The 288358-nt window shown below is 42.2% G+C and overlaps 1 protein-coding gene across 1 annotated transcript; it reads left to right on the top strand.

Moving 5' to 3' along the window:
• Positions 1 to 115905: 115905 nt before the first annotated feature.
• LOC126187814 (sodium/potassium/calcium exchanger 3-like) lies at positions 115906 to 284172 on the top strand. Its single transcript, XM_049929101.1, has 9 exons — positions 115906 to 115992; positions 147910 to 148092; positions 195264 to 195460; positions 216892 to 217039; positions 232226 to 232318; positions 247872 to 247952; positions 261484 to 261654; positions 271722 to 271823; positions 283077 to 284172. Exons 1-9 carry the CDS (start codon positions 115947 to 115949, stop codon positions 283409 to 283411), a joined length of 1356 nt encoding a protein of 451 aa, XP_049785058.1. The 5' UTR covers positions 115906 to 115946; the 3' UTR covers positions 283412 to 284172.
• The last annotated feature ends 4186 nt before the right edge of the window (positions 284173 to 288358 follow it).

The following is a 288358-nucleotide window of genomic DNA, read 5'->3' as shown; positions in this document are numbered from 1 at the left end:
TCTAAGCATGTGTCACATGTAAAGCGATTCCTTGTTTTGGAGCACTCTGCTAATTCAGTTGCAGTGTGTCTGGATGAACGTATGTCGGTCGGCTAGTCTGGTCGCAGAGCCGACACGGATTCAGGCAGAAACGCAGGTGGTGTGCGGATTAGGAGCGCCACGCTTCCGCCACGCCGCGCCGCCGTGGGTTTCCCGCCAGCCCGCCGACAGCACGGCGCGACGTGTGCGGATTTGCGGCGTGTTGTGGCGCGCGACCGACTGTACCTGCTGCAGCGGGCAAGGACGACGGCTACGCGCGCGGTGGAAACTCGCCAGTCGGCCAGAGACGCACGTTCTGCACACACCGTGAGTAAACACTGTCTTCTCTGAAAAATTCCTGAAATAGGTTGTACAGATGCTTCGTCCCATCTACTGTGGATATACTTTCCGTGTGCTTCTTTAGTTCAGCTTTACCGTCGCTACTTTTACAGCTGACGACTGGCAGCTGCGCGTTCAAGTTCCGTATGAGGTGCAGCTTTCGATTTCCTAGCGTTTTCTCTGTGAGCCACCTGTGTATACGGGCCAAGTGACGTCATCGTTTCGGACCCCAGAGTAAGGCGTCGGTTCTGTGCTGCTGGCTGCGTGCGCCACGCCCAGAACTGCGTCGGAGTATTCACACAAACCTACCAGTAGGTGACGACTGCCGCATTTGTTTCCACTGACAGTGGAAGTGACTTTGGAGAGGTTCCCAGAAAACAAAATGCTCGTAAACCGCAGCTGTCTCGTACAGCTGTCTTATACATCAGAGTAGAAGAATTCTGCTGTTTACATTACAGCTTCGCGATGTAAATAGTTCCCGATGTTTTGGATGCTGCTCTGATTGTCCTTTATCGGACTAAGTAACAACCGACATTCCGACTGTTTACGGCAGTATGCCTTACGTCTGTCGTTAGCAGTAGTTTAATTCGTCCGTAGATCGCTTTTATAAGGTTACTGGGCAAGTCACGGCGTCACAGCTTAAGAACAAAAAACGTAACGCGTGCGTGCTTGCATTTACATACTTACTGGTCTAGTTTCACAAGTACGGGACAGGTAATGGTATAATGGCGGTCGTGGCCTTAAACAGCTCGAACCATCTCGGCATTTGCCTGAAGTGCTTTCAGAAAATCGTGGAATACCTAAATCAGGGCAGCCACATTGGAAATAGAGCATTCAACTTTCCGGAGATAAGGACGTCACTTGCCTACAGCACAAAACCATTGCGCGTGTCCCTAGCTAACAATGCTGTCTGATTTATACATTCTTGCAAACAAGCTACTCCGTAAAGTAAAAAATTGGCCCTGCCCTATTCATTCGTTGAATTTCGCATTTGCCGCGGCCACACATGCCGCAGAAAATGACGTGAGTACACTTCCGTTAATTTACCTTTCTTTTCTTTTCTTTTTATTCGCGCCTGAAGCGAAGATTGCGTCTGTCACAAAGCCTGCCAGTTCGTTATCAGCTTAGGTCTTTCGCCTACGAGCAGACAAAGAAGCCGTCGGAAAACAATGAATTTCCTTGATTATACTTACACCTGTAAAAGTCAGTACGTCATTTGCGTATTGGCAAAGAGCTTCTCAAACCAGCCGGGTGGTCATGAGGACGGTTACATAATATTTTCTAGCAAGTACACGTGGTGTTTCAGGGAGTAGTGTAGATTAATCTGAAAAAAAACATTTCATATAACGTACGTCCAGTTGTTATTAATTACAGACATTCAACTTATTAAAGACGTAAGTTTTCATTTCGGGAGTTGCTACGGAGTTATTTATCGATTGCCATTTTCCATTTGAAGTTCAAGTTACACAGTTGTACTTGAGCAATTGAACTGTAATTGTGATTTCTTGGCCAACACTACACACATCAAAAAAAGTTTTGCGTCACATACATTCCATGTTGCACCACCATACAGCGAGACCTTCAGAGGTGGTGGTCCAGATTGCTGTACACACCAGTACCTCTAGTACCCAGTAGAACGTCCTCCTCCATTGACGCGTGCATGTATTCTTCGTGGCATACTATCCACAAGTTCATCAAGGCACTGTTGGTCCATATTGTCCCACTCCTCAACGCCGATTCGGCATAAATCCCTCAGAGTGGTTCGTGGGTTACGTCGTCCATAAACAGCCAATTTCAATCTAGCCCAGGCAAGTTGGAGAGGGTTCACGTCTGGAAAACATGCTGGCCACTAGTGAAGCGATGTCGTTATCCTGAAGGAAGTCATTCACAAGATGTGCACGAGGAGAGTACAAATTGTCGTCCATGAAGACGAGTGTCTCAGCATTAAGCTGCCGATATGGTTGCACTATCGGTCGGAGGATGGCATTCATGTATCGTAGCTGTTAGTGTGCCTTCCATGACCACCAGCGGCGTACGTCGTCCGCATACACTGCCACCCCAAAACAGCAGGGAACCTCCACCTTGCTGCACTCACTGCAAAGTGTATCAAAGGCGTTCAGCCTGACCGCGTTGCCTCCAAACACGTCTCCGACGATTGTCTGGTTGAAGGCATATGCGACACTCATTGGAGGAGAGAACGTGATGCCAATCCTGAGCGGTCCATTCGGCATGTTGTTGGGCCCATCTGTACCGCGCTGCACGGTGTCGTGGCTGCAAAGATGGATCTCGCCATGGACGTCGGGAGTGAAGTTGCGCATCATGCAGCCTATTGCGCACAGTTTGAGTCGTAACACTAGTCCTGTGGCTGCACGAAAAGCATTATTCACATGGTGGCGTTACTGTGAGGGTTCCTCTGAGCCATAGGTAGCGGTCATCCACTGCAGTAGTAGCCCTTGGGCGACCCGAGCGAGGCATGTCATCGACAGTTTCTGTCTCTCTGTATCTGCTCCATGTCCGAACAACATCGCTTTGGTTCACTCCTAGGCGCCTGGACACTTTCCTTGTTGAGAGCCCTTCCTGGCACAAAGTAACAATGCGTACACGATCGAACCGCGGTATTGACCGGCTAGGCATGGTTGAACTACGGACAACACGAGCCGTGTACCTTCTTCCTGGTGGGTTGACTGGAACTAATCGGCTGTCGGACCCCCTCCGTCTAATAGGCGCTGCTCATGCATGGTTGTTTACATCTTTGGGCGGGTTTAGTTACATCTCTTGAACAGTCAAAGGGACTGTGTCTGTGATACAACATCCACAGTCGACGTCTGTCTTCCCGAGTTCCGGGAACCGGGGTGATGCAAAACCATTTTTAATGTGTGTACTTTATCGTCAAGCATACCGTACGAATTCTTAAACACAGTGTATGCCGGCACGGTATTTGCGTGCAGGCTCTGTGGTGGAACCGCCGCCGCTGCAGCTCGTGGTGAATGTGCAGACTGTTTCGTAACCGGAGGCTGCGAGAGTCGAGTGTGTTTACTTGCGTTTCCGCTGGTGTGCGGGAGACTGGTGCGGCGCGCATCAGCCGCACTTCATCTGAACACAAATGAGTAGCAGCGCCGGTACAGTGGAGGACACTGTTCCGTTGGTGCAACGCATTCCTTCTACAAGTACACGCAGAACTGCTGTGCCCTTTAGTGTTCCTCATACAAAAATATTGCCGACACTACGTGTGTGTGACCTCCCTCACTGTCACCTACAGCGGACTCAGCACATTTGAGAAGGTGTCGAAGGAAGACGATTCGAATTTTGTACTTGGTTAACTGCAAATCACCGAGTAATCGCATCCACACTGTTTGCTAATGAAGCTATTTTCACTTCTCACAGCATCAGTAGCACTCGTAACTCACACCAAGTCCGGAACCGCCCTGCTGCTACGCTCGCAGGTTCGAATCCTGCCTCGAGCACGGATGTGTGTCATGTCCTTAGGTTAGTTAGGTTTTAGTACCTCTAAGTCTAGTGACCTCCGATGTTAAGTTGGTTGGTTGGTTGGTTGTTTTGGGGAAGGAGACCAGACAGCGTGGTCATCGGTCTCATCGGACTAGGGAAGGAAGTCGGCCGTGCCCTTTCAGAGGAACCATCCCGGCATTTGCCTGGAGTGATTTAGGGAAATCACGGAAAACCTAAATCAGGATGGCCGGACGCGGGATTGAACCGTCGTCCTCCCGAATGCGAGTCCAGTGTCTAACCACTGCGCCACCTCGCTCGGTCCCGATGTTTTAAGTGCCATAGTGCTTAGAGCCATTTGAACCATTTAAACTCACACCTGTGTTCCGACGAAAACCCACGCGCCTATGGGGAGATACATTTGCAACAACGCTTCTTGCAAACGTGTCGTGTGATATGACAAACAGTTGAAGGGGCTCGTTGTGTTACCGCGTCGTCTTACAGGGCCCCGCCGTGTAAGCGTTCCTTAGCGCGATCTTACAGAATCACTGGAAGAAGTTCATTTCTGAACACAAGAATAAGTACGGTATGTTATTCCAGCATGACGGACGCCCCTTCACATTCTTGTCGTCAGGTGACACGTCATCGACGCCTAGCGTTCCCCAGAAGATTGATCTGCAGCAATCGTCACGTTCTGTGGTTACCATAGTCCCAGGATCTATCGCTTGTAGATTTTTACCTTTGGAATGGTTTGAAGGTAGTGCTATTTATAAATATCGATATATCGATATTCCTTCCAAAAATTATCAATGTATACCTTGTTCCTTGTTCCAAGATGGCCGCCGAGTAAGTGACGCCAGAAACCATTTCCAGAAAGTTAAGTGATTTAGACAGGAATATAATTTAGTTTAACGCCGACAACAAATTAAATACATGCATTAGTGTATCATTTAGTCTTGCCGTTAAAGGTTTGAATTTTCTTTGCGTATTTTTTCAGAAAACACGAAAAGATCGTAACTTCGCGAAGTCGCGCGGGTCTAGTGCAGCAGGGGATACAACCCGTCGGCTTTGAACAATGACGTCATTCCTTAGTCATAGATCGTAATGTCTTCACTTCGAGGCATAGATATAAAGCAGTTCTGTGTTCTAATAAGCACTATCATTAAAATAATTGAATGTAAATCTAAAAGCGATCGCTTGATATTGGGTGCATCATTTTACTGATTGATTAATGAAGTAGGATCAGTTTATTCTAGCTCGTGAGATTTTTTTTTTTTAAAAAAGCCAAAAAACTCTTATTACGTACTGAAGGGAGCTAGAACACTAAGAAGATTCGCTTCCCGGCTTTTGACAAGATATTGCTTAATAAAGTAGGATCAGTTTATTCTATCTCGTGAGATTTTTTTTTAAAAAAGACAAAAAACACTTATTAGGTACTGAAGGGAGCTGCTTAATAAAGTAGGATCAGTTTATTCTATCTCGTGAGATTTTTTTTTAAGTCAAAAAATCGTTTCTTTACTGATTGCTTAATGAAGTAGGATCAGTTTATTCTATCTCGTGAGTTTTTTTTTTTTTTAAAGCCAAAAAACTCTTATTACGTACTGAAGGGAGCTAGAAAACTAAGAAGAATCGCTTCTCGGCTTTTGACAAGATATTGCTTAATAAAGTAGGATCAGTTTATTCTATCTCGTGAGATTTTTTTTTTAAAAAGCCAAAAAACACTTATTAGGTACTGAAGGGAGCTGCTTAATAAAGTAAGATCAGTTTATTCGATCTCGTGAGATTTTTTTTTTTTAAGTCAAAAAACACTTATTACGTACTGAAGGGAGCTAGAACATTAAGAACAATCGCTTCTCGGCTTTTGACAAGATATTGCTTAATAAAGTAGGATCAGTTTATTCTATCTCGTGAGATTTTTTTTTTTTAAAAGTCAAAAAACACTTATGCTTTTGACAAGATCAATGTTTATCTCTCTCGCATTCCTTTGTTTCTCAACATTCTCCTCAGCTCTTTCATCTCTGTAATACATGCTCTCTGGCGACTTGTGACGTCATTGTTCAAAGCCGACGGGTTGTATCCCCTGCTGCACTAGTCCCAGTCGCGCTTAGGCTTAAATTTTGTAAACGTGTTCGTTTCTTGTTTCACGGTAATTTAACTAATTTCTTGGTAACAAATAAGTAAACTACCGTAAATAGCGTATAACTTAATTGTTTTAATACAGATTTCAGAAAAACAGCGTAACTTTATATCAGAAACTTGCTTATATACATTTGTTTATAGACCTAATTCTCGTAACGTTTTTGGAGAATCAAAGTATCTCGTTTAATTGTCCTTTTTTTCATTCCACCGAGTGAAATATAAAATAAATAGCGTATACCTTCATTGTTTTAATACAGATCTCAGAAAAACAGCGGAATTTTAAATCAGAAACTTGCTTATATACATTTGTGAATAGGCTTAATTCTTGTAACGTCTTTTTTTGATTTTCGGTAATTTAATTGATTTATTCTAGCTAAAGTATTATTTTTGCCATGAGTGAGAAGTGCCAGACTTGCCGTAGAATTGTTAGTTCCGGGATTTGGTGTGATGGATGCAGTAGTTTTTTTCACTGGGGGGACTGCAGTGGCGTGGGTGTTGGGAAAGTGGATCAGGCTCATCAGTGGTTCTGTATGATTTGCAGCAGAGATAGCAAGATAGTGGAACAGGAGGGGAAAATTGCTGCCCTTCAGGCTGAGCTAGATCAGGCTAGGGAAGATCTGGACAGGTTAAGGAGGGAGAAGAGCAAAGAGAGGTGGGAAGTGGCAAGAGGTAGCAGAAGGAACAGGCCCAGAACTAAGTCTGACAGTTTTGTGATGAATGTCAAAAATAAGTTTGACCTGTTGCTTCAGTTAGAAACTGATGAGCCTCAAGCAGAGGTAGGTGTAGACAGGACACAACAAACTTTCAATAGGAAATTGAAAAAGAATGTAGGAAAGCCATTGAAAAGGAAGAAAGTTTTGTTGTTAGGTAGTTCTCATGCCAGAGGTGTAGGCCAACTTCTGCAGGAGGAATTAGAACCAGAATACCAGGTCACAAATTTTTTCAAACCAAGTGCTAGTCTGGATCAGGTGACAGAGGATTTAGGTTCACTCTGTAAAGGATTTACCAGGGAAGACACCGTGGTTATTGTGGGAGGGCCAGGGAACAGCATCGACAGAGATCCTGGGTACAGTATAGAGTGTGACCTGGTAAAGATTGCGTCGGCATCGAGACACACCAGTGTTGAATTTGTATCTGTCCTGAGACGCCATGACCGGCCCCATTTGAACTCTTCTGTTGGGATAGTTAATTTGGAGTTGGAACGGCTGCTTGGGTCAGGTGCGGGGGCTCATATTGGTGTGGTTCCTGTTGATTCTCTCAGTAGGTGGGACTATACCAGGCACGGCCTACATCTCAACAGGAAAGGGAAGGGGAAACTGGCTGGGGTAATAGCAGGAAATTTAAGGGGGGGAGGCACTGCCATGAATGGTAAAATACCAGTGGTTACAGGTGTTGGAGCAGCACCTTTTTTAGGATAGGTAAGACAGAAAGATGTCAAGTTCTACGAGAGGTCAGGATTGAAACAAATCTTCAGTTTAGGAAAGAAATTAAACAGCACAATTCTAGCACATTGGATCACCAATCACAGCTGTCAATTATAAATTTTCACCAATCACCAGAAATTTTATCTCCACCAAGTTGTATCTCAGTCCTAGGTAATTGCATTGATGAATTAAAGTCACCCAACCCAGTTGACATAATCTGCCTCTCTGAACACCATGTGACCACTGGTATAGCAACTAGGCCTAAGCACAATGAGAAACTCAGACAGGAGAGTACTGCAAATGTTAGAATAAGGAAAGGTTCTCATAAAAGTATAATTAAAAATAATGTAAGTATATTTCATCAAAATATTGGGAGTTTAAAGAATAAACTAGATGAGCTTCTGGTTTGCTTAGAAGATTTAGAAGCTGAGGATGAAATAGATATACTATGCCTGTCTGAGCATCACATTGTTACTGATATGGATAATGTAAATGTAAGTGGATATAAGCTCTCTGCACATGTAATGAGAGAAAATGTGGAGAAAGGAGGAGTTGCCATATATGTCAAAAGTCATCATTGTGCAAAAAGTATAGAAACAAAAAAGTTTTGTGTAGAGAAACATATAGAAGCATGTGCCTGTGAGCTTAAATTAAATAAATGCACATTTATAATTGTAACTGTATATAGGTCCCCATCAGGAAATTTTCATCTATTTCTGAAAAATTTGGACTCCTTGTTGTGCTATCTGTCAGACAGGGGGAAGCAAATTATTATTTGTGGGGACTTCAATGTAGATTCTCTGAAAGAGGGTAATAGAAAAAATGACCTTGAAGTATTACTCGGTTCTTTCAATTTGACACCCGTTATTGATTTTCCTACTCGGGTGGTAAAGGATAGCAGCTCACTGATAGGTAACTTCTTTATAGACCAAGATAAGTTTAACCAGATAAATGCTCAGCCTGTTGAGAATGGTCTTTCTGATCATGGTGCACAGCTAGTTACAATATATGACATAGCTCCATTCAGCAATACTAAACAGTCCTCCAAAGTAGTATTTTTGTAAATGCATTTGAAAACTGCTTCCCCAAGAAAATAGTTAAATATACTCGTAAGAAACCTTGTAACAAACCATGGCTTACTAAGGGTATAAAAGTATCTTGTAACCGGAAAAGGGAAATGTATCTGACAGCAAGAAAGAGTAGTGACCCAGAAACTATCAAACATCATAAAAACAACTGTGTTATATTAAGAAAAGTTATTAAAAAATCCAGAAGTATGTGTATCATGTCTGAAATCAGCAACTCTGATAATAAAATTAAAACAATTTGGAATATTATTAAAAGAGAAACAGGTCAACCAAGAGCACAGGAAGACAGTATTACCATCAAATTGAATGAAAACTTTACGAACAAAAAGTCAGAAGTTGAAAATATTTTTAATAATCATTTTCTAAATGTTGTGGATATAGTAGGATCCAGGTGTTCATTAGAAGATGCTAGGCTGTTAATGGAAGAGGCCATACCTATGCAATTTGATACAATTGAAATCTCACCCACTTCTCCCTCTGAAATTAGGAAAATAATAAACTTGCTTAAAAGCAAAAACTCACATGGAATTGACGGCATTTCCAGCAAAATACTAAAAGCTTGTTCTCAACAGATAAGTAAGATTCTCAGCCACCTGTGTAATAGGTCTCTGGAACAGGGCATTTTCCCTGATAGACTGAAATATGCTATTGTTATACCTTTGTATAAAAAGGGGGATAGATCTGATGTCAACAATTACTGTCCAATCTTCCTTCTAACAGCTTTATCCAAAATTTTTGAGAAAGTAATGTATTCAAGAGTAGCTTCACATATCTGTAACAAACAAGTACTAACAAAATGTCAGTTTGGTTTCCAGAAAGGTTTTTCAACAGAAAATGCCATATATGCTTTCACCAATCAAATTTTGAATGATCTGAATAACCGAAAACCACCCATTGGGATTTTTTGTGATCTCTCAAAGGCTTTTGATTGTGTAAATCATGAAATTCTGCTAGACAAGCTCAAGTATTGTGGCATGAGTGGGACAGTGCACAAATGGTTTAATTCGTACCTAACTGGAAGAGTGCAGAAAGTTGAAATAAGTAGTTCTCATAATATGCAAAGATCAGCACATTCCTCAAACTGGGGAACTATCAAGAATGGGGTTCCACAAGGGTCAGTCTTGGGTCCTTTGCTGTTCTTAATACATATTAATGACTTGCCATTCTATATTCATGAAGAGGCAAAGTTAGTTCTCTTTGATGATGATACAAGTATAGTAATCACACCTGACAAACAAGACTTAACTGATGAAATTGTCAATACTGTCTTTCAGAAAATTACTAAGTGGTTCCTTGTAAACGGACTCTCACTGAATTTTGATAAGACACAGTACATACAGTTCCGTACAGTGAATGGTATGACACCATTAATAAATATAGACCTTAATCAGAAGCATATAGCTAAGGTAGAATATTCCAAATTTTTAGGTGTGTCCATTGATGAGAGATTAAATTGGAAGAAACACATTGATGATCTGCTGAAACGTTTGAGTTCAGCTACTTATGCAATAAGGGTCATTGCAAATTTTGGTGATAAACATCTTAGTAAATTAGCTTACTACGCCTATTTTCACTCGTTGCTTTCATATGGCATCATATTTTGGGGTAATTCATCACTGAGGAATAAAGTATTTATTGCACAAAAGTGTGTAATCAGAATAATAGCTGGAGTCCACCCAAGATCATCCTGCAGACATTTATTTAAGGATCTAGGGATATTCACAGTAGCTTCTCAGTATATATACTCTCTTATGAAATTTGTTATTAACAACCAAACCCAATTCAAAAGTAATAGCAGTGTGCATAACTACCATACTAGGAGAAAGGATGATCTTCACTATTCAAGATTAAATCTAACTTTGGCACAGAAAGGGGTGAATTATACTGGCACAAAAGTCTTTGGTCACTTACCAAATAGTATCAAAAGTCTGACAGATAACCAACAAGTATTTAAGAAGAAATTAAAAGAATTTCTGAATGACAACTCCTTCTACTCCATAGAGGAATTTTTAGATATAAATTAAGGAAAAAATTATTAAAAAAAATAAATAAATAAAAAAAATAAATAAAAATAAAAAAACAAAAAATGAAAAAGTTGTTATATTAACTTAAGTATGTTGTTAAATTAACTTAATTATGTCTTGTATTGGAAAATTTGACTCGTTCCACATCATTACGAAATATCGTATTCGTGATCCATGGAACTAGTATTAATCTAATCTAAGTTAATCTAATCTGCGACTCTTTCCCCACGACATATCGATATCGAAATATCGAGTGCCTATATTTTTATTTTATATTGCATTTCTTTCTCAATTTTCAATAAATATTTGAAACTGTAGTAGAACGTAATTTTACTTTCTCTGTGTGAATGAATGTTACTGCTTTTTGAGCTTTCATCACGTCCAGTCTTTCTTTTTGACTGCGTGAAGTAAGTACAGGTGGCACAAACAAGTAGTCCGGTTGCAGTGGGGGCCCGCGGTGTGAATGGAATAACAAGGTTTCCGATGTAAGGAAATAACACAACAGTTGCGTCAAAAAAAACAATCTGCTGTAAATGATGAGGAAAAATCTAAATAACAAGATCGGTCTTAGCGGTGGGAGGGACGTGTGAGGCGAAGTGCTTGTGTAACGATGCTGCCGACAGAAACTGCAACGTTTAACTTCACCGTACAATTCTGACTCTACAGCTGCTAGCTCTCTGGCGTTGGCAGAAGTGGAAAAACAGGGAAGTCGGCACGAAGTGTTTTGGACAAATCCGATACGTGACGAAAACCAGCGACGACCCATCGTACACCTTCTATGGTGCCACTTACATGCAGTTACCGTTGTAGGCAAAGTCGTCATCGCCAAGCGTGAACCTGCCGCGTTTTCCTTTCAATTCTTGCTCTAGGGGGGATAGGCAGGTGCTGCTTGTTGATGTACAGAATATGTAATATTAAATCAATAACCAGAAATACAGCTCTGTAACTGGTACTAGTATATTTACGATGTGCAGCCGATAATTTCTTAGGCCAGTACGTGGATATTCTTCCGTCGATATCTCGGCACCTTCTTCGATTTTACTAGGGCCGGTAACGATACTTTTTTAAATATCGACAGCCCGCCCGGTTGGCCGTGCGGTGTAACGCACTGCTGTCCGGGCTGGAAGCTGTGCCGGTCCTCGCCGGTCCCGCCGGAGGATTTGTGTCGAGGTCCGGTGAGGCGGCCAGCCTGTGGACGGTTTTTAAGGCGGTTTTCCATCTGCCTCGACGAATGCGGGCTGGTTCCCCTTATTCCGCCTCAGTTACACTATATCGGCAGATGCTGCGCCAACACTTTCTCCACACAAACATTGGGGTTACACTCGTCTGGTGTGAGACATTCCCGGTGGGTCCACTGGGGGCCGAACCGCCCAATAACCCTGGGTTCGTTGTGGGGTGGGTGGACTGCTGTGGCCTGTTGTCGGGTTGTCAACCACTGAGGGCCACGGCGGGGACGAAGCCTCTCCGTCGTTTGTAGGTGACCAGTTCAACACAATACAATACAATACAATACAACACAAAATTCGATACGTCGGACTCACGATATTTTTAAAAGTGTCGACGGTCCTAGTTGAAAGACCAAGTCTACAAAGGAAAAGTAAACACCAAGGAAGAGCTGACCACTCGGATTACGAACAGTTCTGCCCTCATAAAAGAACGCCAAAGCGACCTCACGTGAGATGAACGCAGTGTAGTCAAGAGAACTACAAAGTGAGCAAAGGCGGAGTTGCAAATAATTAAATCAACTTTGAACGTAATCATCTGTCTTTTCGTAACAACTTTTATGAGTGTCTGTTTGGGTTGCATGCTGACATCCACGTCTCTGTAACCCATAAAAACTGGACACACGTTGTCTCGAATGAAAAACAGGCCGCAGTTGCACTAATTACGTTTATTCTAAACCTTGACCATGGTTTCTGCTATAATACAGGGCTATTACAAATGATTGAAGCGATTTCATAAATTCACTGTAGCTCCATTCATTGACATATGCTCACGACACACTACAGATACGTAGAAAAACTCATATAGTTTGAAGTCGCACTTCAGGTTTCTGCAGTCAGAGGGCTCGAGAGCGCAGTGAGACAAAATGGCGACAGGAGCCGAGAAAGCGTATGTCGTGCTTGAAATGCACTCACATCAGTCAGTCATAACAGTGCAACGACACTTCAGGACGAAGTTCAACAAAGATCCACCAACTGCTAACTCCATTCGGCGATGGTATGCGCAGTTTAAGGCTTCTGGATGCGTCTGTAAGGGGAAATCAACGGGTCGGCCTGCAGTGAGCGAAGAAACGGTTGAACGCGTGCGGGGAAGTTCCACGCGTAGCCCGCGGAAAATTGGCTCATGCCACAACTGGAGACCGACAGCGCCGACTTCATCTTTCAACAGGATGGTGCTCCACCGCACTTCCATCATGATGTTCGGCATTTCTTAAACAGGAGATTGGAAAACCGATGGATCGGTCGTGGTGGAGATCATGATCAGCAATTCATGTCATGGCCTCCACGCTCTCCCGACTTAACCCCATGCGATTTCTTTCTGTGGGGTTATGTGAAAGATTCAGTGTTTAAACCTCCTCTGCCAAGAAACGTGCCAGAACTACGAGCTCGCATCAACGATGCTTTCTAACTCATTGATGGGGACATGCTGCGCCGAGTGTGGGAGGAACTTGATTATCGGCTTTATGTCTGCCTAATCACTAAAGCAGCACATATCGAACATTTGTGAATACCTAAAAAAACTTTTTGAGTTTTTGTACATGTGTGTGAAGCATTTTGAAAATATCTCAAATAATAAAGCTATTGTAGAGCTGTGAAATCGCTTCAATCATTTGTAATAACCCTGTAATATAGCCTTCTTCAGAAGTCCCGTTTTCACAATTTTTAAAGACGTATCCATATACCAATATGCTGCCTTCACTATCTGGGCAGGTACATATTTCATTATTTTCATCATGGCAGCATCACCAGCTACCGTTACGAAATTGTCTCGAATGAATGTTTATTCTAAACCTTGACCATGGTTTCTGCTATAATAATATAGCCTTCTTCACAAGTCTTGTTTCCAAGTTTTTAAAGATGTATCCATATACCTATATTATTATAGCAGAAACCGTGGTCGCCCCGCGGGATAGCCGTACGGTCTAAGGAGCCTTGCAACGGTTCGTGCGGCTACCCCCGTCGGAGGTTCGAGTCCTACCTTGGGCAAGTTAGTTTAAGTTTGATTAAGTAGTGTGTAAGCCTAGGAACGCATGACCTTAGCAGTTTGGTCCCCTAGCAACTTACCACAAATTTTCCAATTTTTCAAACCATGGTCAAGGTTTAGAATAAACATAATTAGTGCAACTGTGGGCTGTTTTTCATTCGAGACAGCCGGCCGCGGTGGTCTAGCGGTTCTAGGCGCTCAGTCCGGAACCGCGTGACCGCTACGGTCGCAGGTTCGAATCCTGCCTCGGGCGTGGATGTGTGTATGTCCTTAGGTTAGTTAGGTTTAAGTACTTCGAAGTTCTAGGGAACTGATGACCACAGATGTTAAGTCCCATAGTGCTGAGAGACATTTTTGAGCCATTCTACATCTACATCTACATCTACATCCATACTCCGCAAGCCACCTGACGGTGTGTGGCGGAGGGTACCTTCAGTACCTCTATCGGTTCTCCCTTCTATTTCAGTCTCGTATTTTTCGTGGAAAGAAGGATTGTCGGTATGCCTCTGTGTGGGCTCTAATCTCTCTGATTTTATCCTCATGGTCTCTTCGCGAGATATACGTAGGAGGGAGCAATATACTGCTTGACTCTTCGGTGAAGGTATGTTCTCGAAAGTTTAACAAAAGCCCGTACCGAGCTACTGAGCGTCTCTCCTGCAGAGTCTTCCACTGGAGTTTATCTATCAACTCCGTAACGTTTTCGCGATTACTAAATGATCCTGTAACGAAGCGCGCTGCTCTCCGTTGGATCTCTGTCTCTTCTATCAACCCTATCTGGTACGGATACCACACTGATGAGCAGTATTCAAGCAGTGGGCGAACAAGCGTACTGTAACCTTTGTTTTCGGATTGCATTTCCTTAGGATTCTTCCAATGAATCTCAGTCTGGCGTCTGCTTTACCGACGATCAACATTATATGATCATTCCATTTTAAATCACTCATAATGCCTACTCCCAGATAATTTATGGAATTAACTGCTTCCAGTTGCTGACCTGCTATTTTGTAGCTAAATGATAAAGGATCTATCTTTCTGTATATTCGCAGCACATTACACTTTTCTACATTGAGATTCAATTGCCATTCCCTGCACCATGCGTCAATTCGCTGCAGATCCTCCTGCATTTCAGTACAATTTTCCATTGTTACAACCTCTCGGTACACCACAGCATCATCTGCAAGAAGCCTCAGTGAACTTCCGATGTCATCCACCAGGTCATTTATGTATATTGTGAATAGCAACGGTCCTATGACACTCCCCTGCGGCACACCTGAAATCACTCTTACTTCGGAAGACTTCTCTCCATTGAGAATAACATGCTGCGTCCTGTTATCTAGGAACTCCTCAATCCACTCACACAATTGGTCTGATAGTCCATATGCTCTTACTTTGTTCATTAAATGACTGTGGGGAACTGTATCGAACGCCTTGCGGAAGTCAAGAAACACGGCATCTACCTGTGAACCCGTGTCTATGGCCCTCTGAGTCTCGTGGACGAATAGCGCGAGCTGGGTTTCACACGACCGTCTTTTTCGAAACCCATGCTGATTCCTACAGAGTAGATTTCTAGTCTCCAGAAAAGTCATTATACTCGAACACAATACGTGTTCCAAAATTCTGCAACTGATCGACATTAGAGATATAGGTCTATAGTTCTGCACATCTGTTCGACGTCCCTTCTTGAAAATGGGGATGACCTGTGCCCTTTTCCAATCCTTTGGAACACTACTCTCTTCTAGAGACCTACGGTACACCGCTGCAAGAAGGGGGGCAAGTTCCTTCGCGTACTCTGTGTAAAATTGAACTGGTATCCCATCAGGTCCAGAGGCCTTTCCTCTTTTGAGCGATTTTAATTGTTTCTCTATCCCTCTGTCGTCTATTTCGATATCTACCATTTTGTCATCTGTGCGACAATCTAGAGAAGGAACTACAGTGCAATCTTCCTCTGTGAAACAACTTTGGAAAAAGACGTTTAGTATTTCGGCCTTTAGTCCGTCATCCTCTGTTTCAGTACCATCTCGGTCACAGAGTGTCTGGACATTTTGTTTTGATCCACCTACCGCTTTGACATAAGACCAAAATTTCTTAGGATTTTCTGCCAAGTGAGTACATAGAACTTTACGTTCGAATTCATTGAACGCCTCTCGCATAGCCCTCCTCGCACTAAATTTCGCTTCGCGTAATTTTTGTTTGTCTGCAAGGCTTTGGCTATGTTTATGCTTGCTGTGAAGTTCCCTTTGCTTCCGCAGCAGTTTTCTAACTCTGTTGTTGTACCACGGTGGCTCTTTTCCATCTCTTACGATCTTGCTTGGCACATACTCATCTAACGCATAATGTACGACGGTTTTGAACTTTGTCCACTGATCCTCAACACTATCTGTACTTGAGACAAAACTTTTGTGTTGAGCCAACAGGTACTCTGAAATCTGCTTTTTGTCACTTTTTCTAAACAGAAAAATCTTCCTACCCTTTTTAATATTCCTATTTACGGCTGAAATCATCGATGCCGTAACCGCTTTATGATCGCTGATTCCCTGTTCTGCGTTAACTTTTTCAAATAGTTCGGGTCTGTTTGTCACCAGAAGGTCTAATATGTTATCGCCACGAGTCGGTTCTCTGTTTAACTGCTCAAGGTAGTTTTCAGATAATGCACTTAAAAAAATTTCACTGGATTCTTTGTCCGTGCCACCCGTTATGAACGTTTGAGTCTCCCAGTCTATATCTGGCAAATTAAAATCTGCACCCATAACTATAACATGGTGGGGAAATCTACTCGAAATATTTTCCAAATTATCCTTCAGGTGCTCAGCCACAACAGCTGTTGAGCCAGGGGGCCTATAGAGACATTCGAGACAATTTCGTAACAGCTGCTGGTGATGCTGCTATGATGAAAATAATGGAGACACGTTGTATGTAATTTTTCATTCTAATGAGTTTATCAACTGATGAAATATTTACTATTCCTCATGAAACACCGCGTATATAACCAGCAGAAGCCCTCTAAACTAATATGAGAGTAAATTTTTTTGCACGATGCGATAGCAGCGGTTTTATTAAATGTTGGGTAATGGACTCTGTTTTGCAGTGTTGTAATGAACTGCGTCGCTGCTGTATCCGTGCTGCAGATCTTGCACTGGATATTGATGACTGCCTTGTCGGTTCTGACTCTCCTTCCTGCTGGGAGAAGTCCCCTGCTCAGCAGTCACAGCTCAGCTGGTTGGTGAGGCGCACAGCCGCGCCGCACGGAGAGGAACGCCGGTGGAGGGGTGTTTGTTCCACCCGCGCGCCGCACACGCAGCCGGGGCTGCGTAACGCACAGCCCGGCCGGCTGGCCGGCTGCCACGCCGGCAGACGACGGCCGGCGGCAGCTGTCTGCACGTGCCAGTCGAGGCCCCTACCATTCGGTGCGCAGCTGTACTCACACGCCTTCACTGCTGTAGTGAATACGTGACGCACGAGGTAGCGCCAAACGTCCAGGGAACGTCCCAAATATTAGGAGGTGACCGCAAGCTAATCGGAATTACGCCAAGTATACCGCGGGGTCACGCCGAGACGCAGATGTCCTCCTCTGGGCGGTACACGGTGCAGCCTGCGCGCTGCATCGGTGAGTTTCCTCTGCCAGCGCTGCACGCGTTCCAGTACTTCACGTTCCAGCCTCTCCAGCACGGGAACCACGACCAGCACACTGTATGCCAAAGCAACGACGACGCCCTCTGCGGCTTCATCTCGCTCTTTACCGAGAAGTAGCAGTCAGATCTATGACTATGGTAGTGACGACGATGAAGTTCACCACGAACCACTCGACATCCACCTCTGAGAAAACCGTCTGCTGCAAGGGTTTTCGCGCACTATAGCGTTCTGCTATGCACGTTGTTGTTTCTAATATCATCTTCCCATTCTCCATTATATACAGGGTGGCCGGGAACAGTAAAAATGTAGGCAGGCTGTGCTGAGAAATTTTTGTTGCTGTCTTCAGTGCAAAGACTGGTTTGACGCAGCTCTCCTTTTACTCTGTCCTGTGCAAGCCTCTTCATCTCCCAGTACCTACTGCAGCCTACATCCGTGTGAATCTGCTTAGTCTATTCATCTCTTGCTCTCCCTCTACGATTTTTACCCTCCACGCTTCGCTCCAAAACTAAATCGTTGATCCCTTGATGTTCCATGTTTCACTTCCATACACGGCAACACTCCACACAAGTACTTTCCGGAAAGACTCCCTCCCACTTGGATTTATACTCGATGTTAAGAAATTTCTCTTCTTCAGCAACGCTTTTCTTGGCATTGCCAGTCTACAACTTATATCCTCTCTACTTCGATCATCCTGTTATTTTGCTGCCCAAATAGCAAAACTCATTTACTACTTTAAGTGTCTCATTTCCTAATCTAATTCCCTCAGCATCACCCGACTTAATTCGACTACATTCCATGATCTTCGTTTTGCTTTTGTTGAAGTTCATCTTATATCCTCCTCTGAAGACACTGTCCATTCCGTTCAGCTGCTCGTCCAAGTCCTTTGCTGTCTCTGACAATTATAATGCCATCGATAAACGTCACAGTTTTTATTTCTTCTCGCTCGATTTCAATTCCTACTCCACATTTTTCTTTTGTTTCCTTGACTGCGTGCTCAATGTAAGATTGAATAACATAGGGTATAGGCTACAACCCTGTCTTACTCCCTTCTTAACCACTGCTTCCCTTTCGTGTCCCACGACTCTTATAACTGCCCTCTGGTTTGCTGAGAAATTACAGTTAAGAAAAAAAATTCTTAACAGTTTAGCTCAGAAATACCTGTTAAGAAAAGATTTCGATACGTTGCGCCGTTTTGGAGTCAATTTGCATTCAGGTTAGCCAATCAGGTCGTTGCGCGCGCAAATTCAAGTGCCCTGCGAGAGCGTGTCGCCATAAGTGTTCTCCGTTTAGTTTCCTAAAACCGAACAAGAGAGCGATACAAGATTTGGACGTGGGGCGGGAGTAAGAATGGAACCCGAGGCAGAGGCTGAGTAGTGTTGTCCCCTCTCGCCTAGACTATGACAACAGCTGGCACTAATTGTGCCTGGAGGGCCGCTTGAAACTGCGGGCGCACCGCCTGATGGGCCAACTTCGACGGCCACTCACTCACTCACTCACTCACTATACTGACGGGCCTGCCTCGGCGCGAGGTGTAGGAGTTTAAGCTTGGTTAAGCTGTTCCTCCTGAAATCCTCTCTTGGAAATGTTTTTCTTCTAGTTTTGCAATGGCCTCTGTTTTCTGTAGATGAAAGAATTTATCTGCCAGATCGCTCAAAATGGCTCTGAGCACTATGGGACTCAACTGCTGTGGTCATAAGTCCCCTACAACTTAGAACTACTTAAACCTAACTAAGCTAAGCACAGCACACACATCCATGCTCGAGGCAGGATTCGAACCTGCGACCATAGCGGTCGTGCGGTTCCAGACTGTAGCGCCTTTAACCGCTCGGCCACTCCGGCCGGCTATCTGCCAGATGCTTCCGGTGGCTTCTTATTCATGTTTTTCTTGCTGCTTCCTGGCTGCCCGAATTCTATCTGCTTCAGGCGGGAGAAGTCCACTGGCGGCGTGTGTTGCTGGATGTACAGGACTGCTTGGTCAGTCATGTACCGCCAGTCCTCGTCGGTGAAGGTCGGGTGCTCGTTTATCAGCTGCAGATCTGCACGCCTGACGAGTTCCCTCCCGCGGATCTTCTGGTTTAAGGGTTCGCACCCCCAGTGGAATGGATACGGTTTATGATGTAGGGAAGGGATGTTGTTTACCTTGAAAGGGTAGGGATTGCCACGATGGGGGTAGCTACCGTCGCGCAGCGAATCTGCGATCTCGGTGAGCCCCTCCCTCACAGTTCTTGTTGGGGAGGGGAGGGGGAGGCACTCGAACGGCTCGTCTTCTTCTTCTGCCTCGGTCTCCATCGGCACTTCCTGTGTCGTCTGCGTTTCCGCAGTGCAGGAGAGACGACTGCTTCCGAGGGCGACGTTCGTATGAGCATTTGCCAGCGGGCTCGTGCGCATGCGCAGAGCTGAATTCGCGTATGAGCAGTGCCTTCCTCCTGCTTCTGGCTGTTTGGTGTACGAGCAGTAGCAGCAAGCAGCCAGAAGCTACCCGGAGAAATTTTCCTGGCGCGCCCAAGCTGCCAGATCCACGCATGCGCAGAGCAAGCTGAGTTATAGTGGGGCAGGGGTCCTTCCCCACGTGACCCGTGGCCGTGTCTTCGTTTACAGCTCCCACGTCAAATGAAAACAAAACAGATTTCTGTGGCTGGGAGCCATCAAGTGAATTAATATACATTCTCATAACCATGAAAGACCAAAATAAGTTGGTAGTTTCAATTTTCTGATTTTATATTATTTCCACGTTATTAGCAATCAACCATCAATGTCTTAATGAAGTTATTTCTGTCCGTTTTATAGAGAAATTTGCTTCAGTTTAAATTTTTTTTCGCTGAGGCAGTTAGTTTAGTTGAAACGAAGTGTTTCATTCCGCGCTGTTGGCTACTTTCAGCCTTGTTCAGTTTAAAGTGCAAATTTTCATCTTCTGGGACGAATGACGTTGTACCATAATAAAGAACCAAACATGAGAATACAGTACTGGACCTCCAAGAAAATTAGTATCACGAGAACCACACGAAACGCTGAATGTCAGGTACTTCAGAGTCCATCTGGACATAGAAATGTGCAATTAGAGCGGAATGAAGCATTTTAGTATGGTTTATGAAATTCCGATGCTGCTGGAGTAGTCTCTGATGCCCTGTTCCTTTTATGACACTGTAAGACCTCTTAATTCTATATACGTACGAACATACCTAAACATTGACTTGAAGCTAAGTAGGCAAATTTGCTCAGTAGTTTTGAACTAAATATTTTGTTTCAAATATAATGACAGCTGTAGCAGAATTTTATAGATCTGCCTTCTGTGAAAGTGTTTTTCGATCACAAGGCACTTGTCTAGTACTACTTCTGGGCCTGAAGTTATTTCTTAATTTGTGTTTACGTCTTAAATTTATAGAATGCCATTCCATGCTAAATTTATACTGGCAGCATACATTCATTTATCGTTTTAACTCCCCACATGGCTTCATATTTATTGCTAGAATAGAATATAAACTGTCAGTTGTACAGTTTCTTTGCCTCACAGACCACCATGTTAATTTTTTCACATTTTGAAATAGTCATGAAATTTATTGTCCTTTATTCCGGTGTAAGCTACACAAGAAACTGTCTCTATTTTTGTTGCAAGTAATTTGTATTCCATCCTAGTAGCTTTTTGCGGTGCTGTGTGGATGTAAACCAGTTGGAAATGCTACATAACAATATTGCAGAGTACGAATTAAAAAAAAAAAAAAAAAGAAAGAAAATCTATCAAAGTCACCCCTTAACAAAATTTTATGGTACTTCGAGCTGTGGAGTCTAATTTTGAAATGATATTTTGCCAAGAACTGCTTCCTTACTTGCATCCTTTATCTGTCTGGGATATGATACAACAATCGCTCTAAGTACAATTCAGAGTGTCCTCTCAACAACATGCCGCACGGGCCGCACGGCTAAACATGGTCACGTGATGCCCCACCAGAAATACGACGAAAAGCGTATGAGCAGAGCAAGCACCAAGCACGGGCTGCTTACGTCATCGTAGCTGCGCATGCGCACTACAGCCTGTTGTCTGGCGCTTTCTGGTAACTGCTCAAACGAACCTGTTGTCAGCGGTTTTCCCCGACTGCGTGACCGCCTCCCTAGCAACCTGCGTTGCCGCGTCGGCCAGGGAGGCGGTCGTTTGAGTTGCCGCGTCCGCCCCCGTACTGTTGGGGGTCGGTGCTGCGTCCGGCGTCGTCGTGCAGGGCGGCCCTTCTACTGGGCTCACCTCCTGACGCGTCTCTTCGAGTTCCGGCCTCAGGGCCGCTCTCTCCTCCGCCATGGCGGATTTCAGCGCGGTGATTGCGTCCTCGTCGGCTTCCCGCAGTGCTCGGCGGAAGGCGTCCACGTAGTCTTTGTGGCGCAGCCCGCTTCCCCTACCAAGGTAGGAGGGCGGGGTGCCCACCTTTTCTTCTCGTTGGGCCACCTCTTCGTGTGTGGCGGCCAACTTCCGCTGCTTGCACGTTTTCAGATAGCTGCAGCTGCGCCCGTTTGCGGCCTGCGAGCCACCGCAATTTACGCACACCACTGCAGTACCCCTCGGTTTGGTGCAGTTTCGTGTGTCGTGCGGCTTCCCGCACTTAACACACGCAACCACGCCGTCGCTTTCCCTGGCTGTGTGTCCCAGCTTTTTGCTCTGTAGTTGTGCCACAGGCTTCCTTGCCGCAACCGTCGCTCCCGACTGCGTCTAGCAGCAGCTCGACAGCAGCAGCAGCAGTCCTGCCTCTCCCTCCATTCCTGCTTCTCGGCATGGCGCCGGGCTAGTGGCGTAGTCGTGCGCGAACGACGGTAAAGGAGTGAGCCGCAGCGACTCGAGCAGCGGAGTGCGTACGCTAATAACTCGGAAACGGCGCGACGTATCGAATGTTTTTAACAACTATTTCTCAGCGCAACCTACCTTGCAACTCACTTACAAACTTTTCAGAATCTTCACGACAGCCCTGTATTCATACGGTTGATCATAATTAATGGCGTAAACACGTACAGTTAGAAAGTACAGGATACTAGAAGCAAAAAAGTATCATTAAACAGGGCCTCTAAGACGTATACTTCAAGAACTGCACTGAAGCGCCAAAGATACTGGTATAGCCGAGCGTATTCAAATACAGAGATATGTAAACAGGTAGAGTACGGCGCTGCGGTCGGCAACGCCTGTATAAGACAACAAGTGTCTGGCGCAGTTGTTAGATCGGTTGCTGCTGCTACAAAAGCAGCTTATCAAGATTTAAGCGAGTATGAACGTGGTGTCACAGTCGGCGCACGAGCGATGGGACACAGCATCTCCGAGGTAGCGATAAAACGGGGATTTTCCAGTGCGACCATTTCATGAGTGTACCGCGAATATCAGGAATCAGGTAAAATATCAAATCTCCGACACTGCTGCGGCTGGAAAAAGATGCTGCAAGAGCAGGACCAAAGACAACTGAAGGGAATCGCTCAACGTGACAGAAGTGCAACCCTTCCGCAAATTGCTGCACATTTCAGTGCTGGGCCATCAACAAGTGTCACCGTGAGGACCATTCGTCGAAACATCATCAAGATGTGCGTTCAGAGCCGAAGACCCACTCGTGTACCCTCGATGACTGCGCGACACAGCTTTACGCCTCGCCTGGGCCCGTCAACTTCGACATTGGACTGTTGATGACAGGAAACATGTTGCCTGGTTGGACGAGTCTCGTTTCAAATTGTTTGGATCGGATGGACGTGTACGGATATGGAGACAACACCCTGAATGTCAGCAGGGGACTCTCAAGCTGGTGGAGGCTCTGTAATTGCGTAGGGCGTGTGTAGTTAGTGTGATATGGCATCCCTGATACGTCTAGATAAGACTTGGACGGGTCACTCGTACGTAGGCATCCTGTCTGATCACCTGTATCCATTCACCCATTGTGCATTGAGACGGCAATTCCAGCAGGATAATGCCACACCCCACATGTCCAGAATTGCTACAGAGTGGCTTCAGGAACACTCTTCGGAGATTAAACACTTCCGCTGGCGATCAAACTCCCCAGACATGAACACGATTAATGGGGTGTCTTGCAACGTGCTTTTCGGAAAAGATCTCCACCGCAAGGATTTATGGGCAGTCCTGCACACTTCATGGTGTCAGTTCCCTCCAGCACTACTCCAGACATTAGTCGAGTCTACGCCACGTCGTGTTGCGGCACTTCTGCGTGTCCGACGGGGCCTACACGATATTAGGTAGGTGTACCATTTTCTCTGGCTCTTCAGTGTATAGGTATAAAATAAATATTTCAGCAAATCATCAATAGTCATTAAAACAATTTCATAATTCTTGATTCTGAGAAGAAGTCAGTTCAGTTATTCAAATAGGTTATTATATAACATGATTTTACAATATACAAATTGTATACGGGCCAGCAATTTGCCTTTTCGCAAACAACCTCTTTCTCGTAGTTCTTCATGCCATCGTCAAATGCCCTGTGCTGGTAGGTGGATCTACACCATACCTAGTACGGAAGCCACGCTGAACAGTTATTACTGACCCGCACTGCGAAAAACGTAGAACACGAAACGCTTTCTGTTGTCGCGACACCATATTTACAAGAACTGAAGTGGGCACACAGTGCTGCTACCTAGCGGTAACCGTGTAAAACTCGAGAGTTTGCTCTTTCCAACAATACGTTGTTCACGCACATGTCTCAAATAATAGTTATCACTTTTTATAAATGGGGTGATTCTTTTTGATAGTCCATGTATAATTGTCGTTATGAGTCGAGCAACCCTTCAAGAACCAAAATTGCGACTAGGGTTACTCAACAAGGGCGACACTCGTACTGAGAACGTTATTTCCCCAACTACTCTGGAGAAACAGGTCTTTCACGAAACTGGATAATAATTATTTACAGTGGAAAATTTTACATACTTGTCGTAGTTGCGATAAATAGCTTGATTGCAAGGAACGCTATCCGCTGCCTCGTATCATGCTATGAAGACAGCTAACAATTTTTCTACTTTAGGGCCTGCAGCATAATATATGTCTGATAACGATATGATTATTATTACAATAGATGCACCAAACAGATGCTTATATTAAGTAATCTTTATTTACGACAGACTGTCTCCGCTTTATCACCATTTTCAAGTACCTGCAGTTCCAATTTTGGTGAAAAAGGGTATGGATGCCAGTGTCATGTATATTAAAGAAGCTGTATTGTAGAGCTACTGTACTGTACAGATATATTGTACAACTACTTTAATATAAATGACATTGGCATCCATACATGTTCACATCAAAACTGCAATTGCAGGTACTTTAAAATGGCGATAAAGCCGAAACAGTCTGTCGTAAAGAAAGATTACTTATTATAAGCATCTGTATGGTGCATCTACTGTAATAATCGTGTCATTAAGAGACACTAAGAATTCGCACAAGATAGTTTCCACGCTGAGGTCCTTCCTGTGCCTGCATATCAGGATTCGTCCTTGTGACAGCAGAACGGAGACAGCTGAGGGCCTTCTAGGCCGCTGGGTCAGTCATCTCCAGGTGCCACCCATGGTTCCAGATGCTGGACTCGAATACGCCACGGCCTCAGTCCTGTTCGCTGTGGTGGTGCTGTGTGATCCTCGGCTGTCTCAAGGGAACTCTCGCTTGGCTTCAGTTGTGAATGTGCTTGCTATAATCAAACAGGAGACAAATCTTATGGTGTTGGTATTGCCTATTCTGAAATAAGGACGAACTTCAGACGTTATTGCTGTGGCCAAATGTAATGAGGAGTAATTCCAATAAGGCTTAAAACTTCTCCACAATGGCGGGTCAAATAAAGTCCTTAATCATGTGATACATGTCATTAGTAACCACATCTACTGGTTTGGTGCATTGGTATCTGTATCATATAGGGCTTGCGTATTCAGCTGTAAAGTACCAAGAAAGCAAAAAAATGTTTATGGTCGTGCTCCGCAAATTCTTACCGTCAATATGAACGCAGTGTTATTTCTGACAGCCACTTTCAGAAAGTCGCGGTCCAACGTAACCACCGGGTATTTTGGGACTGTGCTGTGTTCCACAGTTTTTCCTTGCCAGGAGATGTTTGCACTGGTCTTTGCACCCTCGTTTATTAAATGGGAGACACCTGTCTGCACTTCCAGTGGCTTCCACTGGAGCTAGCGCCTATCACTGTACGTGTCTGTAGGGCCGCCCTCCAGCGATGCACGTGTCGCCCGTCTGCTAGCCACGGCTGTTGAGACGGCTGGCCGCGCGGGCTGGCCGCGCGGTCTAAGGCGCTTGACACGGTTTGCGCGGCTCCTCCCGACCGAGGTTCCAGTCCTCCCTCGAGCATGGGTGTGTGTGTTGTCCTTAGTGTAAGTTACTTTATGTTAGATTAAGTAGTGTTTAAGCCTAAGGACCGATGATGTCAGCAGTTTGGTCAGATAGGAACTTACCAGAAATTAAAAAAAAAGAAAATAAATAAATAAGTAAAAAATATAAAAAATGTTGACACTGATCATTTACATAGGCGATAAACAAAGATGGCGTTATACATGTCTTTGAAGTGAGTTCTTAAGTACCTCTGCGTTCTTATCTGGCGATGGAATGCCAAATGTAACTGATCTGAGGTTTATTTATGATCGCATAGATTACGAAATAGTGTTTTATGATGTTGTCGACTTTTTTTGTAAAATATGATTATTCACAGAATCGTAAGTTGCTGTAAGGTTTTTGCAAACAGTTCATGTAGGCCTAATATGATTCCTTTTGTATCCATCTTCGATATATTGGGTTAGTTCGGTTACTTGCCACCTGTGGCTCTTTCCAGGCCAGAAGTCTTCTAGTTCTGGGATCACGAGCGACTCGTGCACTTCCATCACTCCTTTTAAAAGTGACGTAACAGTAAAAATTTGCCGATAAGTTTTTTATTTGTTTAGAAGTTTGCCGGGTTTTAATACGGCTGTAATCTTAACTGCTGTTGTGTTGTCGGTATGTCACAAGAATGGGCACAGTTGCTCACTTGCTGTAGTAGCTAGCTCTTTGTGATAGGACCGAAGTGTTTGATCTGCTCAGTTCGCAAACTGGTTCCATTCAGTTCATGAAAAGCGAAAGGCAAATATTTCTCTTACCAGCCTGAACACGATCAGTGGAAATGTTAGCAATCAAGGATCTGCTGTGTGGTTGCATGCAACTTGGTAAATACAGGGTTATTACAAATGATTGAAGCGATTTCACAGCTCTACAATAACTTTATTATTTGAGATATTTTCACAATCCTTTGCACACACATACAAAAACTCAAAAATTTTTTTAGGCATTCACAAATGTTCGATATGTGCCCTAACGTTTTTTTCGCAGAAGAAAAAGCGGCCGTAAACTTTAAACCGTGAGATTGCACAAAACACGTTAACTTTTGGTGAATTGCGAATTTGCCGCACGAATGCGTGAGGATTCTCTACCGCCCAGATTCGCACATTGTGTCTGTTCACTTCACCATCAAGAAAAAATGTTGCTTCATCACTGAAAACAAGTTTCGCACTGAACGCATCCTCTTCCATGAGCTGTTGCAACCGCGCCGAAAATTCAAAGCGTTTGACTTTATCATCGGGTGTCAGGGCTTGTAGCAATTGTAAACGGTAAGGCTTCTGCTTTAGCCTTTCCCGTAAGATTTTCCAAACAGTCGGCTGTGGTACGTTTAGCTCCCTGGTTGCTTTATTCGTCGACTTCCGCGGGCTACTCGTGAAACTTGCCCGCACGCGTTCGACCGTTTCTTCGCTCACTGCAGGCCGACCCGTTGATTTCCCCTTACAGAACCATCCAGAAGCTTTAAACTGCGCATACCATCGCCGAATGGAGTTGGCAGTTGGTGGATCTTTGTTGAACTTCGTCCTGAAGTGTCGTTGCACTGTTATGACTGACTGATGTGAGTGCATTTCAAGCACGACATACGCTTTCTCGGCTCCTGTCGCCATTTTGTCTCTGGCGGCAGAAACCTGAAGTACGGCTTCAGGCGAACAAAACTTTATGAGTTTTTCTACGTATCTGTGGTGTGTCGTGACCATATGTCAATGAATGGAGCTACAGTGAATTTATGAAATCGCTTCAATCATTTGTAATAGCCTGTACGTCTCCGGAACAGAGAATAACAGGCAATGCTGTTTCCAGGCCTTGTTTGCCACCAATAATTTCCCAAAAATCTGTATTTAAATCTCCATAAACTGTTAATTTTTTCTGACATGCAGTTTAGTAATGAATTAACATCCTTTACAAACAGCTCAGAATATCGTCATCATGATATGCACACTGTTAGAACTGTCAAAGAACTATTTCAGCAACAGCTCACAGGTACGAACTTTTCACTTTTTATCAACACAGCAACTACTTGTTCCAACAATTTTGAGTTCTATTTAGCCTTTACAAAAGGCAACTTGTCTTTTTTTGTATTGGCTGTACATGAAAACGTTGTCAGCCCACGCCGAGTTCTATTTAACTTCTGTACCCCCGTCGTCCTACGGTATCCAGGCCGACACAGACCTTGTTACGATACTAAAGCTCACCTGTGTGTTTTTTTTTCATGCCCTAAATGTCTGGCTGGATAAACTAACTTCGCTTTTCTGAAAGCTGACCAGATTTTGCGGTCGCGCGTCGCGAGTACGCCGCCGGTTTCTGGTGCCCTCCCGGCGCGGTAGGTACTTTGACGGCGCGGCCTGTTATCGCCACGTGGTCCCCCCACGTAGTGAACCACACAGGGAGCGCCCACTCCCCCTACCCGTTGCTTTTGCCTGCCCGCAGCCCCGCACCCAGCGCCATCCTGCTCTGTTTTGATTTCATTCTAGACCACCGTAAATTTGGGAAATGTGCCTCTCTGACTGGAGTGACCACGGGAGCGGGGGTTTTGCCTGGTGCGCCTGCGCTGCCTTCCCGGCCTAAAACTTTGCGAGAAGACCAGGCAGTCAGTCTGCTCCTCACCCTGCCACTCAGGTGCAGCACGTGTGCGGCAACGACCACAACGCAGGTATAGTCTGTCGGTAAACTGAAGAGCGAGCGAGCGAGTCCCCACTCTGTCAACCCAGCTACGTCACAAGGCGCTTCTACAGGCTGTTTCACAACTCAGTACCGGCCCTGCCGCGGCGCTCGCTTCAAATCTGCGGCGAAGCAGTGAACAGATACGTCTCGGCTGCGTTTATTTTTAGACAGATGCATTAAGACCACAAGGAATACAAAAAAACGATAGCTTCTTCCGAAACACGACATTATAGAGTAAATAATATTAACATAAGAACGGTCAGGAATGTACTACAAACATAGAGCCAAATGCCTGTTCATGTGCATGTATGTTTCTCTATTGCTATTCGTAAAACGAACCCAATACAATCAGTCTGTAAAATTTAAGGCTTGTTCTTATTTTCTGTTTCTACTAAAAGGTAGAAGTTTTCTTTGAAGGATTGCATTGAAACTTAACAATTCTTGCAACACAAAGAGTGTTTAAAAAGTAAGCAGAAATTTATAATTTTTTGTGTTGTATTAGTCCGATTTGCACTAATTTTTTGTCACTGTCTTCGTAAACATGCCTCAAAAGTATGTGTTCAATGTTAGACATATTCGGTATTTACTTTGTTGTCAGCTGTCAGAAAGGTTACATGTGTTTTGGTAGCATCAACGATTACTTGTTTTGCATAAAAATAAATTAGAGAATCTGCATTAAATTTTGTTATAAGAATGGAATAAATTGTATGAAACTTTTAGAAATGGTAAATATTGATTTTGGTGAGCCTGTTATGGGTAAACCAAGGGCAGACAAGTGGTATAAACATTTCAAAGCAGGCCTTAAAGGACAGCGGTTTTACAAGCATGGATGACATTAAAAATGCACAGTTAAGAGACCTATAAACTATCCAGAAGATACAGTTCCTAAAGTGTTTCGGGAATTGGAAAATGCATTGGCATAAGTGTATGGTATGTAATGGGGAATATTTCGAAGAGGATAACATTGCTGTAGATTAACAAATAAAGTTCGTACCAAAAAATTAAAATTAATATGTCAACCCATCTCGTATGTCAAGCTTTTTGCTTAGAAGTCCAGAATCGGTGTACATGTTTCGAAGGAAATTTCAGCAGTATTTAGAATAGCTATTGCGCACATGTTTTAAGCAATATGTCTTAAAATCAGGTGACTAGTGACCGATATAGCGATTTAGTGTTCCATAAGCATCAAAGGTTTTACGTGATTTGGAAACTGTCTATAACGATGGGTTTCCTCCCAAAATTATTAGTTTTCCTTCGTGGCGATTCCAGTAAACCATGCGGCTAATTTTTCCATTCCTTACTTCTGCGTCCTATTATGTGAGGCTGACGTTTGCATAAATTGCAGCCCTTTGATTGGGGCTGGTAATATTAGCCAACAGTTCTTTTTGGGTAGCCTCTTTAATACACGCTGTAATAACATTGGAGACGCTCGTTACTCCGCAAATACCTCCTCTTCCTAGTTCTCTCCACATTTTCTTGCAATGCTAGACGATTATCCATCACTTCCGGATATCGAAGTACATCAGTAAGTATACAAAGTTAAGTCACTGACACTGGCAACTAAGATCCCACGAACAGAAAGGACGTATATCACTCCACGCCGATCTGCACCGCTAGACAGATAACGGCCGGTGGCAGCGTTCTTCCGGGAAAGGCCAATTCCCCCACCAAAAGCGCTGCTCGCTCTTGAGTTTACAGACAGACTATATACCAGGCCTCGCCGCAGTCAACAGCAACCCTCTGACGCCTTCATTTGCGCGGTTGGCAGCTGACGCTGCAGAATCCACACCGGTGTGTCTCGCTGCTCCTGTTTCATGGAGACAGCTATTGACGCTATGTTCCAAGTAGTTAGCTGGACAACTTCCTGCTCCTCCTTTTATCCTTGTCATTAATAACAAATGATTTGGTTTCACAATCCAATGGCGAAGTCTTTTTGCCTTCTGTAAGAATGGAAAGATTTTGTGTGTAGGATTTGCACCAAAAATTTCAATCGCCTTACAAAGAACAGGTATAGATGTAGATGAAATTTAGATATTAGTGTGACTAAAACTAAATTCTACAAAACCGTTTGCTTGATTAGGCTGCAAATAAAAATCTATAAAAGTGTATTGTATTGTATGGAACTGGTGAGCTAGAAACGACGGAGTGGCTTGGTCCCCACCGTAGCCTGCAGTGGTTCGCAACCCCACAACAGGCTGCAGCAGTCCGCTCACCCCACCGCTGGCCCACAACGAACCCAGGGGTATTGTGCGGTTCGGCCTCCAGTGGACCCCCGGCCCCGGGAATGTCTCACACCAGACGAGTGTAACCCCAATGTTTGTGTGGTGGAGTAACTATGGTGTACACGTACGTGGAGATAGTGTTTTCGCAGCAATCGCCGATATAGTGTAACTGAGGCGGAATAAGGGAAACCAGCCCGCATTCGCCGAGGCAGATGGAAAACCGCCTTAAAAACCATCCGCAGGCTGGCCGGCACACCGGACCTCGACATGAATTCGCCGGGCGGACCACCGGGAACCGGCACGCCTTCCATCCCGGAAAGCAGTGCGTTAGACCGCACAGCTAACCGGGAGGGCTGTAAAAGTGTAACTTAGAACCTAACGAGAGCTGTGGTAGGCAGTTACAAAACCTTCAAATGTTCAAATGTGTGTGAAATCTTATGGGACTTAACAGCTAAGGTCATCAGTCCCTAAGATTACACACTACTTAACCTAAATTATCCTAAGGACAGACACACACACACCCATGCCCGATGGAGGACTCGAACCCCCGCCGGGACCAGTCCATGACTGCAGCGCCGTAGACCGCTCGGCTAATCCCGCGTGGATACAAAACCTTCCTAAAAATATTTTGTCGTATCTAATGCCAGTGGTAGGACATGCTTGGTACGGACACATTATAAATGTAATAATATGCACACATTTTCCTTCATGTTCAAAACAGCAATCATTCAGTGTTTCAGGAATTTCGTACGATGTACTCAGGAATTTCGTAATTCTTTTTAAAATTAATACAGGGAGACCCCGAAAGCCACAGTCAAAATTTCCGAGGTTGTTCGGGAATATTATCTGAGTATTTTGGTACAAGAGACCGACTGATCAGCCGTGGACGTAGGTACGAAGTAACTGCATTTTGTTTCGTGTATTATCGCCACCCATCTCTGCGGCTGTACCGCAGTGAAAATACTTGCAGAAGGTTGGTTGGTTGGCTGGTTTGGGGAAGGAGACCAGACAGCGTGGTCATCGGTCTCATCGGATTAGGGAAGGACGGGGAAGGAAGTCGGCCGTGCCCTTTCAGAGGAACCATCCCGGCATTTGCCTGGAGTGAACGTGCAGCAGGGTGCACATGTGGGCGGTAGGAGCTGTGCGCGTTCTTGCGTTCGCCCAGGGTTCCTGCTGTCGATAACAGTGATGCTGAATCTACCCTTCGTCCTCAACAGTGCGTTCAGTACTGATCGGTTCTGCCTGGCGTGTTTTTTCCTTACAGTGTTTGACGCACGTTAAAAGCGACCCGCAGCAGTACTGCGGGTAGGTACTGATGGAGATTTGGCGGAAAGCACCTAGTGTGGGGGTTCACTCAACGCTACGCTGGACTGTTACCACACTGACGGCAAACAACGTCACAAGACATTCGCCCCCTTACCTTACTCTCTGTTTGGTGTTATACGTTTGGTGATCGCATTTTGCAGCCTTTTTGGTGTTGCTCAAATATTTTCACAGAAAGAAAGGTGATGTGGGTAACATCCCGAAGAAAATCGTAATTATATCTTTACTCTGCGATGGTCCACCGGACGACAAAGGTCACCGGACACCAAAATATCAGAAAGTGCCCACCGTCAACGTCTGAAATTCCGGTGAATCTGAGTACCGTTTTGATGAAGAAGAACTGCTACATTGGTGGATATGCTGAAGCGTCTATTTCAGCAGCCACGAAAAACTGATTTGTTTGTTGTCGGTAGGCGCACTGTGCCGGAATGCGGTACATTTGGAACCTGGCATCGCGCGTGCACACGCAAAACAGTAGCTAATAATCGTTGTTTCAGGACGAATTGTTCCCTTGTTAGCCGAATATCTATACAACTAACCACTGCCAGATAGGGGAACTTATACTATTTAAACGGCCAAGGGCTGGATTTTTCAGATTGCGTTAGAGAGAGGAGCTCACAGTCACTCTGTTTCTTGACTTCCGGAAAGTCGTAGACAGAGCTCCACGGCATCACAAAGCAAATGCACTTTTGACGCCAGGGATAATAGCAAGTGACGAAATTTTAGTCGTGCGTTTAAGCGTGGCGGGAGGAACGCAGTAATGAGTGTTCGTGGTCAGTGGTTCTCAATCTTTTTTCCTCTGGGGCTACCTTCACAGAGAAAGACAGTATTGAGCACGCGCCACCACCCTATCTCATTAATGAAAATTGCGATTTTTAAAAATACACACATCAAAAAAATTTTGCATCACCTGGTTTCCGAGAGTTTCGGAACCTGTACTGAAAATTGGAATAGAGATAAACATAAACATCATTTCCACCATTTTAATTGCTCATGAAAACCATACATTGCATGCTGCACCACCATACAACGACACCTTCAGAGGTGGTGGTACAGATTGCTGTACACACCGGTACCTCTAATATCCAGTAGCACGTTCTCTTGCATTGATGCATGCCTGCATTCGTCGTGGCATACTGTCCACAAGTTCATCAAGGCACTGTTGGTCCAGATTGTCCCACTCCTCAACGGCTATTCGACGTAGATCCCTCAGAATGGTTGCTGGGTCACGTCGTCCATAAACAGCCCTTTTCAGTCTATCCCAGGTGTGCTCGATAGGGTCATGTCTGGAGAACATGCTGGCCACTCTAGTCGAGCGATGTCGTTATCCTGAATGAAGTCAATCACGAGATGTGCACGATGGGGGCGCGAATTCTCGTCCATGAAGAAGGATGGCATTTACGAGTCGTACTGCCGTTACGGCGCCTTCCATGACCACCAGCGCCGTACGTCGGCCCCACATAATGCCACCCCAAAACAGCAGGGAATCTTCACCTTGGTGGACTCATTCGACAGTGTGTCTAAGGCGTTCAGCATTGCCGGGTTGCCTCTGTGTGCTGTTGGGCCGATCTGTACCGCGCTGCATGGTGTCGTGGCTGCAAAGATGGACCTCGCCACGGACGTCGGGAGTGAAGCTGCGCATCATGCAGCCTATTGCGCACCGCTAGAGTCGTAAGTCCACGTCCTGTGGCCGCACGAAAAGCATTATTCAACATGGTGGCGTTGCTGCCAGGGTTTCTCCGAGCCATAATCCGTAGGTAGCGGTCATCCACTGCTGTATTAGCCCTTGGGCGGCCTGAGCTAGGCATGTAATCAACAGTTCCCGCCTCTCTGTATCTCCTCCATGTCTGAACAACATCGCTTTGGTACACTCCGAGATGCCTGGACACTTACCTTTTGAGAGCCCTTTCTGGCACAAAGTGACAATGCGGAAGCGATCGAGCGCCTAGACGGTATTGACCGTCTAGGTATGGTTGAACTACAGACAACATGAGCCGTGTACCTCCTTCCTGGTGGGTTGACTGGAAGTGATCGGCTGTCGGACCCCCTCCGTCTAATAGGCGCTGCTCATACATAGCTGTTTACATTGGTGGGCGGGTTTAGTGACATCTCTGAACAGACAAAGGTACTGTGTCTGTGATACAAGATCCACAGTCGACGTCTATCTTCAGGACTTCTGATGTGTGTACCTACTTTGCCTTATTCTCCATTTTACCATATTCAAATTTAGGATTTTACACAACAGAAACCAAAACTGCACGAATTATGACAACGAAAATGCGGCACAAATTGCTAATCACATTTTGATTCAATCAAACACTATGAAAAGAACAATATTTACAATTCAGCAGGAAAGTATTACGAGAGTAAAATGTTGTCGGGCTTCCAGCGGCGTGGGGCGGCCGCTTCCCGCAGCCTCTCGCCCGCGCCCTCCTCGGGCAGTGTCACGTGAGTGACCGCCGCGCCAGCCACTGGCTGTGACGTCGCTGCTGCGCTCTTTCGCCCCCGCTCCAACCTCGCGGCGGCATGGTGGTTAGCAGGGCGTGCTGAGCCGCCAACCGCCGTCGTTTTTGATGGTGCTCAGACGTTTTAACTTCTACCGCTTCTTTTATCCCATAATCCCAAAATCCCTCCGTCCTCATAATGACACATATTTCGTAGATCTGAATTAAGTGTCGATTTTCTGCCACAGCTGGATTTTAGGGCAGTGCAGGCGTGTGCAGCTCTCGTGTGCCGGCCTGCGTCGCTCCGCGGTGCGCGCTGTGCGGTAGAGATGGGCAAAACTGTTCTTTTCAGAGATTGGATCAGAACTGTTCACTCCCTGAAATGAATTAGCTCTTTTTCATGACTCACCACTCATTTACAATAGAAAATAAATGGAAGGCACATTGCCCTTTAAACTTGGTTTATTCCAGTACTATACCTGTATTTTGATCTTATTTGATCCTATTTTGAAGTAACGCAGATAATGAGTAAGAATTTTGTATTGTTTATTGAAATTTCCACGATATGACAAAGTTTTTGATTATTGATTTATTTTGCACTATCGTGGTTTTTTGGGTGATCGGAAAATGTTGTAACTTGAGATTTACATTAACAATATAATTGGCTATAATGTATTAAAATTTCATTAACCTCATACAAATACATCGCAAGCCATATATTTTTAAAGTGAACGTTTCCTTCCGAAGACGCCTAAAATCGCAAAATATAAATTTGACAGTAAAACGAAAGTGCTGCATATCGCCTCACGCAGAATAAAACAAGGATAATATTGGTGTATCACATTTTGCGATACGTTTATCGGTTCGCTCGTAATTAAACCGTAAATTCGAGTGTCCATAACAAAAATCCTATAGTAAGAGGAGTCGTCAGGAACCTAATGTAATCAGTTTAAACAAATAAAAATAAAATAAAAACAATTGATGTATACATAACATAATAATGTAATATACATAGCGGTATTACTACGAAGAACAATATCCAGTAGGGACGAATTCTGATGCAGAGGTGCTGAGTCGAGCAGGTCGAGCCGCGAGCTGTAGTACTGCGTGAGCTGAGACCGCAGAGACCAGAGTGACACCTCAGTCGCTTTGCTCGACGCTCTGGCTAGAGTCGAGGACGGTGGGGTGAGCGTCGAGCGGGCGAGTTCCGAGGGTGGGGGGAGCGGTGAACTCACCCGCTCCGAGACAAATCATCCGTTCCCTTGCGAGCAGGCTGTTGCAAGTAGTTCCTACGTTATCCGCTAGCTGGCTCTCTGTCCTGTTGCTCGCATCAACTGCCCAGAGGGCAGGACGTGCGACTGAAATGATCGCCGACAGAGTGCGATGCGAAGTTAAGCTGCGCCAGACACTGCATGCGGCAGACGACGCACAGAGACGGCACGGCATATGTGAAACACAAAATCCAATGGAGCACTGCACAATGCAGGCAGCCAAGGTAGAAGCAGGGCAGAGGCCGGCGCTGGCTGTGTTGTGTGGCGTGCACTGTGCTGTGACCAGCAGAGGCGCCACTGATATGCTCCGTCTCTCTCTCTCTCTCTCTGCCGTGGGAAACGTTTGGAGCTACCGTTCTTTTTTTCTGAATCACTGATTGTTCACTCCTTTGAAAGATTCAACTCTATGAATTAGTTCAAGAGCGGATCCCCCATCTCTACTGTGCGGCCGACGCAGCAGCAGCCACGCCGGCCAGCCGCCTGGCACACTGCAGCCAGCAGGTCCGCACCGACCTTCACAGGACCCACGAGCTGGGGGCCTCAAAACTGACGAGACGTCGTCTCTGTTAGAGAGCCGACACTCTGCCACAGGAAGGCAAGTTTCTTGTTCTCTTCTTCGGTGGTGTTTTTCGGCTGCGCTTCACCAGTAACAGCCTGTGATACCTGGTGGCGATAGTAGCCGTTTCCCGAGAAGACTCTTAGGAGGTGGCTCAATTCTGGTGATAGGTTTCCAGCGTCTGAGATGACTTTAGCACGGTGAACGGGTGTGATCAGAGCGCCACACTGTTGTGCCTGGTGGCGGTCCGAGCTAAGAGCGTGCAGGTACCGATCCGTGAGCGTAGCTCCCCTGTAGGTGGCCTCGAGGACGTCAAGGAAGGCCAATGCACCATCTGTCTCTACCTGCATCGTAAACTTCATGTGCTCGTGAATGCCGTTCAGGCGTTCTAAAAGTTTTCGCAGTTTCTCACGTCTGTGGGGCCGGATGATAAAATTGTCGTCGGCGTAGCGATAAAAGCGACTTAGTTAATTTGGAGCCGTATCCAAAGTGATGTCTTCAAATTTGACCATAAAAAGGTGCTACAGATGGAGCTAACGGACTCCCCATCGCCACACCGTCCCACTGGCCACCGTGTAGGCCCAAGACGCAGCCGTTTAATTCGGCTGATAAAGTCATCGGTGTCCTCCATGTGATCAACACGGCGAACCACATGCGGCGTTCCAATCGGTTTTGCCACAGGTAGTTATGAAATCCTTCATTTTTCCATTCCAACATTGCACAGTTGCCTGACTACCTTGACGTGAAATGTTAAGAATATTTACTAACACTTTGTCAAAAATGTCAATGAGGGCCGGCCGGAGTGGCCGAGCGGTTCTAGTCCCTTCAGTTTGGAACCGCGCGACCGCTTCGGTCGCAGGTTCGAATCCTGCCTCGGGCATGGCTGTGTGTGATGCCCTTAGGTTAGTTAGGTTTAAGTACTTCTACGTTCTAGCGGACTGATGACCTCAGAAGTTAAGCCCCATAGTGCTCAGAGCCGTTTCAACCATTTTGAGTGTCAATGAGGTAAACCATTTTCAAAAGAAAATCTCCGTTGCTCAAACCGTTTGCCAGGGAGTGACCGTCCTCGTTTAAGAAACCTCATTCCTCAGCTCAGACATTTGTTTCAGTACTTTATCCTTTGAAAGCCATCGAGCATAAACAAAAAAAGAGCAATTGAGAGCGTTCAGCACGAATCTGCTCACAATAGGACTTCAAAAAGCCTCGAATTTGTAGACTGTTGCCTCAGTAATATTAACTGTTTCTATAAACGTTTGCAGGACTTCACGAACGGGTGAGCTAAGTCGTCTAGCGCAGTGAGTCTGTCCTGCATCAGGAGGTACAGCTTTTAACTTCCTCTCGCAATCCGCCACGAATTCCAGACAACTAGCTAGCTCCGTCCGTGCATGTCCCAGTACAACTATCCCATGATTTCAAAAAAAGTATTGATCGTGTGAAAAAGGTTACGGGCTGCAGCTGTTTTCAGTATCGGTTCACAGAAAAGTCATTCCTCTCGAATATTACACTCATCAACGAAACAAACATAAGCAATCAAATCAGCATCTTTAGATTATCAGTCGCTTCGTCCACAAAGCCAGTTGTTACGCAATTTATCGAATTAACAGCTCGAGACACCGTCAGAAATGGCTAAAACTGTTCTGCGCACTGTGTCATTAGAGACAGGAATACTATTCAAATTAGTCACCGAACATGATCGTGTCGCCCTATCATTTAAAACCGCGGTTTCGTGGTCCTCGAGTTTCACTGGCGTAACACTGACATCGCACGAAACTCAACAGAACCACGGCTACAGCCGCCACAGTACTGTGGAACAGAAGGCCTGCACTGGACAGCGCTCCCATTACGTCATTAATCCAGCGCACTTATAATTTTTATTCACCTACACACCTGAGTAAGGGAGTTGCTGACCATGACAGGAAGCGAAATGTTAGTTAATTTTTTCGAGTACCTGTCCACACCACTGCTGCTACATCACGCTCGACACACGGTAATATTTTCAGATATCTACTCACACCCTTGCGTGCTGGTGTAAAGTTTCGGTGTTGGCACTGGGTGCTGAAAACAGTTATTACACAATCTTGCTGTGGATTGATACGTAAGAAATTATAGTGGGAGTACTTACGTATCCACGTGATGCCTCCAGTGGCGTTGTAGATCTCAAGTGACGTAATCTGTTACAGACACAGTCTGGTCCTCTGCCTATGCTGCGCTGCTCCAGAGCACCACCTGTTTTAGATCAGTTACAGCTGCTGGTAATCAGAGGCTGTTGCTGTCTCCACAGACAAACACTTGCGGTGGCGAATGTCTAACAATACCACACTCGCACTCTGTCAACACACTCTTATAATATTTTTTTTCGACCTACACCACTGTGTAGACTGTCATATGATAAAACACTGGCAGCAGGCCCACTGATTACATCTGCGTGCACCGTGCGTGTGTCTGGCTAGCAGTCATTCCTCGGCAGGTGACGCTGCTGTCACGCGGATGGGTTTACATCGACAGCAAGTCGACGGTCACAATGTTCTGGCTGACCAGTTTATCATATTTAGGCAACTGCCAGACTGCCAGTCTTTCAAATCGGACGATGAAATGTGACATTGTAAACATTACAAGGAAGGAGGATGAACAACCACTGCTTCCCTTTCATGTCCCTCGACTCTTACAACTGCCATCTGGTTTCTGTACAAATTGCAAATAGCCTTTCGCTCTCTGTATTTTACCCCTGCCACCTTCAGAATTTGAAAGAGAGTATTCCAGTCAACATTGTCAAAAGCTTTCTCTAACTCTACAAATGCTAGAAACGTAGGTTTGCCTTTCCTTAATCTTTCTTCTAAGATAAGTCGTAAGGTCAGTATTGCCTCACGTGTTCCAGTATTTCTACGGAATCCAAACTGGTCTTCCCCGAGGTCGGCTTCTACCAGTTTTTCCATTCGTCTGCAAAGTATTCGTGTTAGTATTTTGCAGCTGTGGCTTATTAAACTGATTGTTCGGTAATTTTCACATCTGTCAACACCTGCTTTCTTTGGGATTGGAATTATTATATTCTTCTTGAAGTCTGAGGGTATTTCGCCTATTTCAAACATCTTGGTCACCAAATGGTAGAGTTTTGTCAGGACTGGCTCTCCCAAGGCCGTCAGTAGTTCCAATGGAATGTTGTCTACTCCGGGGGCCTTGTTTCGACTCAGGTCTTTCAGTGCTCTGTCAAACTCTTCACGCAGTATCGTATCTCCCCTTTCATCTTCATCTACATCCTCTTCCCTTTCCATAATATTGTCCTCAAGTACATCGCCCTCGTATAGACCCTCTATATACTCCTTCCACCTTTCTGCTTTCCCTTCTTTGCTTAGAACTGGGTTTCCATCTGAGCTCTTGATATCCATGCAAGTGGTTCTCTTTTCTCCAAAGGTCTCTTTAGTTTTCCTGTAGGCAGTATCTATCTTACCCCTAGTGAGATAAGCCTCTACATCCTTATATTTGTCCTCTAGCCATCCCTGCTTAGCCATTTTGCACTTCCTGTCTATCTCATTTTTGAGACGTTTGTATTCCTTTTTGCCTGCTTTATTTACTGCATTTTTATATTTTCTCCTTTCATCTATTAAATTCAATATTTCTTCTGTTACCCAAGGATTTCTACTAGCCCTCGTCTTTTTACCTACTTGATCCTCTGCTGCCTTCACTACTTCATCCCTCAGAGCTACCCATTCTTCTTCTACTGTATTTCTTTCCCCCATTCCTGTCAATTGTTTCCTTATGCTCTCCCTAAAACTGTGTACAACTAATGACATTGAATCTGATAATATAATAGATATACTATGCCTGTCTGAGCATCACATTGTGTCTGATATGGAAAATGTAAATATCAGTGGTTATAAACTAGCTGCACATATGAGTAGAGAGAACAAGGTGAGAGGAGGAGTTGCCATATATGTCAAAAGTTGTGAATTTTAAAATTTTCCCGGCGACTTGACTGTTCAAACAAATTTCGGGCTTGCAGCCGGTCGTCGTTCAATACTTCGCACGATATTTCAACTGGGCACCTGCCAGTCATCTTCAGGTGAGCCGTTGCAGACTGGCGAAAACGTCCTCCGTTCCGCAATATATAGCGTACTGTAACTATTCTGCGCATGCGTCGAAAACTTGATAGTTGAACCACATTGCCCGCCGGCAGCGCCCTCGCTGGTGGAATAGCGGAACTCAGTCGTCCTCTGCGTTGCTGTTTGCCACGGCCGTCGACGCAATCCGTCGTCTTCGATTTGAGCAAATCGTTGAGATGATGGGATTCCATGCACATAGTTGTGTACCTCCAAGACTGTATGGCCTTCCAAAGATTCATAAAGAGGGTCTTCATCTGCGTCCAATAGTGAGCAACATTGCCCCTCCTACATATGATTTAGCTAAACATCTCGCTTCCTTACTGAGACCTTTCGTAGGCAAGTGCTCACATCACATACGAAACTCAGATGATTTTATCAATAGACTGGGAGCTCTTCGTCTTAGCAGTGTAGACCTTCCAGTAAGTTTTGATGTAGTCTCACTTTTTACAAAAGTTCCTCTTGCAGATTCTTTGACACTGATTAGTAACATGTTTCCTGTTGATATCACTGCTTTGTTCAGGCACGCTCTTTCCTCAACTTATTTTATGTTTAATCAAGAATATTTTGCACAGACTGACGGTGTCGCCATGGGTAGTTCCCTGTCTCCTTTGGTGGCCAACCTTTTTATATGGGATTTTGAAGAGAGAGCGCTTGAATCAGCTTCCCTGAAGCCAACAGTTTTTTGGCGGTATGTGGATGACACTTTCATAGTGTGGCCTCATGGAGAAGATAAATTAATGGAGTTTCTACATCACCTCAACTCCATTCATAGCAACACCCTGTTCACCATGGAAATAGAGAGAGATGGTTGTTTGCCTTTCTTGGATGTCCTGGTTCGAAGGAAGAATGATGGTTCTCTAGGGCATTCAGTTTACCGGAAACCCACTCATACTGATTTGTACCTGCAAGCACCGAGTTGCCATCACCCATCGCAAACCATGAGTTTGCTTAAAACACTTGTTCATAGAGCTCACACTGTCTCAGATCTAGATAGCTTACCTCAAGAACTCGCCCATCTAAAGACAGTATTCAGCGAAAATGGGTATTCCATCCGGCAGATTAACAGGGCACTAACAGTAAAAACTAAGAAGCAGGAAGTGAATAAAGAGGAGAACATGCCGGAACAATCTTTAGCTTTTCTTCCTTTCGTTGGAAACACTTCGTTTAAAATAGCAAGAATCCTCCGAAAATTTCAGGTAGAAATGGTTTTCCGCCCACCATCGAAGATTGCGGACCTTGTGGGATCAGTTAAGGACAATCTGTTACTACGAAAGGCCGGAATTTACAAGATACCGTGCCAATGTGGTATGGCTTAAATAGGTCAAACCACACGCACCGTGAAAGAACGCTGCACTGAACATCAACGTTACACCCGCCTTTTGCAGCCAAGCAAGTCCGCTATAGCTGAACATTGTATTTCTACTGGACATTCAATGGAGTATGAGAAAACAATGATTTTGTCCACAGCAACGTCTTTCTGGGACTCCATTATTAAAGAATCCGTAGAAATACGACTGGCGGAAAATCTGTTAAACCGTGAAGCGGCTACCAGCTGGACAAAGGATGGAACCCCATCATCTCCACGACTGTCTCAAATCGAAGACGACAGAGTGCGTCGACGGCCGTGGCAAACAGCAACGCAGAGGCCGACTGAGTTCCGCTATTCCACCAGCGAGGGCGCTGCCGGGGGGCAGTGTGGTTCAACTATCAAGTTTTCGACGCATGCGCAGAATAGTTACAGTACGCTATATATTCGGAACGGAGGACGTTTTCGCTTCTACCTCACCCTTTATGGTCGTCCCATCCAGCTCACCCCCACCCAGAAATACCTTGGCCTCACCCTCGACCGACACCTCACCTGGACCCCTCACCTCCAGACCATCCAGCAGAAAGCCCATTCCCGCCTCCGCCTTCTGAAACTCCTGTCTGGCCGGACATGGGGATTGCATCCTTCTACCATCCTCCACACCTACAAATCCCTCATCCGTCCTATCCTCAGTTATGCCAGCATTGCCTGGATCTCCGCCCCACCCGCTTTTACAAGGCCCTCCAAATCTTCGAACGCCATGCGCTCCGCCTTGCCTTCCGTATCCGCCTTCCTTCCCCCACACGGCTCCTGTATGAACTGATCCCCTTCCCCCACCTCCTCCTGTTCCTCCAACATCTCCACATCCTTTACATTGTCCGCAGGCTTGATCCCCCCCACCCTCTGGTTTCCTCCTTCCTCACCACCCCACGCCCGTTGCCACGCCTCTATCGCTGTATCCCTCCCTCTCTCCACCTCCACACCCTCCATCTCCTTCATCAGGGCAATTTCCAATTCCTCCCGCTCCCGGATGACGAACTTCGCCGTGACATCTACCCTTCCTTCCAACTATAACCTGGCCTTGCTCCCCCCCCCTCCCCAGGGCTCCCTTTTTTTCCTCTTCCCTCCTTCTCCCATAGCGGATTTTCCTCCTTCCCCCCCCCCCTCCCCCTGAGACCCTGCACCCCATACTTGCCTCTTTCCTTCCCACATCCCTCCCTACCTGGCCCTCTTCAGCGCGCCCCCCTCCCGCTCATCTCCCCCATCTCTTCCCCTCTCTCCCTTCTTCCAGTCTCCCTCCTCTCCTTGCGCCTGGCAGATCCTCTGTCTTGATCATCGTCAGTGTGCCACATCAGTGTTGTGTTTAGTGCTGTTTCTCCTGTGCGTCAAGAGGTGTGATTTTAATTGTGTACTGCCTTGAGGTTCGCCATCAGTGTTTGTTATGTGCTACACCATCTGTCGATACCTTTCATGCTCCAGTCATACTGTGCCTTGTGTTCTTTTAATTGTCGCAGTGTGTGGCTTTTTGTGTGTGCTACTTTTAAACAGTTTTAACAGTTTTTTATCTCAATTTTACGGTCACCCCGTTTTTTGTCTATTGCCTTCCATGATGATCCCCCTTTTTTATATCTATGTTCACCATATTTTCTCCTTTGTATATTTTTAAATGTCTTCTATTTTTTGTTCTATGTCTTTCGGCTGAAGAGCAGTGCATATGCTGCTGCCAGCCCGCCCTGATGGGGAATTGAAATACAGTAAAGAAAAAAAAAAAAGTTTTCGCCAGTCTGCGACGGCTCACCTGAAGATGACTGGCAGGTGCCCAATTGAAATATCGTGCGAAGTATTGAACGACGACTGGCTGATAGACCGAAATTTGTTTGAACATGTCAAAAGTTATCAATGTTTAAAAAGCTAAAAAGTTTTGTTTAGAGCAACATATAGAAGCATGTGCCTGTCAATTTAAACTGAAGGAGGGCTCTTTTATAACTGTAACAGTATATAGGTCCTCTTCAGGAAACTTTCATTTATTCCTGGAAAACTTGGATGCCTTGTTGTGCTACCTGTTAGATAGGGGAAAGCAAATTATTATTTGTGGGGATTTCAATGTTGATTCACTGAAAGAGTGTAATGGGAAGAATGACTGGAAGTCTTGCTCAGTTCTTTGAATTTGACATTGATTTTCCCACTCGGGTAGTAACGGACAGCAGCACATTGATAGATAACACTTTTATAGACCAAGATAAGTTTAAAAACATAAATCCTTGTCCTGTTGAGAATGGCCTTTCTCATCGTGGTGCTCAGCTAGTTACAGTATATGACATAGCTAAATTCAGTAATTCAAAACAACCCTCTAAAGTTGTGCATTCAATTAATGACTCAACAATTAGAAATTTCAGGGAAAATCTTCAGCAGTTAGACTGGGATGAGGTGTACAAGGAACCTGACGCTAATTTAAAATATAACTTATTTCATGATACGCTTGTAACAGAATTTGAAAACTGTTTCCCAAAGAAAGTAGTTAAATCTAATTATAAGAAACCATGTAAAAAACCTTGACTTACTAAAGGAATAGAAACATCTTGTAACCACAAAAGGGAATCTTTCCAACAACAAGAAAGAGTAATGACCCAGAAACAACCAAATATTACAAAAACTATTGTGCTTTATTAAGAAAGGTTATTAAAAAGTCCAGAATCATGTGCATCATGTCTGAGATTAATACCTCTGATAACAAAATCAAAATAATTTGGAATATTATTACAAGGGAGACAGGGCAACCAAGAGTACAGGATTATGGCATTGCCATCAAAGCCAGTGTAAACTTGACAAACAACAAGCTGGAAGTTTAAAACATTTTGAATAATCATTTTTTAAATGTTGTAGAGAAAATAGGATCTAAAGGTTCATTAGAAGAAGCAAGGCAGTTAATGGAAGAGGCCTTACCCACACCATTTGATACAATTGAAATTCCACCCACCTCACTCTCAAGAATAAAAGCTCAGATGGAATTGATGGCATTTCCAGCAGGGTAATAAAAGCTTGTTTCCCAAGGTAGATGCCGTGTTTCTTGACTTCCGCAAGGCGTTCGATACAGTTCCCCACAGTCGTTTAATGAACAAAGTAAGAGCATATGGACTATGATTGGATAGAAGAGTTCCTATATAACAGAACGCAGCATGTCATTCTCAATGGAGAGAAGTCTTCCAAAGTAAGAGTGATTTCAGGTGTGCCGCAGGGGAGTGTTATAGAACCGTTTCTATTCACAATATACATAAATGACCTTGTGGATGACATCGAAAGTTCACTGAGGCTTTTTGCAGATGATGCTGTGGTGTATTGAGAGGTTGTAACAATGAAAAATTGTACTGAAATGCAGGAGGATCTGCAGCGAATTGACGCATGGTGCAGGGAATGGCAATTGAATCTCAATGTAGACAAGTGTAACGTGCTGCGAATACATAGAAAGATAGATCCCTTATCATTTAGCTACAAAATAGTAGGTCAGCAACTGGAAGCAGTTAATTCCATAAATTATCTGGGAGTAGGCATTTTGAGTGATTTAAAATGGAATGACCATATAAAATTGATCGTGGGTAAAGCAGATGCCAGACTGAGATTCATTGGAAGAATCCTAAGGAAATGCAATCCGAAAACAAAGGAAGTAGGTTACAGTACGCTTGTTCGCCCACTGCTTGAATACTGCTCAGCAGTGTGGGATCCGTACCAGATAGGGTTGATAGAAGATATAGAGAAGATCCAACGGAGAGCAGCACGCTTCGTTACAGGATCATTTAGTAATCGCGAAAGCGTTACGGAGATGATAGATAAACTCCAGTGGAAGACTCTGCAGGAGAGAGGCTCAGTAGCTCGGTACGGGCTTTTGTTAAAGTTTCGAGAACATACCTTCACCGAGGGGTCAAGCAGTATATTGCTCCCTCCTACGTATATCTCGCGAAGAGACCATGAGCATAAAATCAGAGAGATTAGAGCCCACACAGAGGCATACCGACAGTCCTTCTTTCCACGAACAATACGAGACTGGAATAGAAGGGAGAATCGATAGAGGTACTCAGGGTACCCTCCACCACACACCGTCAGGTGGCTTGCGGAGTATGGATGTAGATGTAGAAATAATTAGGATTCTTAGCCACATATGTAATAGCTCACTGAAGCAGGGTATTTTCCCAGATAGACTGAAGTATGCCATTATTAAACCACTGCTTAAAAAAGGGGATACGTCAGATATCAACAACTACCGCCCAATCTCTCTTCTGACTGCCTTATCCAAAATTCTTGAAAAAGTAATGTATTGTGCAGTAGCTTCACACCTTTGTAAAAATAAAGTTTTAACAAAATGTCAGTTTGGTTTCCAGAAAGGTTTTTCAATGGAAAATGCTATATATACTTGCAATAATGAAATATTAAATGCTCTGAGTAACTGGAAGTCACCCGTTGGGATTTTTTGTGATCTATAAAAGGTTTTTGACTGTGTAAATCATGGAGTACTTCTAGATAAGCTCAAGTACTGTGGTATGAATGGGACAGCGCTCAAATGGTTTAAACCATACCTAACTGGAAGAGTCGAGAAAGTTGAAATAAGCAGTTCTCATAATATGCAATAACTGGTGATTTTTCAAACTGGGGAACAATCAAGAATGGGGTGCCGCAAGGTTCGGTCTTGGGTCCTCTGCTGTTCTTAATACATATTAATGACTTGCCATTCTATATTCACAAAGATGCAAAGCTGGTACTTTTTGCCGATGGTACAAGTATAGCTATCACATCCAACAGGCAAGAATTAACTGATGAAATTGTAAACGACGTTTTTTCAGAAAATCATTAAGTGGTTCTCTGCAAATGGTCTCTCATTAAACTTTGATAAAACACAGTATATACAGTTCCACAGAGTAAATGGAATGACACCATTAATAAATATAGTCTTCGATCAGAAATCGTTAGCTAAGGTAGAATATTCAAAATTTCTTGGTGTATGCATGGATGAGAAGTTGAACTGGAAAAAAAAAAACACACTGAAGATCTGCTGAAACGTTTGCGTTCAGCTACTTACGCTATTAGGGTCATTGCAAATTTTGGCGATATACATCACAGTAAATTAGCTTACCACTCCCATTTTCATTCTTTGCTTTCGTATGGCATCATATTCTGAACGAATTCAAAACTAATAGCAGTATACTTTGCTACAACACTAGGTGGTGGTGGTGGTTAGTGTTTAACGTCCTGTCGACAACGAGGTCATTAGAGACGGAGCGCAAGCTCGGGTTAGGGAAGGATTGGGAAGGAAATCGGCCGTGCCCTTTCAAAGGAACCATCCCGGCTTTTGCCTGAAACGATTTAGGGAAATCACGGAAAACCTAAATCAGGATGGCCGGAGACGGGATTGAACCGTCGTCCTCCCGAATGCGAGTCCAGTGTGCTAACCACTGCGCCACCTCGCTCGGTACAACACTAGGAGAACGGATGATACTACTCAAGGTTAAATCTAACTTTGGCTCAGAAGGGGGAAAATTATGCTGCCACAAAAGTCTTTGGTCACTTACCTAATAGCATCAGAAGTCTGACAGATAGCCATATTGCATTTAAAGGGAAATTAAAAGAATTTCTGAATGGCAACTCCTATTCACTAGACCACTAGATGAATTTTTGGATGTACGAAGTGGGTTATTCCCCCCCCCCCCCCCCCAACCTCGAAAAAATATTGTCATGTAATATTTTGTGTAATGTAATATCTTGGGTAGACACCTTTTATTAACCTGACACATTCCACATTATTGCAAAGTGTGGTATTCATGATCTATGGAACAAGTACTAATTTAATCTAATCTAATCTAGGTGGCTTTCAGAGCAGGCACGCAGTAACTTTTCACAGTATGTCTTGAAACGCCATCACTAACAAAACAATAATTATCCCAATTAATTTCTGATGATTGAAGTCTTCGTCGATAATTACCCTATGATTTGGAAACTTATGTAGAAGTGAACTAAGGTCTTCTCTAAAGTTTTCGGTTATATCAGGAGATGAGGCTGGAGGGCAATAAGGATCCAGTTGTCATTGTACGCCCATCACTTTCGTTGAGTCTTGCCCAAACAATCCGACATGCAGCTTCAACTGACTCAGTTTCAGTCTCAGTGAAAGACAGCACGTCAGAGCTGTTGGTTAGGGTAATCGGTACAACGTGAGTCCCGCCTGGTCCCCATCCACGTCGTACAGGACGCCTGGTTCTACCCACACGCCACTTGCAGTCGGGTGGGTGAGCGAAATGACAGATCCTGTACTTTCTGCAGAGGGGGCAGGATCCGCAGCAGAGGATAGGATAGTACTTGTGGTACCTCTGGTACACGACTCTCGGCAGCTCTTCCAAAACACCGATTTGAGCGGCTGACAATTGTTTGACAGCAGTCAGGGCGATTTTCAGCTGCTTACGAAGTTTAAGCAACTCATCCCGTGTTCGAGAACAACATTGACAGTGGGCTGCATTTTCGCTGGTGCAGTGTGTTACAAGGCAGCGAATAAATAACTTTAAACTAAGACTGCTGATTATTTTTTAGTCTGTTGAGCTAAAAAGTTGCTAATTCTCTGTAAAAACTGAAACAAATACGCAACACAAAATTTTTAGCAAGGCAGCACAAAAATCTGTGGTAAAAATTACCAGCTTCCTAAAACGTATTGAGGTAAATTCATTGAAATTACGATGAATGCAGATAGTACACAGGGCTACTCCTGTTTAAGGGAAAACTAAGTGTAAGACAATATGTTAGTTACAATATATGCTACGGTAACTAAATCACAAACGCTGGCTTATTACAGTTTGCTCGAAGAATATGCAAAGGACAATAGTAGCTTTCGAAAATTCTTAGAAACGCACGTTGATACACAGTGAAATTCAGGGGTGATGTACTCTTTCGCAGAACTGTGACCCACAAACGAACACCACGGTGGGTAGTTTCTCTCTTAATACGCGAACAACAGTAAAATCTGTGAAAATCAACTTACGCAGGAACCGTACTCAAAAATACGAGGTGTGTTCAAAAAGAACTGGAAATTTTGTCCTTTCGATGTTTGTATTAGCGAGACTCTCGCGATTTATCGTTGTTGTGTTGGTAAACACGTCTGTAACATCCGTACACTGGTAGCCATATTCGACGTTTAATCTGTCATAAATTGTCTAGAAGGTTACTGCCCAGGTTCACCAAGCTTCGTTGACGAGTTTGATGACTGTCTAAACGTTGACGATCTTCAAGTTCTGTTTTTGCCTTCCCCTTATTGATCTTAACATATATTAATGACTTGCAACTCTCTGTTCATGATAATGCAAAGCAAGTTCTTTTTGCTGATGCTACAGTTTTAGTAATCACACCCAACAAGCAAGAATCAGCTGATGAAATTGCAAATAATGTCTTTCAGAAAATTATTAAGTGGTTCTCTGCAAATGGACTCTCACTTTCAGAAAACACAGTTTATACAGTTCTGTACAGTAAACGGCATAACACCATTGGCAAATATAGACCATGAACAGAAGTCTGTTGCTAAGGTAGAAACAGCCCATCCAAGATCACCTTGCATACAATTATTTAAAGGGGATATTCACAGTACCTTCGCAATACATATATTCACTTATGAATTTGTTGTTAATAACCCATCACAATTCAAAAGCAGTGCTGAACTGCATAGCTACAACAGTGGAAGAAAGAATGATCTTCACTATTCTGGATGAAATCGCACTTTGGCACAGGAACGGGTGAATTATGCTACCACAAAAATCTTTCGTCATTTGCCAAATAGCATTAAAAGTCTGACAGATAGCCAACCAACATTTAAAAGCAACTTAAAAGACTTTCTGAATGATAACTCCTTCTACTCAAGAGATGAGTTTTAGATATGAAATAGTAGCTCTAAAAAAATTACATATTTTGTGTAATGAATACTTATGTTAAAGTGACATCATTATGAAATGTCATATTCATGATCTGTGGAACAAGGATTAATGTATGTATGTATCGACCTCCATTTACTGTTATGATCATCAAATCCTGTGTCAAAATTGATGTGCCGATTTTGGATCTTCAAACAATTTGACAATTCGTTTAAACAAGATAGGTTCACTGCAGTTGGAATATTCAGGAGTTAGTATAAAGTTAATTTATTGCTGTTGTGTCATCTAACTGTGAATATGGGAGGTAATTATGATGCATAATAATTGTATATATATTTGCTAGAAAATCTAGACCGGAACAAATAGTTTCTGAGAGCAGTAGCTACTTCTATACAATGAATGGCATAAAATTTATTATAAGATGCAGGTTGTCCACACACGTAGTATTGAAACTTTTACAGCAACCTGGAAATAGACTAGAGTATTCTACTATTAGAAAAAGACCATTGACCTCAATGCCCAATAGGATAGCTGCTTTTAACTCTGCGTTTCTGTGCTACTGGATGTTTTTGTATGGTAGTAGTAGATCTAAATGGGGTTTCTAAAAAAACTATCTGTCGATAAAATGAAGGTTACAGGAGCAATTGCTTCGCTAGACCCATATATGTGAAATTCCCGCAAGATGATGAAGCTTGTTCAATTATTCAGGACTTCTACATAATCAGTAACTTGCTTGGAGTAATAGGAGCTATCGACTGTACGAATATGCCTATTCTGTCTCCTGGTGATCATAATGTAGAAGTGCTTCACAATAGAAAGTCCAGGTTCTCTGTCAACATGCAGACAATTTGTGACGCTGCCCTGATAGTTAATAATGTAGCAGCTTGCTGACCAGGGTCCATCGATGGCAGTTTTATTTTTAACAACTCATAAATTAGAATATTATCTGAAATAGGAGAAACTCAAGGAGGACATTTACTTGGTGGTAATGGATATAGACTTACAACAAGCTGTTTGTAACATTTTTGCGCAAATGGATAAAACATCTGAACTGTCTTCTCAAGCCCTGGGTGTTATACAGGTATTCTGTATAAATATGAATCTGGCCCTGTAAGGCATCTAATGTTAGGTGCAGATCGTAACAAATTAATTAATAATGCTGCTGTCATGTAACTAGAATGAATGAATTAATAAAAGTGAAAGTTTGGGATCTAATCTAGAAAGAAAAAAACAGCTGTTCCCTTTTTCATTCCACATCTAATTTATCAACTGTGCTTTCAGGGGTCAAGTGATACACAACACTCATGTTCAATTACTTTCAACACTCAGTAACAAAATATTTAACTTTTGGACATATTAAATTGGCAATTATTAACTCATTATCTCTACAAATGAAAATGTTATCGTAGGCAAGAATTATGAAAAATCTTCATCTATTAAATTTACTTCTATGATGTCATAGTTGGTCAATGCACTAAGCTGGTGGAGAATAAATTTGCCTTTTATACCAATGAAAAAACTCGTATGTACCCAATGTGAGGGTAGGTTAGTATCTAAGATTTTGATATTCAATGGTCAAAGCGTGCGCAGGTTGGAGTGGGCAAAATCTCGACTCAACATTTACTGTGATCTAATGCGCAATGGTACTTTACCAATCGGGATGATGTTGTCTCGATGCTGTATCTGAAACGCTAATTCTCTACTCTGGCCTTGATTGAGTTCACCCAGTCTCAAGTTTTCTGCATTCCACAGAATGTTAATGTTTCCCTAGTTGAAATAATCGCTATTGCACACTTGCTAAGGGTTGGAGCAACATGTACAGTTTCATTGCCTGCAAAAATTCCCACAGTAATAATTAACTACCTCTTTGCAATCTGTCGCCACGATATAAGAAGCATTCGCCCACACTTCACAGATGCAAAGCTCTCAATGCCCTCGTTGTTTTCCATACACTTGTCTGGTCCGCTACAAGATGAGAGAGATCTTGAGATTTTTAGTTCTCAAAATGCTTTTATATAATGGAGATCTCCCCAGCATGTAACATTTGCATCGCCCAGTATGGCTTCAGCCAACCGCCATGTCGTTAGACGTGAATTTGTATTTTTCTTGCCGGGTTGCTGCTAGCCCTTTTAAATCCGTGCAGCCACTTACCCTCGGTCCCGGCTGTATTTATGTTAAAAGAAATAATGTACTGTTCTCGCCTTGTCCCTTTCTGTGCTGAATCTCGGCGTTCTCTTGTTAAGCGGGATTTTTCAATGCCATTAACCACCTTCTAGGTTTGTCACCAAAATACATTTCACTTTAACTTATTTATGCATGCCCCTGTCGTTATATTGGTAGATATTGTTTTGTTAGTTATCGGTATAAGAGATTACTGCAATTGCTTTTTGTTGATAATATAGTTTTCTGAGGATCTCATACTGTATCGTACTGTTGTTATGGACTGAGCTCATGTAAGGTCCGTAAAATCTGGCTGCCTATCACGTGCCATCCCTTCTGAATTAATTTTGTGCTGCTGTGATCAATTGTTGAGGCATTGCTCATTGAAATGCAAAATTATAAGCTCAATTAATTTTTCATTGTCCAGTTACCTGTCTATCTTATGCTAGATGATGCCTTCTGAATATTCAAATTTTTTTTATTTGAAATGTATTGCTTTACATGACATTTTCTATTTAGATTATCATTATATTGCTTTACAGTCCTTTACAGCAGTTCTTTGACTAATCTTACAACATTTTTTCTCTAGTACTTGTGGTTAACTTTTATTAAAATTGTTCATCTGCCATTTAGATTGTCATTTTACAATACCTTCAGGCATTCAGAATTTCTCAGACATTCATGATATTGATGATTATGACAGATGAGTGACGTTAAGGAAGCATTTGTTTCTCTTATCTCTATTCTCAACACGTAAATACTACACAAATATTACACTTTATCCTCATAAACAGACATGTATTTATATATGTAAAATAGTTAATATTTTTGCATAAGACAAACTTTATATTCATTGACATTATTAATCATTAAAAACACTTTTCCATAATGTACACAAATTCTTATTTAGTTTGTATGGATGTTTACAAAACACAATGAAATACAAAACATAAAACATGGTACATTTACTAATATACTTTAATAATTTACAAATTGAATTACAAAACATAAATGAAACACATAAAGTACAAATTCGCAGTGGTACAGGTGTTACTCAATATTTAAAGGCATCTCAACTACTTACTGAAGTGGTTATATCTTCCACTCTTCATAATATTACAATGATTTTGTCACACACTTCACTTTCTTTCTTCATGCACTTTACACTTTAAAATTTGGGCTGTGTTTGCTTCCAAATGCTGCTGTCAATCAGTGGTGGTTGATGCTGCTAGTAACCTACATCTACATCCACATCCATACTCCGCAAGCCACCTGACAGTGTGTGGCGGAGGGTACCTTGAGTACCTCTGTCGGTTCTCCCTTCTATTCCAGTCTCGTATTGTTCGTGGAAAAAAAGATTGTCGGTATGCCTCTGTGTGGGCTCTAATCTCTCTGATTTTATCCTCATGGTCTCTTCGCGAGATGTACGTAGGAGGGAGCAATATACTGCTTGACTCCTCGGTGAAGGTATGTTCTTGAAACTTCAACAAAAACCCGTACCAAGCTACTGAGCATCTCTCTTGCAGAGTCTTCCGCCGGAGTTTATCTATCATCTCCGTAATGCTTTCGCAATTACTAAATGATCCTGTAACGAAGTGCGCTGCTCTCCGTTGGATCTTCTCTATCTCTTCTATCAACCCTATCTGGTACGGATCCCACACTGCTGAGCAGTATTCAAGCAGTGGGCGAACAAGCGTACTGTAACCTACTTCCTTTGTTTTCGGATTGCATTTCCTTAGGATTCTTCCAATGAATCACAGTCTGGCATCTGCTTTACCGACTATCAATTTTATATGGTCATTCCATTTTATATCACTCCTAATGCCTACTCCCAGATAATTTATGGAATTAACTGCTTCCAGTTGCTGACCTGCTATATTGTAGCTAAATGATATAGGATCTTTCTTTCTATGTATTCGCATCACATTACACTTGTCTACATTGAGATTCAATTGCCATTCCCTGCACCATGCACCAATTCATTGTAGATCCTCCTGCATTTCAGTACAATTTTCTATTTCTACAACCTCTCGATATACTACAGCATCATCCGCAAAAAGCCTCAGTGAACTTCCGATGTTATCCACAAGGTCATTTATGTATATTGTGAATAGCAACGGTCCTACGACACTCCCCTGCGGCACACCTGAAATCCCTCTTACTTCAGAAGACTTCTCTCCATTGAGAATGACATGCTGCGTTCTGTTATCTAGGAACTCTTCAATCCAACCACACAATTGGTCTGATAGTCCATATGCTCTTATTTTGTTCTTTAAACGACTGTGGGGAACTGTATCAAACGCCTTGCAGAAGTCAAGAAACACGGCATTTACCTGGGAACCTGTGTCTATGGCCCTCTGTGTCTTGTGGACGAATAGCGCGAGCTGGGTTTCACACGATCGTCTTTTTCGAAACCCATGCTGATTCCTACAGAGTATATTTCTAGTCTCCAGAGAAGTCATTATAGTCGAAGATAATACGTGTTCCAAAATTGTAAAACTGATCGACGTTAGAGATGTAGGTCTATAGTTCTGCACATCTGTTCGACGTCCCTTCTTGAAAACGGGGATGACCTGTGCCCTTTTCCAATCCTTTGGAACACTACTCTCTTCTAGAGACCTACGGTACACCGCTGCAGGAAGGGGGGCAGTTATAGTCTCCTCTCGATGTTGCTGAAGATTGTCAACAATTACAGTTCTGAATGTTCGATCACGAATGCCATTACATGGTCAATTCCATGTTGCATTGTTTTGACGACGAACTGCTTGCCCAAGGCAGTGTCATAATGTGATAACACACATGTCCTTGTCCTTTATGGGCAGATTAAACTGTGTGCCCGACCGAGACTCGAACTCGGGACCATCGCCTTTCGTAGGCAAGTGCTCTACCATCCGAGCTACCGAAGCACGACTCACGCCCGGTACCCACAGCTTTACTTCTGCCAGTACCTCGTCTCCTACCTTCCAAACTTTACAGAAACTCTCCTGCGAACCTTGCAGAACTAGCACTCCTGAAAGAAAGGATATTGCGGAGACATGGCTTAGCCACAGCCTGGGGGATGTTTCCAGAATGAGAAACACTTGCCCGCGAAAGGCAAAGGTCCCGAGTTCGAGTCTCGGTCGGGCACATAGTTTTAATCTACCAGGAAGTTTCATATCAGCGCACATTCCGCTGCAGAGTGAAAATCTCATTCTGTTAACTAACAGTTAACGTCTGACTCCTTCTATATCAGCCACAGCGTGAGAATGTTTTTAGAACTTGGATGGCACATTCAATTAAAAATCACAGTTTGTACTATTCTTGTTGTAGTCTCTCTACCACAGGCACGAGTTTGAACAATGCGTACAAATCTGTTAAAAGTTTTCAAGCATAGTTGAATTTTTAAACCTTAAAACCTCAGGAACAAGTCTAACTGTAAACAGAAACACCTTACCTAGACAGCGCTTCAAACAGAAGAATAGCCCTGTCGGAATTAGTAAGTCAATAAATGATTGTGTGAGGATGGTAATTGGCGAGGATGACAGAAGTCCGCATTGGATTCCAAAATACATAGCTAAGCCACTGCTTAAACGTCAGTCTGAAGCAGAATAAAATATTCGACGTTTAGGTAATAAAATAGGAAATTAATACAGTTCTGTGTGAGCTCGAAATTGATCACGGTTATCGGCAAGTCATTCAGTAACTTAATATTTAAATAGCTCAGGAGTCTGATCTTTGCATCATTAGTGTGTTGGAGTTTGCGCAGTTTTGCAGCCGTCTTCCTGAATGGTCTTTAACTACTAAATTGGTTGTTACTTATCCATGAAGTGGATGGAAACACACGAAAAGCAAGTTTAATTCCAAAGATATGCTTAACTTTAGCTCAGTATATGATCATTCATCATTACAACCTAGAGAAAACCAATTTTGCGTTTGTTGTTTCATGGTCATTAGAGATTTAGATTTCGCTCGGATTGTTGGTTACGGGAGAAGTGGGGGCCGGGGGGAGGGGTGAGGAAGCTACCATGAACTCTTTAAGGAACCTTACAAGCATTTGCTTAAACAAGGAAAACCAAATACAGTAGACTATGGACGGCCAGGTGATTGAGTCCTGGTTAGCCACTGCGCTAACCTCTCTTGTACGATAAACAACAAATAGACAGTAGACAGAAGAAAATAAGTCTTCACAGAGGCTTTAGAATATATCAGTACATAAAGAAGATTCCCTTCTTTTACAGCACCAGGCAGCAGTCATTGTCAATAGATATATTTTCATAAAAGTGCACTTATTAAATACACGGAAATATTAAGTGGCATTATGTTCACACATATGCTTAATTTTAACTGTTAATTTGAAAACACTACTGAGGCATGGGACTAGTGGCGCTTTGGATTTAGATGCGATAGAAATCACATACCTACACTTTTTCAATATTTTCTCCAGCCTTTCATCTCGTTTCATGTACACTGTTTTCTTTCTTTTACCTCCCATACTCAGCTTCGTTCTCAGTAACGCACACGCTGAACTTTCTGCTTCTGTTTACATGCAAGTAATTACATCACTAATTTTAGGATTTGGTTTGGAAAGCACATTATTAATTTTGTTGTGCCAGCCCTCTATGGAGTTCGTTGTTCGATGGAGTCCTTTGTAGCAGCTCCAAAGGCTGATAGGGTTTTCTTCATTTTCCAATCACCTCTCTACAAAATAGTCGAAAAAGTCGGAAAGTCTAGGAACATCCGGTGCCTGTGAATGTATCTGCAGCCAGCCATCACGTAGATCTTCAGGCCGTAGAAACGTCAGCGCAGCAAACATGCTAATTTGTTGTCTCACTTCTTCATTTTCTTTAAATTCGCGGGTGAGTCCAAGATCCTTTACTTTCCTGCAGAGAGACTTTCTGACGTGGAAATAGCATCCATGCACTGAGGAATTTGGTAACATATGTATAATTGCAGAAATCGCTGCTGAATCAAAATCTACAGTCACACTTGCAGGGTTCCATTCTGGAATACATTCCAGCACATTTCTGAAAAGTCGGGTGTATGTATCGTTCCTTTTATTTGGTAATAATGCAAATGCAATAGGGTGGATATATTTACTTCCAAAATCTGCATGAAAAAATCTATGAAAATTGTTTGCTACAGCACTTGAACGCACTATCCATAAAAAAGTCCCATTTACTTCTTAGAGCTTCTCTCTCTGCTCTTTCAAAAAAAACTATTATCCTGATTTATCGTCGCTTAACAGGAAACTGCCGCCATCTTTCATAGTTAATAGCTCTGCTTTATGTTCAGCCTCTTCTCTTGTCTCTGGATCCCTCTCACTTGTATGACGTCCTCTTCGTTGTTCGCTGCTCTGGCATTTGTGTCACAAAGTCGTACCCTCGATTATGCAAGCTACCTAGCTCCTATGAATAGATTTTGGAAATAGACGAATTTGCTCTCGTGCCCTCTTCTTTGCCTGGTTCAGAGTCCTCAGTACTTCCAACCTTGCGTCACGCGGAGCTCTACATTGATGCTCGTGCGGAAAGAGCACTGTAGAATCCTTGGTTTTAAGCTTTCCTCGGCAATGCTTCTCTTTCTGTTTTGAACAGCGGCAGATCACAGTCCCATCGTCCTTCGTTTTCTTCACTGTCTACGAATAACCTTCATAGTGGCAACTAGGCTTACCACGAATTGTCGTGGAAACTTCGATATCACAACTACTGAGGTGGTAATAGCCGAGTGGCACGATGTGAAGTCTACGAAAACTAGAGCGACACTGTAGCAGGCAGAGGGGCGTGTGCGGGCGGAGTTGGGCCGAGTCCAGGGAACAGGCAGAGCGAGGCGGCTGGGGCGGTCCTGCTGCAGCTGGGACGGCACACAATGGACGCAGGTGCGAGGCGGAGAGTTGGCAGGTTTCTAGCGGGGCGGAGCATTCATACAGTCCGTTTCGCTTTCCTCGCAGGTGTGCGTCCTTTGTCCTTTGCTGTTGCTGGTTTTCCCCGTCGTCTCGCTGTTGAGGTGCGGCGTGGGGCGATATTCTTCAAAATACACCTGGCTCGGTCTCCGCACTAATATGATGCACGAGTCGGTAAATTGCTTACTTCGGTCTCCGATTTTTCGCCAATGCTTCTGTCATCAGCTTGTCTTCCTTCCCCAGATGATTGTAGTTAAGTGGTGGCTCTGCGTGTGTCCTTTATTTCACCTACCACTACTTACAAGTGTCTCTGCCTAAATTTACAATAAATTTTACCTCGAATAATTACATGAATAGCAAAATTAATATTTATATATGTGTATCTCAGTACTTTACACAAAATTTGTCATTTACACCTCAAGTTATTTTGTTTTATAATGGTTCCTTTACTTCGTGAATCAGCATGGATTGATGACACGTAGATTAGTTAGCTAGTACATCATGCCATCAGTTTTCTCTTTTTAACCTACTTTAATGATTTAAATGATTAGTATTTTTGTACTTGTTTTTTAATAATTACGTTTCTGACTCTTGTCCTGTCTGCCTCTTGAGATTTGCTGTTACCTGAAACATATACAATATACATAAAAGACCTTGTGGATGACATTGGAAGTTCACTGAGGCTTTTTGCGGATGATGCTGTGGTGTATCGAGAGGTTGTAACAATGGAAAATTGTACTGAAATGCAGGAGGATCTGCAACGAATTGACGCATGGTGGAGGGAATGGCAATTGAATCTCAATGTAGACAAGTGTAATGTGCTGCGAATACATAGAAAGATAGTTCCCTTATCATTTAGCTACAAAATAGCAGGTCAGCAACTGGAAGTAGTTAATTCCATAAATTATCTGGGAGTAGGCATTATGAGTGATTTAAAATGGAATGACCATATAAAATTGATCGTGGGTAAAGCAGATGCCAGACTGAGATTCATTGGAAGAATCCTAAGGAAATGCAATCCTAAAACAAAGGAAGTAGGTTACAGTACGCTTGTTCGCCCACTGCTTGAATACTGCTCAGCAGTGTGGGATCCGTACCAGATAGGGCTGATAGAAGAGACAGAGAAGATCCAACGGAGAGCAGCGCGCTTCGTTACAGGGTCATTTAGTAATCGCGAAAGCGTTACGGAGATGATAGATAAACTCCAGTGGAAGACTCTGCAGGAGAGACGCTCAGTAGCTCGGTACGGGCTTTTGTTAAAGTTTCGAGAACGTACCTTCACCGAAGAGTCAAGCGGTATATTGCTCCCTCCTACGTATATCTCGCGAAGAGACCATGAGCATAAAATCAGAGAGATTAGAGCTCACACAGAAGCATACCGACAATCCTTCTTTCCACGAACAATACGAGACTGGAATAGAAGGGAGAACCGATAGAGGTACTCAAGGTACCCTCCGCCACACACCGTCAGGTGGCTTGCGGAGTATGCATGTAGATGTAGATGTAGATATCTACATTTTTTTGTATTATTTATGATCCTTCTATATTTTTGTTTTTATTGCTAACTGCTGTATGACCACTGCAAGAATTATCATTCACTATAAGCCTTAAGGTGGCTGACGTGATGTAGACCTATATTTTTTCCCATTCTTGGGTTCACCAATTCTACTGCATTTGCATGAAGCACTTTACTAATTAACAGGGGTCCCTTATAAACGGGATAAAATTTATGACAAACCTGTTTTCCTTTATTAGATAATAAGTGAGTTCTAACAAGAACCAGTTGTCCCTCAGTGAATAGCTGTGTGGACGCATCTCTGTCTTCTCTGAGCTTCCTTTTTGCAGCTAATCGTTCGATGTTTTCGACTGCTAATTTTATAATCTGCTAATGTATTGGTCTTATGGATGGGGGGAACTGCACAACTTCTCTTACCCTATCCACTGGTCTTTTATTTGCGAGCACTGACTGCAAGTAATCGTGTACTACTGTGCGGCATTTCGTTAGTAATAGTCTGTAAATGATGTAAATTGGCATCCCGTGTGGTACGTCGTGAACTACAGTGCAGATGACACCATGTCCCAATATGCTTCATCGTTCGTTCTGCAAAACTGGCGCTTGGTTTGTACCTGGATATGACGATGGTTTAATTTTATGTCTTTTTAAAGTTGCCAACCAAGGTTTAGATCTATATTTGGGCCCATATGTGAAATCAACCTTTATACGTACCTGTTTGAGGAAATCACGTTGTACTGCCTTACTGATCGTAACACCAGTTGCGCGTTTCAGAGGAGTCAAAGTGACGTACTTCGATGTTAGGTCTGTTGTTGTTGTTGTTGATGTCTTCAGTCCTGAGACTGGTTTGATGCAGCTCTCCATGCTGCTCTATCCTGTGCAAGCTTCTTCATCTCCCAGTACCTACTGCAACCTACATCCTTCTGAATCTGCTTAGTGTATTCATCTCTTGCTCTCCCTTTACGATTTTTACCCTCCACGCTGCCCTCCAATACTAAATTGGTGATCGCTTGATGCCTCAGAACATGTCCTAGCAACCGATCCCTTCTTCTGCTCAAGTTGTGCCACAAACTTCTCTTCTCCCCAATCCTATTCAACACTTCCTCATTAGTTATGTGATCTACCCATCTAATCTTCAGCATTCTTCTGTAGCACCACATTTCGAAAGCTTCTATTCTCTTCTTGTCCAAACTAGTTATCGTCCATGTTTCACTTCCATACATGGCTACGCTCCATACAAATACTTTCAGAAACGACTTCCTGACACTTAAATCTATACTCGACGTTAACAAATTTCTCTTCTTCAGAAACGCTTTCCTTGCCATTGCCAGTCTACATTTTATATCTTGTCTACTTCGACCATCATCAGTTATTTTGCTCCCCAAATAGCAAAACTCCTTTATTACTTTAAGTGTCTCATTTCCTAACCTAATTCCCTCAGCATCACCCGACTTAATTCGACTACATTCCATTATCCTCGTTTTGCTTTTGTTGATGTTCGTCTTATATCCTCCTTTCAAGACACTATCCATTCCGTTCAACTCAGTGTGCGATTTGCAGGGGGAGATGGGGTGGATTTCCCCCCCCCCCCCCTCTGCGTCAGACCATCCCCTCCTCTGGTTTTAGTTTATGCATCCCAACCTGGGATAATTATTTCCCGCACACTGGAGTAAAACTTTATATATAATGTAAATTTGTGGAGCCGAACACTGAAAATTTTTAATAAGTCTTACTATTAACACTATTAATATGTTTCAGTTTTCTATCATCAGAATAAGTACAACTTTTCACAAATGTGCCTCTACGTTTTGAATTCCCTTCGTATATCTGTACCCGTATCTAGATGATTTTGTAAATAAGCTTTACCTATAATATACTTTTAAAGATATAACAAGGGATGGCTTTTCTGATAATGAATTCGCGTCAATAGTGAGTTTCGGCATTAACATCTATTTATAAATAGCTGTTTAACCATGCGTAACGCCACGGTCCAAGCTAGTAACATACATAACTCTACTAACCCCCTAAGACATTCCCCCCCCCCCCCCCCCCGTCACTAGTAGAAGCACAAATCGCACCCTGGTTCAGCTGCTCTTCCAAGTCCTTTGCTGCCTCTGACAGAATTACAATGTCATCGGCGAACCTCAACGTTTTTATTTCTTCTCCATGGACTTTAATACCTACTCTGAATTTTTCTTTTGTTTCCTTCACTGCTTGCTCAATATACAGATTGAATAACATTGGGGACAGGCTACAATCCTGTCTCACTCCCTTCTCAACCGCTGCTTCATTTTCATGCCCCTCGACTCTTACAACAGCCATCTGGTTTCTGTACAAATTGTAAATAGCCTTTCGCTCCCTGTATTTTACCCCTGCCACCTTCAGAATTTGAATGAGAGTATTCCAGTCTACATTGACAAAAGCTTTCTCTAAGTCTACAAATGCTAGAAATGGCGGTTTGCCTTTCCTTAATCTAGCTTCTAAGATAAGTCGTAAGGTCAGTATTGCCTCACGTGTTCCAGTATTTCTACGGAATCCAAACTGATCTTCCCCGAGGTCGGCTTCTACCAGTTTTTCCATTCGCCTGTAAAGAATTCGCGTTAGTATTTTGCAACTGTGACTTATTAAACTGATAGTTCGGTAATTTTCACATCTGTCAACACCTGCTTTCTTTGGGTTTGGAATTATTATATTCTTCTTGAAGTCTGAGGGAATTTCGCCTGTCTCATACATCTTGCTCACCAGATGCTAGAGTTATGTCAAGACTGGCTCTCCCAAGGCTGTCAATAGTCCCAATGGAATGTTGTCTACTACCGGGGCCTTGTTTCGACTCAGGTCTTTCAGTGCTCTTCACGCAGTATCGTATCTCCCATTTCATCTTCATGTGCATCCTCTTCCCCTTCCATAATATTGTCCTCAAGAACATCGCCCTTGTATAAACCCTCTATATACTCCTTCCAGCTTTCTGCTTTCCCTTCTTTGCTTGGAACTGGGTTTCCATCTGAGCTCTTGATATTCATACAAGTGGTTCTCTTTTCCCCAAAGGTCTCTTTAATTTTCCTGTAGGCAGTATCTATCTTACCCCTAGTAAGATAAGCCTCTACATCCTTACATTGGTCCTCTAGCCATCCCTGCTTAGCCATTTTGCTCTTCCTGTCGATCTCATTTTTGAAACGTTTGTATTCCTTTTTGCCTGCTTCATTTACTGCGTTTTTATATTTTCTCCTTTCATCAATTAAATTCAGTGTTAGATCTAACAATCTACAATTCTAAGTTACTTGTGTAACCAGTGAATTATAACTGGGACATTTCCTGACTGGTTAAAATATGCAGATGTTAAGCATCTATTCAAGAAAGGGGTTAAAGAGATACCATCAAACTACAGACCGATTTCACTTTTGCCAGCATTCTCAACAATTTTAGAAAAAATAATGTACAGGCAGCTTCTCAACCATCTGACCACAAATAACATATTATTAAGAACACAGATTGGATTTCTGAAGGGTTCTGGTATTGAGAAGGCTATTTACACCTACAGTGAAAATGTACTTAATACATTAAATAACAAATTACAAGCAGCAGGTATATTCTGTGATCTGTCAAAGGCATTTGATTGTGTGAACCACAATATCCTTTTAAATAAATTAGAATTCTATGGTGTCACGGGCAGTGCCGCAAAATGGTTCAAGTCATACCTCGCTAACAGGAAACAAAGGGTGTCAGGGCAAGGGACTAGTGAATTAAGACATCAGTTATCACCAGAATGGGAAGAAATTACATGTGGTGTCCCACAAGGATCCATCTTAGGGTTATTGCTTTTTCTTGTGTACATTAATGATCTCTCATTAGTTACACTGCCAGAAGCAGAGTTCGTTTTGTTTGCAGATGACACAAGTATTGCAATAAACAGTATGTCTATTGTAGTTTTAGAAAGATCTGCTAATGATATTTTCATGGATATTAATAAATGGTTTAAAGTGAACTCACTGACATTAAACTACGAAAACACTCACTATATGCAATTCAGAACCTGTAAGAGGTTTCCGGGGGGTAAGGTGTGGGATGCATCACCAATAGCCTCTCCCACACAAATGTCAACCTCTCCGGCACGTGGTATCCCCTGCTACGCTAACGAGGCTCTGGCGACCGAGTTTCTCCCGGGATAAGGAGAACCCTCTGCTAAGTCAACGACCTTCTAGAAGGGCGGATGAGCTGGTAGAGCAAGGGCACCCTCTTGTCCTTGGAGTGAGAAATCACTCCTAAAGACGGAAGAATCACCAAGGGTGGTCAACGGCATAGGATGCTGAAGGCAACGGGAAACCACAGCATTAAAGATCCAATGGATATCCCCAGGAAAACTCATCATGGCAGGGTTCAATGTCAAATTATCCGGAGTTTCAACTCCCCCACTCGTATCTCCGGGGGGGAGAGCCTTGAACAATGCCACAAGTAAATACAAAAATAATGCAACAATAGCAACTTGGAATGTAAGATCATTATACCAACCAGGCAAAGTAAATAATGTTATACAAGAAATGAAACGCCTAAAAATTAACATTTTGGGTGTAAGTGAAACAAGATGGCCTGACTCAGGAGAAATGACCATTGACAACATGAAAGTATATTACTCGGGAAATTCTGATAGCCAGCACAGGAATGGGGTAGGAATAATTTTAGATGAGTATGCTAGTAAATCTGCCAAAAGCATTTTACCAATCTCAGATAGAGTAATCAGTCTACATTTACAAACGAAACAAACAAATATTAATTTAATCCAAATCTATGCTCCAACAGCCGACAAAGACCAAGAAGAAATAGGAAAATTTTATGAAGAATTAACACAAGCAATAGGAACCTCAAAAAGCAGAGACATTATTGTCATCATGGGAGATTTTAATGCCAAAATAGGTGAAGGAAGTGAAGGTGATCTTATTGGACCTTTTGGTTTAGGAACAAGAAATGAAAGAGGAGATTTGCTGTCACAATTTTGCCAGGAAAACAATCTGTCTATTACAAACACATTTTTAAACTCCCTAAACGAAGACTTTATACTTGGAAATCACCAAGAGACTGTAATGAAGAAGTTTGCAGAAATCAAATCGATTTCATACTTATAAACAAGAGGTACAAAAATTCTATTCATGGTGTGAAAACATATCCAGGAGCTGATATATTTTCTGATCATAACCCTTTAGTAGCAAAGTTCCATGTGAAACTGAAAGCCATACAAAAGAAACAAAAGAAGGACTATATAAATACAACTATTCTAAGAGACCCCTTGACTAAACAAAAGACTTCTGAAGAGATTAATAAGGAATTAGTTAGGATAAAGAATAATCAAACAGAAGACATTGATGGCAAATGGGAACTTATAAAAGACACATTAAATAATGCATGTAAAAACACAATGGCGACCAAACACGACAACATGAAAAAGAAGTGGATGACAGAGAAGATATTACAATTGATGGAACAAAGAAGAATACTTAAAAATAGAGATGAAAGTGAGTATAAAAGATTACATGCAGAAATACGAAAAGAAACACGGCGAGCAAAAGAAGAATGGTACAAGGAACAATGCTCTGAAATTGAGAGTTATGAAACAAGACATGATAGTTTCAACTTACACAAAAAAGTTAAAGATTTAGCTGGACTTAATAAAAAGAAAAGTACAAGTTTATTGTTAGATAAAAATGACAAAATAATTCCTGATGTTAAAGGTAAACTGGACAGGTGGACAGAATATGTCAAAGAACTATTTGAAGATACAAGAAAAGATCAAAAATTTTATGATAACATGATCGGAGAACGAGGACCAAGCATATCGAAAGAAGAAATATTACATGTTATCAACAAATCAAAGACAGGAAAAGCCCCTGGACCGGATAAGATACCAAATGACATCCTGAAACTCATAGGAATAGACCATATAGATATATTTGTACAGTTGTTTAATGATATTTATAATTCGGGAATTATTCCTAGGGATTGGTTGACATCTACCTTTGTTACATTACCCAAAAAGGCTAATGCCAAAACTTGTAATGATCACCGTACAATAAGCTTAAAGAGTCACACCTTAAAGATATTTCTAAAAGTTATACACCAACGAATATACAAAAAAGTAGAAGAAGGTATAAGTGAAACACAATTCGGTTTTAGAAGTTCCCTCGGTACAAGAGAAGCTTTGTTTGCTTTTAACATACTAGCGCAACGATGTATGGAGGTTAATCAGCCACCATATGTGTGCTTCCTGGATTATAATAAAGCATTTGACAAAGTTCGTCATGATCATCTCATAGAATTGTTAGAAAAGAAAACACTTGATAAGAAAGACATCCGCATTATATATAACCTCTACTACAATCAAACCGCAACCGTGAAGGTAGAAAATGAGTTATCGAATGATATAGAAATAAAGAGGGGTGTGAGACAAGGTTGCGTTCTCTCACCCTTATTGTTTAATATGTATTCAGAAGACATATTCCAGGCAGCTCTATCAGATGAAATAGCTGGCATTAAAGTGAATGGGCTAAACATTAACAATGTTAGGTTTGCTGATGACACTGCACTACTAGCTGGAAACCTCAAAGATCTACAATTACTTCTTGACAAAGTCGCAGAAAAAAGTGAAGAATTTGGCTTGACTCTTAACGTAAGCAAGACTAAGTTCATGGTGATATCTAAAACACACCAACAAGAAAATCTTACAATCAATAGGGAAAGAGTCGATCAAGTACGTAAATTTAAATATCTCGGAACAATTGTAAATGAGGAGATTGAAAGCTCAGAAGAAATTAAATCGAGAATAGGACAGGCCAGAAGTATCTTTAATAAGATGAAAAATGCATTCTGTTCGAGAGACATTTGTTTAAACACAAAAATGAGGTTGCTAAGATGCTATGTATTCTCAAAATTACTATACGGAATGGAAGCGTGGACATTGAAAAAGAAGGACATGAACAGTTTAGAAGCTTTTGAAATGTGGGCATATAGAAGAATACTTAGAATTAGTTCGGTGTCGAGGATTACTAATCAAGATGTCCTAAGAAGAATGGGAAAGGAAAAAGAATTAATTAAAACTATTAAAGTAAGGAAGCTACAATATTTAGGCCGTGTTATTAGGGGAGTAAATTACAAAATATTGCAAATAATACTAGAAGGGAAAATTTGTGGGAAGAGAACGAGGGGTAGAAGACGGACATCCTGGATTGACAATTTAAAAAATTGGTACAACTGCTCAACGTCAGAACTCCTTAGATCAGCCAAATCAAGATCAGAAATTGCCATGATGACAGCCAACCTTCTTAGAGGAGACGGCACATGAAGAAGAAGAGGTTTCCACCTAGCATATGCATAAAGTATGAAGAAGAGCAGATAGAAGAGGTTGACACTCTTAAATTCCTGGGATTACAACTTGATAATAAATTCAGTTGGGAGGAGCACACCACAGAACTGCAGAAACGCCTTAACAAATCTGTATTTGCAATTCGAGTGTTAGCTAACATAGGCGACATAAAAATGAAAAAGCTTGCATACTTTGCCTACTTTCATTCCATAATGTCATATGGTATAATATTTTGGAGTAACTCTTCAAGTCAAACAAAAGTTTTCAGAGTCCAAAAGCGTGTAATATGTATTATTTGTGGAGTAAATTCACGGACATCCTGTAGAAACCTCTTCAAAGAACTGGGTATTCTAACTACTGCCTCTCAGTATATTTACTCCTTAATGAAATTAGTCCTAAATAATATATCTCTTATTCCAACAAACAGCTCAGTTCATACATACAATACCAGCAACAAAAATGATCTGCACAAGGACTTAAAAGCACTTACTTTAGTTCAAAAAGGGGTCCACTACTCAGGAACACTCATCTTCAATAATTTGCCAGCAAACATAAAAAATTTAGTTACAAGTAAAGATCAGTTTAAAAGGAGCCTGAAAGACTTACTAGTGGCCAACTCCTTCTACTCCATTGACGAATTTTTTAATAGAAACAAATGATGTATTTTATATACTCGTACTATTAGTATTTTTATTTCAGCTTAAAAAAAATTTACATGTTCCACATCCACGAGGATCTCCTCAGCACGGATCTATGGAACGAAAAACTAATCTAATCTAATCTAAATCTCTAAAACTACAAAGATAAACGTGTTTCCATTCCTTGGCCTTGGTAAAGGTCCCATCAAATCTGTTGCTGCTAGGCGCTTTTGTTTTTTCGATATTATGGGTGATAATGGTGGTCTAGTCTGAAATTTAACATGTTTGGCTCGTTGGCAATCCTTATATTTTTTTAGTACTTGCCGAATACGTCTTTCCACGTTGGGGAAATGTGCGATCTCTTTAAGTTTCATAAAACATTTCTTCGCCCCAAAGCGCCCATTACTTAAGTGAGTGTACCATATATACTTGTTTAAAAGTTCATCAGGAACACATACTGTCCATAAACTTGTACTTGGATCTCGTCTGTAGAACAGTACATCATTCTTCAGCAAATAATGCTAACGAATGTCAACCGAGTTCTTGTCTTTCCACTTATGTTTGACCCTTAACACTTCTGGATCTTTGTTCTGTTCGTTTGAAATGTTTTAGAACGCTGTTGTTATGTAGTTTTCAAAAGGAACTTCTCTTATATAATGTATACCAATTTGGTCTTCATCTGCACCGAACTTCGGCTGACATCTTTGGTAGTATGACAAAATTCGTTTCTGTTACATGACCCTGACAGTCAAATGCAAGTCTTGTCTGCCTTGTGACGTTCGACGAACGTCCCATAATTGTTCCGTGTATTTTGACTTTTCGTGCTTTTAACAATAATAAATCATTGTCACTATTGCAACGATTGAATAACGGCTCTGATGTCGCCGTTAATTCACTCCCACTATCTACTATTGCGTTAACAAGACAATACCCTTGACAGTCACACCAAGTATCGGACTTACCTCTAAAGTACTCTCGCCTTCGACTTCCTCCATTAATATGTCCTCAATTACTTCGTAATTTAACCGATGCGTTTTCGTTTGTTCCGCCACAGCTGGATGTTTATGGGCATCCATAGTTGCGTCATTTTCCATCAACATTTGATTGTCTTCATCGAGAGGTTGGGGCGAAGTATTTCCCTTTTTTAAACTGTCCAACTTTAGTCTCGCTGCTTCTAGCTCAGCTTCTCCCGTAACGATTCTAGATTTTAAATCCTCATTTTCACACCTTGCTACTTCCTTTAAGTTTGCGTCCTCGTCACACATCCGCGTGAATTTGGATTTTAGAGCCAGGCAAGTATTCTTTAAGTATGACAGTACTTCACACTTGCATTCTAGGGATTTGTTAGATTCTACATTAATTGTGTCTGTACTCGCACCCTGATTCAACTCGTTATCATATTTGTTCTCTGACACTGAGAGTTGCAGATTCAAATTTTCAGATGTGTCGTCATTTATTACGACGCTGTTTTCTGTATCTGGTGTGATGTTTACATAGTCTCGGTAATACTGCCGTACCATGTCCTCATATGTGCCAAAATTGTATACCTCTGAATCTGATTTATCAGACTGTTCTCATATTTTATTATCTGGTTCGTTTTCCGATCCAGACGAAATATTTGTCCAGTTATTTTCCTCTCCATTATCGACTTGTTCTTCCAGATTTTGTTCGATTCCCTCTATCCACAACGTCTCAGACTCATTATGCTTTTCTTGCAAAGTTTTGTGGAAGGCTTTTAGTAGATCTTGTATCGTGTCGAATTTTGGTCAGGTGTACTTATCCGTACTTCCGTTTTTTTCTATGACCTATATTAGCCGTATTTTGTCGGTTAATCCTATCGTCTTGATCAATCGTAGCGTTAGTGGCTACAGTAGGATTTGTATTATCCTGCTGAAAATCATTTTTCGACTGTGCAGAACCAAACATCTGGATCATATACATTAATGCTTCGTCATAATCAAATGGTTTATTACTAGGTAATGATGGGAGTGCATCTTCATCGTCAGTTTCAATCCGATCTCTCCCGTCCCAACATTTCAGTTGTGACTTCCTCCCTATTCGTAGTATCTGTATGGATAACTTTGATGATCTTTCTGTCGTTCCGGGTCCCAGTTCCTATTCTTGTACATCACACCATAACCTATTTATTGCTGTAGTCGCCTTGTCATTCGTTTCTGCAGAAAGTGTATTATCTACATATACCTCTACATCCATACTCCGCAAGCCACCTGACGGTGTGTGGCGGAGGGTACCCTGAGTACCTCTATCGGTTCTCCCTTCTATTCCAGTCTTGTATTGTACGTGGAAAGAAGGATTGTCGGTATGCTTCTGTGTGGGCTCTAATCTCTCTGATTTTATGCTCATGGTCTCTTCGCGAGATATACGTAGGAGGGAGCAATATACTGCTTAACTCTTCGGTAAAGGTATGTTCTCGAAACTTCAACAAAAGCCCGTACCGAGCTACTGAACGTCTCTCCTGCAGAGTCTTCCAGTGGAGTTTATCTATCATCTCCGTAACGCTTTCGCGATTACTAAATGATCGTGTAACGAAGCGCGCTGCTCTCCGTTGGATCTTCTCTGTCTCTTCTATCAACCCTATCTGGTACGGATCCCACACTGCTGAGCAGTATTCAAGCAGTGGGCGAACAAGCGTACTGTAACCTACTTCCTTTGTTTTCGGATTGCATTTCCTTAGGATTCTTCCAATGAATCACAGTCTGGCATCTCCTTTACCGACGATTAATTTTATATGGTCATTCCATTTTAAATCACTCATAATGCTTACTTCCAGGTAATTTATGGAATTAACTGCTTCCAGTTGCTGACCTGCTATATTGTAGCTAAATGACAAAGGATCTTTCTTTCTATGTATTCGCAGCACATTACACTTGTCTTCATTGAGATTCGATTGCCATTCCCTGGACCATGCGCCAATTCATTGTAGATCCTCCTGCATTTCAGTACAATTTTCCTTTGTTACAACCTCTCGATATACTACAGCATCACCCGCAAAAAGCCTCAGTGAACTTCCGATGGTAATCCACAAGGTCATTTATGTATATTGTGAATAGCAACGGTCCTACGACACTCCCCTGTGGCACACCTGAAATCACTCTTACTTCAGAAGACTTCTCTCCATTGAGAATGACATGCTGCGTTCTGTTATCTAGGAACTCTTCAATCCAACCTCACAATTGGTCTGATAGTCCATATGCTCTTACTTTGTTCATTAAACGACTGTGGGGAACTGTATCAAACGCCTTGCGAAAGTCAAGAAACACGGCATTTACCTGGGAACCTGTGTCTATGGCCCTCTGAGTCTTGTGGACGAATAGCGCGAACTGGGTTTCACACGATCGTCTATTTTCGGAACCCAATCTGATTCCTACAGAGTATATTTCAAGTCTCCAGAGAAGTCATTATAGTCGAAGATAATACGTGTTCCAAAATTGTAAAACTGATCGATGTTAGAGATGTAGGTCTATAGTTCTGCGCGTCTGCTTGAACTGCTGCAGTAGCTAACGTCAATCAGTCCTCACGCTTCTCAGGATTTGGTGGTCGTAATTCAATCTCCGTCTGTGGTTCGTTTCTCCGGTAATTACCCGAAGTATTTGCATATGGCTGCGTTCTCGCACCACTTTCCCATCTGCTTTCTCTCCATGGAACTGGCGATCGCTGATTAAAATCAGTTTGTCGGTTATCCCGAGTTCTCCAGTTTCCGTTCCTATTTTCATCTATATTCCGCCTGTTCCAACCATTATTAAAACCATATACATTACGCTGTGGTCTAGTGTTTCCACTACTCCCATTTCCGTAATTATTCACATTTCGTCCAGAATTCAATCCCAATACCGGCCTACCATTGCTACCATTATTATTATTCTCTTTACTATTACGTGTTTTTTCAAAATTATTCTGTCCTGAATCGCGACGTCTTTGAGCGTCGTTTTCATACACGAATTCTACTTCTCTCAAAACACCTTTGAAAGTTTCTACATTATCGCCCCCATGTCCTATCAAGGCTTGTTGATACTTCATTGGCAGTTTCGTTTTGCATATTTGAATCAATTCTCCATCGCTTTGTGGGTTATTTAAATGTTGGTTCCTTTTAGCCATATTCTCAAAGAATTTGACTGCTGCTTTCTCACTCGAATATTCGAATGAGACATTTTGTAATAATCCATATTTTATTCTCATCTGAGCCTCAGGTGACCAATATCTTGCTATAAAGGCAGCTCTACACGAATCGTACGACTCGCAAGTTTCCGCCATCTTCTGCATAGTTTCAGCAACACTTCCCTCCATATGTGCAAAAAATGAAATCTGACTTATGTTTCAATGCCCAATGTCTCGGTATTCCTACTTTAAATTGTTCAATAAATGTGCGGGGATGGAGAATATTTGCATCTTCCTTATATTGCTGATATTTCCGCACTGTAAGAAAGTGGTTATCATCAAAATCCCTCATTTCTCTCTGTGATGTACCTTCTGGGTTTTGAAGACCGGAATTCTGTCCTAGGTTTGCATCAGATCTACGCAGACGTGTGTAACTTGGTTCATTTTGTGTCATTCGTGCCATAGAATCACTGTGCATAACGCCTGCTACCGGCTCTGTATCTTGACGTGTAAGCAATTCTGGCCCGTTAGACGCCGCACTGCCACCCGTCGATATGCGTCCTACAGGTTGTGGCGTTGCATAACGCGTCTCTGTGGTTCGATCAGCGTATGTCATGCTTTGTGTTCGACGTACTGAACCTTGCTGCAAACCACGCTCTTGTATTTCCGATTGACCTGTTATTCATTCTTGAACAAGTGGTCGCAATCCACACTGTCCCCTACGCCACCGTGATGTTGTGTCATACGCTGGTTTGGACTAATTTCCCGTTCTCGGTTTGCGGTTTCGGACTGACATAAACATGTGCCTTTCCGTCTTACGTTACACGTAATTTCGCGTAACCTTTCTGTCGTATTACCGACAACTGTTGATTTTGCAGTATTCGCAGTAATATCTACCAACACTAAAGTGGATTCTGTCGTCGTCTGCGACTCCTCACTAACGCTTTCTGCGTCACTTCGACTTTCGATCGAACGTAAAACTTCCGATCTCAGCCGTTGAAATTGATGTTTCTTTTTCTCCTGTATTTTTAAAATACGAGCATCGAATTTCTTCAATGCTGCTATTGTCGTTCTTTTGTGAGATGTCGTCTCAGAAATAACATGTTTCGCTTTCGTCGATGCTTTGATGGCAAAAGCTTCAACCTGTTGTTTAACCTTTTTAACATTTTGTTGCGTAACCTCACGTAACGTAATCATGTCTGTTCAGACAGTGTCAATGTCTGTTCTCAGTTCTTTGTGCCCTTAACGAGCGTTTAAAGCGTGATTTGTGCTTCCTTAGCTTCAGTTCGTATTTGATCTAATTGGCCTTGAATATTATCACGCGTTTTTGTATTTCCTTGTTAGATTCTTTCAGCCCGTGTTATGCGCCCTTCTAATTCTTTTTGCCCTTGTGTTATGCGCCCTTCTATACGTCTTTCTGACTCCTGAGACTGTTGTAATAAACGCTGCAACATTCCAAATATGTTGGCGTTTTCATCAACCCCCTTTTCACCTGTTGCCATCTGATGTAACCGTTCCTTATCTCGTTTTTCGTGAACCGTTTCCTTCACTTCCGAACATAACATAGGAGCACTAAAACTCGTTCTTTCATGCAATTGCAAGCCTGACTGATTCAATATGATTACATTTGGTTCAATATCATGTAAATCACAGACTCAGCGTATGATTGATTGGCAACCCCATCCTCATGACCATTCTTTGGACCATATTGGACATCATATGTTGCATTTTCAGTCTCATTCGGTATTTCTAAGTATTCTGTCTCGTGTTTTTCACGCTGACCTACCCGTTGCGTGTCCAACTCGATCCTATCAAGATCTTCCATGACTTCTCTTTGTCTTAATCTATTATTTTCTGCCATTTTTGAGCGTTCCTCCAAGCGTTGCTGTTCGCGAATTTTTCGAACCTCCCTACGCATTAACATCGGATCATAAGACTTGATTCTACCCCAAAATATCAACCACGGTCCTATATTCAATCCGTTTTCTCGTCTTTTATAGCCTTTTGGTTACTGGAGTCGAGACAGAACTCAACACAACCCAATTCAACGATGTGTTGCACCAGCAAATGAGAAATACATTAATACAATTCTATCTACACTTCCTACATTTACATTTACATTTTTTTCCAGTTTGCGTCAGCTTATTATTTGGGAGGATTATGTATTTTGTACCTATCAAAAGCAAACGCTCAATCTATCAGAATACTGTAATTTCACATCCTGGCAGACGCCGCCATTTGTAAGATATGCGCCCAAATGGAAAAACATCTGAACTGTCTTCTCAAGGGATCCCGGGTTCGATTTCCGGCGGGGTCAGGGATTTTCTCTGCCTCGTGATGGCTGGGTGTTGTGTGCTGTCCTTAGGTTAGTTAGGTTTAAGTAGTTCTAAGTTCTAGGGGACTGATGACTATAGATGTTAAGTCCCATAGTGCTCAGAGCCATTTGAACCATTTTGTCTTCTCAAGCCTTGGATGTTAAACAGGTATTCTGTATAAATATGAATCTGGCCCTTTAAGGCAGCTAATATTAGGTGCAGATCGTAACAAATTAATTTAAAACGCTGCTGTCACGTAACTAGAATGTATGAATTAGCAAAAGTGAAAGTTTGGGATCTATTCTAGAAAAAAAAAAACAGCTGTTCCCTTTTTCATTCTACGTATAATTTATCAACTGTGCTTTGACGGGTCAGGTGATACACAATAATCATGTTCAATTACTTTCAATACTCAATGTTGTTGTTGTGGTCTTCAGTCCTGAGACTGGTTTGATGCAGCTCTCCATGCTACTCTATCCTGTGCAAGCTTCTTCATCTCCCAGTAACTACTGCAACCTACATCCTTCTGAATCTGCTTAGTGTATTCATCTCTTGGTCTCCCTCTACGATTTTTATCCTCCACGCTACCCTCCAATACTAAACTGGTGATCCCTTGATGCCCCAGAACATGTGCTACCAACCGATCCCTTCTTCTAGTCAAGTTGTGCCACAAATTTCTCTTCTGTCCAATTCTATTCAATACTTCCTCATTAGTTATGTGATCTACCCATCTAATCTTCAGCATTATTCTGTAGCACCACATTTCAAAAGCTTCTATTCTCTTCTTGTCTAAACTATTTATCGTCCACGTTTCACTTCCATACATGGCTACACTCCATACAAATACTTTCAGAAACGTTTTCCTGACACTTAAATCTATACTCGACGTTAACAAATTTCTCTTCTTCAGAAACGCTTTCCTTGCCATTACCAGTCTACACTTTATATCCTCTCTACTTCGACCATCATCCACGCTCCGGTCCGTAGAACGCCAGTTTTCTTTCTCCTGATAGCGACGACCTCTTGAGTAGTTCCCGCACGGAGATCCGAATGGGGGACCATTTTACCTCCGGAATATTTTACCCAAGAGGACGCCATCATCATTTAACCATACAGTAAAGCTGCATGCCTTCGGGAAAAATAACAGCCGTAGTTTCTCCTTGCTTTCAGCCGTTCGCAGAACCAGCACAGCAAGGCCGCACTCTTGGACATATTGAATTGGCAATTATTAACTCATTATCTCTACAAATGAAAATGTTATCACAGGCAAGAATGATCAAAAAACTTCATCTATTAAATTTACTTCTATGATATTGTAGCTGGTCAATGCACTAAGTTGAGAATAAATTTGCCTTTTATACCAATGAAAAAACTCCCATGTACCCAATGTGAGGGTAGGTTAGCATCCTAGCTTTTAATATTCAATGGTCAAAGCGTACGCAGGTTGGAGTGGGCAAAATCTCGACTCAACATTTACTGTGGCCTAATGCGCAATGGTAGTTTACCAATCGAGATTGCAATGGCGTTATCTCCATGCTGGATCTGAAACTCTAATTCCCTACTGTAGCCTTGACTGAATTCACTGAGTCTCAATTTTCCTGCATTCCATAGAATGTTAATGTTTCCCTAGTCGAAATAATGGCTATTGCACACTCTCTAAGGGTTGGAGGAATGTGCACAATTTCATTGCCCGCAAAAATTCCCTTAGGAATAATTAACTACATCTTTGCTATCTGTCATGATGCGTGAAGCATATCGTCCACACATCGCAGATGCAAAGCTCTCAACATCCTCGCTATTTTCCACACACTTGTCTGGTCTGCTGCAAGATGAGAGAGATCTAGAGATTTTTAGTTCTCAAAATGCTTTTATATAAGGGAGATCTCTCCACCACGTCACGTTTGCGCCCGTATGGCTTCAGCAAACCGCCATCTCGTTAGATGTGAATTTGTATTTTTCTTGCCGGGTCGCTGCTAGTCCTTTTAAATCCGTGCAGCCACTTACCCTCGGTCCCGGCTGTATTTATGTTAAAAGAAATAATGTACTGTTCTGGCCTTATCCCTTTCTGTGCTGAATCTCGGCGTTCTCTTGTTAAGTGAGATTTTTCAATGCCATTAACCACCTTCCCGATTCATCTCCAAAATGTGTTTCACTTTAACTTATTTATGCATGCCCCTGTCCTTATATTGGTAAATATTGTTTTGATACATTACTGCAATTGTTTCTTGTTGACAATATAGTTTTTTGAGGATCTCACATTGTATCGTACTGTCGTTATGGACCGGGCTCATGTAAGGTCCGTAAAATCCGGGTGCCTTACATATTCTTAAATCCAAGACATACACGAGAAGAAAATCTCAAGAAAGTGCACATTAATATCAGAAACTCTGTCAAACGACAGTAAGGAGTTTGGGAAGGGAAACTTCCGGCTGTAACACTGGGATTAAGTGCATCAGTGACAACGTCGTTTGTTATCATAGTGACTACGTCTGTATCACACAACACTGTTATGCGGACAGAGGACGAAGAGCCTGCAGACGATCAGAATCTCTGTCACTACCTTCAGCAGGAAAGCCGAATTAATAGAAATTATTTACTGTTTGAGGAAATATACGTACCTGTGTCACAGTTCCACAGGATGGACCTGCAGTTGCTAATCAAAACAGAACTCTTGAAAACCATTTCCTCTAGGCGAAATACACTCCTGGAAATGGAAAAGAGAACACATTGACACCGGTGTGTCAGACCCACCATACTTGCTCCGGACACTGCGAGAGGGCTGTACAAGCAATGATCACACGCACGGCACAGCGGACACACCAGGAACCGCGGTGTTGGCCGTCGAATGGCGCTAGCTGCGCAGCATTTGTGCACCGCCGCCGTCAGTGTCAGCCAGTTTGCCGTGGCATACGGAGCTCCATCGCGGTCTTTAACGCTGGTAGCATGCCGCGACAGCGTGGACGTGAACCGTATGTGCAGTTGACGGACTTTGAGCGAGGGCGTATAGTGGGCATGCGGGAGGCCGGGTGGACGTACCGCCGAATTGCTCAACACGTGGGGCGTGAGGTCTCCACAGTACATCGATGTTGTCGCCAGTGGTCGGCGGAAGGTGCACGTGCCCGTCGACCTGGGACCGGACCGCAGCGACGCACGGATGCACGCCAAGACCGTAGGATCCTACGCAGTGCCGTAGGGGACCGCACCGCCACTTCCCAGCAAATTAGGGACACTGTTGCTCCTGGGGTATCGGCGAGGACCATTCGCAACCGTCTCCATGAAGCTGGGCTACGGTCCCGCACACCGTTAGGCCGTCTTCCGCTCACGCCCCAACATCGTGCAGCCCGCCTCCAATGGTGTCGCGACAGGCGTGAATGGAGGGACGAATGGAGACGTGTCGTCTTCAGCGATGAGAGTCGCTTCTGCCTCGGTGCCAATGATAGTCGTATGCGTGTTTGGCGCCGTGCAGGTGAGCGCCACAATCAGGACTGCATACGACCGAGGCACACAGGGCCAACACCCGGCATCATGGTGTGGGGAGCGATCTCCTACACTGGCCGTACACCACTGGTGATCGTCGAGGGGACACTGAATAGTGCACGGTACATCCAAACCGTCATCGAACCCATCGTTCTACCATTCCTAGATCAGCAAGGGAACTTGCTGTTCCAACAGGACAATGCACGTCCGCATGTATCCCGTGCCACCCAACGTGCTCTAGAAGGTGTAAGTCAACTACCCTGGCCAGCAAGATCTCCGGATCTGTCCCCCATTGAGCATGTTTGGGACTGGATGAAGCGTCGTCTCACGCGGTCTGCACGTTCAGCACGAACGCTGGTCCAACTGAGGCGCCAGGTGGAAATGGCATGGTAAGCCGTTCCACAGGACTACATCCAGCATCTCTACGATCGTCTCCATGGGAGAATAGCAGCCTGCATTGCTGCGAAAGGTGGATATACACTGTACTAGTGCCGACATTGTGCATGCTCTGTTGCCTGTGTCTATGTTGTAAGTAGGCTGTTTAGATTTTTATATGGGTAATGCCACGTAGCGCTCTATATGAAAATCACTGGCTGTGCTGTGTGCAGTATGTGGCTAGTTTGCATTGTTGTCTGCCATTGTTGTCATGAACTGCTACAGCTGGATGTGAACAGCGCGTAGCGTTGGGCAGTTGGAGGTGGGCCGCCAGCAGTGGTGGATGTGGGGAGAGAGATGGCGGAGTTTTGATAATTTGTAATACTGGATGTCAATTATGAATATTAAGGTAAATACATTGTTTGTTCTCTATTAATATCTTTCATTTGCTAACTATCCCTATCTGTAGTTAGTACCTTCAGTGGTTTGAATCTTTTATTTAGCTGGCAGTAGTGGCGCTCGCTGTTTTGCAGTAGCTTGAGTAGCGAAGATTTTTGTGAGGTAAGTGATTTGTAAAAGGTATAGGTTAAAGTTAGTCAGGGCCATTGTTTTGTAGGGGTTATTGAAAGTCAGATTGCGTTGCGCTAAATAATATTGTGTGTCAGGTTAAGCACAGGCTTGTATAATTGTTCTAAGTGGACGTTTCACATGTATAAATTGTTCTAAGGGGACGTTTCATATGGCGACCCTGCCAGGATACCTCACTGGAATCTTCTGATTTTTTCTTGTAGTTTGTGTATTTAGTGTAGCTTTAGCGCGTAATTGTAGAGAGAATCTCCTTGGTAGTTGCAGTCTTTCATTGTTGTACAGTAAAACAGTTGTGGCATGCATGTAGCTTTGCGCCAAGTATTTCGCTGCTGCAATTAACTAGATATTATTTTCAGTGCTATGTTAATGTGTTCTCTTATTTTTGCTATTCAAATTGTGCTTTTCTGTGTCATCGTGTGAAATATTGTGACAATAATGGCGTGTGAAAAACGTAACACTCGGCTCCAAAGTAAACTAAGAAATGACAGTGAAGACGAAAGCAGTGTGTTGGCCCCACCATGTAATGAGTTAACTAATATTCAAAGTAGTAATTTGGTAACTGTGCATAGGGAAATGGAGCGGGCGTCAGACAATGGCGTAGGCAGTGAAACAGGTAGTGAACAGGGAAGCATTGTCGATCGATCGATCGGCAACAGCTCGCCTCAGGAATCCGAAATGATAGGACACAATTTTGCAAATACTGTAGATTCAGGTTTTGCGTCCTCACCGTTTTCTCAAATAAGTCAAGACACATTTTCAGCTTGTCAAAATGTGAATGTTGCCGGTGCAAATGCACTGCCGAAAAGAGTAGAGGAACAGATTCCAGACACTAATGCATTGTTATTACAACTAATGCAACAAATGGAACAAAATCAGAGACAAACACAGCAAAAGCTTCAAAAGTTAGACACAGTGGAACAACACCAGAGACAAACACAGCAAAAGTTAGACACAATGGAACAAAATCTTCGGAAGTTAGACACCACACTTGAACAAACACGTGAAGATTTAACTACTGAGTTACATAACATCGAATCGAAATGTCAAAAAGTCTGTAATGACGTAAAAACACAAATTTGTGAGCATTTCCAACCTATTTTTTCGCGGCATGAAAATGCATTACAGAATCACGAAGCAGCCATAAAAGCGCTGCAAACCTTTGTTCATGAAAATCATGAGACCTTGTGGGCTAAAATTGACTCAGTTGCATCTACCGATTCGGTTACGCAACTGGCAAAAACTCAGGAAAACTTAAAGAACACAGTAGATTCGATTTCAACACAATTGGACACTCTGAAACTTGGTTCAGAAAAACACACTGAGGAAATGTGTTCACTATCGGAGAAAGTAGCTGAACTTTCGGATCAGGTCACTAACTTATTTACAAAGGTAGATGATGATCTGAATGACACAAGACCCGTAGCCTTCACTGACACAGAAGAGTATGAACAAATAAGAAAATTCAAACAAAATCAGAATCAAATTAATACGCAATACAAAAGAGAAATGCGGGAAGTACAAGATCAGCTGACACAGGTAATACAAGAATTACGTATTTCAGAGGACACTCGCGCCCCAATAAGGGAAGAGGGACATAGAAATACGGAACAGCCACAAAATAATAACACAGGGCTTTTCGGTAATTATGAAAGAAATTGGCAAGGTACACCGAATTTTGAGATGGAATCGCCGACACGACGTAACAATGACCGATATGCTACTCGCCGACACGATGATTTTGATTATAAGCTGTTCATTACTACACGTAAATTCAAAACATTTAAGAATTCTGCCAACGACATTCATCCACAAGCGTGGCTCCATCAATTCTCTCATTATTTTCCTCCCAACTGGTCATTGGAGCACAGGTTAGAATTTATGTGTGGCTACTTGGAGAATGAACTAGCTGTAAGAATGCGATCGGTCATTCACGATTGTCACAGTGAAGGAGAATTTTACCACGCCTTCCCCTCAGCGTATTGGTCTCAAGCTACACAAGACCGCGTAAAACATAGCATCATGATGATGAAACACTTTGAACAATCTGAATTTTCCAGTCTTGTGAAATATTTTGAAGACATGTTGCACAAGAATCAATACCTGTCAAACCCATACAGCCCCTCAGAACTCATCCGCATTTGCTTAATCAAACTGCCTGAAAATTTACGACATATTATTTTAGCAGGACGTTGCAAAGACGACATTGAAGCTTTTCAGGGACTGTTACAAGAATTAGAAATTGACACAGACAGTCGCGGGATGCGAAAACAGGAAAACAATCACTACAGGTCACATCCGTCACAATTCCGTGACGACAGAAATAATAACTGGACACGACAAGTCTATTCTTACAACGCAAATCGTGACCAAAACAGACACCACCCGTATGACAACCGTTGGCAGAGTAGTAATAATTACAGGGAAAGATCACCTCTCCGCAGTAATGACTATCACAGAGACAATCAGAGAAACAGACAATATGGGAACCAAAATAACTATTATCAAGGGAGACAGAATAACTTTAGACGCAACGGTCCAGTGCGTAGTTACGATTCTGGGAGAAATTCTCCACCACATGACCGACAAGAAAGAAACTATCGAACCTACCGACGTGACGACAGACGATATGATCGTAACGACAGACCTGAATTGCATCAGAACTGGCGAGATTTAAATAGAGCAGAGCACTCCCGTCACGATGAATTTGTAGAAGTTAGGTCTCCAAATCCCAATAATGACGCGCGCCAACAAAGAGACAATAGGCGATGACTCACACCACTGGCAGCCACAAGACGTACTTATGAAACTGACGACGCAGCTGCCGTAGCTAGTAATTACGTAAAAATGGAAGACATTAGGGACATCTTACTCCAGGAACACGACGTAAAACATAACAACATTGCATATCCTGTGATTCATATTACTGTAAATGACGTAAAATTTACGGCAGTACTTGACTCTGGCAGTCCCATTTCAGTAATTAGCGAAACAGCTTTTAGCAAATGCAACAAAGCGAACGATTGCCCCACACTTCCGTTACGTAAGATTAAATTACAAGGTGCAATCTTTGGAAAAAGTGTAGATGTACGCCAACAAACCAATTTAGAATTCTTTTGTCAAAGCCACAGCTTCTCTATGAACTTCCTTATTGTTCCGTTATTGTCGACGGAAATTATACTGGGAGTAGACTTTTTGAATGAATATAAAGCAATCTTAAGCTTTCACGATGCTGAAATAAGTTTAGAGAAAGAAGGTAAGTCAATAGCTTTGAAATTTGAAGACTGGCTCTCAAACCATGATGAGGACATTAATCGGCTTTACGTTCTGTTAGACAACAGTTCGGAATTTTCTACGGAACTAGACACCAACAATCACTCTGCAAGTACTGAAAGGGATGATATTGACGGCATATTTGAAATTAATGAGTTAATTCAGAATAAAATTCAAATAATTGAGAATTGTAATGACACTGATAGGCAGGACCTTTTTGAGATTTTACAAGCACATTCCACAGTTTTTACTCACAAAACAGGAACAATCAAGGGATTTCAATACCAATTTCGTGTTCGTGAGCATACTAAATTTTGTGTTAGACCATACGTAATTCCGGCGCATTATAGGGACCGTGTTAGATCAGAAATACAATCTATGCTTGTCGAGGGCATTATTGAGCCTGCAGTAAGCTCATACAACAACCCATTACATGTTGTTGAGAAGAAGAATGGATCGATCAGGCTTGTTTTAGATTCGAGACAAATCAATACTATCATCATTCCTGAAACAGACAGGCCGCAGATGATGGAAGAACTTCTTCAAAATTTTAATGGTGTAAAAGTGTTATCTTCCATTGATCTCAGATCCAGCTTTTATCAGATCGAACTTCATCCAGAATGTAGAAAATACACAGCTTTCCTTTGTTTCGGCGTTTGTTATCAGTTTCGGAAACTTCCTTTTGGTTTGAACATTTCTTCGGCAGCATTCATTCGCGGGTTAAATTCCATATTACCTGAGTTCTTAAAACGTCACATCACCTTATATGTGGACGATATTCTAATAGCAGAAGCTTCATGGGAACAACATAACCGCATCCTCAACAGTTTGTTACGTATTTTTGCAGAATCTGGAATTACAGTTAACTTGGAAAAGTCTGAATTCGGTAGGTCAAAGGTGAAGTTTTTGGGACATATTATTTCTTCTGAAGGCATTCAGCCGGATCCTGAAAAGTTAGAAGCAATTAGAGCCATTCCAGTTCCATCCACAAAAAAACAAGTCCGCAGTTTTCTAGGTCTCGTAAATTTTTACCGTCGTTTTCTGAATATGCAAATTCTAGTTACACCAAAACTTTGTTCTCTCACTGGAAAAAATACTATTTGGAACTGGGACGAACAAGCACAGTTGGAATTCAATTCTTTGAAAGAAGCGTTACTTCACGCGCCAATACTAGCTCATCCAGATCTGTCACAAGATTTCTGCCTTAGCACTGATTCTTCCAAAGTTGGTCTTGGTGCCCATTTATTTCAAGAAGCCATAGAAGATGACATTACTGTTCAGAAAACCATTGCTTTTGCTAGCCGAGTGCTAACAAAATCTGAAAAAAATTATTCCGTTACTGAATTAGAAGCTTTAGCTATCGTTTGGGCATTTAACAAATTCCGTTTCTTTCTTTCTGGTAAGCACGTAAAAGTATACAGTGATCATCGTGCATTACAATTTCTTATGTCTTCAAAATTAAATCATGATAGGTTAAAACGTTGGGCATTGTTTCTGCAAGAATTCCGCTTCACAATAGTCTACATTCCCGGCAAGGAGAACATTGTTGCGGACGCGCTGTCACGCGCACCGGCTGGGCTTGAGAAAAGTAACACAGAAGGCAACCTCGAGAAAAATTTCAGTATTCTTTACATTCAGAAAGTCGCCTTTGAAAACTTCATCACCACATCTTTAAAGGACATTGCTCATGAACAAGATAAAGATCCGATTTGGAAAGACATCAAAAGTAAATGGCATGAAAAGACACACACTCAGATTCGGCATTATTACCTGGTTAGAAACAACATACTGTTCAAACGCTGCACTGTTGATGACAAGCTATGGGTACTTTGCATTCCAGACGATTTTGTTAATAAGCTCATTTGGTACATTCATTTCAGCTACGCACATTTTGGCCCACGAAAATGTTATCATATTCTTCGAACGACTTGTTATTTTAACAATATGGAAAAGCGAATTCGAAGAGTCTTGTCTATTTGTAAACTTTGTCAAAAGGCGAAACCATCTACTATCTCACATCGTGCTCCGTTGTTTCCTATTATTCCTTCTAAATTAAAAGAATTTGCTGCTGTTGATCTCTTGGGACCCCTTGTCAGAACATCGAATGGATTTTCGTACGTTCTAGTCGCTGTTGAACTTACTTCAAAATTTGTTTCTTTCACTCCGTTACGTAAAGCCACTGGACGGTCTGTATCCAACGCCTTTGTTAAAAATTTCTTACGTGAAGTTGGACACGTTAGTAAAGTCATTTCAGATAATGGACCGCAATTCAGATCTGCTGTTTGGTCACGCATGCTTCGGAATCATAAAATCAAACCTGTTTTTATTTCATTGTATTCACCACATTGTAACCCGTCTGAACGGATTATGAAAGAAATCAATAAGCTTTGCAGACTTTATTGTCACAGAAAGCATCAGCATTGGGACAGATATTTACACTTATTTCAAAATGTGCTGAATGAAATGCCTCATGATTCCACTGCTTTACCACCTACTCTTGTACTGAAGAATGAAGAACCTCCGAACAGAATCAGAGAGCTTGTACCTTTCCCGAATACACGTAAAGTTCGACACAAAGACATAATTGATTTGGCTCTAAAAAATATAAAATCTGCAGCAGACAAAAGGAGAAAACTACACGGTAAAGCAAATGCAAAGAAATTATATATTGGTCAGAAAGTTCTCATTAAAGCTCATTCATTGTCACATAAGAAGAAACACTTGAGTCACAAATTCTTTCTAGTTTACAATGGACCTTACAGAATCCGACGTATACCACATGATAATTGCGTTGAAGTTGAAACTCTGCGTACTAGGAAGAGTAAAGGTTTACACCACATTTCTCATGTAAAACCATTTATTGACAGATAATCTGCTTTTTTAACTTAGTCTTTGCAATTTTCACTTCACGCTACTTGTACAATTTGTCACACTGAGAAACTGTTAACATGCAACATTTTGGTTTGCTTACGAGTGGATTCTGGATTTGAGGTGCTTTCTGTGAGATACCAGATGACACAGTGGTTAGTTTATGTGACAGCTACACGATTTTATCACGACGCTGCTAATGCGTGACAATTTACAATGTTGCTTTTGCGGTGTATCTGTTTTATATCTGCACAGTTTTTTCTGAATTCTTCTATAAAGTGAGACATGTTTTAGTGGTGACTTTTGTGGTATAGGTACAAGGAAACAGCCTTTTCTGTAGCACAACAATACGTTACAGCACAGTACTTTCTTCATCACGGCAATAAGCGTAATAACTAAGTTATCTATACGCAAAGCATTTCACTTTTGTGTATCATGAGGTAAGTACATTGACTCCTGCAGAACTTAGCTTTCGGAGGACAATAACTACGACACTTCCCAGAGATTATCTTACAGCAAGACGCATATTTAGCGCTAAAGGACACGTATTTGAGTGATTAATTTTGTACTTAAAACATTTATTTTTAAAGATTTTTGAATTACAAAGAAGGTTTTTCGTGATACATTTCATTCCATAGCTGTAATCTGTAACACCTGAGGGTGTAATTACAATAAACCTCAGGGGGGTACACGCCTACTTTGTGTACCATGTGTTTGGCAAGCACAAGGAGCCCTAGCTAATATGGTATTTGCTTATACAATTTAACACATCGGTACCATATTTCTCTAACACATAAATTACACAGCTATCTGATCATTTAACGGAGAGAGACAAACTTGTTTATTTCGTCAGTGACAGATGATTACGTGATTACACCGTTGGATAACTTCACACTTAAGAAATTGTACTTTGTCTGCACTTTGTGAACTGTTCATAATTTTTTTTTGAAACCATTGTGATACTATGAGAACTCTGAATGATGTATTTGGTAAGGGAGTATGATTTTAAAGTACGTTGGAGGCAGATGACACTTTTGACATGAGCAGAGAATTTTGTTAGGTTTTGAAATTATTGGAGGAAGCTACGACGATTTTGAGATTTGACTGAGGTTTTATGATGTTATTTTTACAACGACGATGTGTATTATGCTGTTGAGGTATGTTTATGTCAATAAAATTCTTGACCTGTGAAATGTTTTCATATGAGACTGTCACTGTAGCGGAAACTGCTGTCGTAAATATTTCCGTAAGAAAGTTAAGTGACCACCTACACATAATGCGACGTGGGCACCCAGGTGTGTCAGACACCTGGAGAACAAGCCTTTTCAGACGCTCAGGTAGAAAAGAAAGCCATTAGGGTGTGCCAGAGGCACAGGTGGAAGAGAAAAACAAAAAAGGGGTTAACCATGCTATTGACAATCCTTTGTAGAGGGCATCGCTAATGCGACACGCTCGTTACTTGAAAACATATGATTTTTGTAATGCGTTGTGGGCACACAGCTGCGTCAAACACCTGGAGAACAAGCCATTAGGGTGTGCCTTTCATCGCTAATGCGACACCCTCGTTACTTAAAAACATATGATTACTCGCACTTTGTGCTAATTATTGAAATGCTTATGAATTGATGGGAAATATTCGTACATCTGCACACCTGATTATGACAAGTGTCTTTCTCCGAGAGTTGAGTGCTACTGACTTACGAAATGCCACATGACTATTGAATGATATTTTTATGCTTTGCTTTTCATAGTTGCTTATTTCATTTAATATCTGGTTTCCAGCTGTGTTGCAGCATTAGTTTTATAAAATAAACTGAGATGCATTTGCTAATGTGAACTCTTTCTGTCAACAGATCTATTAAATAATTATTTTATGATCCACATTCTTTAAAAAAGGAGCACTTGGAAAGGGAAGAACAATAAGAAGGAACTAGTAACAGTAACACATAATTTTCTTTTCAAGTACATGGTAATATTTTTTTTTTACAATAAGTTGTTATGGTGCACCACTTTAATTACATAGACATTAAGATGTGAATAGACATTTCCCTTGTCTGCACTGTTGTTTTTACTGTAATATTTATTCTGCTTGAGCTATGTCATGTCTAGGTATAAGTTGCTACTGTTTGCCAGGTATAGTGTTATTGAATTTGACTTTTGCTAATTTCTTAATGCTGCTTGCTTCGCAAATCTGCGTTTTTTTTCATTGCTGTTTATATTAACTGTGTTATGTGATGCTGCATTGCCTCGTCCCTTGGTATATATATCTGAGCTCAGTAGATTTAAGTTAGCTTAAGAGGGGGTAGACTATATAAGAAACTGACTATGGAGAATAGGTAAAGAATGCAATGCGAAGTGATATGAAAAAGATTGGGCCCAAATGAGTATTGTACAATCAGAAATAATATGAATAGAATACAGGAAGGAGGTATAGATAGGACTTTTTGGGAATAATGATGAATGAAGGGAGATCTCCGAGAAGTAAAGAAAGTTTTGAAAATACTGCAGTAAAGCAAACCCTGTCCTTTCCTTCTATTATTCCGCTATATGTTTGTGTACCCTTGTGTATTTGTGTTTTTCCTGTCTTTATGTGTTTAGCTGATGAGAGCTATGTTGTAGAATTTTTCTAATACTCTGTTATTTTCTTTGTAATGATGCTTAGACATTATTTATTCTGTTTTGTTTTAATGCTCATGTGTGAAATTGATGTTTCGAAAGTGATTCTGATCTTTTATTTTTGTACTCATGTCATCATTCCTGTAACACTGATGTATATGTTTATTTCTATTCTTTTGTAAAGCCCCTATTACTACAAATGTTATCTGTATTGTTATGTTTTTAATGATGTATTTTGTACCTTTGTAATTGTATTCTTACGTCATAAAATTGTAATTGACACCAGTTCATCATATTATTAACTTGTAAGCATTCATTTCACTGCACACTTTTCTGTTGGTCATACTATATGGACACTATGTGAGAAGTTGGGACTGTTAGTGTTTGCACGTGTGTTACTAATTCAGCAAGGGACTGGATAACAGCATTGCTGGTTCTAAGGACAATTCCAAAAACTTTGTGAGTGCACAAGTGGTGGTTATGGACTTGCTCTATTATCCGCAAGACTCTTCAATGGTGATTGTGCACCTGCACAGTCGCAACAGATGGCTGCTGGCCATCTCTACAAGGACTACAGTGGGTCTGCACCTCTGGTGGCCCACCAATACCACAATCTCTACCAGGACTACAGTGGGTCTACTCTGTGATGACCTACCTTCCAATATTCTTCGAAACGTCGACTGACTCTGCTGTGGGTTTGCTCTGTTGTGGCCCATTACCTGTCAGCATGTCAAGAGTCAGCACTGTCTTACCGTTGGAAGGACAATACTACTTCTTCAAGACTGCATGGAAATCCACTACTTCCGTGTGCATTGTATTTTACTGCTCAGACTTTGAGCAAACAAACTGCAGATTTACTCTTATGATGAATGATCAGGACTGTCTTTATTGACTGTGAAAAAAATTTTAGCTGTTGACCAACATTGTATCAATAAGTGTGTGCATTTGATATCTTTGTTATTGTAATTATGAAAAATTTTATCAAATCTTTATTGGCCACTGCCCAAAAATATTTTGTAAAATTTTTTGTGGGGAGCATGGGGGCTATGTAAGTAGGCTGTTTAGATTTTTATATGGGTAATGCCACGTAGCGCTCTATATGAAAATCACTGGCTGTGCTGTGTGCAGTATGTGGCTAGTTTGCATTGTTGTCTGCCATTGTTGTCATGAACTGCTACAGCTGGATGTGAACAGCGCGTAGCGTTGGGCAGTTGGAGGTGGGCCGCCATCAGTGGTGGATGTGGGGAGAGAGATGGCGGAGTTTTGATAATTTGTAATACTGGATGTCAATTATGAATATTAAGGTAAATACATTGTTTGTTCTCTATTAATATCTTTCATTTGCTAACTATCCCTATCTGTAGTTAGTACCTTCAGTGGTTTGAATCTTTTATTTAGCTGGCAGTAGTGGCGCTCGCTGTTTTGCAGTAGCTTGAGTAGCGAAGATTTTTGTGAGGTAAGTGATTTGTAAAAGGTATAGGTTAAAGTTAGTCAGGGCCATTGTTTTGTAGGGGTTATTGAAAGTCAGATTGCGTTGCGCTAAATAATATTGTGTGTCAGGTTAAGCACAGGCTTGTATAATTGTTCTAAGTGGACGTTTCACATGTATAAATTGTTCTAAGGGGACGTTTCAATGTGCCTGTGGTTCTGTCAGTGTGATCATGTGATGTATCTGACCCCAGGAATGTGTCAATAAAGTTTCCCCTTCCTGGGACAATGAATTCACGGTGTTCTTATTTCAATTTCCAGGAGTGTAGATTAGACTGACTTATCGTGTAACCGAAGTTTAACGCGTTCCTTTTAGCACTCATGTGGATGACCTCACACTTTTCGTTATTTAAGGTCAACTGCCACTTTTCGTACCATTCCGTTATTTCTTCTAAATCGTTTTACAGTTTGTTTTGATCTTCTGATGACTTTATTAGTCGATAAACGACAGCGTCATCTGCAAACAACCGAAGACGGCTGCTCAGATTGTCTCCGAAATCGTTTATATAGATAAGGAACACCAAGGGGCCTATAACACTACCTTGGGGGACGCTAGAAATCACTTCTGTTTTACTCGATGACGTTCCGTCAATTACTATGAATTGTGACCTCTCTGACAGGAAATCACAAACCCAGTCACATAACTCTGACGATATTCCATAAGCACGCAATTTCACTACGAGCCGCTTGTGTGGCACAGTTTCAAAAGCCTTCCGGAAATCCAGAAATACGGAATCGATCTGAAATCCCTTGTCAATAGTACTCAGCACTTCATGTGAATGAAGAGCTAGTTGTGTTTCACAGCAACGATGTTTTCTAAGCCCATGTTGACTGTGTGTCCATAAACCGTTTTCATCGAGGTAATTCATTGTGTTCGAACACAATATATGTTCTAAAATCCTGCTGCATATCGACGTTAACGATATGGGCCTGTAATTTAGTGGATTACTCCTACTACCTTTCTTAAATATTGGTATGGCCTGTGCAAGTTTCCAGTCTTTGGGCACGGATCTTTCGTCGAGCGAACAGTTGTATATGATTGTTAAGCATGGAGCTAATGCATCAGCATACTACGAAAGGAACCTAATTGGTATACAGTCTGGACCAGAAGACTTGCTTTTATTAAGTGATTCAAGTTGCTTCACTACTCCGAGGATATTTACCTCTACGTTACTTATGTTGGCAGCTGTTCTCGATTGGAATATTTACTTCGTCTTCTTTTGTGAAGGCATTTCGGAAGGTTGTGTTTAGTAACTCTGCTTTGGCAGCACTGTCTTCGATGGTATCTCCATTGCTATCGTGCAGAGAAAGGATTGATTGTTTCTTGCCGCTAACATACTTCAGATGCGACCAGAATCTCTTTGGATTTTCTGCCAGGTTTCGAGACAAAGTTTCGTTGTGGAAACTGCTACAAGCATCTCGCATTAAAGTCCGCGCTAAATTTCGAGCTTCTGTAAAAGATCGCCAATTTTGGGGATTTTGCGTCTGTTTAAATTTGGCGTGTTTGTTCTTTTTTTCTGCAAGTGTTCTAACCCGTTTTGTGTACCAAGGAGGATCAGCTTCGTCGTTTTTAATTTATTTCGTATAAATCTCTCAATTACTGCCGATTCTATTTCTTTGAATTTAAGCCACATCTGGTCTACAATTACATTATTAATTTGGAATGAGTGGAGATTGTTTCTCAGGAAGGCGTCAACTGAATTTTTATCTGCTTTTTTGAATAGATATATTTTTCGCTTATTTTTCGAGGATTTGGGGATTACAATATTCAATCTTGCTACGACAGCCCTGTGTTCACTGATCCCTGAATCGGTTTTAGTGCTCATTATTAACTCAGGATTATTTGTTGCTAAGAGGTCAAGTGTATTTTCACAACCGTTTACTATTCGCGTGGGCTCATGAACTAATTGCTCAAGATAATTTCGGATAATGTTTTATGCGTACCTCCGGAATTAAACATGTCTTTTCGCCAACATATCGAGGGTAAATTGAAGTTACCACCAACTATTATCGTATGATTCGGGTACGTGTTTGAAATCAAACTCAAGTTTTCTTTGAACTTTTCAGCAACTGTATCATCTGAACTGGGAGGTCGGTAAAAGGATCCAATTATTATTTTATTCCGGTTGCCAACAATGACCTCTGTCCATACTAACTCACAGGAAGTATCTACTTCAATTTCGCGACAAGTTAAACTACTTCTGACAGCAACAAATACGCCACCGCCAACCGTGTTTAACCTATCTTTTCGGAACACCGTTAGGTTCTTCGCAAAAATTTCGGCTGAGTTTATTTCCGAATTTAGCCAGCTTTCAGTGCCTATAAGGATTTGAGCATCAGTGCTTTCTATTAGCGCTTGGAGCTCTGGTACTTTCCCAAAACAGTTACGACAATTTACAACTGTTATACCAATGGTTCATGTATCTACGTTTTTCCTGTGTTCAGCCTGCACCGTTTGTAACTGAAGCCCTTCTTGTGTTTTCCCGAGACCTCTAACCTAAAAAACCTCCCACTCCACGCGACACAGCTCCTACGTTTAGTGGACACCTGACCTATTCAGCGGAACCCGAAACCGAAACCACCCTTTGGCGCAAGTCGAGGAATCTGCAGCCCACACGGTCGCAGAACCGTCTGAGCCTCTGATTCAGACCCTCCATCCGGCTCTGTACCAGAGGTCCGCAGTCGGTGCTGTCGACTATGCTGCGAATGGTCAGCTCTGCTTTCATCTTGCAAGCAAGACTGGCAGCCTTTACCACTTCTGTTAGCTGCTCGAAACCAGAGAGAATCTCTTCAGATCCAAAGTGACACACATCATTGGTACCGGCGTGAGCAACCACGTGCAGTTGGCTGCACCCTGTGCTCCTCATGGCAACCGGAAGGACCTTTTCCACATCTTCAATGACTCCACCCGGTATGCACACGGAGTGCACATTGGATTTTTTACAATTCTTGTCGGCCATGTCCCAAAGGGGCCCCATAACGCGCCTAACGTTGCAGCTCCGAACTACCAATAGTCCCACCCGCTGCGACTGCCCGGATCTTGCAGGCTGAGAGGTTTCCTCTGAAACAGGACAGGCGACAGCATCCGGCTCAGCGGCAGTGTCAGCCACAGACAGCACCTGGATGGCGATTATTAATTTGTTTTATAAATGCATTAGAGTATTTGCATTAAATTTTGCTATAAAAATGGAACAAAATGTAACAAAGTTTTAGACATGTTGGGTATTGCTTTCGATGAGTCTGCTGTGAGTAACACAAGGGTTTGCGAGTGGTAGCAGCGTTTCCGAGGTGGTCGTGAAGAAGTTGAATAGCACGAAAGTTCTGAACGCCCCAGGACATAAACGATCGACGAAAACTTGAAAAAAAATGATAGAAATGATTACGAAGGATCGCCGAATCAGAATCAGACAAGTTTCTGATGATGTTGGCATATCAGCTGCCTCGTGCTATGAAATCTTTTCGGGTGTTACGAGTACGAAATGTGTGACAGCAAAATTTGTGCCAAAGGTGATGAATTTCGAGCAAAAACAGCAACGAATGGAAGTTGCTCAGGAGTCGCTAAATAAAGTCTACGACGACACAGAACTACTAAAAACGTGTCATAACTGGTGACGGAACGTGGGCGCACGGGCATGACGTCGGAACTGAGGCTTATTCGTCCCACTGGACACATTCTGAATCGCCAAAAGCGAAAGAAGCTCGGCAAGTGCGGTCGACTACGAAGATCCTGATCGCTGTTTGCTTCGATATTAACGGCATAGTTCACCACGATTTCTTGGCGAAAGGTCAAAAGGTAACGAGTACAACCTACAAGTTTAACGCCGATGCAGGAAGCAATCCGAAAAAAGCCCGGATTTGCGGCGAAAGAAGTTCGTGGCTTTTGCAGCACGATAATGCACCCGATCACACTTCGATGCTCGTTCGCGAATTTTTGTCCTAAGCCGCCGCTGCAGCGACCGGCCCCTCCCACGTGTTCGCCAGACGTGCGTCCGCGCACTGTCCCGACGTTTCACACCGAGGTGACAGAGGACACTGAGCGGCGACAGCCGCGCGGTTTGAGGTGCCGTGTCACGGATTGCGCGGCCCTCCCGCCGGAGGTTCGAGTCCTGCCTCGGGCATGGGTGTGTGTGTGATGTTCTCAGCGTAAGTTAGTTTAAGTAGAGTGTAAGTCTAGCGATCGATGACTTCAGCAGTTTAGTGCCTTAGGAAGTCGCACACATGTGAACATTAGAATAGCGACAGGCACAAAAACAGATACCGGCATATTGTGTGCAGAAGGTATGAAAGGGCAGTGACCTGGTGCTGCTGTCATTTGCACTCGTGGAATTCACGTGAAGGGGTGTCCGACGTGATTGTGGCCGCCCGACGGGAATTAACAGAGTCTGAACGCAGAATATTAGTTGCAGCTAGAGGCGTGTGACATTAAGTTTCGGAAATCGTTAGGAAATTCACTATTCCGAGAACCACAGTGTCGAGAGGGTGGCGAAAACAGCAGATTTCAGGCGTTACCCCTCACCACGGACAGCGCAGTCGCCTACGGCCTTCACTTAACGAGCGAGAGCAGCGGTGTTTACGTAGAGTTGTCAGTGCTAACAGACAAGTAACGCCGAGTGGAACAATCGCAGAAGTTAATGAGGGACGTACGACGAACGTGTCCAGTGTTGCGAGAGTCGCGTTTACGGGCTACGGCAGCAGACGACGGACGCGAGCGCCTTTGCTGACAGCACGACATCGCCTGAAACGGCTCTCCTGGACTCGTGACGATGTTGTCGGACCCTAGAGGACTGGCAGATGGCGCCCTCGTCACACGAGTCCCGATTTCCGTTGGCATCAGCTGATGGGTCGGCTCTACTGCGGCGTAGACTCCACGAATTCGTGGACTGAGGTTGTCAACAAGGCACTGTGCGAGCTGCTGGTGACTCCACAATGATGTGGACTGTGTTCACACGGAATGGACTGGGTTTTCTAGTCCAGCTGAACCCATTATTAACTCGAAATAGCCTCGACGCCGTCTGCGGCTATTCGTGTTCCCAAACAAAGATGAAATTTTAACGGATGACAATGTGCCATGTCAGTGGGCCACAATTGTTCGCGATTGGTTCCGAGAACATTCTGGTTAATTCCAACAAATGATTTGGACACCCGTCGAACATTTACGAGACGTAACCGAGGGATCAGTTTGTGCACAAAACCCGGCAACACTTTGGCAGCTACGGACGGCTGTGGGGGCTGCGTGCCTCGACACTTCTGCAGCCGGCTTCCAGCGACTCGCTGAGTCCATGCCACGTCCAGTTTCTGTACCAGGCCGGGCAATAGAAGGTCCGACACGATATTAAGTGATGTCCCACGACTTTTGTCACCTCGGTGCACAAGCTTTGAGGAGACTAGAAGCGCCTCGCTGAAAGAGCGAAGTGTCATCCCAGAGATCGAGTTCCAGAAGCTCTTCTGGGATAGCAAGCAGCAATTGGCTAAGTGTATAGTATCTAATGGAAACTACTTCGAAGGTGATAACATTAAAGTAAACGAATAAATAATTATTTCGAAAAAATGAAAATTCCCCCTACTTTTTGAACACACCTCGTAGACCTGACTTCCTGAGCGCCGACCGCGGATGTGTGCGAAATGTCTAGCGCTATTCCGTCTTCCTTGCATACCTAAATGGCGGGGATGCAACATACCTCCCGTGGTTTAACTAAGTGTTCGATTGTGTGGGCCACGCAATATTCTGCCTAAGCTGCAACATTATGTACTTGAAGAAAACAAACTCACCAGTGTTTCACTTGCTATCTAGCAAATCGAAGGCGGAATAATGTTCTGTAATATCAACGAAGAAGGAACAGATCTGAATCTGATTGGGGTTCTGTAAAAGGTGGGGGCAGGGGGCAGGGGGCAGGGTAGTGTAGGATTTTAGACGACGTCTACTGCGACGTATTTCCCGGGGGTACGTGTTTCAAGTCCTTCCGTCGATGGTCATTTGATAATCTGACGTTCTGACAGAACGGGTGGTTGGCATTGTCAAAGGCAGAGTAAAGAAGAGATCGTGGGCGGCGTATAATAGAATACATTTCACGTTCATATGTACCCCATTTAGGACGGAGAAACGTCTCTAAATGCTTGTTAAAAAATTATATACTAATTTCGAAAATGAAGAATAACATCTCCATTAATTACAGAGGCAGAATTTGTCATTGCGGAGCGGATGAAGAAAATATAGAATTAGTTACCAGCGGGCCTGTCCGTGCAGGGATTCCAGAACTAGTCTATGCCCACATAGAACAAAGAACAGGGGCCTAGTTGAAACCACAAGTGAATTCTAACAGAATCTCAAATTCAGATTAGGACGTATATCATAAAGATAGGATTATTTTGGTGGTGGAGCCATGTTTATGCCACGGTGATATTTAGTGAGCCCGGTACAGATCCCGAATGGAAAAGGATGTAGATGAAGATATTTTGGATAAAACGGTTATCAGCTCCTTTTGCAGACTCGCTGGGCCTCAGCAGTGCTAGTGGCAGAACATTTCAGCAAAAAGTTGGAGAAGGTCGCTCGTAAATGTAATGGCCGTGTTCTGATATTAGAAAAGATTAGAGCTTACCAGCTATAGAGGGGCAGAAAGAAGTGATTAGGGCTGATAGTTGAGACAGGGATTCGAGTGATGTTGCTCTGAATGCCTTATCTGAGAATTGTGATGGGCCGTTGGAGAATCGCCTTGTGGAAGGTGACGTCGTAGGTCTCCGGGTTACAAACAGGCCTGAACTTTCACAGTCAACGTAGGACAGAGATTCCGTTAATATAAGATGGTTATAAACCAGTGACTACAAGTGTCAGTAGATTAAGAAAGAAAATGATTTGTACTCGGAAAAAGCAAAAAAAAAAAAAAAGATCAAATTGCCTGTACAGTCAACACCATACATTCATCCCTGAGACTGAAAATTTTGAGTACGAGTGGGCAAAATTCAAAAGTATTGTACAATACACATGGAACACAAAAGGTGGCTTGTAGAGTGTAGCTGTAGATGTTAAAGTAGCAATAGCCTTGTTGGGAAACATATAATGAAGTAAGCCAAAATGAGGATGAGAAGAATTCAGAAGTAAAGTTATCTCTGTCGACCTGATAAACAATGCTTTGAATGTTTGGTTTCGCGCTCAGTCACTAAACGAATGGAGGCCACCCATCCAGTCATTCTGTGATCGTACTGACACGGAAACGAAGAATGACACGTGGCAGAAATACTAAATTTTGTAATACGTACTTGTTTCACCGAGGAAGACCGTACTGTTTGTGCGTCCTTCCTGCACACGAACACCAAAATATGAGATGTCATTTTAAGTGACCGAGGACAGAAAATCAACTGAAATCTCTCAACAGAGGAAATCCATTTAGAGTTGGTGGAACGCCTCTACGATTCGACAAAGAGTACGCGAAATAACTTGCTGCTGTTGTAGCGGCAGTCTATTGCAGGTCGCTGGGAGAGCGAAGTATGGAAAAATGCACCGGTCATTCCCGTTTGCGAGGCAGATTGTCGGCAGATGCATACGACTGTAGGTCTATGTCGCTGGCGTCCCTCTCTTGTAGAGATGTGTAACACATTTTATGCTCGCCTGTTATGGCCCTTCTGGAGAACGGAAATCTGCAGTGTAGGGATCGATACGGGTTCGGGAAGCTGCGATCTCGTGAGACAACAGGTCGCACTTCTTGTGGACGGGCCAGCAGACACTGGCTGCTCTCGCGTTCCTCGACTTCCGGAAGGCTTTCGATACCGGTTCCGCACTTAGGCTAAAGAATAAACTACGAACGGAGCTGTGTAAGTGCACTTAAGAGTTCCTAGCAAACAGAAAGCGATTTCATTTTCATGGAGAGAAATCATCGAAGTAAAAGTATGTGCTGGTCGCCTGGCCAGTCAAATTGCTATTTTACATTTTTCACTTAAATATTCCGCTGCAGTTTTTGAGCACAATTCGTTGTGGCCTACGTAGCGAGTGGGAAAGTCGCTGCTCGTTCCTGTGGAGCGCGCTCTGCAGACCACGTGCTCGGTGGGCAGCCGTTCTCGCCGGCCAATAGGGAGAGAGAGAGAGAGAGAGAGAGAGAGGGGGGGGGGAGGGAGAGACCACGTGCTGACTGCAGGCTCTGCTCCAGCCGCCTGCTGTCCGAGTTGTCGCTATAGGCTGCGGCTTTCAGCCAACACTGATGTCAACGCTCTGTAATTCTACTTGCTTCCTTGGACAGCGCGACCCGGGCGCCCCCAAAGGTGTTACCAGCGTAATGAGTTAACGTTTAAACAGCCTGGCCACAGCCCCTTCGGCAGCTGGACAAGTAGCTCCTTGCACGCTTCTGTGGCATACGGCACGTAAGTTTTCACCACATTTCACGTTTCGGTAACTTTAAAACCTTTTCATAAATACCTTGATAGAGGTTATAAGAAAGAAATCTATCGCAAACTTCAACAAATAGTGAACAATAAACTTTCTGTATATCCACAGCAAAGCAGCAACGGTTACAAAACGAGCGCCCGCAAGAAAACAAAACGCAACATGTAGAACAACACCTGATAGATTAGTAAAAGATCGGAAACCGGTCACGACTTGATTCAAATAAACCTTGTTAAATCATACTTGTGCCTGGCTGCTGTTTGAATTATAAACCTTATACACTAAAGAGCAAAAAAAAAATGGGCACACCTGACTAATATAGCGTAGGGCCCCCGCGAGCACGCAGAGTACAGCAACACGACGTGTCACGGACTCGACTAATGTCTGAAATAGTGCTTTGGAAACTGACAGCAGGAATCCTGCAGGCTGCCCATAAACCCGTAAAAGTACGAGGGGGTGGAGATCTCTTCTGAACAGCACGTTGCTAGGCATCCCAGATATACTCAATAATGTACATGTGTAGGGAGTCCGGTGGCAAGCGGAAGTGTTTAAACTCAGAACAGCGTTCCTGGAGCCACTCTGTAGCAATTCTGGACATGTCCTGCTGGAATGCACAATGGACATGGATGGATGCAGGTGATCAGACAGGATGCTTACCTACGTGTCACCTGTCAGAGTCGCATCTAGACGTACCAGGGGTCCCACGTAACTCCAACTGCACACGCCCCACACCATTACAGAGCCTCCACCAGCTTGAACCGACCCCTGCCGACATGCAGGGTCCATGGATTCATGAGGTTGCCTCCATAGGCGTACACGTCCATCCGATCGATACAATTTGAAACAGCCTCGTCCGATCAGGCAGCATGTTTCCAATCGTCAACAGTCCGACGTCGGTGTTGACGGGTCCAGGCGAGGCGTAAAGCTTTGTGCCGTGATGTCATCAAGGGTACACGAGTGGGCCTTCGGCTTCGAAAGCCCATATCGATGATGTTTCGTTGAATGGTTCGCACGCTGACACTTGGTGGCCCAACATTGAAATCTGCAACAATCTGCGGAAGGATTGCACTTCTGTCATGTTGACGATACTCTTCAGGCTTCGTTGGTCCCGGTATTACAACATCTTTTTCCGTTCGCAGCAATGGGGAAGATTTGATGTTTCACCGGATTCCTGATATTCGCGGTACACTCGTGAAATGGTCGTATGTGAAAATCCCCACTTCATCGCTACATCGAAGATGCTGTGTTCCATAGCTCATGCGCCGACTACGACACCACATTCAAACTCACTTAAATCTTGGTAACCTGCCACTGTAGCAGCCGTAACTGATCTAGCAGCTGCGCCAGACACTTGTCTTACATAGGCGTTGCCGACCGCAGCGTCGTATTCTGGCTGTTCACATATCTCTGTATTTGATACGCCTGCCTATAACAGTTCCTTTGGCGCTTCAGTGTAGTGTTACAACTACAGTTCTCAAAATGTCACTTTTCGACAAATTAGCGTGACCACTGAAATCTTTCCGTGCGAGCTGCGAGCTCTGATTTCTCTTATTTTATTGTGATGATCATTTCTCCCTATGTCGGGGTGGGGCGGAGGGAGGGGGGGGGGAGGGGGCAACAAAATATTTTCGCATTCTGAGGAGAAAGTTGGTGACAGAAATTTCATGAGGAGATGGAGCCGCAATGAAAAACGCCTTTGTTTTAATGATTGCCACCCCAACCCCCGTATCATATCCGTGACACTCTCACGGAGGCTGGACAAGCGTAGTGTACAATGGTTCAAATGGCTCTGAGCACTATGGGACTTAACATCTGTGGTCATCAGACCCCTGGAACTTAGAACTACTTAAACCTAACTAACCTAAGGACATCACAGACATCCATGCCCGAAGCAGGATTCGAACCTGCGACTGTAGCGGTCACGCGGTTCCAGACCGAAGCGCCTAGAACCGCTCGGCCACACCGCCCGGCAAGCGTAGTGTAGACAGTCTCTTTACTAAACCTGTTGCATTTTCTAAATGTTCTGCCAGTAAATCGGAGTCTTTCTTTCGCTTTCCCGACAATTTTATCTATCTGATCGTTCCACTTTAAGTTATTCGCAACTGTAATCCCTAAGTATTTAGTTGAATTCACAGCCTGTATATTTGTGGTTTTATCGTGTAACCCAAATTAAGCGGATTCCTTTTCTTATTCAAGTGGATGATATCACACTTCTCATTACCTACATCTGATGACCTTACAAGACGGTGAATCACACCATCATCTGCAAACAATCTAAGGTGACTGCTCAGACGGCGTCCTAAATAATTGCACAGATCAGGAACAGCGGAGGGCCTTTAACACCTCCTTTGGGAGCGCCAGATATTGCTTCTGTTTAACTCGATGCCTTTATGTCAGTTACTACGAACTCTGATCGTTCTGGCAGGAAATCACGAATCTAGACGCACAACAGAGACGGTATGCCGTAGGTGCGCGATTTGATAAGAAGTCGCTTCTAAGTAACGGTGTCAAAAGCATTCTGAAATCTAAAAATATGGAATCAATTGACATCCCCTGTCGATAGCACTCATTTCCTTCTTGTGAATAAACAGCTAGTTGTGTTTCACAAGAACGATATTTTCTGAATCCGTGTTGGCTGTTTGTCTGAAGCCTGGTTTGATGCTGCTCTCCAATTTCTGACTAACTACTGCAACCTGTATCTCTCTGAATCTGCGTACTGTCTCACTCTACAATTTCACCCCCCCCCCCCTTCCCACTTCCCTCCGGCATTAAATCCATTGATGTCATACCCGATCCCTTCTTCTAGTCAAGTTGTGACACAAATTCCTCTTCTCCCCAATTCTATTCAATACCTCCTCATTACCTATCTAATCTTCAGTATTCTCCTATAGCACCATATTTCATAAGACTCCATTCTCCCTCCATGAACCATGGACCTTGCCGTTGGTGGTGAGGCTTGCGTGCCTCAGCGATACAGATAGCCGTACCATAGGTGCAACCACAACGGAGGGGTATCTGTTGAGAGGCCAGACAAACGTGTGGTTCCTGAAGAGGGGCAGCAGCCTTTTCAGTAGTTGCAAGGGCAACAGTCTGGATGATTGACTGATCTGGCCTTGTAACAATAACCAAAACGGCCTTGCTGTGCTGGTACTGCGAACGGCTGAAAGCAAGGGGAAACTACGGCCGTAATTTTTCCCGAGGGCATGCAGCTTTACTGTATGATTAAATGATGATGGCATCCTCTTGGGTAAAATATTCCGGAGGTAAAATAGTCCCCCAATCGGATCTCCGGGCGGGGACTACTCAAGAGGATGTCGTTATCAGGAGAAAGAAAACTGGCGTTTTACGGATCGGAGCGTGGAATGTCAGATCACTTAATCGGGGAGGTAGGTTAGAAAATTTAAAAAGGGAAATGGATAGGTTAAAGTTAGATATAGTGGGAATTAGTGAAGTTCGGTGGCAGGAGGAACAAGACTTCTGGTCAGGTGACTACAGGGTTATAAACACAAAATCAAATAGGGATAATGCAGGAGTAGGTTTAATAATGAATAGGAAAATAGGAATGCGGGTAAGCTACTACAAACAGCATAGTGAACACATTATTGTGGCCAAGATAGATACGAAGCCCACACCTACTACAGTAGTACAAGTTTATATGCAAACTAGCTCTGCAGATGACGAAGAAATTGAAGAAATGTATGATGAGATAAAAGAAATTATTCAGATAGTGAAGGGTGACGAAAATTTAATAGTCATGGGTGACTGGAATTCGAGAGTAGGAAAAGGGAGAGAAGGAAACGTAGTGGGTGAATATGGATTGGGGGAGAGAAATGAAAGAGGAAGCCGCCTGGTAGAATTTTGCACAGAGCACAACTTAATCATAGCTAACACTTGGTTTAAGAATCATGATAGAAGGTTGTATACATGGAAGAAGCCTGGAGATACTAAAAGGTATCAGATAGATTATATAATGGTAAGACAGAGACTTAGGAACCAGGTTTTAAATTGTAAGACATTTCCAGGGGCAGATGTGGACTCTGACCACAATCTATTGGTTATGACCTGTAGATTAAAACTGAAGAAACTGCAAAAAGGTGGGAACTTCAGGAGATGGGACCTGGATAAACTGAAAGAACCAGAGGTTGTACAGAGTTTCAGGGAGAGCATAAGGGAACAATTGACAGGAATGGGGGAAAGAAATACAGTAGAAGAAGAATGGGTAGCTTTGAGGAATGAAGTAGTGAAGGCAGCAGAGGATCAAGTAGGTAAAAAGACGAGGGCTAGTAGAAATCCTTGGGTAACAGAAGAAATATTGAATTTGATTGATGAAAGGAGAAAATATAAAAATGCAGTAAATGAAGCAGGCAAAAAGGAATACAAACGTCTCAAAAATGAGATCGACAGGAAGTGCGAAATGGCTAAGCAGGAATGGCTAGAGGACAAATGTAAGGATGTAGAGGCTTATCTCACTAGGGGTAAGATAGATACTGCCTACAGGAAAATTAAAGAGACTTCTGGAGATAAGAGAACCACTTGTATGAACATCAAGAGCTCAGATGGAGACCCAGTTCTAAGCAAAGAAGGGAAAGCAGAAAGGTGGAAGGAGTATATAGAGGGTCTATACAAGGGCGATGTACTTGAGGACAACATTATGGAAATGGAAGAGGATGTAGATGAAGATGAAATGGTAGATACGATACTGCGTGAAGAGTTCGACAGAGCACTGAAAGACCTGAGTCGAAACAAGGCCCCCGGAGTAGACAACATTCCATTGGAACTACTGACGGCCTTGGGAGAGCCAGTCCTGACAAAACTCTACCATCTGGTGAGCAAGATGTATGAAACAGGCGAAATACCCTCAGACTTCAAGAAGAATATAATAATTCCAATCCCAAAGAAAGCAGATGTTGACAGATGTGAAAATTACCGAACGGTCAGTTTAATAAGCCACAGCTGCAAAATACTAACACGAATTCCTTACAGACGAATGGAAAAACTAGTAGAAGCCGACCTCGGGGAAGATCAGTTTGGATTCCGTAGAAATACTGGAACACGTGAGGCAATACTGACCCTACGACGTATCTTAGAAGAAAGATTAAGGAAAGGCAAACCTACGTTTCTAGCATTTGTAGACTTAGAGAAAGCTTTTGACAATGTTGACTGGAATACTCTCTTTCAAATTCTGAAGGTGGCAGGGGTAAAATACAGGGAGCGAAATGCTATTTACAATTTGTACAGAAACCAGATGGCAATTATAAGAGTCGAGGGACATGAAAGGGAAGCAGTGGTTGGGAAGGGAGTAAGACAGGGTTGTAGCCTCTCCCCGATGTTATTCAATCTGTATATTGAGCAAGCAGTAAAGGAAACAAAAGAAAAATTCGGAGTAGGTATTAAAATCCATGGAGAAGAAATAAAAACTTTAAGGTTCGCTGATGACATTGTAATTCTGTCAGAGACACCAAAGGACTCGGAAGAGCAGTTGAACGGAATGGATAGCGTCTTGAAAGTCATTTCTGACGAACAGAAAATTGTTAACATCGAATTAAGTGGCAAGAAGTATTTTCTGAAAGTATTTGTATGGAGTGTAGCCATGTATGGAAGTGAAACATGGACGATAAATAGTTTGGACAAGAAGAGAATAGAAGCTTTCGAAATGTGGTGCTACAGAAGAATGCTGAAGATTAGATGGGTAGATCACATAACTAATGAGGAAGTGTTGAATAGGATTGGGGAGAAGAGAAGTTTGTGGCACAACTTGACCAGAAGAAGGGATCGGTTGGTAGGACATGTTCTGAGGCATCAAGGGATCACCAATTTAGTATTGGAGGGCAGCGTGGAGGGTAAAAATCGTAGGGGGAGACCAAGAGATGAATACACTAAGCAGATTCAGAAGGATGTAGGTTGCAGTAGGTACTGGGAGATGAAGAAGCTTGCACAGGATAAAGTAGCATGGAGAGCTGCATCAAACCAGTCTCAGGACTGAAGACCACAACAACAACTATTCTCTTCTTCTCCGTGTTTCACTTCCATACATGGCTACACTCCATACAAATACTTTCAGAAAATACTTCTTGCCACTTAATTCGATGTTAACAATTTTCTGTTCGTCAGAAATGACTTTCTGTTCATTGCCAGTCTACATTTTATATCGTTTCTACTTCAACCATTATCAGTTGTTTTGCTGTCCAAATAGCAAAACTCATCTATTACTTTCAGTGTCTCGTTTCCTAATCTAATTCCCTTAGCGTCACCTAATTTAATTCGACTACATTCCATTAACTTCGTTTTGCTTTTGTTGATGTCCATCTGATATCCTCCTTTCAAGACGCTGCCCATTCTCTTCAACAAGTCCTTTGCTGTCTCTGACGTAATTACAATATCATCGGAAAACCTCAAAGATTTTATTTCTTCTCCCTGGACTTTAATTTCTACTCCAAATTCTTCTTTGGTTTTCTTCACTGCTTGTTTAATGTACAGATTGAGTAACATCGACGATAGGCTACAACTCTGTCTCGCTACCTCCTCAACCACTGTTTCCCTTCATGCCCCCGGACTCTTGTAACTGCCGTCTCGTTTCTGCACAAGTTGTAAATAGCCTTTTGCTCCCTGTATTTTACCCCTGCTACCTTCATAATTCCAAAGTATTCTAGGCAACTTTGCTTTCTCTATAAACCTAGGTTTGCCTTCCTTAACGTGTTTTCTAAAAGAAGTCGTAGGACTAGTATTTCCTCGAATGTTCCTACATTTTCCGGAATCCCAACTGATCTTCCCCGAGGGCGGCTTCTTCCAGTTTTTCCATACTTCTGTAAAGAATTCGTGTTAGTATTTTGCAAGCGTGGCTTATTAAACTGATAGTTTGGTAATATTCACACCTGTCAGCACCTGCTTTCTATAGAATTCGAATTATTACATTCTTTTTGAAGTCTGCGGTTGTTTCACCTGTCTCGTACGTGTTGCACGTCAGGTGGAAGAGTTTTGTCAAGGCTGGGTCTCCCAGGGCTATCGGCAGTTCCGCCAAAAGGTCTTCTACACCAGTGGTCTTGCTTCTTACTTCGACTTACGTTTTTCAGTGCTCTGTTAAATCCTTCTCGCTGTATCGCACCTCCCGTCTCACCTTTATCTACGTTCTCTTCCACTTCTATAACACTGCACTCCGGTACATCTGCTCTCTATATAGTCCTTCCACCTTTCTGCTTTCCCTTCTTTGCTTAGGACTGGTTTTCTGTCTGAGCTCTTGAGATTCATACAGCTGCTTCTCTTTTCTCCAAACGTCTCTTTAATTTTCCTGTAGGTGGTACCTATCTTTCCCCTTGTGATATATGCTTATAAATCTTTACATTTGTCCTCTAGCCGTTCGTGCTTGGCCATTTTGCACTTCCTGCTAATCTCTTTTTTTGAGACGTTTTTACACCTTTTCGTCCGCTCCATTTACTAATTTTTTATATTTTCTCCTTTCAGCAATTAAATTCAACATATCCTGTGTTATCCAACGATTCCTACTAGGGCTTATCTTTCAACCTGTTTGATCCTGTGCTAACTTCACTATTTCATTGGTCTTCTACTCTATTGCTTTCCCCTGCTCTTGTCAATTGTTGTCTGATACTCTCTTTCAAACTTTCAAGGACCTCTGGTTCTTTGAATTCATCCAGGTCTCATCTCCTTTATATCTTACCTTTTTCCAATTTCTTCACTTTTAATTTACAGTTCTTAACCAATAAATGTCCGCCCACGGTAGCAGAATGGTCAGCGTGGCAGATTGTCAATCCTCTGAGCCCGGGTTCGATTCCCGAATAGGTCGGGGAATTTTCTCCGTCCAGGGACTGGGTGTTGTGCTGTCCTCGTCACCATCATCGACTGCAGGTCGCCGAAGTGGCGGCAGACTGGAAGACCGGCACCCGGTGAACGGTCTGCCCGACAGGGGGTCCTAGCCAAAAGGTTAAATAAATAAAGCAATAAAAGGTGATCAGAGTCTACATCTGATCCCGGAAATGTCTGACGATTTAAAATCTGGTTCCGAAATCTTTGTTTTAAGATTACATAATCAATATCAAACCTTTCAGTATTTCCAGTTCTCTCCCACTTACACAGCCTTCTTTGACGATTCTTAAGCAAAGTGTTAAGGATGATTAAATTTTGCTCTGTGCAAAACTCTAGCAGGCGGCTTCCTCTATCATTCCTTTCCTCCAGTGCATATTCACATACTACACTCCTGGAAATGGAAAAAAGAACACATTGACACCGGTGTGTCAGACCCACCATACTTGCTCCGGACACTGCGAGAGGGCTGTACAAGCAATGATCACACGCACGGCACAGCGGACACACCAGGAACCGCGGTGTTGGCCGTCCAATGGCGCTAGCTGCGCAGCATTTGTGCACCGCCGCCGTCAGTGTCAGCCAGTTTGCCGTGGCATACGGAGCTCCATCGCAGTCTTTAACACTGGTAGCATGCCGCGACAGCGTGGACGTGAACCGTATGTGCAGTTGACGGACTTTGAGCGAGGGCGTATAGTGGGCATGCGGGAGGCCGGGTGGACGTACCGCCGAATTGCTCAACACGTGGGGCGTGAGGTCTCCACAGTACATCGATGTTGTCGCCAGTGGTCGGCGGAAGGTGCACGTGCCCGTCGACCTGGGACCGGACCGCAGCGACGCACGGATGCACGCCAAGACCGTAGGATCCTACGCAGTGCCGTAGGGGACCGCACCGCCACTTCCCAGCAAATTAGAGACACTGTTGCTCCTGGGGTATCGGCGAGGACCATTCGCAACCGTCTCCATGAAGCTGTGCTACGGTCCCGCACACCGTTAGGCCGTCTTCCGCTCACGCCCCAACATCGTGCAGCCCGCCTCCAGTGGTGTCGCGACAGGCGTGAATGGAGGGACGAATGGAGACGTGTCGTCTTCAGCGATGAGAGTCGCTTCTGCCTTGGTGCCAATGATGGTCGTATGCGTGTTTGGCGCCGTGCAGGTGAGCGTCACAATCAGGACTGCATACGACCGAGGCACACAGGGCCAACACCCGGCATCATGGTGTGGGGAGCGATCTCCTACACTGGCCGTACACGACTGGTGATCGTCGAGGGGACACTGAATAGTGCACGGTACATCCAAACCGTCATCGAACCCATCGTTCTACCATTCCTAGACCGGCAAGGGAACTTGCTGTTCCAACAGGACAATGCACGTCCGCATGTATCCCGTGCCACCCAACGTGCTCTAGAAGGTGTAAGTCAACTACCCTGGCCAGCAAGATCTCCGGATCTGTCCCCCATTGAGCATGTTTGGGACTGGATGAAGCGTCGTCTCACGCGGTCTGCACGTCCAGCACGAACGCTGGTCCAACTGAGGCGCCAGGTGGAAATGGCATGGCAAGCCGTTCCACAGGACTACATCCAGCATCTCTACGATCGTCTCCATGGGAGAATAGCAGCCTGCATTGCTGCGAAAGGTGGATATACACTGTACTAGTGGCGACATTGTGCATGCTCTGTTGCCTGTGTCTATGTGCCTGTGGTTCTGTCAGTGTGATCATGTGATGTATCTGACCCCAGGAATGTGTCAATAAAGTTTCCCTTCCTGGGACAATGAATTCACGGTGTTCTTATTTCAATTTCCAGGAGTGTATTTTCCCATTCTCTTCCTTTTCCTGCTATCGAATTTCAGTGCACCCTTACTATTAAATTTTCGTCTCCCTTAACTACCTGAATAGTTTCTTTTACTCATCGTGCGTTCCTTCAATATCTTCATCATTTACGGAGCTAGTTGGCATATAAACTTGTATTACTGTGGTGGATGTGGGGGTTGGTGTCTGTCCTGGCTACAATAACGCGTTCACTATGCTCTTCATAGTGCCTCTCCTGCATTGCTATTTTACCGTTCATTATTAAACCTACTTCTGCCGGCCGGTGTGGCCGAGCGGTTCTAGGCGTTTCAGTCTGGAACCGCGCGACCGCTGCAGTCGCAGGTTCGAATCCTGCCTCGGGCATGGATCTGTGTGGTGCCCTTAGGTTGGTTAGTTTTAAGTACTTCTAAGTTCAAGGGGACTGATGACCTCCTATGTTAAGTCCCATAGTGCTCAGAGCCATTTGAACCATTTTTGAACCTACTTCTGCATTATCCCTATTTGGCTTTGTATTTATAACCCTTTATTCACCTGACCACTACATCCAACTTAAACCCATTCATTTCCCTTTATAAATTTTCTAACCTATCTGCCAATTAAGGAATCTAACATTTCACACTCCGATCCGAAGAATGCCAGTTTTGTTTCTCCTCATGATGACATCTTCTTGAGGCTTCCTCGTGGTGCATTCTTTGTATTCTTTGCATGAGTTAATCGCACTAGTTTTGAGCGTCTCACTGCAATGTTTTGTTTATTTGTGTATTTAGTGTCAAATATTTTATTTTAGAGTTTATTTTTTACATGCAGAAGGAAATAAAAAACGATACGCTAATAAGGTGCTATTACTTTAGTCTGTTATGTGCTGGTCGTGATGTAACGTTAGTTTTACCGAACATCATAGTTGTTTACTTTCGTCCGTCGTTCATGAAGGATGCAAGTAGTACCGAGTACCTTTTGCTGAAACAGAGTCAGCGACGTAATGCTGCGACACTAACGCTCGGTGCGTGTTCCTGTCAAGAAGGACGAGAGAAGCAGACGAGTGAGCGAGAATTTCGCCGTCGGAGTTGGCACGTCGTGTAAATTAACAGACACGTGGTTGTACCTGGCTTTTGTGTAAATCCAGAAGACGATGAAACTAGCAGACATTGTAAATCTCACGGGTGCAATAGAACTACTCTACACGACGCACTGTTGATGCTCTCAAAAATACGGGGTCTTACAAAAAGGTACGGCCAAACTTTCAGGAAACATTCCTCACACACAAATAAAGGAAAGATGTTATTTGGACATGTGTCCGGAAACGCTTAATTTCCATGTTAGAGCTCATTTTAGTTTCGTCAGTATGTACTGTACTTCCTCGATTCACAGCCAGTTGGCCCAATTGAAGGAAGGTAATGTTGACATCGGTGCTTGTGTTGACGTGCGACTCATTGCTCTACAGTACTAGCATCAAGCACATCAGTACGTAGCAAAAAATGGTTCAAATGGCTCTGGGCACTATGGGACTTAACATCTGTGGTCATCAGCCCCTAGAACTTAGAACTACTTAAACCTAACTAACCTAAGGACATCACACACATCCATGCCTGAGGCAGGATTCGAACCTGCGACCGTAGCGGTCACGCGGTTCCAGACTGAAGCGCCAGAACCGCACGGCCACATCGGCCGGCTCAGTACGTAGCATCAACAGGTTAGTGTTCATCACGAACGTGATTTTGCAGTCAGTGCAATGTCTACAAATGCGGAGTTGTCAGATGCCCATTTGATGTATGGATTAGCGCGGGGCAATAGCCGTGGCGCGGTACATTTGTATCGAGACAGATTTCCAGAACGAAGGTGTCCCGACAGGAAGACGTTCGAAGCAATTGATCGGCGTTTTAGGAAGCACGGAACATTTCAGCCTATGACTCGCGACTCGGGAAGACCTAGAACGACGAGGACACCTGCAATGGTCGAGGCAATTCTTCGTGCAGTTGACGATAACCCTAATGTCAGCGTCAGAGAAGTTGCTGCTGTACAAGGTAACGTTGACCACGTCACTGTATGGAGAGTGCTACGGGAGAACCAGTTGTTTCCGTACCATGTACAGCGTGTGCAGGCACTATCAGCAGCTGATTGGCCTCCACGGGTACACTTCTGCGAATGGTTCATCCGACAATGTGTCAACCCTCATTTCAGTGCAAATGTTCTCTTTACGGATGAGGCTTCATTCCAACGTGATCAAATTGTAAATTTTCAGAATCAACATGTGTGGGCTGACGAGAATCCACACACAATTGTGCAATCACGTCATCAACACAGATTTTCTGTGAACGTTTGGGCAGGCATTGTTGGTGATGTCTCGATTGGGCCCCATGTTCTTCCACCTACGTTCAGTGGAGCACGTTATCATGATTTCATACGGGATACTCTACTGTGCTGCTAGAACATGTGCCTTTACAAGTACGACACAACATGTGGTTCATGCACAATGGAGCTCCTTCACATTTCAGTCGAAGTGTTCGTACGCTTCTCAACAACAGATTCGGTGACCGATGGATTGGTAGAGGCGGACCAATTCCATGGCCTCCACGCTCTCCTGACCTCAACCCTCTTGACTTTCATTTATGGGGGCATTTGAAAGGTCTTGTCTGCGTACCCCCGGTATCAAATGTAGAGACTCTTCGTGCTCGTATTGTGGACGGCTGTGATACAATACGCCATTCTCCAGGGCTGCATCAGCGCATCAGGGATTCCATGCGACGGAGGGTGGATGCATGTATCCTCGCTAACGGAAGACATTTTGAACATTTCCTGTGACAAAGTGTTTGAAGTCACTCTGACACGTTCTGTTGCTGTGTGTTTCCATTTCATGATTAATGTGATTTGAAGAGAAGTAATAAAATGAGCTGTAACATGGAAAGTAAGCATTTCCGGACACATGTCCACATGACGTATTTTCTTTCTTTGTGTGTGAGGAATGTTTCCTGAAAGTTTGGCCGTACCTTTTTGTAACACCCTGTATATCGAGCAGACTTACACATTATAAAGCGAACGAGTGAATAATTATTGTGAAAAAGTAACCAAAAGAAACAGGCAGAAATCCTTGGTATACCGTCAACCACTAGTTTCAATACTTTGTTTCAATACTTACGCCGTCTATGCTATATTGTGCATCCTACATCAGAAGAAAACGTTCCTTTGGAACCGCTGCAATCTCACTAGGTATTGTAACCAGAAAAATAATGTGAAATTATCGCCAGTTGTGAACAATTTGTTGCTGTCCAACCATCCGAGGGCGAGCAAGCGACCTTAAAATGGAAAGAAGGGAGGACTCTTATCCTTCTGTGTCGCATCGAGAGGCTATTAGAGACTGAGAACAAGTCTGGGTCGGTTAAGGACGGGGAGCAGAACGGCCGTACTCTTTTCAAAGGAACCACCGCGTTATTATCCTTAAGCGACCTTGGGAAAACGCGGGAATAGTGAATCTGGGTGGTCGGATGCGGATTCGAACCGTCGTCCTCCCGAGTGCGCCGACCACTCCGCCACCTCGCACTGCTCGGCCTCACATCTGCACGTGGCCCGTACTGCGTGCGTTGCTTTAAGCCCCTACAGGAGCTCTGATCTGTGCTGACGCAAAACAATGTAGCAGAGACGAATTAGTGAATATTTTATATAACAGAGCAAGTTGATGAATTAATAAAATTACGGAAGTATAAAAGATTGATCCCTAAAGTTCACTATCATTTTATTCAAATCAGACACAATCTTACTTCGAATGGTGGCCTTACACAGTTTTTTATTTAAACACCGTTAAGAAATGAGAAATCAAATGACTCACTTAGCAGGGCAAACAGAGTGTTCACAGGCCGCGACGAAAGTAAACCAAAGGCATTGAGCCACGCACCAAATCACTCAAGCTGAATTAAATGCGTGAGGTTCAGTAGGCTTATAGGAGACCGTGCACAATAATAAGCCCACCATGACAAAAGTTCAGTCGCTGATAGTTGTACAAGTACTGACAAAAATATTCACAATGTCTCTAAGGCCCAAGTTGTTACACAGGAGTAGTCCTAAATCACGAATTCGTGCACACTTAGATATTTATAAGTCCCAACGAACAGTTAAGCCCAAGAGGCTCATTGCCCCTGCAAACCTTATCAAACAACTTTACCAACCAAGACACAATCATCAAAAGACCATGGAAACCTCATCCTGCCTGCCTATTTAAGGAGCTGGTCAAGGGATCCACCACTAGCAACTTACAACTATACCAACTGAAATCTATACCAACTTAAAACTATACCACCATTCCTACAGTTTTATCTGTTACAACCTTCACATACTTCGGACATACTTTACTATACACTACTGGCCATTAAAATTACTACACCACGAAGATGACATGCTACAGACACGAAATTTAACCGACAGGAAGAATATGCTGTGATATGCAAATGATTAGCTTCTCAGAGCATTCACACAAGGTTGCCGCCGGTGGCGACACCTACAACGTGCTGAAATGAGAAAAGTTTCCAACCGACTTCTCATACACAAACAGCAGTTCACCGGCGTTGCCTGGTGAAACGTTGTTGTGATGCCTCGTGTAAGGAGGAGAAATGCGTACCATCACGTTTCCGACTTTGATACAAGTCGGCCTATCGCGATTGCGGTTTGTCGTATCGCGACATTGCTGCTCGCGTTGGTCGACATCCAATGACTGTTAGCAGAATATGTAATCGGTGGGTTCAGGAGGGTAATACGGAACGCCGTGCTGGATCCCAACGGCCTGGTATCACTAGCAGTCGAGATGGCAGGCAGATTATCCGCATGGCTGTAACGGATCGTGCAGCCGCGTCTCGATCCCTGAGTCAACAGATGGGGACGTTTGCAAGACAACAACCACCTGTACGAACAGTTCGACGACATTTGCAGCAGCATGGACTATCAACTCGGAGACCAAGGCTGCGGTTACCCTTGACGCTGCATCACAGGCAGGAGCGCCTGCGATGGTGTACTCAACGACGAACCCGGGTGCACGAATGGCAAAACGTCATTTTTTCGGATGAATCCAGGTTCTGTTTACAGCATCATGATGGTCGCATCCGTGTTTGGCGACATCGCGGTGAACGCACATTGGAAGCCTGTATTCGTCATCGCCATACTTGCGTATCACCCAGCGTGATGGTATGGGGTGCCATTGGTTACACGTCTCGGTCACCTCTTGTTCGCATTGACGGCACTTTGAACAGTGGACGTTAGATTTCAGATGTGTTGCGACCCGTAGCTCTACCCTGCATTCGATCCCTGCGAAACCCTACATTTCAGCAGGATAATGCACGACCGCATGTTGAAGGTCCTGTACGGGCCTTTCTGGATACAGAAAATGTTCGACTGCTGCCCTGGCCAGCACATTCTCCAGATCTCTCACGAACTGAAAACGTCTGGTCAATGGTGGCCGAGCAACTGGTTCGTCACAATACGCCAGTCACTACTCTTGAGGAACTGTGGCATCGTGTTGAAGCTGCATGGGCAGCTGTACGTGTACACGCCATCCAAGCTGTGTTTGACTCAATGCCCAGGCGTGTCAACGCCGTTATTACGGCCAGAGGTGGTTGTTCTGGGTACTGATTTCTCAGGATCTATGCACCCAAACTGCGTGAAAATGTAATCACATGTCAGTTCTAGTATAATATATTTGTCCAATGAATACCAGTTTATCATCTGCATTTGTTCGTGGTGTAGCAATTTTAATGGCCAGTAGTGTACTTTCAAACTTTTGCAGTCTGATATGACATCATAAAAAGCTAAACATCGCTGAATCTGAATGTTCAACTTTTATTTAAAGTTCATACATCATATGCAAAGTGGAAGAAAAACTTGTCAAGTTCATAACTTCACTTAGCATGCCGCTGCTGAACTATGTTGCTCAAATACCTATTTCAGAAAAATTAATTTACTTAATTCTCACTAAACAAACATATACAAATTGGGATAATAGAAGGAAGCATTCATGCCGATACTAATACTTAATGTATATGTGAAGGGCTCTTTGTCTTGACAATTTTTATGAAGTATTCAATAATTTATTTATAACAGTTTGAGTATTTGTTAAGTAATATAAAGAGTCATTTTGTAGCAGTCTTCAAGATCTATGCGACAGTGTTCTGTACCCGTAGGTAGGATTTATTATTGATTTTATTAATAATTTTGCACACTCAAGCTCAGAAAAAACATAACACCTTATACGAACAGTAACAGGACTTTCGTGTTAACTGGACACGTACATTAGAATGTTCTGCGGAAATTATTAGCATTTGAACCATGTCGGAACGGGGGCTCAAGGTCAACGTCAACGTCGATATGGCGGAGCAACACCACCTGAAGGCAAAATGTGGCCGGGGCTCTCGTTGTCACAATAAACCGATGGTAATGGACCAGAGCGACTTGAGGAGAGGTGCAGGATGCCTCGCAGGCGCCGTCAAATCAGTGAGTTTGGAAGAGGGCGCATTATTAGCAAGGAAGGATGTGAGGTATGCATCCGGGAAACTGGTGCTCGTCTGGTACGAAGTGTTTCGGCAGTGCAGCGGGTGTGTGCAGAGCGGTTCACGGAGGGCCGCGGGACACGTCAGGTCGAACCAGCCAGACCACCTCCCTCATCCGAATGGCACTGCAGGACACACCTGCGTCCTCCAGGGCTCTGGCGCAACAATGGAACGGTGTAGCACATCAGGGGTGGCTGTCTGTCGCCGTTTATTACGGCTCGGGTTACTTCTCCGCCTACATCTGACGAGTCTGCAGGAACATGCTAGAAGGCGGTGGTGTACGGAATGACGTCCCTTGGGCCAGTAATCGCATCAGATAGTGTTTTCGGACGAACCCAGGTTCTGTTTGTTTGGAAATGACGGCCGCATTTTGGTTCGCCGCAGACAGAGGGAGCGGCGTCACAGTGTCTGCATTCGCACAAGACAGACAGCGCCAACTGGAAGCAGGGCTCAAGGTGTGGGGTGCTACTAGGTACAACCACAACAGTGGCGCTTTTCTCGGGCACTGTGACCTACGTGAACGACGTCCTGCGACCCGTAGCCGTAACCTTTCTGCACAGCATCCCAGGCGCCATTTTCCGACAAGACAACGGGCGAGCAGACGCCGCCGCGCGGACACGCGCCTCCTCGGGGTCGCAGGAGGGCAGCCTCTTGCCCTGGCCCACCAGGTCACCACACTTGTGTGTGGCAGGGATGTGCAGCCTGCACGGCGGCCCAGTGCCGACCGCGGCACCGCAGCTGAACTCCGGGACCAGCCGAGTGCAGTACGGCTGGCCACACCGCGGGACGCCACTTGCGCCTTATGCGCGTCGACGTCATCACGCGCGGAACAAAGTATCGGGGCTCGTGGCGGACTCAGTGCCTACCAGGCAAGACACACACGCTGAACCGAGGTGTCTGAAATGCTAATCATTTCTGCAAAACGTACTAATGTACGTGTCCTGTGAATATGAATGCCCTATATCTACTCTTTCAAAGCGTTCTGCTTTTTTCTGAACACGAATGTACATAAATGGTAATAACATCGTTGATATTGACCTTATACACATGGTAATAATTTCAGCAAGCTCTTCTCTTTATTGCGACTTCAGTACTGTCATCAGGTTTTCTGTAATGTGTGTGGGTGTAGTCTTAGCGTTTTCAGTGAATTTTGGAAGCTTCAGAACCTGGCGTTTTGCGCAACATCCATAAACGTGTGGCGGCGTAGTTTAGCTCAGCCGCCACGGGATCTGCGTGCGAGTAGCGAGCGGACTGCAGCCCGCCATAGGGGGGGGCCCATCCCACCCTGCCTGCCCCGGCCACTACACCGCGACCAGCCAGCCACACAGCACAGTGGACACACCACGCGTAACATCGCACCGTCTCCCATCGTTGTACATGACTGACAAATGATATACGTATTGCGCACAACGACTGTTAAATCAGTTCCACAACGGTGTAATTCCCGCAAGTTACCCACAACGTTAAGTCGTCCTTTTTATGTAGGAATTCCAGTGAAATCATAGCCAATTTCTTAGGTTTTCCTCCACGAATTTATGTCTCAGTTTTGGTTAAATACGTTGCCAAAGAGAGAAAGAACAATGATAGACCAAGTTTTGAATTTGATATACTGTTTTAAGAATGTACGAGTTCAGTAAAAAAATTTTAAACTGCTTGTGACGGTTCATGCGTCCTTTCTTGGGTTGACGGTCAGCCTAAGGCACTAGTTTTTATTTCGTAACGTTTGTGGTGCACTTAGAACAAAAAAAAGAAACTGAACACCAAAATATAGTTAACGAAGAGTAATGAAATTTAGAAAATACATTTGTCTACGTAACATATCTGTGATTATGACTGCTTAATCCGAGGTACATGTAAGCGCGAGATAGGCCATCGCAAATGTGAAACGCTGGTACGTTAATAACTGGAGCAGCCGCTAGAACGTAAAATGCAAGCAGGCAGGCGTGCATGCCTTGTGTAGTACACGTGCCGGATGTCAGTTTGCGGGATGAAATTCCGTGCATGTTGCGCTCGGTCGATCAATACAGGGATGGTTAATGCTGTTCGTGGATGACGCTGCAGTTGCCGTCCGATGATCCCAAATGTGCTCCATTGGATACGCATCTCGTGATCGAACAAGCCAAGGCAAAACGTTGACACGCTGTAGGGCATGTTGGGTTGCAACAGCGTTATGTCGGCTAGCGTTATCCTGCTGGTTAAAGCGTCCCGTGTGGGCGAGCGTTATCCTGTTGGTAAACGCCCCGTGGAGTGCAGTTCATGAATGGCAGCACAGCTGGTCGAAGTACCAGACTGACGCACAAGTTTGCAATCAGGGTGCTCGGGATAAGCTCGAGAGTGCTGCTGCTGCCGTACGAAATCGCACCCCGGGCCTGGTCCAGTCTGTCTGCCGGGCAGACAGGTTGCCTAGGTTGCCTGCAGGTCCTCCTAGCCAAGACGCGGCCGCCACTGCCACCGAGGCGGAATCAGCTGTCACCAGAAAACACGACACACCTCCACCCTGCCCTCCAGTCAGCTCTCGCTCGATACCATTCGAGTCGCAAACGGCGGTGATTTGGAGTCTGCGGAATGCACGCTACAGGGCGTGTGGCTCGGAGCTGTCACTGAAGCAGCCTACCTTTAACAGCTCGTTGTTCCACTGCTGTGCCAGTTGCTCCTGACACTGCTGCTGTATGTTATGCAGTGCCACGTGGCCGCCTGCAGCCCGGTCTTCTTGCGGCCGTACATTCCCGTGACACCCGCTGCCGGCAGACGTGTGCAGTGGGCACACTCCTGCCAGGTCTTTCTGTAATATCGCGCAAGGAACATCCAGCCTCTCGTAGCTCTGTTACACGATCTCTTTCAAACTCAATACGATGTCGATATTGGCGTCTTTGTAGCCCTAAAGGCACTCTCGACTGCCATCGAGTCATCACGTCCAGTCTCAAAGGTAACCGAGGCTCGCGACACTTAACACTTTTTATTTAAAGCAAACTTGATTTGCGCATTCATAGTGGCACTACTAGCGCCACTCCGATGCGACGGTAGCGGAATCTGAGCAGCCGCCGTCTTTCAGATGAAGACACACACCCATCAACTGTAGTGTATGTTGCGCATCTTCTTGCTGTTGCGATTCTTTTTTCCCGTCAGTGTAGTTTGCAGCCCTTGTTAGAATTCTATTCTGTATGCAGTTTCTCTGGTCAGAGACTACATTAAGAGCTGAAGTAGTGAAATGGGGATTTGACTCCGTCGTGTGGAAGCCTCTCCCACCAAAACATAAGACGTCAGGGTATGTTAACAAGCTCAAGCACGTTGTAAATTAACTGCCTCACTGTATTCCCCGTGTCCTGTGTTGCAGAGCTGCTGGTCCTCCCAGGCGAGCAGGAAACCGCCTGACAATGTCGCTTGGCAGTGACGTCATCTCTCCTAACATCTCATTCACAGGTATTTCCATGTTAATTTAAATATGTGTTTTACTAAGCAGAGATCATTTATTTATCACTCACTGTCATTGCTGACGCTCATGACTGTTTCTTTGTCCGCACACATCTCATAAGTCTTTTCTAATAACTGTTTTACAAATTATCGATACATACTCTTAAAAACACGATACGTTTTATGAAGTTTTGAGTATTTATTTAAAAGTATACCATAAATTCATTTTAAATGTTACCCAGCACATAATTATGCATTTTCATCCTGTTACACAGAAACACGAGAACATGTCAAACAATTAGATATGCAATTATTAAATAAACGAAAATTTTTGCAACTGTTGAGTAAAATCTGTGGAGCAGGAGAAGGTACTCGGCGATTAGGGGGTTAACTCCTGATGTTCTGTGTTTAGATAGCAGTCTGTGAATGGGCAAGGATCGAGTCCGTTTCAATCTATGGATGCTGCTTGACACGTTGTAAAATGACTATAAGTAGAGGACTAACTGGATATGTGTGTAAACTGCTCAAGAAGACTGGCCTCCCTGATGTGCAACAAATACTCTCTTCCCCAGGGAATATTCAATAAAGTTGCCAAAAAACCTAATGATGGAATTAATGCGATATTCTTCTCGATAAATTTGTTTGCATTTTTGAGAACCATTTTCATAAAAATATAACTAAATGTGATACTGAAAAATAGTAAACTAGATTCTAACATCTTAAAGCATTTGCACGTCTTCAGATGGGAAAATGCGTCCCTATGAAATATAACAATCAAGCAACCGTGCAGCTGAAATGTTTCGTTATGCTCGGTATTATAACATATAAATAAGAATCGAGCAGCAGTACATCTTTTTGGAAAAGTGACAGCTGGTGCAATGAACACATATCAGTAAGAAGTATTGTTAGTGAGTAGACACAGATAGTAAATGTACAAGTTTATGGTGTTTTTTCTAAGAAAAATTAGTAAATTATGAAGAATAATAAAAATCCAATCAGTTAATTAACAGCAGAAAATAAACCAGTATACCTGCAAAGCAATACAGGTAAAATTTGATACAACCAAAATGTCTTCAACGCTTCCTATAAAACTAAATAAAAAAGTCAAAGTTTTCAAAGTCGGCATTTGCAGTAACCCTTCACTACAATCGAGAGCTTTTAATGGCCACCTCCATCAGTCATGAGGCAGCAAATGCGTGCAGGGCACAGCATCATCTGCAGGGAGCGCCAGTAGGGGGTCAAAGCAGGATTGGGTGCAATTTCTTAGTGCGGGTTGCCTACATCAGGGGCAGATATGCACTCATGGGCAAACCTATTGTTCTCCTTTCATGACAAGTACTTAACCTATTGTTCAGTTAAGTGCTTTTCCATGTCACCCACATTTCTTTTTGATTGACAGGCACTTAACCTATTGTCCTCCCCACCCCCTCCCATCCACCAAACTCCTCCCCCCTTCCCCCTCGCTGATACAGGTACACTTTCAGGTCTGAGTTATTGGAATAGCCCCCCTCTTATCAATTTGATTGACTAATTAATTCAACTGATCAATTAAATAACTTCTCTGGTGGGAAAGTGCCACACTCCCTACCATGCCCCTCTGACAGGAAGTTCAAATTCCATCAGGACAATGCAACCTCTACTAAGCTAAGAAAATGGCGGGAAGATAGGTCAATTGGGCTACCTCCACTAACCTAAGTCATCCAACTGATACCTCTTCTTAGGAAATCGTGGGAAGTGAACTCGACCTGTGTTGGACATAAGTGTTTATTTTGCATGCGCTATTTATTTAAACAATTAGAGGCAGTAATACCATTCAGTGTGTTAACCATGAGGTCTGGAGTCCAACTGACCTAGTACACAGTACTGCCACCAGAGGACACTGTCATCTATTCCGTGACGTAATCCAAGATAGCGGGGACTCTGGTGGGAAACATTGTGTTTGCCATGGGCTACAGAGTCCAACTGCCCTAGTACACAGTGACGTAGTCCAAGTTGGTGGTCTGATGGAGGAAGGGTCTCACAAGAGGAAATTCAAGGGTATGTTGTTTATTTATGAAAAAAATCAGTTTGTGGGGTTAGGATTTCTCTTGCTCATCATTCTCTGCAGTTTGGAACCATGTAGGTCTTGTAAAAAGTAATTACACGGAGCATAACCTAATGTTCGGCACTGTACTCTGGGTGTCTTAACCTAATAAGTTTAAAGTTTCATCACCCGTACTGTAGGAGGATGACCGTATCCCACAGACTACACTGTAAGTCGCAAGAGACGCTTCCTGTGACCCTGTGTCATTGTTTGAAACATTATTTTTTTCTGCTGTAACATGCTTTGTACACGGCCATACATTTTGTTTTTCTGCCACGACTTCGAGGTCTGTGTCAGGTTCTAAACTGACATTAACACATTCTGTCCATTGCCTCTCGCAGAAAACTAGACGTCACACCGTGTAAATCATGTTGTTACTGCACCTACCATAACACGCTGCACACACTGGATGATTTTAGATAAGAGAGTTACAACATAAGGAAACTGGAAGAGTTGGCAGCATTGTGGAGAGTTTCCAAATTGCTGTCCAAAAGTGACTGGCGTTCTCTGTCACAGTGATGGAATAGCAGATGGCTCCGACTGATTCCCCATATTGTGGTCATGTACATGATCACTGTTTCGGTGATATCCATCCCCAGAAGGTGTTGTCCCTCCACCAAAAATCTTTCTCCAACTCAAAAAAGCGATGTCAGTGAATCATAGCGTCGTAACCAACAGCGTGCACAGATGGGATGGAAAAGACACCTTGGATGTACTGAAATAATAAGCATTACAGTTGGTTGTGTGAGCAATTTTACCAGCTTTGCAGTAATTTCAACACTGACCAATGATGTGACAACATGTTTTCCAATTCCAGTATCATAGCTAAACCACCCCATCTCCACTTTGCAAGTATCATTGTGAATGTGGATAGATGGCTGTGCAGCTCGTCCATGCATTGTTAATTCTCAAACAAATCCATCATCAAAGTATATCAGACAGTACTCTACATATTTCTAACACCTCAAGCATTGTGCTTAATTTACGATCATCTCTATGCTGATGGGAGTCCAGAGCATTCTCGCAGTCTTAGGGTAAAATTAGAGACTGAAAGACCCTCCTCACACTGACATTGACCAACCCGCCTCGCAGCACCGTTACTGATTTAATCTGCAATCGACCAGAATTAGACCGCTACATTTCGTATCTCATGAATTAAAGGAGCTTGCTGAGTCCTCGCCCATCCAAGTGCGCAAGTTTTCCATGTCGATGAGGTTAGCACTCCTTATCGATGTATAGTAACAGATTTGAAGGTGTTGTGATGTAATAGCAGAGGTCAAGAAGAACAAGTAACGGGTGATTTTTATGCGCGATGGAGCTCCAGACGGATGGAGTTTGAAGCATTTTTACATAAATCAACCAAGCTATCAATTATAAAGTATTATTCCAGAGTCTAGGATCAGTAACTGGAAGGTATTGGTAAGAAAGAACATAAACACATGCACCCCTAAGGCTACAATGTTCTGCACTTAAAACGGGCTATAATGTTAGAGTGCTTGTGTTTCCAACGTATCAGTTGCATGGAATGTGGCGCTGTTAATATTACAAGGTAAGAAATATATTTCAAGCGCATGACATCTATCCTTCTTCCCGGTTTCTCTACGATAAACTATATTATCGAACCATAAAATGAAAAAAACTACTTCCTTAAAACATTGTGTGACACGAGCACAATATAGCATTCTAGACATGTATTGCGTCCACTGTTCACATCCGATCACACTTCAGAAATTATATTATGCCTGCATCAGCCCTATATAAAATTATGGTTAATAACAGGGAATACCTCTTACAAGGAAACAGATAAACGTGTAGCAGCAGCGTCCGACATGTGAAAATTACAAGTCGTTCCGCCACTAACTCTGTAAACACACAAACACACATCTGTCAAGCATATGTATACACATGGGATTGCAGTGTCTCACAAACACCTATCGCTAACTTAGTTATGAAACTGAAGTATCGATTTACACCTAACATGCGACAGAGGGATGGAGTACATTGCATAAATCATAGTTAGTTTAGAGGAATGTGTCATGTTTCATCACACATGAAATGGAAGTCCTCTGATGACCGACAGGTTTACCGTTAACGATCGCAAGTAGACAGTGCTTTAAATCACATACAGAACACGTGGCTGTATACGAGTAGAGCACAGGCTATGTCACGCGACAGATACATCCTGACAGAACAGTGGAAAAATTGAGCTATAGCAACTTCTCCCTCTCTAGAATGCATCATCAATCTACCATTAAATCATACCTAGTTAAAGCTCCATCTCGATCGATCAACCTGTCCACTCTCTGTGCGACGGATCCAGACTCGAACGCAAACTCGGGTCTGCTACAGTATAGGTGATGAAACTTTAAACTGGTCTGTGCAGTGGATCAATGCCTTTATATTTAATAGGATCATCACATGTGCTCGAAGCCAGCACACATGCAGTATTTTCTTTCGATGTATGGGAGGAGAAAGATGTGGGAAAAATCTTATTGAGTTCTCTATTGGATGAAGTTAGTGGAGCTTTTATAGTTCGTAATTTTTCTCTGGTGGATGGCACAGAATAACGATGATAGAATGTTGGGATGATAGATGTGAATGGACCCTGAGGGACGTGGATCTCTAGTACCTGCTTGTAGTTTGGAGAAGCACCACAATGCAGTAGCAAAATCCACGTCCTTCCCACAGTTCCCGTACTGTCTTTTATACTACCTCGTGTTGCAGGAGCAGCTTCGTTTCCATCCAATGGTCCAAACACAGTTCTGTCACAGTAACTCAGTTTCGCCTGTTTCTATACCAGTTGCCGAAGGTGGTAGATATAGTTTTCTCCAACTTCTACTCAGTTCCGACTTACATTGGAATAATCACAGCTCAAAGCTGTAGGGGGGGCGGAGGGGGTAGCACAGAGTCTGAGGGGTAGTAGCAAGATACATAGGGGCTACCTAAACCCATGTTGGAATTTTATTGTTGCAAGTAGGTTCGAGAAAGATGGCTCGTTTCGAGATATAAGAGTGCCAGAAATATGATATGACATTGAGACAGAAAGCGTTACAAATACTGGAGAAATATCCAGCGGGAGCAGCGTGAGGGCGTGGCAAATACCGGTTTCATACCATGCTTCTTCTTCTACTAATACTTAGTATGTGTTGGGCAGCTTTCGTGATTAAGTGGAAATTAGACAAAATTCAATATGGACATGTGTTTGCGCTGGACCATTATTCCAAAAAAAAAAAAATGGTTCAAATGGCTCTGAGCACTATGGGACTTAACAGCTGTGGTCATCAGTCCCCTAGAACTTAGAACTACTTAAACCTAACTAACCTAAGGACATCACACACATCCACGCCTGAGGCAGGATTCGAACCTGCGACCGTAGCAGTTGCGCGGTTCTGGACTGCGCGCCTAGAACTGTGAGACCACCGCGGCCGGCGACCATTATTCCCGCCCATGTAAGTTGTTCGGTTGACTGCTTCTTCGCATTTGACTTCCTTATTTAGTTGAAAGATGATCGATTGTGGTGAATGCATCTAGCAGGTGGAAGACACTTTTGCTGATTCTCTAGACATGAGAACACGTTATTTGACTTTGTAAATTATAGGGATGATTCGGAATTTGTTACAACACCAACATTGGTATTAGCGAGTGGAAATATCAGTTTACTCTATTTTTCTTTTGTCGAGTTTTTTTCACATAAAGGTCTTCACAGATGGGGTAAGTTTCTTGGTACTCTATGGTCTACAGCACACTCCACCTAGCTAAAGTTTTGGCTTTTTAGAGAAATAATTTCCAGTCTATATCTTTGGAATTATATCGTCTGAGCGGTACTGCTATGCAAGCAATATTGATATGTGTTTGATATCGAGAATTACCGCGAAAATGGTATGATATTCTAGAAAACCATGCGAAATTAGATATGTTCTTGTAATCACAGAGTCTGGAGATGTGTGTAGAAAAGCGAGCAAGCAAGCAGGTCTGGACCAGAAACAGTAATGTGTTTGTGCCGAGGGGGAAATGAGTCAGTCCTTGCACAACAGTTCTGAGAGTGACTTCGATCCACTGAGGGCGCTCTGGTTGTGTGTTGGGGTTGGATGACTGCCCTACCTGGCAGGAAATATCTAAATCCGTGAGTAGACTTATAGTGCATGTGCTTATGCTGTCTGTCTTTGCGGTGTATGTACAAATGTTGTAAAAGGGATGATTTTGTATGCAGCATGATACGAATTGTATGTTTACTACATCGACGTGGTACGCGGTGACATATTGCTGGGTTGGAGATCGGTTTCATGCTCTAATATTCAAACTTCTGTCCTCAGTTGGATAGCAGTGTAATTGAGTACGAGTCTTTCCTTATTTGTCGATATGTAGGGTACTTTGCAAGGTTTAATTGTGGGTGCAATATGGCTATCTGTATAAAATAGCTTTTTGCAGCTGAAAGTCGCAACTGCAAAAAAAAAGGAAAGGTCGATGGTGCTTCCACACCGGGGTATCAGTAATTCGGTGGATAAATTCGACAAGAAGCAATCATAATCCCCATTCATTCACAAGACATCCTTTATGCTGGGATATAGGAGTCTCTACATAGCGGTGAGAACATTTGTGTATGTTGAAAGGAGGAAGGGTAAGACGTGATGGACAGAGTGCCACGTCAGGACCATCAGGAGGAATGCATTCGGCGTTATTCCGTGCTATTTTCGTAAACAAGTCTGATAGGACAAGAATTTCCATGCGGACAAGCTGAGACATCATAAAAGCTCCTACAAAACCGACCATTAACTATTTCTGGGACACTATACAATTTCCGAGAGGTCGACTCGGTTCTATTTTACGTAGCCATGTGACGTCAGTATAACACTGAGAATCTTTTAGACGGTGAGTCGCCACGCGGACGTTTTGCGAGGAGGCGTCAGTCACACTGTGGCGGATAAGCACGGCTGGACTCAGCTTGCATGTTCCATTAGGATAGCTAGGGAGAAATCAGCCTGTGCTATTCTGGAACAGCTTTCTATACTGCGATCTGTGACATCAGTATCCACAGGTATAGCGTCAGCAATGGTAAACACACGTGCTGGCTGGATGTGTTTCATGTATGGCATTGGTATGAGCACACCTTGGAGTTCTGTGGCGAGGTGGACAGGGATGTGCGATGTACCTCACGTGATCGGCGAGGACTTGATGGCAGCGGAGCAGATGCTGCGGAATCAGGCCCCTGTGAACAACCTGGTTACTGCAGCCCTATCCCGATACCCTTAGGGAGGGCAGCGCATGGACACCAGAGCAATTCTGTGGCTGCTGTGGCCGGGGTAGGGTGAGAGCCGGGGACAGAGGGGGCAGCTGTGGCGGCATTGGGTGTCAAGTGGCAGGATGTGTCTATTAGTGATCTTTCATTTAAACTTTATTCCATCGATTTCACCGACCAATAGGATGCTGCAAATTAAAAGAAACTACCCCATACATGTGAAAAATATCGATTTAATTAATTTGCATAAATTTTTTATATCAATATGGTGTTAGTGGTACAATAGTTAAGGAGAGGGTGTGCGTGAGTGGGTGACATGGAGCAGAACAGGAGGTTAAGTGCAGAACACTAGGTTAATTTGCATAATTTTTATATAAAGCACAGTACCTGAAAATGGAGGGAGGACATAAATAATTACTTAATTTGGTATCAAAGGCGGTAAGTAATTAAGGTAATGGGGGTTACATGGAAAACCACTGAACAGAACAATAGGTTAAGTCCCGGCAAAGGGCCAAACATTATGTTAAGACACTCAGAGTACGTTATATTATGCAACATGTTTGCTCCATGTAATTACTTCTTACAAGACCTATATGTTTCCAAACAGCAGAGAATGGTGAGCAAGCGAAATCCAAACCCCACTAACTGATTTTTTAAAAATAAACAATATACCCTGAAATTTTCTGCTTTGAGTTCCTTCTTCCACCGGGCCGCCATCTTGGATTACGTCACAGAATGGACAACAGCGCCCTCTGGTGGCGGCACTGTGCACTAGGGCAATTGGACTCCGGACCCCATGGCGACCACACTGTTTCCAGCCATTTTCCCGCTATCTTGGTTCATGACACGGGACAGACGACATTATCCTGTGGTGACAGTGCTGTGGACTAGGTCACTTGGACTCCAGATCTCGTGGTTAACCCACTGGATGGAAGTACTGCCTCTAATTGTTTAAATAAATAGTGTATACAAAATAAAGACTTATGTCCAGCACAGGTCAAGTCCTCTTCCCACCATTTTCTAGGAAGAGATGGTGGTTGCATGGCTTAAGTTAGTGGAGATAGCCCTAGTGCCCTTTCTTTCATGCCATTTTCTTATGTTAGTAGAGATAGTCAAATTGACCTATCTTCAAAATTCAAGCTTCCCGCCAGTTCCTAGGAAGAGGTGGCGGTCGTATGACTTAGGTCAGTTGGGCTACCATCACTTCCCACCAGGGGGGCTTGTCAGGGGGCATGGCACTTTCCCACCAGAGGAGTTAATTAATTGATCAATTTAATTAAGCAGTCAATCAAATTGATAAGAGCGAGAGGGGAGCCTATTCCAATAACTCAGACCTGAAAGTGTACCTGTAGCAGTGAGGGGGGTTGGAGTTGGCGGGGCTGTTGGGGGGGACCACGACAATAGGTTAAGTGCCTGTCAATCAAAAGGAAATGGGGGTGACATGGCAAAGCACTTAACAGAACAATAGGTTAAGTACCTGTCAATTAAAGGAGAACAATAGGTTAAGTACCTGTCAATCAAAGGAGAACAGTAGGGCTGCCCCTGAGTGCATACCTGCCCTTGATGTAGGCAACTAACAAAATGCACGCACTCCTGCTTTGTCCCCCTACTAGCGACCCCTTGCAGTGGACTGCTGGAATGAGTGCACCAAGAGCCTCATGGTTGACTGAGAATGCCAAACAAGCTACGGCGAACAATCGTCTACTGCAGTGGACATCTACATCTACATCGATACTCTACAAATCACATTTAAGTACCTGGTAGAGGGTTCATAGAACCACATTCACAATTATCTATTATTCCAGTCTCATATAGTGCGTGGAAAGAATGAACACATACAGGATGTTTCAAAAATGACCGGTATATTTGAAACGGCAATAAAAACTAAACGAGCAGCGATAGAAATACTCCGTTTGTTGCAATATGCTTGGGACAACAGTACATTTTCAGGCGGACAAACTTTCGAAATTACAGTAGTTACAATTTTCAACAACAGATGGCGCTGCAAGTGATGTGAACGATATAGAAGACAATGCAGTCTGTGGGTGCGCCATTCTGTACGTCGTCTTTCTGCTGTAAGCGTGTGCTGTTCACAACGTGCGAGTGTGCTGTAGACAACATGGTTTATTCCTTAGAACAGAGGATTTTTCTGGTGTTGGAATTCCACCGCCTAGAACACAGTGTTGTTGCAACAAGACGAAGTTTTCAACAGAGGTTTAATGTAACCAAAGGACCAAAAAGCGATACAATAAAGGATCTGTTTGAAAAATTTCAACGGACTGGGAACGTGACGGATGAACGTGCTGGAAAGGTAGGGCGACCGCGTACGGCAACCACAGAGGGCAACGTGCAGCTAGTGCAGCAGGTGATCCGACAGCGGCCTCGGGTTTCCGTTCGCCATGTTGCAGCTGCGGTCCAAATGACGCCAACGTCCACGTATCGTCTCATGCGCCAGAGTTTACACCTCTATCCGTACAAAATTCAAACGCGGCAACCCCTCAGCGCCGCTACCATTGCTGCACGAGAGACATTCGCTAACGATATAGTGCACAGGATTGATGACGGCGATATGCATGTGGGCAGCATTTGGTTTACTGAAGAAGCTTATTTTTACCTGGACGGCTTCGTCAATAAACAGAACTGGCGCATATGGGGAACCGAAAAGCCCCATGTTGCACTCCCATCGTCCCTGCATCCTCAAAATGTACTGGTCTGGGCCGCCATTTCTTCCAAAGGAATCATTGGCCCATTTTTCAGATCCGAAACGATTACTGCATCACGCTATCTGGACATTCTTCGTGAATTTGTGGCGGTACAAACTGCCTTAGACGACACTGCGAACACCTCGTGGTTTATGCAAGATGGTGCCCGGCCACATCACACGGCCGACGTCTTTAATTTCCTGAATGAATATTTCGATGATCGTGTGATTGCTTTGGGCTATCCGAAACATACAGGAGGCGGCGTGGATTGGCCTCCCTATTCGCCAGACATGAACCCCTGTGACTTCTTTCTGTGGGGACACTTGAGAGACCAGGTGTACCGCCAGAATCCAGAAACAATTGAACAGCTGAAGCAGTACATCTCATCTGCATGTGAAGCCATTCCGCCAGACACGTTGTCAAAGGTTTCGGGTAATTTCATTCAGAGACTACGCCATATTATTGCTACGCATGGTGGATATGTGGAAAATATCGTACTATAGAGTTTCCCAGACCGCAGCGCCATCTGTTGTCGAAAATTGTAACTACTGTAATTTCGAAAGTTTGTCTGCCTGAAAATGTACTGTTGTCCCAAGCATATTGCAACAAACGGTGAATTTCTATCGCTGCTCGTTTAGTTTTTATTGCCGTTTCAAATATACCGGTCATTTTTGAAACACCCTGTATATCTTACCATACGAGCTCTGATTTCCCTTATTTGACACCGGTGATCGTTCCGCCCTGTGTAGGTCGGTGTCAACAAAATATTTTCGCATTCGGAGGAGAAAGTTGGTGATTGGAATTTCGGGAGAAGATTCCGTCGCAACGAAAAACGCCTTTCTTTAAATAATTTCCAGCCCAATCCCGTATCATTTCTGTGACACTCTCTCCCATATTTCGCGATAATACAAAACGTGCTGCTTTTCTTTGAACTTTTTCGATGTACTCTGTCAGTCCTTCCTGGTGAGGATCCCACACCGAGCAGCAGTATTCTAAAAGAGGACGGACAAGCATAGTGTAGGCAGTCTCCTTAGTAGGTCTGTTACATTTTCTAAGTGTCCTGCCCATATAACGCGGCCTTCCCCACAACATTTTCTATGTGATCTTTCCAATTTAAGTTGTTCGTAATTGTAATACCTAGGTATTTAGTTGAATTTATGGCTTTTAGATTAGACTGATTTATCGTGTAACCGAAGTTTAACAAGTTCCTTTTAGCACTCATGTAGATGATCTCACACTTTTCCTTATTTGGGGTCAACTACCACTTTTCGCACCATTCAGATATTTATTCTAAATCGTTTTGCAGTTTGTTTTGATCTTCTAATGACTTTATTAGTCGATAAACAACAGTGTCATCTCCAAACCACCGAAGACGGCTGCTCAGCTTGTCTCCCAAATCGTTTATATAGATAAGGAACAGCAAAGGGCCTATAACACTGCCTGAAATCACTTCTGTTTTAACCGATGACTTTCCGTCAATTACTACGAACTGTAACCTCTCTGACAGGAAATCGCAAATCCAGTCACATAACTGAGACGATATTCCATAGGCACGCAATTTCACTACCAGCCGCTTGTGTGGTGTCAAAAGCCTTCCGGAAATCCAGGAATACGGAATCGATCTGAAATCCCTTGTCAATAGCACTCAGCACTTCATGTGAATAAAGAGCTAGTTGTGTTTCACAGGAACGATGTTTTCTAAATCCATGTTGACTGTGTGTCAATAGACCGTTTCCTTCGAGGTAATTCATAATGTTCGAACACAATTTTTGTTCTAAAATCCTGATGCATATCGACGTTAACGATATGGGCCTGTAATTTAGTAGATTACTCCTACTACCTTTCTTAAATATTGGTGTGACCCGTGCAAGTTTCCAGTCTTTGGGTACGAATCTTTCGTCGAGCGAACAGTTGTATATTATTGTCAAGTATGGAGCTAATGCATCAGCATACTCCGAAAGGAACCTAATTGGTATACAGTCTGGACCAGAAGACTTGCTTTTATTGATTTGAATTGCTTTACTACTCTGAGGATATTTACTTCTACGTTACTCATGTTGGCAGCTGTTCTCGATTCAAATTCTGCAATATTTACTTCGTCTTCTTTTGTGAAGGCATTTCGGAAGGCTGTGTTTAGTAACTCTGCTTTGCCAGAACTGTCTTCGATGGTATCTCCATTGCTATCGCGCAGAGAAGGCATTGATTGTTTCTTGTCGCTAACATACTTCACATGCGACCAGAATCTCTTTGGATTTTCTGCCAGGTTTCGAGACAAAGTTTCATTGTGGAAACTGTTACAAGCATCTCGCATTGAAGTCCGCGCTAAATTTGGAGCTTCTGTAAAAGATCGCCAATGTTGGGGATTTTGCGTCTGTTTAAATTTGGCGTGTTTGTTCTTTTTTTCTGCAAGTGTTCTAATCCGTTTTGTGTACCAAGGAGGATCAGCTCCGTCGTTTTTAATTTATTTGGTATAAATCTCTCAATTACTGCCGATTCTATTTCTTTGAATTTAAGCCACATCTGGTCTACACTTACATTATTAATTTGGAATGAGTGGAGATTGTTTCTCAGGAAGGCGTCAACTGAATTTTTATCTGATTTTTTGAATAGGTATGTTTTTCTCTTATTTTTCGAGTATTTGGGGATTACAATATTCAACATTGCTACGACAGCCCTGTGTTCACTGATCCCTGAATCGGTTTTGATGCTCGTTATTAACTCAGGATTATTTGTTGCTAAGAGGTCAAGTGTATTTTCACAACCGTTTACTATTCGCGTGGGCTCATGAACTAATTGCTCGAGATAATTTCGGATGATGTTTTATGCGTACCTCCGGAATTAAACATGTATTTTCGCCAACATATCGAGGGTAAATTGAAGTTACCACCAACTATTATCGTATGATTCGGGTACGTGTTTGAAATCAAACACAAGTTTTCTTTGAACTTTTCAGCAACTGTATCATCTGAATTAGGAGGTCGATAAAAGGATCCAATTATTATTTTATTCCGGTTGCCAACAATGACCTCTGTCCCTACTAACTCACAGGAAGTATCTACTTCAATTTCGCGACAAGTTAAACTACTTCTGACAGCAACAAACACGCCACCGCCAACCGTGTTTAACCTATCTTTTCAGAACACCGTTAGATTCTTCGCAAAAATTTCGGCTGAGTTTATTTCCGAATTTAGCCAGCTTTCAGTGCCTATAACGATTTCAGCATCAGTGCTTTCTATTGGCGCTTGGACCTCTGGTATTTTCCCAACACAGTTACGACAATTTACAACTGTTATAACAATGGTTCCTATATCTATGCTCTTCCTGTGTTCAGCCTGCACCCTTTGAAGCCCATCTTGTGTTTTCCTGAGACCCTCTAACCTAAAAATCCGGCAAGTCCACGCCACACAGCCCCTGCTACCCGTGTAGCCGGCTCCTGCGTAGAGTGGACACTTGACCTATTCGGCGGAATCCAGAAACCCAACCACCTTTGGGCGCAAGTCGAGGAATCTGCAGCCTACACGGTCGCAGAGCTGTCTGAGCCTCTGTTTCAGACCCTCCACTCGGCTCGCCTATCGATAGTGCTACAATATCGGCAGCATATTGGCTAGAGGCATTCGTTTTCATGGACGACAATTCGCACCCCCATCGTCCACATCTTGTGAATGACTTCCTTCAGGATAACGACATCGCTCGACTAGAGTGGCCAGCATGTTCTCCGGAGATGAACTCTATCGAACATGCCTGCGATAGATTGAAAAGGGCTGTTTATGGACGACGAGACCCACCAACCACTCTGAGGGATCTACGCCGAATCGGCGTTGAGGAGTGGGACAATCTGGACCAACGGTGCCTTGATGAGCTTGTGGATAGTATGCCACGACGAATACAGGCATGCATCAATGGAAGGAGACGTGCTACTGGGTATTCGAGGTACCGGTTTGTACAGCAATCTGCACCACCACCTCTGAAGGTCTCGCTGTATGGTGGAACTACACGCAAAGTGTGGTTTTCATGAGCGATAAAAATGGCGGAAATGATGTTTATGTTGATCTCTATTCCAGTTTTCTGCACAGGTTCAGGAACTCTCGGAACCGAGGTGATGCAAAACTTTTTTTGATGTATTTTTCGCACACTCCATGGCCGATGGTTCTAAAAGGTCACACTGGATTTTGCACACTGGCGCGGCTGTCCACGGCAGACCTCGCCAGCCCTGCACAGCCTCTGCAGCGTGCTGCCCACTGTGCTGGAGCCTCCGTATCCGTCTGCGGTCTCTACACCCACGCCTCCCTCTCTTACCAAATGCACTGCTCCATCGTACCTCACGGTGCCCCCCATGAACCTGTGCTTCATTTTAGTCAGCCAATCTGTGTACTGTCAATCGCCGTAAACATTGTTTCCGTATCTTGAACAGTTGTGGAAAGGCTCCTGTTACTTGCTGCGCTACCTTCAGCATGGAATGGCAACTTCAGACCCAGCATCCCACCACTGATACAATTAATTTTTTTTTCAGTATTGGAGAGAGATATAGCATGCCGTCCGCCATGAAAACTATTCTGGTATGTTAGCAGCAATGCAGACCTAAAGTGCACCAAATGGAAATCCCACTCGTAGATGGGTTTGTAAGGATAACACAGTAACTGGCCACGAATCTCGTTTCTGCGACAAGATGGAGTCGATCAGGGCCCGTCACGCATGTCCGCAGAATTCTGCCGAATAGGGAGCGAGCTTTTACAGTCACCGTTTTTTATGAAACGACTATCAGTGTCCATACAAATACCACTAGCAGACCCTGAGGTAAGCATATACTGCACGAAGCCACCGACGGACAAAACAAAACTTCAGAGGATTTATCGTTTTTAAACCAAACTCTTGCAACTCCTTGCAGTAATACACAGATCGATCCAGTACATCTGAATAAGATAAAGTCTCTGTTGCCTTACATACAGGTACGATGGTAAGCGAAGCTTCCACGTGTACCGCAGAAGCCGTTGTAATAAGACAAGCTCTCCGATTTGTGTGAGAGACTCTAAGACCGTTCCGATACCGCTTACAAACCTGAATAACATTAATGCGCAAAGTCAGATTGCACTGATACAGTGAAAGGGAATCTGCATTTACGTTGATACTCCGCAGTCCGCCGTACGGCACGTAGCGGAGGGTACCCTGTACCATCATTACTAGTCATTTCCTTCCCTGTTCTACTCGCAGACAGAGCGAGGGAGAAACTACTATCTGTATGCCACCGTATGAGCCCCGATTACTCGTATCTTACCTTCGTGGTCCTTACGCGTAACGTATGTTGCAGGCTGTAGAACCGTACAGCAGTTGGGTTCAAATACCGGTTATCTTAGTTTTATGAATACTGTTCCTCGAAAAGAATATTTCCTTCCCTCCGGCGATTGCCATTTGAGTTCCCTAAGCATCTCTGCAACACTTGCGTGTTGTTCGAACCTACCAATAACAAACCTAGCGGCCCGCCTCTGAACTGCTCCGATGTCCTCCTTCAATCCGACCTCTGTATGCATTCTCCTTTACAGGTGAGAACCACACTTCCCTAGAATTTTCCCAGTCAACCGAAGTGGAGCATTCACCTTCCCTATCACAATCCTCACATGCTCATTCTATTTTTAACGACGTCACGCCCAGATATTAAAACAGTCAGCTATCGCTCCTATCACAGTTCCCTGGGGCACTCCTGATGATACCATTGTCTCTGAGGAACACTCGCCGTCAAGGTCAACATACTGGGTTCTGTGACTTAAAAAGCCTTCGAGCCACTCACATATCTGTGAGGTTATCCCGTATGCTCGTAGCTTCGTTAACAGCGGGCAATGGAGCACCGTGTCGAATGCTTTCTGGAAGTCTAGAAATACTGAATCTGCATGTCGCGCTTCATCCATAGTTCGCAGTGTATCGTGTGAGGAAAGGACAAGCTGAGTTTCGCACGAGCGCTGCTTTCTGAACCCATGCTGATATGTGTAAATAAGCTTCGGTCTCAAGAAAATTTGATATTTTCGAAATGAGAATATGTTCAAAGTTTCTGCAGTAAACCGAATTTGGGGATGTTGGTCTGTAATTTTGCCGGTCCGTTCTTTTGCCATTCTGATACATAAGAGTCACCTGCACTTTTTTCCAATCGCCTGGGACTTCGGGCTGGCCGAGAGATTCGCGATAAATGCAACCTAAGGGGCCAATGCCGTAGAGTACTTTTTGAAAAATCGAACTGGGATTCCATCGGGACATGGTGACTTATTTTTTTTTCGATTCTTTCACAATTTTCTCTACGGCGTGGATGCTTATTACTGTATCGTCCGTATGGGACTCTGTTCAGCGGAACCTTCGGTATATTTGTACGATTCTCCTGTACGAACGATTTATCGAACGTGAAATTTAAAACCTTGGCTTTCGTTTTGCTGTCTTCAACTGCCACACCAGACTGGTCAACAAGTGAGTATATCGAAGACTTAGACCCACTTAGCGATTTCACAAAAGACCACAATTTTCTCAGGTTCTCTGCCAGACCTTTTGTTGAGGTTTCACGGTGGTAGTAGTTGTAAGCTTCGCGCACGGATTTTTCCAAAGACGTATGAATCTCTACAAATCTCTGCGTGTTGTCATTTACGCTGTCTCTTTTGAACTGAACAGCCTCTGCTTCGTCAGCATTGTCTGGATCTCGTTATCGAAGCATGGTGGATCTTTTCCGTGCTTAATCCACTTACTGGACACATAATTCTCCAGTATCGCTTTATTTCAATATGCTATCACTTGACAGTCACCTCTAACGAAATTGCAAATGAAGTAGCAAAAGACGCCATTTTAGTAAAAGGAAAATTCCTTGCTACTCTATCTGTTGTGCCCAGACAAAGAACGAGAGGGGAATGTCTGCAAGATGACGACGACCTACAGACGTTTTGATAGTTAGACCTTACGTAATCACTGAAAAAGACATTCCAAGTCAAGTGAAGCAGAAATTTCATCGTCATAACCTACCGTCAGAGGTTCGGAGATTGCAATTCCTTCTCCGCTTCCGCCTTTATCCTGTGCAGAGGCAGAGTTCGTGAAAGTCGTTTAGGCCTGCTAGAGCAGCGTTTCATTTTTACACATTTTCTGTGGGTATTGTATGCCTGCGTGCATAAGGGCACGCTTCTCGTCCCAAACTATCCCACGGTATGTACTGTACAACACTACAACGACGTCCATATCCATAACCATGAACAGAGACATTATGTTTTCCATATTCACAGTCACGTGTAACATAATGCTTACACTTTCATATGCACCCAGTTATCGCATTGCAATTAAATAGCATGGGGAGAAAAAAATAAATCTATTAATTGTTATCTGCCATTTCTTCCACGATAGAAAAGGACTCACTGGTAGCGACTCAGCTGGTTGGTGTATGTAACTTGCCGTACAGTTGTCACGCGTAAATTGGTGCCAAAACACATTTACTGATGCACAGTAGCAAGTAGGAAACTAAAAAGAAGACGGAACTGAGTTCCACTGGAAAGAAGCAGAAAAAATCCGGCAAGCGCGAAATTGAGGCAGTTCCCTGCGAAGCCATTGGTGGGCAGTGGGCTGCGAGGTGATTAGTGATGGGGAGCTCGTGAATGAGTCGTTCAAATGAACGCTTCACTCCTGTGAAGTGTGAGCTAACCACTCAATTTCAATGAACTGGTACTTCAAACTCTTCACAGATAGCACACTCCACACTTATTTCTAGTTCACTCACCCTCTTCCCCTCTCCCTCACCCACGTCACTCCTCCTCCCATCACTTCACTCCTCCCTGTCCTGCCTGTCGACGAATCACGCGGTGTTAGTGGGGAACGATAGGTTTAGGACGGGTGGGGGAGGTGAGGGGTGAGGAGAAGGCAGCGTCAGCTGCTACCTGCAGTGCTGACATCATTACCCGTGACTATTTGTGCAGTTAAATGTCGCGTCTACGGGTAGCCTACCGTTGGCAGCGCTTGAAGACAAATGAATATTAAAGATAGAAACAAAGAGGCTATCTGTGTGAGCACGCACAGCAAACATGAAAATAAAAGGTTTGTTAATAACACTGAAAGAGGGATTTTACCTGAAATCGTACCAATGACTACAGGTGACAGTTTACGTTTTGAATCTAGTGGGTTATTATTGTCAACAAAAATAAAGTCTACAGGAAAACTTCTGAATAATTACTTAACGTAGGTATACAGACTTTGTGACAGTGTTGAACATACTCATTCTATTTTGGATTAAATTTTAAAAGGAACATAAAATTGGACTGCATTTCGTTGGTAGCCCTATTTTTCAGTTCATGAATACAACAAATAATGTTTCATTTGGCAGATAAACACTTTTTTGGGCGCTTCAAGAGAAAATGTCGAGCAAGATTAAATGTAGTACCTTCTTTATATGTGACAGCCTTCTCTGTTCATCTTTCCTTTGTCCCCCTTTTTTTCTTTATTGTCATTTTGAAACCTGTATACAGGCAGGCCTGCAGCAGCATACTACGCCGCTCTTTGGCCGCAGAGAAACAGAAAAGATAGAAATGAAGACAATTAGAGAAAAAAGATGGTGGACATATAAACGGAACCAAACACTTTTTAAAATACAAGGTGCCGTTCATGGGCGTAGAGTCCAAGATAAAATTGTTCAGACACTTGGACACAGACAGAAACGCTCTTTGTCCCCTTCGACCATGCTTTATTTAAGATAACTCAGACGCTGTAAGAGCGTAAAACGTTGCGTGCACGTTACTGCATAGTGCGGCCATGTGTTGGTAAAATTGTGAAGTATTACGAAGCTTTATTGTACGAGCGAGGCGAAGCGAGCGTAGCAGCGGCTGAGCGGCGAACTGGGCAACTTCGCTAGGCTTCCGTACTTCACGAATGAACTACTTCACTTGAACGCTTCACGGCAAAGAGTGAAATGAATGAAGTAGTTCACGGGAATGAACGAGTTCGACCCACCTCTAGAGGTGATGGACTGAGGAGATGGCGGCTGTTACACCGCAAGGTTTCCCGCTGCCTGCAGCTGCAGTAAGCAGCAGGTGGCCGCGGCACTGGCCGGGTTTCCCCCGCGGCTTAAGCAGCCGCGCCGTTGCACCGCCTCGCTCGCCAGCCTGGGGAGTGGAGTGCGCAGAAACGGCGACTTCCAGGAATCGATAGCTTCTTCTTTAGGAATGCTCTCTCAAACTTGCGCCCTTACATGCAGTCAAAGTTAAAAGAAGGACGCATAAATTTCTGTCCAAGTCAGTGCATATTTGCTACCCAAAATTATGTGTTTGCATTGCAATTATTGCAGCTTCACCATCAAAACTGTGAAATGTACCAGAATATAATTGAATAAAAAATAATGTCTTTCAGTTCAGGTCCCTATAGAAGATTCTAAAGAGAGTTTTTCTTTTCTTAAAATTTTCAGACGTTTAGTTCTTCTGCTCGACTAAGCTCATTTCGTCAGTCGGCCTAGAAACCCCGTAAATTGTAGATTTGACGCTAATGTCAGTCGTTGCCGATACACGTAAGCATTCCCTTCAGCCACCGGTGCACCTCGCACCAAATGACTATCCTAGCGAAATCTAGTAGTACTTTTGTCCTTGTGGTATGTCGTCATCATTAGTCGGTTAACTTACTGCTGAGTTTCGTGACTTCATTTCTTAATTCATTATTTCTTAATTGAAACTTGGCCTAGACGTCTCCATCCACAGAGATATTCACCTCTTCTTAAAATGACAAACTGCCTATTGGCTTCTGTCTCGGGTTCTTCGGCCGGCGTTCATATAATGATTTTTCTGACGTGAGTCTTAAAATGTTGTGAAGAGATAGGCTGGTGATCTTCGCTTGATCCAACCATCTGTTTGCTACTCTTCCTCGTGGTCTTTGCCTTGGAAGATTATTTTTTCTAAATTATCCCCTTCTGTTCTCAAAATATGCCCAAGCATCTGGAAGTATCTTTGGCTGACACGAGAAAATAAACTTTCTGGGGTGCTAAGTTCGTCTATAATGAATGCACCTCTTCTTTTTTCTGTTCATGGTACACGTAACAACTTCCGGGGACACCACATCTCTAAGGCACCAGTTCGGCAATAGTTCAAAAATGGCTCTGAGCACTGTGGGACTCAACATCTAGGGTCGTCAGTCCCCTAGAACTTAGAACTACTTAAACCTAACTAACCTAAGGACATCACACACATCTATGCCCGAGGCAGGATTCGAACCTGAGACCGTAGCGGTCGCGCGGTTCCAGACTGAAGCGCCTAGAACCGGCAATAGTCATTGGCTTTTTCTGCCAGGTCTCGCAGCCCTACAAGAACACAAGGAATGCCAACGATTCCATCGGGCACTTCTTCGTTGTATCAGATATTGCCCGCGTCTGCCAGATCTCAGAGAGTTTAAGCATAGTGACTCGACCGAGGACGAATCTTCGTTTTATTTCCTGTGTCATTGATCAGAGATCCTATATATACAAAACATTCACTACCCCCAGATCCTTTAAGCACCCTGTAAGCTGAATTTGATCTAAGCCTTCTCGATTAATAACCATTAGTTTGGTTTCTTCATGTTTATCTCTAGACCGAAACTTAAATTAGCAGACCAGATCCCTAAGTTCGTCCTCACCGCCTGCAGTATCGTGTGCAGAGCGTGGATCTTTAGTCTGGTTAAAATTGCTCCAAGCCTTCTAGTGATATGCAGAAATACACTACCATAGATTCATCTGGATTTGCTCATTATTGCAGCGGACATCTGCTACAAAATGTGACGGCTGATACATTCATTCTGACCCATACAAAAATGTTCTCAGGTACGTACACACTAAAAAAATACGTTTCCACGCAGAACTCGGACCGAGTTGCTGCCGCTTCCCCGAGACCACAGAAGCCTGCTGAGCCAACACCGACTCAAAGGAAGGCCTCGGCGCTTGTTGGTGACGTCACGTCAGCTAGGCACGGCTAACGCCAGGTCTGATGCAGGCAGAAACGCCTGGGCGCCATTATCACTATAAATCAATTACTTTTGGACAAACTGTTTGGTATTGTTTTGGGTTCTGCCGTTTTATTTAGATGAAAGATTTTCTTACTATCGTAAAGCTACAAATGGAGATCATAGTTCCGTATTACTGAATCCCGTCGAAACAAAAGTAGATCAATATGAGAAGATGCTTTGCCACATTGCAACCTTCGGAAATTTTACATTCAAGAAACTATATTTACTTGATCCATTTTGTTATCGAAACTTACCCCAACCCCCTTACAATTAACTCGTTTATTTTGTTTATTTATTTATTTTCGTTTGACATCGTCACTGGAAATGTGAACTAATTTACATGTGTAAATGTCCAACTGTTGCCAGTCATTAGATTACAGTCGTTTTCAACGAAAGGAATTCTAAACAGGAAACAAAATAGCTTCATACATCGAAAATACTGCTGAGCTTAAACTTTTTTAAACATGCACATTAGAAAAGATAAATGTTCCCCTCTTGCAACTGAAAGGAGAAACTTTATAAGATAAAAAAATTTATTTGATAAAACAAGTATCTCTCTTTTGCCCCTTCTTCTGTCCCCCACCCCCTCCCCCAACGTGTACAATCGCAAGATATTTCATTAACATTCAGTGCTCCTCACCCCATAGTCAACCAAGATACCTAAAGAAGAGCACCAATATGTTCACAGTTTCTTGTAAAAGCAACCCAGTACAAACGTAACTTCCTCAGATTTACAAATAAGGTAAATAAGCACGAATTCTGTTGCTGCTGGACCATGAAGTTGTTTTTGTACGTCAATCCTTAAAACAGGTGGAAATTTAAGTTCAGGAGTACACTATTTGTTAAGAAGTGTAATGAATTGCACAATTAATTGATTGCAGAAATCTCTCAGAACACTGTGTGTTGGTCAACTACCGCCAATAGTTTCACATTTTGCTGTGTCAGAGAGGGAGACACCACCATTATGAGTATGCCTGCAACAGACCAGGCGTTGGCCGTGCCTAGCTGACGTGACGTCACCAACAAGCGCCGAGGCCTTCCTTTGAGTCGGTGTTGGCTGAGGTGACGGCTTTCGACTGCTGGACAGGCAGAGCTTTGCGCGCAGCTACAGGCCGACCACAGAGATCGCTGCTGCTTGCCGTTTCGTTAGTCCTTAGACAACTTCATTATGTTCATCACGACTTGTTTACAAATTATTTTAACCCCTTCCAGTTTCACAATCATATTAACGGTTCATTTCGTTGTGTATTTATAATATTTGATGTTGCAAATATATGGTATGTTTTAATATATACTTCAATTCAACATTCTAATGTGTTTCATACTAGAAGCACTTGCATCCCTGTTAGACTATAAACCCCGTTCGCAGCTGAGGTAGCCCCTCTGTTGACTGTATAATCTACCGTAGACCCCTCGAACAAAAATCTGTGCCTAGTAGCTGGAAAAAAGCATTGGTCACACCTGTCTGCGAGAAGGATAGTAGACGTGATCCGAAAAACTACCGTCTAGTATCTCAGACATCAGTTTGTTGTAGAATCTTAGAACGTATTCTGAGCTCAATCATACCGAGATATCTCGAACAGAACATTCTCCTCCATGTCAACCAGCATGACTTTCGAAAACACAGATCGTGTGAAACGCAACTCTTGCTCTTCCCACGTGGCATCCTGAAACCCATGGATCAAGACAGTCAGACAGACGCAGTATTCTCGATTTGCGAAAATCATTTGACTCGGTGCCAGACCTGCGCTTGTTATCAAAGGTACGATCTTATGGAGAATCAAGTGGTATTCGTTGCTGGATGAAGGGCAATTTGGTAGAGAGGGCGCAGCGTGTTATCTTGGGTGAAGAGTCATCGCCAAATGTAGAACGAACTTCGGGTGTGCCCCAGGAAAGTGTTTTGGGACCTATGCTGCTCATTTTGTATATTAATGACCTTGCACACAACATTAATAGTAAAATAAGACCATGGGTAACAAAAGAAATACTTCAGTTAATCGCTGAAAGAAGAAAGCAGAAAAACGTTCAGGGAAATTCAAGAATACAGAAATACAAGTCATTGAGGCATGAAGTCAACAGGGAAGCTAAGACGAAATGGCTGCATGAAAAATTGGAAGAAATCGAAAAAGAGAGGATTGTCCGAAGAACTGACTCAGCGTATAAGAAGGTCAAAACAAACTTCAGTGAAATTAAAAGTAACGACGGTAACATTAAGAGTGCAATGGGAATTCCATTGTCAAACGCAGACAAGAGAGCGAATAGGTGGAGACAGTACATTGAAGGCCGCGACGAGGGGGAAGATTTGTCTGATCGGATAGAAGAAGAAACAAGAGTCGATTGAGAAGAGATTGGGTTCAAAATGGCTCTGAGCACTATGGGACTTAACATCTGAGGTCATCAGTCCCCTAGAACTTAGAACTACTTAAACCTAACTAACCTAAGGACATCACACACATCCATGCCCCAGGCAGGATTCGAACCTGCGACCATACCGGTCACACAGTTCCAGACTGAAGCGCCCAGAACCGCACGGCCACACCGGCCGGCCAGAAGAGATTGGGGATCCAGTATTAATATAAGAATTTAACAGAGCTTTGGAGGACTTAAGATCAAATAAGGCAGAAGGGATGGATAACATTCCATCAGAATTTCTAAAATCAAACAAAAGGGCTATTCAATATGGTGTGCAGAACGTATGAGTCTGATGACATACCATCTGTTGTTGTAGTTGTGGTCTTCAGTCCTGAGACTGGTTTGATGCAGCACTCCATGCTACTGTATCCTGTGCAAACTTCTTCATCTCCCAGTACGTACTGCAGCCTACATGCTTCTGAATCTGCTTAGTGTATACATCTCTTGGTCTCCCTCTACGATTTTTATCCTCCACACTGCCCTCCAATACTAAATTGGTGATCCCTTGATGCCTCAGAACCTGTCCTACCAACCGATCCCTTCTTCTAGTCAAGTTGTGCCACAAATTCCTCTTCTCCCCAATTCTACTCAGTACCTCCTCATTAGTTATGTCATCTACCCATCTAATCATCAGCATTCTTCTGTTGTAGCACCACATTTTGAAAGCTTCTATTCTCTTCTTGTCTAAGCCAATTATTGTCCATGTTTCACATCCGAACATGGCTACACTCCATACAACTACATTTAGAAAAGACTTACTGACACTCAAATCTTTACTAGATGTTAACAAACTTCTGTTCTTCAGCAACGCTTTTCTGGCCTTTGCAGTTTACATTTTATATCGTCTCTACTTCGTCCATCATCAGTTACTTTGCTCCCCAAATAGCAAAATTCATCTACTACTTTGTCTCATTTCCAAATCTAATTCCGTCACCATCACCCGGCTTAATTCGACTACATTCCATTATCCTCGTTTTGCTTTTGCTGATGTTCATCTTATATCCTCCTTTCAAGACACTGTCCATTCCGTTCAGGTGCTCTTCCAGGTCCTTTGCTGTCTAGCCGGCCGGTGTGGCCGTGCGGTTCTAGGTGCTTCAGTCTGGAACCGCGTGACCGCTACGGTCGCAGGTTCGAATCCTGCCTCGGGCATGGATGTGTGTGAAGTCCTTAAGTTAGTTAGGTTTAATTAGTTCTAAGTTCTAGGCGACTCATGACCTTAGGACTTAAGTCGCATAGTGCTCAGAGCCACTTTGTTGTCTCTGACAGAATTACAATGTCATCAGCAAACCCTAAAGTTTTTATTTCTTCTCCATCGATTTTAATTCCTACTCCAAATTTTTCTTTTGTTTCCTTTACTGCTTGCTCAATATACAGATTGAATAACATCGGGGATAGGCTACAACCCTGTCTCACTCCCTTCCCAACCACTGCTTCCCTTTCGTGCCCCTCAACTCTTATAACTGCCATCTGGTTTCTGTACAAATTGTAAATAGCCTTTCGCTCCCTGTATTTTACCCCTGCCACCTTTAGAATTCGAAAGAGAGTATTCCAGTCAACATTGTCAAAAGCTTTCTCTAAGTCTACAATGCTAGGAACGTAGGTTTGCCTTTCCTTAATCTTTCTTCTAAGATAAGTCGTAGGGTCAGTATTGCCTCACGTGTTCCAGTAATTCTACAGAATCCAAACTGATCTTCCCGGAGGTCGGCTTCTAGCAGTTTTTCCATTCGTCTGTAAATAATTCGTGTTAGTATTTTGCAGCTGTGGCTTATTAAACTGATAGTTTGGTAATTTTCACATCTGTCAACACCTGCTTTCTTTGGGATTGGAATTATTATATTCTTCTTGATGTCTGAGGGTACATCTTGCTCACCAGATGGTAGAGTTTTGTCAGGGCTGGCTCTCCCAAGGCTATAGTAGGTCTAATGGGATGTTGTCTACTCCCGGGGCCTTGTTTAGAGTCAGGTCTTTCAGTGCTCTGTCAAACTCTTCACGCAGTATCGTATCTTTCATTTCAGCTTCATCTACATCCTCTTCCATTTCCATAATATTGTCTTCAAGTACAGTGCCCTTGTACAGACGTTCTATATACTCCTTCCACTTTTCTGCTTTCTCTTCTTTGATTAGAACTGGGTTTCTGTCTTAGCTCTTGATATTCACACAAGTGGTTCTCTTTTCTCCAGAAGTCTCTTTAATTTTCCTGTAGGCAGTATCTATCTTACCCCTAGTGAGATAAGCCTCTACATCCTTGCATTTGTCCTCTAGCCATCCCTGCTTAGCCATTTTGCACTTCCTTTCGATATGATTTTTCAGACGTTTGTATTCCTTTTTGCCTGCTTCATTAACTGCATTTTTGTATTTTTTCCTTTCATCAATTAAATCAATATCTCTTCTGTTACCCAAGTATTTCTACTAGCCCCCGTCTTTTTACCTACTTGATGCTCTGCTGCCTTCACTATTTCATCTCTGAAAGCTACCCATTCTTCTTCGTCTTCTTCTGTAATTATTTTTCCTGTTCTTGTCAATCGTTCTCTAATGCTCTCTCTGAAACTCTCTACAACCTCTGGTTCTTCAGTTTATCCATGTCCCATTTCCTTAAATTCCCACGTTTTTGCAGTTTCTTCAGTTTTAATCTACAGTTCATAACCAATAGATTGTGGTCAGAGTCCACATCTGCCCCTGGAAATGTCTTACTTTTTAAAACTTGGTTCCTAAATCTCTGTCTTACCATTATATAATCTATCTGAAACCTTCCTGTGTCTGCAGGCCTCTTCCACTTGTACAACCTTCTTTCGTGATTCTTAAACCAAGTGTTGTCTATGATTAAGTTATGCTCTGAGCAAAATTCTACCAGGTAGATTCCTCTTTCATTCCTTATCCCCAGTCCATATTCACCTACTACTCTTCCTTCCCTTCGTTTTCCTATTATCTAATTCCAGCCATGACTATTAAATTTTCGTCTCCCTTCACTATCTGAATAATTTGTTTTATCTCATCATACATTTCATCAATCTCTTCGTCATCTGCGGAGCTAGTTGGCATATAAACTCGTACTACTGCGGTAGGCGCGGGCTTCGTGTCTATCTTGGTCACAATAGTGCGTTCAGTAAGCTGTTCGTAGTAGCTGACCAGCGCTGCTATTTTTTATTCATTATTAAACCTACTCCTGCATTACCCCTATTTGATTTTGTGTTTATAACCCTGTATTCACCTGACCAGAAGTCTTGTTCCTCCTGCCACCGAACTTCACTAATTCTCACAATACCTAAGTTCAACTTATCCATTTCGCTCTTTAAATTTTCTAACCTACCTGCCCGATTAAGGGAGTTGACATTCCACGCTCCGATCCATAGAAGGCCAGTTTTGTTTGTCGTGATAACGACGTCCTCCTGAGTAGTCGCCGCCCGGAGATCAGAATAAGGGACAATTTTACCCCCGGAATATTTTACCCAAGAGGACGCCATCATCATTTAAACGTACAGTAGAGCTGCACTCCTTCGGGGAAAAATTACGGCTGTAGTTTCCCCTTGCTTTCAGCCGTTCGCAGTACCAGCACAGCAAGGCCGTTTCGGTTAATGTTTGTTACAAGGCCAGATCAGTCAATCATCCAGACTGTTGCCCTTGCAACTACTGAAAAGGCTGCTGCCCCTCTTCAGGAACCACACGTTTGTCTGGCCTCTCAACAGATACCCCTGCGTTGTGGTTTGCACCTACGGTACAGCTAACTGTATCGCTGAGGCATGCAAGTCTCTCCACCATTGGCAAGATCCTTGGTTCATGGGATTCGGGAGAACGACGGTTCAATCCCGTCTCCGGCCATCCTGATTTAGGTTTTCCGTGATTTCCCTAAATCGTTTCAGGCAAATGCCGGGATGGTTCCTTTGAACGGGCACGGCCGATTTCCTTCCCAATCCTTCCCTAACCCGAGCTTGCGCTCCGTCTCTAATGACCTCGTTGTCGACGGGACGTTAAACACTAACCACCACCACCACCACCACCACCACCTTGGTTCATGGGCTGTCGGAAAAATAGCTTCCACACATTTCCGAAGACTGCAAGAGCTGCCAAGTGCGAGATTTATCGCGTAATCAGTTTAACAGCTCATACATCCAAGTTGCTTACGAGAAAAATATACAGAAGAAGGGAAAAGAAAATTGAGGATGTGTTAGATGACAATCAGCTTGGCTCTAGGAAAGGTAAAGGTACGAGGGAGGCAATTCTGAGACTGTGGTTGATAACGGAAGCAAGGCTAAAGAAAAATCAAGACAAGTTCACAGGATTTGTCGACCTGGAAAAAGCGTTTGACAATGCAAAGTGGTGCAAGATATACGAAATTCTGCGAAAAATAGGAGTAAGCTATAGGGAGAAACGGGTAATATACAATATGTATAAGAGTCAATACGGAATAATAAGAGTGGACGACCAAGAACAAAGTGCTCGGACTAAGAAAGGGGAAGACGGGGATATAGTATTTCGCTCCTACTGTTCAATTTGTACATAGAAGAAGCGATGATGTGTAACCTCCCCCTCACTTATCGACCTTAATGACAGCGAAAAATTAAACCGCGTGTACCTAATGGAAATTTGGGAATAGTAATCGTCACCGAAGTTAATCTGTCGGTAAAGAGGGAGGAAAGGGTTGCATCTAAATGAAAGGAAAAATGCAAATGAAACTGGTGGAAATTAATTTTGGAAAAGCGGTAAAGTTAATAAAGAAAGTAAATGTGCGGCCGTTACGTTAACAATTAACTAGCGGTAATTAGATATTTGACGTTTGGGGGAAATTACGGTCGCCAGTCCTAAGGACAATTATTATAGTAACTGAAAAATGAAGGTTATTACACATATAATTAGCACTAGAAGCGTGGCAACTGAAGGTTGACACATGTAGTGTGAAAACTGAAAGTTTGTCAGAAGTAATAAATTTCGCTACACTCTGACTTAATTTAGCAAAAGAATTAATAAAACCGGAAAATCGAAAGTTAATTTAGTGACTGAAGTTAATAGTGAGCTTTCTTTCTGAAGAACATCGAAATTCAGTAAAATACGGTTAGTCTTGGACTACTTCAACAATCATTTCAAAAGCTACTTGAATCTACGCAATTTAGAAATAAGAGATTTAACTTTGAACTTGGATTAAATGATTCTGAACAATTAACAATAGTAAAATTTAGTACGTACCAAGCTGAGCTGCAGTCACAGGTAAGCTAAAATACGGTAACAAAACTCGCACTCTTAATTTGTGCTTGTGTAATCTAAATATTGTGGCCAGCTATGAACACTTTAACTGAACTTTTAAATTAAAGCAGTGACATCGAATGATTGTACTTTAATGCTGGCGTCTGAATTTCAACGACACTCGGGTTCATTTCGGAAAAGGAAGGGACCCTGCTTGGTAATGCAATTGGGACAATGAGCAACAAAGGTTCACGCTACGTTGCTGTAATTTTGTGATTTGAACAGTTTGAAAAGCTGAGGTCTGCCATACAGTTCTAAAACTTTACGTGCTTCCAGTCTTCCTTGTTGGTTGATTGAAGGTTTGAAGCCGTCGATCGAGGAGGTGGCAACAGTCACTCATTGTCGGCCGTCGCAGTTGCAGAAGCTGGATGTTGGCGCGCCTTCTTCTCGACACGGTCACCAGGCGAAACGGGCTCTTGATGTGCGCCAGCTAATGCTTCCCGTCCGCGACACCATGTCAGAAACTATCATCGCGAGTCGAGCGCAATTACATGCTGCCAAACCCCGAAAGCGCGGCAACTCGCGGGAACGTCACACAACACACCTGCTCCACTGCCCTACCCCAGCCAGACTCCCCTCTGCTCTGCCCGCGCTCCACGCGGCAGAGTTAACACTACCGAAGATCCTAAACACTTTGATTCTTCACACGACCTATCAATGTAATCGTTCGATAGCAATTTTCCCTAGGCAAGACCCAGCGTAAAAATACAAATAATATTTACGAAACAAACCAATTATACATCGACATGAATGCATAAATATATATATATATATATACAAATAGTAAAACAATTACAATATGTAAAGACACAGAAATGTCATATATTCAGGTAACAAAAATAAGGAAAACAAATTTATAGTACAATAGATGGAAATAGGAGGATATGCATTCCAGCGTTACAGATGGAAGTAAAAGAAAGATTCAGGAGTGGAATTAAAATTCAAGGTGAAAGGATATCAATGATACGATTCGCTGATGACATTGCTATCCTGAGTGAAAGTGAAGAAGAATTGACATGACCTGCTGAACGTAATGAACAGTCTAATGAGTATAGAATATGGACTGAGACTGAATCAAAGAAGGACGAAAGTAATGAGAAATAGCGGAATTGAGAACAGCGAGAAATTTAACATCAGGATTGATGGCCACAGAGTAGATGAAGATAAGGAATTCTACTACCTAGGCAGCAAATGACGGACGGAGCAAGGAGGACATCAAAACCAGACTGGCATTTTCAAAAAAGGGCATTCTTGGCCAAAGGAAGTCTCCTAGTATCAAACTTAGGCCTTAATTTGAGGAAGAAATTTCTGAGAATGAACGTTTAGAAAACGGCGCTGTATGGTAGTGAAATATGAACTTTGGGAAAACCAGAACAGAAGAGAATCGAACCATTTCAGCTGCGGCGCTACACATCAATATTGAAAATTGGGTGGACTGATAACGTAAGGAATGAGCAGGTTCTGCGTAGAATCGGAGAATAAAGGATTATGCGGAAAATATGAAGGGATAGAATGATGGGACATCTGTCAAGACATCAGGAAATGACTTCCAGGATACTGGAGAGAGACGTAGAGGACAAAAACTGTGGAGGCAGATAGGGATTGGAAAACATCCAGCAAATAATTGAGGACGTAAGTCGCACCTGCTACTCTGAGATGAGGAGATCTGTACAGAAGAGGAATGCGTGGCGGGCCGCATCAAACCAGTCAGAAGACCCCAAAAAAAAAAAAAAAAAAAAAAATACTTTTCGCGGGTGATGCAGTTATCTACAACGAAATACAATCATGAACGAAGCTGTAAAAATATTTAATCAGATATTGATAAGATACATAGTGGTGCAATGATTGGCAGCTTCCTTCAAATGTTCAAAAATTTAAAATTGTACACTTCACAAAACGAAGAAACATAGTTTCCTGTGAATACAATATTAATGAGTCACAGCTGGACTCTGTGAACTCACGTAAATACTTGGGTGTAACACTCTGTAGGGGCGTGAAGTGGAACGATCGCACAGGCCCAGTCAGGCAGACTTCGGTTTAGTGGAGTGGTAGAATACTGGGGAAGTGCCACCAGTCTCTACAAAGGAGATTGCTTACAAATCACTCGCGGGGCCGCTTCTAGAATATTGCTCGAGTGTGTGGGACCCTTATGAATTAGGACCATCAATGGATGTCGAACGTATAGAGAGAAGAGCAGCACAAATGATCACAGGTTTGTTTGCGCCAAAGCAGATTATCACTAAAATATTGAAAGACGTGACCCGAGAGTCCACTAACAAAGTTTCAAGAACCGGCTTTAAGCGGTTACTCTGGGAATATACTACAACCCCTCTACGTATCGCTCCCACAGGGGTCGTGAGGGTAAGATTAGATTAATTACAGCACGCACAGAGGCATGTAAACAGTCATTTTTCCCTCGCTCCATATGTGAATGAGTCGGGAAGAAGCCATAATAACAGGTACAGTGAGACGTACCCACTGCCGTGCACTTCACAGTCGTTTACGGAGTGTAGCTCTGGATGTAGCAGTAGAGTCGAACTGAGAACTAGAAAGTGAGACCTAAGAAGCGAGAACTGAGAAGCGACAACCGAAAACCGAGATATTTTAGATGGTAATCGTCATATAAACATTTGAAACGTAAACTCTTGTTGCAGTGTAGGACAACTAATGCATACGAAGGTGTAACACAAAGAAGGAATTATAAAAAAAAGAACGAAATTCAAGCAAAATGATGAATAGATATAATGAATGCTATAAAATGGAAAAAAAATTATAAAAACAGAAAAGAGAAGAAATTAGTTGGAAGTTAACACATAAAAACTATTAAAATCACATGGGAAAAGATACCAAATGAAAACAGGAATGACACGAAGAAAAAAATGAGGGCAAATAAAAATTTAATACGCTGATTAAAACGACAAAGGCTTAAAAACGAAAAATACGTTCAAACGAATTAATTAAACAAAAATAACGACCAAAGACATTTGAATAACCTCGTTAAGGGATTAACCTCGTTAAGGGATTCACCTCGTTAACCTCGTTAAGGGATTCAAAGCCCCAACCTTCACCGTGTTAGGAGTGTGTGTAAACCCCTGCACTACACGACCACCGTGAATGAAAGCCCTCGACTTTAAAGTCCTGATACAGAATGTAGCTGGATGTCGCACTACCTGTATTGTTTCTCGGGACCGGCGAGAACTCGACGTGGCAGTTGTCAGCCCTCGGTTCGCCCGCCACCAGTGTGGGTCTCTCTCCCTCTCTCTCACCGCCTGAACTCCCTCCCTTTGCAGACGCGGCGCTGTCCAACTGCAGCCCGCCGGCCGTCGCCGACTTCCCGTGGGACGGCCTGACGCGCGCACAGCGCCAGCAGGGGTACGCCGCGCTGCACGCCGTGGCAGCCGCCTACCTGTTCGGCACGATGGCCGTCATCTGCCACAAATATTTCGTGCCAAGTGTACACCTGATTGCAAAACGTAAGTTGGTAAACCATTTCTCTTCTCTTATAAGCATTAAAGTCCCAATTCTATTACACTATGCGTGATCGTGACCGTCCTGTGTCACGGCTTGCAAATCAGTTGCCTACGTGGGTGTGGAAATAATCCGTTGTTTTGCTCTTTATTTCGCCAGAACCGAGGCCACCTACAAGAAGCGTTTTCAAATCGCGTCTAGGTCTCTTAACTGGGTATCTTCAGATCGCTGTGTAGTTACAACGTCAATATTCCTTTTCAGATCGCATTTTGACTGAGACAGCTCTTCAGACTCGAGTAGTAACTTTGTTATTGATAATCTTCTTCTTGAGTGCTGAGTGGTCTTGCTCTGAATTGACCACATTGGGCAGATTTAGAACGTTTAATGTCTGGTGTCTATCCACTGCCAAACTGCGGTTAAAGAATACTGTGTGCAGTACAACCGTCGCAGCCGTGATTGGATACCGAGACAGTTTTTTCTGTGCTTTTTTCGGGAACTTTGAGGTAACATGGGCGATGAAATCCTTCCTGCTCTATCGCTGGCCGTATCTATGGCTCCTCTTCGAATGTGGTAGCTCATTGCCCACCGTGAGAAAGTTCGACATCAATATGTATGTCAAAACCCACAAAAGACGGTACAAATTTAGATAATATTTTTGTCCATTTCAATATTACGCAATTATAAACTGATTTAATAATGTCTCCATCTTCTTGTCACATCTCAGTTCACGCTAATTACACCAAAGAGTTTTAAATCATTAGGCAGCGAGGAAATGAAAGAGTTAACAGGCAGTTCAAACAATTAAACAGTTCACGAAAACTGAGTGGAATAAGATCAGAAGTCTGATCAGATAAGTTTCTCAACTACAGACATTAAATAAAAAAATGGTCTTGTGTTAACTGACTGTTCCGTTAGTTCTTAGTACGAGGGGCGTTTGAAAAGTCCGTGCAAAGTCCGAGAGTTGGCACCACCGGCGCGTATCGAGGTCATTTCTCGTTAGTAGCATCTTTTGAAAGAACGCACACCAAGTTTCAGCAATATTGGTCTATTTCTCTGGCATTCGTGTGAATCAAGGAAGTCCAGTGATTGTCAAAAATTGACGAAAAAGAATTTCATGTGGTGGTTAAACATTACTTTATGAAAGGCAAAACGCCTCGGGAGACTAAAGGGAACCTTGATAAACATTACGGTGACTCTGCACCTTTGATTAGAACATTTTATAAGTGTTTTCACTATTTTCGGAGTGGCCGTATGAGTACAAGTGATACTGTACGTTCTGGACGCCCTGCGGAGGTTATGACTCCAGAAATCATTGATAAAATCCATGATATGGTGATGGATGACAGAATAATTAAGGTGTGTGACATTGCTAGTGCTGTGGGCATCTCGAATGAATGGATACATAATATTTTGCATAAACATTTGGACATGAGAAAGCTATCCACAAGATGGGTTCCGCGATTGCTCACGCTTGACTAAAAACGGAATCGTGTAAAGTGTTGCAAGGATGGTTTGCAGCTGTTCAGGAAGGATGTGCAGGACTTGAAGCGTCGTCTCGTCACTGTGGATGAAACAGGGATACATGACTACACTCCTGAGACCAAACAACAATCTAAACATTGAGTTACCAAGGGAGAATCTGCACCAAAAAAGGCGAAGACCATTCCTTCGGCCGGAAAGGTTATGGCGACTGTCTTTTGGGATTCACTAGGGATAATCCTGATCAACTATCTGGAAAAGGGTAAAACTATTACGGGTGAATATTATTCATCGATATTGGACCGTTTGAAAACCGAGCTACAAGAAAAAACCCCGCGATCGGAGCACAAGAACGTCCTTTTCCATCACGACAATGCACCAGCACACACCTCAGCAGTTGTGGTCACAAAATTAATGGAAATATGATTCCAACTCGTTTCACGTCCCTCCTGTTCTCCAGACTTGACTCCCCCACACTATTATTTGTTCCCCAATTTGAAGAAATGGCTGGCCGGACAAAGATTTAATTCAAACGAGGAGGTGATTGCAGCAACTAATAGCTATTTTGTAGACTTGGACAATTATTCGGAAGGATCAACAAATTAGAACAGCGTTAGATGAAGTGTCGAAAAATAAAAAAAAAAATGGTTCAAATGGCTCTGAGCACTATGGGACTTAACATCTATGGTCATCAGTCCCCTAGAACTTAGAACTACTTCAACCTAACTAACCTAAGGACAGCACACAACACCCAGCCATCACGAGGCAGAGAAAATCCCTGACCCCGCCGGGAATCGAACCCGGGAACCCGGGCGTGGGAAGCGAGAACGCTACCGGACGACCACGAGATGCGGGTAAAATAAAAAACTTTACCCCAAACACGTAAGTAGTTTAAATTTTTCCACGGACTTTTCAAATGCCCCTCGTAGAATATTTTGCATATTATGAATGTAAAAACAAACGACAATGGTATAATATTCTACAACGATGGCGAAACAGCCGAAAACCTGTTTTTTTAAAATCCATATATGACCTCATATCTCTTTAACTAAGAGTCGTACAATGATGTAACGTTGTAGGTACATTCAGCGGCTTATGTGGATACTGTGTGAGAAATGTATTGCGAATAGTTTTATTTGTGCGTGCGTGTGTGTCTGTGTGTGTGTGTCCCATGTCTCCTCCTAAAATACTGGACCGATTTCAACGAGAACTGGTGCACATGTACCTCAGTGTCAGGCGACAACCGCTGTGTGTGTAAGAACAACCTACCTATCAAAGGAGTGGGGGCGGGAAAGAAGCGTAGGCTGCGACGCGTGAGTTCCGACATTTACTCATCCAGTATTTGACAACAAGAACATTTAGGGACTTAACAACAAACTTTACGCGTAATTTCACCATTAACAATTTTTTCCTCGCTGACAACCCCTTCAAAACGATGTTTGTCGCTTACTACTTTTCTGCTGTGCATGCAGTTAGTACTGATGGCGTATAACGTTGTAATTTATTACTTCTTTACCGCAAACTGTATTCGTAGTACAGTTTAGAGGCAGTATGCACATATACCACGGAATGTTCGAATGGTTCAAATGGCTCTGAGCACTATGGGACTTAACATCTGAGGTCATCAGTACCCTAGAACTTAGAACTACTTAAACCTAAGGACATGACACACATCCAGGCCCGAGGCAGGATTCGAACCTGCGACCGTAGCGGTCGCGCGGTTCCGGACTAGAACCGCCCGGCCACCGCGGAATGTAAGAGCACAATTGTGTCACTGTACGACACATAGTTCAGGAGACAATGAGGTGCATGAAAAACTGTCACATAACGTTTAATTTATTACTTCTTTGGTAATAACTTTATTCGCAATAAATTTGGCAAAAAGCATCCAAATATGCCGTTGAATGTACATACAGTACTACATCACTGTACGGCACACAGCTCAGGAGTTACGACGTTATAAACGTCATGCACCAGGTCAGACGACGCGTGGTGTGGGCATGCATGCGCAGCTGTAAATGCGAGTCACAGTTGGTGATGACTGGTGGAAAGTCATCAAACAAACCAGAGATAATATCTGGCGTTCCCCAAGGAAGTGTTACATGCCCTCAGCTACTCCTGATCTATAAAAATAATGAACTTGAGTATCGGTTCTTCGGTTAGCAACGAAATAAATAACGCTGTTTTTCCGATCGCTCTCAAGAATATTGAGAAAGGGTGATTAATTATTAACAGTTCGACTCTAAACTGTATTGTCTGCAGTGAAAAACTTTTCGACCAGCGGGTGACGGCAAATTGTTGCTTGCAGTCACACTGAGCGGTCTTTTGTGCTTCGTGCGGCGGCCGGCACCGATTCCGTCAGGTGTTTCGTGGAACAGTTATCGAGTTTTTTTTTAGTGTAATCTACTGGATATTTTACCTACAAGTGATTAGCAACAAGTGTCAAAGCATCGTCGCTGGGAGATTTCTCTCGGCGGCTATTTTTAAAGTGGAAACTAATGACGAAATCCCAGTCGATACCGGCCAAGGGTCGGCTATCGCTTTGCATGCGAGTCACAACATCCAGACTGCCATGATGCCCCCCCCCCCCCCTTCAACGGTGTTAATTACAAATATGCATCAACTGGGTACCACGGAAATGTGCTCTCTAGATCACTGTCCTCAGAATGATCATATGGAGATGGATCAGCATTCATGAAGTCCAGCTGCCTCGTCGCAGTGTCTGACAAACAACACCCAGCGACAAAAGGCAAGGCACCGACCAGGTATCATTCCAAAAGGCAGCAGCTCCTCACGCAGATGTTCCGAAGAAGGCAAAGGCAAGTGAAAAGCAGAGTAGTAATGTTGAAGTGGACGTAAATATGGTAGATATTGATAATGTTGCATACACTGTGGAAGTTCTAGGAGAAGATACTAACTTCATTGTAAGTATAGGAGACAGGGATTGCAATGAGCAGCCTGCTTCCCAAAAGTCTGTTTGTCGTAAGAATCTAATGAATGCCCTTACGACTTAAATCGATTTTGCTGAAAGTCTTAAGTTACATGAAATCAGCCTATTAAAATCTCTGGTGGAGCCCTTCTTCTTAATATTCAGCGGCTGGCTTGCTAGAAAAGATCTTCGCATACGTTATTATTGTTAAGCGCTGCATTCAGTTGGGAAAAAATCGATCGTTTTGAACACTTCGTTCAGTTTACGACAGATCTAAAATTTCAGATGTGGACGAAGCCTTTTTGGACGATTTCAATAAAACTCAGAGATTGCAGGCTCTCTTCGTCACAGCTGAAACTTCCCAATTAATTACAGGCCCCAGACAATCATCAACAATTCAGACAGAGAACGCATTCGTCATTCACTCTAAAATGAAATGGTCACAAACCTTATTTCTGAGGAAAATTGTATATTGAATCCATTTCCGTACATGTTCCGTTTCCGTGGATTTTTAGTCTCATGAAATTTACTTTTACAAGTCCTTCTTTCTCTTTGTCTACCCCGCTAGCGGCACAAACTTTCCTGCCTCGCTTTATCGCGAAGAAGAGTAAATAAATCTCCTTTTGCAATACGTAAATCTGTCGACGAGCTGTCGGCGCATATATTACTAGAAAATCTGCACAGATACTTTTCATACGTAAATAAATGTGGGTGATTTGATTGACCATTATTAATTATTGCGTGGTAGAGGGTAATTTTCCGTGGGGAGATTACAATGCCCCTCGCAGCGAGCGAAGTTTGTGAGGTCAATTTTTATTCACCGAACACACTTCGCGAGCTATCTATTAGCGTGGATAACCCGGAAGTGATGATTGTCAGTCCTCCGACTGAAAAAAAATATTGTGTTTGAACTAGACGAAGAAAAGAAACGTTGAAGACAGAAGAAATGAAGAGACCGGTACCGCGGCTGTATTACTTTTACGTGCATCTAGGTGTTATGTTTGCTGTGCACAACCAAGGAAGATGATCTTTCATGAACGTATGTCAGGGTCTACCCATTCGGGAACTTTCTTAAGCAGGGAAACCTTGGAAAACCTCTTAAGCTTAGACTCCCAGCCTACGGTACATAGAAGATAGGAAAGCCTATAGAAGAACAAAAATAATTTTGAAATTTATCTCTAAAGGAAAGATAGGGCCTAATTAGTACCACGATTTGGAGAAGAGTAGTTTGTGCCTCTAGCAAAAAAAAAAAAAAAAAAAAAAAAAAAAAAAAAAAAAAAACGTTTTACAATAAATAACGTGAATTTGCGTTTTACAATCTTGCTTCTAGGACAATATATCTTGCGGTGCTAAACTCCCCCGGGTCTTGCATGTCCCCGACGTCCACAGTTGTAGTCGGTCTTCTATGCGGCCCCCTCTGTCGTTGATCTTCTACGCGGCCCACAATGGGAAGAGTAGAAGGGACAGGGATACTCGAATTCACATGCAACATTCATTCCAAAAGGATTAGCAATGCCCAAAAGGGAAACTCTTCCTGTAAGAGAACTGATTAGGTAGCACCGTCCAAGATTCTCCTTTTTGAAAGCAAAATCCTTGTGGCTTCATGGATCCTTTTTGTTACGACGTACTTCAAGGAATTCAACTCTTAATTAATGATGTTGCCAAAAGCATCATCCGATTTACTCTCGTTTGAATACTCCTTTTGACTTTGCCTCCCCACTTGTGCTTATAAGTCCAAAAGTTTTAACAGATTTTCGGTGACTGATTTGTTCTTCGTAATTTAAAGGATTCATGTAACTGACTATAGATTTTGGATTCAAATTATCGAATAATGGAAAGTGTAGTTCATTTTATTTCAAGACATCATCCATATTTCTTTGATAAGTCATATAATTTAGCTATACTCAAAAAAAACTTTTTATTCTAAATACATATATTTCTACACTTGAGTGCTGAAATGTAGAAGTTATTAGCATTGAAGAATGCAGATTCACTTCTTTCATTTACTCTCTGATTCATACGGCGTTCATCCTTGCTCATATATGGAAATGGATTTTTCACACAAAATTCCCAAATGAACACGAACCATTAAATTACTAGTGAATCTATGAATACTACTTTCTTTAATCATTCAATAAAAAATTAAAACTCTTAGCTTCTAATTATACCACCTATTCCTTTTAAAGTTCAACATGAATCAATTTATCCTCGCGTTTGGTGCGAGTCTCTTACAAAGAATATCTGTATCGTCTATATCGATTTTAATTCTCGCGCTGACGTCAACTGTTTTGCGCGGGAAATAATCGTTGCGGCGTTAACCGTCACTCACGATTCACTACCACAATTCACATATTTACACATTTAAGCGTTCACATGAGATTATATACGAATCTTCACTCGAACCTCTTTAGATTATTCAGCGTCATTTCCAGGGAAACATTTTATTCTTCTTGAAGGTCAGTCAGATCTTTTATACATCTTGATAACATTAGCAATGCTAAAGTTCTATGTTCACCCAAACCACAGGTGAAGCCTATCTCCACTACCCTTTTTTACAACCCTCAATAGTACTAATTAGTCATTATTTCTATACTCTATGTCACTAACTAACTATTTCAATTTAAAGGCTTTTAACATTACACACACACAGTTTATTGTTATATTTTTTACGAGCGTTCATCTCTGTCACTCGGAACACCATTCCTCCCTATCTTCTAATCTTCATTATATCTTTTTAAGTCGTTATGAGGAAATAACCCTTTTATTTTGTTCGATCCCGGGTATGCTAACAGATAAGCTCCAGGATTCGGAATTTGTAGGATAATGTATGGTCCAGTATATAGTAACTCCCACTTCTTTATACTTTTCTTAATTACGGATGATTTGGTACGTCGTTTGACTAGTACCTTCTCGCCGACATGGTATGTCTGTACCCTCTTGATCAATTTGTCATATCGTTGTTTTCTTTGATCAGCCTTTTTCGTCATATTTATGATAGCTTGTCTTATTTTTTCTTCCCAAGGCATCTCGGTTTCCTGAATTTTGGGGATATGGTGAGTCCAGAAGTTTTCCTCCTCCTCTTCGAACATCAATTCACGAGGTGTATATCCAGTTGAGGAGTGTGGCATGTTATTGTATATTTGCTCAAACTCTTCCACATAATTTGCCCACGCAGTTTGCTTATTATGGCAATACGTCCTCATAAATCGATTGAATTCTCTAAAAATCCTCTCCACCAAATTACCTTGTGGGTGGTAAAATGATGTTAGTACGTGTTTCACACCTACTTGAGACAAAGTCTGCTTCCACCGGAGTCCCGTAAATATTTTAGCATTGTCAGTTATGATCACCTTTGGTATACCCACATGTGGAAGATAATCTCTTATTAATCTTAATACAATTACTTTTGCTGTAGCCGTCTTTATCGGGTATAGCTTTACGTATTTCGTGCACACATCCAGAAATGCTAACACATATTTAACACCACCTCTTGAAGTAGGTAACGGTCCACACAGATCGCACGAAATTAATCCTTTTGGTTCTTGTACTACTATAGAGCATAATGGGTGCTTAGTCCCTTTTGAATCCGGCTTTGTTTTTTGGCAGATTATGCACCTCTTTAAGACCTCGTGCACTCTGCGCTTTATGTTGGGGAAATAACAGTACCCACTTATCTTGTCTGCACATTTTGTCGCACCGAAATGTCCCCAGGTCAAATGAGTGAACCAGACAAGTTTCTCTATTTGTGCCTCAGGTATACAAACACACCAACGGACTTTGTTTGGCCTTCCACAGCGGAAAAATAATACGCCATTTACTAGCTTGTAATAATTTGCAATCTGATCCGAAGGTTGCTGTTGTAACCTTTGAATGACACTTCCCCATTGAGCATCCTTTTTCTGTAACTGGGCCATATGCACACACAAATTGATGTAGTACGTCTTATATGGATTTTCCTGCAGCAGCAATATCGGGAATTCTGAGGAATTATTTACTTCAATCTCTTTGGTTAAACCCTGCGGTGACCTTGATAGAGCGTCCGCAATAATGTTTTGCTGCCCTGAGACATGTACGATCTGAAACTGGTATTGTTGCAGAGCGAGAGTCCATCTAGCCAGTCTGGGGTGTAACAGTTTACACGTTTGTAAAAACGTTAATGATTGGTGATCGCAATATACGATAGTCTTCGACCCATATAAGTAATAGTGAAATTTTTTAAATCCCCAGACGACCGCAAGAGCCTCCAATTCTGTCGTCGTGTACGTTCGTTCACAGTTGGACAAGACACGACTAGCAAACGCAATCGGACAAAAGTTAAGCTGTCCATTTATCTTGCGTACTTGGAAAAGGCACGCTCCAAGACCCACATTTGACGAATCTGTTGACAAATAGAATTCCTCTTGCATGTCCGGATGGTACAAAAGCGGTGCATTTACTAATTGCTTCTTTATCTCTTCGAATGCTTCTTGACACTCTAATGTCCAGAGCCAGGGCACATCCTTCTTCAGCAAACTATTCAGTGCTGCTGCATTCATGGCCTGATTCGTGATAAATCTTCTAAAAAATGATGCAAGACCCAAAAACCCTTTTAATTGCCTCCTATTTCTTGGTGTTGGAAACTTACTAATCGCCATTAGCTTCTCCTTGGTCGGTAAAATTCCCTTTGCGTCAATTATATGCCCCAGGAACTTGATTCTATTTAGTGCAAAATGTGATTTCTGTAGGTTAGCAGTTATTCCCATGGTTTTGAAAACGTCCAACACCCGCCTCAGTAAAGTAATATGCTCTTCCCAGGTCTTCGATGCAATAAGCATATCATCAACAAATACTGTTATCCTGCTTCTTAGTTCTGGGCCTAATGCGTAATCTAGCGCTGCTATAAAAATTCCAGCACTAATGTTGACTCCGAAAGGAACTACAGTAAATTGGTAACTTCTTCCTGCATAAATGAAAGCTGTATATTTCCTCGATACCTCATCCAGCTTGACTTGCCAATAAGAACTCCGCAAATCGATGCTCGTCAAATATTGGATATCCTGGAACCGTTGTATCAGTTCGTCTATGTTTTCCGGGTGTGTCCTCACTGGAATTCTAATTTTATTTATTTCCCTGGCGTCGAGTACCAGTCTCACAGTTCCATTTGCTTTTGGCACAACCAACAATGGGGAGCAGTATGGGCTTGTAGAGGGTTCGATCAAACCCCATTTCAACATGCGATCTATTTCCTTTTGAACTTGAGCCTTTAACCTCCAGGGAACAGGATAGAAAGTTCTACAATACGTTTCGTGCGGCTTAACGTAGAGATGGCATATGTATCCTTTAATCACTCCTGGCCTTTCATCAAACACGTTTTCATACGCTGATAATAACCCTTTGAGCTGCTTCTTCTGATCTTCCGTGATGCAGTCGGATTCATTTAACTTCTCATCCACTAATTGACCGAAATCTCCTTTGACTTTGAACTCATTATTCACGTGCTGTTTAGAATTTCGTGCAGTCCTGATTACTTGCACACTGATCCCACTATTATATTTTCTGGTAAGGCTTTCTTTTTTCAACAAGTCCAATTCAATTTCTTGTTTATTTACATCAAACCAAATTTTTCCTGTTTTAAAATCTATTCTGCATCCGTACTGACGCAGGCTGTCGACTCCGATAATGCAGTCTACCACCAAATTTTTCACCACAAGGAATGTGCTTAATATTGCTACATTTCCTACTTCTACACTAAGTAGTGACTGCACTTTTACATTCGCCGATCGAGCCCCAACGGCGCCTATTATTTTGCAATTTTGAACTGGAAAAATTGGTACTCGTCTTATATTTCTGATCTTGTTGAATAGAGCCTCCGAAATGACATTTGTGGTTGCAGCTGTGTCTAAAACTGCCACTATAGGTACAGTTTCCAAAATGACTTGCACTTCGGCTACTGCCACCTGTTCCCTATTCTCATCTTGGGGTTCTAAGTCCTCGGTCAATTCATCTGCCAGTAACCGTCCATCATTATACGTTAGCATGGGTATACATATCCTGTTGCCCCTCAACCTATTGTTGACCGCTCCTCCGGGGCACGAGTGGGTCCTTACAAGTTTGTTGGATTTTGATTCACCTGGTGGTTGACCTCATCCGTCACTTCGGTAATTACCGGTTGATTCGCGGATGTCCGTCCCCACTGATGTTGGTTATTTGAGTTTGTTCCCCCCGGTTGGTTCCACTTTCTATTACTGTTATTGTTCCAAGCTTGTGGTCTGAAATTCCTTTCGTTCCCCCATACGGGATTATATCGTTTCCCATTCCTGTTGTTCCTTGGGTAGCCCCTCGCAAGACTATTGCCGGTATTATTATTGAGATTTTGAGGGGTTTCTCGACTATTTATCGATCTCTGTGCGTTCCCTTGCCTACCATTTGGCGGAGGTTCTATCTCCCGATATTGGAATCTGTTGTTACGGGCTTTCTGGTTGTTCTCTTCTATAATATCTATATGATCTAACGTCGTGAGGAACGACTCCAGGTCTTTATCGTTGCCGTAAATTAATTGATTCCGGATGCTCGTTGGTAATCTTGCTTTAAGTATGTTTATTATGTCTGGCAAAGGCATAGGTCTGTCCCAATATCTAGTTTTATTTATATATTTTTCAAAATACTTCCTAAGGCTTCCTTTCGAAAAGGAGAAAGGCTCTGGGTAGAGCACCTCCTGCCTTAGGCGTTCCTGTACTCCTTCTGACCAGAACTTTGCTAAAAACGCTTTCTCAAAATCGTCATAGGTCGAGCAAACAGAAGTCATATCCGAGGCCCATATCGCCCCCGAACCTTGTATATACCCAGTAACGAAACTGATCTTCTGCCACTCCGACCAATTTCTGGGTAGAACTCCTCTAAAACTTCGAATAAAACCAATCGGATGGACCCCCCTTTTGTCAGTGTTAAAAATCTGAAATTGCCGATGCTTTATCATTTTTTCTTCGGCATGGCAAAGGCTTTCGTAATCTCCGTCAGATAAAACTTCACGCGAACAACTAGCTCGTGGCAATTTAATATTTGAGTTACTCACACAAGTCGGTATTGTGTGCGAATGTGCAGTAACTGGCTCTATAGTCGCTGGCAACTTCTGCTGCTGGCCGGTATTCATTTGTTCTGAGCCTTGTTGTGAAACGCGTATCGACTCTGCTATCGTTTGTTTCCAATGCTCGAGATCACCACCTAACTGCTGTCGCACTTCCTCTAGTCCTTTCGCAAACAAATTCTCTTCCTGTTTGCCGCACAGACTCTGGAATGCTTCTTTAACATTATGCTCAACGTTTTCACACATTAGCCTTTTGTTTTCTAATGTGATTTCGGATAATTTACCCGTTAATACATTAATCTGGTGGTCTATAACGTCTTGACGTTCTGTCAGATGTTCCACACTTTCCTTTATGTTCGTCTGCGTACGTGCCAATTCAGGAAGTTGCGCAATTGCACACGACATGGCATCTTGCTTTTGTACTAATTGTGGAACCATTTCCACCTGTTCGCGTACGGTATCTATCTTAATAGCCACGTACTCCATTTCTACACGTACGCGGTGAGTAGATTCCTCACATTGAGCTTTAACCAATTCGATTTGTGCAGTTAATTTTCGTTCCGTCTCTTCGGCCTGATCTTTAAGTTCCTTTGTCTTCGCCTCTATCCGTTGTTCTAATTCGGAAAAACTGTCGTGTAATTGCTGCTTAATCTCAGCTTTCAGCTTTTCCTGCCCTTCCGTAACTGATGCTAACTTCGTATTCAAATCATTTTGCCCCTCAGTAACTGAGGCTAACTTCGCATTCAGATCATTTTGCCCTTCATTCACTGCGGCGAACTTCGCGTTAATGTCGGTTTTCAAATTTTCTTGCCCTTCAGTAACTGAGGCTAATTTTGTATTCAAATGGTTTTGCCCTTCAGTAACTGAGGCTAATTTCGCGTTAATGTCAGTTTTCATATTTTCCTGCCCTTCAGTAACTGAGGCTAATTTCGCGTTAATGTCAGTTTTCATATTTTCCTGCCCTTCAGTAACTGAGGCTAATTTTGTATTCATATTATTCACGGTCTCCGTTAACATCTGCATCTGCCTCATGATAATGACCAATGGGTCTAATCCATGTTGCGTACTGGCTGATACATCTCCCGCCGTGTCTACCGGGCGTTCTATTGCGCTATCTGTAGCGATCGGTTCTACAACACTCCTTACTACATCATTATCATCAGTGCTCACAGCTGAAGGCTGTTGCGTATTGCTCTGCTCTGCTTGACTCATCTTAAACATTGCCCTCGTTAAAACCATATAAATGTTCTACCGTCAAGATATATATATATATCTCCCTTCACACGAATAGTTCTGTGGCTACTTTGTTATGGTACTTATACAGGTAAATGCAACTAGGGCAAGTGAATCAAACTACTTCTGTTATGAACACAATTAGAAAATGTTCAAATCTACGACTACTTCATCAATACTATCAAGTTTACAAAAAAAATATAGATCTGGCCTCTTTTCTGCGTCCAGCGTGCTGCTTTTATTTGTCGATGAAATAATGCGAGTATTTCTTCTCTTTTCCACGTTAAGTTGTCTCGTCGTAGTTCACATGAAACAAAGAACAAAATTATTTTAACAACGTCCAAAAACGTGTCCTGTCACGGATTGGCCATTCTAATGAATGCCCTTACTACTTAAATCGATTTTGCTGAAAGTCTTAAGTTACATGAAATCAGCCTATTAAAATCTCTGGTGGAGCCCTTCTTCTTAATATTCAGCGGCTGGCTTGCTAGAAAAGATCTTCGCATACGTTATTATTGTTAAGCGCTGCATTCAGTTGGGAAAAAATCGATCGTTTTGAACACTTCGTTCAGTTTACGACAGATCTAAAATTTCAGATGTGGACGAAGCCTTTTTGGACGATTTCAATAAAACTCAGAGATTGCAGGCTCTCTTCGTCACAGCTGAAACTTCCCAATTAATTACAGGCCCCAGACAATCATCAACAATTCAGACAGAGAACGCATTCGTCATTCACTCTAAAATGAAATGGTCACAAACCTTATTTCTGAGGAAAATTGTATATTGAATCCATTTCCGTACATGTTCCGTTTCCGTGGATTTTTAGTCTCATGAAATTTACTTTTACAAGTCCTTCTTTCTCTTTGTCTACCCCGCTAGCGGCACAAACTTTCCTGCCTCGCTTTATCGCGAAGAAGAGTAAATAAATCTCCTTTTGCAATACGAAAATCTTCCAACCGATACTTTCCGAAGCTGTTCCTTTCTCTCTCTTTCTATCTCTCTTTCTCTAACTATAATGACCATGGAGCATACACCTGTGTACCTCTGTTGTTCCAAAGAATAAACGTACTCGAAAAATACCTTGGCGTCGACGAGCTGTCGGCGCATATATTACTAGAAAATCTGCTCAGATACTTTTCATACGTAAATAAATGTGGGTGATTTGATTGACCATTATTAATTATTGCGTGGTAGAGGGTAATTTTCCGTGGGGAGATTACAAGAACTTGAACAATTCAGCGGGCACAACGGTACCTCCTACAGGAAATAACACGTTTCCTAGTAACAACAAGTATGCTAGTAAAGATAATACCTATCAATCAACAGAAAGTAATAACTTAAGACATGAAATAGTTAATATCTCAGCTATTGATAGAAACAGGGCAGTCTGCAAACAGGTTGCGGTTGCTTGATGTTTTTCGGCTGAAGAATATGGAGGCTTATATTCCAAATTTCCTAACAAAGGGAAAGGGAGTTATGTCTGATGTTGATATTGCACTATCCCACAAAGATATCCTTGCAGAAATAAAGTCGGAATTTGGAGTAACCGATGTACGAAGGTTCACAAAGAAAGTAATAGAAAATAGAGAGTACTTCCCACACCGAAATGTGTTGTAATATTAAATCTCAACAATTTCCCCAGTACGTTTATTTGTGCGGTATGCGATGCCCCGTTGCACCGTATGTCCAGTCAGTTTTCAATGTCAGAGTTGCCTTAGATATTTCCATTTAAGTTTGCAATGTCCTAGTAGTGCCCGGTGTGCCATTTGCACGGGAGTCCACGAGACCTCACAGAGCCCAGGTATTTGCACCGCAACAGAAACCACCTCGCTACTGATGGCTGTTGCCCAGTTTACCAGCAGCACATGGAAGCAAAGCGCCGGCGCAGCCTATGGCGCTTCCTACGCAACTGCGACATCATTTGCGCAGACTACTGCCGGTGTTTCTACAACACGAGAGCTCTCTCCTAGTGACTGGCCTAAAACATGCGAGAAACAAAAAGGTCTGAACATGACGGACAAAAGGCTACAACAGGGACCTAAGCATGCAGTTATGTCGGTTCCAGCTACCAGGTCTTACAAAAATAAACCAATTACTCGCATTCCATACAAGCAGGGTTATTCTGATAAGTTATATGAATTTCAGGGTCCACAGAACTCAATACAAAATAATCCATACTCTCCCACTCCTCTGGAAACATCTTACACTGGTCGAGAAACTGCTATTAACAGCCTTTGTGCTTTAATAATGCAGATCTTTCATTCTCTTAAAAATAAAAGAGACATGGTAATGGCACATGCTCTTATACGTAATGCTGTCGAAGTCTGCTGCAAATCTGACAATGGCTTTTAAAATACTCCAGTGGAATGCACGGACAGCAATCTCGAACAGAAAAAGTCTTTATCGGTATCTCAGCAGCAACCACATGCCGGTAGCTTGTACTTGCGAAACTTGGTTCCAGCCAACCCAACAAATACAATTCAAAGGATACGCTGTTCTCAGAAACGACAGAGGCGATGGAAAGGGAGGAGGAGTAGCCATTTTAATTAGAGAGACGGTTAAGTTTAAGAAATTGGACACCACTATTAGGACAACAGAATTCCAGGTAGTTGCTGCTGTAATTTACACTCCTAACGGCGCACTCACCATCGTCACCATTTACAAACCACCTAAATGTGAAATACAAGATCTTTCACTGGATTAGATTGTAGCCCATCTTCAAACGCCACTTCTCCTTTGTGCAGACTTCAACGCACACCACTCACTGTGGGGTTGCGAAGTAGACGACGCGGATGGCAGAGAGTTAGTTAAACTTTTTGAAAAGTTCAGTTTGATTCTTCTCAATAATGGTTCTCCTACTATGATACATAACCCAAATATAGACGACCGTCGGCCGTCGATTTGACATTGTGTCCTGTTGACTTCAACCGTGTAACGGAGAGGACAGTCAAACGTGACCCTCTTGGCTCAGATGATTTCCCTATGGAAATCACAATAGACTTATCTATAAATACAGGATAAATCATCTACCCAAACAGCAGGTGGAAAATAAAGGATAAGGATACTACCTGGCCAAAGTATACTGCAACAGTCCAGGTGAAGTTTCAATCTTTTAACAATTTGTTAGCTCCGAAAGAGACCTACCAACAGCTAATTTCAATTATTGAAGACGCTGCAACAATTTCCATTCCAAGAAAAAAGGAAGTCATCGTTTTGAAGTAACGGACCCCAATGTGGTGGACACCAGAGTGTTCTAGAGCCATAGCACAGCCCAACCTTGCGTACATTAACTTCTGTAAACAACAAAGTGTAGAAAACTTCATTGTATATCGGAAAATAGCAACGAAAGTTCGAAGGCGGTTAAAAGACTGTAAAAAGAATAGCTGGCAAAATTTCTGTGAATCTTTAAATAACAATATTAGTATCACTGATGTTTGGAAGAAATTAAGATTTTTCAGAAACAAAAATTTCACTATGCGTCAGCCATCAAGTGACACATGGCTTGAAGACTTTGTAAATTTAATCTCACCAGCTTCCGTAGCCGAGCAGCCATGTTGCCCCACGGAACAGCGGGATTACAATCATCCGCTCATGGTACCGTTTTCGTATGAAGAACAGATGAATTGCATTAAAAAGAGCGTAACTTCCACACCCGGTAAGGACGGTATAAACTATCAGATGATAGAAAGTCTCCCAGACATAGCACTCAGAAAACTGTTACAGATATTTAACCAAATACGGATGAAAGACACGCTAATAGAAGATTGGACAACTCAAGTAGTGGTAGTGGTACCACAATAAGGATGAAGAGCAGGCCAAATCACGTAGACCTATTTCTCTTTCTTCCTGTATCGGCAAAACTTTAGAGCGCCTGGTAAAAAATCGCTTGGAATGGTGGTTGGAATCAGACCAGACCCTGTCATTCAGTCAGTATGGGTTTATAAAAGGCAAGGGAACAATAGATAATTTAAATATCTTAACCTCAGAGATCTATGACGCAACAACAAGAAAAGAGAATGTAACAGCTATATTCCTGGATATAGTTGGAGCGTATGATAGTGTTCTTATACCTGTGTTGCTGCGGAAGCTGGAAACCATTGGAATCCCGCCACAGCTGTTTTATGGAATCAGCACTTTCCTCGCTGGAAGACACATGTGGGTTCGGTTCCAAAATAAATTAATTGGACCACGTCGTCTTACAACAGGACTTCCACAAGGAGCTATCCTCAGGCCCCTACTCTTTGCTCTATGTCCGCCCCGGTAGCTGAGTGGTCAGCGTGACAGACTGTCAATCCTAAGGGCCCGGGTTCGATTCCCGGCTGGGTCGGAAATTTTCTCCGCTCAGGGACTGGGTGTTGTGTTGTCCTAATCATCATCATTTCAGCCCCATCGACGCGCAGGTCGCCGAAGTGGTGTCAAATTGAAAGACCTGCACTAGGCGAACGGTCTACCCAACGGGAGGCCCTAGCCACACATTTCCATTTTTTCCTTTGCTCTATATACTAACGAGCTGGCGAGGATTATCCCTTTTCCAGTTAAAAGCCTCCAGTATGCAGATATTATTTGTTTGTATGTGTCGACCAAAGGAATAAATCAGGCTGTGTATGAGCTATCAGAGGCAATGGGCACACTGGATCAAACATTACATAGCTGTGGGTTACAGATCTCGGCAGAAAAATCGGTACTTGTTCCTTCCACGAACCAATCAAATATGAAAGATCTCTCAAAATACCCAAGGCAGTAATAATCACTGACTCTCAAAGCGTTTTTAAATCCATTAGTTACAGGAATTGGGACAAAATTGTTCAAATGGCTCTGAGCACTATGGGACTTAACTACTGTGGTCATCAGCCCCCTAGAACTTAGAACTACTTAAACCTAACTAACCTAAGGACATCACACACATCCATGCCCGAGGCAGGATTCGAACCTGCGACCGTAGCAGTCGCGCGGTTCCGGACTGCGCGCCTAGAACCGCTAGACCACCGCGGCCGGCTGGGACAAAAGAACTAGTAAATACACCCTCGACATACTGGATCATTATCACAAAGCTAAGAAGACTGGCCAAATTATAAAATTTGTATGGATCAAATCACATTCCGGCAATCTATACAATGACAAAGCAGATCAACTAGCGAGAGATGCGATTAACAGTGGAAGACCTATGAACAGTAAACTCCCATACACAGAATACCTCCTAAAAGTAAAACAACAAGCGATTCTCTCATGGCAGGAAGAATGGAATGAAAGCCAACAAACAAGAGGTAAAAGCTATGCACGTATACAGACATTCATACAAAGACAGACACGGTTTGCGAACTTCAAATATTCAAGGAAAATTATAACGTCCATTGTGAGAATGAGTCTCAGTTTCCCTGCCCACTTACATAGAATCGGCGTATCGGAGACACCCTACTGTCAGTGTGAAGAGGAAACAGTTGGTGACGTAAATCACGTCTCATTTCAGTGTAGACGCCGTGAGAAAGGCAGAGTCGACTTTTGAAAGGAGTTCTTAGGACTTGGTCGCTGCCAGCCGCTTTGCACGATCCCAATCCTCGGAGACACAACCAGGACGACGTACGATGCCATATTCCGCTTTCTAGCGAAAGAAGACATAAAAATCTAAAATTAATTGAACTTAACTAAAGAACTTAAATAATAAATAAATTTTTAGCAGTCAACTGTGTTTTGTAATCTGATTACATATGAATGTATGCCCTAAACAGTATGTATGATGAAGAAAAAATGTTAGCTTGTTATATGTGTCAGTACATTTTATTTGTGATGGCTAAAACGTTTGTATGCTAGTAGCCAGTAAAAAGAAAAAAATATTAATAATCAGTCTGAGCAGCCTTCTTCGATTGTTTGCAGATGCTGCTATTCCTCGCCGCCTCGTAAAGTCATTAGATGATCAAAACCGATTGCAAAATAATTTAGACAAGATATCTGTATGGTGCGAAAACTGGCAATTGACTCTAAATGAAGAAAAGGCAGAAGTCATCCACATGAGTACTAAAAGCAATCTGCTAAATTTCGGATACACGATAAATCACTCAAATCTAAAGGTTGTGAATTTAACTAAATACTTAGGGATTACAGTTACGAATAACTTAAATTTGATGTCCACACGAAATTCACACACACATCTTCACATTTCCATAATCTTACACTTTCTTACTGTAATAACTGTAATGAGCAACGTAATTGGAACCAACTGGAAGATGGAAATCGTGGACAGGTAGATAATTAGTATCTGAATTAACTACGCCGACGATGTGAATAATATTGGCGACCACTGTTTGACGAAGATGCAATAGGTCACTTGTAAGACAGAATCATGATCACAGGATGCAAGCTTATTATTACCGGAAAACTGAGCTTAGTTTTGAATAAGATCCGATTCGAAGCCACAGAATGGGCGAGAATGTGTTATTAATGTTATATGACATGACAGTGATCACGACATAAGAAAAGAATTATTGCGTGAGTGCAAAGTAATTAAGGGCGAAGTCTTAACGCCTGTCACACTAGTTCAGATATGTGGATTAAATTTATAACGTATTTTTGGCAATGACAGCAGCTGACCGTAGTTCCACAGAAATTATGTGAGCAACTACGCAGCATTGGGAGCTTTCCAGTATTCTCAGTAAATAATGAGACAGTTGAAAATAAAACCAAACCCATAAGTGAGCAAATATTTTTGAAGTTTTCCGTTAACGGCAGAGAACTCGAACAGCGCTAGTTGAAAAGTCCATCTTTATATGTTATTTGGCACTGGCTGGTATACGGAATGTAAGTGTGGTAGTTTGGATTTTGCTAGCAGTAGTTTAGTTATTGAAGGTAGGCGAGCAGAGATGATAGTGTATTTTAAAGGGTGCACCCTAGAAGATGATGTGTGCATTAGAAGCACATTGATGTACTGAAACTTCCCCTTTCAACAATTATTCATGACTGTGCTTAAACTGACACACAATTTTTTTTTAGCGCAACGCAATCTGACTTTCAGATATCCCTACAAAGGAATGGCCCTGACTAACATTAACCTGTACCTTTCACAAATCACTTACCTCACAAAAATCATCGTTACTCAAGCTACTGCAATACAGCGAGAAAATGAAGTTTTAGCTAAAGTCAGCGTGGTTAAATACGCCGATAATCAGACCAGTCCTGTTGAAGAAAATGAAAACGTAACTACAATTCAATGTAAAGTCCGTGGCAAAATGAAACAGTTATCTGATTTAGTGAATGAACAAAAGCAAGTATTAATTGAGGTATTAAAATACAACTATACGGTGTTTTCTAAGAACCAGGGTTAATAAAAGGCTGTAAATGCAAATTACATATTAAGGATTATGAGCCATTCAGAAGCAGACTTTCTCCTATGCTGTCAGCGAAATGTGAAGCTCTGCATGGAGAAATTAAAAGAAAACCAGTACTACAACTTTTCTCAAGATACCTTCGTCTTTAACCTTTGTATAATCTAACAGTCACATCATGCACAAAAAATTGGAAGATTATTTTCTGAACTTCATCAAACCAGAATTCATCGTCAATGATAACGGGCTAACAGTTTCGATCAAAATTACAAAAGAAAGACTTACGCGAGAACTTGGAAGATTGTTTCCTGCATATTGTGGAAAACGCCGTAAGGACTAGTACACGAAACTTCAAGACTTTGAAAGAGTGGTGAAAGTTTAAGTCACGACAGCATCGGTATGCCATCGCGCACAACTTTGTTCAGTCAAAAGCCACCCAGTATTTTTGGACGGTATGTGACGTGCCGGTTACCCCAGAGCTGGGTTAGCCACGTAGCAAGAGTTGGCAAACGATACGGACCCCGCGCACTAGGGGATCGAGTTGTGAACGGTACTCTGTCTACTGCCCAATGGCAAGAAGGCGGTGTCCAAACCTACTACGAGTAGTAACAGTTTCAGCTCATTTCTAAAAGTGAGCGCTGGCCACAACATGCTGTCCTACGTTGATAACACATCAAAACTTAGAAGGGAATTCCCCAACATGGTGCGCGCTAGTTGTAAGAACACAGTCATTAGAATAATGTTCTGTTGGTTATCAATAAGAAATTAGTTAATAGGTACCATTTTTATTTTTTTAAGTCTACTATTACAGTCGTTCATTACTTCTACAGTGTACTTGTAGTTCTGCGGTTCCTGCTTTCTTTTGCGTCGTTGTTTCTTTGCCGGACCCTGTGGGCTAATGGGATACAGTACGCACTACTGCTTACCAACAGTAGAAGATATTAAGTGAATGAAATGTAATTTTATCTAGTGATTGCGAAATTTGCCGACAAGAAGATGAGAAGCACTGAGGAATAAGGTAAAGGTGTTTTGTTCAAATGGCTCTGAGCACTATGGGACTTAACATCTGTGGTCATCAGTCCCCTAGAACTTAGAACTACTTAAACCTAACTAACCTAAGGACGTCACACACATCCATGCCCGAGGCAGGATTCGAACCTGCGACCGTAGCGGTCACGCGGTCCCAAACTGAAGCGCCTAGAACCGCAGGGCCACACCGGAAACGTGTTTTGTTTACACACGCTACCAAGTTAGTACAAACTTGTCCTGTGGGCAAAGTATTTAACAACTTAGGTACCAATTATCGGTGTTTGATCTGATAATGAAATGTTATCTTTGTAACGCATTTATTTCCAAGTGCAGTGCAGGCTTATGTACCTCTGAGACACCAGGATTGGGACTGACTTCTTGAAACCATCCCACAGAGCGATGTAGGAGTGGGTGCCCGGTTTCGCACCGTGCAGCCATCCACCCAGGTGGCCCTCGTTGGTACAAATGTGACGAAATCAATTTCTCGTGATTCACTAAGCGGTTAAAAATGTGCAAGTTTAGCCACTAGCTCTGCACCACCATGGCTAAGGCTGTAGAATGGTCACATGTTCATTCCTTACAGAACGATAATTTTTTAAAGAAATCCTTACCAAAGTGATTGTAGTCTTAATTTTTATTCGCTTAGTTTGGTTTTAAAAACAATTCTTTTCTTAAATTTAGTTTCTGATCCTCGAATGCATCGTTTAAATTATTGTTCTAACTTTATTATTTTTCACAAATTTACTGAAGCGAATTTATATTAAAAATGTGGCTTCAGTGTGATAGCATTTATATTTTCTCGCGGTGCGAAAAAGAATTTACCTTTTAAATGTTTGTTTGGCGATCATTGTTCAAGAACATGTACATTTTGTTTTGGGGTCAACACGTGGCAAACAGGCTAAACAGTCTCCAAAAGTTTTAATGAGCCCATCCGCCATAGTTCCGTTCGGTAGAAGTCGGTGCAATTCGGCAGATGTAGTGTCACTTGTGACTGCTGCCAGTTTTTTGCGTAATGGAACCGTAGACAAGTTCTGTTTAATTTCATAATAATGATAATTTTATTGTCGTTAGGCCATTGCAGCAATGGACAACGTCACGCACAAAGCACGCACTGAGGTGACAAAAGTCATAGGGTACCACCTTACACGGTATCGGACGTCCTTTTGGTCAGCTTAGTGCAGCAAGTCAACGTCGCACGGACTCAGCAGGTTCTCGCAAGTCCCCTGCAGAAGTAGTAGTGAGCCGGGCCGCCTCTGTCGTCCTCCATAACTGCGGAAGTGTTGCCGGTGCGGGATTCTGTGCAAAAACTGATCTCTCGACTGTGTCCCATAAGTGCACGACGTGTGGTCAGATCGGTCACTGGAATTATCCGGAATGTTCTTCAGATCAATCACGAACCATTGCGGCGCAGTGACTTGGTGCATTGTCATCCACAAGAATTCCACAGTTTTTTGGGAACTTGAAGTCCACGAATGGCTGCAAGTGGTGTCAAGTAGAACGTATTTGGGAGGACGACGGGTCAAACACAAATCCGGCCGTCTCGATTTAGGTTTTGCGAGATTTCCTTAAATCGTTTCAGGAAAATGCTGGGATGGTTTCCCTCACAGGGCACGGCCGATTTCCTTCCCCACCCTTCCCTAATGCGACGTTAACCACTAACCTCGTGCTACCTCCTGCAAGTAGCCGCACACGACCACTTCCACTGAGTGACCAGTTGGACCAGAGGACGCAGTCCATTCCTCGTGAACACAGCCCACTCCATTGCGGAGCCACCACCAGCTAGCACAGTGCCTTGTCGACAACTCGGGACCACGGCTTCGAGGGGTCTGCACTACACTTCGAATCCTACCGTCAGCTCCTACCAATTGAAATGGGAGCTCATCTCAGCAGGCCACGGTTTTCCAGTCGCCTAGGGTCCACCCAATGTGGTCGCGAGCACCGGGAGAGGCGCTGCAAGCGATGCCGTGCTGCCAGCAAAGGCGCACTGGTCCGGCGCCTGCTGCCTCACTGATTTCTGGGGTTCTTTCAGACAGCGGCGGTCGTCTGTTAACACTGACAAGCCTACGCAGACGCCTCTTACAGGGTGTTTGAAAAATGACCGGTATATTTGAAACGGCAATAAAAACTAAACGAGCAGCGATAGAAATACACCGTTTGTTGCAATATCCTTGGGACAACAGTACATTTTCAGGCGGACAAACTTTCGAAATTACAGTAGTTACAATTTTCAACAATAGATGGCGCTGCAAGTGATGTGAAAGATATAGACGACAACACAGTCTGTGGGTGCGCCATTCTGTACGTCGTCTTTCTGCTGTAAGCGTGTGCTGTTCACAACGTGCAAGTATGCTGTAGACAACATGGTTTATTCCTTAGAACAGAGGATTTTTCTGGTGTTGGAATTCCACCGCCTAGAACACAGTGTTGTTGCAACAAGACGAAGTTTTCAACGGAGGTTTAATGTAACCAAAGGACCAAAAAGCGATACAATAAAGGATTTGTTTGAAAAATTTCAACGGACTGGGAACGTGACGGATGAATGTGCTGGAAAGGTAGGGCGACCGCGTACGGCAACCACAGAGGGCAACGCGCAGCTAGTGCAGCAAGTGATCCGACAGCGGCCTCGGGTTTCTGTTCGCCGTGTTGCAGCTGCGGTCTAAATGACGCCAACGTCCACGTATCGTCTCGTGCGCCAGAGTTTACACCTCTATCCGTACAAAATTCAAATGCGGCAACCCCTCAGCGCCGCTACCATTGCTGCGCGATAGACATTCGCTAACGATATAGTGCACAGGATTGATGACGGCGATATGCATGTGGGCAGCATTTGGTTTACTGACGAAGCTTATTTTTACCTGGACGGCTTCGTCAATAAACAGAACTGGCGCATATGGGGAACCGAAAAGCCCTATGTTGTAGTCCCATCGTCCCTGCATCCTCAAAAAGTACTGGTCTGGGCCGCCATTTCTTCCAAAGGAATCATTGGCCCATTTTTCAGATCCGAAACGATTACTGCATCACGCTATCTGGACATTCCTCGTGAATTTGTGGCGGTACAAACTGCCTTAGACGACACTGCGAACACCTCGTGGTTTATGCAAGATGGTGCCCGGCCACATCGCACGGCCGACGTCTTTAATTTCCTGAATGAATATTTCGATGATCGTGTGATTGCTTTGGGCTATCCGAAACATACAGGAGGCGGCGTGGATTGGCCTCCCTATTCGCCAGACATGAACCCCTGTGACTTCTTTCTGTGGGGACACGTGAAAGTCCAGGTGTACCGCCAGAATCCAGGAACAATTGAACAGCTGGAGCAGTACATCTCATCTGCATGTGAAGCCATTCCGCCAGACACGTTGTCAAAGGTTTCGGGTAATTTCATTCAGAGACTACGCCATATTATTGCTACGCATGGTGGATATGTGGAAAATATCGTACTATAGAGTTTCCCAGACTGCAGCGCCATCTGTTGTTGAAAATTGTAACTACTGTAATTTCGAAAGTTTGTCTGCCTGAAAATGTACTGTTGTCCCAAGGATATTGCAACAAACGGTGTATTTCTATCGCTGCTCGTTTAGTTTTTATTGCCGTTTCAAATATACCGGTCATTTTTGAAACACCCTGTACCTCGGGCCTTAAGCGAAGCCCGTCGGCCGCCGCGCTGCCCCCGATGACAGGCGGCGCCTGGAATGCGGTGTTCTCGGCACACTCTCGACACTGCGGATCTCGGTATACTGAATTCCCTGACGATTTCCGAAACGGAGTGTCTAACGCGTCCAGCTCCAACTGCCATTCCGCGTTCCAAGTCTGTCAATTCCCGCCGTGCGGTGATAACCACAGCAGAAACTTTTCCTCGCGAATCACCCGAATGCAAAGACGGCTCCGTCAATGCACTGTCCTTTTCTACGTTGTGCACGGGATACGACTGTCAGCTGTGTACGTGCTATCCCGTGACCAGTGTATTATGGTTATCAAATGTAAGAACTGTGACTTCACTCTCAATAGCCCAGTGTTCACTTAGACAAGAAAACCGAGCTTCTCGAGTCCAAAATTATTAATAATGAATTGTTTATTATTTACTCCTTGAAATTCAGATAGCAATTTTTTTTACATAAAAGCTGCTATTCATTTTAAATTGAACATTTTCTCAAGCGGCCATAAAACCTTTCACCCTTTATTCATTACTACAAAATTACCGCATACGAACTTACGAACGACCGTGAGCGTCTTTACGAGGCAACCACGCCGCCTCCTAGCAGCGCCCTCCACCCCACCAACTTTTACGTGCTACTTCTCCTCTGGTCACATAGTGCATACCCTTCTCGGCACGGCTTGCTAAAATTTTTACAGACTGTGAATAGAATGTTTCACTTCCTATGTTTAATCGATAGACCAGAAGTTTTAAAAATTTAAATATTACGATAGATTAATAAAAATACTGTAATTAAAATGACGTACCGTAAGGAAAGATTTCAAATGAAAAAAGAGTGAAAGGAAGAAAAATTAAAGCAAAATCAAAAACACCATTCGATGATTAAAATTAGATGCGCATTGATTTGAAATGAAATAAAAAATAATTTTATTTAAGCCCAAAATATACGAATAAAAATAAAAACTACAGCCATTTCGATTAAGATTACTAAAAAAATTAGCATGCCACTGAAATTGAACCTGTGTCCTGCAGTTTACGACCCTAGGGCCTCGGTCACTTTTTGAGGTGAAGCTTCTTAGGGCATGTGTAGAATTACGAGGTGCATTCAAGTTGTAAGGCCTCCGATTTTTTTCTCCGGACTGGAAAGAGATAGAAACGTGCGCATTCTTTTAAAATGAGCCTCCATTCATTGTCAATACGTCCCACAGATGGCAGCACCGTACGGCAGATGGAATTTTACCGCCAGCTGCGAGAATGAGAACTGTTTTAAATACTTAAAATGGCGACGTTTTCCTTACTTGAACAGCGTGCAATCATTCGTTTTCTGAATTTGCGTGGTGTGAAACCAATTGAAATTCATCGACAGTTGAAGGAGACATGTGGTGATGGAGTTATGGATGTGTCGAAAGTGCGTTCGTGGGTGCGACAGTTTAATGAAGGCAGAACATCGTGTGACAACAAACCGAAACAACCTCAGGTTCACCCAAGCCAGTCTAACGACATGATCGAGAAAGTCGAGAGAATTGTTTTGGGGCATCGCCGAATGACTGTTGAACAGATCGCCTCCAGAGTTGGCATTTCTGTGGGTTCTGTGCACACAATCCTGCACGACGTCCTGAAAATGCGAAAAGTGTCATCCAGGTGGGTGCCACGAATGCTGACGGACGACCACATGGCTGCCCGTGTGGCATGTTGCCAAGCAGTGTTGACGCGCAACGACAGCATGAATGGGACTTTCTTTTCGTCGTTTGTGACAATGGATGAGACGTGGATGCCATTTTTCAATCCAGAAACAAAGCGCCAGTCAGCTCAATGGAAGCACACAGATTCACCGCCACCAAAAAAATTACGGGTAACCGCCAGTGTAGAAAAAATGATGTTGTCCATGTTCTGGGACAGCGAGGGCATAATCCTTACCCATTGCGTTCCAAAGGGCACTACGGTAACAGGTGCATCCTACGAAAATGTTTTTAAGAACAAATTCCTTCCAGCACTGCAACAAAAACGTCCGGGAAGGGCTGCGCGTGTGCTGTTTCACCAAGACAACGCACCCGCACATTGAGCTAACGTTACGCAACAGTTTCTTCGTGATAACAACTTTGAAGTGATTCCTCATGCTCCCTACTCACCTGACCTGGCTCCTAGTGACTTTTGGCTTTTTCCAACAATGAAAGATACTCTCCGTGGCCGCACATTCACCAGCCGTGCTGCTATTGCCTCAGCGATTTTCCAGCGGTCAAAACAGACTCCTAAAGAAGCCTTCGCCGCTGCCATGGAATCATGGCGTCAGCGTTGTGAAAAATGTGTACGTCTGCAGGGCGATTACGTCGAGAAGTAACGCCAGTTTGATCGATTTCGGGTGAGTAGTTAACCAGAAAAAAAATCGGAGGCCTTAGAATTTGAATGCACCTCGTATAACGTCGCGACGAGCTGCAACACACGTATTATATGCGAGATGTGTCACATAACTACCAAACAGAAAAGTGGTGATTGTGGGTCAACTGTACAAGGAAAGCAACTTCTTTAACAAACAGTTATTTAGATCTTTTTCATGTGTAATTAATGATGTCTTCGAGGGCCTAGTGTACTACAAGAGACTATTTTTCGTCAATCTTTAGCAAACGTGGGCCTTCCAGCGTGAACCACTGAACACTGTGAAACATTGGATCCAATCGTACATCCTCTGACTAGGTGGTTTTGTAAAGTCGTTTTCACACTTTCAGTCCCCTTGTGAGAGCTTATTCGCTCTTATACCCGATGCAGCCTTCTCGAACTGGCTTTAGTACAAAACGTATGTAACTTGTAATACCGAGGTGTAACGCCATCCGATTAAATATTAGAATACAATTTTAATTTTGTAATTTATTTCCCCTTCTATGCAGATCGATGTAGCCAACATTAGCAGCAGGCCTAGAGACATGGGCCAACAATACGCATCTGGAAGAGCAAAGTGTGAACCAAAAGCTGAAAAGGAAACACAACTGTTATATCAACAACACGTGACCTCTCTTAGTTTTTTAATGCACAGAATGATGTTATCGAATCCAAAGGAATTGAAGCAGAAAATATAGAAGTTGAACCTAATTGTACACGTGATGGCAGTAATCCCCCTATAAAACACATATTAGGATCTGCAAATATTTCCAATGTATCCATATTTTATACGATTGATAGTGAGTCGAACAGACAGCAGGTCCTCCCAGTTCACCCACATCGCCTTCAAACTAAATGGAGGTTAAAAGCATGGCAAGTCCCAAGACATCCCCAAGACAAAGAGAGCTGAAAAGTACGTTATACGCTTCTGGTGTTATGCATAGACTACAAGCCATAAACGAAACGAAAATAAATTGTACTCGAACGACACTGGGAGCTCACAATTCGCATAATTGGTCCCAGAACTGATTGTGGCCCCCTGGTTCTGAGTCGAGTGGAGGGACTGAACCAGAGGCTTCCACTGTTCTGTGACAAGCTGCGCTTCGACTTCCTGGACTTGACAATTGTAGGCTTCTTCCCCTTAGATTAGATTAGATTTACTTTCATTCCAATTGATCCGTAGTGAGGAGGTCCTCCAGGATGTGGAACATGTCAGAAAAACAACAATACATGACAAATATTTACAACTAAAACAAATAAGCTAATGTACCATTCCACAGGTCCCAAGTGGAATGATCGTAATTTTTTAATGAACACTAAGAGTCATTTTACAAATACTAATGCACTGAATTTAAAATAAAAAAGTTTTTTATTTATTTATAACGTAATAAACATGTAATACAATTACTGTAATACTTATTTACAATGAACACATTACTGCACTGAAATGGTGCAGAAGTTAGATTATACTTACACACACACACACACACACACACACAGACACACAAATTTTCAATGAACACATGACTGCACTGAAATTGTGCAGAAGTTGTGTTGTACTTATATACAAATCAGTTGGTTTTACTAAGAAATTCATCAATGGAGTAGAAGGAGTTGGCCACCAATAAATCCTTTAGGCTTCTCTTAAACTGAATTTCATTGGTTGTTAAGGTTTTTATGGCAGCTGGCAAGTTATTGAAAATGTGTGTTCCTGAATAATGCACACCTTTTTGTACAAGACTAAGTGACGTTAAATCCTTGTGAAGATTATTCTTATTTCTAGTATTGATTCCATGAATTGAGCTGTTGGTTTGAAAAAGTGATATATTTTTAATGACAAATTTAATTAAGGAATAAATATATTGGGAAGCAGTAGTTAGTATCCCTAGTTCCCTAAACAGGCTTCTGCAGGATGTTCTTGAGTTCACACCACATATAATTCTTACTGCACGTTTTTGTGCCCGGAAAACTTTAGCTTGGCTTGATGACTTACCCCAAAAAATAATCCCATATGACATTATGGAATGAAAGTAAGCATAGTATGCCAGCTTTTTAATTTTTATATCCCCTATGTCTGACAAAATTCGCATTGCAAACAGAGATTTGTTAAGACGCTAAATGGGCCATGCGTATACTACACCCAGCAGCTGACTGTGTGTGCGGAACTAAAAACGGTTTTTTATATTAGGCACCTCTCCATCCAATGTAGACAGCGGTAGCTGTAGGAAGGAAACCCAGAGGTGTCAGTGAAAAATCGAAAGAAATACCTCCCACAGGTGAGAGTATAAAAATCCTAGAGGTTAACTGTCGAAGCATTCGCAACAAAGTGACAGAGTTCGAAGTGCTCCTGAAAAACAGTGAAGTTCACGTAATAATAGTTACAGAAAGCTGGTTGAAACCAGAAACTGATAACAGTGAGATTTTGGGAGAAAACTTGAGTGTAAATCGAAACGATAGGCAAATGGGAAATGGAGGTGACGTATTTGTCGCAGTAGAACAAGAAACTTAAATCCACTGAGATAGCCGGCCGCTGTGGCCGAGCGGTTCTAGGCGCTTCAGTCTGGAACCGTGTGACTGCTACGGTCGCAGGCTCGAATCCTGCCTCGGGAATGGATGTGTGTGATGTTCTCAGGTTAGTTAGGTTTAAGTAGTTCTAAGTTCTAGGGGACTGCTGACCTCAGATGTTAAGTCCCATAGTGCTCAGAGCCATTTGAACCATTTCTACTGAGATAGAAACTGAAGCTGCATGTGAGATTGTTTGGTCAAGACTCGGTATCATGGTGGGCAGAAAATAGTAATTAAATCCTTCTAAACTCATCTCTTGATGCAACAGGAAACTTAAGAGAAAACCTCACTAGTATTGGTAGAGGTTATACTTGACAATCGGACTAAACTATTAACTGGATCGTTTTACTGACCTCCCCTCCCCCCCCCCCCCACCCGACTCTTCTAGAAGATATATTTGCTGCACAGTTCAAAGAAAACTTGAATCTCATATCTCATTTCAAATAGGTAACTTACTCATACAATTATAGTCGGTGGCGACTTCAATCTACCTTCTATATGCTGGAAAAATTATACGTTTAAAGCAGGCGGCAGGCATCAAACGTCATCCGAAATTGTACTGAATGCTTTCTCAGAAAATTATTTTGAACAGTTAGTTCATGAGCCTACTCGAAGCGTAAATGGATGCATACTTGACCTCTTAGCAACAAATAATCCTGGACAAATAGGGAGTATCATGACGAATACAGGGATTAGCGACCACAAGGCTGCTAGGCTAAATACCGTAACACCCACAACTATCAAAAAGGAACGCAAAATACATCTGTTTAAAAAAGCTGATAAAAATGCTCTTAACGCCTTTTTAAGTGACAGTCTCCGCTCCTTCCAATCTGATCACGTAAGCGTAGAAAAGATGTAGAATGATTTCAAAGATATAGTATCGACGGCAATGGAGACATATATACCACATAAATTAATAAGTGATGTTATTGATCCTCCATGGTACACAAAACGGGTCAGATCGCTCTCGCAAGAGCAACGAAAAAAGCATGCCAAATTTAAAAGAACACAAAATCCCGAAGGTTGGCAAAGTTTTGCAGAAGTTAGAAATACAGCGCGTGCTTCAGTGCGAGATGCTTTTAATAATTTCCACAACGAAACTCTGTCTCGGAATCTGCAGAAAACCCAAAGAGATTCTGGTCATATATAAAGCACGCCAGTGGCAAGACGCAACCGATACCTTCACTGCGCGATAGCAACGGTGAAGTGACTGATGACAGTGCCACTAAAGCAGAGTTATTAAACGCGGGTTTCCGAAACGCCTTCACCAAAGAAGATGAAGTAAATATTGCCGAATTCCAATCAAGAATAACTGCGAAGATGAGAATCATAGAAGTAGATATCCTCGGTGTAGCAAAGCAGCTTAAATTACTTTATAAAGGTAAGGCCTCCGGTCCAGATGGTATACCAGTCAGGTTCCTTACAGAGTATGCAGATGCAATACCTCCAAATTTAGCAATTATATACAACCGCTCGCTCACAGAAAGTTCCGCACGTAAAGACTGGAAAGTTGCTCAAGTCACACCAATACCCAAAAAGGGAAATAGGAGTAATCCGCTGAATTACAGGCCCATATCACTAACATCGATTTGCAGAAGGGTTCTGGAACATATACTGTATTCGAAAGAAAAGAAGAAAACGATTTACTGACGCATGGTCAGCACGGATTCAGCAAATATTGTTCTGGTGGGACACAGCTAGCTCTTTATACTCACTAAGTAATGAGTGCTATCGTCAGGGGATGTCAAATTGACTCCATATTTTTGGATTTTCAGAAGGCTTTCGACACCGTTCCTCAGAAGCGTCTTCTAACCAAACTGTGTGCCTACATAATATCGCCTCAGTTTTGCTACAGGATTCGTGATTTCCTGTCAGAAAGGTCACAGTTCGTAGTAATAGACAGAAAGTCATCGAGTAAAACAGAAGTAACATCCGGCGTTTCCCAAGGAAGTGTTATAGGCCCTCCATTGTTCCTGTTCTATATTAACGACATAGGAGACTATCTGAGTAGCCCTCTCAGATTATTTGCAGATGATGCTGTAATTTACCGCCTTGTAAAGTCATCAGATGACCAAAATGAATTGCAAAATGATTTAGATATGATATCTGTGTGGTGCGAAAAGTGGCAATTGATCCTGAATAAAGAAAAGTGTGAAGTAATTCACAGAAGTACTAAAAGAAATCCGCTAAATTTCGATTACGTGATAACACACACAAATCTGAAGGCTGTAAATTCAACTAAATACTTAGTGATTACAATTACAAATAACCTACACTGGAACGATCACACAGATAATGTTGTGGGTAGAGCAAACCAGAGACTGCGTTTCATTGGCAGAACACTGAGAAGATGCAACAGATCTACTGAAGAGACTGCTTAGTGCTTACACTACACTTGTCCGCCCTATTCTGGAGTATTGCTGTGTGGTGTGGGATCCGTATCAGGCGGGACTGACGGATGATATTGAAAAAGTTCAAAGAAGGGCGGTTCATTTTGTATTATCGCGAAATAGGGGAGATAGTGCCACAGACATGATACGTGAATTAGAGTGGCAATTATTAAAACAAAGGCGCTGTTCGTTGCGATGGGATCTTCTCATGAAATTTCAATCTCTAGTTTTCTCCTCCGATTGCGAAAACATTCTGTTGGCACCCACCTACATAGGGAGAAATGATCATCACGATAAAATAAGAGAAATCAGGGCTCACACAGAAACATTTAAGTGCTCGTTTCTCCCACGCGCCTTTCGAGAGTGGAACAGTAGAGAGACAGCTTGAAAGTGGTTCATTGAACCCTCTGCCTTAAATCTACTGTCATTGGAAAAATTACATTGTTGTTAGTGGTGGGCATGATAAGACATCCTGTGAAACATTACTAAATACCTTCTCTGAAAGCCACCTATAACATATAGTTCGAAACTCCACTCAAGATGGAAGTATGTTAGATCTAATGACAAATAACAGACCTAACCTATTTGAAGATGTCCGCATTGAAACTGGTATCGGTGACCAAAACGCAGTTGTGGACTGTCTGGCCACGTCCGATCGTGTACCAGTCACAACACGACCCGTCAAATGCACCTTTACGAGACATGCATGCTGTCTCAACAACCCCGAGTGTTCTGCACTCCCGGCAGGGGGCTCTTTGGGATTGTGAATCTCAATGCAGTTTCCAGAGACCCTCCACCACGAGAAGAGAGAACAATCTATGGACTGGGAATAGAGAGAGAGAGAATGATTAGTGTGACCTGAGTCTTGGTCCAAGATAGTTTTATTTATTTATGTTGGCTATTAAAGTTTACGTAGATGCATCCATCACACTTGTTATTTATGGTAGTCATAAACACCAGCCTGTACTCTAATCTACCTACATGTCTTATTAGTAACGTCTCTATGACCATATAGAGCAGAATAAGTTTTTCTAATGATAACAAGTTACAGTTGCCATCAAAGTATTAAAATTAATGCTGATTTACATGGACAAATTAAGTATCTTGTATACAGCTAGGCAGAGTGGAGTAGCCACGTGGTCTAAGCTGCCATGTCATGGATTGCGCGACCTCTCCCACCAGAGGTTTGAGTCCTCCCTCAGGCATGGGTGTGTGTGTTGTTCTTAGCATAAGTTAGTTTAAATAGTGCGTAAGTCTAGGGACTGATGACCTCAGCATTTTGGTCCCTTAGGAATTCACACACTGTACTGTATACAGATAGTATCTTAAATATACCAACATTGTCCATATCATAAAACTCTTTTATATTGTAAAAGCAGCAAGGGGAATTTTTTTAAAAATATTAAGGGCATTCACTTCATGGGAGCCTCCTGTTATTGCTACCCTGCACATTGGGATGTCAATGCTTGCCTTATTTCTAGTATCATGTCTGTGAATTGTTTCCCTGATAATACGTTCTTTAATGTTCTTGACAAAGAGTGCAGGTATACAGATTTATCACTGTCAGTTCCTAAGCCTGTTAACAAGAGGGCGACAGTGCCCTTTAGTATCAGCCTTACTTATTACACAATTTTTTTTCTTTTAAAATGTTACTGATATGAGGAGAATGTCCCCATATGAGAAGGCCATATGAGGTATGTGAATGAAAGAGCGCAAAATATGTCACACAGAGATAATTATTGCTGACCATTTCTCAGTTTCTGAGTGAGATAGGACGCTCCTTATTGTCTCGTCTTGTTGGTGCCGTCTTCGATCTTGCCTTGCTTCGTATTTTTTGCACAGTCCATATTAGAAAGTATTGATGAAAATTGTCATGCACTAAATTTTCACATATTACACAGTCTTCTGCGGTTTTTCTTAGTGTCTGCTGTTTTCATATGGCACTTCTGTCCACTTTTCTGAGTTGTTTGAATTAACTGGTGGAAGATTTGCCAAGTTTTGCATCGATAACGACTCAATTTTTTCTTTCTGAAGTTTTGAGACTCCCGTTTTGAATTTACCAATAATGAGTTACAGACTTGAAATAATTTCTTTCAGCTTCATAATTTCATCTTGTACACACTTTGTACACACTTGCTTTTTCACTGCCAAATTCACTATTCTGCGTGATGATACTTAATGAACCTTAGCTCTGGTCGTCATTTTGCACAATAAAACTACTCGTCTAAGTTCATGTTCTCTGACTTCCAGTTAATGTTTTCTTTGTATAGTACATATGTAGAAACACTTCTAGATTTTTCAGTTTTCGTTGTGGTATAATATCTCTGTCTCTCTTATTTTGCAAGCATCTTATGTTTTAATGGAAAAATCCATATGTATTATGATTGCTATCTTTTGTTCTGCTGTTTCTCAGCTGCTTACTGAAATTGTGTCTATAATTATCCCATAAATGGCATCTTAAAAAGAATACTGAAAATATCCAGTCATAGGGGTTTGAATCTGCCATTGTAACATTGAAGGCTGCTTATTTATTTATTCATCCGAGAGATCATCTCACAATGATATAGGATTTGTCGAGGTGATACAATGCCGTAAATGGCCCAAAACATAACATACAGCATTGATAACATGCATTACAGGGTAGGATATGAAGCCTAGGGGATAGGACAATGGGACGGCCATGACCATGATTGAGGAACCGTCCCAGCATTTGTCTTAGTGACCCATGAAAACCATGGAAGACCCAAATCAGGAGGGGATTACAGAAGTGTCCGATTCCACCCGTGTGATTTGATCCATGACGTCATAAGTATGGCAGAAATGGCTATTCTAAGCGTCTCCAATTTGGCACCTGTGATGTCACTACATACAACTTCTCCCTCCTAAAATACAATCAAACTAACGGGACAACCGCGGGAAATTGGGCGTTTTATGGAGGGGACAAGCTAAATATAACAGAAAAAAACACACCACGATCCCAAAACACACAAAAAGACGAACAAAAAACAAAAAAAATTACAAAAATCTACAGGAATCAGACACTTCCCTTGACCTATATAGGTCAACCGCAGCTGACAATACCAAAACCAAAACACCAGTACCTACATATAAAACTACGAAAATTGGATACGGTCATTGACTTCTGTTCACCAGTAAGCCCCTTTCAGTGGTGTCGGGTACATTTGGCCTGGAATCGCATTGATGGAAGTAGAATTGTCTTCAGTGATGGTACCCACGTCAATCTGAGCACCGATGACCAAGGAAGATGTGTCTGGAGACACTCTGGACAGTAGTGGGATGCCAACCACACTGTCACTCACGATGTGGCCCAAAGCTCAGGAGCGATGGTCTTGTGTGCAATTTCTTTTCATATCAGGATCCCTTTGGTTCTCATCCGAGACACCTTTCATGCACAGCAGTATGTCGACAATATTCTACACCCTGTTTTATTGCCATTCGTGGCAAGCCAACCTGGGCTCACATTTAAGCAAGATAATTTCTGCTCACACACAGTGAGAGTTTCTGCTGTTTGTCTTCATGCTTGCCAAACCTTACATTGGTCAGCAAGGTCACTGGATCCCCAGTTGAAAATATTTGGAGCATTATGGACAGAGCCTTCCAACCAGCTCTGGTTTTTGATGATCTAAAGCACCAATTGGACAAAATTTTGTACGATATCCCATAGTGGGACTTCCAACAACTCTCTCAATCACTACCAACCCAAATCACTGCTTGCATAAGGGCCAGAGGTGGATCAACACATTATTGACTCACTCAATTTGTCAATCTAGGTCCCATGTGGATAATTCCTTCATGGTGCATTTTTTTTAATTTTTTTATTAGGAGCATAGTAAATTAACATTGAGCTTAGGGAGAATGCATAGTATGCACTTCTGCATAAAGATTAGATTAGATTAGATTTACTTTCATTCAAATAGATCCATAGTGAGGAGGTCCTCAAGGATGTAGAACATGTCAGAAAAACAACAATACATGAAAAATATTTACAATTCAAACAAATAAGCTAATGTACCATTCCAAGGTCCCAAGTGGAATGATCATCATTTTTTTAATGAACACTATATGACAGAATCATTTTACAAATACTAATGCACTGAATTTAAAATAAAAAAAGTTTATTTATTTATTTATAAGGTAATAAACGTGTAATACAACTACTATAATACTTATTTACAATGAACACATTACTGCACTGAAATGGTGCAGAAGTTAGATTGTACTTACACACACACACACACACACACACACACACACACACACACACACACTTATTTACAATGAACTCATTGAAACTTCCTGGCAGATTAAAACTGTGTGCCCGACCGAGACTCGAACTCGGGACCTTTGCCTTTCGCGGGCAAGTGCTCTACCATCTGAGCTACCAAAGCACGACTCACACCCGGTCCTCACAGCTTTACTTCTGTCAGTATCTCATCTCCTACCTTCCAAACTTTACAGTAGCTCTCCTGTGAACCTTGCAGAACTAGCACTCCTGAAAGAAAGGATACTGTGGAGACATGGCTTAGCCACAGCCTGGGGGATGTTTCCAGAATGAGATTTCGAGTCTTGGTCGAGCACACAGTTTTAATCTGCCAGGAAGTTTCATATCAGTGCACACTCCGCTGCAGAGTGAAAATCTCATTCTGGAAACATCCCCCAGGCTGTGGCTAAGCCATGTCTCCGCAGTATCCTTTCTTTCAAGAGTGCTAGTTCTGCAAGGTTCGCAGGAGAGTTTCTGTAAAGTTTGGAAGGTAGGAGACGAGATACTGGCAGAAGTAAAGCTGTGAGGACCGGGCGTGAGTCGTGCTTTGGTAGCTCAGATGGTAGAGCACTTGCCCGCGAAAGGCAAAGGTCCCGAGTTCGAGTCTCGGTCGGGCACACAGTTTTAATCTGCCAGGAAGTTTCATATCAGCGCACACTCCGCTGCAGAGTGAAAATCTCATTCTGGAAAGAACTCATTATTGCACTGAAATTGTACAGAAGTTATATTGTACTTATTATATTGTACTTATATATATACACACACAAATCAGTTGGTTCTACTGAGAAATTCATCAATGGAGTAGAAAGAGTTGGCCACCAATAAATCCTTTAGGCTTCTCTTATACTGAATGTTGTTGGTTGTTAAGGTTTTTATGGCAGCTGGCAAGTTATTGAAAATGTGTGTTCCTGAATAATGCACACCTTTTTGTTCAAGACTAAGTGACTTTAAATCCTTGTGAAGATTATTCTTATTTCTAGTACTGATTCCATGAATTGAGCAGTTGGTTCGCAAAAGTGGTATATTTTTAATGACAAATTTCATTAAAGAATAAATATATTGGGAAGCAGTAGTTAGTATCCCTAGTTCCCTAAACAGGTTTCTGCAGGATGTTCTTGAGTTCACACCACATATAATTCTTACTGCACGTTTTTGTGTCCGGAAAACTTTAGCTTGGCTTGATGAATTACCCCAAAACATAATTCCATACGACATTATGGAATGAAAGTAAGCGTAGTATGCCAGCTTTTTCATTTTTATATCCCCTGTAAACAGGAAAGAGTGGATAACACCTGAAATAATTTGTCTAATGGAAGAAAGAAGACTATACAAAAATGCCTTTGACGAGCAAAGCGAAAACAAATATAGAAAGCTTAGAAACCAAATAAACAGAGAATCTAGGAAAGCAAAAGAAAATTACCTCAACAGCATTTGTAAAGAGGTGGAGGAAAACATGGTTAAAGGAAAAACTGACTTGGCCTACAGAACAATAAAACAAAACTTTGCTAAACGGAAAGTAAAATCTTCAGGAACTATAAAGAACAAAGAGGGCAAGGTACTATTTGGATATGACACGCTGAAGAGATGGCAAGAATACATTGAAGAGCTATATCAAGGAGACCCTCTAACAGATAATATGATAGAATTAAGCGAAGAAGTAGAGAAAGAAGAACTAGGGGACACAATTCTGAAAGATGAATTTGAAAAAGCACTAAAAGAACTACCAGATAAGAAAGCGGCAGGTGTTGATGATATACCTTCTGAACTAATTAAGAAATCAGGAGACAAAATGAAAGCTACATTACTGCAACTCATACAGAAAATATACAAAACAGGTGAAGTTCCTGAAGACTATCAGAAATGCATCATATTCCCCATACCTAAGAAAGCATCTACTATGGACTGTGAAAACCATCGAACACTCAGTCTTCTTTCACACGCATCAAAAATTCTAATAAGAATAATTTTGAAAAGAGTTGAAAACCAATTGAATAGCACTCTAAGTGAAGACCAATTCGGTTTTAGAAGCGGTGTAGGGACGAGGGAAGCAATCTTATCTTTAAGACTAATAATTGAGAAACAAATTTCCAAAAACAAACAAGTATTTATAGCCTTCGTAGACCTCGAAAAGGCATTTGACAATGTTGTATGGCCAGAAATGTTTAGAATTCTGAAGAAGGCTGGTCTGAAATATAATGATAGAAGGATAATCTTTAAAATATACCAAAATGAAACAGCCTTAGTTAAGAAGGAAAACAAAGAAGAAACAGCAAGAATAAGGAAAGGAGTGAGACAGGGATGCCCACTATCTCCAGTAATTTTCAACGCATATATCCAAGAAGCAATAGACAAAATAAGAGAGAATATTGAAGTAGGAATAAAACTTAACGGAATGAAAATAGATATGTTGCGATATGCAGATGATATCGCCATAATTACAGAAAGGAAAGAAGATTTAGAAGCCGCACTCAATGAAATGGAAAACACCTTAAAAGAACAGTATGGAATGAAAATAAATAAGAAAAAGACTAAAGTGATGGTGAGTGGCGCCCTGAACTACAATGAACCCATACGAATAACAATAAAGGGAGAGAAACTAGGGCAGGTTACAGAATTTAACTACTTAGGTAGCAAAATAACAGCAGATGGAAGGAGCAAAAGTGACATTAAAAACAGAATACAACTTGCCAAAATAGCATTCAATGGAAAAAGAAACTTACTGACGAGTAGAAATGTTAGTTTAGACGTAAGAAAGAGAGTCATGAAAACCTATGTGTGGAGTACAGCCCTTTACGGATGTGAAACTTGGACTTGTGGAAAAGAAGAAAAGAGAAGATTAGAGGCATTCGAAATGTGGTGCTACCGGAGAATGGAAAAAATCAGCTGGCGAGACAAGGCTACAAACGAAGATGTCCTCAGAAGAGTGAAAGAAAACAGATCTCTTTGGCGAAATATACAGAAAAGAAGAATAACCTTCATAGGTCACATTTTACGGCATAACAATTTCATTAAGAGAATATTAGAAGGAATCATTGAAGGAAGAACTCGCCGAGGACGACCTAGATTAACCTACATTCAACAAGTAATAAATGACATCGGGTGCCAGACCTATGCAGATATGAAGAAGAAAGTTGACAAAAGAACGGAATGGCGTGCTGCTGCCAACCAACCTGTGGGTTGATAACCGAAGAAGAAGAAGATGTCTGACAAAATTCGCATTGCAAACAGAGATTTGTTAAGATGCTTCAGCAGTTCTGTGGTGTGCTTCTCCCAAGCCGTAATCCCAAGAATTTAACACTGTCCACTTCTTCTATCTGCTTGTCATCATATGTTAGGCATATACTCGTGGGAAACCCCTTACAAGTTCTGAACTGCATGTAGTGTGTTTTTTCAAAGTTTGGAGACAAGGAATTGGCTAGGAACCAGTGATTAATGTCCACAAATATTTTATTAGCTGATCTTTCTAAGACTACACTTGATTTGCTATGTAATTCAATGTTTTTATCATCGGAAAACAAAACGAACTTGGCATCTGGTAATGTTACTCATGAAAGGTCATTGATATACACAAGAAAAAGTGAGGTCCCTAAAATGGAACATTGTGGTACCCCACATGTAATTAGTTCCCAGTTGGATGATGCCTGATAGCTTGATACATGTGTCTTTCCTAATAACACCCTTTGTATCCTGCCAGAGATATAAGTTTTGAACCATTTTTCAGCATTTCCTGTTACGCTATGATATTCTAATTTACTTAAAAGGATATTGTGATTTACACAGTCAAATGCCTTTGACAGATCACAAAATATTCCAGTTGCCTGCAATTTTTTATCTAAAGAATTAAGCAGCACATTTTCACTGTAAGTGTAGATAGCCTTCTCAATATCAGAACCCTTTAGAAATCCGAACTGTGACTTTGACAGTATGTTATTTGAGATAAGATGGTTATAAAGCCGATTGTACATTACTTTTTCTAAAAGTTTTGAGAATGCTGGCAAAAGTGAAATTGGACAGAAGTTCGATGCTATTTCTTTATCTTCCTTCTTAAACAGTGGCTTAACTTCAGCATATTTTAACCATTCAGGAAATATTCCACTGATAAATGACTGGTTACACAGGTAGCTTAATATGTTACTTAACTCAGAATTACATTCTTTAATTGGCTTTGTTGATATTTCATCATACCCACTAGATGTTTTTGATTTTAAAGACTTTATGATGGACGTTATTTCTGCTGGGGTAGTGAGGATCAAATTCATATTACGGAAGTTACTTGAAATGTCTGGTCTGAGGTATTCCATAGCAGCATCTACAGAACCTGTCAACTCCATCTTTTCAGTAACAGCTTGTCACCTTGAGCATAGATGATGTGACACACTATGCCTACATACTTTCAGTTCTTGGCTATGAACTCTTTTCTGGGGATCAAAGGCATAAAATCATCCATCAACCACAAAAGTTTACAGTTTTGCATTTTCTGTTGATAACTCTGTGAATGTGAATTTGTGACCATTTGCACAATTCATTCATGATGCAGCTTTTTTATTCCTTCCTTTTTTTCTCAGAGTGTACACATTTTTAAGTTGCTAACATTGTTGAGGGATCCATTTTTTTTTCCTTTATAGGAGCTTTGATGTTTTATCTGTGATACGATGGTGCTGTCATCAGTAAAGAGAACTTTTTCTCTATGTCTTACACTGTTTGGAATGTCATTGATATACATTAAGAACAAGATGTTCCCATTTATTTTACTAAAAAATTTACATGTGAACGATCTCCATCTTTTGCACCCTGTTCTCCAAGCAAGACTGAAACCACTCATTCACTATTCCTCTTATACTTAACACTTCTAGCTTGCTCAGTAGTATTTTATGGTCAGTGGCGTCAAAAGCCTTCGACAAGTACAAGAAAATGCATGCAACACAATCATCCCTATCAAGAGCTTCGAATACCACTTTTGTTAACTCTGCAATGCCGGTATTCTACTTTTCCACTTCTGAAACCATATTGTGCTTTGTTAAAAAGGTTATTTTTATTCAAGTAATGTATCGGTCTCCTCATGATTGCTCCAATTATTTTTGGGAATCAAGGGAGCAGTGAAACTGGCAAGTAGTTTTCAATGATTGCTGCTTTATCTCTCTTTAGTAAGAGCATCACTTGTGCATGCTTTAAGTATTCTGGAAAAATACCTGAGCTAAAGGATTCATTTATTAAGTTTTTTAGTGGGGCTTTTGTGCTATCTATGCATGACTTCAGAACAGAGACAGGAAACTCGTCTATGCCTGCAGACTTCTTGTTATTTGATTGCTGTACTTTCTTCCTAACTTCAAGATCTGTTGTGGGAAATAGCTTCATTGTGCTTGCTGCATAAGTCATTGTGGGCTCTACATGTGTTTTAGGAAGATCTTGCTGCAGCTTCTCCACAATATCAGAGAAATAATCATTTACAAAATTTGCTAATTCCTGAGGACTTTTTATTATCCTGTCCCCATCTTTGATATGTATTATGTTATTATATCTGCTACCTTTCCCAGTTTCTTCTTTTATAAAATGCCACACCACTTTGCTTTCCTTTTCTACATTTTTATTATCTTTCATTGACTGATTTTTTTTCTGCAGGCAGTACCTTCCTGAATACACTACTGGCCATTAAAATTGCTACACCACGAAGATGACATGCTACAGATGTGAAATTTAACTGACGGGAAGAAGATGCTGTGATATGCAAATGATTAGCTTTTCAGAGCATTCACACAAGGTTGGCGTTGGTGGCGACACCTACAACTTGCTGACATGATGAAAGTTTCCAACCGATTTCTCATTCACAGACAGCAGTTGACCGGCATTGCCTAACAAAACGTTGTTGTGATGCCTCGTGTAAGGAGGAGAATTGCATACCATCATATTTCCGACATTGATATAGGTCGGATTGTGGCCTATCGTGATTGCGGTTTATCGTATCGCGACATTGCTGCTCACATTGGTCGAGATCCAATGACTGTTAGCAGAATATGGAATCGGTGGGTTCAGGAGGGTAATATGGAACGCTGTGCTGGATCCCAACAGCCTCGTATCACTAGCCATCGAGATGACAGGCATCTTATCTGCATGGCTGTAACGGATCGTGCAGCCACGTCTTGATCCCTGAGTCAACAGATGGGGACATTTGCTAGAGAACAACCATCTGCACAAACAGTTCGACAACATTTGCAGCAGCACAGACTATCAGCTCGAAGACCATGGCTGTGGTTACCATTGACGCTGCATCACAGACAGGAGCACCTGCGATGGTGTACTCAATGACGAACCTGGGTGCACAAATGGCGAAACATCATTTTTTCAGATGAATCCAGGTTCTGTTTACAGCATTATGATGGTTGCATCTGTGTTTGGCGACATCGCGGTGGACGCACATCGGAAGCGTGTATTTGTCATCGCCATACTGGCGTATCACCCGGCGTGATGGTATGGGGTGCCATTGGTTACACATCTCAGTCACCTCTTGTTCGCGTTGACAACACTTTGAACAGTGGACGTTACATTACAGATGTGTTACGATCTGCGGCTTTACCCTTCATTCGATCCCTGCAAAACCCTACATTTCAACAGGATAATGCACAACCGCAAGATGCAGGTCCTGTATGGGCCTTTCTGGATACAGAAAATGTTCGACTGCTGCCCTGGCCAGCACATTCTCCAGATCTCTCACCAATTGAAAACGTCTGGTCAATGGTGGCCGAACAACTGGCTGGTCACAATACGCTAGTCACTACTCCTGATGAACTGTGGTATTGTGTTGAAGCTGCATGGGCAGCTGTACCTGTACACGCCATCCAAGCTGTGTTTGACTCAATGCTCAGACATATCAAGGCCGTTATTACACCCAGAGGTGGTTGTTCTGGGTACTGATTTCTCAGGATCTATGCACCCAAATTGCGTGAAAATGTAATCACATGTCAGTTCTAGTATAATATATTTGTCTAATGAATACCCGTTTATCATCTGCATTTCTTCTTGGTGTAGCAATTTTAATGGCCAGTAGTGTAATTTTCATACTGTGATAGTATTTGAGGAACTGTAGTTAGTGCAGAGCTTTTGCAAAGAACTGAGAAATTTAAGTGTCTATGAGAAATTTCTAATACCTACAGTTAACCATCTATTTTCCTTAGCTGCTGCAGTAGAAGTAGCCACCTTTTGAAACATCACCTCAAAAATTAGTTTAAATATTGAGCAAAATTTAGAGAACTTAAAATTTACAATGATTTCCTTGTATTTTTCATCCCAGATTTAATTTGCAAATGCCCTACAAAAAGTATATGAATGAAAATAATAAATTTTTGAAAATATAATGTAAAAGTGTCTTATTGTCTTATTTTGTAGGCCTTCAGTTTTGCTTGAAGTTAGTGTTACAAGTAAATTCTTGCCAGAAACTGTCAGGTGCAGCCCACACCATATGTGGTTCAACCATGCGTGGAGTGTTTTGAACCATTTTTCAGCATTTCCTGTTATGCTATGATATTCTAATTTACTTAAAAGGATATTGTGATTTACACAGTCAAATGCCTTTGACAGATCACAAAATATACCAGTTGCCTGCAATTTTTTATCTAATGAATTAAGCAGCACATTTTCACTGTAAGTGTAGATAGCCTTCTCAATATCAGAACCCTCTAGAAATCCGAACTGTGACTTTGACAGTATGTTATTTGAGATAAGATGGTTATAAAGCTGACTGTACATTACTTTTTCTAAAATTTTTGAGAATGCTGGCAAAAGTGAAATTGGACAGAAGTTCGATGCTATTTCTTTATCTTCCTTCTTAAACAGTGGCTTAACTTCAGCATATTTTAACCATTCAGGAAATATTCCACTGATAAACGACTGGTTACACAGGTAGCTTAATATGTTACTTAACTCAGAATCACATTCTTTAATTAGCTTTGTTGATATTTCATCATACCCACTAGACAGGTACGTGCCGAGCAAAACTGTGAGGGACGGGAAAAACCCACCGTGGTACAACAACAAAGTTAGGAAACTACTGCTAAAGCAAAGAGAGCTTCACTCCAAGTTTAAACGCAGCCAAAACCTCTCAGACAAACAGAAGCTAAACGATGTCAAAGTTAGCGTAAGGAGGGCTATGCGTGAAGCGTTCAGTGAATTCGAAAGTAAAATACTAGGTACCGACTTGACAGAAAATCCTAGGAAGTTCTGGTCTTACGTTAAATCAGTAAGTGGCTCGAAACATCATGTCCAGACACTCTGGGATGATGATGGCATTGAAACAGAGGATGACAAGCGTAAAGCTGAAATACTAAACACCTTTTTCCAAAGCTGTTTCACAGAGGAAGACCGCACTGCAGTTCCTTCTCTAAATCCTCGCACCAACGAAAAAATGGCTGACATTGAAATAAGTGTCCAAGGAATAGAAAAGCAACTGGAATCACTCAACAGAGGAAAGTCCACTGGACCTGACGGGATACCAATTCGATTCTACACAGAGTACGCGAAAGAACTTGCCCCCCTTCTAACAGCCGTGTACCGCAAGTCTCTAGAGGAACAGAAGGTTCCAAATGATTGGAAAAGAGCACAGGTAGTCCCAGTCTTCAAGAAGGGTCGTCGAGCAGATGCGCAAAACTATAGACCTATCTCTCTGACGTCGATCTGTTGTAGAATTTTAGAACATGTCTTTTGCTCGAGTATCATGTCGTTTTTGGAAACTCAGAATCTACTATGTAGGAATCAACATGGATTCCGGAAACAGCGATCGTGTGAAACCCAACTCGCATTATTTGTTCATGAAACCCAGAAAATATTAGATACAGGCTCCCAGGTAGATGCCATTTTCCTTGACTTCCGGAAGGCGTTCGATACAGTTCCGCACTGTCGTCTGATAAACAAAGTAAGAGCCTACGGAATATCAGACCAGCTGTGTGGCTGGATTGAAGAGTTTTTAGCAAACAGAACACAGCATGTTGTTCTCAATGGAGAGACATCTACAGACGTTAAAGTAACCTCTGGCGTGCCACAGGGGAGTGTTATGGGACCATTGCTTTTCACAATATATACAAATGACCTAGTAGATAGTGTCGGAAGTTCCATGCGGCTTTTCGCGGATGATGCTGTAGTATACAGAGAAGCTGCAGCATTAGAAAATTGTAGCGAAATGCAGGAAGATCTGCAGCGGATAGGCACTTGGTGCAGGGAGTGGCAACTGACCCTTAACATAGACAAATGTAATGTATTGCGAATACATAGAAAGAAGGATCCTTTATTGTATGATTATATGATAGCGGAACAAACACTGGTAGCAGTTACTTCTGTAAAATATCTGGGAGTATGCGTGCGGAACGATTTGAAGTGGAATGATCATATAAAATTAATTGTTGGTAAGGCGGGTACCAGGTTGAGATTCATTGGGAGAGTCCTTAGAAAATGTAGTCCATCAACAAAGGAGGTGGCTTACAAAACACTCGTTCGACCTATACTTGAGTATTGCTCATCAGTGTGGGATCCGTACCAGATCGGGTTGACGGAGGAGATAGAGAAGATCCAAAGAAGAGCGGCGCGTTTCGTCACAGGGTTATTTGGTAACCGTGATAGCGTTACGGAGATGTTTAACAAACTCAAGTGGCACACTCTGCAAGAGAGGCGCTCTGCATCGCGGTGTAGCTTGCTCGCCAGGTTTCGAGAGGGTGCGTTTCTGGATGAGGTATCGAATATATTGCTTCCCCCTACTTATACCTCCCGAGGAGATCACGAATGTAAAATTAGAGAGATTAGAGCGCGCACAGAGGCTTTCAGACAGTCGTTCTTCCCGCGAACCATACGCGACTGGAACAGGAAAGGGAGATAATGACAGTGGCACGTAAAGTGCCCTCCGCCACACACCGTTGGGTGGCTTGCGGAGTATAAATGTAGATGTAGATGTAGATGTTTTTGATTTTAAAGACTTTATGATGGACATTATTTCTGCTGGGGTAGTGAGGATCAAACTCATATTATGGAAGTTACTTGAAATGTCTGGTCTGAGGTATTCCATAGCAGCATCTACAGAACCTGTCAACTCCATCTTTTCAGTAACAGCTTTGTCACCTTGAGCATAGATGATGTGACACACTATGCCTACATACTTTCAGTTCTTGGCTATGAACTCTTTTCTGGGGATCGAAGGCATCTGTAATTGCCCATTTTACTTGAGTGACTAGCTTTTACTTTCAATGGAAGCCTTCATCTGTCACATCCCTCAACACCATCTTCGTATTAAACAATGAGCAATTTGAGTAAAGTGCTTGATCTCATCATCATTTTGTAATTGAGGTTATGGTTCAAACTGTTTCTGCCAGCTTTACAATAGGACTCATAGACTGTCTTAAGCAATTTAAGGAAACCACTCTAAACCTTAATCTAGGTACATGGATTCAAACCCATTTCCTCCCTCAAGTAAATCCACCATCTTAGCCAATATGCTGCCACCACCAGTCAGGACTGAGTCAAAGCCCTTTGTGTAGTAATAATTCAGCATAAGAGGCATATGAAATTTCAAAACATCATACATGGAGAAGAATGACTATATTCTGATAAAGTATCCAACACAGTAACACACTTCCTCAAAACTCCAGCTTCAGACATGAATCTTGATTAAATGCACGAAAAGAGGATTGTCTGCATAAATTAGAGACAAATTAGTAGTAAACTGAAAGCTCTATAGTTAATAATGAGCATTACTTCTGTAAGGAAAAAAATGGAACAATCAAATGATTATTTATCTATAAAATATTTTATCAGAACTACCATTATAAGAGAGAACACAAGTTTTTTCAAAGAACAGCTTGTTGAAAAAAATTATTTTTGCATTACAGGGCTGGGTGTGTCTGATGATGTAGCTGGTGCGACTGCCATGGCTGCAGCCACGTCGAGCCCTGAACTGTTTGTGAGCTCTGTGGCAACCTTCACCAGTGACACAGAAGCTGACACAGCACTAGGAACAATCATTGGCTCAGCAGTATTCAATGTCTTAGCTGTTCCAGCAGCATGTGGCCTTTTCTCAGCAGGAAAGGTGTGTGTCTGTATATACAGTTTTTTTCTTCTTTAACAGTGATACAGTTGCACTAAAAATTACTTGGTTTCTCTGCAGCTTGTAATGTTGCACCTAAAGACAAATATATTCTGCTTTAATAAAATGCTTCACTGAGACATGAGTTTCTGAGATAATTGATTTATATGGCATTAGATTATGCTTCACTGGTCCGATTCATTCATTGAGATGGGCACCAATCTGGTCACTAGTGCGTTCCCATTGGTTGTGGATAACTAATTTGCTCATTTCCTATAACTTCATGAAATTAATTTGCTCAGACGTCATTTTCCAAATTCTGCCATGCTTGCCAGAAGTGAAGAGTACAGTAAAATACCTGATTTCAAAAATAAATGACACTTCTCAAATTGACCTGACTGTATTTGTACTCTAAAATGCAACGACTATTCATATTAACATCTCTTTATAGGTAACATCACAATAATACCAGTATTAAATGTCGAATTGACAGGTTGAGATATCACAACAGACTGCTAGCATGTATATGACAGACAAGCAGATTGTGCCTTGTTTTCGTGAGACATCATCTTCATTGTTAATGCTCTTTACTTGATAGTGTTCTCCACATCTTCAAGCCAGGATGCTGCAGTACAGAATAACTGCTAAACCAGCGAGTATCACAACACATAGTAAAACTGCCATAATCGCCCCACCTTGAAGATGCACTACATTCATCTGTACCAGTTTACATACACAAACAATAACAAAGACTTCCAAACAGTTCCATATCTTAAATTACTTAACTTGGCTTCCCTCTGACACCAATGCCTCCATCTTTGCTACCCTCCCTATTTACCTTTGCTCTGTTGCTTCATAACCTGGGTTGTGAGTAACTGAATACACTTTCCCTTCTTCTCCTTTTTTCCCCTCTCTTCTCCCTGACAAAGGAACAAAGTTCCAAAAGCTAGGATACATAAATTTGCTGTTTTGTGTATCTATTGGCTGTACTGAGCGGAGGTAAGTACTGGCCAGTCCCTCTATCTCTTTTTTAGTATTTGTTTCACATCTTTATATGAGATTTTCCATTAATCATTAACAAATAAAAATATTTTTGACTGTAGTGTTCATCATTTGTGAGTTAGATGTTGGATAACATGTCTCTTTACCTGTGGCTTCTACCAAATCTCTCTGGAGTGATTTTGTTCATATACCAGACAAAGTCCCTTAACAAAACACTTTGTGGTCAGAATTACCATAATTGACCTTGGGTAAATTCCTTCTGTGAAGGGCAGATATCTTTGAACCTGCTGTTCTCTAGTGGCACCTCTGGTGTAATTGTTCCACTATGCTGTTTTCATTCTTCAACAACTGATGTTTCCCATCTCCAAGTGGAGGGTCTAGGGCTTAGAGAGATGTTGTTAATGGGAACTTTCCAGGAAAACTTCTTCTTCTCCTAATGGTTTGTTCTCTTTTCCTATGAACTGTCTCCGTGGACTGAATAATAGACAGTGCCTACATCAGTAAGTATAACTGGATAATAAGCAACTAGAATCATTCACATATTAAGCACTTTGCTCCTACATTCTGTCAGAAGCACACAGAGTTACAACAAACTTCTGAAATACATAAAATCATCGTCAGTTAAAAGTAGTTGAAACTTTTCTCCTTTCTGAGGAAAGGTAACATGACGAAATGAAGCAGTTCTGGGGTGACTGAACAGTCCACAGGTCACAATATTTTGGCAATCAAACATGCCGCCATCGTAAGCTGCACTGAAAAACTGACCTCCTTATGGACACACAAGAAATACATGGATAGCATCATTAGAGAAGGTATCAAAATATGCACCAGGGATGATCTTATCAACTGGGACTGTGGCTATAGCCTCGGCAAGGCTTGAATACCGACATTGGTTCTAATTAGGAAGATGATCATCAAACACAGTGAACTAGTGGCCAGGGTGCTGTAGTTGGGGCACTCTGCCAAGAAACACTAGCCAACAGGCAGTGATGTAGTCGTCTCTTCAGACACTGACAGATGCCCTCAGGTGAGCACCAACTATGCAGCCCACAGGAGGAGGGGATATGTCAGCTGTGCACCCCCAGGTCAATTCGTCAGTATGGCTAATATGTCTGCCTGCCAAAAAATTGTGCCTGCTGGACATTGTAATCCTACCCTCCCACACACCACCATTAAATTTCTCTGTCTCTAAAAGTTTTGAAAATTTTGAGAGGTGTAAAATGTACAATAAAAAAACGTTTTACTTATCTTCATGTTCTCTTGTTATTGGCTGCAGTTCTCATGTCTAAGGGTACATTCTTGAGGCTGAAATTTTGAGTTTTGCATGTTCCTGTTGAACTGAATAATTGATGAAATTCTTTCTGTTGCTACGACTTTCTTTTATTTTATCCTATTCTTCTATGAGGGTGAGTCAAATGGAAACCTTAAATATTTTTAAAAATATTATTTATTGTGCAGAAGTGGTACAAAGCTGTATCACTTTTCAACATAATCTCCCCCACATTCCAGCGCTTACAAAGTGCATAAATTCCTTTAGAAAAAAATTATTTTGGTAGTCTGCGCAACCACTCATGCATCACATGGCGTACCTCTTCATCAAATGGAACTTCTTTCCTCCCATTGCGTCTTCGAGTGGTCCAAACATATGGAAAACACTTGGGGCAAGGTCTGGTGAGTATAGTGGATGAGGAAGACACTCAAAATGCAGGTGTGTGTGTGTTATAACGTCAAGTTTAACACATATATTTCAGAACGACACAACACATATAAGTCACAATGTAAGTTGACAAGCAAGACATGTGTACACATTAGCATTCGAATGAGCACTGAGTCCCAGTCTAGCGGCCGCTGCTCGGCTGCCCACTTGGGTGGCGCAGCTGCTGCATGGCTGGCAGACAGCGCCGCACGTAGAGGACGCGCGTAATTGCACGGCGGCACTTTGAATGATCGGCGGGTCACAACACTTCTCCCCCCTTTGAAATTGTTGCACTGGTCTTGATGGAGGTGTCCTGGAGATGGCTAACGTCCATAGGCATTGTTTGACTCACTGTAAAGTCTCGAGGAGGCGGCTTCCCATACGGACGGAAGTGTCCACGATGATAACAGGTCGAGATGACAGGAGATGTGGGGGTCGAATCTGCTGGGGCCCCATGCACCAATCTGCCCGTTGCGGCAAGTCCAGTTGATACGACAGGAGACATGGGCGATGTGTCGGCGTCCGTTGGAGGAGGAGGCGAGTAGATGTACTCTGACAGAGGATGGTCCTCCGGTTCCTGCATGGGCACGTCTCCTGCTGGTGTCCGTTCTTGTGCTGGCATCGCGATGATGGTGAGAGGGCTGCGTTGTGAATATTGAGAGATGCCGAGATCCCGAGCATCAGGTAGAGCCAAAGGTGGTGTAGCGGCATTCGGAACAGGCGTTGCCGGCACACGAGGCCCAAGCTGGTCCGAATGACGCACTGCAACACCCGTGTCAGTCTGGATTTCATACAGGCATCTGCCACAGTGTCTTAAGATGTGGCCCGGGCTCCATTTTGGCCGCCTGCCATATCCCCGTACCCGTATAAGGTCGTTGGCAGTGAACTGGCCAAGTGAAGGCACCCGCGGCCGTGAGGTGGAAGGCCGCAGAAGATGAAGTAGCGTGCGGGGCTGTCAGCCATGTAAGAGCTCAGCCGGGATGTGGTCGCCCATGGGGGTGAAACAGTAAGACGCCAGAAACTGGAGAAGCGCATCATCAGCAGCAGAAGAAGTCAGAAGTTTCCGCATCTGAGCCTTAAATGTGCGGACCAGTCGTTCAGCCTCACCGTTGGATTGTGAATGGAACGGCGGGGCCGTGACATGCATAACTCTGTGACGAGCACAAAAATCCGCAAATTTGGAAGAGGCAAATTGTGGACTATTATCAGTAACAAGAGTAGAGGGGAGGCCTTCCATATAAAAAATGCAGGCGAGAGCACTGGTGGTTGCCGCGGTGGTAGGCAACGTGGAACGGACAATGAAAGGAAAGTTAGAGTAGGCGTCAATTACGAGAAGCCAATAAGTACCTAAAAAGGGTCCCGCAAAGTCAGCACAAATGCGCTCCCAGGGCTTCTCAGGTGAAGGCCACGGTGACAAAGATGACTTCGGGGCAGCGGCCTGTGACGCACAAGGGCCGCAGGCAGTGACCGTGTGTGCTATTTCAGAGTCGATGCCAGGCCAGTACACGTGACGGCGCACCAGAGATTTTGTGCGAGAGACACCCCAGTGCCCTTGGTGAAGGAGGCGCAAGACCGAAGCATGCAAAGACACAGGTACCACAACACACGGCGAAGCATCGTCAGTGGAAAGGAGGATAACACCATCCCTAGCCGTGAGGCGGTAGCGCAAGCTTAGTAGTTCCGCAATGGATCAGAAGTCTTAGCGGACAGACGATCTGGCCGACCCTTCTGAATACAGCGTAAAACCCGGGAGAGGGTAGGATCAGAACCTGTAGCAGCCGCCAGCCTGTCCTCAGTGATGGGGAACCCGTCCACAACCCGCTGCTCGGCAACATGCAGGTGGAAACACAAAAGTTCGTCCCTATCGAATGCCAGATCAGGACCCATGGGAAGGCGAGACAGTGCATCAGCATTCACCTGTTGAGCTGTCGGCCGGAAATGAATCTCATAATTGAAACGAGAGAAGTAAAGAGCCCATCGCTGGAGGCGGTGTGCAGCCTTGTCGGGAAGTGATGTTGATGGATGAAACAAGGAAACATGTGGTTTGTGATCCGTAACAAGATGAAATTTTGAGCCATAGAGGAAAACACCAAACTTGTGAAGAGCATAAATAATGGCCAAAGCTTCTTTGTGAATTTGAGAATACTTTTGTCGGGCATCCGTGAGCGTTTTGGAGGCATAAGCAATGGGTTGTTCCGAACCGTCAGAAAAACGGTGCGCAAGGACTGCACCGACCCCATATTGAGAGGCGTCTGTGGCAAGGACAAGATGTTGGCCAGGTCAATAAGTAGCCAGGCACGGGGCCTCTTTCAGCATAGTCTTCAATTTCTGGAAAGCCGCATCGCATGACGCGGACCAGTGAAAAGGCACGGTTTTATGCAACAGGTGATACAACGGCTGAGCCACTGAAGCCGCAGATGGTAAAAACTTGTGATAGTATGCTATTTTCCCCAAGAAGGCCTACAGTTCCTTAACAGATGTAGGGTGAGAAAGGGCATCGATCACAGCGACAGTTTGCTGAAGTGGACAAATACCATCCCGAGAGAGTTGAAACCCCAAGTACGTGATAGATGCCTGAAAAAAATTTGATTTCTGAAGATTACGCTTAAGACCGGCAGTCTGTAAGACATGAAAAAGTGTGCGGAGATTTTGAAGATGTTCTTCAGTGGTGGATCCAGTGAAAACAATGTCGTCCATGTAATTGATACACCCAGGGACAGGGAGCAATAATGTTCCAAGAATCGCTGAAAGAGAGCAGGGGCGCTGGCAACCCCGAATGGTGATCACTGGTATTGATAGAGGCCGAAAGGCATGTTAAGGACCAGAAACTGCTGGGAAGCAGCGTCGAGAGGAAGTTGATGATAAGCTTCTGACAGGTCAATTTTGGAAAAATACTGGCCTCCAGCAAGTTTAGTGAACAGTTCTTCAGGACGGGGTATAGGGTAAGTGTCAATGAGGCACTGAGCATTTACAGTGGCTTTGAAATTGCCACAGAGACGAATATCACCATTTGGCTTAACAATGACAACGACAGGAGAGGACCACTCACCGGAAGCAAGACCCCTGAAGTAGTGAGACGATCCAACTCCCGTTTTACCCAATCATGAAGCGCCACAGGAATGGGCCGAGCCCGAAAAAACTTAAGCCGAGCAGTGGGTTTGAGCGTGATATGAGCTTCAAAGTCGTTTGGACGGCCTAACCCAGGAGAAAAGCCAGCGGCGTGAGAAATTTCAAAAGACTGCACAATGGAGAGAACCTCATCTAGAGTCGGATTCGCTAACTGAAGGGCACGTTGCCGAATTTCTTTGTCGGGCGCCGACCGAATAATAGCATCCCGTACCATGGAATCGGCATAGGATTCTTTGTGAACGTCAGTAAAAAATTGACACTTTCAGCTGAGGCCGTGAAGTTCAGCAGCCCAAGTGTGATATGATTGATGTGTCTGTTTTTGACAACGATAAAAGGCAACACGAGAGGCTACTACATGCGTTTGCTTTTGAAAATAGACAGACAGAAGTGAGCACATTTCAGCAAAGGACAAAGACGCAGGACCCTTCGAAGGAGCCAATTGTGACAACAACCGATACATTTGAGGTGAAATCCAGGAAAGGAACAGAGACTTACATGGTTGTTCGTCCGTGACATGAAATGCCAAGAAGTGCTGTCGAAGATGTTTTTCGTAATCAGACCAGTCTTCCGCCGTCTCGTCGTAAGGAGGAAAAGGAGGTATAGCCAACGACGAGAAATACCCCGCATTTGACGCCGTGACAAATTTCGCGAATCGCCGCTGTTAGAAGCATTTGCTGTTCGAGGAGATTTTGCAGTAGTTGCTCAACAGTAGCCGTGGAAACCTGTGGGTCAAAGGTGAAAAGGAAAAATCCACTACCTTGTCGCCAGTTGTTATAACGTCAAGTTTAACACATATATTTCAGAACGACACAACACATATAAGTCACAGTGTAAGTTGACAAGCAAGACATGTGTACACATTAGCATTCGAATGAGCACTGAGTCCCAGTCTAGCGGCCGCTGCTCGGCTGGCCGCTTAGGTGGCGCAGCTGCTGCACGGCTGGCAGACAGCGCCCCACGTAGAGGATGCGCGTAATTGCACGGTGGCACTTTGAATGATCGGCGAGTCACTACAGTGTGATTGTTGCAACTGTTGTATGGGCAGTGTGGGGCCTTGCATTGTCATGTTGCAAAAGGACACCTGACGACAGCAATACACATCGCTTTGATTTTATTGCAGGCGGCAGATGATTTTTTAGGAGATCTGTGTATGATGCACTGGTGACAGTGGTCCCTCTAGGCATGTAATTTATTGATTATGAACTGTAGACTAAAACTGAAGAAATTGCAAAAAGTTAGGAAATTAAGGAGATGGGACTTGGATAAATTGAAAGAACAAGAGATTGTTGAGAGCTTCAGAGGGAGGATTAGGTAACCATTGACTAGAAAAGAAGAAAGGAACACAGTAGAAGACGAATGTGTAGCTTTATGAGATCAAATGGCAAAGACGGCGGAGGATCGAATAGGTAGAAAGACAGTGGCCAGTAGAAATTCTTGGATGACACATGAGATTTTTAATTTAACTGATGAAAGGAGAAAATATAAAAATGCAGCAGTTGAAGCAGGCAAATGGAATACAAACATCTGACAGGAAGTGCAAAATGGCTAATCAGGAATAGCTAGAGGACAAATGTCAGGATTTAGAAGCATATTTCACTAGAGGAAAAATAGATACCACCTGCAGCAAAAGTAAAGATACTTTTGGAGAAGAGAGAAGCAGCTGTATAAATATCAAGAGCTCAGATGGAAAATCAGAACTAAGCAAAGAGAGTAAAGGTGGAATGAGTATATGGAGGGTCTATACAAGGGAGATGAACTTAAAAGAAGTATTATAGAAATGGAAGATGGCTTAGTTAAAGATGATATGGGAGATATGATACGCAAGAAAAATTTGACAGAGCATTGAAGGTCCCAAGTTGAAAGAAGCACACAGGTGTAGATGATATTCCGTCAGAAATACTGATAGCCTTGGGAGAGCCAGCCGTAACAAAACTCCTCCATCTGGTGTCAAGATGTATGAGAGAGGTGAAATATCCTCATACTTGAAGAAATACCAATTCCAAAGAAATCAGATGCTGACAGGTATGAAAACTACTGAACGATCAATTTAATAGGTCACGATTGCAAAATACTAACACAAATTCTGTACAGACGAATGAGCAAACTGGTGGAAACCGATACTGGAGAAGATCAATTTGGATTAGGAGAAATGTAGGAACACATAAGGCAATACTGATGCTATGACTTACCTTGGAATATAGGTTAAGGAAAGTCAAACCTATATTTATAGCATTTGTAGACTTAGAGAAAGCTTGTGACAGTGTTGACTGAAATAGTCTCTGTGAAATTGTGAACGTGGCATGGGTAAAATATAGGGAGTGAAAGGCTATTAACAACTTGTATAAAAACCAGACAGCAGTTATAAGGGTAAATGGAAGGGAAACGGTGTTTGAGGAGAAGGTGAGACAGGGTTGCAGCCTATTCTTGAAGTTATTCAATTGGTACATTGAACAGGCAGTTCAGGAAGCCCAAAACCTTGAAATTTGCTTGATGACATTATAACTGTGCCAGGGATAGCAAAAGACTCGGAAGAGCTGTTGAATGGAATGGACAGTGTCCTGAAAGAAGAATATAAGATTGACATCAACAAAAGCAAGACAAGTATAATATAATGTAGTCAAATTAAATTGGGTGATGCTGGAGGACTTATACTCATGCTCATAAATTAGGGATAATTGCAGAATGTGGTGTCATACAACGTGGAACTACACAAAACTGGCACTAATAGCATAGGCACATAGAGAACACACACGACACAGATCTGTAAGTCCACGGTATTGGTGATAAGTTGAGAAAACCATCCTGAAACACATGTGCTACAAAATGCCACTGTTTCCTGCATATTTACCCCGACATCAATATGGGATATGATCACTGTGCACATGTACACAGGTCGCACAACGGTTTGGCATACTCTGGACCAGGTGGTCGAGCAGCTGCTGGGGTATAGCCTCCCATTCTTGCACCAGTGCCTGTCGGAGCTCCTGAAGTGTCCTAGGGGTTTGAAGACGTGCAGCGATACATCGACTGAGAGAACCCCAGACGTGCTCGATGGGGCCTAGGTCTGTAGAACAGCAGGCCACTCCATTCGCCTGACATCTTCCGTTTCAAGGAACTCCTCCGCAATGGCAGCTCGGTGGGACCATGCATTATCATCCATCAGGAGGAAGCTGGAACCCACTGCACCCCTGAAAAGGCAGACATACTGGTGCAAAATGACATCCCGATACACCTGACCTGTTACAGTTTCTCTGTCAAAGACGTGCAGGGGTGTAAGTGCACCAATCATAATCCCACTCACACCATGGAACCACGACCTCCATACAGGACCCTTTCAAGGACATGAAGGGGTTGGTATCTGGTTCCTGGTTCATACCAGATGAAAACCTGGCGAGAATCACTGTTCAGTCTATACCTGGATTCGTCAGTGAACATAACATGGGACCACTGTTTCAATGACTGCGTTCTTGACACCACGCTTTACTGGCTCTCCTGTGACCAGGGGTCAGTGGGATGCACCTTGCAGGTCTCCAGGTGAATAAACCATGTCTGTTCAGTCATCTGTAGACTGTGTGTCTGGAGACAGCTGTTCCAGTGGCTGTGGTAAGGTCCCGAACAAGGCTACCTGCAGTACTCCTTGGCCGTCTGTTGGCACTGATGGTAAGATATCAGTCTTCTTGTGGTGTTGTACACTGTGGACGTCCAGTATTGTAGTACCTGGATGCATTTCGTGTCTGCTGTAATCATTGCCATAATCTTTAAATCACACTAGTGGCACATGGAGGGCCCGTGCTACAACCTGCTGTGTTTGACCTGCCTCCAGTCGCCCTAGTATTCTACCCCTCATAACGTCATCAATATGTGTCCTTTGAACCATTTTCAACACACAGTCACCATTAGCACATCTGAAAATGTCTGCACACTTACTCGCTGCACCGTACTCTGACATGCACCAACACACCTCTACGTATGTGGACTGCTACCAGCACCACCTTGTGACGACCTCAGGTCAAATGCATCACATGGTCATACCCCGTGGTGATTTAAACCTGCAAACCACCCATCAGAGCATTGTTTCACCATGTATCAGCATTATCCTTAATTTATGTGCACGAGTGTAGATTAGGAAATGACACTTAAAGGAGTAGATGAGTTTTCTTTTTGGGCAGCAGAATGATGGCTGAAGTAGTGAGGATATCAAATGTAGATTGTCAGTGCCCAGAAACGTGTTTCTGAAGAAGAGAAATTTGTTAACATGGAATGTGGACTTAAGTTTTAGAAAGTCTTTTCTGAAGGTATTTGTATGGAGTATAGTCATGAATGTAAGTGAAACGTGGATGGTAAACAGTTTAGACAAGAAGAGAATAGAAACTTTTGAAATGTGATGTTACAGAGGAATGCTGAAAATTATATGGGTAGATCATGTAACTAATGATAGCATCCTGAATAGAGCTGGGCAGAAAAGAAATTGGTGGCACAATCTGACCACAAGAAGGAATTGGTTGATTGGACGCATTCTGAGACAGCAAAAGATCGTCTCTCTGTAATTGGAGGCAAGTATGGAGGATAAAAATTGTTGAGGAACTTCAAGAGGTGAATATACTAAGCAGATTCAGAAGAATGTAGGTTGCAGTAGTTATTCAGAATGAAAGAGGCTTGCACAGGATAGAATACTGTGAAGAGCTGCATCAAACCAATCTTTGGACTGAAGACCACAAGAACAACAACAATAAATTACATCTACATCTACATACATACTCCACAATCCACCATACGGTGCATGGTAGAGGGTACCTCATACCACAACTAGCATCTTCTCTCCCTGTTCCACCCCCAAACAGAACGAGGGAAAAATAACTACCTATATGCCTCTGTACAAGCCCTAATCTCTCTTATCTTATCTTTGTGGTCTTTCCGTGAAACATACCTAAGTTGGTGGCAGTAAAATTGTACTGTAGTCAGCCTCAAATGCTGGTTCTCTAAATTTTCTCAGTAGCGATTCACGAAAAGAATGCCTCCTTTCCTCCAGACATTCCCACCCGAGCTACTGAAGCATTTCCGTAACACTCGCATGATGTTCAAACCTACCTGTAACAAATCTAGCAGCCCGCCTCTGAATTGCTTCTATGTTCTCCCTCAATGCAACCTGATAGGGACCCCTTACTTGTCTTAGCTGTTGCTTCAGTGTCTTGACTACTCAATGAAGCATCACTGCTTTGGTGTAGCAAATTGCTGTCAACTTGGGGCATCTGTATAACATCACTTACAGTGTAGATGTACTCTTAGATGTTGCTTAAGAAAACAACAACCTTAGACTTGTTGAAGATGCCATGATTGTAGAATGTATTTGATGACTGTGGGCTGTGTTGCTGGCTGTTCCATTATAAAAGGTGGTAACATAGTGTGAAAGTTCAGCTGCACACATGCTCCACAGAAGCTTAGTCATAGAGGTGGTGGCACACGTAATTGGAGGGCAACATATGTGTGGCATGGATGGTAAACCATAAATATTCTCATGTGCCCCAGCTGGCTGGGCCTCACATCGTGTTGGAGGCAGATGCATCTGCAAATTGTCCAGTGTGGATGAACCAGCAAAACTTGATGACACAAAATTGTGCAAGCTGTTGTTGTCTTGTTGTTGGGGAGGTTGGGTAAACTAATCACTGAAAACACCAAGGAGATCAAAAGTTGTTACATATTGTTCATGTATCATTGTTGGAATCAACAACTTGGTACAAAAAGGTCACGTTCACATTTTGCATATGCTGTAGGTTGATTCATGTAGTAAAAAGCATTATATGAAGTACCCTGGGAGTCACTTTCACATACCTGTTATTCACACCAGCAGCAATCATAGGATGGCTCCATTGTTGTAATGAAGACAAACAGTCAAATTACAAGACAGACAATCAAATTACACTTATTAAGCCATAGCAGATGCTGATGTTCATTGCAGGGTCACCACTGTGGACTTTGCAGATTGCTTGCTTGCAATGAATCATGAATCACATAGACTGGAATAATACTGTTATAAAACATTTTATTACAACACAGAATACAACTCAAGTATGTGTGCACTAGACAGTTGTTCACTGCAGCTGGAAGTTCCAAAGACAATCTCCACACTGGAGCTCAACCGTTGACCAGTGAGTCTTATCGTCTTGCTATTGATAGTGAGGTCCCACATATTTATGCATTGAAAAGTCCAGAGGAAACATTTATCCACCAGATGATGATGACAACACATTGCATGTTAGTATTTTCTTATTTATAAGGTGTACTAATTTGCTTCCACCATTTGCTGATAGGTGGCGACAACGGTAAGTAGTTGTTGAAAGAAACAGGTCATAGACATCAGGCAGTTAGCTTGGACCTCATTCAACATTGTTGTTGTTGTTGTGGTCTTCAGGCCAGAGACTGGTTTGATGCAGCTCTCCCTGCTACTCTATCCTGTGCAAGCTTCTTCATCTCTACATCTACATCTACATTTATACTCTGCAAGCCACCCAACGGTGTGTGGCGGAGGGCACTTTACGTGCCATTGTCATTACATCCCTTTCCTGTTCCAGTCGCGTATGGTTCGCGGGAAGAACGACTGTCTGAAAGCCACCGTGCGCACTCGAATCTCTCTGATTTTACATTTGTGATCTCCTCGGGAGGTATAAGTAGGGGGAAGCAATATATTCAATACCTCATCCAGAAACGCACCCTCTCAAAACATGGCGAGCAAGCTACAACACGATGCAGAGCGCCTGTCTTGCAGAGTCTGCAACTTGAGTTTGCTAAACATCTCCGTAGCGCTATCACGGTTACCAAATACCCTGTGACGAAACGCGCCGCTCTTCTTTGGATCTTCTCTATCTCCTCCGTCAACCCGATCTGGTACGGATCCCACACTGATATATGCAGTAACTACTGCTGCCTTCATCCTTCTGAATCTGTTTAGTGTATTCATCTCTTGGTCTCCCTCCACGATTTTTACTTTCCATGCAGCCCTCCATTCTAATTCCCTCAGCATCACCTGATTTAATTCGACTACATTCCATTATCCATGTTTTGCTTTTGTTGATGTTCATCTTATATCCTCTTTTCAAGACACTGTCCATTCCATTCAGATGCTCTTCCAGATCCTTTGCTGTCTCAGACAGAATTAGAATGTCATCGGCGAACTTCAAAGTTTTTATTTCTTCTCCATGGATTTTAGTTCCTACTCCGTATCTTTCTATTGTTTCCTTTACATCTTGCTCAATATACAGATTGAATAACATCGAGGATAGGCTACACCCTATCTCACTCCCTTCCCAACCAATGCTTCCCTTTCATGCCCCTTGACTCTTATAACTGCCACCTGGTTTCTGTACGAATTGTAATAGCCTTTTGCTCCCATATTTTATCCCTGCCACCTTCAGAATTTGAAGGAGAGTATTCCAGTCAACATTGTCCAAAGCTTTCTCTAAGTCTGCAAATGCTAGAAATGTAGGTTTGCCTTTCCTTACACTATTTTCTAAGATAATTCATAGGGTCAGTATTGCCTCATGTGTTCCAACATTTCTACAGAATCCAAACTGATCTTCCCCGAGGTTGGCTTCTATTAGTTTTTCCATCATTCTGTAAAGAATTCGTGTTAGTATTTTGCAGCTGTGGCTTAGTAAACAGATAGTTCGGTAATTTTCACATCTGCCAACACCTGCTTTCTTTGGGATTGGAATTATTATATTCTTCTTGATGTCTGAGGGTATTTCACCTGTCTCATACATCTTGCTCACCAGATGGTAGAGTTTTGGCAGGGCTGGCTCTCCCAAGGCTATCAGTAGTTCTAATGGGATGTTGTCTACTCCCGGGGCCTTGTTTTGATTTAGGTCTTTCAGTGCTCTGTCAAACTCTTCACATAGTATCATATCTCCCATTTCTTCTTCATCTACATCCTCTTCCATTTCCATAATATTGTCCTCAAGAACATCGTCCTTGTATAGACCCTCTATATACTCCTTCCACCTTTCTGCTTTCTCTTCTTTGCTTAGAACTGGGTTTCCATCTGAGCTCTTGATATTCATACAAGTGGTTCTCTTTTCTCCAAAGCTCTCTTTAATTTCCCTAATGATATACGCCTCTACATCCTTACATTTTTCCTCTAGCCATCCCTGCTTAGCCATTTTGCACTTCCTGTCGATCTCATTTTTGAGATGTTTGTATTCCTTTTTGCCTACTTCATTTACTGCATTTCTATATTTTCTCCTTTCATCAATTAAATTCAATATTTCTTCTGTTATCCAAGGACTTCTACTAACCCTTGTCTTTTTACCTACTTGATCCTCTGCTGCTTTCAGTATTTCATCCCTCAAAGCTACCCATTCTTCTTCTACTGTATTTCTTTCCACCATTCCTGTCAATCATTCCCTAATGGTCTCCCTGAAACTCTCTACAACAACTGGTTCTGTCAGTTTATCCAGGTCCCATCTCCTTAAATTCCCACCTTTTTGCAGTTTCTTCAGTTTTAATCTACAGTTCATAACCAATAGAGTGTGGTCAGAGTCCACATCTGCCCCCGGAAATGTCTTACAATTTAAAACATGGTTCCTGAATATCTGTCTTACCATTATATAATCTATCTGAGACCTTTCAGTATCTCCAGGCCTCTTCCATGTATACAACCTTCTTTCATAATTCTTGAACCAAGAGTTAGCTGTGATTATGTTAGGCTCTGTGCAAAATTCTACCAGACGGCTTCTTCTTACATTCCTTGCCCCCATTCCATATTCACCTACTACATTTTCTTCTTTGCCTTATCCTACTATCAGTCAACATAAGCTCATTCAATCATTAGTTGATTTGTGTCTCCATCGTAAAGTTGTTCTTCATTGAAAATGTCAGTTTACGAGCCCAATTCTCATCATTTGCGGGAGGTGTTACTGTTTTGTTTCAGTATGAAAAAAACAGCAGCTGAGTCTCATCAAATGCTCTCAAGTACGTATGGTAAGGACGCTATTAGTGAAAGAACATGTCATGAGTGGTTTCAATGCTTCAAGAACTGTGATTTTGAAATTTCGGTAGCTCAGATGGTAGAGCACTTGCCTGCGAAAGGCAAACGTTCCGAGTTCGAGTCTCGGTCGGGCGCACAGTTTTAATCTGCCAGGAAGTTTCATATCAGCGCACACTCCGCTGCAGAGTGAAAATCTCATTCTGGAAACTGTGATTTTAACATCATAGACCGGCATAGTGGTGGAAGAGAGAATGTTTTCGAAGATGCAGAATTGGAGACATTGATGAGTGAAGACTCGTGTCAAACTCAAGAAGAATTGGCATGATCAGTGGGTGTGACACAGCAAGCCATTTCAAAATGTCTCAAGGCTATGGGCATGATTCAGAAAGAAGGTACTTGGGTCCCGTGTTAGCTGAAACCAAGAGACAATGAACGGCATTTGTGTGTTTGTGTACAGTTGCTTCAGAAGCAAAAACGGAAGGGATTTCTTCATCGCACTGTGACTGGGGATGAAAACTGGGTTCATTACAATAACCCTAGATGCAAAGTATTATTGGGATATCTCGGCCATGCTTTCACGTTGACAGCCAAACCGAATATTCATGGCTCCAAGATCATGATTTGCATTTGGTGGGACCAGCTCGGCGTCATATACTATATGGTGTTAAAACCAAGTGAAACAATCACAGGTGCTCATTATCAAATGCAATTAATGTGTCTGAGCAGAGCATTAAAAGACAAATGGCTGCAATACAGCTAGAGGCATGATAAAGTGATTTTTCAGCACGACAACGCGTGACCCCACATTGCAAAAGGGATAAAAATGTACTTGGAAACGTTAAAATGGGAAGTCCTACCCCACCTGCCATATTCTCCAGACATTTCTCCCTCTGACTATCACCTGTTTAGATCAATGGCGCTTGGCCTGGCTGAAGAAATCACAAATTGGATTGATTCGTGGATCACTTCGAAAGATGAACAATTTTTTCGATGCAGGATTCATACAATGCCCAAAAGATGGAAGAAAGTAGTGGCCAGTGATGGAAAATACTTTGAATGATACATATGTAACCAATTTCTTTCATTAAAGCCTCAAATGTTGGGGAAAAAATGGCAGAAGCAAAGTTGTACACATTGTACAATGCATCAAGTTACAGCAAGTCATTCAAATAATTCAGAGTGGGAAGTCAAATCATCCAAAGGTGAAGAAATTGCAATTGGAGTATCATGGGGATTCTGTCATTGGCCCATTACTATTCTTGCTCTATTTTAATGTCTATCATTTTGTTTGACTCAGGCACCTGAGTTAATCCATTTTGTGTATGATGCTAGTATTGTTGACAAGCCAAGGAAACAAGCACCATCTGAAGATGTGGTAAACTATGCTTTTATGAAAAGTTGTCAATTAGTGTTGTACTGATGTACTAGTTCTAAACACTGAAGAAAAAAGCTCATCCAATTTTGAGTATTTATCAATACTGTTTCCAAGAAAGAAATTTTTATTCACATCAGTGCTTTTTTTACTGGTCATTCTTTTATAAAAGTATTGGCATGAATGAAATTGAAATCTGATCTAGGATCAATTTTAACTACTAGGAGATACACATTTTTTGGTTTTGATTTGAACTGTTTTTCATTGCTGGTTTTCAGACCCTGCCAGTTTATTATATCGAGTCAGCCTCTTAATGTAGAAGCTCCAGTGTAGTTTTGATCTGAACTTTTTTACTGCTGGTTTTCAGGGACCTTGCCAGTTTATTATATCTTGTCAGCCTCTTAATGCAGAAGCTCCAGTGTGTCATTTTTAATTTAGTTCTTTGTATGAAGTAGCTACATTTGGACTTGACATTGTTGTCATGTACACCACTACATTTAATTACTTTGTGGGTGCTACACTCCACAGCTGGTTAAAAGATTCCATAACCCTAACAATCAGATTCAACCAAAGACCAATGTTGAACCCTGCCTGACTCAGTTCACTCCTCCTTCTAACCATGATCCACCCCACTACCCACAAATCATCCCCTGTTAACTTTCCAGAATTTCTTAACCCCAAACCTTACCTCACCATCATTCCCCAAATTCCTCAACATGCAAACTACCTTTACATCTGCAGAAAGAACCATAATCCACCACCTAAAAACTGATCCTGACCTTCAATCCTACCTGCTGACAAAGGCTCCACCATTGATGTTTTGAACTGCAAGGATTAACTGGCAGAAGGACTCCACAAGTGGTCAGATTCATCCACCTACAAATCCTGCCACAGTGACCCCATTCCAGAAACCTAGCAGGATCTTCAGTCTCTCCTCAGATCGTAAGCCCCACTCCAGAACCGGAGTTCGTACCTCTCATCATCACTACCATTCCCCGCACTCCTTCCTTCCATCGTGCTTCCTAAAGTCCGTAAACCCAACCATCCAGGATGCCTCATTGTGGCTGATTACTGTGCCACCACTGAGACAATCTGTGCTCTCATAGACCAACACCTCCAGCCTATTAACCGAACCCTACTCTCCTATATAAAAGATACGGACCGTTTCCTCCACCGACTCTCCGCAGTTCCTGTTCCTTTACCACATGGCGCCCTACTCGTCATTGTCAATGCCACCTCCCTTTACACTAACATCCCTAAAGCCCACAGCCTTACCACTATTGAACACTACCTTTCCCACTGCCAAATGGATTCCAAACCAACAACTTCCTTCCTAGTTGCCATGAACAATTATATCCTCACCCACAATTACTTCTCCCTTCAAGGCATTATGTGCATACAAATCTGAAATATGTATATGGGCACCTGCATGGCACAGTCCTGTGCTAAGCTATTCATGGATCATTTAGAGAAATTCTTCCTAAACACCCAGAGTCCCAAACATCGCACATGGTTCAGATTTATGATCTGGATTGAGGGTGAACACATCCTATCCACATTCCTCCAGGACACCAAAACCTTTTCCCCTACTCACTTCACCTGGTCCTACTCATCCCAACAAGCCACCCTCCTTGATCTTGACTTCCACCTCAAAGATTAGTACCTCTGTCCATATCAAACCTACCAATCACCAGAAATACGTCCACTTCAACAGCTGCCACACATTCCATACCAAGAAGTCCCTTCCATACAGTCTAGCGACCTGTGGCATCACACCTGTAGTGACAAGTGGCCCCCCTTGAAATATACCAAGGGTCTCACTGAGGCCTTTACAGACTGTGATTACCCTCCAAACCTTGTACAAAAACAGATCCCCAATGCCTTATCTTTCCAGTCGCCCACCACCTCCCAAAGTCTCACTGCCCAGCCACAGAAGAGCATTTCCCTCATGATTCAGTACCACCCAGGACTGAAGCAACTGAATTATATTCTTCACCAGGATTTCAAATGGCTCTTGTCGTGCCCTGAAATGAGAAATGTCCTACCGACTCTCTTTCCCACCCCTCCCACAGTGGTATTCTGCTGCTCACTGACCATACACAATATCCTTGTCCATCCCTACACAACCCATGCTCCCTACCCTTACCTCATGGCTCATATTCCTGTAATAGACCTGGTTGCAAGACCTGTCTCATACATCCTCCCATGACCACCTAATCCCTTATGGTCACAAACACCTATCCTATCAAAGGCAGGGCTACCTGTGAACCCAGTCATGTGATTTACAAACTAAACTGAAACCACTATGTTGCATTCCACGTGGGCATGACAACCAACAAGCTGTCTGTCCACATGAAAGGCCACTGACAAAATGTGGCCAAAAAGCAATTGCTGAGCACACCACCTAGCACAACATTCTTCATTTCAATGACTGCTTCACATCCTGTGCCATCTGGATACTTCCCACCAACACCCACTTTTCTGAACTGTGCTGGTGGGAACTCTCTCTGCAATGTATCCTATGTTCCCTTAACCCTCATGGCCTTAGCCTTCGTTAGTGTCATTGTCCTTACACATCCGGCCCATTCCCTGTTCCCATTCCAGCACCACACAGCTCTCTATTCCACCAATGCACTCAGTCTTTTTACTTCTCTCCTTTTCCACTACTCTCCCCCCCCCCCCCCCCCTTCGTCTAACTTCCCAGCTGCACCTAGCTGCCCTACCATCTCTCCACCTCATTCCTGCATGCTCCCACTAGCAGCACATTACTCCCCCTTCCCACCCCAGCCTCTCCCATCATACACTGCTGCTCGCAGTCTGGCTTCAGCTGCCAGAGACTGTGGTCTTGTTTGTGCGAGCTGTGTTTGCATGAGCATGTGTGTGTATGTTGGCTATTTTTGAGAAAGGTCTTGTTGGCTGAAAGCTCACTTTCTGATAGTCATTTTGTTATTCCTATCTGCGACTTGGCATCCCTGCTATTCGGTCAGTAGCAACTATCCTTGACATAATATTGTTTCCTTTATTTTTATCACTTCATAAATCTCAGTAATGCCAAGAAATGAACACACATTAAAATCTGCAAGGAAAATACTACGTTACAAAACAACAAAAACTATGCTCTTTTTTGACCATCATCTAGGTCCAGGGCTATTCTATCACACTACTTGCTCTCCTGATATGTCACCACACAGCCCACCCCCTCCCCCATCCTGTAGAACATAGCTTCTTATATATAGGGGTAGTAATGTTGAATTGTTCTGCCTGTCCATCTGCAAAATGGTTTTGGTGCATTTGCACACAGGTCTCTGTTGGACATAGGAGGTCCTGAAGCATGTGTATACCTGTGGCAGTTGACTCCATCAATGCCGTTCATGCAGTAGTAATTGAGGCTGCTGGCATAGAGGTTGATTCAGCCAGAGATGATCTGACTGCAGTTGTTGGCTGGCTGGTAGCCAGTGAAATGATGACGAATGAACCTGCATAGCATGGCCAGCTTGTTAAACAGGGCTGAATTAAATTTTATTATTATGTCTCCTTTGTTTTTGAGACCAAACATTTCGAATCTTTGTAAATTATGCAGAAGCATTTCTATTGCAACCCAAATCAAAAGTGTAATTAACCATATTTTATAGCAGTAGAATGTAATTTTTCCTGTCTTCAACTTTTATGGTAGGTCAGATTTGGATAATTTTGTAATGCATGGCCTGCTGAGGGTGTGTTTAAATATGAATAAAGATAAAAAAGCAATAATATGTAAATCTATGAAGTATAAATTTAAAATATGTAATTATGGTGAAATATGTAATGATAAAATAAAATAAAATATATCAGCACTCACAACTTAATTCACGAACATTTACACTTTTCACATCCATAAGACAAACAGAAAAAATATGTAATTACATACAAATTTGGGTTCAGGTAACCACACAACAGTGTTTTTACAAATTCCTTCAAAGCCAACTTCATTAATTCACTCATAAGTGGTGGTATTTGACCCAGAGAGAGCCAATGTGAAGCTTTATTATGGTCACCAGTAGGCGAGAATTATATTGCAAGATGGAGTAGGTACTCATTTTTTGTGAAGAAAAGGTAACAAACAGTACAATGAGAAAAAAATGCAATTAGGCCCCTGAATCTATCCCTCATAGAATTAACAAAAATGCAATTCAATTTATTTTGCTTTAATTACTGTTATGACAGTATTAGTTGGACTGATAATAAATGAGGTAATTCTCTACAGAATGAATAAGTAAAACATGAGCTAGAATAAGATCAGGATGATAAGAGGTATAATAAGGCAACAGGGAATAACTTCCGTGGTATTAGAAAAATCAATGAAGACAAAAATTGTGGAGACAGACAGAGACAGGAATATATGTAACAAACAATTGGGTCTAAGTGCTACTGTGAGATGAAGTGAATGACACACAAAAGGAAACACTGGCCAGCCACATCAGACCATTCAGAGGATTAGAAAAAGAGGTAGAGAGAGCAGGGTTAAATAAGTAGATGATGATTATGTGTCTGACTCTACTACCAGCTACTTTCTGCTGCTGAGAACAATGTACACAACAGGGATGTGGCAGTGATATGAGTATGCACTGTGATTTACTGCAGAGCTGAACAGTATGCCCCATTCTAAAAACATTTTCATGGGTATAATTACATTGTTGTGACTACTTTGATGATGTTCAAATGATGTAGACTCTTTAAGTGGTATAACTTTTTAGATGCACTGATACTTCCAGAACAATGTTGGTAAAATTCCCCACTTGTGTGTACACAATATCAGTAGCTGTTGTACAAAATATTCATTAACACTAGTACTGTGTATGCAGCTATCAAAATATGTTTTCTCCCATTTCAACATATGTTTTACTTTATTCTGCTGAAACGTTTGATCCAGCAACTGTGTGAAGGTTTCATGAGAAGTTTCTTCTCTGGCACTCTTATTACACAAAATATAATAGAACACTAAAGAAGGTAAATGGCAAACCGTGAAACACAACAGAGCTTACAATTAAATCTACTGGTATTGCAATAGTTTGATGGACTGCCCATTGGGAGCTGCAGGGACAGAACAGAGTTGGGGAAGTACTATTTCCTCACTCCTTGAACTTCTTCCTTGGTGGCATTATTCTGACCCACCTGTTCATTACTTCTTACAGCATTACTGATTACAGAATAATAATGCAATAATTCCAGTTTTGTTTCCATTTTAAGATTTTTCATGCTATTCATCATTGTTTCAGGTAATTGAACTCAATATATGGCCAATTACAAGAGAAGTTGTAGCATATGCATTCTCAATCATCACACTTTTAGCAATTCTTGCTGATCGTCATGTTCGGTGGTATGAATCATTGTTTATGGTCTGTTTTTATTTTTCATATATTTCAGGTAAGGAGCACATTCATTTTTAAATAATTCTTGTCTTCTTTATTGTTGTTGTGGCAATATAAGTTACAGTTTTGATATTTTCTTCCTAAAATGTGCTTGGCATACAACCGTTACACAGATTGCATTACCATAAGGAGAATATAACAACACCAATTGAATTGTACTACATTTTGTAATACACACAATAACAGCAGCAGCTCTTGGTAGAGCCTGATGTACAAAGAATATTCATCATAACATGCTATGTACAAGAAAAGAGGATATGTATTGGGCAGAGCAGACACATTAAAAATAAGGTTGGAAATATATGCTGAGGTGACAAAAGTCATGGGATGGTGATATGCCCATGTACAAATGGCTGTAGTATCGAATACACAAAGAATAAAAGGGCAGTGCAAAGGCGGAGCTGTATATTTATACTCAGGTGATTGATGTGAAAAAGTTTCTGACATGATTATGGCTGCACAATGGGAGTTAACAGACACTGAATGTGAAATGGTAGTTGGAGCCAGATGCATGGGACATACTATTTTGGAAAGTGTTAGGGTATTCAATATTCTGAGATCCACAGTGTCAAGAGTGGCAAATTTCAAGCATTACTTCTCACCATGAACAACACAGTGGCCAATGGCCTTTACTTGACGACAGAGAGCAATGGTGTTTGTGTAGATTTGTCAGTGCTAATAGACAAGCAATACTGCGTACGAGATAACCACAGAAATCAATGTGGGTGAACACATTCATTACGACAGTGCAGCAAAATGCAGCATTAATGGGCTATGGCAGCAGATGACTGACACAAGTGGCTTTACTAACAGCAGGACATCATCTGCAGTGCCTTTCTTGGGCTTGTGACCATATTGGTTGGACCCTAGATGACTGGAAAGCTGCAACCTGGTCAGATGAGTCCTGATTTCAGTTGGTAAGATCTGACAGTAGGGTTCAATTGTGCTGCAGACCTCATGGTTCCATGGACCGTAGTTGTCAACAAGTCACTATGCAAGCTGGTTGCAGCTCCGTAATGATGTGAGCTGTGTTTACGTGGAATGGACTGTGTCCTCTGGTCCAACTAAACTGATCATAGACTGAAAATAGTCCTGTTTGGCTACTTGGAGTCCATTTACAGCCATCCATGGACTTCCATGTTCCCAATCAAATGTGTAATTTTTATGGATGACAATGCATCACATCACTGGGCCACAATTTTTCATGATTGGTTTGAAAAACATTCTGGACAATTTGAGTAAATGATTTAGCCACCCAGACTGCGCAGCAATTGTGGACAGCTATAGAGGCAGCATGGCTCAACATTGCTGCAGGGGACTTCCAGCAACTTGTTGACTCCATGCCATGTCGAGTTCCTGTACTACATCAGGCAAAAGGAGGTCCAACACAATATTGGAAGACATCCCATGACTTTTGCCACCTCAGTGTATTGCACAAATGGAGAAGGAAGTGCAGTGGACTTATGTGCTTCTATATAAGTTAATTTAATTCTATATTTGTCTTGACAACAAATATTTTATTTATTTCGTGGTGTATTTTGGCTACTAGCCATCTGCAGTTTTCAACCAAGAATCATTTATTTAATACAGCATTTGTCTCTGGGTAACAATGTACAGGGTCATCTAGTATCCAAATTGTTTTCTTATGCATCACAGCTTGCCAAATCCCATGAGTTTTCACTTATGATTTGTACTGACCATTGGTGAAATGCATTGCATCCATCTATTTCATGATATGCTCGAATTGTTTGTTGTGTGTATGATTAGTTTTCCTATTACTGTGCTCCTGTGTACCGCAGTCTTGTGAAGATGGCCAACAGTGACTTCTTTTAGTTTACATTTATGTTTTATTAGCAACTGTGACAAGATGCATTGTATTGACTTTTGACCATGTTGAAACTAACGATTGCCAATTGTTTACATACATAATTGTTTTTCTGATATTTGTTTTTCTTTGCGCAGTGCTTTTGAAGATGGTCAGTGGCTAAAACACAGGAAATTAATAAAATATATGTTATCAAGGAAACATATTGTTAAATTATATAACTAAAAGCAACAGTTCAAAAACTCTTTTGCTGTGATGTGTAAGATTTATTTTTTATGAGAAGTATTATTAAGGAGGTTTCTTTCTCAATCGTAGAAGAAAAACAAAAATGGGATTGACCTGCACATTGCTTTTTATGACGAGATGCTCTTAGATAACTGGCGTAGCATTGTACTGTCTGTTAAAGAAACACATAACTCCAGCACTAATCCAGAAGAGCATGTTTCCCAAGCAGTGGATTTTGCAAAGTGAAATGCTACCGGTTACATTTATGATCACAAGATCTGAATATAACAAGACTGTGGTGTACCGTACCACATAAATACCTTGCAGTGACTGCTTCTGCCAGTTAATGTATAGTTTCACTTGTTCCGCATCCTTGAAACTTCTGCTCCACGAAGGGCTCTACAGCACAAAATGTGTGACTTAATGAATGAAATAATGTATCAGCAGTTTTATGGGGCTCAGTTTCTTCTAACTTTGTAGGTGTACTTGTAATGTTATTCAGCAATGTCTTAGTGTTCAGTGTCTACACTTACATCTACATTTATACTCTGCTAGCCACCTTACAGTTTGTGGCAGAGATAGTTGTGTACCAGGTTCACTTTGCCCTTCCTGATTGTGAATGATTTATGGGGAGAACTATTGTTAGTATGCCACTAAGGGAGGTCAGACATCTCTAATTTTGCCTTCGAGATCTTTTCATAAGTTGTACATAGGAGGAAGCAAGACATTGGTTGCCTCTTATAGGGACGCATGTTCTCAAACATTAAGAAATAAAGTGTGCCTTGATGAGAACTTCTCCCTTGCAGTGTCTGCCACTGCAGTTGGCTGAGCATCTCCGTGATACTTTCGCACTTACTAAATGAACCTGTAATCATTTGTGCTGCTCTTCTTTGGATCTCCCCTTTTATTTTTCTGTAGGACCAAATTGAGGAGCAAATCTCCAAGATCATGGAACGTGTCAGTACACGAAATTACAACATAAAAGTAATAACAGATAAAAATAAATTTTATGAACCCAAAAAAGTTTAAATAAATGCAATCAACAATACAACAAGAATCAGCTTAAGTTTTCAAGGAACTCCTCAACAGAATAGGAGTCACCCATGAGGAAACTCCTCAGTTTCGATTTGAAGGTGTGTGCATTACTTCTAAGGTTTTTGAATTCAAACGGTCCCTTCCCTACAGCCTAGGTCTTTGTGGCAAACGAATCTGCTCCAGTCTGGAATCCCTGAACCATTACACCAACAACCTGAAAACAGCTTTCGCATCTCACAACTACCCTCCCGACCTGGTACAGAAGCAAATTACCAGAGCCACTTCCTCATCCCCTCAAACCCAGAACCTCCCACAGAAGAACCCCAAAAGTGCCCCACTTGTGACAGGATGCTTTCCGGGACTGGATCAGACTCTGAATGTGTCTCTCCAGCAGGGATATGATTTCCTCAAATCCTGCCCTGAAATGAGATCCATCTTTCATGAAATCCTCCCCACTCCACCAAGAGTGTCTTTCCGCCGTCCACCTAACCTTCGTAACCTCTTGGTTCATCCCTATGAAATCCCCAAACCACCTTCCCTACCCTCTGGCTCCTACCCTTGTAACTGCCCCCGGTGTAAAACCTGTCCCATGCACCCTCCCACCACCACCAACTCCAGTCCTGTAACACGGAAGGTGTACACGATCAAAGGCAGAGCCATGTGTGAAAGCACCCACGTGATTTACCAACTGACCTGCCTATACTGTGAAGCTTTCTATGTCGGAATGACCAGCAACAAATTGTCCATTCACATGAATGGACACAGGCAGACAGTGTTTGTTGGTAATGAGGATCACCCTATGGCTAAACATGCCTTGGTGCACGGCCAGCACATCTTGGCACAGTGTTACACCGTCCAGGTTATCTGGATACTTCCCACCAACACCAACCTTTCAGAACTCTAGAGATGGGAACTTGCCCTTCAGTATATCCTCTCTTCTCGTTACCCACCAGGCCTCAACCTCCGCTAATTTCAAGTTGCCGCTGCTCATACTTCAACAACATCTTTGCCTCTGTACCTCGACTGACATCTCTGCCCAAACTGTTTGCCTTTACAAATGTGTGCGTGCGTCTGTGTATTTGCGGGTGGATATGTGTGTGTGTGTGCAAGTGTACACCTGTCCTTTTTTCCCCCTAAGGTAAGTCTTTCCGCTCCCGGGATTGGAATGACTCCTTACTCCCTTAAAACCCACATCCTTACGTCTTTCCCTCTCCTTCCTTCTTTCCTGACGAAGCAACCGTTAGTTGCGAAAGCTTGAATTTTGTGTGTATGTTTGTGTTTGTTTGTGCCAGTGCTTTTGTTTGGTAAGTCACATCATCTTATACCATTCAAATGGTAAAAATGGCAGCTTTAAGCCTTTGAACAAGATCCTGAATGTGGGCTTTCCACTACAGTTTACTATCTATCTGAACATCTAGAAATTGGAACTGTTCATTTTCACTAATCATATGTGCATTCTGTGAAATTAAAACGTCAGGTTTTGTTGAATTGTGTGTTAGAAACTGTAAAAACTGAGTCATACTGTGATTTAGTGTTAGTTTATATTCTACAAGTCATGAACTTAGGTCATGAGCTGCACTATTTGAAACCAAGCCAATTTTGCATACAACATCCTTTACTACCAAGCTACTATCATCAGCTAACAGAAGTATTTTAGAGTTATCCGTAATACCAGAGGTCATATCATTTATATAAATAAGGAACAGGAGTGGCCCCAACACTGATCCCTGGGGCACCCACCACTTGACCCTACCCAACTCAGACCCCACATCATAGCCATTCTTAACATTGTGAATAATGACCTTTTGCCATCTGTTGCTAAAGTAAGAGGTGAACCAATTCTAAGCTACTCCTCGTATTCTGTAATGGTCTAACTTCTGGAGCAATATTTTGTGATCAACACAATTGAATGCCTTAGTTAAATAAATAAAAAATATGCCTAGCATTCTAAACCTTTTGTTTAATCCATCCAGTACCTCACAGAGAAAAGAGAATATAGCATTTTCAGTTGTTAAATGACTTCTAAAGCTGAACTGTACATTTGATAGCAAATCGTATGTTACAAAATGATAAATTATCCTTACATACACAGCCACTTTAGCAAACACTGATGGCATAGAAATAGGTCTCAAATTGTCTGCATTATCCCTTTCTCCCTTTTTATGAAGCGGCTTTACTGCTGAGTACTTTAATTGTTCAGGAAACTGACAATTCCTAAAGCAAAAATTACAAATACGGCCAAATACAGGGCTAACATGTGCAGCACAGTACTTTAATATTCTGCTAGGCACTCCAGCTTATCCATGAGAGTCCTTAGTCTTCAGTGATTTAATTATTGACTCAATCTCCCCCTTGTCTGTATCACAGAGGAGTATTTCAGATATCAATCCCAGAAAGGAATTTGCCAAGAAAGTTATATGATTCATTGTAGAAACTAAATTTTTGTTTAATTCACCAGCAATGCTCAGAAAATGGTTGTTAAATACTGTACATATATCTGATTTATCAGTAACAGAAATATTTTTAATACGAACTGACTTTATATCTTCGACCTTGTGTTGCTGACCAGACACTTTGCCTATTTCCACTATCAAATATCTGGTATGGAAACCAAGCTGATGAGCAATAGTCAGGCATTTGTTGACTGGGAGTTTTGAAACTTACTTCCTTTGTGATTGGCCAAAGTTTCCTGAAGATTCTTCCAATGAATCTCAGCTTGCAATCTGCCTTACGTGTGATGAGTTTTATATGGTTGTTCCACTTTAAACCGCTCAATATGCATATGCCTAGATATTTTGTATGTGTGATTGCTACCAGCGATCATTGTGCAGTCATGTAATTGTTCAGTAATGGGTCTATTTACATATACTGTTACATGAAAATTACATTTTTCAAGAGTTTATTTTATGCTGAAGCAATTGCATTTCATTCAAGCATACAATGTTTATCTGTTGTAGAATTTATAGGGTGAAGATGACAGGCTGTCAAATAACAATGTTCATTTTAAGCAGGCACCTATTTTCACAGCATGTAGACTGTCAAGATAATTCAGAAAATTCTTTATACTGTCTTTTATTCATATTTTAGAAGCATACACAAAAACTACAAGACTAAAAAGGAACAAGAGTCTTCATCCATTATTATAAACAGCAACCAACAAAGATGCATGCAAATTGTTTTGTATAATGTGATCTTTGTAAACATCAACATAGACAACTTATCTCTCAGGAAATAACAACTCAGTAGAACACCTGGAGGCTCAACATTAATTTAGACAACTGTTTTTCTTTGATAACTAAGGGAACACTCATACAAATACCAATTCTGTATTCTGGCTTTGAGGACCACATGACACTAACCATCTTCCTCCCAGACCATAAAGATACAAATGTCACTCGGGTAGCTGTTCAGCTGGCCCCATGAATCTGAGTAAATCTTGTTCCCATCCTCCCACTACCTAAAATTTCTGGCAGTACCTGAATTGAACGTGGATACTCCACTTAGCACACATAAACTATGACCTCTCAGCTATGTGGGTGGATGCTGGCAGAGAAATATTAGGCAGTATGTAGTATGTAAACAGCATATGCTGTTACAGTTCTGTGTTATGCTCTGTTATGGTCATTCCCTGTAGAAATACAATACATGGCTAAATGCCGTTCATCAAACTGGCATCCATCTGGCCGCTCACTACTTTTTCAGAGCTGCTTCAATTTCTTAATACACATTGTTGTTGTGATCTTCAGTCTGAAGATTAGTTTTATGTAGGTCTCTATTCTAATCCATCCTGTGCAAGTCTCTCCATTTGCTCATAATTGTTGCAGCTTGCATCCACTTGAATCTACTTACATTTTGATTCATTCCACAATTCTGATCACTCTTTTTCAAGATAGGATCTGCAGAAAGCAATGAACCAATGAGTATATTTGAAACATGATAACATGATGTTAATCCTGAAAGTAGCACATGAACAATATTAGCAAACTGGTGTACTATGCGTCTTCATATTCTGAGCCTTTATCTATAATTTTCTTGCTATTGTAGGGAAAATTTTCTTAGTCTGTTGATGTTGATTTTATAATTTTTGTTCAACCTGATCAATGTATAGCTCTCTTATGTACACCTGAGGCTATCAGTTTCACCTTTCAAATGTATATGATGTCCCTAAATAGATAAAAGGGAGTGTCCCATGTAGCAAAATATACTTTATTGAATCATGAAATACAGAAACATGTCTTACACTTAACATGACTCAGAACACACTACAGTCTTTGCTCAAGGCACAGATATTATACTTATACTCCATCAGTGACATGTATCACAGTGGATGTCACACGCCTGTCCCCCCCCCCCCCCCCCCCCCTCTCCTCCTTAAGGTGGAGCACTGAAGGGAAGACAAGAGTGGGGTTAGTGACTCGTGAAGCAATGGGTACAGGTGTGTATGACCAGTCGTGCTGCGGCTGTTGCTTTCTAGAGACAAGACTGGGCCATTTCTCAAGGTGATGCTTCGCAGTTGTATGTAACCAGTCATGCCGTGGCTGGCAGTTTAGCAAGCCGTGACTGGGCCACTACTCAGAGTTGCGGTGCATGTGGTATGAGTGCCAAACAGGTGGTATAGCTATAGCTGACATGTGAAGCATCTGGTGTGCCTACAGGGGTTGCCAGTGTTATGACTAAAGACATTTTGGGGATGAGTGGGGGCAAGGTGTTGGTGATGAGGATGTTGGCATGTGGAGGCCACATGTGCCAGAGAGACTGTGATCTGATCAAAGGTATGGCATATGTTAGGGGGTAATGTGGTTCATGTAAGCTACTAATTTATTCGCTGGCCCAAGCTACAATGGGCACGGCCTGTGCTGTGGGTGTCCATGGCAGACTAAGGTCCACGAGGAGGCAGGAATTCTAAGTACTGACGCTCTTCTGGTCACGGTTGAAGTCAGTTCAGCTGAAGATACTATCACAGAGTCTGGTGTTAATGTGTTGAACTCATGCCGGGAAGAGACTCTGAAGTTGTCAATGATGGTTGGAGGCAAATTGTGCAATTGAAGGCGATTGAAAAAAACTTGTCATGTTCAGTTGCTCCAATGTGTGTGAATGTTATTTCACAGAGCATCATCGACCTCTGGTAGGTTTGTGGTAATCAAACAGGGAACCTGATGAACATGGCCGGAGGGGTCGATGTTGTGTGAAGATCAGCAGCAGGCAGTGGTCAAGCTGCGAGGTGGGGAGTCGTGTGGAAGAGACGTGGTGACAGTGTACTGTACAGCTGGAGGGGTGCAGCTGATGATGCCAACAGTGGGGTAGCCAGGTGGCAAGGCAGGGCTGACAGTGCTGGAGCCAGGTAGAGGGGGGGGAGGGGGGGGTGAGTGTGGTCGGACATCAGGTGGCACGACCGGTCGGTAGCATTGGTACACTCCCACTCTCATCGTCACGATGATTGCGTATCGAGACTGTGAGCTGCTCACGTGCCAAGGCGAGGGCAGCAGGTATGTCCTTATTATGTTGCAGGAGCAATGTGTTCTTCATACGGAGTGTGTCCGGCGACACGCAGCAGTTGGTGTAGTGCTGGGGAGCCGCCGAGAGCTCGTCAGCTGTGGAGGCACACTCCTTGAGTGTTTTGATGGATGTATAATTGTCTTCCTGTTGCTTGTCTTGAACAGTCAATGCACCAAGTTGGGTAGTGGATGCCAGGGTGAAAGCTCCTAGAATGCAGTGGCGTGTGGCAAAATACAGGAGCACGGTGTGTTGTATGAACGGGAAAAGGCAGAATGGTATAAAAAATCCACCTCTAAGTCATGTTTTATGACATCCTCGAGTCTGACAACAAGTCTCATCAAACTGGTTGGTGAGCCAGTTGCGAACACTATTGAGTAGCCACGAGATGGGTGACAGTCACACACAGTGTCGTTGAACTTCTCCCACATGTACATGGTCTGGACTTGTAAAGAGAATGGAAGAAGTAGCAATACCAAAATGAGTGAAGGAGGCCAAATTTGAGGGCAAGACAGAGACCTAGAGTAACATGTACTGACACAATAAAGGGGAGTTTAAGAAGAAGGAGTTTGGACTGGAATAAAATAGTTATGGAAGAGTGATGGAAAGACAGAAATGTAGAGAAGTACTATAAATGTCTCAACCCAGCTTGATATTGGATAAAGGGGTCATAAAGAACAAGATGAGCTCTCTATTTTGCTTGACAAGATCTCAGATATTAGCTCATTATTTTCTTTAACAGAAACATTGAATATTATGCAAATTGAGGGTGGAGAGGGAAGAAAGGAAAGGGAAGGAATTAATGGTATCAGCTGCATCAGAACTGTGTGCAGAATCAGCAATGATGAATGAAAATGTGTGCCAGACTGGGACTCAAACCTAAGATCTCCCGCTTACTAGGCAGTTGTATTAAACACTGGGCCATCCTGACACAGTGTTTATCGCAAATGCACAAACTATCTCGGCAGGCTCCACAGCGGATCCATACTTCCACCAAGCGCCATCTATTCGCAGTTCCTCTCCCTGTCCTCCGTGCTCACTAATTTTAGACTGCCCCAGGAGGTCAAACATAAATGTGCCTCTGCACTGAAGGTTGTGGATTCATTGCCCATTGTGGTGAATCAATTATATGAATGTGTGGTCTCAGTATTTTTCAGACATGTCCTAAAGAAAAGACGCCATGCATCATATAAGAAACATTGCAAATCAAGCAATATGTTACTGTATGGGAAAACAATTGACAACATTAGATAATAATTGAAAAAAAGATAAGAATTTGAGTTGTATTGTGGGCACGACTATGTGCATGCTAAGTGAAGATGTAGCTCCAATGTGAATGCTGTCCTCAGGCATGGGATGAGTTAGTTGGTGTCCATAAGCAGCTGGGAATGCCCTGACTACTGTCAAGTGATTGTAAGCTACTGTGACTGGGTGTGTTGGGAGGGCTACTGCAAGCCATGTGCCAGACATACCAAAAGTATCTCAAGTACTATTATCTCCTGTAGTACTGTCTCTTCTGCAAGAAATACAGGTTCTGTCCACTTGACAATGAATGGCATGTCAGTGGTAGGTTTAAGCACCCTGTACAGATGAGACAGGGTCACCAACAAGTTCACGATGTTACACCTATGCCCTAACCAACACGTTTGAGGAGTTACCTGACCCAGTGAGACTCACTTCATCTGTTGGGAAATGTGCTGTATCACATGGCAAGAAAGGCTAATACAAAAGGTTGACAGTCAAATAATAGTGGGCAGTCAAATGTATGGTGAATAATGAAGCTGCTTAAAGAAATGGCAAGAAGGTGTGGGAAGGAACGGAAATGATAGCTGTAGAAGAAATGGAAGTATTAGTATAAGAGCCAAAGGAATGCCATGCTAGCTTGCAGGCTAGAGTGTTAAAATCCAAACATTTAACTGAGAAAGCAATCACACTAAAGTGCCAGAGTTTGAAGGCTCCTGGAAAGCAGTGAAGCGATTGTGGAATTGTTTATATTAAAAATGAAGAAATTCCTCCAGCTGTATTTAAGGTGTCGATTTTATTTTGGCAACTAGTTTCAACGTTGTAACAACGCCATCTTCAGTCCCATACACTTGTTGACATCAACTGCGTGCGGCTGATACTAGAAGTCAGTGGTGAGATACGGACGTGCTCCATGTGGGAGGTGGTTAGTAACTAGTATGAAGCTTCATACAACGTTGAAACTAGTTGCCAAAATAAAATTGACACCTTAAATACAGCTGGAGGAATTTCTTCATTTTTAATATAAATTTATACCAGCTAACGTCCTACTGTCCTCCATTTCAACTATGGATGTACGAAGATTGTGGAATTGTGGTTTATTCATCTCATGGCATACATTTGCAGTCCATTTGGTTTGCATACAGAAGACAGTCAAAAATTTATAATACACTTACAATGATTTTTGCACTAATAAATAATAGCATTAAAATAAATGATAACACTATGATAGTTCTTGGGATATGTAACATATTGTATCCATCTCAAATTTCCAGTTCATCCTGCATGAGTTCATCCACTGAGTAATAACATTTCAATGTCAGAATACTAGATACAGAAAGCTGGTTGAAACTTGAAATTGACAGCAGTGAGATTTTTGAGGAATATTTAAGAGTATATTTAAAGGATAGGCAAATAGGAAATTCAAATCCACCAAGATGGAAATTGAAGCTGCATATGAGATTGTTTCGGCAACACTCAACGTCAGTGTGGGCATAAAATGGTAATTGGATCCTTTTATCGATCACTAGACTCATCTCCTGATGTAACCAAAAACATTAGAGAAATCTTCAGTTCACTTGTACTTAAATTCTCCAATCATGCTGCAGTCATCGGTGGATACTTTAATCATTCACCATTTAATTGGGAAAATTACAGTTTTGTTAATGGTGGACATGGTAAGATATCCCTGAAACATTACTAAATGCCTTCTCTGAAAACTATATAGAACAGAGAGTTAGGAACCTGACTCATGATGGAAATATATTGGATCTAATGGCAACAAAGAGACCTGACCTCTTTGAGGATGTCCCCTTTGCATCTGGTATTGGTGACCATGAGGCAGTTGTAGTAACAATGATTATCAAAGTACTAAGGATAATTAAAACAAATAGAAAGATTAATATGTTAAGTAAACTAAGATAAAGAATTGGTAGTATCATATCTCAATGGAGAAATTCAAACTTTTAGCTCAGGACAGGAGCCTATTACTCAAGTTAAATGAATAGCTGAGTGGATAAATACATACCCTGTAGAACTGTTCATGATGGGAGGGACCCTCTATGGTATACAGTCACTATAAAGAAACTCCTAACAGAACAGAGATTTTGCATGATAAATTTTAAACAAAGCAGAGGGCTTTAGACAGAGAAATGTTGAATGAAATGTGTTTGTCTGTCAAGAGAGCAATACATAAAGCCCTCAGTGACTACTGTAGCAGAATATTGTCAAGACATTTTCCCCCAAACTCAAAGAAATTCTGGTTGTAGTGGTCCAGTCACTCATGGACAAGACAGGAATTGAAATACGGGGTAGCAAACCAAGAGCACAAATGCTTAAAGAAGGAAAAATCTGGAGGATTGTCTGAATCGAATCCTCATACCACTGAAAAAATTGTGAAAATAGATATTAGAATCTTTGGCATTGAGAAACAGCTAAAATTGTTAAAAGTGAGTAAAGCTCCAGAGGCTAATGGAATTTGTATCAGATTTTATGCTGAATTTGCGGCCGAGTCAGCCCCTCTTTTAACTATAATCTGCTGTAGATTCCTTGAACATAAAACTGTGTCCAGTAGTTGGAAGAAAGCATTTGTCACACCTTTTTACAAGAAGGGTAGTAGAAATGATTCACAAAACTATTGTCCAGTATCCTTAACATCCATTTGTTGTAGAATCTTAGAATATACTGCAAGGAATTCAAATGTAAGAAAGTATCACAAACAGAATGACCTCCTCCCTGCTAACCAGCAGGGATTCCGAAAACATAGACCATGTGAACTGAAACTGCATTTTTCTCACATGTCTTACTAAAAGCTATGGATCAAGGCAGTCAGGTAGATGCAGAACTCCTCAGTTTCTGAAAAGCATTTGTCCCAGTACCATATCTACACTCATATGATATATCAAGCGAAATTTGTGACTGGATTGAGCATTTTTTTGGTAGGGATGACACAGCATGTTATCTTGGATAGAGATTATTGACAGATCTAGAAGTAACTCTGGGTGTGTGCCAGGGAAGTGTGCTGGGAATCTTGCTGTTCATATTGTATGTTAATGACCTTGCAGGCAATATTTATAGTATCTCGTATGGTTCACAGATTAGGCATTTATGTGCAGTGAAGTACTGTCTAGAATAAACTGTACAAATATTCAGTCAGTGTTGCAAAGATTTACAACTTGTTTTAATGTTCAAAAATGTAAAATTGTGACTTCAAAAAACAAAACAAAAATGTAGTATCCTACGGTTATAATATCAATGACTCACAATTGGAAGCGGCCATCTCATACAAATATCTGGCTGTAAAACTTTGTAGGGATATGAAATAGAATGACCATATAGGCTCAGTTGGGGGTAAAGCAGGTGGTAGACTTTGATTTACTGGTAGAATATTGGGGAAGTGCAATCAGTCTACAAAGGAGACTGCAAATCACTTGTGTGACCCCTCCAAGAATTTTATTCAAATGTGTGGGGCCCTTAACAGACAGGACTAACAGGGGATATAAGTGGATACAAAGAAGGGCAGCAAAAATGGTCACAGGTTTCTTTGGCCCATGGGAGAGTGTCACAAAGATGAAACAACTAAAGTGGCAGACATTTCAAGATAGATGCAAACCATCCCACAAAAATGTACAAGGTGTACAACTTTTCTTCCACCATTTTTCCCCAACATTTGAGGCTTTAATGAAACAAATTGGTTACACATGTATCATTCAAAGTATTTTCCATCAGGGGCCACTACTTTCTTTTGGGCAGTGTGTGAATCCTGCATCGAAAAAATTGTTCATCTTTCAAAGCAATCGAGGAATCGATCCAATTTGTGACTTCTTCATGAAATCGGAAGGGTTAGTCAGCCAGGTCATGTGCCATTGATCTAAACAGGTAATAGCCAGAGGGAGCAGTGTCTGGAGAATACAGCGGGTGGGGTAGGACTTCCCATTTTAATGTTTCCAAGTACATTTTGACCTCTTTTGCAATGCGAGGTGAAGCATTGTCGTGCCTCTCGTTGTATTGCGGCCCTTTGTCTTTTAATGCTCTGCTGAGATGCATTAATTGCGTTCGATAATGAACACCTGTGATTGTTTCACTTGCTTTTAACACCTCATAGTACATGATGCCGAGCTGGTCCCACCAAATGCAGAGCATAATCTCGGAGCCGTGAATATTCGGTTTGGCCGTTGGCATGGAAACATGACCGGTATATCCCCATGATTTTTTGCATGTAGGGTTATTGTAATGAACCCATTTTTCCTTCCTGGTCACAATGCGATGCAGAAATCCCTTCCATTTTTGCCTCTGGAGCAACTGTTCACAAACACACAAATGCTGTTCAACATCTCTTGGTTTCAGCTCACACGGGACCCAAGTTCCTTCTTTTTGAATCATGCCCATAGCCTTGAGACATTTTGAAATGGCTTGCTATGTCACTCCCACTAATCGTGCGAATTCTTCTAGAGTTTGATGCAAGTCATTACTCAACAATGTGTCCAATTCTGCTTCTTAGACAACATTCTCTCTTCCACCACTATGCCGGTCTACTACTTTAAAATCACCGTTCTTGAAGTGTTGAAACCACTCAGGACATGTTCTTTTACTAATAGCGTCCTTACTGTATGTACTTGAGAGTATTCGATGAGACTCAGCTGCTGTTTTCTTCATACTGAAACAAAACGGTAACACCTCCCGCAAATGATGAGAAATAGGCTCTTAAACTGACATTTTCAATCAAGAACAACTTTATGTTGCAGACACATGTCGACTAATGTTTGAATGAGGTTATGTTCACTGAGGTCCAAGCTAACTGCCTGACATCTGAGATCTGTTTCTTTCGAGCACTACTTACCGTCGGCAAACGGCGGAAGCAATGTTGTACACCTTGTATTTAGAAAGTTTCAGTGCTGAATCTAGGAATATATCACAACTGCCTATATATTGCTTCCACAGGGATCATGAAGACAAGATTTGTTTAATTACAGCATGTACAGAGGTGTTTAAGCAGTTGGTCTTACCATAGTGCATATGTGAATGGAACAGGAAAAAGCCCTAGTTACTGACACCGTGGGACATGTCCTCTACCACGCACTGCCATTGCTCATTGAATATAGATGTAGTTGTAAAATATTGGCATATATTTTTATTTTGTAATTTATATTGTAGAAAAATAAGTCTATTATTGAAGGAATGTTGTAAATTCAATAACAATGTGAAGCTAATTTCATGTGAAACCTGTGAGGTTTATGGGGAAACATATCTTATAAAAGATTGATGCACCATTTATGTATCTAATCATCTGTGCACAAATTGGTCTGGCAGTATGTTATATATTAATAATGAAATGAAAAGGTAATTGTTAAAATTTCTCCACAGGTCTGTGCTGCATTGGAAGGAAAATTAGTTGCTGCAACACAAAGCCAAGCAGATCACTCTATGATGGCATAGATGATTCTGCCTCTGAGACAGGTTATTACTAATATTTCTGGCAAGAATTATGCCTAAAATTTTAGCAAGTGATAGAGTAATTCTGCAATAAGTCTGCTCTTTAGCATGTAAATACTTTAAGTTTAAACTAGACTATTCACAAAAAAGCAGACTCATTGAGTTGTCAATAGGCATGCACAAAAGGAAGAAAACTTGCTAGCTTTCAGATTTTATTCTTCAACAAGCTAGAATACGTGAATTGAGAATTGGTGGTAGTACAGAGGAATGGGAAACTATTGGGTGCAGGGACAGTGGGTTACTTGAGACTGAAGCCAGGACAATTATGGGAGCAGTGGATGTATTGTAAGGATAGCTCCCATTTGTGTAGTTCAGAGAAGCTGCTGCTGCTGCTGGTGGTGGAGGGAAGGATCCAAAAGGTTCAGGCTGAGAGCAGCCATTGAAATTGAGCATATTCTGCTCAGTTGCATTTTGTGCCACCAGGTGGTCAACTTTGTTCTCAACAACAGTTTGGCAGTGCCCAGTTGATCCCTCTCATGCAGCCTATGAGAACTTCCTTGCCCAGTATGCTCAGGGCCTCACAAACACGTTCACAGACTGGCAATGCCCCTCAAACCTAGTCCACAAACAGATCTTCCACGCAGTTCCCCCAAATACCCCCAATCCTCCCACCACCCCCAAGAATCAGCTACAAATGAGTGCCCCACTCATCAGCCAGTATCATCCTGGAATGGAACAACTGAACCAGATTCTTCACCAGGCTGTAATCGTGCATTGAAATGAGTGACATCTCCTAAAGTGGTGTTCTCTGTGCCACTCCCAATCCCGACCACTTGCCACAAGGATCATATCTCCGTGGAAGACCCCTCTGGTGCAAAACCTGCCCAGTTCACCCACCCAGCTCTTCCTATTCCACTCCTGTCACACGGTTATCCTACCCTGTCAGGGACCGAGCCACCTGTGAAGGCAGCCCTGTCATTAACCAGCTCTGCTGCAACCATTGCACAGCTTTTTATATTGGTATGACTAGCAACAAGCCACCCAACAGGATGAACAGCCACCACTAAACTGTGGCCAAGAAGAAAGTAGACCACCCTGTGGCACAACATGCGGCTGAACATAACGTGATCGATTTCTGTGGGTGCTTCACTACCCGAGCCATCTGGATCCTCCCCTCCACCACTAGCTTTTATGAACCGCACAGGTGGGAGTTGTCTTTACAACATATTCTCTGCCACCACAATTATTCCAGCCTCTGCCTGCACACACACACTTCCCCACACCCTCCACCCAACAGTTTCCAACACCCTCTGTCTTGTCATCTCCTCCCCATTCTCATATCACACAGTCTTTGTTACCCATCCTCTGCCAATGCAGCCAAAAGTCTTTCCCCCACTCCTCCCCTTTTTTTATTTTTTTCCCCCTCCTCCCTGCCCCACAACCTCCTGATGCTGTGCCTGTTAGCATTCTAGTCCCTGCACACTCTGTCAGAGACCGTTCATCTCTCTCCCAATGCATACAGTACTATACCTTCCCCTTCCCTGCTCCCTCTAGATTACTGCTTGCATCCCACATGACAGTTGCATTCTGGCGCAATGCTCGAGGTGAGCTTCATTTTGTGTATGTATGGTGTGTTTTTTTCTTTTGCTGATGAAGGCTGTGGCCGAAAGGTTTATGTGAGTGTCTTTTAATTGTGCCTGTATGCAACTTAATGTGTCTTCTTTACAGTAAGTAGTAATCTATCTTTTCCTACATTGTTGATATTCCTACTGGAGTTTCTATTGTTTGAATTTTATGATAATTGCTCTTTCAACATACTGCTGTGATTTTTCTCTTGAACTGTATGCCCCTGTACTTCCTGCTATATTTAAGAAATGATTATTAAATATATTTGCTAACTGTGATTCATCATTTACATCCTTTCCATTCACTCCAATAGTGATGTTATCCTGTTCTGTGGCTGGTTGTCCTATCTCTCATTTCACTGCATTCCGTATAGCCTGAAGTCTGTTGTCAGAATTACCAACCTATGACAGTATGTGCATTTCCTTGATTTTGTTAACAACTTTTCTTAGTAATTTTGAGTAGTTTTTGTAATGTGCAACTACTGCAGTATCTCTACTTGTTCTTGCCAACAGATAACATTTCCCTTTTCCTTTCATAAGTTGCTTTAATCCCTCTAGTGATCCATGGTTCTTTGAATGTCCTTTGTGATTAGCTTATGATTAGCTTACATGGAAAACTATTTTCAAATAACGATATGAATTTCTCACATAACATATTATGTTCTGTGTTAGCATTTGATTCGTCATAAATTTCATGTCAGGTCATCTCTTGTAAACTAATCTTAAACACATTTGTTCTGGAGTCATTAATTATTCTAACTTGTTTCCACTGAGGAGTATCTGCACTGTAAGGCACAATGTTATTTATCCTAACTAACTGCGCATCATAATCAGAGAGAACATTTGTCAGTGGGTACATAGCTATTTTCTCTTTTTGAGCTTCACCATAGAAAACATTATCAGTTAGGGTCCTACTGTCTTTATCCAATTGTACTTAAGTAATTCAACCAGTGTACTAACTGCTCTCTTTTACTCGGCCCCTGAGTGGAGGATGCTGGGAGTGGAAGCCTGCGATTGGCTTGTAGCACATCGGCTGCTGAGGCAAGCCCCGCTTCCTTCTCCCAGGGGAGTCAGCTTGCAGCTTATAAAAGGAGTGAACATATAATAGGTTACTGCATTGCTGTAGTGACACAAAAGTTGATGGTGAGTCGCTGTAAGGACTAGGTACAGCCTCTTCACTCACGTTTGTAAATGATATTAACAACCACTATGTGTGACACCACACACAGATCAACACTATATTCACGATGGCTACTGATTGTTACACAGCTAACGTGGAGCCATGTAAAAAGTGCACGATCAGTAGTCAGGAGATTCAGACTCAAATTCTTTATTTTCTGTTCACCACCTGAGGAGGATTAGGTATTTTACATTGATAGCATATGACATTTTCCTTCAATACCTTAGAATTAAATGAGCATTACATATTCCAAATACAACCTAGAAATGATAGGATAAACAATAAAATAATAAATATACTGAAGCACCAAAGAAACTGGTATAGTCATACGTATTCAAATACAGAGATATGTAAACAGGCGGAATATGGCACTGCAGTCAGCAATGCCTGTATAAGACCATAAGTGTCTAGCGCAGTTGTTAGATTGGTTACTGCTGCTACAGTGGGAGGTTATCGAGACTTAAGTGAGTTTGAATATGGTATTATAGTCAGTGCACGAGTGATGGGCCACAGCATCTCTGAGGTAGCGATGAAGTGGGGATTTTCCTGTACGACCATTTCATGAGTGTCCAGTGAATATCAGGTATCCGGTAAAACATCAAATCTCCAACACCGCTGCGGCCAGAAAAAGATCTTGCAAGAATGGGACCAATAATGACTGAATAGAACCGTTCAACATGACAGAAGTGCAACCCTTCCCCAAATAGCTGCGATTTCAATGCTGGGAATCAACAAATGTCTCCATGCGAATGATTCAACAAAATGTCATCGATATGGACTTTAGGAGCTGAAGGCCCACTCGTGTACCCTTGATGACTACACGACACAATGATTTATGCCTCACCTGGACCTGTCAACACTGACATTGGACTATTGATGACCAGAAACATGTTGCTGGTTGGACAAGTCTCATTTCAAACTATCGAGTGGGTGGACATGTACGAGTATGGAGACAATCTCATGAATCCATGGACCCTGCATGTGAGCTGGTGAAGGTTCTGGCGTGGGGCATGTGGCAGTTGAAGCTACATGGGACCCTTGATACATCTAGATATGACTGTGACAGGTGACTTGTACATATGCATCCTGTCTAATCATCTGCATCCATTCATGTCCTTTGTGCATTCTGATGGACTTGGGCAATTCCAGCAGGACAATGTGACACCCTATACATCCAGAATTGCTACCAGAGTGGCTCCAGGAACACTCTTATAGTTTAAACACTTCCAATGGCCACGAAACTCCCCAGACATGAATATTATTGAGCATATCTGGGATGCCTTGCAACGTGCTGTTGAGAAGAGATGTCCACCCCGTCGTACTCTTACAGATTTGTGGACAGCGCTGCAGGATTCATGGTGTCAGTTCCCTCCAGCATTACTTCAGACATTATTGCAGTCCATGCCATGTCGTATTGCAGCACTTCTGCATGCTTGCAGGGGCCCTAAATGATATTAGGCAAGTGTACCAGTTTCTTTGGCTCTCCAGCGTAAATACAGTCAATGGTGTGACATAACGAAAATCTTAAAAATTAATGTCAAAAAGGTTTAATAAGTAAAATGCTTAATAGCTTGCTTCTGAAGCTAGTTATGTGAGCTGACCAAGCAGAAAATGGAAGTTTATTAAATATTCTTAAGCCATTGGTTACATGGGAATTCCCTGTACTTACCAGCCTGCCCCTTGGTACATATAATTTTATTTTGAATCTAGTGTTACAGTGCTGTATGTTTTCACTCATTTTGAAATCTGCTACACTGTTTTCATGTACAGTCCCATGAAACATATGTAAAGATTAATGACTGTTAATATGTGGAACTGTATAAACAATGGCTGGCAGTGTTCTGATCTCACCAGCATGACTCATTGCCCTTCCCCCCTTGTGTTGAATTTTTGGAATTTCACTGATGTGAGGAGAATGTCCCCATATCAGCAGTCCATACTCTTTATGTGTGACTGATAGAGTCTGAAATAAATAACTCTTAAATATTCTTTTGTTACTAAGCCTCTCAGGATCCACAATAAACAAGTGTCTTGAGATAATTTTGTGCAAGTGTGGTTAATGTGTGTTTCCCATGTTAACTTAGAGTCTACATGAATTCCTAGAATTTTAACCACCTTCACCTCTACCTCTTTTGACAATCCTAGTATAATCTGCTGGTTTTCAACAGGTCTGCATAGCAGTGTATTTGATGAGAACCAATTTAGTGCTGCTTCAATGCCATCTGGTATTATATATTGCAGAACTAATGTGTTCTCATGCTCAGCTAGCAAATTTGTGTCCTCAGCATAACAAGAAACAGTATTAAGAACACAGTGGAAGAAATCATTGACTGCAATTATGAAAAAGAAGGGCCCAAGGACAGAACGTTATGGGATCCCTGATTTAACTTCTTGCACATGTGAGTGCCTGTTTCTGACAGATACAAACTGTTTGTTATTGGTTAGGTATGGTACAATTACTGCCAATGCAGAGCCTTGTTCACCATATAACTTGAGTTTAGCAAGTAAGATATCATGAGAAATACAGCCAAATGCCTTACTTAAATCACACAAAAGAAGTGAAGCTTTATTTTTATTCTCAAAGGCTGTCATTACTTCATTCACAATTGAGAGAACAGCAGTAGTTGTACTTCTTCACTTGTGAAAGCCAAATTTACATTTAGAAAGGAGATTATGTGACTCAAAGTAGTTGTTTAGTGGGTTATAAATAAGAGATTCAAATATTTTGGAGAAAATAGGAATTATCGTAAGTAGGCAGTAATTTTTGAATTTGCCTTGTCCCGTTTTTTGTACTTTGGAATAACTTTTTGTATGTTTAGTGTTGTAGGAAATACTCCAAACTCTAGACACCTGTTAAAAAGAAAGGCCAATGGTTCACTAATTATATGCACTGTTTTTCTAATTATGTAATTGTATAACCAGGAATAGTCAGTTAGTTAGTTACGTTGATCAATCTCATGGTAACTGTTATGATGTGGAACATGTCCATTGTAATCTACCCCTCCATCACATCATTTGTTGATTGTCACTGACATAATTAACTCTTTTAATAAACTTTGAGAGAATTAAGATTTACAATAAACTTTTTACTTATCTTCTTCCTTGTAGTTGCCTGCAGTTCTTCATGTTTTGGAGGCTGATTCTTGAAACTGAAATTTTTGATATTGTAGTTTCTCATGGTCCCAATTGACGTAAATAATGCTGAAGTATTGTCTGAGTAGTAATTCCTATTTCTGTAATTTTTATTCTTTCACATTTTTCTATGTCACACTGTCTTTACAATTCCCACTTCAAAACCAAAAATTACATTGTTATTGCCAAAAACAAAGACACAGTTTTAATCTGCCAGGAAGTTTCATATCAGTGCACACTCCGCTGCATAGTGGAAATCTCATTCTGGAAACATCCCCCAGGCTGTGGCTAAGCCATGTCTCCGCAATATCCTTTCTTTCGGGAGTGCTAGTTCTGCAAGGTTCGCAGGAGAGCTTCTGTAAAGTTTGGAAGGTAGGAGACGAGGTACTGGCAGAAGTAAAGCTGTGAGTACCGGTCGTGAGTCGTGCTTCGGTAGCTCAGTTGGTAGAGCACTTGCCCGCGAAAGGCAAAGGTCCCGAGTTCGAGTCTCGGTCGGGCACACAGTTTTAATCTGCCAGGAAGTTTCATATCAGCGCACACTCCGCTGCAGAGTGGAAATCTCATTCTGGAAACATCCCCCAGGCTGTGGCTAAGCCATGTCTCCGCAATATCCTTTCTTTCGGGAGTGCTAGTTCTGCAAGGTTCGCAGGAGAGCTTTTGTAAAGTTTGGAAGGTAGGAGACGAGGTACTGGCAGAAGTAAAGCTGTGAGTACCGGTCGTGAGTCGTGCTTCGGTAGCTCAGTTGGTAGAGCACTTGCCCGCGAAAGGCAAAGGTCCCGAGTTCGAGTCTCGGTCGGGCACACAGTTTTAATCTGCCAGGAAGTTTCATATCAGCGCACACTCCGCTGCAGAGTGGAAATCTCATTCTAAAGACACATCCAGTCACAACAGAAGTATGCCCACTACTAATCCACTCTGTGTGCGGTACTAACAATATTCCAAAGAGCTTACAGATTTTCTTGACAAGTGAACTTCCATCAATTTATATCATTATTCTATAAATGAATCCAGAAATAAATTTAATAATTAGTGTCAGGTTGTGTAATTAATAATAGGAATTTCAAGTGTGCCAGATGTTTCATAATTTCAAATATTTCTAAAAAAAAGGTAATTTTAACTATACATACAGAGCTAGTACATATCAATTGTAAAAATAAAGTAATTTATTTTTATGTATTATAGCCTGAAATATACATTATGTACAAAATCATATGAAATTCTTTTAGAAAAACAGCTGATATAATATTAACCTGTTTAAAAAGTTGCAATTATCTTTGGTATTGCCTACTTTTGTTGAGGAAAAGTAATGCTAGAGAGGAATGTCCCTTTACACTATGCACTTGGAGTTTGAGAACTTTGTCACTACTTATGTAATTTCAGTGGGTGTGTTTGTCCTCCATTTAAAGCCGCAGTTCCCATGTTGGTGTTCCTTTATTAGATCAGTTGAAAAAACATAAGCTTTAACCAGACCAAGAGCTTTGTTATGTTCATGAAATGTGCAATGCTCTTGTACAACAACTTTCCATGCAGCTTTGCACTTATTTGGAGCATGTTCTGTGTACCTTCCACACTCTGCACTTTTTGGCGTTTAAGCTCAGTTATGTAAGTTCTCTTAATTTGAGGTAAGCTTTGTACAGTTCATCCTTCTGCTCAGTTCCATATTTAGGAGAAGTTTTATACAGGGTGTATATAAAGTCCGTGAACACTTTCAATTATTGCATGAGAACCAAACATTGTACAGATATCATACATATGTCATTTTGAAGAGAAACCCTCAAAGTTTTATTTCATGTATGCCGCCACAGCATAATTTGGTAATTTGCTGATAGTCAGTGCTAGTCACAAACATGGCAAGTTCAGGTGAGGAGCGAGCTTCAAGCTTTCTGTGTGTTGGTGTTCCAATAAAAACCCATCATAATGAATTTGTTGTGCTGGTGGTAAATGGCCTTCCTTGTTGGTGACTTCTTATTGTACCTGGTTCTAAACATCCATTGAACAGCTGTAGCACTCTTCTTGTTGTCGGACACCAACACACAGAAAGCTCGCACCGCACCTGAACTTGCCAGATTTGCAACTAGCGTTGACTATTGGCAAATTACCAAACTACGCTGTGGCAGCTCACATGGAAAAAAATTTTCAGGGTTTCTCTTCAAGATGACATATGTATGATATCTGTACAACGTTTGGTTCTTGTGCAATAAATAATTGAGAATGTTCCCAATCTTTATGTACACCCTGTACATATGGTACAAAGACAACTTATTTTGCTTAATATTGGTAAGGTCAATTATGCAACACTTAATGTCCTTCTTTATGGTCTGCTTTTAGGAGTGATTTTTATAAGAGCAGAACAAGTATGCCACAAATCCAAATAAATTTTAAAGAAGTTCCCAAAAGCAATTTCAGTTTCATTTATTCCCATTTGATACTGGTATACACAGTCCCACATAATATTTCAGAGTTTCTGAATAATATAGCTTACTGTTTCTTCCTTCTGCCCTCTAACCCATTGTAATCCTCCCCCTCCTTCCTAATTCCTGCTATTGTCCACAATAAGAAAAGTCTTTCCTGAAGATTTGAGAGCAGTAAGATTACAATAATGCTAAGTAAACTAAAAAGTGTACTTAGATTTTCTTGTAGTGTTGGCTCCAGTTCTTCTTGTCTAAGAGTCTGATTCTTGCAGCTGAAATTTTCACATTTTAGGTCCTCATGGCTGAACTGACCTAAATAATTTTGAAGATTGTTGCTGCAGAATTTTTGTTTCTACATTAGTATATTTTGTCATATTTTAGTATATCATACAGTCCTTTGAATTTTCACATTAACAAAGCTGAAATTACATTGTTCGCCCAAAATACAAAAATATGACTGATCACATCAGAGGCATGCTTACTACTCTTCACGTTGTGGTGATAATGATATTCCAAGGGGTTCACAGTTTTTCTTGACAAATAAATTTCTATTAATTTCAATTATTATTTCATAAATGAATCTATAAATAAATATAATAAACAGTACTAGATTGTGTAATTAATAACAGAAATTTTAAGTGTGCCAAATAATTCTTAATTTCAAATGTTTCTAAAAAAATAATTTTAACTGTGCAGTAGCCACCAGAAAGATCGTGGGAGGTGCACATTGGCACGGCATGTCACAGACAGTAGTTGCTGCAAGTAAAGTGCCGTCCACCAGAGGGCACGCAAGAATTTGGCCGTGCCCTGTGCCAGCAGAACAACAACAACTCAGGCAGCACAGGCCGTGCCCAGTCAGTTCACATCGGGCATGCCTAGCAGACAGTTCCTGGTATACACTATGTGAAGTGCGGCGGAAAACGTGAATCGTATTACTACACAATTGGGGATGAGTAGGGTCATTCTTTCGCGTGTTGCATTGTTGTTCCGGTTTTGCAGTTTATCCACGGAGGATTTAGTGCAGATTGTGGTTGAGCAGCAGACAGAGCTCATGGCAACCATGAAACAAGCGCATCCGGCGTTGGCTCTCCACGCAGTCTGCTCCGGCGCAGTTCCCTCCTCCCTTTCCCCCGTATGACGAGACGGCGGAGGATTGGGACGCGTATGAACACCACCTTCGGCAGCATTTCCAGGCGTTTCATGTTGCCGATGCGGAGGTATGTCGTGCTCTCTTCTTGTCTCGGATATCTCCTTCGCTGTATCAAGTTTTGCGGCAGCTAGCGCCGTTGCAGGAACCTTCGTCCTTGTCTTTTGACGCATTGTGTTCATTGCTGTCTTCATATTATCGCCACCGCACGCATGTTGTGGCGGCTAGGGTCGAGTTCTCTCAATGCGAGAAACAGCCCCATCAGTCTTACCGGGCGAGGGCCGCTACCCTGCACGGTCTTAGTCGCAAGTGTCATTTTGTCACGGAGCAGTCGCGGGAGTCGTATGCCCACGTTATGGTCCGCGACGTCATTGTTCGTTCGGCCCCTGATAGGGAGGTCCGGCAACGGGCCCTGCAGTTGGAAGACCCTTCCCTCGAGGAAGTCCTGTCCATTGCTCAATCGTATGAAGTCTCTCACGCAGCAGGTCAACAGCTGGAAGCGTGGTGCGATGTCGCGGAGGTTCAGGGCGGCGCGGCCGCGTCCACTGTGTCCGGGGTGGACGACGTGCGAGCGGTACAATCCGGCCATTACGGCCGCTCCCGCGCGGCGCGTAAACAGAGTTCAGGCCGCCAGCCCCTGTTACCGTCCTGTGCGTCGTGCGGAGTGCCCCTAGCGTTGGGCCGTTTGTTGCAAATGTAATAAAAACGGTCACATTGCTAAAGTTTGCCGCTCAGCCTCAAAAGAATCAAAGGAAGCAGGTACAGAGGACACGGACATTGACATTCAGGAAGTTTCATCGGGCCAGGTTCCTGACACATCGGCACACAAACTCTTTATCGAGGTGTCGGTTCGGTCGCACCGATTACACCTGCAAGTAGACATGGGTGCAGCAGTTTCCTTGTTGAATGCACAAACTTACTCCGACCTTGGGTCGCCCCCATTGTTGCCAGTTTACTGGCGTCTACGCGGTTATGGTAAACAGTTAATTCCCCTACTGGGTCAATTCACTACCGACGTTACTTACAAATCAGTCACTTGGCCTCTTACCTTTATTGTTGTCAGTGATGTGAGCTCCACTAACCTTTTTGGATTCAATGCCTTTCAAGCTTTCGGTTTTTCTATCGCAGACACCATACAGTTGGTCTCCAATGACGTTCCCTATCAATCATTTGAGTCTCTGATCTCTGACTTTCAGGATATCTTTGAGCAGGGCCTGGGACGTGTTTCAGACTTTGAAGCTCACTTAATGTCGAAGGCGTCGGCTCACCCGGTGTTTTCTAGGCGCGAGGCAGATCCCCTTGGCTCTCCGCCCTCAGGTAAAAGCAGAGCTCAACCGGCTGACAGCCCTCGGGGTCGTTCTTCCCATTTCTTCTAGTGAGTGGGCTTCGCCCTTCGTTATTGTCAGGAAACCCTCGGGAAAATTACGTCTTTGTGGCGATTTCAAGGCCACCACTAATTCCCAATTGGTGGTGGACACCTATCCCTTGCCTCGTTCTGATAAATTGTTCTCCGCCATGGCGGGAGGCCGATATTTTTCGAAAATTGATCTTTCGGAGGCTTATCATCAGATACCACTTGATGAAACTCCAAATGGCTGGTGGTCGTCAACACCCCGTTTGGCCTTTACCAATACCAGCGGTTCGCCTTTGGAACATCCAGTGCCCCGGCGATATTTCAGCGTTATCTTGAGCATGTCACGTCAACAATCCCTCATTGTATTAATTACCTGGATGACATAATTGTCACAGGCTGCAGCACGAAGGAACACTTGCACAACCTTCAAACCCTCTTACTCAAATTCAGGTCTGTGGGCCTGCGTTGGAACCTGCATAAGTCGAACTTCTTCCAACCGTCCATTGAGTATGTGGGCTACACCATCTCTCGGCACGGTGTCCAGCTGCTAGAAAGTTTGGTCCGGGGTATCGTCGACCTTCCTTGACCCGCTTCACTGAAGGAGTTACGAGCTTCTTTAGGCAAGATTGTCTATTACCACCGGTCCATTCCCAGGGCTTCCACCATAGCCTGGCCCCTGTACTGCCTTCTGTGCAAGGGAGTTCCTTCTGATTGGTCGCCTGCATGTGAGCGAGCATTCACCTCGTTGAAGGGCCTCCTGACTTCAGCACCTTGTTTGGCTACTTCTGACCCCCATAAGCCGTTGGTCCTGGCTGCAGATGCTTCGCAGTATGGGGTGGTGGCGGTCCTGGCCCATGGCAATGCGGCCACTGGCATCTGCATCTAAAACTCTTAGTCCCGTGCAGGCCCATTACTCCCAGGTGGAAAAAGAGGCTTTGGCCATTGTCTACACTGTTACCAAGTTTCACCCTTTCTTGTATGGCATGAAGTTTCAGTTAATCACTGACCATAAGCCATTAATATTGTTATTTGGCCCCTCCTCTCAGATCCCGGATAGGGCGGCCCACAGACTGCAGCGCTGGGCCTTGTTCCTCTCTAAGTACCATTATGACATTCATTTTCGCCCTGCTGGACAGTGTGCCAACGCCGACGCTCTTTCCCATCTTCCGGTGGGCGTAGATCCTAAGTTTGATTGGGAGGAGATTATGTGTTTTCATTTGGATGTGGCATCCTGCCAAGCGGTTGATGGCTTCCCTATCACTAGTTCTAGAGTCGCCAGGGAAACAGCAGCTGACCCGGGTCTCCGGCAAGTAGTTCGCCTCATTCAGCAGGGGTGGTCGTCCCGACCTCCAGGCCAGGCCTAGGACCCTACGAGACCGCCTCTCAGTCTTGTAAGGAGTTCTCCTTCTGGCTGCCGGTGATACAGCTCCTCGCATGGTTGTTCCTGCAAGTTTGCGAAAGGAAGTCCTCATGTTATTACATGAGGGGCACTGGGGTGTTTCCCGTACTAAAACCTTGGCTCACAGACATGTGTACTGGCCTGGTATTGACAGAGAAATTGAGCACTTGGTGGCCGCCTGTTCCCAGTGTGCGAGCCAACAGGCGTCTCCCAGGTCAGCGTTCTCTTCGTGGCTGCCTGCAACCCAGGCATGGGAACGTATTCACATAGATTTTGTGGGCCCGTTTCTCAATGGCTTTTGGCTCATTGTCATTGATGCTTATTCCTGATTCCCATATGTGGTTCACTGCTCCTCAACCGCTTCAGAAGTTGCAATCCAGGCACTAGCAAAAATCTTTTCTGTGGAAGATCTGCCAGTCACCCTGGTATTGGACAATGGACTTCAGTTTATTTCGCAGACCTTCCAGGATTTTTGTAGGCACTTCGGTATTCGGCATGTTTGCTCTCCCCCCCTTTCATCCACAATCGAATGGGGAAGCCAAGCGCATGGTGCGCACATTTAAGACACAGACGGAAAAGTATGTGCACGAATTTCCTGCAGAGGAGGCATTGACGTTTTTCCTGATGGCATAGTGGACCACACCGATGGGAGAACACAGCCCCGCAGAGCTCCTCCACGGGTGCCAACCTAGGACTCTACTCCACCTCCTCCTGCCTGGTCCTCGCCAGTCTTTGCAAAATGGGATACCTGGCTTTCCATTGGGTATGTCGGTCTGGGCACGTGGGTTTGGTCGCAATCCACGTCGGTTACTGGCGGTGGTCCTGCGCCGCAATGGCTGCCGGCTCTATACCTTGCAGGTGGGGGACCGTGAGGTACGTTGTCACTGAAATCAGCTACGTCCCTGTTTGGGCACCCACCCTCCGACCCCTCGGGCGCCAGCTTCCCCATTGCTGGCACCTATGTCGTTTTCTCAGGTTACGCTGCCGCCCCTCCCACCTGTGACTCTGCCACACTGCGAGGCTTCTCAGCTTTGGCGGCCTCCAGTAGCTCCAGCACCGGCAGCACCATCATTAGAGATGCCCTGGTGAGAGCCGGCCCCCCTCACAGGCCCTCAGGAGGCTGGTTCACCTGAGGTCATCCCTTCCCCATCATCCCCACCACTGGGTCTCGCCCCTCCCGAGGTAGACCGGGATCTGGAGTTCGACGGCTTGTCTCCCATTCTGTCCCGGGCTCTGGTGGTGGGATGAAGGGGTCCTCTTCGTGTGGGTCACTTCCAACCGTATTCGAAGGTTCCGGCTCGAGGGTTGGCAGATCCCCCTGACTCCAGGCTTCCAATTGATGTGGAGGTCATTGCTACTGCATGAAGCTCCACCTTCCGACGCAGTGGATCACAATGGCTTCACCCCCCGAAGGAGGAGGAGTGCAGTAGCCACCAGAAAGATCACGGGAGGCGCACATCGGCTCAGTGCGTCACGGACAGTAGTTGCCGCTAGTAAAGTCCCGTCCACCAGAGGGCACGAGAGAATTCGGCCTCGCCCTCTGCCAGCAGAACAACAACAACTCAGGCAGCACGGGCCGTGTTCAGTCAGTTCACATTGGGCAAGCCTAGCAGACAGTTCCCGGTATACACTATGTGAAGTGCGACAGAAAACGAGAATCGTGTTACTACAAACTGTACATTCAGAGCTAGCACTCATTGATTGTATCATCGAAAATAAAGTAATTCCTTTTCATAAATTTTAGCTTGAAATATAACATACTGTGTATAAAGTTATATGGAAGTTTTCAGAAAAGAAGCTGAGATACTATTCATTTGCCCAAAATTCGAAAAATAATACTTCTTTTAACAACTACTGTTGAGGAAAAGTGATGATAGAGGAGGATGTCCCATTACACAATGTCACCTTTTCCTTAGCATTGGTATCTGTGTTAGCGGGGAGTCCATCAGTTTTGTTGTGGTTACATCCAAGGAGTATTGGATCATGGTCTGCAAGTGCCCCACCAACTATACTGATAGTGTACAAATCCCTTTCAAAGTTGTTACCTATACATGCTCCATCATGTGTGGCATTTCTGTTGCTGCAATATACAGGATGAGTCAAAAAGGACTTTACAGTTTTTGAATGATATAGAAACTGATCATGTAATCACAGTTATGACCACATCATCTAATAAATCATGTAATAAATGGTCACCTCTCAGATCATTTAGGCCAAACACTGATGTTAAAATGTAATACCAAATTCAAACCAAGAAAAATGTACGAGCACAGGTGAATATTATCTGCAAACAACATTGCAACATTAAGACACAATTTAAGCCTGGAATCGTGGGAATCAGTTATGACTACCATTGGGGTCAACAACAAATGGAACATGTTGACAGCAATTATGACAGAGCACCTAAATAGAGCCGTGCTGTTAAAAAAAGTAAGTAGACAGAAAAATCAACCTTCAAAATCAAAACCTGTGCCATTAGATTTTGAAACAAAAGATCTGAAAGAAAAAAATGGAAAACATGAATACCTTACACAGACTGACTAACTCAGAGTTACATAAAGAACTCTGCACCATCCAGATCCCTCCCCACAGTACCAGCTTGTCTGAACTATGTGAATGAGAATTGTCCTTACAACACATCCCTTCTTCCTGCAGTTCTCTTGGCCCCAGTCTCTGCTAGCCCCCTGCCCCACGCCAACCTCCACCCTGCACTAGACCCCTGATTTGTTTCACCCTGCACCCATGCCTCCTTCTCCCCAGGCTACCCCTTCCTCTGTTCTATCACCCTCTCTCTGTTCTTTCACTGTCATTGTCATTGTGTGTCGTATGAACTAACCAGCACCAGTGTCCTCGTTGCATCCCTATCCCGTGTTTCTGCTGCATCTCTCCTCCACGTTCTTGCACCTGTCATCTGCTTCCATCCTTCACCCATCATGCTCTCAGCCTCCTTTCTCCCCTCGCCCACTCCACCAGACACAGCCTCTCACCCCAGTCGTGCTGCAGAACTGCATTATCAGAAAGCTGTATAGTGCCAGTGCAATGTAGCTGTTGAAGGTGTGTGTGTGTGGGGGGGGGGGGGGGGGGGGCGTCCATGGGCATGCATGTGCAGGCTCAGAGGTGGTTTTCCTTATGTGGCTTTTTGATTATATGTGTGACTGTGTACTCAAGCTTGAAAAGGAATTGTCTGAAAGTTAGCAAAGTTCTCAGTTTTGGACGACTAAACACATCTACTATTTAATGAGGTGTTACCTTAACTCCATGGGTAGCAACATATTTACAAACTACAAACAAGAAATAATGCTGTAACACTACTTAATTTTTTTTTCCAGACACACTTTGTGGTGCAGAGCAAGAGACAGTTGAATCAGCAACTGCAGAAGACATAACGCTGAACAAAGAAATAGCCCCATGTAAGTTATTACCTGTTTAAACTGTACACTAATGATATATTTGGAAAAAAGTGTATGGCACTGTTTTAATCATATCAGTCTTTCACGTGTCTTATATAATACTGCAGTTCTAATATTCACTATTTAGTATTTTCATACCACATACAACCAACGCTTGCTGCCGTATGGACCTCATTTCTTCTTGTATTACAGTATTTATCTTCTGATACTGTGACTGTCAATGATTTTAATTACCATGAGGGTAAAGTGAAAATCCTCAGCATGGCACAGAGATGGTTTTGGTGTCAGCACAGTAATGCAAGTGAAGTATCTACTTGCTCCATGGAATGTCTTTTCTTATGTGGCTTTTTGATACACATGTTTAGTGTGGCCTGGAACACTGTACGATCGTAAAATACCTTTTTTACATTTTATCACTAATAGAAATTCATGATAATTGATAATTATACATAGAAATTGCCAGTAGGCCACTACAGAAGTAGAAAAGTCACACATGTAGTACAATATTAGTGATAATGTGTAAGAAACAGCAGGCTAGTTATTGACATAATTGTATTATATTGTAGTTGATAAATTCCTTTCTCATAGAATAGGTGTGTGACTAACCATACATTCAGTGTTCATTTGAAGGTTTGTTCTGATAAATCTTGTACAGTTTATGGAAGCTTATTAAATAATTTGTGCTGTGTGGGTCCATAGTTGCTACATGATCTGGACAGTATGCAGTATGGAGTATAAATGCATCTATTGCTTCTTGTGTAGTAACAAGTACATTTCCTCTGCATTTTGCTTCTGGTAGCTTCCTTTTTGTATAAATTAAAACATAATACATTTACAAGATTTTAAGTATATGATTTTTGGTTCACAAAGCAAAATTTTACAATGTGCCTTGTATGAAGAGCCAATAATTACACTAATAGCTTTCTTCTGTGGTGTTAAGATGTCATGCACACAATTAGAGTTTCCCCATAAAATTATACTGCATAATATTATGTTCTGGAAACATGAAAAATAAGATGTTCTACAACTTATTTCAGGTACACAGTCCATAAGTCATGTTAACAAATAAGCTGCTCTCAATAACTTAGCACTAATATATTGCACATGTTGGCCCCAGGATAATTTATCATCTAAATATACCCCCAAAGACTTAACATAGCACTGATAATCTGATGGAAGATAAAAATCCCACTTCCCAAGAGATAATTGGGATTTCTAGCCATATACGTAATAGCTCTCTGAAGCAGGGTATTTTCCCAGTACGCCATTGTTAAACCACTGCATAAAAAGGTGGTTATGTCTCATGTCAACAACTAACACCCAATCTCTCTTCTGACTGCCTTATCAAAAATTCTTGAAAAAGTAATGTATTGTACAGTAGCTTCACACCTTTGTAAAAATAAAGTTTTAACAAAATGTCAGTTTGGTTTCCAGAAAGATTTTTCAATTGAAAATGCTATATATACTTTCACTAATGAAATATTAAATGCTCTGAGTAACCAGAAGTCACCTGTTGGGATTTATTGTGCTCTCTCAAAGGCTTTTGATTGTGTAAATCATGGAATACTTCTAGATAAGCTCAAGTACTGTAGTATGAATGGGACAGCACTCAAATGGTTTAAACCATACCTAACTGGAAGAGTTGAGAAAGTTGAAATAAGCAGTTCTCATAATATGCAATAACTGGTGATTTCTCAAACTGGGGAATAATCAAGAATGGGGTGCCGCAAGGTTCGGTCTTGGGTCCTCTGCTGTTCTTAATACACTCCTGGAAATGGAAAAAAGAACACATTGACACCGGTGTGTCAGACCCACCATACTTGCTCCGGACACTGCAAGAGGGCTGTACAAGCAATGATCACACGCACGGCACAGCAGACACACCAGGAACCGCGGTGTTGGCCGTCGAATGGCGCTAGCTGCGCAGCATTTGTGCACCGCCGCCGTCAGTGTCAGCCACTTTGCCGTGGCATACGGAGCTCCATCGCAGTCTTTAACGCTGGTAGCATGCCGCGACAGCGTGGACGTGAACCGTATGTGCAGTTGACGGACTTTGAGCGAGGGCGTATAGTGGGCATGCGGGAGGCCGGGTGGACGTACCGCCGAATTGCTCAACACGTGGGGCGTGAGGTCTCCACAGTACATCGATGTTGTCGCCAGTGGTCGGCAGAAGGTGTACGTGCCCGTCGACCTGGGACCGGACCGCAGCGACGCACGGATGCACGCCAAGACCGTAGGATCCTACGCAGTGCCGTAGGGGACCGCACCGCCACTTCCCAGCAAATTAGGGACACTGTTGCTCCTGGGGTATCGGCGAGGACCATTCGCAACCGTCTCCATGAAGCTGGGCTACGTTCCCGCACACCGTAAGGCCGTCTTCCGCTCACGCCCCAACATCGTGCAGCCCGCCTCCAGTGGTGTCGCGACAGGCGTGAATGGAGGGACGAATGGAGACGTGTCGTCTTCAGCGATGAGAGTCGCTTCTGCCTTGGTGCCAATGATGGTCGTATGCATGTTTGGCGCCGTGCAGGTGAGCGCCACAATCAGGACTGCATACGACCGAGGCACACAGGGCCAACACCCGGCATCATGGTGTGGGGAGCGATCTCCTACACTGGCCGTACACCGCTGGTGATCGTCGAGGGGACACTGAATAGTGCACGGTACATCCAAACCGTCATCGAACCCATCGTTCTACCATTCCTAGACTGGCAAGGGAACTTGCTGTTCCAACAGGACAATGCACGTCCGCATGTATCCCGTGCCACCCAACGTGCTCTAGAAGGTGTAAGTCAACTACCCTGGCCAGCAAGATCTCCGGATCTGTCCCCCATTGAGCATGTTTGGGGCTGGATGAAGCGTCGTCTCACGCGGTCTGCACGTCCAGCACGAACGCTGGTCCAACTGAGGCGCCAGGTGGAAATGGCATGGCAAGCCGTTCCACAGGACTACATCCAGCATCTCTACGGTCATCTCCATGGGAGAATAGCAGCCTGCATTGCTGCTAAAGGTGGATATACACTGTACTAGTGCCGACATTGTGCATGCTCTGTTGCCTGTGTCTATGTGCCTGTGGTTCTGTCAGTGTGATCATGTGATGTATCTGACCCCAGGAATGTGTCAATAAAGTTTCCCCTTCCTGGGACAATGAATTCATGGTGTTCTTATTTCAATTTCCAGGAGTGTACATATTAATGACTTGCCATTCTATATTCACAAAGATGCAAAGCTGGTACTTTTTGCCGATGATACAAGTATAGCTATCACACCCAACAGACAAGAATTAACTGATGAAATTGTAAACGACGTTTTTTCAGAAAATCATTAAGTGGTTCTCTACAAATGGTCTCTCATTAAACTTTGACAAAACACAGTATATACAGTTCCACAGAGTAAATGGAATGACACCATTAATAAATATAGTCTTCGATCAGAAATCAGTAGCTAAGGTTGAATATTCAAAATTTGCAGGTGTATGCATTGATGAAGGGTTGAACTGGAAAAAACACACTGAAGATCTCCTGAGTTTGAGTTCAGCTACTTATGCTATTAGGGTCATTGCAAATTTTGGCAATATACATCTCAGTAAATTAGCTTACCATGCCTATTTTCATTCTCTGCTTTCGTATGGCATCATATTCTGGGGTAACTCATCATTGAGTAAAAGAGTGTTCATTGCACAAAAGCGTGTAATGAGAATAATTGCTGGAGCTCATCCAAGATCATCCTGCAGACACTTATTTAAAGAGCTAGGGATCTTCCCTGTAGCCTCACAATATTCTACTCATCAGATGAATTATTGGATATAGTAAGTGGGTAATTCCCCCCCACCCCCCACCCCCTCCCCCCCACCCCACCCCACAAAAAATAAATAAATAAATTAAGTGTAATGTAATATTTTGTGTAATGTAATATCTTGTATAGACACCTTTTATTAACCTGACATATTCCACATCATTACGAAGTGATGTATGGAACAAGTAGAAATCTAATCTAATCTCTTTTAAATGAAAACCACCTGCTGTGTTTTGTTTTCATTCAGCCAGAATCCATTGCTTTGAACCAATAGGATGCTTGGGCAGTTTTCTCTGCCACACAAGTTTCAAGGTTACTGAAATCATTACTCCTGTGAAGGAAGGATGTATTATCTGCACCTAGAATTGTATTGGACTTAATAAATGATGCCAAACCATTAATCATGTTTAAGAGCAGGATATTGTTAATTGATTAGAGTATTTGGAATGGCAATGTACTGATAATGTTGTGCGTAAAATAAGTTACTTTGATAGTTTAATGAGCTTAAGCCAAACGTATTATGGTGTGTACATGTGGATTAGTAATTGTTCACTGCAAGTAACTAATAGTATGGTGATCTGTTGAAAGAACAGCGACATGTTGTGTTTTGTAACTAACTTGTGCACAATGGCTATGATCAGTTCGGAAAATTTGAATACTATTTACGAAATAAGAGAGCAAGTGTGGAATAAACCATGTTCCTGTAACAAAACAGCAAGAAAAGGCATGAGTTGTGCAAAGTGTAAGAGGAAAATCCCATTACTCAAGTGTAAATGCAACAAATAGAGTAAAAAGCTGGAAATGTAGTGATTGTTTTTGTACTGAATGTGACAGTTTGGACGAAATCAAAACAGACCCGTTAAAAGTGTGTGTGTGCGAAAAGTTAAAGAATGAACTCAGAATAGTAAGAAAGGAACTTATTTTTTCAAAAACAATTACATGTGTACTAACAAACAAACTACAGAAGTGAGAATCAGCCAAAAAAGAAATGTGTAAAAACTACAGATTTGAGACGTCCAACATAAAGCACGATTCACAACACAACGTGCATACCACAACACAAAACACAGTTTGAAAAGGAAAGGAATCTAAGGGTGCAGCAATGAATATGTAAACCTTTGCTCCTGAGAGTCAGTTAGTGAGTAGCAGACCCAAAATACTTGTTGCCTCTAATAGCCATGGCAGCAGAGACTGTGCAAGGAACATTTTAAACTTAGCTTCAGATAAATATGATGTTGAAGGGAAGATGATACCAGGTGCCCCCACTAGTGCAATATTTAAAAAAAATGCAGTGACCTGCATAAGCTGGCAAGTGAAGATTTTGCAGTTATTTGGGCAGGGGTTAATGGTGTAGCAAAGAATGAAGCCAACTTGGCAATTAATTCACTACATAAAGCCTTGTCAGCATTACAAAATACAAATGTGATTGTAGTTGGTGAGTTGGTGTACCACACAGGCATGACCTGCGTGAATGGCCTCGTGTAAACAAAGAAATTCAATCCACAAAAAAAATAGTGAAAGGCTTCTATAACGCTTGTTCTATTAATACTCCTAGTAACAAGGAGCTATATACAGCACATGGACAGCACCTGAATGCAACTGGCGAAGAAATAATTGCCACAAGGATTTGTGAATCAGTGGAAACAAACAGGGAAGTCTACAAAACAGCAATAGAACTTAAATGGAAAGATACTGCAGCCTCAGATATAGAACCATTGAGAATTGTTACTGACACAACTCCAGCACAAATAACAACAGAATCCTTAAAAGTGAATTCTGTATGTGTGGAGAGGACAATTACTCATGAAATAAACATACCCAAGAGATCAGTACAAAAGTTAGAACAAGCAGAAAATGGTGCAGGAAAGAAGACACCATATAAGAAGAAAGACATACTTGCAAAAAGAAGAATAGCAATTCAAGCTCAAGGAGTGAGAATGCCAACAGGTGGAATATGGCAGTCAGCCTGAAGAAAGAAACCACAACAAAGGGATCAGGATTTTTGGTGGGATCAGCAGTGGTTTCACAGAAGTAAGCAGTTAACAAAGTGAGTCATCAATTGGATGAACAGGTATATGACTATCATAACACAGATGATCACAGTGCATCAAGATTAAAGACATTAACTGAACCTACAACTTCAAATATAGAGTCAAATTTCTCTCAGAGGAATACTGACAGAGACAAACTACTCACTTTTTTTACAAGTTAACATACATTGTATTAGAAATAAGATTTTAGAATTAGAACATATATGTAACACTGGTCATGTAGTGTTATATGCGTATCTGAGCACTGGTTAACCCAAGAACAAGTAAATATATTTGTTCCCCAAGATTATGTTGTGGGAGACATAATATGTAGAAAACAGAGAAAGAATGGTGGGGCTGGAATTTTTGTCGAAGGAGGAATAAAGTTTTCCAGAACTGATATATCTATGTTGTACTCAAAACTAGATGGGGAGTTTAGTTGTGTAAAACTAATGAATGAAAATATAGTGGTAGTTAGTCTACATAGGTCGCCCGATGGTGATGTAAATTTGTTTATTGAAAACTGTGAATTAATAGTTAAAAATATATCTAAAAAGAAAGATGATGAGACTTACCAAACAAAACCGCTGGCTGGTCGATAGACACACAAACAAACACAAACATACACACAAAATTCTAGCTTTCGCAACCAACGGTTGCCTCGTCAGGAAAGAGGGAAGGAGAGGGAAAGACAAAAGGATTTGTGTTTTAAGTGAGAGGGTAAGGAGTCATTCCAATCCCGGGAGCGGAAAGACTTACCTTAGGGGGAAAAAAGGACAGGTATACACTCGCACACACACACATATCCATCCGCATATACACAGACACAAGCAGACATTTGTAAAGGCAAAGAGTTTGGGCAGAGATGTCAGTCGGGGCGGAAGTACAGAGGCAAAGATGATGTTGAAAGACAGGTGAGGTATGAGCAGCGGCAAATTGAAATTAGAAATTAGCGGAGATTGAGGCCTGGCGGATAGCGAGAAGAGAGGATATACTGAAGGGCAAGTTCCCATCTCCGGAGTTCTGACAGGTTGGTGTTAGTGGGAAGTATCCAGATAACCCGGACGGTGTAACACTGTGCCAAGATGTGCTGGCCGTGCACCAAGGCATGTTTAGCCACATGGTGATCCTCATTACCAACAAACACTGTCTGCCTGTGTCCATTCATGCGAATGGACAGTTTGTTGCTGGTCATTCCCACATAGAACGCTTCACAGTGTAGGCAGGTCAGTTGGTAAATCACGTGGGTGCTTTCACACGTGGCTCTGCCTTTGATCGTGTACACCTTCCGGGTTACAGGACTGGAATAGGTGGTGGTGGGAGGGTGCATGGGACAGGTTTTACACCAGGGATGGTTACAGGGGTAGTTCATCCCTATGAAATCCCCAAACCACGTTCCCTACCCTCACGTTTCAGGGTTCCCATAGGGCCTTCTCAGCTACAGTAGCGGTCCTGGGGCACACGAAGTCCCCGCTGTACATCGCCCCTATAGGCAGTCCCCTACTTTGTGCCGTTGCCCATCTCCCACGACTTGGACAAGGGGTTGGACTTATGGGAGACTTTTTTTTTAATTTGAATAATTCGTGCATGCAATACTACTTTCACATGTTGATCTAGATTAAAATATATATGTTAGGATACAATATGTTAACAACGTTAACTGATATTTTCCAACATCTGTAACACACTATGTACCATCAGATCACATGAAATAAATAAATAAATAAGTAAAAATAAATAAATAAAAACCCATTATGCTGTTGGTAAATGAGCATATTGTAACTTCTTCAGCGACCATGGGACCTCCACCCATATACGTCAATATCTTTACTCCCCAACAGTATTTGATGTTAATGAAAAGGACAACTAATAGACTGCAGCTCCATCTAGGGGGCAAGCACTCAACATGGGAGGCATGTTTGCTGGTTATCAGAAGTTCCAGTGTTAGCCACATTAAGGAGCCCCTTAGGGAAATGGCATCCAGGTCTGGATAGAAGTCCAGTGTGTGCTCGGTATGTCTGCTGGGGGCCTCATCCGAGATTTGGAGGAGGCCCTGCCTTCTTAGTGGTGCAGGGTGCAGTCAGCTGCAAACTGTGACTCATGTGAGCACCAGTGACACCTGTCGCTTGGCTTCTGAGGCCATCCCCAATACAGAGGACAGCTGGATGAAGTGGTGAAGACTGGTAGCCTTACTCAGTTTGCAGAATCATTCCTAGAATTGATCAGAGTCCTTTGGTTTGGAGCTGATAAGAGGTTCTCAGCTAGAGGCTTGGTTGATTCCATTACAGTCTTGGCAGCAGATTTCTGGATCTGTTTCATATGGTGGGAATTATAGGACTCTCACTGATAGACCAGAGCTGCACTGCACAAAGGAAGCAGCTAAATGAGTAGCAGAGGACCTGTGGAATGCACTCGGGGGATTTTTAAGCTAGGCAGTAGTTTGAGGTCCTCTGATGAATACTTATGAGTACATACAAAGAGAGCAAAATTAGATTGCATACAAACAAAAGACACTTCCAACATCAAAATTTTAACAGAGAGTTTCCAAAGCATGTGTAACAAAGTTCCTTAATTTATGCCCTCCATGAAAGTCATCATGCTCAAATTATTCTTGGAACCAAGAACTGGATGAAATAAAAGTACAAAACTCCAAAATATTTAGTGATGTGTGGAAAGTATATTGAAAAAACTGTTGAGATGTCACAAGAAGGGGAGTGCTTTTTGCAGTGGACAAAAATATTGTGTCTTTTGAGGTCAAAATCAGGTGAAGTTATGTGGACATAATTAATGATTGGATATTTCTGTTGACTACATGATTCTGCTGAACAGTTGTGGAAGCATTCAAAGAAAGTCTACACTACACTCAGTCACATGGAAATACCCTGACCATGCAATATTAGTTGTAGGCGACTTTAACTTACCAAGTATAGACTGGGATGGCTGTGGATTCATTGGAGGTGGTACAAACAGACAGTCTTGTGAAATAGTTCTGAAAAATTCCAAAACAACATCTTGAGCAGCTAGTTTGACAGCCCACACACAGTTCCTGTACCTTCAAACAGGCCAGACCTTATCATCAGTGTCAACATATAGACAGGGATTAGTAATCCTGATGTCGTCTAGGTGACAACAGTAACTAAAATTAATAAATCCATCAAGGTTAGGTGAGTGCTTGTGCTGTAAAGAGCAGATAAGCAGTTGGTAACACCATACTTACACAATGAATGGACATCATTTAATTCCAGTATGATGTATGTAGAAGAATAATGGGCAAAGTTTAAACAGATTGTAAATCATGCTCTGGAGAAATACGTGTCGAGTAACTGCATTAAGGATGGAAAACACTCACTGCGGTTTAATATCAAAATTCGAAAAACGCTGAGCAATTAGAGATTGTTGCACTTTTGGGTCAAAAAAAAAATGCAGAAATGACAATAGGCAAAAGTTAGTAGAAATTCATACATCTATAAAAAAGACTGATGTGTGAAGCAAGACAACAACTGCCGTCATCATACGTTAGCAAAAGTTCTTGGTGAGAATTTGAGAAAATTTTGGTCCTACATAAAATTGCTAAGCGAGCCGAAAGTACTCATTGACCAGGCTGGTGTGGCAACAAAAGACAGCAAAAGGAAAGCAGAAGTTTTAAATTCCACATTTCAAAAATCATTTACTCGGGAGGATTGTGCAGACATACTATCATTTGACTGTTGCATGTACTTCTGCATAGAGGGCATAGTAATAAGCATCCCTGGCTTAGAGAAGCAACTGAAAGAGTTGAGAATAAATAATTCACCAGCCCAGATGGAATCCCAATTCAGTTTTACAGAGAGTACTCTTCAGCATTGGCCCCTTACAAGAAATTTTAAAACACATTAAAAAAATAAGAAAAATAAATTTAGTAGCAATTCCTATGAATAACAATATGAGTCAATTAACATTACTTGTTAGTAGTCTATATATCACAGAAGTGGTCTGTAATGGCTGCTTCTGCCTGTTGTTGTACTGACTGAATTTTTTCTTACCTCTTAAGTCTCTCTGTTTTGATGACATTTATGGAACATCATGTATGAATGAATGATTACATGAAGATTAGATTAGATTAGATTAGATTTACTTTCATTCCAATTGATCCATAGTGAGGAGATCCTCCAGCATGTAGAACATGTCAGAAAAACAACAATACATGACAAATATTTACAACTCAAACAAATAAGCTAATGTACCATTCCACAGGTCCCAAGAGGAATGATTGTCATTTTTTAATGAACACTATATGAAAGAATCATTTTACAAATACTAATGCACTGAATTTAAAACAAAAAAGTTTTATTTATTTATTTATAAGGTAATAAATGTGTAATACAACTACTATAATACTTATTTACAATGAACACATTACTGCACTGAAATGGTGCAAAAGTTAGATTGTACTTACACACACACACGCACACACAAACACACACACACACACACACACACACACACACACACACACTTATTTACAATGAACACATTACTCCACTTATTATTATTATTATATATATATATATATATATATATATATATATATATAAATCAATTGATTCTACTGAGAAATTCATCACTGGAGTAGAAGGAGTTGGCCACCAATAAATCCTTTAGGCTTCTCTTAAACTGAATTTCACTGGTTGTTAAGCTTTTTATGGTTGCTGGCAAGTTATTGAAAATGTGTGTTCCTGAATAATGCACACATTTTTGTACAAGACTAAGTGACTTTAAATCCTTGTGAAGATTATTCTTATTTCTAGTATTGATTCCATGAATTGAACCAGTTCCCTAAACAGGTTTCTGCAGGATGTTCTTGAGTTCACACCACATATAACTCTTACTGCACATTTTTGTGCCCAGAAAACTTTAGCTTGGCTTGATGAATTACCCCAAAAAATAATCCTATATGACATTATGGAATGAGAGTAAGCATAATATGCCAGCTTTTTCATTTTTATATCCCCTATGTCTGACACAATTCGCATTGCAAATAGAGATTTGTTAAGATGCTTCTGCAGTTCTGTGGTGTGCTTTTCCCAGTTGAATTTATTATCAAGCTGTAATCCCAAGAATTTAACACTATCCATTTCTTCTATCTGCTTGTCATCATATGTTAGGCATATACTCGTGGGACACCCCTTACAAGTTCTGAACTACATGAATGTGTTTTTTCAAAGTTTGGTGACAAGGAATTGGCTATGAACCAGTGATTAATGTCCACAAATATTTTATTAGTTGATCTTTCTAAGATTCCACTTGATTTGCTATTTATTGCAATGTTTGTATCATCGACAAACAAAACGAACTGCATCTGGTAATGTTACTGATGAAAGGTCATTGATATACATAAGAAAAAGTAAGGGACCTAAAATGGAACCTTGTGGGACCCCACATGTAATTAGTTCCCAGTTGGATGATGCCTGATAGCTCAATACATGTCTCTTTCCTAATAACACCCTTTGTTTCCTGCCAGAGATATAAGATTTGAAGCATTTTGCAGCATTTCCTGTTGCACTATAATACTCTAATTTACTTAAAAGGATATTGTGATTTACACAGTCAAATGCCTTTGACAGATCACAAAATATACCAGTTGCCTGGTATATGTATTATTAACAACATTTCAGATGAGAGAGAACACATTTCAATGCAGCTGTTTGTACAAATTACATCACTTTGAAATATTATGTGTTCAGTAGCCCAGCTGTTCACATATTACTTACTTTTTAATAGGTGAATATACCATAACTTAAGTGATATGCATTCACCAATCAGGAGAGGCGATTATAACATAAAGTGAGTCAGTGGTAGTTTTTGATGAAAAATATTTATCCCGTTTGCTCTAAGAAATGAAACATTATGTGTACAATGTGATGAGGATCTTTTATTATGTGTAAATTCGCATCATTATTCTGGAATTTTTCCTCTTCACTTCAAAACACGAGTTCTCCATTTGATGAGCCTACATCCAGGTATATAAAATTTAGTTGGTAAGACCAAACCTTCACAATAGAAATATTATATCTAGTGCACCTAAATGTAATGTCTCACACAATGAAACTTTGAATTACTAAGTATTTTTTTGTGTGTATACAGGGTGATTTTTTCCACTGTGTACAAACTCTTATTCAATCATTCTTTGTACAGAGACTGCGGTTTAATATGCGCTGAACTGTGCAGCCGCAGTTACAGTATGCATTGTTTCCTCCTGGAGGATAGTACTGGTACCCATATGTCATGCCCTAGCGCCCTCTCCTGCCATGATAGCTGGTAATGTTGTGTCCAACTCACTTCTCCTGCTGACTCACCTTGTAATGGATGTGATACAGCATTGTACGCAATGGTTCCATAATTGAATCGAGAGCTTGCTAACATGGTGTTTACTTGCAGAAAGGCAAATTTCAATGGGTGGGGGGCAGCAGGAGACCTATCCTCACCAGCAACCACCACAGCATTCAATGTTTGCAACAGTGTTTCACTGTTTGTCTGAGGCGGGGTTGTTTCAGGAAGCAGAAAATCATGAAGGGTGTACCTGAAATGTTCGGGCACTAGACTTTGAGGAAAATGTGATTAACATTGTGGAAGGCATCTCCCATGTCAGCACCAGGCATTTGGCCCACCAGAACAGTGTAAGCCAGACAACTTTGTGGAACATTCTCCATGACAATTGTTGATACCTTTATCACATACAGCATGTACAGGGCTTACTAGCAACAGACTTTCCACATCAGGAGCAGTTTTGTCACTGGTTTCTTCACAAGGCAGCCACAATCCTGTGATTTGTGTCATCCATCCTATTCACAGTGAGGCCATCTGTATGCAGAGTGGTATCCTCAACTTTCATAACAGTTATCTGTGGGATAGTATGCAGATCACTCATTGTATAGTGACAGAGGATCATCAGCACCAGTGCAGCCAAAATGTGTGGACCGGGATAATTGGTGACCATATTTTGGGACCAGTCTTCCTTCCACATTGCCTAACAGGTCAGAACTATAGGCATTTCTTGTGGATGACTTTGCCTCCCCTGCTGGAAGAAGTATCATTGATGATTTGAAGGGTTATGTGACTGCTACACAATGGTACTCCAACCCATTTCACCATTAATGTCCAGATGCATCTCAATCGTGTCTTACCTGGTCAATGGATCAGACGAGGGGGTCCAGTCACATGGCCTGCTCGTTTGCCAGATCTCAATCTGTGTGATTTCTGGTTATGGGGGCCATCTCAAACGTATCATGTGTGCAGAGCCCCTTCCAGATGTGGAGACACTGGAGCAGGTTATTCATGCTGCATTTGACACTGTTCAGATGCACCCTGGCTGGTGTGAACATGTGTGACAGAAAATGCTATGGCGTGTACATGCATGTGTTGAGGCACATGTACTGTACTGTAATGTTGGTTGCATGGTACAATCTCTGCAACAATGTATGACTGAGTAAATGATTCCTAGCATGGAAACCATGCATTTCTGGACATAAGTTCATTTGACCTTTTTGTTCCATATCCCCTCATCAATCAAACCTTAGAGTTTGTACACGGTGCAAAGAATCACCCTAATTTCAAAATTAATAAGAAGCATTCACTTTAAGTGAAGCATTGATTTAAATATTTGAATACTAAACAGCAGTGTATCTTGTCAATTCAGTGACAGTTTATTTGTTTACTTTTCTTTCTAGGTGGAAGAGTATGTAACTTCATCATGAAACCAGCGCAAATAATTCTGTTTTTGACAATTCCCAACTGCCAGCAAAAACATTTGGAAAGATTCTATCCCATCACATTTATTATGTGTATTGCATGGCTTGCTGTTACTTCATACCTTGCTACATGGATGATTACTGTCATAGGTATTTACTTACCAACAATTATAAGTTTCCAGTATTTATTTATATTGTACATTGTTTTACCACACAAAAATCAAGTAGTAGAATATGCCAGTCAAAGTAATTTATTGTTGAGACTGAATAAAAAGAATTTTAAAAGTCTAAATATTATTTCTAACAATGGAAACACCATGTTTGAATATCACCAATATTAGAAAAAGGTTAGATTGCTGCTCATCATAAAGATGAGTCATTGAATTGCTGTGTGTGTGTGTGTGTGTGTGTGTGTGTGTGTGTGTGTGTGTGTGTGTCTGTTTTGCTGAAGAAGACATTGGCTAAAAGCTATAATGTGTAATAGTCTTTTCATTGTGCTTATCTACAACTTGGTAGTTCATCTTTACAGAGGCCATTTTTTGACTTATGACTTTTCAGTGCTCTGTCAAATTCTTATTGCAGAATCGTATCTCCCATATCATCTTCATCTATGTCCTCTTCCACTTCTATAATATTGTATAGACCTTCTATATACTCCTTCCACCCTTCCCTTCTTTGTGTGGTACTGGTTTTCCATCTGGCATGTGATATTCGTACAGCTGCTTCTCCTTTCTCCAAAGGCCTCTTTAATTTCCCTGCAGGTGGCATCTATCTTTCCCCTAGTGAAACATGCTTCTAAGCCCTTACAGATGTTTTAGCCATTCCTACTTAGCCATTTTGCACTTACTGTCAGTCTCATTTTTCAGACATTTGGATTCCCTTTTAGCTGCTTCATTTGCCTCAGCTTTATATTTTCTGCTTTCATCAGTTAATTTCATTATCATCTTTTTATCCAAGGATTTCTATTAGGCCCTGCATTTTTTACCTGTTTGATCCTTTACTGCCTTCACTATTTCATCTCTCAAAGCTATCCATTTGTCTTCTATTGTAATCCTTTCCTATGTTCTAGTCAATCATTGGCTAATGTTTGCACTGAAACGCTCAATAACCTCCTGTTCTATCAACTTATCCAGGTCCCATTGCATAAATTTCCTACATTTTTGCAATGTCTTCAGTTCATAACCAATATATTGCACTCAGAATCTACATCTGCCCATTGAAATGTTTCACAAGTTAAAATCTGATATCAAATTCTCTGACTTACAATTACATAATCAATCTGGAACCTTCCAATGTCTCCAGATCTCTTCCATTCCTACAATCTTCTTTCATGATTCTTAAACTAAGTGTTAGCAATGATTACATTATTTTCTCTGCAAAATTCTACCAGGTGGCTTCCTCCTTCATTTCTTTTGCTCAGTCCATATTCACCTACTATTTATGCTTCTCTTCCTTTTCCTGCTATTGAATTCCAGATCTTCATCACAATTAAGTTTTCATCTCCCTTAACTATGTGAATAATTAATTTTATCTTATGATTTATTTCTTCAATCTCTTCATCTGCGGAGCTAGTTGTGTGCAGACTTGTACTACTATGGTGGGTGTTGGCTTCATGTCTGTCTGTGCTATGATACTGTATTCACTGTGCTGTTCGTAGTAGCTTGCCCACATTGCTAGTTTCTTACTCATTATTAAATCTACTCATGCATTACCCCTATTTTATTTTGTATTTATAACCCTGTATTCACCTGACCAGAAGTCTTTTTCCTCCTACCACCTAACTTCATTAATTCCCACCATATCTACCTTCAACATATCTATTTCCCTTTTTCCAATTTTCTAACCCGCCTACCCGATTAAGGGATGTAACGATCCACACTCCACTCTGTCAAACACCAGGTTTGTTTCTCCTGATGTCTTCCTGAGTATCCCCCTCCCTGCTGTCCCCCCACCTAACACCCTGGGGGGATCTGAATGGGGTACTAATTTTACCTCCAGAATATTTTACCCAAGCAGATAGCACATCATCCAACCATACAGTAGAGCTGCATGCCCTCGACAAAAATTATAGTTGTAGTTTGCCCTTGCTTTCAGCTGTTCACAGCATAGCAAGGCCATTTTGGCTGATGTTAGAAGGCCAGGCCAGTCAATCATCCAGGTTGTTGCCCTGTAACTACTGAAAAGGCTGCTGTACTTCTTCAGGAGCCACACACTTGTCTGGCCTGTCAACAGATACCCCTCCACTGTGGTTGCACCTACGGTACATCTATCTATATTGCTGAGGCACGCAAGCCACCCCATCAATTGCACAACCCATGGTTTCTGGGGAGGTTCTATTGCAGGGGGTGAGAGGTTGAGTGCAGGTTTAGAATAGAGGTGGACAAGAATATTGTGTATGTTAAGTGGTCAGCAGAATACCACTGTGGAAAGGGTGGGTGGAATATTTCTCATTCCTGAGCATGGTTAGAGGTGGATGGAACCCCTGGGGGAGAATGTGGTTCAGTTGTTCCAGTCCTAGGTGGTGCTGATTCAATTTCTCCAGTCTTTGAGTCATGAGAAGGGTGGTTTTTTGTGGCTGGATGGTGGGTATATGATGGATGGTAGATGACTGTGGGTACAAAATGTGGAATTTCTGTTTCTGGACTAGGTTGGGAAGGTAATAACAGCGTGCAAAGGCTTCAGTGAGACCCTTTGCATTCTAATGACATTCCATTGACCACTAGAAAAACTATTAAGTATTCCTGAGAAGAGTAAAAAGAACAAACAGACAGGTAGTCTCTTTCCACTACAAAATTAATTGTAATTGCTGTTCTCTACTCTTACCAGGTCCTCTTTCCTTCCTAGTATTAAATGATTTAAATAAATCTGTCCTTTGGTGTTACTTTTTAATGTGAAAATTAAAACTGACCTTTTCATCAAAAATAAAAAATTAGTGCTGTGGATCATAATTACTGTCTTCTTGGCTGAAAAACGCTAAATTATTAATTTTTCACTTTTCTCCAGAGTGCAATGGAGTGCGCTCAAGGTTAATGTTCTTCTTAGCAGCCAGCATAAGAAACAGCTTTCAAGATCTGTGTCATAATATTGCTCTGAAAAATGTTTGGCATTGTTATTGAAGAGCGAGTCAGATGGATATGATTCTGAACAACTGTGATAGTTTGTGTAGGTAGGGAAAGTTTCACAAATTTTTGCTTTTCACAGAAAAGAATCTGTTCATTCCAAGAGACTGTGATATTAAACAGGGATCACACAGTACTACATATCATTCAAAATCCTAAGTCTTCTGCTTGCTTGCACTTTGTATCGTAATTACTAAGAGAAGAAAGATGAGCATAATATTCACTTCAAAAATGAGAAAAATTTTACCTCTTAAGATGGGTGTGTATACTGACAAAAATTTTACCTTTTAAGATGGGTGTGTATACTGACAAAAATTAATCTTTTCTTATATCTCACAACAGTGGCAGCTGTCGTTTCCTTTTTAACAGTAGAATTACACCTTCTTTGCAAATATGTCCTTCCGTAGTCAAGTCTACTTTCAGAGAAAAAAATTGTTAGTAAAGTCACAGAATACACAAGTGTGTTAAAAATCACTGAACACTAAGAAGCCAATAATATTATTTACAATGCTGTGCTCCCACAGGCAAAAGTGACAGTTCAGGTTATGAAGTGATACTATAGCATATTTGGAGCAGGATTGTTTGCTGCTGCAGATACAATGACCATGAGTGGTTTAGCTGTATGGAAGAGTCTTCTTAGTGTGAAATGGGTTTCAGCTCTTGGAGTGGAGGTATTGTTCGTTGGTTGGTGGGTCCGATGTGGACAAAGATACTTGCATCAATACTGTCTTTGAGTTAAAGGTCAAGATTGAAAAAGGTAGCTTGTTAGGCTGAGGAGGATCAAGTGAAGCGAAGAGGGGACAAGGTGTTGAAGTTCTGGAGGTATGTGGATAGGGTGTTCTCATCCTCATTTCAGATTCTGAAGACGCCATTGATGAATCTGAACCACATAAGGGTTGGGGATTCTAGGTGGTTTGGAGGTATTCTTCTATATCACCCACAAATAGGTTGGCATAGAATGGTGCCATGTGGGTGTCCACTGCTGTGTCACAGCATGTATGTAGGTCATGCCTTCAATGGAGGAGTGATCATGGGTGAGGATATAATTGGTGATGGTGACCAGGAAGGAGGTTTTATGTTCAGAGTCAGTTGGACATTAGGAAAGGTAGTGTTCAATAGTGGCAAGGCTATGGGCATTGGGAGTAATTTTAAACTGTAACCTTAAGGAGGTTTCTGTGCTGTGTATCAGTGATCACTGGCTTCAGGACACTCAGATTTGTGCAGTAAATATACCAGACTTTGATTTAGTAAGAAGCTTTTGCAGGGAAACTTATAAATGTGGAGGTGTATGCATCTATGTTAGAAGTAATGTTAAATCTAAGGAGGTAAAATTTAGCAAGGTGAAGTGCGCAAAAAAAGATTTTGAATGTTGTATTTGCGAACTTACAGACTGTCAAACTATCATTGCTTGCATCTATAGGTTCCCATCAGGTGACTTTACCCAATTCTTATATTAAATAGATGATCTTTTAAATGAATTGAGAGGCAGGTCAAAATGCACAATAGTTCTTGGTGACTTTAACACTAATTTTAACAAAAGTAATAAGAACAAGGTACAATTATTAAATCTGTTTAACACATGCAACATGCAACCTATAGTGCAGGAAATTACCAAACATGGGGATGGGTCTGAAACAACACTTGATCAGATATTTACCAACAAACAAAGCTGTGAGTACAGTGTTGAAGTAACAGATACAGGTTTTTTCTGAGCAAATGGCTTTAAAAATGGCGACAAGGAATGAGAACAATAAGAAATACACAGTCACTGAAAAATATGTACAAAGAAGACTTATTAATGCAAAACACCATAAGGGTATTTAATAGTATGCTAAAAAGGGTGCAGTGGGGCACAGAACAAACTGATGATGCAGACACAAAGTGTGACAGTTTTCTCACTGATTATAAATATTGCTATGATGTAGCATTCCTGTTAAAAAGAATTAAAGTCAGTGAGAGGACAAACACATGGGTAACACAAGGGATTAAAAAGTCAGCAACCACCCTTAGAAACCTAAGCAAACACGCTAATATAAATATAGCAATAAAACCATACTATAGGAAATACAGAAGGGTCTATAGTAAAGTTTTACAGGCAGCAAAAAGGCTAAGCAATGATTCATACATTAATAATCAAAGCAATAAATCAAAATCGATTTGGAAGGTTATAAACAATAGCATAGGAAATTGTAAAACCAAGACTCATAATTTCTACCAAAAAAGTGTAAACTACCAGCCCAAAATACATTTTAGTGCAGTGCCTTCTACAATAAAGAAGATTAAAGAATTTCATAAATTCAAGGTAGATCTTAAACAATTTTTACTAACACATAGTTTTTATAGCATTGAAGAATATCTGAATATGGAAAAGTAATATTATTTATATATACTGATATAAGATATCTGTATTTATTATCCAAGTTTTTTAAACAAATTAAAGATAAGAAACTGTATTGTAATTGACTACACCCATACAATGTATATTGTTAATTCATGAATAAAGAGATTAATTGATTGATTGATTGATTGGGGATGTTAGTGTAGCGGGAGGTGCAATGACAGTGATGAACAGGGTGCTGGATGTTGAAGGAACAGGTACTGTGGAGGGTTGGTGGAGAGGTGGTTGGTGTCTTTTATATAGAAGGGTAGGTTATGGGTAATAGGCTGAAGGTGTTGGTTTACAAGGGCTGAGATTCTTTCTTTGGGGCACTGTAGCTGGCCACAATTGAGCATTTTGGTTGGTTGGATTTATGTACTTTAGGAAGCATGTAGAGCACAGAAGATAGGAAGTGGTGGGGGTGAGGAGGATCAGACTCAGGGGAAGGTTCTTGAATGGACCTAGACATTTGATGAGGGACTGTTGATGCTGCTGTAATGGGCTCATTTTGGGAGGTTTTGTAGGGAACATATCTGACAGCTGGAGGAGTCCCTCCAACAGGTTTGCTTTTGTTGGCAGATAGGATTGTAAGGTTGGGATCAGTTTTCAGATGGTGGGTTGTGGTTCTTTCTGCAGATGTAAGTTGGTCTTCATGGTGAGGATTTTTGGGAGAGCTGGTATGGCAGGGTTTGAGGTTAGGAAATCCTTGAAACAGGAGGTTATTTTTGAGCAGTGTGTGTGGATCACAGTTGGGTGGAGGAGTAAAGTGAGTCAGACAGAGTTCAATTCTGCTACTGGATTTGGTCTGATTGGTAGGGTTGGTGGCGAAAAAATATTTCCACTGCAATGACCGGGAGAAGGAGAAAAGATATTTAACAACTGACTGAATTTGTGTTTGGGACAAGCAGTAAGGTATTGAGAAGGGACTGATACTTCTGTGGGACTGTGGCTTTCGGAGGACAGGTTCCTGGCTGTCTGTTTTGATTCTGGATTATGTATGATAATGGGAGAGAGTTTGTGAGGGTGTGATAAATGTAGTAGTTCTGCGAGGCAGGGTTTGGCTGCTATGAGGGGATGCAAGGGAGGTTTGGTAGAGGTTCTTGTAGAGGTGGTGGATAATGGTAGTCTGAGGCAGGAGTAGGAGGTCACCAGTCTGGAGTGATTTTTTTGAGATGGCATTGTGCATATTGATTTAGTTACTCAAAGGCAAGAGTTTCAGTTTTGTAGATAGGATGCACAAATTTGGTATTGTAGACCAGGAGAATTTTGTGAATGGAGAGGAGTATTGGGAGGAGGTTTCGGCCTGATTTATATGGCTTTCCAAGACTAGATTGTTCAGAGCTATGGACTGGAAGAATCTGAACAGATAGAGGATCTTGCCACAGCCAGAGGTGGGTAGTTTGATGGTCAGGCTGTTTGGGGGAAATTCCATGAGTTAACAAACATTGGAGGAACAGTATGTGGGACTGGGTTGTGGTTACAGATAGGGAAAGTTTTCTGTACTGGCACAGACGGAAGGAGCAAGCATCCATAGTAGAGGATAAAAACTTTGTAAACATACACAAAAATACATTTGAATATCACAAAAACTCAAAACAAGTGAAACAGATGAATATAGTGCAAAAAAGATAAAACTGGACAAGTAGAGAAATAAGCAGGGGGGTAATATGGCTTCTAGTTAACTAAATACTGTATTCATTAGTATCTTTCCAATGTACATTAAAAGGGAAATCTGTGACCAGTATATATTGCCAGTACTAACAAACAAAAGTGAAACACGGGTGTTAAATGAGCAAATAGTTTGAAAACTGCATGCTGTCCAATGAGGAAAGGAAGGATGGATGTTCGACATATTTATTTATTCTTCATAATTACAGTCTGTTATCTGAGAAGCTAAAATAGGCCACAAAATTAACATTTTCATGCATAATAATAAATGTATATATTGTTGTTGTTGTCTTCAGTCCTGAGACTGGTTTGATGCAGCTCTCCATGCTACTCTATCCTGTGCAAGCTTCTTCATCTCCCAGTACCTACTGCAACCTACATCCTTCTGAATCTGCTTAGTATATTCATCTCTTGGTCTCCCCCTGCGATTTTTACCCTCCACGCTGCCTTCCAATACTAAATTGGTGATCCCTTGATGCCTCAGAACATGTCCTACCAACCGATCCCTTCTTCTGGTCAAGTTGTGCCACAAACTTCTCTTCTCCCCAATCCTATTCAATACTTCCACATTAGTTATGTGATCTACCCATCTAATCTTCAGCATTCTTCTGTAGCACCACATTTCAAAAGCTTCTATTCTCTTCTTGTCCAAACTATTTACCGTCCATGTTTCACTTCCATACATGGCTACACTCCACACAAATACTTTCAGAAATGACTTCCTGACACTTAAATCTATACTCGATGTTAACAAATTTCTCTTCTTCAGAAGCGCTTTCCTTGCCATTGCCAGTCTACATTTTATATCCTCTCTACTTCGACCATCATCAGTTATTTTGCTCCCCAAATAGCAAAACTCCTTTACTACTTTAAGTGTCTCATTTCCTAATCTAATACCCTCAACATCACCAGACTTAATTTGACTATGTATATATTAAACAATGGAAAATCCAGGATGGAATGTAACAATACCAGAGAAGGAAAGTTGCTACTCACCATACAGCAGAGATGCTGAATCGCGATAGGCACAATAGAAAGATTCACACAATTAAAGCTTTCAGCCATTAAGGCCTTTGTCAGCAGTAGACACACACACACACACACACACACACACACACACACACATAAACGCAACTTGCACACACGTCTGCAGTCTCAGAGAGCTGAGACCACACTGCGAACAGCAGCACCAGTGCATAATGGGAGTGGTGACTGGGTGGGGGTAAGGAGGAGGCTGGGGCAGGGAGGGGGAGGGATATAGTATGGTGGGAGTGGCGGCCAGTCAACTGTTGCAGTTTAGATGGAGGGCAGGAGAGAAGGTGTGGAGGGGGAGGGGGTAAGTAGCGAAAAGGAGAGAAATAAAAGAAATTAAAAGACTGGATGTGGTGGCGAAATGACAGTTGTGTAGTGCCGGAATGGGAACAGGGAGGGGGCTGGATGGGTGAAGACAGTGACTAACAAAGATTGACGCCAGGAGGGTCACGGGAACATAGGATGTATTCCAGGGAAAGTTCCCATCTGCATAATTGGGAAAAGCTGGTGTTGGTGGGAAGGATCCATAATGCACAGGCTGTGAAGCAGTCATTAAGATGAGGGATATCATGTTTGGCAGCGTGTTCAGCAACAGGTTGGTCCACTTGTTTTTTGGCCACAGTTTGTCGGTGGTTGTTCATGCGGATAGACAGCTTGTTGGTTGTCATGCCTACATAGAATGCAGCACAGTGGTTGCAGCTTAGCTTGTAGATCACATGACCGGTTTCACAGGTAGCCCTGCCTTTTATGTGATAGGTAATGTTAGTGACCGGACTGGAGTAGGTGGTGGTAGGAGGATGTATGGGACAGGTCTTGCATCTAGGCCTATTACAGGGGTATGAGCCATGAGGTAAGGGATTGGGAGCAGGGGTTATGTAAGGATGGACGAGTATATTGTGTAAGTTCAGTGGGCGGTGGAATACCACTGTAGGAGGGGTGGGAAGGATAGTGGGTAGGACATTTCTCATTTCAGGGCATGACTAAACTGCAACACTTGACTGTTCGCCACTCCCACCATACTATCCCTCCCCCTCACCGCCCCAGCCTCCTCATTACCCCCACCCAGTCACCACTCCCATCATGCACTGGTGCTGCTGTTCGCAGTGTGGCCTCAGCTCTCTGAGACTGCTGATGTGTGTGCAAGTTGCATTTGTGTGTGTGTGTGTGTGTGTGTGTGTGTGTGTGTGTGTCTACTGCTGACAAAGGCCTTAAAGGCCGAAAGCTTTAAATGTATATATTATTTATTCCCAGCACTTATAAAAGAATGCTAATATTTACAAAGTTCTAATACTTCAATTGCTTCCTACATTTCAAAACTACAATAAAACCCCTTGACCAATTTCCCAACTACTAATACTACTGTTAGTACTACAGAATCTGCTCTCTTCTTGTTCATTTACAAGGATGCATCTAAACTGTAAATGGTTGTTTCCACTACTGGATCCACCCTCATATTGCCTCAGTCAACAGCCATTGTCTGCTTCACTGTAGACTGACTAGATACATTGTAGCCGTATTGGACAGATCCATTTGGCTTAATGCATGTGAATGATATTATGTATTTCTGCCTTAGAAAATAGCAAAAGCCAAAATGCAAAAGGCCTTATAAGTGAATAAATACTGTGGTCAAAACATACAAAAGTGTTTGGGTGCAATCAGTGACCATGCCATCTCACCCCATAGCACATTTATGCAGTTTATAACTTCATCTTTTTAATGATACAGGGTGTGTGTATGGGGGAGGGGGGGGGGGTAGTGGTTGTGGTGTACATGCTAAGAATATCATCCAGCAAATGAAACTGTGTTGTAAACCAACAATACTCTGTATTGATGTCCTTACAAAAGCTATTCCAGGATCTGCCAACTTATCTGAATAGGAGCACACTAAGTATAATGATTGACATCTAGAAGCAAAAAATACAAACCCTGTTGTTGCTTTTGGCTAAAGATGTTCAAACATCATTTATCTGACACTGCATATGTTAATGGGTATCTCTGACATTCCCTTTTTTCATTTACAGGAGACACAATCAACATACCAGATTCCATTGTGGGGCTGACGCTACTAGCTATTGGTACTAGTCTTCCAGAAGCAATTTCAAGCATCATTGTTACAAGACAAGGTTAGTGTTCAATTTTTTTCTCCACGTCATAGCCATATTTAGGTAATATTATATGGGACAGAAGAGGTGCTTCTATGTACTTGTTGTCAAAAGAAATGCATTTGAATGTGGGGGACAGACATATAGATGAAAAAGTAGTTCATTTACTGGAGAAGTTTTAAGCTATTGCTTAGTTGGGAGAGAGAGACAAATACAAAAGTGGAAGAGGGAAAAGGAAATAAGTACATATGGTGGTAACAGCAGGTAGTAGTAGGGAAGATGTGGTGTAAATAACAAATCAGTGTTAACCTTTAACGAACCTACCTATTACCTCTTCGCAACCCTGTTGACGTGTAGGCATTACCTGTTGATAGTCCATCCACCAATCATACCAACAGGTACCACACCTTTTATGAATGACAACAGTCTATTGTACATACTGACATTGGTTAAAACACCTCTTTGTTTTGGCAATCATCCCTATTTCACAGATTTTGGTTTATTCCCATTTTATAGTGAACATAGTATAACCCATCAAATAGACTTATTTGGGTTACAGTCTAATGTTTATTTCATCATACATTGCTGAAATGAAGTAAATTGGTCAGATTTTAAAATTGAAAATGCACCTCTAGAGATGGTGTCATGTTTTTAATTTTAAATTCTGGCCAATGCGCTACATTTTAACACTTTGGAATAAGAACAATAAGGAAAGGTTGGATTTGTACTCACCACATAAAGGAGGTTTTGGGTCACAGACAGGCAAAATGAAACAGAATGCTTGAAATATTGTTTTCAGACTAAGTCTTTCATCAGGAGTAGAAAAATCACATTTCTTCACACATGCACAAATCACACACAGATGGCTACTCTCATCTGTGGGAGCTAGGGCCTCACTGTGTTAAAGATCTTCTCTCTTCCTCCCACACCCCACAATGGAAACACTTTTTAACCACAAGTGCTACCAATCAGACTCAATCCAAAACCAATACTGAACCCTTGCTAACTCGATTTACTCCTCCATCTAACCATGATACACGCCCACTGATTCCTAATTACCCCTAAATAACTTTCCAGAATTTTCTAACATTATACATTGCCTCACCATCATTCTTCAGATTCCTCAACATGGATAACAACCTCACATTCTCAGAAAGAACTGCAATCCACAATCTAAAGACTGACCCCAACATTATAATTCTACCTGCTGGCAAAGGCTTCACCACTGTCTTTATGAACCACAGGAAGGACTCTGCCAGTGGTCAGACACGTCCACTTACAAGCCCTGCCACAGTGACCCCATTACAGAAATACAGCAGGATCTACAGTCCCTTCTCAAATCCTCTGGTCTGTCCCAGGAACTCTCCCCTGAGTTTTTCTCTCTCCTCACCCTTACTCCCTGCACTCCTAACTTCTACATGCTTCCTGAAGTACATGAACCCAACTGCCAAAAATGCCCGATTGTTGCTGGTTACAGTGCCTATTACCTGTAACCTACCTCCTATATAAAAAACACTAACCATTCCCTCCATTGATTCCCTGCAGTTTCTGCTCTTTTACTATCCAATGCCCTGATCATCACTGCTGATCTTACCTCCCTCTATGCTAACATCACTAATGCCCAAGGCCTTGCTGCTGTTACTGAGCACTAACTTTCCCATTGCCCAACTGACTCCAAACTGACAATCTCATTCCCAGTCAACATCACCAACCATACTCTTATGCACATTTACTTCTACTTTCAAGCTGTTAGCTAAAAAAAATCTGTAGTACAGAAATGGGCACATGCATGGCTCCTGCTTATGCTAACATATTCGTGGGCTATCAAGAAGAAACCATCCTAACCATGCAGAATCCCAAATTCCTCACTTGCTTCAGATTTGTTGATGACATCTTCATGATCTGGACTAAGGATGAGGACACCCTATCCACATGCCTCCAGAACCTCAACAACTCTCCCATTCACCTCACCTGGTCTCCTCAGCATGACAAGCCACCTCCCATGATGTTGGCCACCACCTCAAGAAGGCTACATAAGTACCTCCATCCACATCAGAAGTACCAAGCACTAACAATACCTTTATTTCTATGGATGCCACCCATTCCATACCAAGAAGTCCCTCCCATGCAACTAATCACGTATGGTAGTTCCATCTGATTGCTCCCCACTGGGTTGCCACAGAGGAGCGCTCCTCTGCTCCTTTTGTGACTCAGTATCACACAGGACAGGGGCAACTGAGTCACGTTCTCTGCCCAGGTTTGAACTAGCTCTAGTCATGTCCAGAAATGAGAAATAACCTGCCCACCGCTTCCACTTTTCTCCCAACGAGAGACCAGTTTGTTGATACCCTAACTGTAGAATGTTCGACTTTGTTGGCGGAGCCACAGCCTCACCTCTGCTTGCACTGCTTCATCTCTGTCAAAGTGAAGACTTGAAAGGTGTTCTTTAAGTTTTGGAAACAGATGAAAATTGTATGGGGCCAAGTGGGGACTACTGTATGCAGGATGTTCATTGACAGTGAACCCGAGGCATCAGATTGTCACGGATGATGCAGTGCCCTTGTGTGGTCTGGCATTGTCATGCTAAAAGAGAGGGTACTCCATGTACGGATGACCTCCTCAAATTGATGCTTTGAGTTTTCTGTGGTTAGGAACTCAGTTACAGCATGCTGTTTCTCACAGACCGACTTAGTTATTTTCACACCACTATGTTACACACTGCAATTTGGAACCCTCTAGCAGCGGAGGGTGGCAGTGTTTGTCAGTGAAGTGAGAAAGTCAACCAAGTAATACACATCACATGTAATGCCTCAGTCAATATTGAGAACAGAATAAAAAATTCTGAGGCATTGCTTTTCAGCACAGCCTCATAGTATTTGCTCTTTGAAGACATTATGCAGCTACATTTAATTTAATAAGTTGGCAATAGGGCAAGAAACCCTCAAAATAACTTACATATCCCCAAATGCTTGGGCTTTCAACACTCTACCTTCAAATTTATTACAACTCCCAGTAGCCTGATGCCATATTTCAGTTGGACTATGTCACAATATCTGAAAACAAGTCACTCGTTAAATACAGGGTGTAAAGTCCAGGAACACTTTCAATTATTTATTGCACAAGAACCAAACATTGTACAGATGCCATACACATGTCATTTTGAAGAGAAACCATGAAAGTTTTTTCATGTATACCGCCACAGCATAGTTTGGTAATTTGCCAATAGTCAGCGCTAGTCACGAACATGGCGAGTTCAGGTGTGGATCGAGGTTTCTGCGTGTTAGAATTTGACAAAAACAAGTGTGCTACAGTTGTTTAATGGATATTTAGAACCAAGTACGGTAAGAAGCCACCAACAAGGAAGGTCATTTACCACTGGCACAACAAATTCGTTACGACAGGTTGATTGTGCCCGGCAAAGAGAAGCAGACATTCCAGTGTGAGAGTAGTGAATGTGGAGTGCTTACAAGAGACATTCGTAAGGAGTCCAAAGAAATTGCTGCATTGTTCATCCTGTGAACTCAAAATGGCTCCAATGACAGTGTGGAAAGTTCTGTGACAGAAGCTGTCTATGAAACCATTCAAATTGGAGCTAGTGCAGAAGCTCAATGATGATGACAAAGACAAGCATTTTGAGTCTAGTTTGCAGTTGCAACAATTGAATGAGGATGGGGATGGCATTGTTGATCACTTAATTTTCAGAAACAAAGCCACTTTTCACACTTAGGGGGTAATTTCCTAGAATGTTTTCCTATCAAATCTGCGGGCTCCAAATGATGGATATCATATTGCGATCCTAAATTGATCACACGACTGTGGTTGCGGGCATTATGAGCATGTTTACAGTGGTCACTACAGCAATGACAAAAGAAGAGCAGTACTAAAATAGTAGTAATTATGAAGGAAATGACTTACCTCACTCGTCATTGACATTGTCGTCATGAGAAAATCCATTTGATGTGCATGCTAGGGAAGCATTCCCTTTTTGCCGTAACCTGGGTAGACTCTGCCAATGTCACACAAAAATATGGGTAGAGTGTCACATTTCCAACAAAAATTCAAAAAATTTTCTACATTGGATAAGCATGGAATTAGATTCTTCCACATGAGGCAATCAGTCGAAGAAATATCTATAATACCAGACATCCCACTCACTACCATCATAAATCGTTTGGGTTTTCCTAGCATCTCACAAATAATGTATCATTACACCCTCCACTACAGTCACGTGATTGATTTAGAATCACACTTTCGATATATATCATTTGCCACCTGCAGCTTCGATAGGCAAACATTCTTGGAAATTACCCTTATGGGAAAGTGAACAGGCATAATTGTTGAATCTGGGGTACAAAGCATCCACATGAATGCATTGAATTTGAGCTCGTTTTTTGTGCCTTGACGCGTTGAAGGGCCATTCTTCTTCACTGAGAGCACTGTCACTGGATATTCCTACTTGGACATTTTGCAGCAATGGCTGATGCCTTAAATGCAATCTTACTCTCCATTCATCTTTCAGCAGGATGGGGTTCCACCCCATTTTCATCGTGAAGTTCGTGGGTACCTGAACACGGAGCTGCCACATTGATGGATCAGCCGTGGTACAGAAGGGAACAGCTGTTTCATAAAATGGCCTCCCGATCACCAGATGTCATTCCGTGTGACTTTTTTCTTTGGGGAGACAGTAAAGATCTGGTGCATGTATTGCTTCCACCATGGGATGCAGCAGAGCTCCAGGAGAGAATACGCGAAGCAACTGCCACAGTTGATGATGCCATGCTGGGACGGGTATGGCAAGAATTCAATTTTCTTATTGATGTCTGCTGGGTCACTCACAGTTCGCATATTGAATGTCTGTAAAAGAAAAATCTTTCAGAGTTTCTCTTCAAAATGCAATATGTATGACATCTGTATGATGTTTAGTTGTTGTGCAATAAATAATTGAAAGTGTTCCCCAACTTTATGTACACCCTGTATGCAGCAGGTGCATGGCAAACATGTGACATTTACTTAAGATATATAACCTGTTCTCACCTAAATGGTGTTCCAAAAAGTGCAGAAAATCTTAGCCATTTAATAATGTTCTCAGTTCAAAAATTTCACTCATGAAATTAGGAAACAATGTAGATGTTGCTTCTCTGGCACTATCATTCAAAGAATGGCAAATTCACTGAGCATTTCAAGCAGAACTGCATCACCAAGGAATGGAAGCACTGAACTCACCAGTGATGGAAAACTGAAGTAAATGGTAAAATATTACCTTCAACAATGATTAGCATTGAACCTAGCAGTGATGGAAAACTGAAGTAAAAAATAAAAAAATACAATCTTTGAACTATGTGACATCACACTATGTTCTGGAGTTGTCTGGATGCTGTATGAACTATTTAATTATGGCCCTCCCAAATTAGTGCAGAGACTGCAGATCATGCAAATCTTCCATATTACAGTTCCTGGTTAATCTAAGCTCATTTTTTCACCCAGCTTCATAGAAGCGGTGATAGAGAATATTTATTTAATTTTATGCTCCTCCCAACCTGGAGCCTAATCTGCAGAACATGTAATTTTGCTGTACTTCAATGGCCTGCATCTCCTAACTGGCCCTTTAATGTGGGTTCACTTCTCATACACAGCTCAAAAGAACAGTGTTATTCATGTGCCGAAATGACATGTGAAAACAGAGAATATTTATTTAATTATAGACTTGAGAACTGCAGAGCATGTCACTTTTCTGTTTTTTAGTTGCCTGTATCTCCTGATCTGCTTCAAATTCTTAATTGATTTTATCATAAAAATCTGCAGAAACCAATTACTATTGGTTGGTGTAATGATATGTTATATTTATAGAATTTTAGCCTTCCCAAGGGAGTATGGAAGTTTTACATTGTTAAATTTTTGCCCAGTTTATGGTGGCTGTATAATCACTTAAATACATTAACTGTAATACAAAGTATGTTTTCATAGCCAGTATTTATTTCAGTTAAAACAGAAAATCCTAGAGGTCTTGGTCAATATACAAGACTATTCATTGCTATGTCATCCCCAGACAGGGGAGACACCTTGTAGATAAACCGTCAACTGCGTTGAAAGCTCAAGGCAGCCCCAAATTTATAAAGATGTATTGAAGGCACCAGCATTTCTTATGCACTGCCAAATGCTTGGCTGTGTCTGGTTGGAGACACTTTTCTTTCATATTGTGAGTTATTGACATTGTAGTCATATGACATGAGATTTTTTTCATTTTGTGAATACTATTTTACATTTCTGAACATTTAAAGCAAACTTCCAGTCTTTGCATCACTTTGAACCCCTATCAAGTTCTAAATAAATAATTGTGCAGCTGTTTTGACACAGTATTTCATTATAGTTTACTGCATTATCTGTGAAAACTCTCACATTACTATTAATATTGTCCACAAGATCATTAATATACAACACGAACAGCAAGAGTTGCAACACACTACTGTGTTGTTGACCCAAAGTTACATCTGTAACTGTCGATGACTCTCCATCTGACATAACTTGCTGTGTCCTCTCTGCCAAGCAGTTCTCAGTCTAGCCACAAATTCCACTTGATACCCCATACAGTCATACAAGGTTATTGAAAAAGATGGACCCAATGTAGTTGATTTTTATTCTGTGAAGTGTAAATTGTACATGAATAGTCTACAGTCCAATGAAACAAGGAAGTTTCAAAGTATTTTTTAAGACAGGTTATAAATGTTCAGTGTGTCCCTCCTTTGCTGCATGGCAAACATCAAAGTGGTAGCCAAACTCGTCCCCACGTGTGATGGAATCATATCTTGCATTATGGAGTTCACTGCAGTAGCAACACGGTTCCACAGGTTCACCAGAGTTGTTGGCAGAGGTGAGCCATAAACAGCCCCACATGAAAACATCAGAGGGCATGAGATCAGGAGGTCTTAGTGACCAGAAGTGTAGAGGGAGGTCTCGATTTCCCACATGACCTATCCACCACAGAAGTAGGGAATTATTTAAAAATCCTCAGATATAATGGTGCCACTGGAGGAGAATGAAGTCTTGTGAATATTTGGCAAGTTGAAGAAAAATGCATTGTTCCAACACATCCAAATACGTTATTCCACTAACAGTGCTTCCCACAAGAAAGAATGTTCCATAAACTTTTGCCCATGATAATGCACAGAACGTGTTTAGCTTTGCTGAGTCTCACTTGTGCTGCAATGTTGTACAGTAATTTTGCAGACCTCATATGTTAACATTGTGTCTATTCAATTTTCCAGAGATGGACTTTAGCTTCACCGCTAAAAATTAAGTGCAGTAGAAACACATTGCTCTCCATAGTTTCTGGCATATCACCAAAAAATTCAATATGCTGTTATTTGTCATTCTCAAGGAGAGCCTGCACAAGCACTAGGTCTTGTACAGCAAATGCCATCTCAAAACTTGCCATACAGTTGGTTGGGGTATTTCTAGTTCCATACTAGCTCCATTGGTTGACTTAACATGGACTACGAATTATCATAAATTCACCTGGCATCACACATGCTGTTGGCATGGACATTTTTCTCTACAGGGACATCCAGTTTTTAGAAATTTCTTAGACGAATGGTTTATGTTTCTTCTAATTGGTGGTTAAATGCTGAATCAGAGATGAAATGCCCGCAGCACTGGAACTGCCAACTCACTTCTTACAAACTCAGTATCGTAGAAAGGCTGCTGCATCATAGCCCGTTGGCGTGAGCACCCTAGTGGCCATTTACGCAACTGTCACTGCCCTAGTGGCTGTTTACAAAATTAGCAGTTGACAAAATGAAACTTTAGGCCTTCCTCTTTTCTTCGGGATATAGACTCTTCGTGTCCCTTTTATATGTCATGAAGTGCAGATTAATTAAACTGGATCCATCTTTTTGAATAACACTGTACTTTTGACAATACATGTACTGAATGAACTCCTCTTTTGAAGTTATGAAATACTGCATTTTGATCCATGTACTTCAGCATGTCAATACAGGGTTATAAAAACAAAATCAAATAGGGGTAATGCAGGAGTAGGTTTAATAATGAATTAAAAAAATAGGAGTGCAGGTAAGCTACTACAAACAGCATAGGGAATGCATTATTGTGGCCAAGATAGACACAAAGCCCATTCCTACTACAGTAGTACAAGTTTATATGCCAACTAGCTCTGCAGATGATGAAGAAGTTGATAAAATGTATGATGAGGTAAAAGAAATTATTCAGGTAGTGAAGGAAGATGAAAATTTAATAGTCATGGGTGACTGGAATTCGACAGTAGGAAAGGGAAGGGAAGGAAACGTAGTAGGTAAATATGGATTGGGGCTAAGAAATGAAAGAGGAAGCCGCCTGGTAGAATTTTGCACAGAGCACAACTTAATCATAGCTAACACTTCGTTCAAGAATCAGAAAAGAAGGCTGTATACATGGAAGAATCCTGGAGATACTAAAAGGTATCAGATAGTTTATATAATGGTAAGACAGAGATTTAGGAACCAGTTTTTAATTGTAAAACATTTCCATGGGCAGATGTGGACTCTGACCACAATCTATTGGTTATGTAGATTAAAACTGAAGAAACTGCAAAAAGGTGGGAATTTAAGGAGATGGGACCTGGATAAACTGAAAGAACCAGAGGTTGTACAGAGTTTCAGGGAGAGCATAAGGGAACAATTGACAGGAATAGGGGAAAGAAATACAGCAGAAGAAGAATGGGTAGCTTTGAGGAATGAAATAGTGAAAGCAGCAGAGGATCAAGTAGGTGAAAAGATGAGGGCTAGTAGAAAGCCTTGGGTAACAGAAGAAATATTGAATTTAATTGATGAAAGGAGAAAATATAAAAATGCAGTAAATGAAGCAGGCAAAAAGGAATATAAATGTCTCTAAATTAGAACGACAGGAAGTGCAAAATGGCTCAGCAGGGATGGCTAGAGGACAAATGTAAGGATGTAGAGGCATATCTCACTAGGGGTAAGATAGATACTGCCTACAGGAAAATTAAAGAGACTTCTGGAGAAAAGAGAACCACTTGTGTGAATATCAAGAGCTAAGACAGAAACCCAGTTCTAATCAAAGAAGGGAAAGCAGAAAGGTGGAAGGAGTATATAGAACATCTGTACAAGGGCACTGTACTTGAAGACAATATTATGCAAATGGAAGAGGATGTAGATGAAGCTGAAATGAGAGATACGATACTGCGTTAAGAGTTTGACAGAGCACTGAAAGACCTGAGTCGAAACAAGGCCCCGGGAGTAGACAACATTCCATTAGAACTACTGATGGCCTTGGGAGAGCGAGTCCTGACAAAACTCTACCATCTGGTGAGCAAGATGTATGAAACAGGCGAAATACCCTCAGACTTCAAAAGAATATAATAATTCCAATCCCAAAGAAAGCAGGTGTTGACAGATGTGAAAATTACCGAACTATCAGATTAGTAACCCACAGCTGTAACATACTAACATGAATTCTTTACAGGCGAATGGAAAAACTGGTAGAAGCCGACCTTGGAGAAGGTCAGTTTGGGTTCCATAGAAATATTGGAACACATGAGGCAATACTGACCCTACAACTTATCTTGGAAAATAGATTAAGGAAAGGCAAACCAATGTTTCTAGCATTTGTAGACATAGAGAAATCTTTTGACAGTGTTGACTGGAATACTCTCTTTCAAATTCTGAAGGTGGCAGTGGTAAAATACAGGGAGCGAAAAGCTATTTACAATTTGTACAGAAACCAGATGGCAGTTATAAGGGTCAAGGGACATGAAAGGGAAGCAGTGGTTGGGAAGGGAGTGAGACAGAGTTGTAGCCTCTCCCCAATGCTATTCAATCTGTAGATTGAGCAAGCAGTAAAGGAAATGAAAGAAAAGTTCAGATTAGATATTAAAATCCATGGAGAAGAAATAAAAACTTTGAGATTCGCCGATGACATTGTAATTCTGTCAGAGACAGCAAAGGACTTGGAAGAGCAGTTGAACGCAATGGACAGTATCTTAAAAGGAGGATATAAGATGAACATCAACAAAAGAAAAATGAGGATAATGGAATGTAGTCGAATTAACTCGGGTGATGCTGTGGGAATTAGATTAGGAAATGAGACTCTTAAAGTAGTGAAGGAGTTTTGCTATTTGGGGAGCAAAGTAACTGATGATGGTCGAAGTAGAGAGGATATAAACTGTAGACTGGCAATGGCAAGGAAAGCGTTTCTGAAGAAGAGAAATTTGTTAACATCGAGCATAGGTTTAAGTGTCAGGAAGTCGTTTCTGAAAGTATTTGTACTGAGTGTAGCCATGTATGAAAGTGAAACGTGGATGATAAATAGTTTAGACAAGAAGAGAATAGAAGCTTTCGAACTGTGGTGCTACAGAAGAATGCTGAAGATTAGATGGGTAGATCACATAACTAATGAGGAGGTATTAAATAGAATTGGGGAGAAGAGGAGTTTGTGGCACAACTTGACTAGAAGAAGGGATCGGTTGGTAGGACATGTTCTGAGGCATCAAGGGATCACCAATTTAGTACTGGAGGGCAGCGTGGAGGGTAAAAATCGTAGAGAGAGACCAAGAGATGAATACACTAAGCAGATTCAGAAGGATGTAGGTTGCAGTAGGTACTGGGAGATGAAGAGGCTTGCACAGGATAGAGTAGCATGGAGAGCTGCATCAAACCAGTCTCAGGACTGAAGATGACAACAACAACAACAACATATGCAATCACAAAAAGCCAAAAGTTGCATAACTAAATTTGTTACAGTAAGAATGGAAGAAACGCTGCTATAAATGTGTAACGCGAGGTGCTGCCTCCGTTACCATTGTGTGTTGTGCTATCACTGCTACAAGCTGTACAAACTGTTGATACCTGAGCTTATGAAGACATGTTAACAGTTTTGTTGTGTTGACTGTACATTTATTTTTTGTCCACTGTACAAAATATGTAGCGAAAAATCACACAATGGAAAATGCAGGATGGAATAACAACAGTTCTGTATGGCGAATAGCAGTTCTTTTGACATTATTACTTTATGTGATACAAAAAATTTATATGGGGTGTAAGAACAGTTAAAAATAATAATAATAATACTTGTTCTCTTCCAAGTTATGGTAAGTTATTAATTATTTCTTCCAGTAAATAACACTAACAAAGCATAAAATAGTTTTTCAGAAACAATATGGACTGCATGCCCAACAAATTACACAGGTATATTGTTACTCAAGAGTAACTTCGGTTTTTCCGGTCTTGCTACATAAATAACAACAAGGAAAATTCTATTTTCTAGGACGAGGAGCAATGGGCATCACTAATGCAGTAGGATCCAACACATTCAACATCCTTCTTTGCCTGGGACTTCCTTGGCTGCTGAAAACTACAGTGTTGACTGGTGGGAATGGAGCCCACCAGGTTAACATCAGCTCTGGCGGGCTACTTTACAGTGCAGTTTCCCTTCTTGTGACATTGTTGATGTTCTACATATGTCTTGCATGTTTTGATTTCCAGCTTTGTTCAGTATTTGGTACAATACTTCTTATCTTTTATATTGTGTTTCTAGTTCTTGCATCTCTCGTAGAGCTTAATATTTTCTTTCCAGTTAACCTACCTGTTTGTGACAGGTGAAATAATATCGTGTCAGACTCTCTTTCAATGTATAAAATAAAGTAAAAACATTGCATAATGTCAATGAAGTAAAATGATATGGCAGCAGAATGGTCCTGACAGTACTTATAAGACACAATAATTAATGTCAACATGGGAAAAAGCATGGAAATACTTCATTCATGAGACTGAACACACTTATAACAATCAAAGCTTGTAACAAGCACAATAACCACTGTTATGTATTACATAGAGCAGTAGCCATTTTACACCTTTTGTAAGCTATGTGTGGACTAATAACAATAATCTTGTGAGTGTTCATCTCAACCATATGTTTATTCTTTCACTCAGTTATTCATTCACACATTGTGATCCACAAAAACCATTATGATAGATAAGTTTCTGTGATAGCACATGAGTCAAAACATTTATTATCAGAAAGATGCAGCTATGACGAATTGCATTGTGTGTGCTTTAAATATCAACTATGCAACTATGATGAAATGCATTGTGTGTGCTTTAAATATCAACTAACATCAGAGGTGGGCAGCATTTATTATTTACGGGTATTTGCCACATACTTCACAGACTGATTTCATTACTCAATTTTCTGCAGTGTAAGATTCATTATGGTGTCTTTCCTCATTTTTAATCACGCAGTCTTGTTTCCTATATTATATTTTATAGTTAAATCTGATTTTCTATGAAGTCAGCCTATTTTACTATCCAATTTGTTTTTCAACCATCAAGTTTCTGGCATATAAAGTAATTTTTATTGTTTAGATATTTATTAATAGTGTTATGACTTCTTTCAATATCCTGTTTGCCCCTAAAAAATAAAAATAGAAGAGGCTCTCCCGCCTAGAGAATACTTCCATCACTTTAAAAAATCATGTATTCACAATATAGATTCTGAAACACCAAAAAGCACATTTACAAGATGTCGAACAGAAATAAGAAATCATTGGTAAAAGCAACACTGAACATTTCATGGGCTTGACAAGCTTTCACCAAAACAAACAATTAAAAGCAATATAGCAGTCTGAACTTGAGTTCCAGTCTATTAACTGCACAGTAGTATGTATCGTAGAAATCCAGCAACTAGTAGTATTGTTGTATTAAGGACATGTTCATTCTGTTGGATTATGCCTTTGTATCAGAAAAGGAGCACATTTGAAATTGATATACAATGTTAGTTAATTAGAGAAGATGAACACTTTGAAACTTCAGCTATTGAATTAACTGTATCAAAGGAAACTTCAGTTGAGAAAAGTATCATAGAGTTTCTGGCCAGTGTTTGCCTTCAGGAGGCGAAATGTGTAAAGCTGCCGACAGATGTGCATAGAAGCAAAGTGAATATGCTACTTAGGTGATACTTTCATTAAATCACTTGACATCGCAGTCACAAGAGCAATGTCCCACTGAGAAGATAAGGGGCATAGCGAGACAGCCTCTGGCCAAGTCTGCATCTCTCCACCATTTACAATAGATGAAAGTAATGGGAGCTCTATCTCCAAAGACTGCATCCGTCATTCCTACAATCAGCTTATACTTGGTAAAAGGTCAAAATCATACAATGGAAACTGCAGGTAGGAATATCAACAATGTAGGGAAAGATAGGTTGCCACTTCCTGAAAGATGATACATTAAGTTACAGACAGACACAATTAAAAGACACTTACACGAAGCTTCTGGCCACAGTCTTCATCAACAAAGGAGAAACACACACCACTCATACACACAAGAAGCACAAATCACACACACACGACCACCAACTCCGGCAGCTCAGGCCAGAATGCAGCTATCACATGGGGTACATGCTGCAGCCTGGAGACGACAGGGCAGGGGGAGGCGTAGTAGTGTACGGGTGGGGCAGAGAGGAATGCTGTCTGGTGGAGAGTGCAGGGATTAGACTGCCAACAGGTGCAGCATCAGGAGGTAGTGGGGCAGGGAGGTGGGGGAAAAAGGAGACGAGCAGGAAAACACGGGCGGATGCATTGGCAGAGGGTGGCAAACAAAGGGGTGGGAGACGAGAATGGTGACGAGATGATAGGACAGAGAAGGTAGAAACTGTTGGGTGGACAGTGTGGGGCAGTATGTTGCCGTAGCTTGAGGCTGGGATAATTACGGGAGTGGAGGATGTGCTGTAAGAATAACTCCCATCTGCGCAGTTCAGAAAACATGGTGGTAGAGGGGAGGATCCAGGTAGTTGGGGTAAATGGAGTGTATTTCAAGTAATAGTAGCTGCTCAATATATTGAAATTCTTGCTCACGACAATCTGTCCATTTATGATACTGTGATTATGATAATATAAACTGTTCAGTCTGTATAAATGGTAGGGAAAGAAAAAGCATAGAATAAGAAAAACCGTTTCATATGGGAACACTGTTCTAAGGTGTTCATTTTTCACTACTTTGTTCTTATAATTATGATGATGCCATCAAATTACGCACTATATGTGGTGCTTTGCAGTTTGTTAAATTTTATTTTGATTGAGGTTCCTCCTGCCCGTCAGCTTTGTGCTAGTTGGCAGTGTGTCGTCTCATCAGTTCCCGTAATTCAAGAATCTTATCCTGAAATATTCTCAGTCGTGTGCTAATGGTTGCCCTTTTCTTGAGTATGCTTTTCTACAATCAGTTGTTTAAAAAGTTGTTTTTGTCTTTGAATCAAAGGTGTTGGGAAAAAGCAGATCTACTCACTAATTCCTTCCGGTGTGGATTAGACATACATCTTTCAGCAAAACTGTTAAGCAAATATGTATATCAATAGTGTGCGAAGGTGTCAGGCAGTCAGCACTATGTTGTTCCACAAAAAGAAACAATTAATTACTGTCAAAAGTCACAAATATGGGCCCAGTTTTATTAGTCCTATTCTTGAAAAAATTTTGTTCCTTTAGTTTTGAAAAAGATAGCACACAATGGAAGACTTTAGTCCTGCTTTACTCTAAGACCAATTATGAGTGGTAGTTCTGATTTACTGTAATTTGTAATAATAAGTTTGACAGAGCACTGAAAAACCTGAGTTGCAACAAAGCTCCGGTAGTAGACAACATTCCATTAGAAATGCTGACAGCCTTGGGAGAGCCAGTCCTGACAAAACTCTACCATCTGGTGAGCAAGATGTATGAGACAGGCAAAATACCCTCAGACTTCAAGAAGAATACAATAATTCCAATCCCAAAGAAAGCAGGTGTTGACAGATGTGAAAATTACCGAACTATTAGTTTAATAAGTCATGGCTGTAAAATACTAACACGAATTCTTTACAGACGAATGGAAAAACTGGTAGAAGCCGACCTCGGGGAAGATCAGTTAGGATTCCGTAGAAATATTGGGACACGTGAGGCAATAATCACCCTACGACTTATCTTAGAAGCCAGATTAAGGAAAGGCAAACCTACGTTTCTAGCATTTGTAGACTTAGAGAAAGCTTTTGACAATGTTGACTGGAATATTCTCTTTCAAATTCTAAAGGTGGCAGGGGTAAAATACAGGGAGCGAAAAGCTATTTACAATTTGTACAGAAACCAGATGGCAGTTATAAGAGTCAAGGGACATGAAAGGGAAGCAGTGAATGGGAAGAGAGTGAGACAGGGTTGTAGCCTCTCCCCGATGTTATTCAATCTCTATATTAAGCAAGCAGTGAAGGAAACAAAAGAAAAATTCAGAGTAGTTATTAATATCCATGGAGAAGAAATAAAAACTTTGAGGTTCGCCGATGACATTGTAATTCTGTCAGAGACAGCAAAGGTCTTGGAAGAGCAGTTGAACAGAATGGATGGTGTCTTGAAGGGAGGATATAAGATGAACATCAACAAAACCAAAACGAGTATAATGGAATGTAGTCGAATTAAGTCGGGTGATGTTGAGGGTATTAGATTAGGAAATGAGACACTTAAAGCAGTAAAGGAGTTTTGCTATTTGGGTAGCAAAATAACTGATGATGGTCGAAGTAGAGAGGATACAAAATGTAGACCTGCAATGGCAAGGAAAGCATTTCTGAAGAAGAGAAATTTGTTAACATCAAGTATAGGTTTAAGTGTCAGGAAGTCGTTTCTGAAAGTATTTGTATGGAGTGTAGCCATGTATGGAAGTGAAACATGGACAATAAATAGTTTGGACAAGAAGAGAATAGAAGCTCTTGAAATGTGGTGCTACAGAAGAATGCTGAAGATTAGATGGGTAGATCACATAACTAATGAGGAAGTATTGAATAGGATTGGGGAGAAGAGAAGTTTGTGGCACAACTTGACTAGAAGAAGGGATCGGTTGGTAGGACATGTTCTGAGGCATCAAGGGATCACCAGTTTAGTATTGGAGGGCAGCGTGGAGGGTAAAAATCGTAGAGGGAGACCAAGAGATGAATACACTAAACTGATCCAGAAGGATGTAAGTTGCAGTAGGTACTGGGAGATGAAGAACTTAGCACAGGATAGAGTAGCATGGAGAGCTCCATCAAAACAGTCTCAGGACTGAAGACCAGAACAACAACAACAACTGATCATTGATGACCCATTATGGTATAACTTGATCAAATCAGAACAAGTATAATTCGGAAATCTGCCCAAACTGTACAAGTATTTCAGTCCCAGGGCATTCAGTACACTTTTATATGCTAATTTTTTATATATGGCAGAATGTGTCTTATGTGGAAATAGAGCGCAAATTTTTGGTCTCAATTAATAAGGTGGAAAAGAACTTATACGGCACAACTGTATAACAGTAGACAATAGTTATTCATGATTCTACAAGGGCGCTACTTTCAACACAAAGACTGTACTGTCCTGACAGTGCTGCCGAGCAGTGCAAAACCAAGATAAGAGGTTCGGTGCAGTGCGGTGCTGCAGGTGTGGACATCAAACTGCACTGCTGTGTGTGACAATGAACAATTTATGCGCAGTGTTGATGGTTTATTAATGAGCACTCTGTTTATTGGCATGTCTCATTTTCAATTATTATTGGAGAGCA

The sequence above is a fragment of the Schistocerca cancellata genome, chromosome 5, assembly GCF_023864275.1.
Source record: "Schistocerca cancellata isolate TAMUIC-IGC-003103 chromosome 5, iqSchCanc2.1, whole genome shotgun sequence".
Classification (NCBI taxonomy): domain Eukaryota; kingdom Metazoa; phylum Arthropoda; class Insecta; order Orthoptera; family Acrididae; genus Schistocerca; species Schistocerca cancellata.
The sequence above is the reverse complement of the archived record's forward strand: the minus strand, read 5'-3'. Positions and strand labels throughout refer to the sequence as shown.

Excerpts from the sequence above, each read along its gene's own strand:
- LOC126187814 (XM_049929101.1), top strand. The coding sequence starts at position 115,947 with ATGTCGCTTGGCAGTGACGTCATCTCTCCTAACATCTCATTCACAG. Across the intron at positions 195,461-216,891 it reads GCCTTTTCTCAGCAGGAAAG|GTAATTGAACTCAATATATG; the intron begins GTGTGTGTCTGT and ends TCATTGTTTCAG. Across the intron at positions 271,824-283,076 it reads CATCATTGTTACAAGACAAG|GACGAGGAGCAATGGGCATC; the intron begins GTTAGTGTTCAA and ends TCTATTTTCTAG.